At 42.4% G+C, this 230,000-nt stretch overlaps 11 protein-coding genes and 1 long non-coding RNA gene across 20 annotated transcripts in view; 9 read left to right on the top strand and 3 right to left on the bottom strand.

Moving 5' to 3' along the window:
* The window catches only part of cpne2 (copine II), a 54,988-nt gene extending 46,710 nt beyond the window's left edge, over positions 1 to 8,278 (top strand). Inside the window, exons 15-16 of the mRNA XM_079500981.1 lie at positions 6,445 to 6,681; positions 8,155 to 8,278. Of these exons, the coding sequence (XP_079357107.1) occupies positions 6,445 to 6,681; positions 8,155 to 8,262 (345 nt within the window). The 3' untranslated portion in view covers positions 8,263 to 8,278. The remainder of the gene's footprint in view (positions 1 to 6,444; positions 6,682 to 8,154) is intronic.
* Positions 8,279 to 19,397: 11,119 nt separating this feature from the next.
* On the bottom strand, positions 19,398 to 31,853 carry psme3ip1 (proteasome activator subunit 3 interacting protein 1). The gene is made up of 8 exons (XM_079501358.1): positions 31,728 to 31,853; positions 30,687 to 30,766; positions 30,259 to 30,426; positions 30,055 to 30,153; positions 26,639 to 26,762; positions 22,827 to 22,946; positions 21,629 to 21,717; positions 19,398 to 21,081 (listed from the first exon to the last, which is right to left on the bottom strand). Exons 3-8 carry the CDS (start codon positions 30,413 to 30,415, stop codon positions 20,843 to 20,845), a joined length of 828 nt encoding a protein of 275 aa, XP_079357484.1. The 5' UTR covers positions 30,416 to 30,426; positions 30,687 to 30,766; positions 31,728 to 31,853; the 3' UTR covers positions 19,398 to 20,842.
* A 6,101-nt stretch (positions 31,854 to 37,954) lies between these two features.
* Positions 37,955 to 48,593, top strand: LOC306923706 (cytochrome P450 2F3-like). The gene is made up of 11 exons (XM_079501960.1): positions 37,955 to 38,156; positions 40,150 to 40,312; positions 40,575 to 40,727; positions 42,316 to 42,476; positions 42,829 to 42,897; positions 43,043 to 43,147; positions 44,382 to 44,520; positions 44,946 to 45,031; positions 45,131 to 45,232; positions 46,748 to 46,889; positions 48,200 to 48,593. The coding sequence occupies exons 1-11, from the start codon at positions 37,995 to 37,997 to the stop codon at positions 48,385 to 48,387; spliced, it is 1,470 nt and encodes a 489-aa protein (XP_079358086.1). The 5' UTR covers positions 37,955 to 37,994; the 3' UTR covers positions 48,388 to 48,593.
* Positions 48,594 to 52,315: 3,722 nt separating this feature from the next.
* LOC306923707 lies at positions 52,316 to 53,384 on the top strand. Its single transcript, XR_013790099.1, has 3 exons — positions 52,316 to 52,446; positions 52,525 to 52,592; positions 52,773 to 53,384. It is a non-coding gene; the product is annotated as an uncharacterized lncRNA (long non-coding RNA).
* A 5,715-nt stretch (positions 53,385 to 59,099) lies between these two features.
* Positions 59,100 to 65,308, top strand: LOC306923270 (uncharacterized protein; the record flags this gene model as incomplete). Its single annotated transcript, XM_079501302.1, has 5 exons — positions 59,100 to 59,280; positions 61,661 to 61,993; positions 62,619 to 62,879; positions 64,486 to 64,575; positions 65,151 to 65,308. The coding sequence occupies 5 exons, from the start codon at positions 59,100 to 59,102 to the stop codon at positions 65,306 to 65,308; spliced, it is 1,023 nt and encodes a 340-aa protein (XP_079357428.1).
* Positions 65,309 to 74,800: 9,492 nt separating this feature from the next.
* On the top strand, positions 74,801 to 84,333 carry LOC306923705 (cytochrome P450 2D3-like). Of its 2 annotated transcripts, XM_079501958.1 has the most exons (11): positions 74,801 to 75,021; positions 76,722 to 76,884; positions 77,458 to 77,616; positions 77,850 to 78,010; positions 80,468 to 80,536; positions 81,137 to 81,241; positions 81,384 to 81,522; positions 81,666 to 81,751; positions 82,190 to 82,291; positions 83,593 to 83,734; positions 84,069 to 84,333. In XM_079501958.1, exons 1-11 carry the CDS (start codon positions 74,851 to 74,853, stop codon positions 84,257 to 84,259), a joined length of 1,488 nt encoding a protein of 495 aa, XP_079358084.1. In that variant the 5' UTR covers positions 74,801 to 74,850; the 3' UTR covers positions 84,260 to 84,333. The 2 variants fall into 2 exon arrangements, with proteins under 2 accessions (XP_079358084.1, XP_079358085.1); XM_079501959.1 differs by lacking the exon at positions 77,458 to 77,616.
* A 3,841-nt stretch (positions 84,334 to 88,174) lies between these two features.
* On the top strand, positions 88,175 to 102,779 carry pdia3 (protein disulfide isomerase family A, member 3). The gene is made up of 13 exons (XM_079500873.1): positions 88,175 to 88,560; positions 89,633 to 89,711; positions 91,531 to 91,648; positions 92,031 to 92,138; positions 92,718 to 92,838; positions 94,272 to 94,388; positions 97,419 to 97,544; positions 98,381 to 98,563; positions 99,619 to 99,727; positions 100,109 to 100,237; positions 100,432 to 100,511; positions 101,064 to 101,121; positions 102,138 to 102,779. Exons 1-13 carry the CDS (start codon positions 88,427 to 88,429, stop codon positions 102,234 to 102,236), a joined length of 1,461 nt encoding a protein of 486 aa, XP_079356999.1. The 5' UTR covers positions 88,175 to 88,426; the 3' UTR covers positions 102,237 to 102,779.
* A 445-nt stretch (positions 102,780 to 103,224) lies between these two features.
* isg20 (interferon stimulated exonuclease gene) lies at positions 103,225 to 112,347 on the top strand (the record flags this gene model as incomplete). The annotated part of the gene is made up of 6 exons (XM_079501301.1): positions 103,225 to 103,229; positions 106,229 to 106,382; positions 106,924 to 107,027; positions 108,556 to 109,237; positions 110,535 to 110,735; positions 110,832 to 112,347. 6 exons carry the CDS (start codon positions 103,225 to 103,227, stop codon positions 111,027 to 111,029), a joined length of 1,344 nt encoding a protein of 447 aa, XP_079357427.1. The 3' UTR covers positions 111,030 to 112,347.
* Positions 112,348 to 113,440: 1,093 nt separating this feature from the next.
* Positions 113,441 to 123,866, top strand: rlbp1b (retinaldehyde binding protein 1b). Its single transcript, XM_079500617.1, has 9 exons — positions 113,441 to 113,559; positions 115,888 to 115,943; positions 116,775 to 116,819; positions 118,067 to 118,195; positions 118,467 to 118,671; positions 119,993 to 120,171; positions 120,707 to 120,865; positions 121,655 to 121,765; positions 123,508 to 123,866. Exons 3-9 carry the CDS (start codon positions 116,808 to 116,810, stop codon positions 123,634 to 123,636), a joined length of 924 nt encoding a protein of 307 aa, XP_079356743.1. The 5' UTR covers positions 113,441 to 113,559; positions 115,888 to 115,943; positions 116,775 to 116,807; the 3' UTR covers positions 123,637 to 123,866.
* Positions 123,867 to 128,131: 4,265 nt separating this feature from the next.
* Positions 128,132 to 174,892, bottom strand: LOC306923417 (monoacylglycerol lipase ABHD2-like). Of its 3 annotated transcripts, none has more exons than XM_079501498.1 (11): positions 174,524 to 174,892; positions 152,809 to 152,889; positions 149,360 to 149,597; positions 145,107 to 145,282; positions 143,443 to 143,610; positions 140,924 to 141,107; positions 140,243 to 140,335; positions 139,695 to 139,796; positions 137,460 to 137,529; positions 137,150 to 137,234; positions 128,132 to 130,124 (listed from the first exon to the last, which is right to left on the bottom strand). In XM_079501498.1, exons 3-11 carry the CDS (start codon positions 149,581 to 149,583, stop codon positions 129,955 to 129,957), a joined length of 1,272 nt encoding a protein of 423 aa, XP_079357624.1. In that variant the 5' UTR covers positions 149,584 to 149,597; positions 152,809 to 152,889; positions 174,524 to 174,892; the 3' UTR covers positions 128,132 to 129,954. The 3 variants fall into 3 exon arrangements, with proteins under 3 accessions (XP_079357624.1, XP_079357623.1, XP_079357622.1); XM_079501497.1 differs by lacking the exon at positions 174,524 to 174,892 and adding an exon at positions 158,497 to 158,568; XM_079501496.1 differs by lacking the exon at positions 174,524 to 174,892 and adding an exon at positions 153,679 to 153,816.
* Positions 159,634 to 160,224, bottom strand: LOC306923268 (protein RER1-like; the record flags this gene model as incomplete). Its single annotated transcript, XM_079501300.1, has 1 exon — positions 159,634 to 160,224. The coding sequence occupies one exon, from the start codon at positions 160,222 to 160,224 to the stop codon at positions 159,634 to 159,636; it is 591 nt and encodes a 196-aa protein (XP_079357426.1).
* On the top strand, positions 167,839 to 216,769 carry mfge8b (milk fat globule EGF and factor V/VIII domain containing b). 6 transcript variants are annotated; one of them, XR_013790060.1, is made up of 12 exons: positions 167,839 to 168,039; positions 184,955 to 185,077; positions 185,415 to 185,546; positions 186,382 to 186,414; positions 199,495 to 199,608; positions 201,421 to 201,602; positions 203,782 to 203,937; positions 205,526 to 205,670; positions 208,008 to 208,213; positions 208,331 to 208,486; positions 211,394 to 211,684; positions 211,909 to 216,769. XR_013790060.1 is itself a non-coding variant. In XM_079501493.1 (11 exons), exons 1-11 carry the CDS (start codon positions 167,958 to 167,960, stop codon positions 211,535 to 211,537), a joined length of 1,452 nt encoding a protein of 483 aa, XP_079357619.1. In that variant the 5' UTR covers positions 167,839 to 167,957; the 3' UTR covers positions 211,538 to 216,769. The 6 variants fall into 6 exon arrangements, 4 of the variants coding, with proteins under 4 accessions (XP_079357619.1, XP_079357618.1, XP_079357621.1 ...); XR_013790061.1 differs by having other exon boundaries at positions 211,394 to 214,110; positions 214,212 to 216,769; XM_079501493.1 differs by having other exon boundaries at positions 208,029 to 208,213; positions 211,394 to 216,769.
* The last annotated feature ends 13,231 nt before the right edge of the window (positions 216,770 to 230,000 follow it).

Raw genomic sequence — 230,000 nt, 5'->3', positions numbered from 1 at the left:
ATATGGTAGAGGGCCATGCCAAAGGATGCAAAGCCCATGACCATTGGCCAAAGGGTGGCGCTATAGCACTCAATTGAAAATGCGAACTTTGACCACGCATAGCTCATGAACTGTTTGACCGTCTGCAATGAAACTTCGATACACATATGCGTCTCCTCATGCCGAACAAGTAACTCTTACTTTTGACCTCTGACCTTTAGATCACCCGCCATTTTGAATTATTTGAAAAACAGTTCAAATCTATCTCCTCCCAGGATCTTTGATCAAAATGCATGAAAACCTCTACACATTAACTTTGGACCAAAACATCGGAAGTACATTTCTTTTAAGTGAATAAAGGTTTTATGAGCCAATGAAAATGGCTGTTTCATGCAGTGCCAGTGTCACATGCTTGTGAAACTTTACAATATTGTAGAGGGTCATGCCAAATAGCACTGGAGTCTTACTCCAATCGGTGCTATAGCATTTTTTTTCTTCTATTTTATAAAACCTTTGAACAAGCATAACTCATGCCTCGTTTGGCCAAAAGTCATGGCACTTGTTTCCACATGTTCCTTGACTCATGGGGAACACATCTGTCACTTTGACCAGTAAGCTCCGCCCTCAGATATTGCTTTTCTGCCTGGATTTTTCAGCAATTGGCTTGAAACATTCTACACACAATCTATGGACCATTATCTGAAATCTCAGTTGAAGAGAAGTTTGTACACACTGTAGTAATGGATAATGAAATCCCAAAACCAGGAGACACATAATTGTTATTTAAAACACTGAATAGCTCTGGATAGCTCAGTAGGTAGGGCTCTTGCCTTTGTTCATGGGTTCAAATCCGGGCACTGCCAACTCAGCATATGAGTCTTCAAGAAGCCTGCCCCCCACACACACAATTAAAACCGACACAATCACAATTACAAGGTGTTCTTTTTCTTATCTCAAGTTCAGTCTTCCAGGTTTCTATGGCTTATTGTGCATATTGCTTATTGCCTTCCTGCTTGGTCCCGCCTTATCGCTGCTTGCAGCTATATTTTCTTTTCTTTTCTTCTTTTCTTTTTTTTTAACATTCTGTTTATTCGATTTTAACCCTAACCCTAACCCAGTTTTTTAACAAATGCAGAAATAAACTGAGAGATAAACAGAGTAACAAAAACTAAAAATACAAAAAACCAACAACACACACACGCAAGAAGAAAACAACACAAGTCAAGACAACCAAAGAAAAATATTAATGAAAATATATATTTTTATACGACACGTGCAGCTAAGGACCACGTAGCAGAATCCATATAACTTGTTAAATCAGCTTAATTTATATCCTGTCATATGGCAGTGTTGCTTGTCAAAAACAGCAGATTTACAAGCTCACACCGCGTCACATCAGGCTTCAGGATGCTATACTTTGCACTACTGTCTGTTGGGTTTGTGTCACTTTGGCACTTACGACGTTTTGTGACAGCGCTTCCCTGCAGCCTTTCTCACTAAGGCACCCTCTCCTCTCCTGCAGGGCATGGCACTCGTGAAAGCAATTTCTCCGCCTTGCCTGTGTGTCCTGCTTTGTGGTAAAGATATTCTCCTCTACAGTACCTTGGATTATCCCATTTTCCAAGGCCTAATCCTTTCCCCCAGGTCTTTCCCCCCAACTGCTCTGCTTTTCTGTTCCTGCACCTTTCAGTCCAATTCATCCATCCCCCTTTCTCTCCTCTTCATGCCTTCCTCTTTATCTGTCGCGCACTGGGGCAGTGTTCATTTATCTGTCGCGCACTGGGGCAGTGTTCATTTATCTGTCGTGCACTGGGGCAGTGTTCATTTATCTGTCGTGCACTGGGGCAGTGTTCATTTATCTGTCGCACACTGGGGCAGTGTTCATTTATCTGTCGCGCACTGGGGCAGTGTTCATTTATCTGTCGCGCACTGGGGCAGTGTTCATTTATCTGTCGTGCACTGGGGCAGTGTTCATTTATCTGTCGCGCACTGGGGCAGTATTCATTTATCTGTCGTGCACTGGGGCAGTGTTCATTTATCTGCCGCGCACTGGGGCAGTGTTCATTTATCTGTCGCGCACTGGGGCAGTGTTCATTTATCTGTCGTGCACTGGGGCAGTGTTCATTTATCTGTCGCGCACTGGGGCAGTATTCATTTATCTGTCGTGCACTGGGGCAGTGTTCATTTATCTGCCGCGCACTGGGGCAGTGTTCATTTATCTGTCGCACACTGGGGCAGTGTTCATTTATCTGTCGCACACTGGGGCAGTGTTCATTTATCTGCCGCGCACTGGGGCAGTGTTCATTTATCTGTCGCACACTGGGGCAGTGTTCATTTATCTGTCGCACACTGGGGCAGTGTTCATTTATCTGCCGCGCACTGGGGCAGTGTTCATTTATCTGTCGCGCACTAGGGCAGTGTTCATTCCGTCGACTACAACTATGGCGAAAAGTCTAAATGTATTTACAAATTAGTTGACAAATAAAAACTAGACTAAAATGTTAATGAGGGGCTCACTAGTAAAGACCACACCATCAAAACAAAGAATCAAGTTTGGTTGTATTTATTGAAACGTTAAACAGGTAAATGTATTGTATGATGAGGAACTGTGGAAGGAATGAAAAATGGTTAGTTGTTGGGCTGAAGGGGTTTGTTGGACTGAAGAGGAGAAGAGGGTGCCTTAGTGAGAAAGGCTGGAGGTTGGAATGGAGGTTGAGGGAGAGGCGAGCTGGGATGGGGGGCGGCAGGGAAGAGGGATGGAGAGGAGGGGGCGGGGGGGCGGAGGACCCTGGGGAATTTGGCTTTGGGGCCCGTGATCGATCGACGATCAGACGTGACTGAGTCCCCCTGGAAAACCTGCGTGAGAATGGATGCATATGAGAGAGAGAGGTTAGTCAGATGCGGGAGAGAGAAGATTAGTTACATGCATGGGTAGGAGAATGGGGTGGAGGTGGGATGCGAGAAAACTGTGCATGGATGCTGGTGGGCACAGCGGGGTACCGTCCTTGTTTAGCTTGGACGGTGGAGATAAGGGAGGAGTTGATATCAGGGAATCACTGCAGGTGAGATTAGGAGGAGTTGATATCAATCAGATTGGTGGCGATTACATGACGGGAGGAGATTGTTCTCCAGTGTGGTCTTCCCTCCTGAACCTACGTTGTACCAACTTCATTACTTTTATGTTTGGTTGCGCTCGGGTGTTGCTCTCTGAAAAAAGCAGATTTACAAGATCACAGTGAGCTTGCAGTTGTAGATCGGCTATTTTCAGCATGCAACCAACCAAGTATAAAATCTGCCATTTACGACGGCATCAAAGGCCCACCAAAATATATATTATTTTTTAAACAAAATCAACTGTAGTCGACTAAACTCACATGATATTTAGTCAACTGAACTAAAACATTTAAGATGAGTAATATATGACTAAAATTAAATTAAAATGAATTAATTAATTAGAATTAAATTGAATTTTATTCAAAGGACTGCGACTAATGAACTCAAACTAAATCAAGATTGGTCCAATTCATCCATGATCCCCCCATTCTTTCAACTCGTCCTCATGCCGGTGCTTCCTCTTTTATCTGTGGTTTGGACGTGCGCTGGTGGGCAGATGGCATGATCAGTCATATGAATGAAGTGCAACAGAATGCGAAAGAGAGGGACTAACATTTATTTCTGTTTTCTGCCCGTCTCTCGTTTTTGCACTTGTTTTTCTATCCCTTCCATCTGTAATAATGACTCAGAAGAACAGATCAGAGCATCATCGGGCACAGAGAAAGGCTCGGGACATTGAGTAGAAATCAAAGAAACAGCACGTCTTCACTGATAAACGCCTGTAACAAATCCAAACAGGGAGAAGGCAGAAATCCAAATCATCATAGTGAAGTTCGCCAAAATCAAAAGAGAAATCAGTCTAACCAAACAAATCAAATATTAAAGATGGAGTGCCACAATTTTTCATGTGTCTATGAGGTGACAGTACTTCATTAGACATCCTGGAGTCGTTTTTATGTGCAATGGTGTATTAACCTTGTATTTAGGGTTTCTTCCTGGAGGCTGAACCCTTGACAGTCAAACGGGCCAATGAAATAAACAGTAATATAGTGACACCACACTATCAGCCCCTCCCCTAACCCCTCCCCCTTTATCATACAGCTACAGCTGTGGGTGTGGCTTCAGTTCAGGTGGATCACCACCCATCACCACCCACCAGGCAAACCAGGCATACTTAATGAACTGGTGGGCGTGCCCACATAAAAACAGCATTTTAACAAATACTGTACACGTTTTTGAAAACATTATACCTCCTTATATAACAATAAGACCTGATGATCATGTTTTAGGGTGGAAAAAAATCACGGCACTCCATCTTTAAATGTGATCAAACAAACACCATGGGGAAAACAAACACTAGGAACCAGATAGATCAAAGACAGTCTGACCGAGAACAGAGATGGTAAAGGTGTACTGATTGCGAACGCAGTGATTGCGAACGCAGTGATTGCGAACGCAGTGAGCACTAACTATGAGACCTAGCAGAACATGTCTGTGTGTCTGTCTGTCTGTCTGTCTGTCTGTGTGTGTGTCACGCTGTAACACCACCCGCCCGTCACCAGAGGGCGCAGCTGTCACACACACACACACACACACACACACACACACACACACACACACACACACACACACACACACAAACTTAACTAAAAAAAAAACGTAACTTAAAAAAAAGAGAACAAAAAAAAAACCTTAAAAAAGTACGCAATTTATTCTAATTGTTGTTATTGCAATTTGCGAGCTGCGTTCGCTTCCTATTTGCACCTTACAATTCACCCAATCACACATACACATACACAGACGGGTGTTATTATTATAGTGCTTTAGTCTGTTACAGAGTAGTGTGAACTAGTGTGAACAATAAAATTCAGTTCTAAGATGTGACACTATAGATAGAGCACCGAAGTCTGATATCACTAGAGGGCGCTAAGTCCACTGGTTCGTGTACTTTTTTATTTGTATTATAATCCCCATAGGGGACACTTAGATCGCCTCATAAGAACTGTACTTGAAAAATAAACAAATCATCCCGCCCGTTTCACTCATGGATATGAAGACTGATTGCAAGAAAACGCTAAAGTTACTGCTGCCGAATTAGTTACATTTTCAACGACTATCAAATATGACTGACGTCGTAAACGATACAGAGACTCCCCGACAATATCGCCGAGCCAGTTTGTTTATTCTTGGACCACAATTCTTATGAGACGATTTTAAGATGAATTCCCATCTAAGGCAGAAAGGTCGAAACGTTGGTTTCTTTTCAATAAATATACAGCATCGTGGCTACGTGTGTGCGGCCTTTTCTTATTTTTACTTATTTACTGCCTTAGGCCAGCACCTCACCAATACTGGTGTGCGCCCTTTCCTGCTTTGTCTACCTTAAATAGGGAGAGCCTTCCACCCCGGCACCAATAGTAGCCTAGCAATGAAGTCATTAGCTCATGCCCTGCACCTGTTCAATTTACTTGTCTAATTGGAGTCATCAATGCTGACCTGCTGCCACTGCCACTAATATAGACTGGCTTCCAAAACACTGCAACTCAAAATGAAATAATAAAGAAAAGCATGCATGCACACAAAATCAACATCAAAAGGAATCAACATAAAGCCAGCTATACTACAAATTAATCAGTAGTCTGCCAGCATGAAACATCCACTCAAAACCATTTACAACCTAAGCTTTTACGTTCACACAATCGCGACAGCTGAGGTATAGCCATGCGAGGCACCGCGGTGCATACGTTGGCTAGATATACTAACACCGTCGCTTCCGACATGTGTGGCCGGTTACAACTAACCTGTGGCTCCCGACATGCATGGAAGGTTAAAACTAACCCGTGGCTCCCGACATGCGTGGCAGGTTAAAACTAACCCGACTGTGGCTCAGGAGGTAGAGCAGGTCATCCAATGATCCATGGGTCGGCGGTTCGAATCCCGGCTCCTCCTGTCTACATGTCGATGTGTCCTTGGGCAAGACACTGAACCCCAATTTGTTCCCGATGTGCTGGTTGGTACCTTGCATGGCTTCCGCCGCAATCGGTGTATGAATGTGTGTGTGAATGGGTGAATGTAATGCACAATCTATGTAAAGCGCCTTGGATAAAGGCGCTATATAAATGCACCATTTACCATTTACCATTTAACCCATGGCAGGTTAAAACATGGCTTCCTGTGAGGTTAGGTTTAGGCTTGGGTATTGGGTATAGGGTGTAGGACTAATGCCTGTCGGACCAAACACATGCACCCTGAGGCACCAGCCTGCTTGTCAAGGCCAGTTACTGTGTAGCTTCAGTGACACTTTGAGGAGAAGCAGGGGATTGATCCGGGAACCTTCCCATTCCACAGACGGACTGTTCTTTCCATCTGTCTAGCGTTCCTCCTTCTCCTCATCTCTCTTTCTCTCTGCAGCAGTACTTCACTCTCCTCATCATCACGGATGGCGTCATCAGTGACATGGACGAGACGCGTCACGCCATCGTGCAGGCCGCCAAGCTCCCCATGTCCATCATCATCATCGGTGTGGGCAACGCCGACTTCGCCGCCATGGAGTTCTTGGACGGAGACGCCAGCGTCCTGCGCTCCAACACAGGAGAGGAGGCGGTTCGTGACATTGTCCAGTTTGTCCCTTTCAGGGACTTCCGCAATGTGAGTATTCATAAAGATAGAAATGTATACTTTTCTTTCTTTATTGCTTGGACTGTCGAACACACGCATTTATTTGTATAAGCGCACACAGGCCTCTACAGGCCTAAAGGGGAAACAAACAAGTAACAACTCAACTCAACCCATGTCCTTAGACACTAATTTGGGTGAGGGAAAAACCCATAATATGGAGAAGGGGAAAAAACTAAAAAGAAAGGGAAGAAAGCTTGGGAAAGATCACAAACGAGTTCAGGGCAGACATGCATGCAATAGGTGCCCACTGAGTGAGAAATAAGTTAAGACAAATAATCACCCTCCATCCATTTCAGGTGTAAACTGTTTGGAAACATTTTGGCTCTGATTCTTGTGGCACTACCAATTAATTTTGCCCATAGTGAAGTGGAATATGATTTGTTTTTTCATAGCTACAAATGGTAGATGCAGATAGCTACTCAGCAGTTACTCATTTGGCATTTACCCCCATGGGTTGCACAAAATGGGGTCTAACACGGTCTCTTTAACAAGTGTGAACTGGCCAAGCGAAGAGGCAAATGTTACACAGCTGTCAGTAACAACAAATACAGGATGACATTTAGGACTAAAAAAATAAAAAAATAAAAAAATGTGTAAGCATAATACCCACTACATACAGTAGGAAGCTCAAGGAAAGAACAGGAAGATCTAATAAAATGACCAACACAAATAGCTGGTGTCCTGCTAGGTTAGAGAGGACATCAGCTGCACTGCAGGGGTCAATAGGTCGTACTCAGACAGGGTCAATAGGTCGCACTCGGACATACACACTCAGTCACTCTTGGGAGTGCTTGGCAGAGAGACAGCGAGATCCAAGTTCGACCGCGACCGGTAGCCATGCCACTTGGCGGCTCGCCATGGCGTTTGGCCGAATTGGCAACGCTCAAAAAATACTAAGAACTTTATAATAAATGTATTTATTATTATTATGTATTAATAAACATTTTGCCACATACATGCAAGTCTTGCCACAAACACATTTGTCTCTGTACAAACACATTCATGAGACCTTGTGTCTGTCTGTTTTTTGTTTTTTTTATATATCTAAAACGTGGTGTGCTCAGAAGTCCAAAAAAGTATAATGAAGGTGCTCTTTGGTTGGAGACTCAAAACGTACAACAAAGGAAAAAAACAATAAGGCACTCATCTGGTGAAAACGTGAAAAGCCTTTATTTTTTGAGTGGTGCAACCACTCCCTTACGGAGCTACGTGTGTGGGTGGCTGGGTGGCTGGCTGGCTGGGTGGGTGCGTCTGAGCACGAAAACAGCATGGTTGTTTTTCACCACGTGTGTGCAACCTAATAAACACATATGCATGCAGTTCATTTGTATTAACGGTTCCTTAAACTCATGTCTGTGTGTGTGTGTGTGTGTGTGCGTGCGTGCGTGCGTGCGTGCGTGCGTGCGTGCGTGCGTGCGTGTGTGTGTGTATTTTATTTCTCAGGCTCCAAAGGAGACTCTAGCCAAGTCAGTGCTAGCTGAGCTGCCTCAACAAGTCACCCAGTACTTCAAACAACGGAATATGTCGCCTTCCAACGCAGCGCCTGAGTGAGAAGCCCCGGAGGCCATAAGTGTATATTATACTACGTTATAATATATATATCAATTGCCAAAACTATGCCATGAAAGTGTGTACATCAGCTGCAATTGAACAAAAGAACAATTTGCAGACACAAACATACAGTCAATCTGATTAATCCATTTGCTAGGTTCTCATAATACAAAGGTTTTGAATAGGTCTTGAAGGACCACTTCACCACTTTTCAACTTCTCTTCCTATAATTGGTCCTAACTAATGTTCATGATAAAATATTTTTTTCTACTCAGTCTGTGTCTCATAGGAGGGCTGTGGGCAGTTCAGAAACCCGTCCACCAGTGACATTATCGATGGTGAATCCAAGCTAATAGAAACGGCAGGCTTTCTTTTCCTGAAAAGTTGCAATGCAAAGGTTGAAGCCATCGTTCTCACGATAATAAAAATCTAAATATATTTTAAAACAAATCTTGTTTAAAAAAATCTGCCTAATGATGATGTCACTGGTGGACGGGTGTCCGAACTGCCCAAAGCCCTCCTATGAGACACAGACTGAGTAGGAAAAAATGGTGATGTTTTATCATGAACATTAGTGAGGACCAATTATATGAAGAGATGTTGAAAAGTGGTGAAGTGGTCATGAGACTATCAAAATTGAAATGCTTTCTGTTTAATTAGTGTCTATAAAACAGGAAACAGGCTGTCGATAATGTAAAAATTGAGATAAAGGACCTTGCATGTGTGGCAGGTGTCTCAGAAAATACTTTATTGTTATTATGCAGGTACATTATGGTATTGAAATTATTTTAGCTTATGAAAAAGGAACCCATTGAGATCAAAGATCACAAATGTATGCATGTGTATATGTTATGTGATTGATACTGTGTGATACATAGAGCCCCCTTGGTGTAAACTTAGCTCCTAAGTTAAAAAAAAAAGAAAAGAAAATATTATTGATTGAAATACACCCACTTTGCCACCTGGAGCCTTTTCAAAGGATGGATACTGTAAGTAGGCCGTATTCCATGTTCATGTTCTCGTGGTTAACATTTTGACTTTACAAGAAATTCTCTAAGGAGAGAATACCAGCACTCACGGACATGTCATTTGGTTTAAGGCACTTTTTATTATTTTATATTGGCACAGTATGCTGCAGAGCAGACAGCACAACGTACACGTTTCGGCGTATAGCCTTCGTCAGCGTTATACTATGGCTGTCAACAACAAAAGTGTCACATTGTATAGTGTCCGTAGGGTGCGACACCTTCCTCTGTCCGTGTTGATACAAATAACATAGCCAACAAGAACCCAAAAACGCAGTCATAGTAGACAAATTCACAATATTATATATACACATCACTTTGATAATCAATAATGCATTGAATGGCAATCTCTGCGTACTTTAGACAATGTAAGAAAATAAAATAAAAAGTGTAAATGTGCAAAAAGGGCTCAACATTTTGAGCCTGGACAGAGGCACAAATACCTACACATGTCTACAACATGTCCACTGACTGCTTACAATGTACACTTTGTACAGCATAAGCATACAATCTTAACAGATGCACTGCTGCAGGACTGTTGCTCCATGCAGCACCGAAGAGGAATTGTTCATTGTACATAAATAAAATGCGCTTTATGTTACATTATGCTTAATACGTTCCATGTACCTGACAAAACCATAAAGAGAATAGTGTCTAGTGATAACGCCAACACAAATACAGGGTAGATATATAGGATAGATACACAATGAAGAATGCAGGGAGACTTCTACCATACTGTACATAGCCAACCTAGGTGGTCCATTTATTGATTTGTAAAAAAAGAAATAATAATAATAAAAAAATCGTATAGCCTAATACTGAAGCCTGAGTACCGGTATATACTTTGTTGTACAATGTATCATACGGCAAAATGACAGATCTACAAGATGCGTTGTGAGCTTTACTTGTAGATTGGCTGTTTTCTGGTGTGCGATACACTCTTGTACAACAGGGTATAAATTAAAGGACCACTTCACCACTTTTCAACCTATCTTCATATAATAGGTCCTATAATAGGTCCTCACTAATAATCATAGGACAGCTGTGGGCAGTATAGAAACCGTCTTCCAGTGACATCATCATTAGGCAGATTTTTTTTTAAACAAGATTATTTTTAAATTTAGATTTTCATTATCGTGAGAACGATGGCTTCCATTTTCGCATTGCAACTTTTCAGGACTAGAAAGCCTGCAGTTTCTATTAGCTTGTATTCCCCATCGATGATGATTAAATCAATGACCTCATACAGGAAAGGATTCCAAATAAGCCAGCTGGCTTCTTCCTTTCCTTGCATTGTATTTTTGTTTGATATGTATTGTCTATTTTTTGTACTACATGCTAAATAAATAAACCTAAACCTAAACCTAAACCTAATGTCACTGGAAGACGGTTTCTGAACTGCCCACAGCCCTCCTATGAGACACAGACCGAGTAGAAAAAAATTGCACCATTTTTTCATGATTATTAGTGAGGACCTATTATATGAAGATAGGTTGAAAAGTGGTGAAGTGGTCCTTTAAGCATGTCCTGCTGAAGATGTCAAATAACCTCTGCATGTTGCAAATATCAACTCAGTTTACAAAGCAATGCTGACAGTGACAAATGCATGTTTTTCTTTTTTTATTATGATGTATTCTAATTTTGTAAGAGATTTTGTGAAATGACTGGAAAATACGCTGAGAGTCGACACGTGGCAAAGAATGACACGTTTCAATTGAGATGGCCACATTACTTTACACTTTCCCGATGCATAATTGGGAGCTTTTGAATTTGAAATGCATATATTATCGAATGTACATTTCTAATGAAAGTCATGACAAGCCAATAGACTTGTTTCTTTCATGTGATCTTTTATGCAGTGCTCAAATGTTAGTGTACTCTGTTGTACTAATATGTGTATTGCTGTGTACCTTTGTACTGATTCTGAACATGTTGCTATTTTTTTAAGTTGTGTATTTCCCCCTTTCAGGTCAATAAACTGAAAGAAATGTCAAACTGCGTATGAAGAAACTTAAATACATATACATTACATTACATTACATCAAGTTCTTTATTAATGTCCCCGGGGGGCAATTTGGTTTACAGCAGATCGTAGAGGTTTGCAACGTAAAAACAGTACAACACAGCAACAGACATGTGACAACATAGCATAGGACAACATAGCATGGGCACATCTGTGCACAACTGATAAAAAGGATAAGAAAATAAAAGAGTAGCCAACCAAGTACAGTACAAGGTGAAGCATCATAAAGTACCATCATCATAAAGTGCCAAGAGCAAAGTGAGCAAAGTACTAGGTACTAAAACATCATCATCATTTTTTGTACCTTCTTTCGGCAGCATTAACTGCTCGGACCGAGGCAGGGACAAAGGAGTATTTGTACTTACGTTATTTGTTGTCCTAGGGACACACAAGCGAAGGCCAGATGGCAGCAGCATATACCCCAAACTGAGTGGGTGGGCACTATTTGAACGGATGGACAGGGCTTTTTTGAGCAGCTGTCTATTATAGAAGAAATCAAAGGCCAATTGGATGCCAGTAATTTTAGAAGCAGTTTTCACAATTCTCCCAAGGGAATTTCTATCTTTGATAATGAGGTTACCGTACCAACAGATACAGGAGAACGGAATGTACAGTATGTAGGCACTATAGAACAGTCTTATCAGGCTTTTGTCCACGCATTAAACCTTGCCAATTTTCTTAGGCAGTAAAGGCGTTGCTGGCCCTTTTTGCACAGCATGTCAGTGTTTGCGTCAAATTTCAATTTATTATCGATGATCGTGCCAAGATATTTATAATTGGGTATGATTTCCACTGGCTGGCCTTGGATGACATTGACATAACAAAGACAATATCAGTACCAGTATTCGGATTGAACCTGCTGTGGGCCACATTAATGAAGGTGGGGGATGGATGGTTCAGGATGTCTTCAAGGGAAAAGGTCCGCTCTACTCAGACAGTCTTATAAAGTTTCAAGCGTGTGCTGGGTGCAGATTCAAAGAGAACATATAGAAAATGAATAAAATCCACACTCTCTTACTCAGTCGAGTAAGAGTCTTTGTTTAATAATGATATAATAGTGCTCCACAGCAGCAGTCATACCAGACAGACAAACGCGTTTCGGCGCGCAGGCCTTCGTCAGTGTCAAAATTGCTTGGTTCAGGATGTCAACAAGACTGGGACAAAATAAAACAGTTTAACCCCCAATGTAAACTAGATATGGCCATATTTTGAACTCATTAAAACCGGGAATAGCAGCTGTCATTTCAGATTTTAAGTTAAGTTAAATTACTTCATACATAAATAAATCAAACATTATAATGACATAAATACAAATATCAGGCCAATACTATAATCAACAGAAATGCATTTTAATCATGGTTGTTAACAAAATAGAAATACAAAATAACACACCTGCTTGGAGACTTAACAGTAGTTAACAGGTACAGTCCCTCCCATTAGAATTAGATACACCAAATGGGGTGATGTACAAAGCAATCGGCACAAAAATACATGTACATTTAATATAGTTGTAGTCTATCTTTAACTTTGATTTCACTTAGTTTTCCACTTTGACACACACTGACCTTGTCCACTGATACAATGAAATGGTTTGGCCCAATTTGACCCCAATCAGTGGTTGCAGGTGTTTCCTGGCAAACCTATTTAAAGTCTTGAACCCCATTTAGAACATTTGATGATCCAGAGCAGAGTTGGATGCGTTTGCTTGAATAAATTAAGAACCTAAAGTATAGCTTGCCATTTGTCCATACACCACCCAGCAAGCGTGCACTCTTGTGGGCATGTAGCCTACAGCACAATCTGTTGGCGTTGGTCCGTTTTTGTGACAATGTCTGTGGTCACCTTGTCACACTCGAATACAAATGGTTCATTATAGGTCCTACCTTGTTGTCTTTTGTAAATGTGGCTCCTCTTCATTGCTTGCTTAATACCTTTGGGTCCCTAACGCCAAATCAAATGGGTTCAGATCTGAGCCCAGGAGGCACGTCTGAAGTCTGTCCTGACTCGAGCTCGTCCGGACGTAAAATTAAACAAACAACTTGGAAAATGATCCGTTGACCGTTTGCTGAAAACTGGTAGTTTAAGGACATAATTCATGAAAAGTTTGCACATATGGTTGGTTGGTGCAATGTTGTAGCCTATGTATTCTAAAGGAGTGGCACACTCGACTGATGAGAATCAAAAAAGGGAATACACATCTACACAAAACATTTATTTGTTGATAATGCATTGAAATAAGCATTTAAATGTATGAGTATCGTTTACTTTTTTCATGTGGCTTGTCATGACCGCTATCACTACCGGGCAGTGGTGGAAAAAGTACTACTTAAAAGTATCAATACTACAATGTAGAAATACTGTTACAAGTACAAGTCCGGTAATCAAATTTTACTTCAGTAAAAATATAAAGTACCAAAAAGTAAAAGTACTTATTATGCAGAATGCCCCCATTCACAAGTTGACGTGTAGTAAAATACATTTTTTGAAAAATAGCAGTTCTACAAGCACACAACACGTCGCATCGTGTTGTGAGCTTGTAGATCTGCCATTTTCAAATAGCCAAAGTTTAAAGTAGTTCATGTTTTGTAATACTAATCCAAATCTACAAAGTAAGGCCTCACTCAGACCTTTACTGCATTGCTGTATGCTTGTTGGATGAATGTTGTGTAGTGTCATGGCCGCCCCAATGCATTTCCAATGGGAGTCACATGGTTTGACACAACATTTGTGTTGTATGAGGGGGAGGGGCGTAGTCGAAACACAGCCGAAAGCCATACAACAGCTTGTAGTCCAAAATGTGGACTACAAACCATGTGACTTCCATTGGAAATGCATTGGGGCGGCCATGACACTACACAACATTCATCCAACAAGCATACAGCAATGCAGTAAAGGTCTGAGTGAGGCCTAAGTAGTAACTAAAGTTTTCAAATAATTATAGTGGAGTAAAAGTACAATATTTTCCTTTGAGATGTAGTGGAGAAGAAGTACAGTAAAAGTCTTGAGTATATATGTACTTAATTAGTCCCTTTTCACCACTGCTACTGGGGCCCTGGAGTACTCACCTCAGGTCTAGGGTTGTCACAATCATTACATAATTACTCTAATCCCAATTATTTGAGATGATCATTTCAATTATTTATAATCAGCCCAGGCGGCTCCAGGCACCTAGGCTGCTGCAAATCCAACCTGACAGCATCATGCCGCGGGTTCCAATCCTGATGCCGTCTACCTTTGCTGTGTGTCACCCCCATCTCTCTCAATCTACTCACTGTATAACTACCAATAAAGGCAGAAAAAGCAAATCTAGGAAGACACTCAATCAAATTTATAGAGGTTGCACTCGGGGTTGCTAGAAAATGTATTGCAATAACATGGAAGTCTGACTCCCCCCCCAGTGGCCCCACCTATCGCAAGATGGTTCTCAGAAATGAACAGTTGTGTTCCTCTTGAGAAGATTACTTATATTTTGAGAAATTCTAAAGGGTTTGAAACATTTTTGAAGATTGGATCAGTCTGGATCGATTGCTTCCGGAAACAATTTTCTCTGTACAGTAGATTTGTCTCTTCTTGTTTTGTTGTTTTTTCCACGTTTTTTTGTATAATATTATTATTGTTATTATGCTTTAACTGTGCTGTCTTCTATGTATGTGGGTTTGTATGTGGGGAGGGGGAGGGCTGTGGACGGGTGGTCTGTGTATTTTGTGAAAATTTGAAAATAAAAACAAAATATTAAAAAATAAAAATAAAGGCAGAAAAATATCTTTAAAAAGTTTCCATGTTGAAAAATGTGCATACATAAAAGCAGAAATAGCTGATCTACAGGCTTACAATGCAGCCATTTCCGCAATTTTTTACTTTTTCATTACGAAGCCTAAAAGGTGAACAGAAATGTAAAAAAAAAAGTAGTGGCCACGGGCGGAGCATGCAGCAAGCATAATAACATTATCCAACTAGAAAGGCCAAGTCAGGTAGTGGCCTCCTGGTGGCGCTATAATAGGCCAATGTGAAAAGGGTGCCATTTCTTCTTACGCCTTTGATGGCAATTGGATGATTTGAGGTATTTTGTTCCAAACATTTGTTTTGCAAAGATCCACCTATTGGTGGCGCTATATCAATGTGAAAAGGGTGGGATATATTCCCTAGCCTAGTAGGAAAGTGTGTGCAAGATATATAATTATACATTATACTATTATAAGTAAATATAATAGTATATTATATTATTATATTTACACCATCATTTTACATTAACCATCGCCGATGCTCAGCCTCATTGTATAGGAACTTATTATATCATATGGCTCTGCATCAATGTAACAAATGCGTTGTGAGCCGACGTGAGCCACACGTTTTGGGGATTCGCCGTTTTGCCTGTTCCACTCTGAAAGGGGGTTTCACTTTGTTGGGTTTTCAATCCCGAAAATGCCGTTCTCGAGACCGCCGCAAACCATACTTTATTTTTGCCGTTTTCTATGAACACCGCTCTCGTGTAAAGGGGTGTCAATATAAAAACGTCATTAAATTAATGTTTTTTTATCTCAGCATCATCTAGAACTTCAGCCAACTTGCCATATTTTTTATATATTTCTTAAGATCATCTGATCACCCGTGACCCATTTAGGAAAATTCGGTTACCGGTAATATAACTCCTTGCGCTGTCTTCATTTTGCTGCTGTTTCGAAAACAGATCTACAAGCTGTCGACAGCCATGGCGCAGTGTATTAATGGATGTAGTGTAGTGTACTCATTTTGTTTGGAAAGGCGTCACATTACGCAAGCATGAACCACCCGAATCGTTGTTTAATTTCAAAATCCATCACCACTCTCTCTCTCTCGGATAATTTAATATGGAGAGAGGGAGCGGTGTGCACCACCACACGATAGTTATAGTTTCTGCCACTCCCCAATCCAACCCATGATTTTAATTGTTATTTATCATGTCATAATTATGAATTGAAATATTGAATACCCAGGCCTCACCACCTCACAACAGCACAAACACAAGTCCTCCACATTCCCAAAATAAATCTAGGCTATTCGTGCCATATACTCAGCCTATGCACAACCAATTGTTTTAATTCAAAGTGGTATATATTCTGTGAAATGTTTATTGTCATCCCGTGTATCTACAAGCTCCAAGTGTTGCGTCCACAGCGTGTTGTGAGCTTGCAGATCGCTGTGTGCGCCTTCACCATGAATTCAAGCAGATGTCCTCACAAGTATAGAACATTGCCACCTGACCACGAAGTCCTCAGTGCAAAAAGTTGAGATTTAACTCGTGCCATACTCAGGCAATCCTCAACCGATTGTTAGAATTCCAAGTGTTATGTACTCCGTGAAGTGTATATTTTCATTGGGTGTATAAGTCAGTCTTTATATACCTTTATCCAACGATATGGAGAGAAGCCATGCAGCCTATATTTCATGCACTGAGCAGTGGTGCGCTCTCATTTTAATAGGGATTTTCCCAGCAGTTAATTTCACTGATGTGTACAACCTTTATTCAAATAGTTTAAAATTAATTAATTACAAAACTGAGCACGTGTGTTTTTGATCTACTGCAAATAGGGCCTGGTTCCTTATAAACGCTCGGGGTCCAAATCGATTTAGCATATTAACACTACTATTTGGAAAAATAGGGTATATATATATTTTTTTTAAGAGTGAATAGAGCCTGTACTGTTAGCTGTCCAGCAGTCCGAATATTATTAAATTAGATTTCAGATGCGAAGTGATGTCGGCAAGGTAAATGTAGGCCAATATGAAAACACTATACTGTCAAGTGTCGATTGTGGGTTAATAAATATAGGCCTATACAAGAAGGTTAAATGGGAGGATATAGAGCACCGAAGTCCTGACGTCACTGCCCTCTACTACCAGTAGAGGGCAGTGAGCGCCATGGTTCATGTATCTTTTTATAAGCATTGTACTCTCCATAGGGGGATTTTAGATCGCCTCATATAAGAACTGTTTGAAAAATAAACCGATCACCCCGGCCTTTTCACTCATATGGATATGAAGCATCGACTGAAGGTGGAAATGTACAAATACACCCAAAGAGTAACAAAATAAGCGTTAGAAACGAGCCAAACAACCCAGAGACTACATTTCCGGGTAGGCTGCTTCTGCCCGCAGCCCGTCGCACAACAGAAACTGAACGTTAATTACGTTTATTTTAATTTTATTGATATATAATGTATCGTGGTTAGTACGAGTCGAGTCACCACCAGCTGAGCTTACGTCAACGAGGAATCTCAGGAACGCAATATGTTGACAGCTGGGCGTGACGTATATGCTCAGCGACATTGCATTCATGTGTAGTTTCAAGGCTTTTGCGGTCACATTAATTCCATTTTCTCTAGAAACTGGCTGTATCAAATATGAATGGACATCATTAACGACGCACAGCCACTCCCCTGACAGAAACGCTGAGGTGGTAGGTTTATTTTTCAAACACAGTTCTTATATGAAGCGACCTAAAATCGCCGTTTGGGGATCTCAATGCAAATAAACAAATACATGAACCTGGAGATTGACGCCCTCTACTGAAAGTGATGTCAGACTTCGGAGCTCTATTGTGCAGTCAAAGAAGCTAGTTAATTCAGCTTATTTTATTGAAAAGGTATGGTATGGTACGCCTGAGGCCTACCATACCAGGCCTCAGGCCTACCATTGCGTGGCACATCTATGCACGGAATGTCTATGTTCACAGTGAAAGGGAGTGTTGTTGAGAAGAACCATACACCAACTCCCTACGCAGATGTCGTTCGGGAAACCCGGCCATTGTTAGCCAATTAGGATGAATACAGATCCGTCATGAGCACATGACTATAGAGATACAGAATCTGGAAGAGTAATATCAAAAAATGTGTGTGTGTGTAAAGTTTGGCATCGACCGGGTTAACAATGCCGGAGATTAGCTGGTAACAGACGGACGGACACACGGACGGAGTGCAAAACATACTCTCCCCATGCCTTCGACTGGTGGAGAGTGGAGACAATAAAAAACCCTTTTTAATCTTTTTGAGAACAACTCCATCAACAGATCAGACTTCCTCTTAGCAACTGGTTTCCCAGAATTAACTTGAGATGACCTTACATCAGCACACATGCTGTTAACTTTAGCTTGTGGCACTCTCGCTTTTTTCTAAAAGGAGGTGAATCATCCATCATGCCAGATCAAATGATGCCCTATTAAAACACATTAAAAACACCCATGTCAGGTTAGATCATTCATGCCATGTAATGATGCAAATATGATCATAAAAAGAAGACACCAGAACAAGCAAGCAAGCATTTTCAATTCACACACACACACACACACACACACACACACACACACACACACACGCGCACACACACACACACAGAGAGAGAGAGAGAGAGACTCCGTAAAAGGGAAAAGCTCTTTATTTACCTCCCCTCAGGCTCTGACCAAGAAAACAACAGCTCATATCACCATGGAGACAGATTTCCAATCAGCCCGTTAAAAAAGTCCAGCATTCTTTTCACAAATAATATGCAAGAACATTTTGTAAATGGAGAACAAAAGACTCAACACAAGCACACGCACTAAACAGAACCATTACATTTACCCATCCATTTAAAAAAAAAAAAATCAATTAAATAGTTCAGACCTTTCATCTGAGCAGTGGAGAGAGGCTGCCAGGACGCAGGCCTCCGCTCCCCTCCCGCTGAGACCCAAAAGGTGTGAATCATGTGACAACAGTCTAAGCCCTCTCTCCTCCATGCTCCACACAGCTGCCAATCACTGTTCCCTCAGCCAATAGCACAGCTGCAGTGGCTTGGGTGGGTTGGTTGGTTGGGTGGGGGGTTGGGGTGAGGGGGCAGATGTCGTCAGGGTTAGGCTGGGCAGGATGGGTTGGTCGGCTTAAACTGTGTGAGATGCGATTGAGGGTTGAGGAAGGAGGGGACGGGGACGGGGACGGGGGGGGACGGGGGGGGGGTAGGAGGAGGGGGTGGAGGTGTCAAGTGTGAGTGCAACAATGGCGACAAGCACAAATAAAAAACAGACATTTTGACTCAATGGGATTGATTGGAAAGCGGAGCAGTGCACATTTTACTCAAGATTTTATTCGCCGTTTGGAAGAGATTGTTGTGGAATATATATTTCTAGGCTGTAGTATATCATTTAAATATAACTAGTGACAAAGAGCAACAGCAAAACTCACAGCTTGAGACCAGAAGGAACACTCTAACATCAGATAGGAGTAGGCTGTGTGTTATGTCTCTGTTTGAGACCAGAAGGAACACTCTAACATCAGATAGGAGTAGGCTGTGTGTTATATGTCTCTGTTTGAGACCAGAAGGAACACTCTAACATCAGATAGGAGAAGGCTGTGTGTTATATGTCTCTGTTTGAGACCAGAAGGAACACTCTAACATCAGATAGGAGTAGGCTGTGTGTTATATGTCTCTGTTTGAGACCAGAAGGAACACTCTAACATCAGATAGGAGTAGGCTGTGTGTTATATGTCTCTGTTTGAGACCAGAAGGAACACTCTAACATCAGATAGGAGTAGGCTGTGTGTTATATGTCTCCGTTTGAGACCAGAAGGAACACTCTAACATCAGATAGGAGTAGGCTGTGTGTTATATGTCTCTGTTTGAGACCAGAAGGAACACTCTAACATCAGATAGGAGTAGGCTGTGTGTTATATGTCTCTGTTTGAGACCAGAAGGAACACTCCAACATCAGATAGGAGTAGGCTGTGTGTTATATGTCTCTGTTTGAGACCAGAAGGAACACTCTAACATCAGATAGGAGTAGGCTGTGTGTTATATGTCTCTGTTTGAGACCAGAAGGAACACTCTAACATCAGATAGGAGTAGGCTGTGTGTTATATGTCTCTGTTTGAGACCAGAAGGAACACTCTAACATCAGATAGGAGTAGGCTGTGTGTTATATGTCTCTGTTTGAGACCAGAAGGAACACTCTAACATCAGATAGGAGTAGGATGTGTGTTATATGTCTCTGTTTGAGACCAGAAGGAACACTCTAACATCAGATAGGAGTAGGCTGTGTGTTATATGTCTCTGTTTGAGACCAGAAGGAACACTCTAACATCAGATAGGAGTAGGCTGTGTGTTATATGTCTCTGTTTGAGACCAGAAGGAACACTCTAACATCAGATAGGAGTAGGCTGTGTGTTATATGTCTCCGTTTGCGTCACTGCTAATAAGCTACGACAGAATAAACATCTCTAGGAGTGCCTGAACATTAATTTTCTCAGCTGGCACTGCTTATACAGTATACATCTCAACGTTCTGCTGTGTGTGTGTGTGTGTGTGTGTGTGTCTGTGCGTGACTGTGTGTGTGTCTGTGTGCGCGCGCACGTACAATCATGGCTGTAGGGCCTTTCACATTGATTGAGACGGTGTATTTTCGGAACTGCCACATCGGGTTCATGCCAAGACATGTCACATTATCTGCCCATACTGTATGTGTGCATGTTGTTGGTATAGTTTATGTGTGTGCGTATAGGCCTGTATACTGTATGTGTGTGTGTGTTTATCTGTAGGCCCTGCCGTGGCGGGCGTACGGAGAGATGATTGCGTCCACGCTACCTTCGCTGTCTGAGCTGCTCTCAGAGTCGCTGCTGCCGGAGTAGACGCCGAGGCCCGGGAGCACGCCGACGCACACGGCCGCAGACGGCAGCTGGAACACGCCCCGGGAGGAGGCCAGGGACTCTGTGGGGGTACGAGGAGTCTGTTCACCCCCACCTGCCCCGGCTCCTCCTGCCTCCTGCTCTGAACAGGAAAACAACACTGTCAGATTCTTTAGTACGGTGGTTCTCCACCTTTTCCGCCTGTGAATACATTTTGAATAAAAGTCCTTCAATTGTCAATTCACTGTCATCTGGCATCCATTTGTCCAATTAGTACTTACTGCTTACACAACATGGGCAGTGGGAGTGAAAATGACAACCCCATCAGTTGGAAACACTTAAATTAATCACACCATCAAACCGTGTTTTATCGGTTGCCATGATCTGTTCCAATGTGTAGCTCTGATGACCCTCGTTGCTTTGTGAAGAGTGTGAGGAATCATTTTCGTCATACTTATAATTCATTTTTTTAAGTGCTGACAAGAGCACACAATAAGTGCGTATAATGTAAGTGAGCTATCAGTGGACTGGGCTGTGACTGTGAGCAGCAAGTCTGTTTCAATCTGCTTGTGCCGTCACTCAGCAAGTCCAGATGGCCCACCGCGGGAAAAAAACCCAACACATCTTAATGGTATATAAACTATATATTCATCTGTCTATCTGTTAGCCAAGACAGGCTACAAGCCCACCTGTGCGTCCGTCTCCATTTCCTGTTGCTGTCGCAGTTGCTGTCGTCTCCACCTTCTGTTTTTTACTGCTATCTGAAGACTGCGATGAACTGCAAGACAGGAAGAGTCAAGACAGAGGTGGATGGTAAACCAGTGTGTTGAGCGACAGGTTTCTGTTTTGTACTGTCGTCCGCAGATAAGAGGACAAGGTTAAAAAATGAACTGCTCTTTCTAAAGCCCACTCCACACCAACGATTCGCCATGCAACTACTTGCAACATGCAACCATTATCCCCAATGGCATGTTGCAAGGAGTTGCATTGGTGCGGTTGACCTTAAAACGGTTTTGTTGCAAGGAGTCGCGACTAGTTGCATTGGTCCGGTTTGGCCTTAAGGGTTTCCAATCCATGCTTATTTGAATCCCAGTCCTGCAACATAAATCAGTGGTTCTTAAACATTTTCATATCAAGGACTGCCTAAATTGATACGAATTAAGCCATGGACCATAATTTGTAAAACGTTTGTAGAAAGACAGGATTTTTGTCGTTAAGATTATCCAGTACAGAATTCTACAGTACGTGGTGATAACAGTGGAGTAAGTTTAATAATATTATGATCTGAATAGTCATTCGTATCCATTCTCTCTTTGGGCTACAGTAACTTCTAGAGATGATTAAATAATAGGGAAAGTAAAGTGTTCCTCATCTTTCTGGGGACACCCTGTAAACCCCTCACGCACCCCTGTGGGTCCCGGACACCCTGTAAACCCCTCACGCACCCTGTGGGTCCCGGACACCCTGTAAACCCCTCACTCACCCCTGTGGGTCCCGGACACCCTGTAAACCCCTCACGCACCCCTGTGGGTCCCGGACACCCTGGAAACCCCTCACGCACCCCTGTGGGTCCCGGACACCCTGGAAACCCCTCACGCACCCCTGTGGGTCCCGGACACCCTGGAAACCCCTCGCGCACCCCTGTGGGTCCCGGACACACTGGAAACCCCTCACACACCCCTGTGGGTCTCGGACACCACTTAATGAGAACCTCTGACAAAATACCATATTCTAATCCCATCTAAATGAAGATGTGAACTCTTTCCACATATAACTGCTAAAGAAAACCTCAGATTTGAACCCTTTGCACAATATGACTGGTGGACTGCGTGTGTGTGTGTGTGTGTGTGTGTGTGTGTGTGTGTGTGTGTGTGTGTGTGTGTGTACCTGCGCCTCTTAACAGCCCCAGCCAGCAGGTGTGCTTGAGACAGGTGACTGGTGGTTTTAGGCACCGCCTTCTTTTCAGGCTCTCTGCGACTCCCAGTTGCCGCTCGCTTCACTAGAGCGCTGTGACATCACAGCGTTAAGGAGAGTGAACCGGTACATGGAGTACAAATTGAAACATTTCTGGAGGAATACCCAATACAGTCTTTCTTCTTCTTCTGCTTCACGCAAGTAAAAGTATCAATAACCCATTGCAGAAATAGTCTGTTACCATACAAGTCCGGTAATCAAAGTTTACGTGAAAAAAAAATACAAAAGTATGGCAATTTGGCATCAAAATATACTTGAAGGACAACTTTTGTTTTTTTCAACCAAGGTTCATGTTTTAGGTTATTAGATAAAAAGCAAGGCTTTTGCACACACACAGGTGACAGGTGCGTAGGAGAGGGTATGGTGCCCAACAATGAAAAAGGAACAAACACCCCCGGCACACTGTCTTCAAATGCAGTGAACCAACTTTTAATGGTTCACTGCATTTGAAGACAGTGTGCTCAGCTATTTTTGACAGGTCTCCCCCCTGTCAAAAATAGCTAAAAATCGCTAAAACGAAAGAAAACAGCAAATGAAGAAAAAAACAACACCCATCTTTTACTTTCTCTACATTCGAACATGGGACATACATATTTAGCCCCGTGTTGAATGTAAAAGTATCTAAACATTATACTTAAGTACAGTATCGAGTAAATGTACATCACTGGGATTAACAGGTACGCATACGCACAGTCTTAAGAGCATGTGCAGACATACAGATACAGTAATAGAAATGACTTGATACAACTTGTACCTAGTCCATATCAGACACACAACCAGTTCAGGAATCAGACTGCCATGCCAGTATCAGCAGTAAGGACGTTGGTTTCTGAGTCTTAACCTTCAGAAGGAACACTGGGCTGATCTACGTCACTGTCCTGGATAACGGTCGGCGACACAGTTCCAATAGCTAAGAAAAACCTCACAGTCAAAGCCACAAGGGGCACAATGGAGTGTGGGGGGTTATGACGACAAAAAGTGGAAGACGGATAAAGACACGAGTTAGATAAATCAAGAATGCACAACTGAAAGACGCAAAGAATGAGTGGCGGCAGTGGTGACACGCAGGGCAGGGATGTGGTGACAATAGGACTGGTGTGCGTTTAGCATCCAATAGGAGCCAGAAATGAAGCCAGTGACCTGAGAGATGGAGAGTGAGAGGCAGAGAGAATGACACTCGGAGGCAGAGTACATAGCAGTGCATTTACGTAGGCCTAAGTTATTATGTAAAGAGGATCTGCCCAATCAGGTTTTTACAGTGCTAAGGTGTGTGTGCATGTTTCTTGCTGGTGTATGATGACGTGCATGTATATTCACAGCTGTCACCGTAGCTACCAGCCTACGATACAGTTTCCACGACAACCCAATTCTCTTTTCAACTTCTCGGTCAGCAGACAAATGGATGCAGAGACAGGGAGATGGAGACAAAAGGACAAAACAACTGTATTGTTGTACAGCATCAACAACAATGCACAATAACTGTGGAGCAGTCAGCAGTGTGCCTTTGTTAACCCATTCTGGGCGGGAACCCCTTTTGGTGTTAGCATCACGTTATGCTTTAGCTATTGAAAAATAGCAGATCTACAAGCTCATAGCGCGCCACCGAGTGGCGCGCTACGAGTTTGTAGGTCTGCTATCTTTGAAAAATCGAAGAACGACTGACATAGAAACATAGCTTTTTCAGAAAACTGTCAGGATGTAGAAGACATTTTTAGAATCTGATCTCAGGTCAAAATGGGTTAAGTTGATTGTCCTACAGTATGTATTGTGTACTGTTCTTAACCGTCTAAATTAGTATTTATTTTGCCTGCCATTAAAGTATTCTATCTATGAGTGCACAGTAAAATCGTCTGGTGTGTTTGGGTCCATTTTTACATAATTCTCAGTTAAATTAGGATTTTACCTGTGCACACACCCACTGTTTAGGTTATGTTGCATGTACTGTATTCAGCCCCACATCATGGACATCACCGTCCCTTTTCCATGCAGACTGAGAGTGACTCTTTAACTTTATTTTCCATGTCATCCATCTAAACGAGCTAGTAGCTTAATAACTATACTTAATGCTATACTGTTTATTGACCTATTCTCTTCTCGAGTATTGACAAATACAATGCAACTTGGTTGGTCATAAAAAAGTATGATAGCACCATAGAAAAGACTTTCCATGATGCAAGAGATATCTTCAATATTTGCTCCATTGATTAAAAAGATTTATATCGTTCCAAAAAAAGAATCTCCCCACTGACTCACATTGCACAGTGCAACAGGTCTCAAAGTCTTGTTTTTTAACAGTACACACAAATGAACATTAACAAAGCTTCTTGTTTCTGGCAAGAACATCTTTTTCTTAATTTGAACATATTTTATACATTAAAAAACGCTGAGACCTGTTCCCCCCATTCAATGTTAACCCATTACAACCGGGAAAGCATGTCATGTTTGCATTGGCTATTGAAAATAGCAGATAATACGAACTGGTCAATATTTCAATCCACAGAGCAACTATTTAAAAATATCTCGTCAATATTTGTTCAAACTTCAACCAGTCATGGTCAGAAATCAGAACAACATACCCAGAGCCTAACTGGATTGTGTAATCGAACACGCATGAAGAGCTAGAAGGATAAAAACATCATTCCATAGGCTCTCTCAACATTGAAGAGTGCTCAGTATCGCTGGGTATTTTTAGAAGGAGATGTACAGGTACACTACAGTATGCCTTATATCCGAGTGCAGATACAGGTACACTACAGTATGCCTTATATCCGAGTGCAGATACAGTGTGCTCCGTTTTGCCACTGCTGTGGAGTAAATATAGAAATGCTGTTGGTCAAACTGCTGCACGACACGTGACATTGTAGCTTTGAGGGTTTATGAGGTGCCTTTAACCAAGGGGGCAGGCAGACTTTCCAACGTTGAAGCTCTGGGCCCTAGTGGTAGGAGGAGGGACTACAAGCGGACCCGTGGATTCATGACCGGGAAACCCCGTGCAGCTGGGCTTTAACATTGAGCGCTCGGTTGCACTTCCGCATTTGACCACCAAAATTTGGTGGTCAAATGCGGAAGTAGACGTTCTGAGACGGTACTTCCGGCAGTCTTCCGGGTGCTTCAAAACGCCACTGAGCAACTTCCACTGACATGAATAGCTGGGGGGCGGAGCTTCGCGCCAGTTCAGTCTCTATTATATATATACTCTATGCCTTTAACCCATTTATGCCTGACCTCAAAATTTAAAAAGATTCTTCTAAATTCTCCAGTTTTCTGAAATAAATATTTTCACGATTTTTCAAAAATAGCAGACCTACAAGCTCGTAGCGCGCCACTCGGTGGCGCGCTATGAGCTTGTAGATCTGCTATTTTTCAATAGCTAAATTATAACGTTTAAAACACCAAAAGGGGTTCCCGCCCAAAATGGGTTAAAAAGGAACAGAAGGTGTGAGCACACGTGTGCGTGCCAATTAAAATAAATCCTCAAGTTGGAAAACCACCCCAGGAAGTCCACTCCACACTAACCCAGACATTGAGGTCGGCAGCCATATTTTGGCAATCGTACCGCAATACAAGTATCAATACAGTGGAAAAGGGGCGATTTGTGTATTAAGAGATTTAGAATTAGGTATAAAAAGAATTCATCAAGTAGCGTTAGGAACCAACGTTTACTGTGCCATGTGGCCCATTGGTAAAAAGAACATCTCCTGTTTCCAATATAAAAGACAAAGGATATTCTATATTCCAACAGCTCCTTCTTCTCTTCGTCTCTGCGCTGCTTCTCCACCAGGCTCTGTTGCCGGGAGACCTCGTCCAGGAAGTGGCTCTCATCCTCGTCCAATCCCTTCACCATGTTCTCTATTGCCATGGAAACAAAAACATATACGCTCGCTCACCACGCTGAAGTGAAGTGGAATAAATTAATTCTTCGGATGACAGTCCATAAAAAGCCCATCTTAAATTGTGTGACGCTTTTCTAATCTACAGTAGAAGGTTAAGTTCAATCGTTCCAACATAAGGCCTGTGATAAGGAGAATTGAAATAATTGTATGGCAAGACATTTGTGCAGAATTTGTCACACATGCACAAGTGAAACGGTCACGTCTCGTTCACTTCGATTCTAGCTTGGAGGTTCAATCAGGTTCCATCGTCACGTTCAACTTTCAAAGAATTCAAAGAATTCACCTCAGCATGCATTGGCCATTTCCCTTCAGGCACTCATGTGCAGGGCTCGACAGTGCGACTAGGTACTCGCATTTGCGAGTTAAAATATCACCGTGCGAGTTGTCAAATTCACTTTGTAGCACCCGTGCGACTACAGAATTTGACCGTTCAATCGTGATAAAGACAAGGCTCTACAGCAAGTGCACAGTCTATAGTCGCGGTTCTATACCTACATTTATATTTATATAGTACGGCGGTGTCGTTCGCCAAAAAGAGCAGATCTACAAGCTAACAACGTGTCGAGACTCAATGCAGCGTTCATTTGAAGATCTGTCCCTTCTGCTCCCACCGCCCCGCCCCTCCATGTGTTGCTGCTCAGTACTTCTCTTCCCTGTCAGCAGCGAACGCAGCAGGATAGCATGATAGCACAGAAGGAGTTGCTATGACCCCGACACGTTGAATACTAAAGTTATTTGGAAAGTTTAATGTTCAAACATCAGTATCACTCGATAACTTTTAACCAAACGTGGGTGAAACAGCATGCGGCCGTGCACGCAAAGAGTGCACGTGTGCACGGATTCTACCAAAACAACCATCGCTCAGCACCTCGCTTACAAAATCGTGTGCGCAGCGCAAATGATAATACGAATGACCGACTTGGCTGGATACATATTAGTCAGTAGCCTGCATAACGAGCGACGGAAAAAAGGCAAAGATCCCCCCACCACCTCCTTCAACCACGCCGAGGTGTATATGTACGATGGTCTGAACTGAAGCAGTCAAAGCCAAGGAGAATGTTACAATACTAATTCACCATCGAGTAGCCTGCGGTGCCCTGCACCGAATCTCACACGATAGAACATCCATCCATCCATCCATACATGAGCAACATAAAATGAATTGATTATCCATCTATCCCTCTATCTATTTGCATAAAAAACGAATAGACTATCAGCATAAAAACAAATTGATTATATAGATTATATAAAAACAAACAAATCCAGATGAATATCAATATTGTGATAATTTCTGAAAGATATTGTGATAATAATATTTTTTCATATTGCCCGCCCCCTACCTCATATCACTGTATTAAAGAAAAATCACACCTGTGTGAAGTGAGGGGTGCTCTTAACATCATACATCATCATGAATCATCTCATATTGGCCAATCAGAATGCCTGTTGCCTGTGATTGGTTAGCTGATTTGCTCGTTTACATATGACATACATTGTCCTTTCAATGTCAATGGCGTTTAATGTTTTGATGTTTAATTTACGTCATATTTAGCGGAATTTTGACCTAATTTCTCCTTTCATTGTCAAGATATTGAGACGTGTGGGGACTACAGCTGTATATAGGAGGGGCTAGCGCCCCTCAAAAACACATTATTTGATAACTTTTCATCGTGCTCCTAAAATAATTTGTGTGCTACTAGATTTTTCAACTTAGTCGCACACGTGCTACTTGGAAAAATGCTAAGCGTCGAGCCCTGCTCATGTGTGAAGTGTGAACAGACCCATATTCTTTGAAATCACACATTGTCGTTGACCGTTTTTTTTTTTTTGCATAGTTGATTTGATAGTTACTGTACTGTACTCTACACTGTACAGTACAGTTTTATTGTTAGTTTAATAGTTATACGTTTATCGTTATAGTTATGGTGCTCAGTGTGAGTGGTCCTTTGTGCTGCTCAACAGTGCCACTTTAGGTCTCCCAGTGGTATTGCAGTAGCCTGGCTAATAAGCCAGACTAATATCACACAACACTGTCGCGGTATATTAGTCTGGGCTGGCTCCACTTGGATTTCATTTCCCGGGGGGCGGGTTCAAACATTTTCTCTTTGACGCAATTGGTCAGAGCTACTGTCAGTCAAAGGTCTCAAGCATTGAACGTCACTGTACCAAAGCCCGCCCATATTGCATACCGTGTCCCGATTGGTCCGACCTGTTCTCGGTTGTAGGAAAGAGGCGTGCTACTGAGCCTCGCCAGACCGTAATCCGCTGGTAGGCAATTTTTTTTTGCCAACGGCTGATTCGGTCTGGTTTATTAACCAGGCTAATATTGCAGCTGTTCATACCCCAAACGGACAGCCATACGGACATACGAACATAGGGACACATGTGGCCACTCATTGGAGCGGTGTGTACCGCTCAACAACAACACGACCAATACAAATAATAATTTAAGAATGCCAATGGAAATAAGCCGAAAAGGCTTTCTTGCGTTTACATCCTCTGTGATTGCCGACTTCGGAAAGCAGCTCTGTGCTCTTTTGTTATCACTAAACAAAATCAATCAATCATTAATGGTGCGGCACCGCTGACCCTGTAAAACATTCAGTAAAGTTACTATGTATGAAGTTTCTGAATGAAGATGGACAAATCATAATGCCCAAATACAGGCTGTCAACTTGTGTGGAGATAGTCTATTGCATGTCTGATTTGGCTAAATGGAAATATCAATCTTTACAAATAGTTCACCTCCTCTCAAAGTACAAAAGTGCTTCACAAGAACAATGTTAATCTAAGATTACTATTATTATTTTTACATGCACAGACTTTCAACTAGGATCGAACTTTCACCTCAATGTAATGAAACAGTGCAACAGGTCTCAAAGTCTTGTTTTTTAACAGTACACACAAATGAACATGAACAAAGCTTCTTGTTTCTGGTAAGAACATCTTTTTCTTAATTTGAACATATATTATACATTTATACATTAAAAAACGCTGAGACCTGTTCCCCCATAGTTCACCTCCTCTCAAAGTACAAAAGTGCTTCACAAGAACAATGTTAATCTAAGATTATTATTACTATTATTATTATTTTTACATGCACAGACTTTCAACTAGGATCGAACTTTCACCTCAATGTAATGAAACAGCACATTTTCCTTGTGGCATGATGAGCTATAATTGTTCTGCTTTTGAGGACATAATACACACAGACAAAACCTGTAAACACAAAAGTCAGAAACACTTACTAAACTTGAACTGCTCTTCATACTCTTCCTGTTTCTTATCCTTCTGCTCTTGCAGTTTTTCAAAGAGAGTGCGACCATCATACGCCTCCTCTGGGGCCTCTAAGGAGCAGACAGACTCGTTGATCCAGGCAAAAACGTTTGAAACGCCCTTTACTCTTCAAAGAATCAAGTGTGTGTGAAGGGGGGGGGGGGGGGGGGTCTTACCTTCTGGCTCGTCTGGTTTCCTGACTTTCTCCCATTCCTCCTGTCTCTTCTTCCTCTTCTCGTCGAGCTCCGTCTCCGACACAAACTTCCGGCTTAGGTCGACACCCCCCGCGACACCCCCCGAGGGCCCTGACCCACCTCCTGTAGCTGCTGCCATCACCACAGACCCTTCCAGTGCATGTGAATAACACACACACACACACACACACACACACACACACACACACACACACACACACACACACACACACACACACACACACACACACACACACACACACACACACACACACACACACACACACACACACACACACACACACACACACACACACACACACACACACACACACGTTTCAGTAAACCAGGTTTAGAATATAATAAGTCAACTAATTTTGGATCACAAAGCCATACAACCTAGTACCTACCTCCTGCACGTGTTTAACCAAATGAGAAGACTGAAGACTCACAACCATGGGCCCATCTGTCGGAGAAACGCACACACTTTCTGCAATGTATTAAATCAGCAGATCAGAATTATTTAATTTCTCAATATATCTCTGCATTAAACATACAAGGTATGTAAACCATGGGGATAAACACAAGCTGGGCATATAGTCATGACTTTCTGGTTACAGAACTACAGCCTCAAGGTCAACTGCACACATACTAAACAAAATACCGGGTAAAGAGTGATGAATTATTGAACATGTGTGCATGTGAGATCATCAACGGTAAAGTTACAGTCTAGACTAGACTGGAGTGAAGTTCATTCTAGGGACTTTGGCTCCCTCTTGCGGCCAACTTTAGTCGTTGCAGCAACAAATGAAACGAGTCCTTGAGAATCGCGATCAAGATAAATTACGTCTTTATTTGTGTCAGACCCGTTGCACACATGACAGTACACACAGCCGGTGAAACATTTTGTAAATGTTACGTCACTAATGCTAGCTGAAGAACTAGCTTAGGCCATTCAAGCAGACATTATACACTTTTGATTGAGTATTCATTAACAGTTTGCAGAATTACAGTACATTTCAATACAAAAACTGTCAACTGTGAGTGGACTACCCAATAAAGCATTACAATTGTTTACAAGAGGGTCCACCTTGTTAAATAATAAATTCGTCATAACATTCATCATATATCCGAACGTTGGTAACTAATCCAACAATTTAATTAATGTCTATCTCTACAATAGCATAGAGTAACATGATCTTAGTACTATGTGTGACAGTTACAGTACAGCGCGCTACACCCCCACACGGCCACCATGGACAGCCAGGGTTCATGTTAGCATAGCAAGCATTCCAAGCAAAGAAACTCATCAGGAATAGTCTCCAATAATGCCGTAAATTCAAGAGCACCGTTTTAAGCCATTAACACAATATATGCAGGTAAAGATAAAAGATAAAGCTCTGTAAACTAAGTATAAGCATGCAGTGGTTATTTTAAGCTGCACAACTTACCGAGGTATTTAAAGCTAGCTCTGTTCTTATCGGCACAACAACCCAAACATGAAAACCAAAACCTGTGTCGCAGTCAATGTGGCTCGGCTCTTGCCACTAAAATATTAGTTCCGACTTGTTCTCGTCTTCTCGACGCTCCCCGACTCGGACATACATAGCATTAGGCATTAGCATATGATAGCCTACGTAAATGAAAGCATAAATGAACCTGAAAATGAGGAGGAAATGATATTAAAAATAATAATAATATATTTAATCAACTGCCAGGCGCGATATGTGCATGCAGTATTTAATGTATTTTGCATACCTCTACTTTGCGTGTGTGCCGCGCGTGCGTGTGTGTGTGTGCGTGTGTGTGTGTGCGCGTGTGTGCGCGCGCGCGTGTGTGTGTTATTGCACTAGCAATAAATGTCAGAGCCAGACTTCTGCCCTCCCCTCACCCTGGTATGATAGCCTGCTGGCGTACGAGCCGATCACGTTTCCAAGCACCACGCACTTTACCTGTGAGGAGGTAGAGAGGCAGTTTTACACAACCTCCCAAACAACAAAGCCAGTGGCATGGATGTGGTTTGATTGATTGATTGAAATATTTATTAACAGTTTGCAGAATTAAAGTACATTGATTGATTGATTGATTGATTGATTGATTGATTGATTGATTGAAATATTTATTAACAGTTTGCAGAATTACAGTACATTTCAAGCACAAACTCAATACAAAGGCTGTTAACTGTGAGTGGACGACCCAATTAAGCATTACACTTGTTTACAAGAGGATCCACCATGTTCAATTCATCAAAACATTTAGAGACGTACAAATAGACACTTCTATATAGACAAAGGTAAAAAGAGGTAAAAAGGGAAAAGAAACATATACAGTGAGGGAAAAAGGGGGGGCGGTGGGGGGGGGGGGGGGATCAGATTTTACGGGGGCCTTTTGTCCAGCACCTGTACTGCCTTTTGTCCAGCACCTGGGCTAGAGTGGAGGTGCATGCTCTATTACCTTTGGGGTAACATATGAGACTTTGAAAACCGCGCAGTCATGTCAGACTTTAACAACAATTTGTAATGTCTGTCTAGAGATAGGAGGGTCCCAAATGCCTGGAAAGGAGCACTTATCCATCGTATTCCCATTTCCCAAGAGGGGAGGGGGGGGAGTTGCACCACTCAGTTCACACGGGTGTGATTTTTATTAAATGTATGGTGGCTAGAATCCTCCCGTGGTTGGTAGATGCAGATATTTGAGGAAATAAAATTACCTCAAGTGTACATCGACATAGTGAAAGATATTTACTGTGAGTCTTCCATCCAGGTAATTTGTGGAAAACAGCTAACTCCACCTATACCTCTAAAGATAGGGATTAAGACTGGCTGCCCTTGGAGCGCAGTTAATTTTATAATCAAGCGAAATGAACAATAAAACAGTGAGCTTAGTACGCAACTACACAAGTGGTTTGCCCTGAACACACACAGCACCCGTGATATTATTCACCATCCTCAGTGGGGGAGCGGGCTGGGTGTACAGAATGTGTCATGGATTTATATCAGCATGCGCATACCACATCTATTGAGCATGCTGAATAATGATGATAGAGATGTTAGGGAGCTAGCTAGATCTTCCCTGTTCCTCGATTTGAGGAGACGCAAGGTCCCTTTAGCCAGGTAGCCACAGCCCCACTTCCTTGGGTTCAAAAGGAAACCTAGTGGGAAACTGGACACTCGCTCCCCAGGCTTCGGAGTCTCATCGGATTGGCCGGATTTGAACGACCTCTGCGTCCAAGCCGGTGTGTCCCTGGAGTGGGCGTGGCCTGACTCTGATACTGTGGAGGTCTCTGAGGACATAATAACTGACCCTCTCACCTCTGTTAGAGCAACAGTGACCTACAGCGGACACACCCACCTGTTGACACCTAAGGGTGCCCGGCGGACCCTGTTGGATATGTTCCAACACCGGCAACAACAACACTGGACTGGACTCAAACTCCAGGGGAAACTGGCTTGCCTTCCCCATGCTGACCATTCTGTTTCCCATTCATTTATAAGGAACACTGCTCTCAATGAGGACATTATCACCTTTACAGTAAAAGCCAGGCTACAGATCCTTCCCACCAAACTCAACCTTATGCCTATAAAGGGCTTTACATAGCACGCCACGACAGAATAGTTGATCTCATAACAAAGGACATATCTAAACATTTTGCACTGTCTGTGAGAATGTACAAACATTCCTGTGTCAAACCTTCCATGTTTCAACTCTGTACTGAAAATACTGACATTTTTGCACATCTCTCTGCTAACACACCAGATGTTGTTGTGGTCAATGAAGAGAACAGATCAGTTTTCATTCTTGAAATGGCCTGCACCTTTGATTCTAGCTTAGAGGAAGCCTTTATGACCAAAGTCATTAAGTACCAGCCGCTCCTCCAGACCATCATTGAACTAGGCTATAGGTGCAATCTACTTGTGTTTATCTTCGGCAGCCTAGGACACGTACACAGTTTGGTTGTAAGAGGCTTCCAACAACTTGGGATGCCAAAAAAAGCAGCCAAGCGGCTCGCGAAATTCTGTGCAATCTCTTCCACTATCGGTAGCCGCCAAATATGGCGAAGACGCTGTTACTTGTACCCCTGAAGGGTGTGTGGGTATTTGTCCGGGATTTGCTGATTGCAATTCAATTCAATTCAATTCAATTCAATTCAATTCAATTCAATTCAATTCAATTCAAAGGGCTTTATTGGCATGAGAAAACATACGTTTACATTGCCAAAGCAGAAAGCACAATACAACAATACAGCAATACAATCAAAACAAAAAATATGTACATTTGAACGTCAGAATCTTCAATAGATCAATTTCTATATTGTACCAAGATCACTGGATGCAGGTATAGTGCAGGAATATACACAATGATTAGTCTTTAGGGTGGTTGTGTTCCGTTTGATATCCTTCTCCTATCACTCACAAATCTTGCTGCTGTGTTTGCACATTGTTGTACTTCGCCCAGCAGATATGGGAGTTTTTTGTCATTGGTCATGTTTTCAAAATCTCCGTGTGTGGTTGTAATCTGTGGGAAGTATGTGTCTCTGATGTCTTGGTACAATGGACAGATGGTTAGGAAGTGTAGCTCGGTTTCCACTTAATTTTGTGTGCAGTGGGTGCATAGTCTGTCTTCTCTCGGGATACAGGTCTGCCTATGACGGCCTTTCTCGATCGCAAGACTGTGCTCACTAAGTCTGTACCTAGTTAGGATTTTTCTTTGTTTTGGGTCGGTCACGGTGCTCAGGTATTCTGCCACTGCGTATTCTCTGTTTAGGGCCAGATAGCATTCTAGTTTACTCTGCTTTTGTGTTGCTTCTTTCCAATGTGTCAGGTAGTTTTCCTTTTGCTGTTTTATAATTTGGTTTAGTCCAATGGGTTTTCTATCTCGTGGTTTGTGTTTGTGCCCGGAGTTCCAGGGCCAGCTGGCTGAGGGGGCATCTCTCTAGAGTTTCGCTGTGTGTGAGTGCCTTGTTATGGAGTGCATCTAGGTCGCTTTATTTTAGGTGGTTGTAGAACTTAAGTGCTCTCTTTTTTATTTTGATTATGAGTGGGTATCGTCCTAATTCTGCCCTGCATGCATTATTTGGTGTTTTTCGCTGGGTACGGAGAATGGATTTGCAGAATTCTGTGTGTAGGGTCTCGGTTTGGTGTTTATCCCATTTTTCAAGGTCATGGTTTGCTAATGGTCCCCAGATCTCACAACCATAGAGGGAAATTGGTTCTATCACAGAGTCCAGTATTTTAAGCCAGGTTTTTATTGGGATGTCTATTTTGATGTTTCTTTTGATAGCATAGAATGCCCTTCTTGCCTTGTCTCTCAGGTCCTTTACAGCTTGGTTGTAGTTCCCTGTGCTGCTGATGTTTAGGCCAAGGTAGGTATAGTTTTTTGTTTGTTCTAGTGGGATTGTATTTAGGAAAAATTGATGGTTTTGGCGGCTGGATCTTTTTTGAAATATCATGATTTTAGTCTTAGTTAGGTTCACTGTCAGGGCCCATGTCTGGGAGAATTTGTGTAGGAGATCAAGTTGCTACTGTAGTCCTTCCTTGGTTGGAGACAGCAGCAGCAGGTCATCTGCGAAAAGTAAGCATTTGATTTCTGTGTTTGCCAAGGGGATGCCTGGAGCTGTAGACTGTTCTAACGTTTTTGCTAATTCGTTGATATATATGTTGAAGAGTGTTGGACTCAGGCTGCATCCCTAACTCCTCGGCTTTGGGGGAAAAAGTCTGTGTGCTTTTCGCCTATTTTAACTGCGCATTTGTTGTTAGTGTACATTGATTTTATGATGTCATAGGTTTTCCCCCCAATGCCACTTTCCAACAGTTTGTACATCAGACCCTCATGCCAAATTGAATCGAATGCTTTTTTGAAGTCGACAAAGCATGAGAATAATTTGCTTTTGTTTTTGTTTATTTGGTTGTCAATTAGGGTGTTTAGAGTGTAAATGTGGTCTGTTGTGCGATATTTTGGTAGAAAGCCAATTTGTGATTTGCTCAGGACATTGCTTTCTGTGAGGAAGTTTAGAATTCTGTGGTTGAGGATATGCAGAGGATCTTACCGAGGTTGCTGTTTACACAGATCCCGCGGTAGTTATTTGGGTCATATTTGTCTCCACTTTTGTGGAGTGGCGTTATCAGCCCTTGGTTCCATGTGCTGGGGAAGATCCCAGAGCTGAGCACGATATTTAGGAGTTTTAGTATGGCCAGTTGGAATTTGAGGTCGGTGAATTTTATCATTTAATTTAGAATACCGTCTGCCCCACAGGCCTTCTTGGTTTTAAGTGTTTTTATTTTGTCTTGTAGTTCTTTTAGGTTGATTTGGGAGTTCATTAGTGGATGATTAGTGGATTCTGGTAGTCTTTTATGGCTGACTCTAGGTTTTGTAGTTTATCTTTTATTTGTTTTTGCTCTTTGTTCTTCTCGATTGGGCCAAAGAGGCTAGAAAAATGGTTCACCCATATATCTCCATTTTGGATGGGTAGTTCGTCCTGTTTTTGCTTATTGTCTCCACCAGGCCGAAGGCATGGGGAGAGAGTATGTTTTGCACTCCGTCCGTGTGTGTGTCCGTGTGTGTGTGTGTGTGTCCGTCCGTCCTTCCGTCCGTCTGTTACCAGCTAATCTCCGGCACCGTTAACCCGGTCCATGCCAAACTTTGCACACACACTCCCTGGATGCCAACGATGAACCTCTGCCCCACATTTTCCAGAACGGCCTGTTATAGTGCCACCATGAGGCAGCTTTTCAAATTTTTACCTAAAACTGCACCAATCTGCGTGAAACGTTCCATGCACACTCCCTAGAGGCCAAGGACAAACCGTTGACCTGCATTTTCCGCATCTGCCTTTTATAGTGCCACCAGGAGGCCGACTTTTGTAAAACACATTTTTGGATAAATCTTTCACACATTTTCTTACTAGGCTGAGGAATATATCCCACCCTTTTCACATTGGCCTGTTATAGCGCCACCAACTTGCAAAACACATTTTTGGAACAAAATGCCTCAAAAACATGTTTATATTAATCCTAAACATTTTGCCAAACATCTCACACAGTCCTATCCTCCTGGTGGAGACCTGTGCCCAGAAGGGCACTTTTTCTAGTTAAGTCTGTTCCAGTTTTCCCAGAAGCTGTTTGTCTGTATGGAATCCTCACTCTGTACAGCACCTTGTAAATATTTGTGTCCTTGTATTCCTTGTGTGTGTGTGTGTGTGTGTGTGTGTGTGTGTGTGTGTGTGTGTGTGTGTGTGTGTGTGTGTGTGTGTGTGTGTGTGTGTGTGTGTGTGTGTGTGTGTGTGTGTGTGTGTGTGTGTGTCTCTTTGCAGTGTTACCTGAGCCCAACATCGAGTCACTCACCTGAGCCATTCATTGGGTCAGTCAGATGAACCATGGCCCATTTAAAACAATCACGGTGTTGTTTTACTAACTACAGCAGGGACAGGGAGTGCAGTGAAGTGTGCAGAAAGAGGTCAGCTCTCCAGCCAGCAGAGAGATGGAGAATTGGAGATAGGCCAATTGACTTGTTATTAGAAAGAGAGTGTGGGCGGAGAGAGAGAGAGAGAGAGAGAGGACAGAGGAAGCCTTGCTGATCCCCTGGCCATAGTCCAGAATTGAGCAACTTCCCCTGCTCTGAGTCTAACATATAAGTCAGACAGCCAGGCTGTGCAGCAGACTAGAATCCAGTCCTGTCCTGTCGTGTCGTGTTGTGTTGTGTCGTGTTGTGTTCACCTCACCATGTTGGGTTCGTTTGTCCTGCTATGGCTCTGTGTCGGTCTCCTATTCTACCTCCTCAGACCGCAAAGGCCCAAGAACTTCCCCCCTGGACCCACTCCTCTGCCCCTCCTGGGCAACCTGCTGCAACTTGGCATAGAAAACCCCATGAAGGACTTTGAAAGGGTAAGAAAGATTATGTTTCACTGAATAAATAGTGTTAATTTAAAGGGTTTCTACATGTTTTTAGACTGCAACATGTATTTGATCTGCTATATCTGCTTTTTGAGCTTAAACACACTGCTAGTTAGTTAATGTCATGATGCCTTTGCATTGCTTATTCTTTGAACTGTCGAATGTGAATGTCGTATAAGAAGTGGAGATGATTTAGAATTTTCAAATGGATATTCTACCACATGGCTGAGCTGACCCCAATTAAGTCGCAGCAATTAATTATTGGCTGAGTACACAAAACACTATAGTAGAATTCTGCAGTCAATTCCTCTGCGATATTGCATTTGTTAGGCTGGCCATACATGGGCAACTCACGGCCAGGGGCCACATGTTAGGCTGGCCATACATGGGCAACTCACGGCCAGGGGCCACATGTTAGGCTGGCCATACATGGGCAACTCACGGCCAGGGGCCACATGTGTTAGGCTGGCCATACATGGGCAACTCACGGCCAGGGGCCACATGTTAGGCTGGCCATACATGGGCAACTCACGGCCAGGGGCCACATGTTAGGCTGGCCATACATGGGCAACTCACGGCCAGGGGCCACATGTGTTAGGCTGGCCATACATGGGCAACTCACGGCCAGGGGCCACATGTGTTAGGCTGGCCATACATGGGCAACTCACGGCCAGGGGCCACATTTTAGGCTGGCCATACATGGGCAACTCACGGCCAGGGGCCACATGTGTTAATATTTGAATACTGATATAACTTTCAGCTTTCAAATGTATTTGTAATTAAGTTCATAAAGTTAATGGAAGTAAACTAATTGCATTTGAAATTAAATTAAAAAAAATAGTATTCAGGATTCCAATTCAAATATAGCAGAAATAGCAGATCTACAAGCTCAAAACATTTCACACAGCCACACGTTTGAGCTTGTAGATTGGCTATTATTGCTATTTTTGTGTGACATAGAATGACACAGTAGGTTTCTGCCTGACATATGCAATGTGGCCCTCTGGAGGGAGTGTGGAAAATATAGTGTCCCTCTCCATCATCAAAGTTGCCCACCCCTGAGGTAGGCTATAGCTATAGGAATAAATGGAATATGGAATTTTCCAGGGCTGAACCTGAGTGTATTATCCATTGGTTATATCTTATACTGTATATAATGTAACCAAATGGTCACTTATTGTTACATTTGCACACTCATAGAGTTACAAATAGATTATTGAACACTGAGGATTTTAATGTGCATTGCCAATAATAATTTATGATGCTCTGCTCCGGTTTGAGGTTGTGGGGTAGCCCAGTGATTCTCAACCAACCAACCACTGTGGTAGCCTACGGGTAACATGGTTATTGCATGATACATTTAATTTATGTAAACCTAATTTAAAGTATCCCCACTTCAGAAGTTGATTTGGACCCTTTCCTGGTGACAAATAGTTATAACATGAATGGTCACAACCTGTGCTGTGACAAAATCTACTGTCTAGACTAGAGAGTGTTGCCTGGCCCTGGTTGCCATGTGCCATATGTTCCTGTATTTACACATACATTACACAATACTGACATGCGGCAACTGGCAGCTAAATATCAAAACTGATATGGGAGGTAGCTTTGAAAACTGTCTATCTCTGCCAATCAATCAGCAACACCTGGGACCTTGTTAGATACACTGGCAACCTTGGCCTTGAGCATGCCCTGCCTTGACATCATCAAAGGGGCTAACAACTGCAACCATATGGCTATATAGTTATAATATATTTAAAGACTGTTTATGTGCAGTGTACGGCCATTTTATGGGTGAACAGCAGCAGTAGTTTGAGTTTAATGTATCAATATTTATTTTTAATTAAATATATTAGAAACATGGACTGTTAGTTGACAATTTATTTTCTGTGTGTTGATTGGACTTTTCCCTGTCGTAAATCAGCATAGATGTATACAGGTATGTCAAGGTCAACACTCCTTGACTGTCTGTCTTGTCATACAGCTGGGCAAGGCGTATGGTAATGTCTACAGTCTGTTCATTGGCCCTAGACCAGCCGTGATCATCCACGGGCTCCAGGCCATGAAAGAGGCAATGGTCACTAAGGCTGCTGACTTCGCTGGACGGCCCCAAGACCTCATGGTCAATGATGTAACCCAAGGGAAAGGTGAGACAGTGATGTGATGTTTGTGTGTGTGTGTGTGTGTGTGTGTGTGTGTGTGTGTGTGTGTGTGTGTGTGTGTGTGTGTGTGTGTGTGTGTGTGTGTGTGTGTGTGTGTGTGTGTGTGTGTGTGTGTGTGTGTCTCTCTCAGCATGAGAGATTATTTTTGCTTGACTGAAACTAAAACCCAACAAAATGGCCTTGATATATCAGTGTTTGATTGGACGCATTTCCAATGAGTTTTTCTGTCATCGCACTAATACATTAGGGGTGATTCTGGTGGACTACAATCCCGGTTGGAGGGAGCATCGTCGCTTCGCACTGATGACCCTGAGGAACTTTGGCTTGGGGAAACAGTCCATGGAGGAGAGGATTCTGGAAGAGCTAGAATACGTCATGGAACCATTGAAGAAGCACAATGGTACGTTGGTTATCTGTGCCTACTTATTCCACTTCTCCATGAAGTGTCCAGGCTCATCTGGTGTGAGTTAACCCCATGAACCGTAGCATGGGGCTATTCTGGCCAAGACATAATATGTGAACGTTCGTCGCAAATAGGCGAACATTCAGCCAAAATAGCAGATCTACAAGACGTTGTGTTGTGACGTTGTGTTCGGATATTTATAGGCGAATAGATTTGGTGTAGAGGGAGAAAAGGAAGGGCCAAGTAAGTATAGATCCTCTCTAGGAACTCCGGCCAGTGACATACAGTACAGTTGTCAGTAGGGTTAAGTGGTTAAGGGTGTGAGAGTTGTGGCAAAGTAGCCCCTCAGGTTGTGGGATTTATTTTGCCAGTGTGGCCCTTCCCACCTGTGACCTGCTTGAGGTGACGACCCTTCCACCTAACATAATATAAGTCAACTGTTTTAGCGAACTGCTGGGAAAACTCCTTATAAAATTAAAAAGCGTTATGCACACAAAAATCTCAATAAGGTGAACTCGGCTTACAGTAGTGTACCGAAATCCTTTGTATTTGTATTTTGTATGCTATACTTTAGGCAATGCTGGTTGCCGACAGCCAGGGATGAAAGTTCAATAAGACTGATATTCAAATGTGCCCGTTGAGTTGATAACAAATGATGTATTCTCTGTAGCCTATCTGTCACTTCAATATACAAATTAATACAATAAAGCAGTCAAATGGACACAGACCACAGCTTTCCTGAAACAGTCAAAAACTGTTTGCAACACCTGCGCTTGATTAGGGACAGGGTTAATGGCCTGCAGTGATGTCATCAAATAAGAAACAACACGGCTCAAATGTCTCTTACAGTATGCTTCCAAATAACAATAAGGCACATCATCATTGTTGCCATCTTTACTAACAGTCAGTTAAAAATGCAAATTTAGCACGGTGGCACAGTTGGTAGTGCTGTCGCCTCACAGCTAGAAGGTCCTGGGTTCGATTCCCGCTCGGGACGCTGTGGGAGCTGGCGGCGTGTTTCCTCCTCCGCGTCATCAGTGCCCATACCCGAAGGCGGGGTTGGCGAAAGGGACTTTCTGTGTGGAGTTTGCATGTTCTCCCCGTGTCCCCTAGGGTAGGTACCCTCACAAAAAACATGCAGTAAACCTGGTCTCTAAACTGCCTCCCTCTGGCCAGCCGGGGCGCCTGATGGAGGGGAAAGGAACTGGTTGGAATAACGTGTTCCTTCCACGGAATCCACGCGCTACGTCCAACCAGGGAAACTCCCCCCTGGCAGGTGTAAAGGAGCAACTTGGACACTCAGGCATGAAGGAAGCATGAGTTCAAGTCCGTTGCTCTCCCCATGTCCCCCATATATGGGGACTAGGTTGGCGGAGGGTGTGTAGAGCCCAGGATCACATTAGATAATTGACACAGGGGTGAAAAATGGGTTACAGAATCGTGGGATAAAGATTATAAAAAAAAGAAAAGAAAATACAAATTTGAATTTGGTTATTAATAATGTAGCCATTCACACATTAAATGTTTCACTGTTGTGTCAGGTAACAATATTGTTCACTGTTCATTAAGTCTTTTTTCTCTTTAGGTAAAACCTTGGACCCTCACATATTGTTCCATAATGCAGCCTCCAATATCATCTGCCAGGTTCTATTTGGAACACGCTACGATTACGACAACGACTTCATCAAACTGATAGTTCGCCTCTACATTGAGAATGCAAAGATTACCAACGGACCCTGGGCCATGGTGGGTGACGTGAAGTACTGGTAAAACATCTTCTCAGTCTTTGATGTGAATTACATGGAACATGTACTGGAAATCATCCAAACTATTCTGCCCTAAAAGCCAAAGTGCAATAACTACGAACAAATAAATCACTGATAAATGGGTGTTTCAAGTGTTTCAACTGGTCAGCCAAATGAGATATCATTGGCATTTAAGTGATATTATTATTAGAGTTCGAACACTTTTACATGTCTCCGCAAGCAGTCTTTTACATACTTGAACAACAAGGGCTCTCTAAGACCATATAAGTACATTCCATTTACAATTCCATTTATAGTGGGTCAAATTGAATTAATGATTTCTCTTTCCCCAGTTGTATGACTCCTGTCACATGATCCGTTACCTTCCACTTCCATTCCAGAAAGCCTTTAAGAATGTTGAGGTATGTTTGCTGGGCCTGGGGTTCAAAATCATGGCCTCTTGTCATTTTTAATACAACCAAAATATGAAAAGGATTACTGTGGCTTAAATTAATAAATGAATGGCACCGTTTTTCCAAATTAATGCCTTTAGTGTCTCTTTCTCAGCAATGTCAGGCACAGTCAACTCGTATAGTAACAGAGCACAAACAGACTAGAATCCCTGGGAAACCACGAGACTTCATTGACTGCTACCTGGATGAACTGGATAAGGTGAGTGTGCACCAATATGTGCATGCATGGCATGCATCATGGTCTGACAGATGTTACTTTACTAGATTTTGTGATGTTTCTTTCAGTCACTGTCTCGGAGCAGTAACCATAGTGTGGTATTTTGTAGGCCCTACAAAATGGGGATGAGTGTGTTTTGGGGCAAGCGTTTCGTTTAGCCTACAATGCGAGCTGGCCTCGCCCCAGTAGTTCTTGTATTGTTGTATTCATTTTACTGAGTTGAGGTTAGGGTTACTCTGCCAGCCACTTACGTAGAGGAACCTCATCTCGACTCAGAGCTATAGTGGAGGGAGAGGTTCCGATCAGAGCTATGTTAAGGTATGACATTTTGTCCATATTGCGCATCCCCATGTGCGCATCTAACTACTAGATGTACAGGAAACCCTGATACAGTATACCTTAAGACAGCGGTTCCCAAACCTTTGTGGCCATACACGCCCTGTTACCTCCAAACCCATCTGATGCACCCCTACATGGAATATAAATTGTATAAGCTATATAAAGACATATATTTCCTATTTCCCAGTATCCACATATATGCACATGTATGAAGCTGAATATGGCATATATATGCAGCATAGGCTATGTTGGTGACAGGTTAGACAGCTCGATGGGTTGCTATGGTTACTATGGTCACGTGGTGTTGGGTGGTACGTCAGACAGGTAGTAAAGTCAGCTGTTCACTGGTGGCATTTCATGAATGGAAGGAGAGGGGGTGAACGACGGGGAAGTCCAACTTTGCTGACCGCTTTACAAACGCAAACGCTAAGACAACACCATGCTGCTATCTGTATACTATCTTGCACAACGCACTTTGTTATGATGCCAAATCAATTGTTTGAATATACCTTTAATAAATGAATAAACGCAGTACACTGGAGAAGTGAGTCCTTGGCATGCAGCGCGTCTGGCAGTAGGCCTACATTTCCCCGCTTTTAGCCTCTCGGTGGCTTAATAAGTTTGTCGCCAGCCATACAGGCTATATTCTGCATACGTACTTGCCAAATATTGGCATAATATGTTAATATATTTGAAATAAAAAATAAAACCATAGCACCACCATTAGCCTTTTCATGTTGCGCACCCCCTAGAAGGTGCTCACGCACCACCGTTTGGGAACCACGGCTTAAGATATTAATATAGCATGAATTTTGAAAATGTAAGCCCTCCTCATTCTCCATACTGAACCAAATGTACCTCACTGTGTTCTGTCCAGAGAGGGGATGATGGCTCATCATTTTCAGAGCCGCAGCTAATCTCATACGTTCTGGATCTGCACTTTGCTGGGACTGACACTACATCCAACACCCTGCTTACTGCCTTCCTTTACCTTATGACCTATCCACAAATACAGGGTAAACACTTTGTTGCACATGTTGGCACTCAATTTCTTGGATCACATACTGTTGTTGACTAAGGTATATGGCACTTTGACCTTGCACTCTGTCGGTTGTACTGGGTAAGAGGTTACTGTGTTCAACTCTGGATCTAGAATGTGTGCTGTGGGTAACTTCAAGGACATCTGAAAATCTAAAATGTTAAAAAATAACAGATGTACAGTACAAGCTTGCAGTGCATCACAAAGTGACACGCTGTGAGCTTGTATATCTTATATATTTTTTTAATAGCCAATGCAAAAATCAAAAAAAAAACTGTGAAATGACACAGTGGATTAACACAGAGGATTCTACTGTGTATTCTCTGTCTTGTCCGTCATGTTACGTTCTAACATGCTATTATAAATCGTAGCAGTTTATGAAAATACCACGTTCTCTCTTAGAACGCTGTCAGCAGGAGATAGACCGGGTGTTAGAGGGGAAGGACCATGCCAGTTATGACGACAGGCACCAGATGCCCTACGTCCAGGTTAGGTGACATCATCATTGATCAATGTTTCTGATCGACTGATACATTTTGTGGATCATATACGATGACACTGTGTGTAATGGTTCTCTGTCCATACAGGCTATGACCCATGAGGTCCAGAGGATAGCGAGCACTGTTCCTCTCAGTGTCTTCCACTGTACCACTAAAGACACAGAGCTCATGGGATACTCCATACCCAGGGTAAGAAGAGACAGGTGTTATGGGCAGCATGTCAGTGGCTCAGGAGGTAGAGCTCATGGGATACTCCATACCCAGGGTAAGAAGAGACAGGTGTCATGGGCATGTCAGTGGCTCAGGAGGTAGAGCTCATGGGATACTCCATACCCAGGGTAAGAAGAGACAGGTGTTATGGGCATGTCAGTGGCTCAGGAGGTAGAGCTCATGAGATACTCCATACCCAGGGTAAGAAGAGACAGGTGTCATGGGTATGTCAGTGGCTCAGGAGGTAGAGCTCATGGGATACTCCATACCCAGGGTAAGAAGAGACAGGTGTTGTGGACATGTCAGTGGCTCAGGAGGTAGAGCTTGGGAATCGGAAGCTTCCTGCATTCGATCCTGGGCTCCCCCTGTGTTTCTAGCCTAGTTATTAACTTTCTCTCTTAATAAAGTTGTTTTGTTTGTAAAGCAACTTTGGGTAATAAGAAAAGCGCCATATAAATGTGTTATTATTTAAAGGTATATTCAGTGATTTGACTTAATTCAAATATCACTTATTTTTTCTTCTTTTTCTGGATAATCCTCCCTACTATAGAGTGTGCTGACCATATAAGGAGTTCCTCCCTGTCCCCAGTGAGCCCCTGGGGTCAAAATACCCTAGTTTCAGTTTTGGTGGTGGGTGGCAAAACCTTCATCCAATCAGGATGAGTGGGGCCTTCCTCCAATCATGATCGAGTGGGGGCGGGCCTTGGTGCACATGCTGTTGGGCTGTTGCACTTCCCCCCACTGTAGAGCGTGCATGTGCACATTTTGTTACCGGGCGGACTGGGTGGTTTTCCAAATCACCCAAATCACTGAATGCTCCTTTAAAGGTTTGTTTTTTTTGGCTTTTCTGCCTTTATTGATAGATACAAGTGAAGATTGACAGGAAAGAGGGAGAGAGAGACAGGGGGAGACATGCAGCAAAGGTCGTCATGAACGGGACTCGAACACACGACATGCTGTCAGGCTAGAGCCTATATGTGGCATGCGCCTGGACCACTAGGCCAGCGGGCGCCCCTAAATGTGTTATTATTGTACTATTATTGTCAAAATGTCCTTGAGCGAGACACTGAACCCCTAACTGCTCCCTATGAGGAGGTTGGTACAGTCTTTTACCTTTGCCCTTTTTGCATTGTCCAATTTTTATGAACAGAATTCAAATGTTTTATGGTCATGATTTATCATGAGTATGGTTGCCTTGGTTCCAATTGTCCGGATTTTTTTGAAACGTCTATGTAGAAATATGGGATTTCTACCTCTGGAACCTGCGCTGGTGAAAAAAATGGCATCACTTGTTAGCTCTATACACACTTTATTTGACTTGAGAGCCACTTTCAAAATGACCAGCCATCCAAAAGTCTCTAGATTCATGATACAAATGTATCTGTGATCATATGGTATGAGGCATAGCAAAGGTTTTACAGTGGTAACATAAATAAACTACACAGTTAATTAATTTATTTCTAATGTTTTTGTTTTGTTTCTGTTTCCCCCCAGGGTACTATGATCATTCCCAATCTGTCCTCCGTACTGTCTGAAGAGGGACAGTGGAAATTCCCTAATGAGTTCAACCCTGAAAACTTCCTTAATGACCAGGGAGAGTTCGTTAAGCCAGAAGCCTTCATGCCCTTTTCTGCAGGTGAGTAGGTTCTGTCAAAGCGGTTTATCTGGTTTCCAATCTGGGTATGAGAGAACACTGAGTTTAAGTGATTTGTTTTTAATGAATTATTTTCTGGGTTTGCATGCATGAGGAGAATACTGTTCCCCCCACATGTATGTGTGACTCAGAGTGTGTACTGTGGAAGTAACAATAAAGAATCTTGACATTGGCCTTGACATACTGTACTTTGGCCCCGTTATCACGATAAAATACATGTTCACACACCATAGTTATCACTAGAACTACTAAGCCGTTGAGCCCAGCCCAGCCCTGCATGAGGATTTTAAGCAGGGCCCAAGTGCAGGAAGTTAAAGGGCAACTTTGTTTTTGTTTTTTTAACCAATGTTCATGTTTTAGGTTGAGAAAGTAAAAGATGAGTTGTAACCGAGAATACCTATGCTTGTAGGGGTTATCAGTAGGATGTGTTGGGAAAGGCTTTATGGCCTTATGATTAAAGGACTGTATGTCTTCTTAGGGACTGGGGAGGGAACGGAGCTGGTCACGTTTGAGTCTAAAGCCTATCTCTAGATACCTCCTTTATTATAGTCTTAATGATATACTAATTCTGCTCTACTGCTCTGCTCGTCATACTATATAGAGACATCACGCTGTCGACCGTTTCCGTGGCAACATGAGTGTTATTTTTTCATAAAGTTTTTGCAGCTTTCTTTCATTTTAGTCAAAAATAGCTAAAATCGATAACACGAAAGAAAGCAGCAAATGAAAAAAACTACTCATCTTTTACTTTCTCTAATAACAACCTAAAACATGAACCTTGGTTGTCCTTTAAGGAGTAAACCGAGTTTACTGACACACATGCACGCCCTTAAAAAGAAGATTAAAGAACACAACACAGTAGTAGACCCAATGGTCAATCAACACAATGACATGGATATGATAAGGGGGAGGTGGGGGGGACAGTGCCATCTGCTGGACAGGTGGGAGCAGTATGATGGTCATGGGCATCAGGGATGACCAGTGGGCAAGCATCGATCCACATCAACTTAAATTGATGACTGCTATATTAGAGAGCACCGCAAGGGAGAAAAAGTGATTAGGATTAAATTTGAGTGTAAATGTTAATGATCTGGGTGGACAATGAGTTTGTGTGACTTCAAACTACGACTAAACTAAACATCTTATTAAGATCTGTAATTTATACTGTAATCAGAAAATGTACTACAAATGTACTACATATCACATGCACGTTGACCAATACGCTAAAGCATGCAAAAGGTGTCTCTTTTGCTATCATTCATTCACTGACAGAATGTCCTTACATGAACCAGGTCCCCGCATGTGCCTGGGAGAGGGTCTGGCCCGTATGGAGCTCTTCTTGATCATGGTGACTCTGTTGAGGAGGTTCCAGTTCATCTGGCCAGAGGATGCAGGACAGCCAGACTACGTACCTGTGTTTGGGGTCACTCTGACCCCAAAACCCTACCGCATGGGGATCCGACAGAGAGATGTGAAGTAGGAGAAGTCTGGAGAAAGAACTATGAGGACTGTTGCATTCGTATCTGAAAGCACAAGGGGGAGAAAACATATGTCACTACTCTTGATGTCTCTGAATGTTACGGTCCATTGTAAGATTTGTACATAAGTTAAGCAAAATGTAGTCTTAGCTACATTTTTTACAAATAACGTCCTACTGAATGTACAGTAGGGGCACTTTAAGGCCATCCGCCAATCAGGGACGGATTAACCGCCGTGCGGGCCCATCTTTTGTCTTTGTATTATTGTACCTAAAGCGATGCTGTGTGTGCGTGCGTGCGTGCGTGCGTGCGTGCGTGCGTGCGTGCGTGCGTGTGTGTCAGATACAGTCATGCTTCTATATGGCAGCATTTCTAAATTCCTAAAGTCCAATTTATGTAACATAGGAGAAGTCTGAGTAGCAGACATAATGAAAAAAACCGATACCAGTAGTGCTTTTGTAACTAATTATTCATGCTTTATTTTTCTTTATTTTTTTTCCATTGCTCTGTAAAGCACTTTGAGCTGCATTTCATGCCATGAAAGGTGCTATACAAATAAAGGTTTATTATTATTATTATTATTATTATTATTATTATTATTATTATTATTATTATTATTATTTAACTCATGATTAAGGTTTGTATTCATTTATTATTAGTGTAATAACCTGATTTCTTGACTCAACTTACGTTGATGACGTTTTCATCCATGGTACCCCTGAATGACAGTTAATTTTTACAACCGTACATTTACCGGTATATGATATTATGGTACGTGGTACTTTAGTATGTTGAAAATGAGAACGATTAATCTATAGTATATTTATTATGGAGAGAATTACATTCAGCTTCAGAGGTCAAGTTGAAGTCTTCACAGATAACTGGTTTAGATGGATTACTCATGTTTCTACCATAAGACCTGATTTTGTGTAAATTCAGTTTAACCTGTTTAACCTGTATATGCACCTGTTTGAGGTACTTATGTATTATGAATGATCATCAATAGAGAAGAGAGGCAGATATCTCCCCTTGTGTGTATTGTACGTATATTGTCTTGTTTTTGTTTTCGGTTGTATGTATTGTCAATTGTCAGTCGTTTCGTTTTCATGTATGTTTGATTAAAATTCAATAAAACGTAAATTAAAAAAAAAAAAAAGATGAGAACGAATATGAACGGATAGTATGAATATATCCATTTCCATTATTAGGACATAACTTCCTACTTGACGTTTAACCATCCCCACACCAGCATCCCTATAGAGGGTATGCGCATGCATAAAGAGAGTGGCAAATCGAGTGGCAAAGTGAGTTTAATATCATTTACTTTTCTGTTTGGATGTATGGGCTTTTTTCCACTAGTAGACGTTCCCACATACCGGGTGTGATGATGTCATGCGCATACCCTCTATTGGGGGGGGGGGGCATTCACCAAAATTATCAGAGCTTATAGATCTGGTATTTTTGACAAAGATATTTGATGAAGATGGAAAAAGACCTCACCAAGTACATTGCGACTCAGGTCCATTTTTACAGTACAGTGTGTCTAAAGTGGTTAACTGATAAATTAATTCCAAATATAAATATCAATACAAACAGTCCAAGTGCCCTCTTTGGAATTTATTATTCGTAAAAGACCTTAAGTCTATTAGAAAACTTTGTACTAATCCCATCATACTATGTTCAGTCAAAGCCTGGAGGTCTGTGCGTAATATAGAAGGCCTTGCTAAACTGACATCTGCCCTTACTCCGGTGGTAGGCAATCCTGACTTTAGGCCGGGACACTCGGATGGAGGCTTTAAGGTCTGGCATGAGAAGGGCATTACCAAACTTGGAGATCTGTTTGATGGCCAGACCTTGATGTCTTTCACACAATTGCATGGGTTGTCAAAATCTGAATTCTTCAGATATCTACAAATTAGACATTTTATAACTGAGGACACTTCACTTAAGTTGTAACCAATAGTTCTGCTTCACAGGTAGAACGAGCCCTCTTTGCAATTTTCCAAAAAACTAATTTCAATTTCCTGTGACGTATTGAATTCCTACTCATCTTTATCCTCTCAGATTACTAAGCAGTCCTGGGAAAAAGACCTGGACGTCTCTATTCATGATGAGGACTGGGCAGATATGTGGGCCTATGCAAAACAGATTTCCGTTTGTAACGGAACTAAATCCATCCAGTTCAGAATATTACATCGTGTAACGGACCCCGGAGCGAAATGGAGGAAAAGCTTTTAATTTGAAAGACTATGTGGGCCAACAGGAAGCTTGCTCGTTTTGAAAGCAAAGCAGCAGCTGTGATCAAAATGTGGGAACGCAGATCGGAGTGCTGTCACTGTGACTGTGTACTGAGTGACTGTCTGTGAGGCGTGCTGTCATCAGCTGGAGGGATGGCGGAGGACACAGGAGGTAGGCGAAAAGGGAGGAAGAAGGGGCGAGTGAGGAAGGCGGCGGGGAACGAGGGGGGGTACAACCCATCCAGCCCCCTGCCGTCGAGGTCCGCTAGTCCGGTCGGCTACAATCCGACTATGTCTGACGATGACGAGCTGGGACAAATGAGAGAAAGGAGGCCCACTAGTCCGTTCTACAACCCGACCGTATCTGACGAGGCTGACCTGAGACAAACGAGAGAAGGGAGTGAGGAAGTGGCATCTTGTGAAGAAGAGTTGGAATCGGACAAGGAAATATCAGGTGCTGAAGAAAGTGTGGACAAAAGAGTGTATGGGAAAAGGCGGAGGAGCGAAGCTAGTGGGGCCAAGGATGACAAGGACAAATGTGCTGTCGGAATGACAGCGGTGGCTCAGAGAGATGGCGTCTTCAGTGACCCACGTCAAGTGGGAAAGTTTGTGGAGAGAGCAGTCGGGAAGGTGGAACTAGTGAGGATCACGAGAACCGGAATGGTCATCATCCAGTGCAAGGACGAGGAGCAGGTGGGAAAAGCTGTCAAGATTAAAAAGTTTGGAGAGTGCCCGGTAAGATGCTTTCAACTCGAAGGAAGAGAAAGGAGAAGAGGAGTAATCAGCGGAGTGCCTATAACAATGAAGGAGGAAGTATTTTGCGAGGTCAGTGGAGTGAGTGAAGCTAGAAGGCTAACACGCTTTAGAGAAGGGGAACGGGAAAAATCCAAGTCAGTACGCCTGACATTTGAGGGGACTGCGCTACCAGAAAGAATCTACGTGGATTATATATGCTACAGGGTCAGGCCTTTTGAAAGAGCACCTCTGAGGTGTTTTAAGTGCCAGGACTATGGGCATGTTGCGGCCGTATGTGGGGGAAGTAGTAGATGCGGGAGGTGTGGGAAGTACAACTGTTGCGAGGAAAAGTGCAACAGAGAGGAAGAACCCAAGTGCTTGCACTGCAGTGGAAAGCATTACACAGGGGCAGCGGCATGCCCAAGAAAAGTGAAGGAGGCGAAAGTGAGCAAAATCCGGGAGGAATCGAAGGGAGTACTGTCATATGCGGAAGCAGTGAGGAAAGTGGAGGGGAGCACGAGTGAGGCAGAAAAGGAGAATACAGAGGAGACTCAGGAGAATAATAACTAATTTCTAGCGTTCATTGCTATGGTTATCCACTGTGCCGCGAATATAAAAACAAAATCGGAGAGAATTAAAATGGTGCTGGATGCAGCCAGAAGGTTCCTCAATGTGGTGGATGTAACAGGAGAAGATCTGGACACTACGTTAAGGGAGGGATTCTCGCCCACTCCGGCGAGTGGGCCAGGGAGTGGATGACCAACGAGAGATGAGAAGGGGGGGAAATGGGAGCACAGATGGAGATGGGGTAACATGGGCGGACTAAGCCATTTTAATTCCAAAGTGTAAGAGATGGTATTCCCATCGCCTGAGGAGGGCAGCATTACACATACCAGTGTACAGCCTGCCGGAAACTAAAAGAAGAAGGAAGCTTGCTCGCTCACCTGAGCCAGACTGACACAGATAAAAGACAGCCCAACATCAGTCAGAGGAAATGTTTGTTCCTCACCATGCTTCTCTCAAACAAAGAGGATTGAAAGCTAAGCCTAACCTCTTCAACAGGATGAAATGGAACACCAAATGGATCAAGTGAGTGCAGAGAAATTAAATAACAAATTAAATGGAAATGGAACTTTCGGATTTTAATTATTGATTCATTGGTTTTAGTGACTTTCCTGGAGAATGACATGGTCGAGGCACATCATGAGTTAGCACCTAGCTGGAGAGGGAACAAGGTGAATGTACATTTTTATGGTTATTTGTTTGTGTGATATTATTGTGGGATTTTATTGTTTTAGTTGGTGGTCTGCTTATGTGGTTTGATATATATACCTTGTAAATTGTATTTGTTTATGTCTGCTTATATTGATTATGTGTGCCTTATATTGATTATACGTTTTGTGCTTTGTTTTTAGTTTTCACGTTGATTTAATAAAGAAACTTCACATCATCAGTCGGCCTTCAACCTCTTTATCCAGCCTGGTACGCTACAGTGAAAACTTGACCCAACATGGCCCCCCCACCTCCCCTGCAAGACATCTACATTTCCCCAGTCTCAGATTCTGAGGCCTGTACACCAGAAATCGGCCTACTCCACTCTGTCAGCCTGCATCACAGTGGTTAGTGGTCTGATGGATGATCCCTTCAACACACAAACACAACAAATGCACAATTGAACATTACACACACCTCCAGAAACAAAATAAAGGTTCATACAGAGGAATGTGAACTGTGGACATTTACAATTATTTTTTTGAAAAATGGTTTAAAGGGTTTTCAAGTGCCATGTGTCCATGAATATGAATTACGGTTGATAAGGTTTATGCAAGGTCCCTTTCATGACGGTTTCTTACAGTTTTAATACTGTGGTTTTGGAGGTTTAATGCAATGTGGTGATTTCATTGAAGGGTTTGTTCAGTGTTTAATACTGCACTGAGGTTTCATTGGTTCACCTTTATGATCATTTTCAGTCCTTTTCTGTGCTATATGTCCAAACTATAAAATGCCAGAAATAAGTGTTGAGGTACATGGGTCTGATCTAGACCAGGAACTGGATGAACAAATTGAAAATGTCAGCAAGGAAATTCAGGACTTGAAGGATGCCCTCCAAAGGGAAAAGGAACCTGCGGAAAGACAAAGTAAAGGATGCCATTCATGATAAAGAACAAACATTAAAAGCTCTCAAAGAAAGCTGGATGGATCTACAAGACAAACTTCAGGACGAAACCACAAGCCCTCGACGCAGCAACCGTAAACGAGTCACAACAGAGAGAATGCTTGTGTTTCAAAGGGAAACTGCAGAGAAAAAGGTCAAAACACTACTTGGTATGTACGCGCAATGGAAGGTTATAGTGCGTACATTAAGGACTAATCTAACATTCCGGACAGTGAAATAGAACCTTTAATTGACAACTTGGTAAAAAGCAAAGAGAATATCCTAAAGCTCTTCCTCGAAATTCGAGATCATGTCACACCAGATACGGATGTGAGACGGCGGGTTGACGCATGCAAATCCATTACAAAAGACCTCTTGCAAATAGCATATGATACGATGCTGAATGAAAAACAACATAATTGCCTTCATGAACTGCGTGACCGTGATTCTTCCCATTCTATATTTGGTACTCAGTCACGAGTCAGTTCCAGAAGAAGCCACCATTCTAGAACCCCATCTGTGGCAGCCAGTCGACTAGAGGCAGCAGCTGACCTTGCTGGAAAGGAGGCCGCATATGAGGCCCGAGTAGAAGAGCAGAAAAAGAGAACGAGTATAGAGATTCAGAAGGGAGAACGCGAGCAGCTACAAGTGGCAAGGGAAGTCAAGGTAGCTCGAGCTAAACTGAGTGTTTATGATCAGGCAGTACAAGAGGAGGCTGCCATTCGGGACAACAGCAATCCTAACACCAATATAGTCTGCCACCTCAAAGGAAATCCAGCACTCAGATATCACTACATCAAACACACCCCTTGACATTCTTTCCGTCACCCAGGCAATTCAAAGCAGTATGGTCTTAAAGGGTAAGACCACTTTTTAGAGGTTTGGGTTGTTTTCTTACCTTATTGGCAAACTATTCCATCCCATGAGTTATTTCGCTCCGTTGTTTAAGAAATAAAAATAGTCGCTCATTGACTTCCATTGTAACGGGGGAAACAGCTCTCAAAGTCACTCATTGGCACATGAACCAACGCAAAAGCTGATTCTGACAGTTTATCAGGAAAACTCATGCAGTTTTATTTTTAGTAAATGTCAACTTTGTCTTGTTTTGACTAATTTGTGTAGAAAGAAGATCGGGTAGTTATGCCTACGCTGACCGAATCACTGCTGTAAAAAACGATCTGATTGGACCAAAACTGTACACCACTTCCTTATTGGAAATGGTAAATGGTGCATTTATATAGCGCCTTTATCCAAGGCACTTTACATAGATTGTGCATTACATTCACCCGTTCACACACACATTCATACACAGATTGCGGCGGAAGCCATGCAAGGTACCAACCAGCACATCGGGAGCAATTTGGGGTTCAGTGTCTTGCCCAAGGACACTTCGACATGTAGCCAGGAGGAGCCGGGATTCGAACCGCCGACCCATGGATCATTGGACGACCTGCTCTACCTCTTGAGCCACAGTCGCTCAAGTGGAAACGACGGGGATGTAAACACAAGGATTTCATCTCATCCGCTTGTCACTAAAAACATACACAATGGACGTGTTTGAGGGAGACACTTTAGAAGACACTTTAGAAGAAGTGTGTAAAGTGTGTGTCTGGGACTGCTCATATGCGAGGCTGCAGCTGGGTGAATCTCAAACAGCATGGAGACTTCTGTTTACAAACGAAACCTCGCAAGACGTCACCGCGAGAGTTGGGAACGCCGTAGTACTGCTCCAGTCTATCTCCGACTAAAATAGTAACTTTATAAATCTATCTTAAAAGACGAAAATAAAACCGCATGAGTTTTCCTGATGTCATAAACTGTCAGCGCACATGTGCGCGCATTGTGATTGGCCGGAATGAGACATTACGTCACTGACATTACGTCAGTGACCAGTGACCACAGCTGATCAGGCTATATAAGACCTTGCACCACTCAGTTCACACGGGTGTGATTTTTTTATGACATGTGTAACAGGCTGGTGTCAAAGGTTTATTTTATTGTATGGTGGATTTTATTTCATGGTGTATTTTATTTTAAAGTCACCGTACCAACTTTGTGGTGTTCTAAAACATGTTACTGTAAATGGCTCTGTGGATTCATTGCTCAGTGCCTAAATGATAAAACATGTTACTGTAAATGGCTCTGTGGATTCATTGCTCAGTGCCTAAATGATAAAACATGTTACTGTAAATGGCTGTGGATTCATTGCTCAGTGCCTAAATGATGAACTGAATTTAATAAACGGATTGTTAAGTCTGTCATGGTTCTGTTGTCGTATTTATTTATTATTCAAAGTGTCGTCACATGACAGTTTGGCCACAGCTCATGATACCCATGTACCTGTCTAGATACTTCCTTAATGTTAACGAAGTCCACACCCACAACACCAGAGGGAGTGCAACGAACCATGTACAACCCAGATTCGGCACAAACAAGGGACTAAATTATTTTCGCTCCTATGCCACCAAAATGTGGAACGCCCTACCAACAGTCATTAAGACATGCGAATCCCTTGACTCCTTCAAAACCGCTCTCAAAGGGCAACTACGGATGGCTGCAATTCGAAACTGGCCCCATAAAATCTGAGCTCAGCTCATTGGTCAGGGTTTGACATTAAGATGTAAAACTATGAAATGACGAAACAAGTGAGACTTAAACATCGCGACCCAGATTTGGCTCAAACAAGAGGTTGAGTTCGTTCTCCTCCCATGCCACGGAAATCCACATTCCTTTATGACTGTTGGTAGGGCGGTACCAACAGTCGTTAAAGAAATGTGAATACCTAGACTCCTTCAAAACCGCTCTCAAAGAAACCTTACAGGTGGCTGCAGTTCAATGGCGTCTCTATAGCGTGTGAAAACGTGTACGTCACCAAGAGGGGGGCAGCGTCTGAAAAGCTAGGGACGGCCCTCTCGTGGGCTTTAAATTCTAGCTCACATCACTCAGAATAGAGTGACGGTGGTATGTTTTTGTAAATATTGAGCTCGTTCTTGGCGACAACATAGTGAACCAACACCAGGATGGATAGAAAGAACGTTGGGCCCAAATACATTACAAGGACAAGGAAAATGTTGTGAACAAACACGGCTGTGCTTAGATACTTTGTTGAACGTTATGTCTCTGCGCCCGTGCGCCATACAGCCGAGATCCAAGCCATTCTACGTCTTTTTGTAAACTCGTCAATCTGGGTTCCTTGATGCTGTCTCCATGCTGGATTGCTGAAAATCTAATTTCGTTTTCTGGCTCATTCCCTCGACGTGACTTGCTGTGGCACTTATTTACTGAGCAAGTCTGCACCATTGTGAGGTCAGTTTAAAAAAAGAACGTATACAAGCACACCGGATCGTCGCTAAATGTAAACAAACCAGACAAGCCAACAAGTATGGCGGCCGCTACCATGTGACACATATGTTGACGCCCCCTCCAGGAGATTTTGGTACACACTATAGAGTTACGCAGTCCCGCCCCCTACCAGGGCCCAGGAAATTATAAAGATGAGAAGAAAAAAACGGCAGGTTACTTTTTTTGTTGTTTTTCTTCTTTGTAATTGTTTGTTTGGTCCAAAATATTGTGTTTGTTGTCATGAGTTGTCACGACTCGAGTTGGCTTTGTCCGCGGCGTAACAGTCTTTAAATAAATACTTTTTGAAATGTCTATGGGAAAAATGCATTGGGAATCATTTCCTGGGCCTGGCGTCGTCATGAAAGAGGGCGGGACTGCGACGCTCTATTGGGGGGCATTTCCCCCCCAGATTGGATTTTGTGCCCCTCCAGTCCAGATTGGCCAGATTGAACTTAAATCTATAAGTTCTCCATGATTATTGTACATGTTCAAATTAATTTAATAGTTAATTACAAGGTAATATATGCATGCAGAAGACATTATAATGCTCAACATATTTGTATTTATTTGTTTGTTGTTGGTGCTGCTGCATAATTGTAGCCTTTTCAACGCATCACTTTGTTAATAGGCGACTATTTGTTATACATATGTACGTGTGTGCGTGCGTGCGTGTGTGCATGCGTGCGTGCGTCTTGCAACATGCAGTTCTTTGCAACCATTAGTTAATTAATTAGTCACTGTGAGAGAGTGAGGTCTAGCCAATCAACACCAACTCTGGATTCCTGGATCGCTGCCCTCCACACTGTCCTCTCCAACACCAGGTTCTAGTTGCCCTCCACACTGTCCTCTCCAACACCAGGTTCTAGCTGCCCTCCACACTGTCCTCTACAACACCAGGTTCTAGCTGCCCTCCACACTGTCCTCGCCAACATCAGGTTCTAGCTGCCCTCCACACTGTCCTCTCCAACACCAGGTTCTAGCTGCCCTCCACACTGTCCTCGCCAACATCAGGTTCTAGCTGCCCTCCACACTGTCCTCTCCAACACCAGGTTCTAGTTGCCCTCCACTGTCCTCTCCAACACCAGGTTCTAGCTGCCCTCCACACTGTCCTCCAACACCAGGTTCTAGTTGCCCTCCACACTGTCCTCTCCAACACCAGGTTCTAGTTGCCCTCCACACTGTCCTCTCCAACACCAGGTTCTAGTTGCCCTCCACACTGTCCTCTCCAACACCAGGTTCTAGTTGCCCTCCACACTGTCCTCTCCAACACCAGGTTCTAGTTTCCCTCCACACTGTCCAGTCCTCCAACACCAGGTTCTAGTTGTCCTCCACACTGTCCTCGCCAACACCAGGTTCTAGTTGCCCTCCACACTGTCCTCTCCAACACCAGGTTCTAGTTGTCCTCCACACTGTCCTCTCCAACACCAGGTTCTAGTTGCCCTCCACACTGTCCTCTCCAACACCAGGTTCTAGGTACAACATATTTTCAGATGTTTAAGACCAATGACCTATATATACATTTATACATACATAATACATGTTTGGGGGTCCTTGAAATGAAAATGTTTGAGAACGACTGACACAGAAACATAGGGTTTAACCCTGTGAGAACGACTGACATAGAAACATAGGGTTTAACCCTGTGAGAACGACTGACATAGAAACATAGGGTTTAACCCTGTGAGAACGACTGACACAGAAACATAGGGTTTAACCCTGTGAGAACGACTGACACAGAAACATAGGGTTTAACCCTGTGAGAACGACTGACACAGAAACATAGGGTTTAACCCTGTGAGAACGACTGACATAGAAACATAGGGTTTAACCCTGTGAGAACGACTGACACAGAAACATAGGGTTTAACCCTGTGAGAACGACTGACACAGAAACATAGGGTTTAACCCTGTGAGAACGACTGACACAGAAACATAGGGTTTAACCCTGTGAGAACGACTGACATAGAAACATAGGGTTTAACCCTGTGAGAACGACTGACATAGAAACATAGGGTTTTTCAGAAAACTGTCAGACATTTGTAGAATCGTCCTCGGGTCTAAATGGGTTAATGGTCATGTGACTTCCTCTGGTCATGGTCATGTGACTACCTCTGCCACCTCTTCTTTTTTCCATCAGAAAAAAAGAACAACCTCCAACACTTCCTCTTTCCTCTAAAGCACTTCCTCTTAATGTACTCTCTCTCTGACGTGCTGATTGGTTGACGTGGGTATAGCGTTTAGGCTTCATGTTGACTCTGTCAGCTGATGTTGAAGGATCGACACCTCTCTCTCTACGCTCGCTCTGCCTCCACCTCTCCTCTGACCAGAACCTCCTCTCCTCTCCATCCTCCTCACATCCGACCGGAACACGTCACATGGAGACTGCGTTCGTTGTGCTGCTGATGACGACGGCTGGACTGTCTCATGGTGAGAAGATGATTCATACACTGTTTTTAACACATTGTTCACATTCACTATAGAGGGCGTTCAACATGCATAAAGTCAGTGGCAAAGTGACTTTAACATTGTTCACATTCACTATAGAGGGCGTTCAACGTGCATAAAGTCAGTGGCAAAGTGACTTTAACATTGTTTCATGGAATCAGATAGGACTTGTATGTATGTACAGTATGTACAGTATGGGCTGTCAAGGCCAGAAAGTAGCTTTTCTTTTTGCCACTCAGTAGGCCTGCGTTCTTGCGTAACATCCTGGTATGATGTGAGAGGCAACAGTCTGCCAACCCTCGCCGAGACTACGTGCCTCACAGAAGCTTGGCACTGCGTGCCTTCTGCACTTCCGCCATCACGTCGACACACGTCGCTCCCACAGCTTTTCGTCACAACACGGGTCACAATTGCCATTGACAATGAAAGGAGAATTTTACGTCATATGTGTCCGAACACATCAACCTTTCTAAACAGTGCAACTGTTTTAATTCAGCTCGGTCATATGTGCCTACTTGCGTGTGCAACTGTCATTAGTCATACAACTACAACCTATGTCAAACCCTCACCCTAAACCTAACCTCCCACGGGGCAGCACACCTAAACCTAACCTTAACCCATGTCTAACCAATGACTAGTCTAAACTAAGTATGCACCCCTTCTAGTCTGAATTGTGTTTAACCCATTTTGGGTGGGAACCCCTTTTGGTGTTAGCATCATGTTATGCTTTAGCTATTGAAAAATAGCAGATCTACAAGCTCATAGCGCGCCACCGAGTGGCGCGCTACGAGCTTGTAGGTCTGCTATTTTTTTTAAATCGAAGAACCACTGAGTCACTGACATAGAAACATAGCTTTTTCATAAAACTGTCAGGATGTAGAAGACATTTTTTGAATCTGATCTCAGGTCTGGGTTAAAGGACAACTAGTTTTTTTGAACAAAGGTTCATGTTTTAGGTTGTTATTAGAGAAAGTAAAAGATGAGTGTTCATTCGCTGCTTTCTTTCGTTTTAGGGATTTTAGCTGTTTTTGACAGGGGGGCGGGGTCATTCGAGCATGGGGCTAAATATGTATTTCTTTTACAAAATATCATGGCGATTTCTTTTTTTATTATTTACTATAGTCCTGGGGTTTATTAGGACTATAGTAAATAATAAAAAAATAAATCGCTATAAAATGTTGTAAAAAAATACATATTTATCCCCATGTTCGAATGCCCCTGCCCCCTGTCAAAAACAGCTAAAATCCCTAAAACGAAAGAAAGCAGCAAATGAAAAATAAAATAACACTCATCTTTTAGTTTCTCTAATAACAACCTAAAACATGAACCTTGGTTGAAAAAAACTAAAGTTGTCCTTTAATCAATCATTTTTGAGCGCATCCTATAACCAGCTATAAGCTATTCATGTGTAGCCTGGCTAATAAGCCAGACTCAAACAGTGGTATTTGAGTCTGGAGATGCTGTGTATGGATCTTGTTTCCCGGGGGGCGGGTTCAAACATTTTCTCTTTGACGCAATTGGTCAGAGCTACTGTCAGTCAAAGGTCTCAAGCATTGAACGTCACTGTACCAAAGCCCGCCCATATTGCATACCGTGTCCCGATTGGCCACACCAGTTCTCTGGTGTAGGAAATGGTACAATTGAGCCTCTCCAGACCGTAATCCGCCGGCAGGCTTTTTTTTTTTTTGCCAACGGCTGATTCGGTCTGGCTTATTAGCCAGGCTAATTCATGTGAACTTCGTCCTACACAAGCATTAAATTCCTGTTGACAATGAATGGAGGGATTTTACGTCAGTCTCTGAGCTAATAGACGTGTTGGGTCACCATGACACATTCCCAGAAGAGAGCCCCTCACTTCACACAGGTGTGATTTTTAATTCGTTCACACCGGGTTAGTTCAGCATCTTTAAGGTGCTTTTTTGTGAAGTTGTGAAACAACAGCCAACTAGAACCCATTGTTCTAACAATGAAACAGCCAATATAGAATCTATTGTTCTAACAATTAAACAACAGCCAATATAGAATCTATTGTTCTAACAATGAAACAGCCAATATAGAATCTATTGTTCTAACAATTAAACAACAGCCAATATAGAATCTATTGTTCTAACAATGAAACAACAGCCAATATAGCATCTATTGTTCTAACAATGAAACAACAGCCAATATATAATCTATTGTTCTAACAATGAAACAACAGCCAATATAGAATCTATTGTTCTAACAAATAGCCACTGTGATATTTATTTATTGGTCTGTCTGTCTGTCTGTCTGCCTGCCTGCCTGCCTGCCTGCCTGCCTGCCTGCCTGCCTGCCTGTCTGTCTGTCTGTCTGTCTGTTCTGCCTGCCTGCCCGTCCTCAGGTCTCCAGAGCCACTGTGATGCCAGACAGAATGGAACTCAGTGTTTCGGAGCTGTGGGAGGAACCGTTGATCTGCGACTGCTGGACAGGAATGAGACGGGACTTGAATACACCTTCTACACACATTCTAAACAGGAAACAGAACAAGTATTTCGCTTTAAAAAGAGGTTTATGCCTGCAATTAAATACCAAAACAGATTCTACTATAATGGCAGTAGTGGAACATTTGGGATGAGTGACATCACAAGGAGTGATGAAGCTCAATATGTTCTTTACATCTATGACATCGATGGAAAGAAAATTGAAACTAAACATCTCCATCTGTCTGTTCAAGGTAACGTTTTACTTCTAAGAACTGAAAAAAACCACACCCGTGTGAAGTCTAACTCATGTTGATTAGGTGATGTAAAACAAACGGTGCCATCACAAACATTAAATTCTCTTTATAGTTATTGGCATTTTATAGTTATAGGGGACAAGATGACGTAAAATGGACATGAGTTAAACAATCGTGGTGGTCAGTGTTAAAGTTGAACCCATTCTGGACGGGAACCCCTCTTGGTGTTTTAAGCATTTTGTTATAGTTTATAGCTATTGAAAAATAGCAGATCTACATGGTCATAGCGCGGTGCCGAGCTTGTAGATCTGCTATTTTTGAGAAATAGTGAAAATGTGGCGCAAATCTTTGAATATATATTCTTTCAGAGCGAACGTTTTTAACTCAAATCTTTGCTTCTGGGGGGGGGGGGGGGGGGGGGTCCCGGGGGGGTCCCTGGAACAACATATTGTCATATGGGGGTCCGCGGCCAAATACAGATAATTCCTGGGAGTCCTTGACATGAAAAAAGTTGAGCACCACTGATATAGAAACATGGGTTTTTCAGAAAACTGTCAGGATTTAGAAGACATTTGTGTCATTTTTTGAATGGGTTAAACTAATATCTTGTCTTGTCCTCCAGCTCCGGTGTCTTGTCCCAAGCTGTCCTCTGAGTGTCTGTCCCAAGGCCAGAGGAGGCTGTCCTGCTCCGGTGACGGGGACAGTGTCCAGTACAGCTGGACTCTGGCTGGACAACCTCTGAGGGACGAGCATCTCTTCTCTGGAGGACGTCAGGACACCCAGAGCATCACTCTGACACAGGGTCTGTCTGGACTCCTGGTCTGTGGCGTCAGCAACAGTGTTAGCCGTGATTCTTCTGCTGAGGACATCAAACCATGTCCAGGTGAGACTGAACATGATGGTAAATAAAAGTGATGCTGATGAACATGACATAATAACATTATTATAACAAAAACATCGCTAGGATGCAACTGGGACATATCCTCAGTGATGTATCCTGAGGTCAACGGGGTTTCGGGTCTCTCAAACATCATACCCCTCATTCAGGCGACCCAGCCGGGGTGATCAAGTCCCGACTTACGTCCCAGTAGGTACCCTCGATCAGTCCCATTAGGGAAAGACCCAGGGCCACACAATCCGTTGCTCCGGAACTTACTCTGCCAGGACTGGGAGAACCCGAATCTGGCGCGTGGAAGGACTAGGCTCTGTGGGTTATTAACTGTAGCTGCAAGCAGCTATAAGACTGTAATTATACACAATGAGCTTTATAAATAGGGATGGAGTTCGATAACCATCATCAGGTACACACATACATATATACATAGATACAGACAAAGCTGGTTATTGGAGTGGTTTGCACCACTCAAAAATTAACGAGCTACATCCTAAACATTCCTTTTTTGACGTCCGAAAAAGTGGATCGAGCAAATCATAAAATGTAGCCTACTCATCGGGAGATCTAGATCAGTGGTGCCCAAACTTTTTCGTGTCAAGGACCCCCAAATGAACATTTATTAGGCCACGGACCCCCCATTTGAAAACAAATGCCAGTGACCCCGATAAGGGAGGATTTTTACGGCTCTAGCAGTGATTACGAAACATATTAATTTCATGGACCCCCCAGTTTCACACGCATTATGCTACGGACCCCCGATTTAATGGCATTTCTATCTCTGGTACCCCAATTTATATTGTAAAACCACTGTTAATTTAACTCAGAGTGTACAAATGGAACCAAATGGACCCGTTAGGGTCCATTTGGTTCCATTTGTACACTCTCTTTACAGAGTTTACAGACCCTTTACAGATTTACAGACCCATAAGGGTCCATTTGGTTACAAATTATCATTTAGCTGGGTCCCCCCTGGAACTCCCTCAGGTACCCCTGGGGGTCCCCGGACCCCACTTTGGGGACCACTGATCTAAAGGTCAGAGGTCTTTTGAGGAATGAGTGTGTATGACGTCATATAACCGTACCAAACCTAAACAACATTCACTAACTCCAGAGGGCCACAGTGCATATTACTGTCGTAGCAAAAATAGCCGATCTACAAGCTTCAAAACGCGCCGCGTTTTGAACTTGTAGATCAGCTATTTTTGCTATATTTGAATTGAAAACCTGGCTATTTTTTAATTGAAATCATTAAAAGTAACCTTTTTATTGAATGCATTTAGTTAATATGTTAACTTTATGAACTGTTATGAAGCAATCAAAACGAGTTTGGAATTGTAACAGCTGAAATCAATACTATATCAGTATTCTGATATTAACCTGCGTGCCGCATTAAGTGAAGAGGGGAGGGGCTTTCAGTCTGAATAATGAAACTGCTGCCGTGGGGAGGGGCTTTCAGTCTGAATAATGAAACTGCTGCCGTGGGGAGGGGCTTTCAGTCTGAATAATGAAACCAAATGAACAGTCAGGCTGAGTGTTAGTCAGGCTACATCCTAACCCCACATGTACTTTTACCCACCATGTCTGTCTCGGTTAGGCTTCAAACTCATCAGCTGCACCCTATCCAACGGGACACACATCCCTCCACAGTGGGTGCCTGATCATGACCCCCGATGCACCAGTGTGGGTAAGTACGTCCTCCCGGTGGGGGCTCCTCACTGGCAGGTGAGTCAGTATAGGATACAACAGTACGTCCTCCCGGTGGGGGCTCCTCGCTGACAGGTGAGTCCGTATAGGATACAACAGTACGTCCTCCCGGTGGGGGCTCCTCACTGGCAGGTGAGTCAGTATAGGATACAACAGTACATCCTCCCGGTGGGGGCTCCTCGCTGACAGGTGAGTCAGTATAGGATACAACAGTACGTCCTCCCGGTGGGGGCTCCTCACTGGCAGGTGAGTCAGTATAGGATACAACAGTACGTCCTCCCGGTGGGGGCTCCTCACTTGCAGGTGAGTCAGTATAGGATACAACAGTACGTCCTCCCGGTGGGGGCTCCTCACTTGCAGGTGAGTCAGTATAGGATACAACAGTACGTCCTCCCGGTGGGGGCAGTTTAGAGTTCTCAATGGGCCGGTCCTAACTGATCAGGCCCGAGGCCCGACTAATTAGCATAGATTGTTTTTGCTGTGCCGTGCCGTGTACTGTACTGTACTGTACTGTACTGTACTGTGTTAATTGTGTCGTGTGGTGTCGTCATTCAGGTCCGTTCGTCTACTTCCAAGTGGCTGAGCTGTGCGTGCTGCTCGCCACGTGCGTTGGATTCTACGCTTACTTCAAGATGGCGACCCGCCGCCCCTCTGCCCCACAGCAACAACAAGACCCGCTTTACGGCAACATGGTTGTCATGGAAACCCAGTAACTCCACGTCTATATCCACCTGTTTCCAGTGTCCCCAGCATGAGCCTAGAGCTGAATTACCACTCCCCAAATCTTGGCGGCTCGCTCACTCTCTGTCATTCCAGCACGGCGGTGTTACGGTGAAGTTGGTGACCTGCTGAAATATACGAAGGTTTTTAACTCAAATCATATTGTCAGATGGGGGTCGGCGGCCAAATACAGATAATTTTGGGCGTCCTTGACATGACATATTGAGAACCACTAACATAGAAACATGAGGTATTTCAGAAAACTGTCATGATTTAGACATTTTTTAAAGTTCGATGTCAGGTCTAAAAATGTCAGACATAACCCATTAGGCCTGATGTCAAAATAAAAATAAAATCTTCCAAATCCTGACAGTTTTCTGAAATACCTCATGTTTCTATGTTAGTGGTGTTCAATATTTCATGTCAAGGAACCCCAACAATTATATGTAATTTGGCCGCCGACCCCCATCTGAAAATATGTTACTCCAGGAACCCCCCAGAAGCAAAGATTTGAGTTAAAAACGTTCGCTCTGAAAGAATATATATTCAAAGATTTGCGCCACATTTTCACGATTTTTCAAAAATAGCAGACCTACAAGCTCATAGCGCGGCACTCGGTGTCGCGCTATGAGCTTCTAGATCAGCTATTTTTCAACAGCTAAAGCAGGGCGACTGTGGCTCAAGAGGTAGAGCAGGTCGTCCAATGATCCATGGGTCGGCGGTTCGAATCCCGGCTCCTCCTGTCTACATGTCGAAGTGTCCTTGGGCAAGACACTGAACCCCTATATTGCTCCCGATGTGCTGGTTGGTACCTTGCATGGCTTCCGCCGCAATCGGTGTATGAATGTGTGGGTGAATGTAATGCACAAACTATGTAAAGCGCCTTGGATAAAGGCGCTATATAAATGCACCATTTACCATTTAACATATTGCTTTAAAACACCAAAAGGGGTTCCCGCCCAGAAGGGGTTAAGAACGTCTTGTTTAATATCAAGAAGTAAAATACAATGTAGGAGAATTAGACGATAACTAAAACGGACAGAACAGAAGGAGTAACCATGACGGTGAGACAGAGAGCTCCTAGAAAGCAGAAGTTAAGACGCACCAAAAGGTATTTCTTGACGCGCTCGCCTCGCCTCCAGCCTGGTTCCTTGACAGCAGCAGTGCTGCAGCAGTGCAGCACTCGTATCGTTTGCATTAAATAATAATAATAAACCCAAACAAATGCACCCGTGTGTCTACTGTTTGTGTATTGTCCTAATTCCTGCGGTTGTGTTTCTAAAGTTCCTATATTCTTTAATTCATTCAGTGACGGTGGTAGCGATAGCTGACGACGACGGTAAGAACTGTCGCATCTCTTGCGGTCCAAACACACCGGCCCACACATGAGTGTCCATTTTAGTAATGAGTAGATAGGTGACGTGCCCAGCCCACCACCAATGATTCAACTGCCCTCTAGTGGCCTTCAAAACACCCATATTGGCTCCTACAAGAGGTTATTCAACTTATTAACGTTTGCTGCTAGGAAGAATATTATTTTGTTTTGGATCAAGGATGTTGCTCCATCAAAGAAATCATGGACTGTATTCCTTGTGAATACATTACATGCATGTTGCATTCTAAATTGGACATTTTCTACAAAATGTGGGACCCATTGGACCAATATTGGACCAACATTGTCTGCTACAGTATGCCAGCATTCTTCCCTAGTGGGTGCTCTGCTTTGGGGTGGGGGCTTGTTCGCCCTTTGGGTATGGGTCAATCATCAAAATTCAAAAGCCACTTATTGTCATTATGGTTCATTGTTCTTGCCATGTATTTGTATATTCAATCTTTTTATTTATAATAGTGTTGTGCCTGAGCTGTTTTTCTTTCTTTCTTTTCTTTTCTTGTTTGTTATTATGTTCTTGTTGTCTGATGTCTGTGTTTGTTGTCCTTACATTTGTTAAAACCAATAAATATACTTTATAAAAAAATATATCGATTACTTTACAAAAGGTTGCAGTCATTCAGAAATAGTGTTTGTTCATGATCTGGTCACTGAGCTCTCATGACTCGAGTGCATTCTGCCGAACTTTCGGGTTTAGTTTGGCTTTGTTTGGCTCCCATGAAAGCGTCCATGAAAGTGTCATGGCGCAGCCCAGTCACGTGACCATTTCCTTTCCTTCTCAAAGCTTCCTTGGCCAATTCCAACTTCCTTCACAGATGTTACTGATGATACTAATTGAGGCTCTGTTCCATTCTGGTCAAACAGTCATGGTGCAGTGCTCTGTAGGCTAGGTTCAGCTAATCAGTTCTGAGGTGTAAAGCTGCACAATGTTACAAATAGAAAAAAATGCATTCAACAATGAAATCATCATAGGCATAGCTGGTAGACTAGATGCCTCCTTCAGCTATGTTTGTATCTCAAGTCAGGGCAAGCTGCTTCTGCGTTAGTGCCTAGTTGGTGCCAAGGAAAGTAACGAAAGGAAGGGATGTGAATCATGGGGATGCGCCATGAGTCCATAGGCCATGACGCTCATGTCCGGCGTACTTCCACTCTCAGTGCTATACATGTTGCTCCAATGAATTGCAGTGGCAAATAAATAGGCATAGGTTTTTATATGGAAATCATGACATGGGCCTTTCTCAACTGTGCAATAAACTATAATTAACTAGAAAAAGTGCCCCTCGGGGCACAGGTCTCCACCAGGGCAGGTCAGGTTGTGGCCTCCTGGTGGTGCTATAATAGGCCAATGTGAAAAGGGTCCAATTTCTTCTTACGACTTGGATGGCAATTGGATGATTTGAGGCATTTTGTTCCAAAAATGTGTTTTGCAAAAATCCACCTGTTGGTGGCGCTATAACAGGCCAATGTGAAAAGGTTGGATATATTCCTCAGCCTAGTAGGAACTGATGGATTTATAATTAAGATAAAACCAATTAGTTGCATAAAAAATGCAGAAGGGACAATTAATGATTCCAAGGATATAAAAGGACTGTATAATACTGAATTACTGAGCTACGCAGAGCTATAACTATAAAAATACTTCTAAGAAAGTATTTAAAAGTACTGATGAATACTCAGCACCACAACAGGTTAACCATTAGCTTTAACAGGATTACTTTAAGCAGGAAATACTCTTTTAGAAAAATACCTTTAAGTGCCCAATTAAAAAGATGAGTCCACCAGAAGAATGATTGTCGAGTCAGAACATTGTGGTTTTAGTTAATTCATTTTCCAGATCTGAGAGACAGAATGATACTCACATACAGCCAAATAACTCTCCCCTGTACCACAAGCAGGCACAGGGTAGTCTCTATCGAACAATTCATTTCACCGGCCTTAATACTGTAGAATACGTCAGTTGTTGATACACATTTCATTGGCTGAATACACAGTTAATTTCCACTATGCCACGCTGGCACTGGGTGTCGAGCGCTCATTGGACCAGCACATGGCTGATGAGACTGATATCGGGACAGCTTCCTTAGTTCCGTCATGGAGAGCCATAGACCGGGAAAGCGCTGAGGCTGGCGTTGCTATGGCAACCTGAAGATAACATTTCTTTCCCCGCTAGCGGTGAACTCTTACCAGAGAGAAATGCTCTCTCTCTCACCAGGCCCCAAGGCCACACTGATATCGAAGCAGCTGCATGTAACCTAAAATCAAAACAGCACACTACAGTATGGTGACTTTTGTGGCCACAGGCAGACAGTATGGAGACTGACTAAGATATTAAAATCTGAAGGTGGCGTCAGGAAATCCATAATATAATAATATAAGGATATAAGGATAATATAGGTCTGAGATGATTAGGCACGTGGATGGTGACATGACATAAATAGGATAAGGAGAACACAGTCTGGGCCAAAAGGAAACATTGACACAAGTCCACAAAAATACCAAAATAGCAGATCTACCATAACTCAAAATGATCTATCAACTCCATCACGTTTTGTGGATGAAGTGTCAAATGTGATCAATAATCAATAATCAATCTTCAGGGAATTAAATTTAAATAATATAAGGGTCAATTGGGAGATGAGAAATAAAATTCACTCTATATTAAGGATCAGGAGGGGAATAGAACCAGAATGGAAACAGTGGAACCAGGAACAATGAAAAATAAAAAATAGTTTTGACTTAAGACTAGGCAAACAATCACTCCTTATTTAGATGGTACTGTGGGAGAGAGACAGAATGACTTTTCTCTCTCTCGTCTTCGGGGTTCCCAAGGAACTCAGCAATGTTGCAGCGTTCCTACGCCGTCGAAAGTGTCATTTGACAACAAAGTTCTTTTTAGCAGCGCAGATACTGCGATAGTTCTTCTTCGCTCGTAGTCGGAGCCGAATCTTCGCCCCGTCCCCAGGATGGGTGACATAACAGGTGACCCATAGGTGACAATATCAGCCTATACTTTCTCATTGACAGATACTTGATCTCTGTGATTCAAACGGGAGAAAACGGCCGGAGATGCACCTAACAGTTCTTATACCAAGCAGAGCTTGGAAAGGGGGACAGGGTAATCGATGGTGTTATGTTTGTTGCGCTCCTGCGCCGATCGTAGCAGCTTCCGGGTGAGTCCATTAGTACCATGAAGCCAAATATAGAATCAAGTCTATCCAGGGGAGGATATATGCCTAATCAAGTCAAACTCAAGGTGATGAAAACAAAATAATAAAATGAAATGGAAGGGGAAGATGTCCCTATTCTAAATATCTCAATGTAAGGTCAAGGGGTGGTTCGGGGATAATAAAGGTTAAATGTTTACAATGGAGGGATATTCCAAATTCAGAGGTAAAATATGAATCAAATCTAAAATAATAAAAATATGATGAGGTGGGATAATAAATCCTAATGGAAGGAAATTTAGATTGTCCAAAGATGGGATAATTCAGTTTACATAATCTATATAATGTGGCAGATCTGGGATCTGGAAAATGAATAGTCAAAATACCATATTAAATAATTGAGGGGAGAAGGAATGATCAAATGAATCCTAATACTAGGTAGGGAGGGGTAACAGCGTTTTAGCAAAATACAGTGTCTTAGTAAAGAAAAACATGGAAGAAAAACAGAAAACAATTATGTGTATGGTGAAACATGAGTGGAATTCTAATTTGTTCCCGATGGGAAATCTATGGGCAGATGGCATAAGGCCTACTGTTCTGTTCTAGGGGGTCGGGCCTAATACTGTCTCTGAGTGGTTCGGGGTCTAGGGGCAAACCCTAATAAACTTAAGGGAAAAGGGATCTCGAGGTCGACAACACCATTCCTTCACTCTATTCTCCATCACTTTTTGTTGACCTCTAGATTACTCTGTCCTGGGTTTGTTCCCACCCACGAAACCACCAGAGATCCGTATCTGTGAGATAAAAACAGAAAGACAAAAAACAACTGGTGAATGAAATGAAACAACAATTATAAACAATTCATCAACAGGGTAAACATCCACAGGGTATGGTTTAAAAAAAATGAAAATGAAAATGAAAATGACTGTTCTACCAACCGCGCATGTACACAGCCAATGGTGAAAGGAGGGCGTGTAGGTAGACAGGGAGACAGAGAAAGACAGAGACCCAGCATTCTACGTATGTATGTGCACCTTAATGATAAGGGAGGGAGAATACAATAAAACGATATCTCGAGTAGAAAACAAAGTATATAGACGAAGATTTGCCCAAAATGGGGCGCAGAATCGTCTATATGTTCCGCATAGGATGGGACGCCTTCTGAACGCCTAAGAAAAATCTGTGAATACAGAGAACTTGTACCACTCTGGGATTTAACTTAAATCAAGACCCCCTTCCCATGTAGTCCGCGGCCTAGCACGACCCCCCCTGGGTCGCACAAGTCCCCTGCGCGTTATCTGACGTAGCTAATCGCCACACGCAGGTTAGCCAAGGTCAAGATAGACCGAAATTGACCATGATTTGTACATATCAGGTCTCAGAGAGATAGAGTAAAAAGTTCAAACCAAAAAAATCCAAAAAAAAATCTAAAATAACAGGAATAAAATGTCTTGGGAAAGAATGGTTGACACCACTCAAAAAAATAAATAAAATGAAATAATAACAAAATAATAAATGAATTTAAATCAATAAGGGGATTGGTTGAAATCAATAATAAATTCTCATGATAATGGGCATTTAAATGATCAAGGGGTCCTATCTAAAAATAAAAAACCATGGCACGGCCACTAGGCAATTATAAAGTGTATGAAATGATGATAAATGGCGGAACACGGAGCCTGACAGATAAATAAATCAATAATCAATAGTCGTCACGCATCCCTAATATTATCCTGTCATACTCTTCCAAAATAAGTGTTTCACCCACACACATACGCATTAACACGCACAAACACACATGCACGCACACACGCACGAACGCATGCACACACACACATAGACAAGAGCAACATATCCGCCCACAAGACAAACGCACTCACTCAGTCACTCTAAATACAAAAAAATTATGTACAATATATATAGGTGACATTGAACAAATGGTACGTTACACACACACCCATATACAACTATTATCAGCAAAATAACTGTTCTACGGGACTACACACACATCCATATAAACACAAGACGGTGATATACACACCTACGCACGAACACGCACGCAGACAGACAGAGAGGAGAGAAGGAGAGAGACAGATGGAGCCATGCGTTCTAACACGCACACACACGCACGCACTCAGTCCCAGAGAGGGAGTGAGAGACATGGAGAGTACTCCTACCTAAATTCCTTAGATAAGGAGCCTACACACTCTAAAATCATTAGTGTCATAAAAACCGAACACTACTATAAGGTACAATGTAAAAGGGGTGATAAAAAAAATGTGTAATCAAATGGTGAAAGGAATCACAGACCTTTTTTTTTACGGTATAAAAAGAACCTACTCTACTCTCGCACCCCCGTCGAGGTTTGAGAGAAAGAAGACTATAAAAGTAACATCTATGGATTCCTACAGCGATATCAACATAACAGGAACGCATAAATACTAAACAGATAAGAAATCGAAGCAGATAGATAAAATGAAATTAGGACGCAGCGCCCGCGGAGCGTTGCCGCCTGAAAATAAAAGTGGAGGAAAATAATGTGACTGAGACCTGTTCAGGGATTAAGTCCCAGACATGAATGTACGGCAATAAATTATAATAACAGTATAATCTAAGAAAGATTACAGAAAGACAAATTACTTAACTTGAGAAAGGCAAGCTGGGAGAATCACGTAGGCAGACCGGACCCAGACAGAGGGCATCGAAGCAGGAGAGGAAGGTGGGGGGGGTTCTGTGGAGGACCGTCCAAGGCAAGCTGTATAACTCATGCTTCGTTCGTTCGTCCACAGATCCGCGGCTTGTATGTTCCCAAAAATGGGGAGGATCGGTTCCAGAACTGAACATGCATCGACAAAACCACTGCTCCAAAAATATGACTATGGACTTTGTTCTTCCGGCAGAAAAAAATAAAAATGGGGGGATGGTTCCTTTTGTCGGAGGTGCTAATTAAATAAATTAGACTTATACTCAGAAAAAGCCGGTTCGAAGAGGACCAATTTGATGGATTTATAATTAAGATAAAACCAATTAGTTGCATAAAAAATGCAGAAGGGACAATTAATGATTCCAAGGATATAAAAGGACTGTATAATACTGAATTACTGAGCTACGCAGAGCTATAACTATAAAAATACTTCTAAGAAAGTATTTAAAAGTACTGATGAATACTCAGCACCACAACAGGTTAACCATTAGCTTTAACAGGATTATTTTAAGCAGGAAATACTCTTTTAGAAAAATACCTTTAAGTGCCCAATTAAAAAGATGAGTCCACCAGAAGAATGATTGTCGAGTCAGAACATTGTGGTTTTAGTTAATTCATTTTCCAGATCTGAGAGACAGAATGATACTCACATACAGCCAAATAACTCTCCCCTGTACCACAAGCAGGCACAGGGTAGTCTCTATCGAACAATTCATTTCACCGGCCTTAATACTGTAGAATACGTCAGTTGTTGATACACATTTCATTGGCTGAATACACAGTTAATTTCCACTATGCCACGCTGGCACTGGGTGTCGAGCGCTCATTGGACCAGCACATGGCTGATGAGACTGATATCGGGACAGCTTCCTTAGTTCCGTCATGGAGAGCCATAGACCGGGAAAGCGCTGAGGCTGGCGTTGCTATGGCAACCTGAAGATAACATTTCTTTCCCCGCTAGCGGTGAACTCTTACCAGAGAGAAATGCTCTCTCTCTCACCAGGCCCCAAGGCCACACTGATATCGAAGCAGCTGCATGTAACCTAAAATCAAAACAGCACACTACAGTATGGTGACTTTTGTGGCCACAGGCAGACAGTATGGAGACTGACTAAGATATTAAAATCTGAAGGTGGCGTCAGGAAATCCATAATATAATAATATAAGGATATAAGGATAATATAGGTCTGAGATGATTAGGCACGTGGATGGTGACATGACATAAATAGGATAAGGAGAACACAGTCTGGGCCAAAAGGAAACATTGACACAAGTCCACAAAAATACCAAAATAGCAGATCTACCATAACTCAAAATGATCTATCAGGAACGTCTGTGAAAGATTTCACGTAAATTGCACACTGCGTTCATGATTTGAGGCTTTTTGTTCAAATCGGGCCAATCCTGCAAATTTTTAAAGTCACTGTTAGCCAATCAGGATGGAATATGCAATATCGGACAGATCTGTCTTGATCACATGACTATAGAGATACTGTGTAACGATTTGTGGGATTTTTGGACAAAATATGGAGGAGTAATATCAAAAAAAGTGTTTTTCAAAAGTCGGCCTCCTGGTGGCGCTATAACAGGCCGTTCTGGAAAATGTGGGGCAGAGGTTCATCGTTGGCATCCAGGGAGTGTGTGTGCAAAGTTTGGCATAGATCGGGCCAACGGTGCCGGAGATTAGCTGGTAACAGACGGACGGAAGGACGGACACACACACACACACACACGGACACACACACACACACACACACGGATGGAGTGCAAAACATACTCTCTCCCCATGCCTTCGGCCTGGTGGAGACAATAAAGTGAAAATATGCTTTGCAAACATGATGCGATATAAGGGTTACATTATGTGCAAACATGGGTAACAATACTCTCTCTGTTACATGGACACATAACCAGAAGATAGAGACAAGGACAACAACAGAAAGTAGTTGACTGTCATGGCGTCAATAGTGTGTACGCAGATGATTCAACACATGTACGGTAAATTAACTGTGTTCCAATTTTATTATAGCCTATGTGACAATGAAATGAAATGCACCCACAATAAATGTTGAATGGGTCAATCAAGGAAAGCAGATGAACCAAATCATGGGTAAATGAGTGACAGTCTACCAGCACAGGCCAAAGACCAATCACGGTCGGTGCCACATGAATCGACATAACCTTGTCAATCAATGTCAGCTGTTTGTTTGCTAAACTAGATGAGAGACACTTCTGTGAAGAAACCTCATAATAGTAGATGGGCACCAGTACCATTCAATTATGTTTGGATCGTTTATTCTCGTATGGTTGGCCTTTTGCCTTGTTTTCTTTTTTGTATGGATACGCAAATTACGCAGGGACAAGAACTTCCCACCAGGCCCCAGACCCTTCCCCATCTTTGGAAACCTGCTGCAAATCACTCTGGAGAATCCTCTTGAAGATCTGGGGAAGGTACGACTACTCATTTATACAAAACACTACAGATGACACATATGGGCTGATAGTGTTGGATCATACGTTGTGTGTGTGTGTGTGTGTGTGTGTGTGTGTGTGTGTGTGTGTGTGTGTGTGTGTGTGTGTGTGTGTGTGTGTGTGTGTGTGTGTGTGCGCGCATTAGGGTATCAACTAGTCGACTAGTACCAGCAAGGTCGACTAGTGGATTTACTAGTCGACTAGTCGACTAGTCGACTAGTTGCTTAATGCCCTAGCGCGCATGCACGTAAGTGTAAATCTTGAATGAAGACTTTTGGACATACTGAATCATGTCAACCAATTGTGATTCTATTTTATTGATTGATATTTCTTGAAGTTGTTACCTTTTGACATTCATGTTTAAACATGCTGAAAAGATGTATTCCCACCTCAAGACAAGCTAAACGTTATTATTGTTGCATTATTGCCCAAGTATTTATTGCTCTCTGTCTACCGAGCAATCTATGTGTGGGTCATGACCGAAAGAATAAGGTCGTAAATACAAGCGGCCGAAATGAGTTTTCTTCGACGGGTCACGGGTGGCTGGCGTCCCCCTTAGATAGGGTGAGAAGTTCAGTCACGCGAGAGAGACTCGGAGTAGAGACGGCGTAGTGTCGCTGCTTCTTCCCCTGGAAAGGAGCCAGCTTAGGTAGTGGTTTGGGCATCTGGTTAGGATGCCTCTCGGGCGTCTCCCTAGGGAGGTCCTCGAGGCACGTCCCACTGGGAGGAGACCCCGGGGCAGACCAAGGCGCAGCTGGAGGAAACGCATCGATTCACTGGCCTTGGAACGTCTTGGGATCCCCCAGGAGGAAGTCACTAAGGTTGCTCTGGAGATCGATGGAAGTCTGGAGCACTCTGGTGGAGCTGTTGCCCCCGCTGTACAGTATCTGATGTTGTTCATGGCTATCAGTAGCAGGGTTACACAAACACAAACTAACATAAAAACAAGGCTTTACAAAATATAACTGACCAAAATAACTTTTCACCATCGATTTCAAGTACAGCCAAACTTGGCTAACATGGATGCCACTATGAAATTGGGATTTATTTCTTTAAGATATTTTTGGGCCTTTTAGCCATTATTTATTCCATTCACAGTGGAAGTTGACAGGAAACAGGGAGAGAGAGAGAGATAGGGACTGACCTCGTTCTTTATACTCTATGGGACTGACACGCAGCAAAGGTCGTTGTGTGCCTATATATGTGCCTGGACCGCTAGGCCAGCAGGTGCCCCTGGGAATGGGATTTTAAATTACTTTTTGGCTCTATGGTTGATCTCTCTAGGTACAGTACAGCAAATTATCTGTTTTTTCCAGGTTTTGGCATTGAAATTTATTGCATAATTTGAACATTATATTACTGTGGGCCACTTGCAAAATGAACAAAACATTAATGATAATGAAATGAAAGGATTACTATATTTACCCAGGGTATCTGGGCTAAACTCAAGAACTTGTTTCCAGCCAGGCCCTGCTCATAGAACACATTTCATCGTAGTGGTTCAATGCCTTGTTCAAGGGCACTTCAGCGGTGGTAATTTTAACGTGTCGGACAGCTGATTCGAACTGGCGACCTTACGGTATCAAGACCGCTCCGCTATCCGTTCGGCCACCGCTGCCACTATAGTGACTAGTTATTCCACTTTCACTTTATAACTGCGAGTGTCACTGTTCTCCCAGTTGGCCGAGTGCTATGGTGATGTCTTCAGTCTGTTCATTGGATCCACACCTGTAGTCGTCATAAATGGCCTTGAGGCAATAAAAGAGGCCTTGGTCACAAAGGCTGCTGACTTTTCTGGACGACCCAAAGAACTCATGATTAATCATTTAATCCAACAGAAAGGTAAAATGCAAATGTTGTCATACTGTAATTTTAGTATACTTTATAATGACATGTGCTTCTGAACTGAAACGGCTCATTCTAGGTAAATGGTTGAAAGGGTTGAAACCATCCAAAGGGCCAAAGTACAAAGTAACTGATCTTCTGCAGTCGTTACCATTAAACAGCTTTTTGATATTCCATACCTGGGATACCTGTTTGTCTGTAATTGTTGGCTTCCAAAATTAGTGGGAGGGTCCTAGAAAACAACCCAACATACAATGAATCTGTTGTATGTCTGCATTGTCATAAACAGTCAGTTACTGGGCTGCCGTTTGTTACTGAACAGAACGTTCGATGATTATGTTATCTGAGTGGAGTCTCAAATTGATACGAATGAGATACAGAACACTATTTCCCATCGCAGGTACTCGGGAGTCGGGTCTGACAGCTTCAACTAATAACATACCCAGCCCTGGATCATATAGGCCAACTGGCCTGTCCCTTTTCTAGTTGATGATTTTGCACAAACGACGAATGGTTCTCTCTAAACAAAATCATTGAATTAACTTCTGACTTGTGCCTTTCTTAAATTAGTTCCAGGGGTGATTCTAGCAGACTACAATCATGGCTGGAGGGAGCACCGTCGCTTTGCTCTAATGACACTAAGGAACTTTGGTTTAGGGAAACAGTCCATGGAGGACAGGATTTTGGGAGAGATAAAACATATGGTGGAGCTATTGGACAGCAGCATTGGTAAGATGGAGAATAGCCATTAGAAAGTAAGACCATCAATATAAGCCCTGACAGGGCTAAAAAAAAAAGAAAAGAAAAAAAGAAATTTCAAATATTCTGTTCTGCTCAAGATATTTTCCTCGATTGTTGAAAATCTCTACATGGATAAAAATAAATAATATAAAATAAAATACAAATAGAATAAACTCCAGTGAAGCCGCTTGGTCTAATAATCAGGATTATTTGTTTTACAGGTAAAACTATGAATCCTCACGTATTGTTCCATAATGCTGCCAACAACATCATCTGCCAAGTCCTGTTTGGAACACGGCACAACTATGACGACGAGTTCATCAAGTTGTTTGTTGGCATTTTCAAAGAAGTCTCTAAGTGTCTAAATGGACCTTGGGCTATGGTTGGTAAATATAACTTTACATATATCCATCATATTCAACCATTGGAACACTAATGGCAGAGGCAGCCATGCAAGGCTCGGTGCAGCAGGTTGGGGTTCAGAGTAGCTATAGTACCCTGCAGTACCATTACCCAGGTGTTTGTTTTTGGCATTCAGTGCCTTGCTAAAGGACACTTTGACATAATGCCAGGAGTAAACATGTGATGTGACAATAAAACATTTTCTGATTTTTTTCTGATTCTAATGAACAGACCTTGCCAAAGTGCTAAACCAAATGATCTGTAAATAAACCATCCGCAGTAGATCGGCTACCATGTAAAATCTGCCAGTACGACGTCATCAAAGCCCACCAAAATGCATGTTTGTCAACAACTGTGGATTTAGTCGACTAAAATAGTATGATATTTAGTCGACTAAAACTAGACTAACACTAAAACATTTCAGGTGACTAAAATATGACAAACTAAATACATTTATTCAAAATACTATGACTAAGACAAAATCTAAATGTATTGTCAAAATCTGGTGTATTGTATATCTCTGCTGTTGGGAAGAAACCACCTAACTCGAAAATGTTCATGTTTCAGGAAATGAAAAATATTCAGGAAATTAATAGAACCGTATATTTTGAAAACAAAGCAATACTGCCTCATCAAAGTTGGTGTTGTGACTTGCGTTTAGCAGACAGTTTAAGGGTCCAATGGAGTTAAGAGGTTTTGTCCAAAGTGTTTTTTTTACTACTTTCTATTGGTTCAATATTTTGGAAACAACACATCACACAGGCGTAAAGGATGTTCAATAGCACTGATTTTTGCAAAAAAAAAATCAAAAACCTCATGGAGTTAGGAGGTTTACTCCCGACAGCAACGATATGTGAAGTAACTATAATAGCCAATCTAGCTCACAACACGTACCAACACAACGTGAACTTGTAGATCTGCTATTGTTTTCCTGAATGTTCAACATGTGTCACAGTATGTGTGGGCGTCGGCTTTCCTCCCAGCTTCCAGCCTTGGCACACCTGTCTGTGGTCACCTCATCGCACTCAATTGACACACCTGCCGGCCATCAACTCATCAGCCCTGACAGTATTTAAGCCCTGGTCTTCACTTCACTCATCGCCAGATCATTGCACAACCTTTCATGAACCCAGCTCCTTCGCTGCCTGGAGGTTGCACCACTGTGCTTCATACTGCTGCCCGTTAATGAAGAATTCCTTGTCGTGCTCTTGTTGCCATGACTCAACTTGAGCCTTCTTCTCTAGCTTGGACAGACCTTTCTGTATATCCAACCTGTGCTTCTGTTCTTTAAGGCTTCGTACACACATATCAGACGAACATGCTCTGTGCTGTCCGTGTTTTATGGCCGCCTCAATGCTTTTCCAATGGAAGTCAAGTGGTTTGACAAAACAGTTGTGGGGGGGGCGGCGGCAAGGCAATCAAACAAGTGTTTGGTCAAACCACGTGACTTCCATTGGAAAAGCATTGGGGCGGCCATGAAACACAGGCAGAGCACAGCACAGTTGTTCTTTATGTGTGTACGAAGCCTAAGAAGGTTCCCTCCTCGATTGTTCAATCTGGAGGGATCATTGGCCTTATCAAGCTCCACAAACAGTTCGAAGTTTTCTTGGCACCGTGTGACTCCCTCAAACAACCCTCTGTGGTCCTCATTGAGAATCACCACCTCCTGTCCGTGCAGGCTGAGAAGCTCCTCTGTGAAGTCGTCATCGTAATAGGCATTGAAGGCTTGTTGCTGCTCCTCGCTATAGTAACACTTGTCGTAACAGGACAAGTGTTGACAGGTGTCAATTTTTTTCTCTATAATTTTTATCCCACGATTTTGTAACCCATGTTTCACCCCTTTGTCAATTATCTAATGTGATCCTGGGCTCTACACACCCTCCGCCAACCTAGTCCCCATATATGGGGGACATGGGGAGAGCAACGGACTTGAACTCATGCTTCCTTCATTCCTGAGTGTCCAAGTTGCTCCTTTACACCTGACGGGGGAGTTTCCCTGGTTGGACGTAGCGCGTGGAAGGAACACGTTATTCCAACCAGTTCCTTTCCCCTCCATCAGGCGCCCCGGCTGGCCAGGGGGAGGCAGTTTAGAGACTGCATGTTTTTTGTGAGGGTACCTACCCTAGGGGACATGGAGAGAACATGCAAACTCCACACAGAAAGGCCCTTTCGCCAACCCCGCCTCGGGTATGGGCACTGATGACGCGGAGGAGGAAACACGCCGCCAGCACCCACAGCGTCCCGAGCGGGAATCGAACCCAGGACCTTCTAGCTGTGAGGCGACAGCACTACCAACTGTGCCACCGTGCCCCCGGGTGACAGGTGTGTCAATTGAGTGCGATGAGGTGACCACAGACAGGTGTGCCAAGGCTGGAATACGTCCATCTTGTATCATCGAGCTGCTGCATGCAAACATGAAGTTCCTCTGTGCCTACAGCTTTATGATTCTGTTCCCATTGTGCGTCGCCTGCCACTACCTTTCCAGAAATCCTTCAAGATGATTAGGGTATGTATGAGCCTGTAAAATGTGTCTATTTTTATTTATACGTTTTATTTGAAATATTAATGAACACCACACATATAATGCATATAATGCTGTGTATTTTCACCGGATTTAGCAAGAATGCTAATTTCCACCCGTAATAATAATAAATCTTAATATAACGCACTTTACATTTGAAACAAATCTGTGCTACAAAGCAAAATTTAAAAGGACAAGATAAGAATAAAAACATTAAAGCATTCTGTGGTACAGCATCTCAAAACTAAAAAGTCCAAATGGGCAAATGCCGTAGTCCCCATACAGACAAGAAGCAGCATTACAAAAAGGAGCACATATAAACATTTCTAAAAGGGATACAAGGGATACAACAAACCCAAGAAAAAAAGATTAAAAAAAAAAAGATCTAGTTTTGACATCAAATGTCTGTCTATGCCTTCACCAAAACGCAATATTTGATGAGAAAAGTTCATTATTGTCACAACAGAAACATTGAAAACATTCTTAAAATATGAATTCTAATAGAATTGTGAGGAAACCAACATACAATAATATATGTGCAGTATAGGCTAATAGATGGATAATATTTGATTATATCCTGTTCAGGCTGGGCACCTTAAACTCAGGGAGCTAGTGGTTGAGCACAAGAAGACCAGGGTCCCTGGAAAACCACGAGACTTTCTGGACTGTTACCTGGATGAACTGGAAAAGGTGTGTGTGTGTGTGTGTGTGTGTGTGTGTGTGTGTGTGTGTGTGTATTTAAACTAGTCGATGGGGTAAGATGAAAATGAGAAATGTATTGATTTAATGTTGACCCCTCCTTTTTTCCTCCTCCTCTCAATCGTCTGCTAAGAGTGGAACTAATGACTCGACATTTTCTGAAGAGCAGCTTATTGGCTATGTTATGGATCTCCAGTTTGCTGGGACTGACACCACCTCCAACACCCTGCTCTATGGCTTCCTCTACCTTGTGAACTACCCACAGATACAGGGTATCTATTGTGGAATCATTTAACCAATTCTCCTATGAGATACGTATGCTGTTAACCACTTTAACCTGGTTGTCCCTATTTAGCACAATTCTCACATTTTCAAAAATGGGCATTTTGTTTCTTGGACTCTTTCTCTCTCTCAGAACGCTGTCTGCAGGAGATAGAGCGTGTGCTTGAGGGGAAGGAGCAGGCCACTTTTGAAGACAGGCACCAGATGCCCTATGTGCAGGTGCAGTTATTTCATTCCAATACAAATACTAATGATGATAAGGATTTCTTGAGCCTTCTACTCCAGTACCACCCAGAGGCAGAGCATTCTTACATCACTGTAAACTGTAAAGTATGGAAATAGCTACTCCAAGGATCTGCGAGCTTCCGTCCCTGCAGGGCGCATAGCATAGGAATATAGGTGCTTGGGTAGGACTGAGGAAACTTATAATTATACAGTAAATGTTTTACAATGGAAACACTGCTGTAAATGTCTACAGACTACATAAGAGATTAGGGAAGATAAGTGCCTCGTGGTGGTGCTATAACAGTCATGGGTACTTGGGCAATATAGGCAATCCGGCCTTGGGGGGGATTTGCGCTCTGAGGAGCACACTTATGCTACTTTAGTAATTTATAGAAGATCGGGTAAGTGATTGGTCTCTGTCCATGTATGCAGGCTGTGGCCCATGAGATCTTCCGGATAGCTAACACGGCTCCTCTCAGTGTCTTCCACTGCACCACTAAAGACACACAGCTCAAGGGATACTCCATACCCAGGGTAAGAGACAACAAACGTGGGATTCATATCAAAGAATGAGAACTGATGGAGAGGGAAATTAAAGTGTCATGGGAATCTCCTTTGTGACACCTATGATGCAGTGCTTTTTAATCTGTTAGTCTGTCCATCTGTCACTCAGTCCTGAATGACAGACGGAGCCACAACCATCCAGTGGTTGAGAAACACCAGACTAATACATCTTAATTGTGTCATCTTTTCATAGAAGATTCTTCTTCTGGTTTTATAGTATTTCATGCATTTATAATACGTATACCTTGATGAAACCTTTACAGTTGGGAGTTTTCCAGAACCTTTTTTAGTTGATTGTAACATACAGTACAGGTAGGCTATAAACAAAAGCAACATGAACTATCAACACCACACATCAACATGAGTAATTTTTCATGGACACATGGAGACCATGGTCATGATGCCAAATGATTAAAATCTTTATTTTGTTTTCTCATTGTGACACAAAATAATTGTCACAGAATACGTCTGCAGCGATGACATTTTGTTATAAAAAGAAAACATCCAATGCTCCCTAAGGCGTAGAGAGCACATGGTGGGTTTAGTGTTCTTCTCTAAGAGCCTCAGCTACAATACCTGTCCTGTACAATACTCTCGTTATAAATACTTAAAATGAGTGTCATTTTGGAGATACCTGTGCCAGGTCCACTCTAAAAACATGATCACAGCATCTGATCTGTGGTCTTTTGATTTGTTTGAGATTCTTCTGCTTTGGAATGTGTGAGATTATTGGAAGGGCACAGAATAATTACTTCCGCCAACCAAGTTTGTCTTGGTAGGTTTTATGTTTGCCCCATACCAATTGTTTGTTTGGTAAATAAATTATAATAGATTCTCATGAAACTTGGTGAATGATTGGTAGGATACTCTTGAGTGGAAGATGTGAACGGATTGTCTTTTGGGTTAAACATGTCAAAGATCAAATTAGTGAGCGAATGAGGAGATATTCATGAAACTTGGAATGATGGTATGCTGCTCCGCAAGACGTGGAAATCTTGACGCTCAAAGTCACAATCGATCACACACATCTTAGTTGGATATGGTAAATCTGGACAAGCACTCATTCTAGCATGTAACTTTTCTTAAAAGAAAGACAGTTCTGAATATTTAGATTTTTCACATTTTGTGTTTGGTGTGCAGGGAGCAATTAAAACTATTTAAAGTGATATTTCACTTTCAAATAAACATTAAATGAAAAATGTGTAAGCAAGGGACAAAAACTTTGATTGTGTATTATCAAATCTGGACATATTTATTTTTTTCCCCCACAGGGAACTGTGATCATACCGAACCTGAGTTCAGTGCTGTTTGAGAGAGGACAATGGAAATTCCCTCATGAATTCAACCCTGAGAACTTCCTGGATGAACAGGGACAGTTTGTTAAGCCAGAGGCCTTCCTGCCCTTCTCTGCAGGTACGTGGCTCCGACGTTTGTGAAAAACGATGCATTACCATAACATAAATACGATTAAGTAATATACAGTGTGTATATATATATGAATTATATTTTATTATTATGGAGCCATGTGACAAGACTGACATCAAATTGATGACATTGTGGGGAGTTATTCAGCCGAGCTGTGTAGTTTGCTGTGATTGGTCTACTTTCCTTGGGGAACATACAGTAGTAGGTCTACATACGGTAGATTTGGTTAAGATTTGGGGGGGGATCTAAAAACACGGTTCTATAGACTGACCTCCTCTGCACCCCGCAGTAAAATTGTCATATATCATGTTGCTCTTCACAGGTCCCCGCATGTGCCTGGGAGAGGGTCTGGCCCGTATGGAGTTCTTCTTGATCCTGGTGACTCTGTTGAGGAGGTTCCAGTTCATCTGGCCAGAGGATGCAGGACAGCCAGACTACACCCCTGTGTTTGGAAGCGTCATCAGCCCCAAACCCTACCATATGCATATCAGACTTAGACAAGACACTCAGTAGGGCTGATCACTGTCTACAATAACGATAATCTATCAAAATGATGATGATTAATTAATAAAGGGGAATTATTATTCTATGCTCTAATTTTCTACATTCTCCCCCTACCATATAGTAGCTATACCAACAGACGCAGGGCCGGTGAGCAGAGCTCAGTGGATTAGCTGTCTCAATGTATCTCTTGACACGATCTCATAGCATTGGTGAAATAGCTAGGGAAGCTATAGGGTTCACGTGGTTAACTTTATCACACACACACACACACACACACACACACACACACACACACACACACACACACACACACTATTGTATAATATTAAACAACTCAATAGTCTAAATAGTGAATTGCTATGAGTGCACATTAATGCTGAAATTAATGCTGCTAAATTAATACTTGGCAATACTTTATTGATATTGTAAAATAATAGTAGATATTTCTCATGATGGTAATATTAATATTAAATAATGCATTGCTTATGTAATGTGTTACCTGGAACACTACGTGTGGTGCAACTGGGTTAATGTGAAGCATATTTGTGCAAAAAAACGAAAGAGAAAAAAGTGTTGACCTTTCCTGTGTAAACAGTGTTGACATCTGTCAACAAAAGGATCACATCCTGGAAGGTTCCGCTTCAGTCTCCTGAAAGACAGACAGATAATGTATGAAGTAATCATATTTTTCAATACTAATTTGCATTAGACCTTATTTTACGCTAAGTATGCAACTTTTAAAGGGAAACTTTAGTGTATTGTTTCACTGACAGAAGTTAGAACTAAAGCAGGGGCACACACCTGTAAGAATGTTTTGTCAGGTTTCAATCTACTTGGGCCAGGTGAGGGCACAAGAGAGTCCAATGACAGATATGCCCTAATACTATTACACTATCAATGGACACAACAGGACAAACTATCATCTATTTGTTACATTATGTTTTCAGTGGGATGTACCAGAAAAATAAAGCAGACTGTATTACACATCACTGTCGTGTCTATGTAATTTTAACCTTTTATAGGCCTACTTGGGTTTACTTGTTTACAACATGAAATATAAATTAAATAAATATGATTTATTAAGTATCTGCATTACTTAATTTACAAGAGGTCTACACAATTAGAGAATATAGAAGAATTGTTATATTGATCAACATTTGCCTATTATGGGGGCACGGTGGCACAGTCGGCAGTGCTGTCGCCTCACAGCTAGAAGGTCCTGGGTTCGATTCCCGCTGTGGGTGCTGGCGGCGTGCTCTCTCCTCCGCGTCATCAGTGCCCATACCCGAGGCAGGGTTGGTGAATTTTCTGTGTGGAGTTTGCATGTTCTCCCCGTGTCCCCCAGGGTAGGTAGGTACCCTCACAAAAAACATGCGGTAATCCTGGTCTCTAAACTGCCTCCCCCTGGCCAGCCGGGGCGCCTGATGGAGGGGAAAGGAACTGGTTGGAATAACGTGTCCCTTCCACGCGCTACGTCCAACCAGGGAAACTCCCCCCTGTCAGGTGTAAAGGAGCAATTTGGACACTCGTGCATGAAGGAAGCATGAGTTCAAGTCCGTTGCTCTCCCCAGGTTGGCGGAGGGTGTGTAGAGCCCAGGATCACATTAGATAATTGACACGGGTGAAAAATAGGTTACAAAATCGTGGGATAAATAAAATAAAAAAAACATTTGCCTATTATCTCTCCTGCACCTATGGTACCACATCAATGTGCAGAATGAGTGGTGAGAACTAGTATCGAGGTGGATAAAAAGACATGGGGTTCATAACAAGATTAAATAAAATACACAGACGCCTAACTCAAGCCCAACAGGTACATCCATGCTACAAATCTGACTTCCCCTTCAACTTGAAGACATGTGTTCTCCAATGACACTGCCATCGCCGGTTGCAACTTTGCATGAGGGAGCACGAAGTGCATCATACATGGGGAGATAAAGAGAGAAGAGTCTAAGGCTTAATTCCCCTGAGCAGGCTGGACGGACGTACGTAGGGCTCTGAACATGTACAAATGGAAAATATAAGGTGCTTATGCCCTGCTTCCCCCATTTACACTGGCAGCCAAATCCAGCCTGAATCAGATCTGTGCCACATCCAGATTGAAATCCGATTTATTTAAATAAGTAAACTCAAACAAGTCACATTTTGATTTTTTACAAATGTGACTTGAGCCACATTCAGAGGTGGTTTCAAATCTGATTTCAGGAGATCCGTCTCAGTCGGAACGCATTAACCTGATCTAAATTGGATTCCATGTGATGGTTCTAATGGTTGTGTGTATTCTTATTTATTTTGTATTGTATAATGCAAGCTTTGTCAAGGGTGTATTCTTTTGTATACTATTGTTCATTCTTGTTGGTGTTCCTTTTGTATGTGATGTTTTTACCCTGCTACTTTCCACACACCGGTGATGCCTCTGGCGACTGACTTTCAGTGTGCACTGTGCACTGTAGCTGTTTGCCAGTACTGTGATTGTCAGAGTATGTGTACTATGTGGGTATCACTGTGATTATGTTTGTCAAACTGTGATGATATTTATCAGAGTATGTGTGATTATATTGTGAGTATACTCACGATGTGTTGAGCTTGTAGATCTGCTCTAAAAATGTTTTAAATTAAACATGACATTTTAAATGACATGCCCATAAACAAACTCCAGGCTCCAGACTTCCCAAAGAAAACTGGTCAGGCTACTACTTGGCCTCACTCCCCCAACCCACCTCACCCCTGCACATTTTGATAGGCTGGAATAGCTTAGGGTTGACGAGTCCGACAGAGTACAGCACCTTGCAATGGGTCTGGTGACTGGTCTTCAAGATTCGATACACCACCAAGATACCATGTACCTGTCCAAATACTTCCTTAATGTCAACGAAGTCCACACTCACAACACCAGAGGGAGTTCAACAAACCATGTGCAACCCAGAATCGGCTCAAACAAGGGATTAAATTAATTTGGCTCCTATGCCACTGAAATGTGGAATGCCATACCTTTCGTAGGTTGCATTTACTATGAAAACCTGAATCTTCTTGTGTTAGTCACTCCTCCATTATCCATATATGGTCACGCCTCGTGACATCACACCTCCATATATGGTCACGCCTCGTGACATCATACCTCCATATATGGTCACGCCTCGTGACATCACGCCTCCATATATGGTCACGCCTTGTGACATATGTCGTCATGCCACCATATATGGCCATCTCCATATATGACCCATCTAACTTATCTAACCCTGGATAACCATACATGGAGAAGACTGGATCATCACCTAGATCTGCATAGGCCCATGGAGCCGGCCAGCAACTCTACATCTGACCTCAAACCCTTAGATCTCCATATATGGAGCTGACCTGTTCTGACATTCCATATGTATACGATCCTTCCCCACACGTCCTTCCTGTTCTGACATTCCATATGTTGATCTGACCTCATCAAACCCTGTACACTCAAGACACACTCCATATATTTGGAGCGTGTCACGCTCCATAGATTTGGTCAACCTTGGTTGTTTTAAAGGTACTTTACGTCTTTAAATGTTCAGTTTTGATGAATTGAAAACGGTGGACCCTGTTGTAAACCAGTCTCCGTTCTATATATTGTTAAATACATTTTCAATCAAATCAATCAATCAATCAATCAATCAATCAATCAATCAATCAATCAATCAATCAATCAATCAATCAATCAATCAATCAAAAGCAGGAACGCCAGGTCGCTAGTGTCGCTACTCTCTTACTAGATTACTCTTACTAGATTACTCTGCTATCTAGCTAAGAGGTTACGCCCATTTGTATTCCCCCCCGCACGGCGATTGGCCCCGAAGCCAGGAAGCCGTGTGTTGCCCGCCTCTCATTGGCCGACGCAGGAAGGATGACGCGTTTCAAACTCCAATGGTGAGATGCCACAGTGTGGTGAGTGAACATCCTCAGCCCCGCCTGGCCGCCCGCCTCTCCATCGAGCAGCATCAGCCTTTCTCCCTTTCTTTTAGCCACTAGTGGTGCGTTGCTGCTTCTGGCCTTTACGACAAGTCAACGTTGGCCTTTCTTTATCTCCCGGGTCTTCATTAAAGGGCTGCAGCACAGCGAGCCGACACAGTTTGCATTTAGCTGTGTATTTTGTTTTTAGAGAACCGTTTAGTTGTACAGCACCTTGGAGCTAGCTGAGTGAACATGTTGAAGTGGCTGCTCTTCGCTCTCCTCGCCGGGTTCACGCTGGCCAGCGACGTGCTCGATCTCACGGATGATGATTTTGACAGCAAGATCGGAGATCACGATCTCGTCCTGGTGGAGTTCTTCGCTCCCTGGTAGGTTCAGCTAATGTTTATGTGGAGTTAAGAGTCCATAACGTATTAACCACTACTCTAAACGCTAGGAAGTTGACGTGTACTTTGCTTTGACGTAATATTACATGGCTTTAACTAACGCGGTGGGTGGATGCGCTATATTAAGTGGCTGCACCGCAGAAGTGCACTCATCTTTTAATCGTTGTAGCCTATACAACAATTAAAACTAACGTAACTAGTGTATCCACTGGAGGTGTGCACTGGTTTTAACTGCAGGCATTTGTATTAATAAGAGGCCTTCGGTTCGGCTTCTTTATCATCAGTTTGTCAGGGTGTACTGGACTAGAGGCTAGTGATTTAGCATGTTTTAACTGTCAGTGGAGGAGAAGGGTGGGTTGCTTGTTTAAAAATAGGAAACAAAAGTCGAGTGGCAGTTTGACAACGTAGAGCTCATTAGTTTCAGAAATAGAAAGTGTTTAATTTAACTAGGTTTCAAATAATGTGTAACTCAATCAGGTCAGCTGTGTGAATTCTCAATTTCTCGCTTAAAACGAACGAACGGGCCCGGGGGTGGTTACTAAGGAAGTCGGGGGGCGTGGTCTTACACTGTTGTAACGTCCTGATTGGCCAGGGGAATTTTGGTGGCCGCCTCCGGTTGGTTGGTTTCGCTGTGTAACAGTTGCACGTCTCCGCCACAGTGCAGCCGACCCCGAACTTGATTGAACAGGAGGATTCATTCTCTGAAAAGAAAACTGAGATTGATTTGAGGCCAGGGCTTTAAAGTAAACGTTTGCTCTTGCTCTTCATGATACACGTTCACTGCATGAATGAATGAGTTGAGAACTGCATTTATCCTTGTACGTTTATTATCTTGCTCTCCTTAAAACGTGGTCCAACTTGAGTCCATTGTCCTTATCCATTTGATACTTAGTGCAGAGATCAGATTCCACATTGCTAAGTCATTGCCTCCACCCCCCATTCCCACACTCGATGCCTGACTGGATTTCCAACAAAAACAAAACCCAGACACAGTGCTTTTGTTTGCATAGTATACTGACATTTCCTTCTCTAATATTTCTGCTTCTGTCATCAGGTGTGGCCATTGTAAGCGACTAGCACCAGAGTATGAGACAGCCGCCACCCGGCTGAAAGGCATCGTCTCATTGGCCAAGGTATTGCATCACTCTCTTGCATAGTATTGTATATTTGTATGCCATTATATGTTTTGATGAATTGAGTATGAACTAAGGGAGGACGGTGGACCTCAATGGAAACAATCCAATAGGCTTTCTTGGGTTTAAATCCTCTTAGCAGACCTTGTATTGAACTGTAGTTTCCTGTGCTCTTTTTTTTTTTGCAAACTATTAAAGTATAAATCAAGCACATTCATAGTTTTTTTTTTTTTTAAACACCGGACTTCAAATCCTCAAACATTGGTTCTCAAACTTTTTCATGTCAAAGACACCCAGCTTGACACATGCCTGCAGACCTCTATTTAAGATGAAACGCTGGCGACCCATTTGTAGCAGTGATTCTCAACCATTGTAATATCAATGGCCCCCATTTGATATTTTGATCTCTCGGACCGCACAATCTACACTGCAGTATCATCAGTGTTTAACTCTGAGACCATCCCTATGAGAACACCCCTTCCTTAGTAGACTTGCGTTGCCAGACTGTTGCCTTTTTCAAATGGAAGCTCTGATCTTGAGCAAGTGATAAAGTGGAAGTGAAGTCTCCTCCCCACTTCCGTTTCGTCTTTACAGTCACGCAAATGTATCCGACCTAGACGAAGTAATCTAAGCATACAGTGTATATAGCTTGTTGCTTAGCAGAAATAAAAATCAGACCAGTCTGAACTGAGTGGTGCTGTAATATACAACCCCTCGTGTGTGTGTGTGTGTGTGTGTGTGTGTGTGTGTGTGTGTGTGTGTGTGTGTGTGTGTGTGTGTGTGTGTGTGTGTGTGTGTGTGTGTGTGTGTGTGTGTGTGTGTGTGTGTGTGTGTGTGTGTGTGTGTGTGTGTGTGTGTGTGTGTGTGTGTGTGTGTGTGTGTGTGTGTGTGTGTGTGTGTGTGTGTGTGTGTGTGTGTGAGACCTTTTGATACCCTAAACATACATGGTAGGGGACACACATTGCTGTGCATTGGAGTGGCTGCACCACTCAATTTTATTTTAAAATATTTCCGTGAACCATCTGCGTGTCCACCCAGTCTTGGCTACTTACTTGGGTAAATCATTACCGCTTCAAGAATTTGTTTTGAATCAGACATTCATTAAACTGTTACACAGTACATACTAGTACTACCGAACAAGTTCGAGCAGCGGGAATACATATGAGAGTTAAGAGTTGCCAAGTACCTGTGTTGTAAAGTAGGACGGACTAGCCATGAATCCTATCAACGTGCTTTTAAGACATTGAACTTCTCCCAGCTCACTCAGCTGTTGGGTAGCACACGATGATGATGAAGTTCAGTTATATTACCGTCCATACTCAGATTTTATCATCATCCATAGTCATTCGTTTACATTGAAGAGAATTACAATGATGAGCAGCCACTTCATAGCAGCTTGCATGTTCAGTGACATTATTGGCATCAGCTTAACCCATTTTGGGCGGGAACCCCTTTTGGTGTTAGCATTATGTTATGCTTTAGCTATTGAAAAATAGCAGATCTACAAGCTCATAGCGCGCCACCGAGTGGCGCGCTACGAGCTTGTAGGTCTGCTATTTTTGAAAAAATCGAAGAACGACTGACATAGAAACATAGCTTTTTCAGAAAACTGTCAGGATGTAGAAGACATTTTTAGAATCTGATCTCAGGTTAGCATTATGTTATTCTTTAGCTATTGAAAAATAGCAGATCTACAAGCTCATAGCGCGCCACCGGGTGGCGCGCTATGAGCTTGTAGATCTGCTATTTTTAGAATCTGATCTCAGGTCAAAATGGGTTTAATTATGTAAAATGAACAGGAGTGTTCTTGTCCTTACAGGTTGACTGTACATCCAGCAACACTGTCTGCAGCAAATATGGAGTTAGCGGATACCCGACTCTGAAGATCTTTCGGGACGGGGAGGACTCTGGTGCCTATGATGGCCCCAGAACTGCAGGTATGTCGTCGTCCAATTATATTCAGATCAAAGCCTCACATCTGGATGTACCATACTACTACTAGGAGCGGCGGTGGCTCAGGGGTAGAGTGGCTGGATGGTAACTGCAAGGTTGCCAGTTCGAACCCGGGCTCCCCCAGAGTTGGTGTCGAAGTGTCCTTGAGCAAGACACTGAACCCCTAATTGCTCCTGATGTGCTGGTTGGTGCCTTGCATGGTTTCCGCCGCCATCGGTGTGTGAATGGGTGAATGTAATGCACAATCTCTGTAAAGCACCTTGGATAAAGGCGCTATATAAATTTACCATTTACCTCTAAATGTCCATTTTATGTCTAGGAATAATCAGGACATTGTTATCTGTTTCACTCGGTATCCTCTCTCAGATGGTATTGTCAGCCACCTCAAGAAGCAGGCCGGCCCAGCTTCAGTGGAAGTCAAGACTGAAGCAGATTTTGAGAAGTACATCGCACACCATGATGCCAGTGTTATTGGTATGTCTAATTTATTGTTGAAAGAATGGAGGCTGAGCAGTGTGTGTGTGTGTGTGTGGACATGTGAACCATTATAGTTTAAACATTCTGCCTCGGATGAAACATGACTCAACGTCACTGGGGAATTTGTCTGCCAAATAAAGTTTATTTAAAGAACATGGATAGCCATACACTTTTCTAACAAATATTGGTAGGTCAGACTATTCTACTCTAATAGAGAATGAATGTGAACAACTATCACCTGTAGGTTCATTTCTAAACCTCTAGTTGTATAATCATTTGGTCTACACACCACCATCCAGTTGACTACAATCCGTACGGGATTATGTTGTGTTAAGAAATCTTTCTCTTTTGTGACATGATTTAAAGATTATATAAAACGGAAACTCTCTTGCTACTGTGCGCCTCAGTACCTTTTATAAATTATGTCGATCTAAGAGGATAGCGCACCAGAGAAGTCGGAGCGTGGTGGTCTGCTTACAAGAAAAGTCATTCATCGTATTAAGATATCTCACAAGGCAGTGGTAAAACAAAGGTATAAATTGTGGTAGACACTCATTAGCGTTTGTTTTTCCCCAGGGCTCTTTGCTGACAGTGGAAGTGCATCCCAGGTTGAGTTCCTGAAGGCAGCCAGTGCTTTGAGAGAGTCTAACCGTTTCGCCCACAGCAACCTGGAGTCTCTCATCCAGAAACATTCAGAGTAAGCTATGGTTCATTATGCTCAGTTTCATATTCTGCTTGTAAATTTCATCACCCAACAGAACTAATTAGGAGAAAGTCTGAAACTACTGCTGTTCAGTAGCAACATGTATGTGGTGTTGTTTTGGATCGTTTGTCCATAATAATTATTCTGATTTGTTTTGTGAACACGGCGTGATTTCCAGTTATAATTAAGCTACTGTCGGCACTAATTAACACTATTAACCAATTCCTCAATCCTAGTAAAGACTTAAGAATGGGTTTTCTTCAGTAAACTAGGCCAAGGTATTTTCAACTCACTTTCACAAATACCAAGAGATTAAACCTGAGAAATTGATGTGATTGCTTGAAAGAGTCGGTCACTTATACCTCAGGGATGGGATGTGTTTGATGTACTGTATGCAGTCCAACCATGACTTATATCCCTGGCATTCCTTTTGTGACTGGTGAAAATGCTCCAATTGTAATACATAGAATAGAATATTGCAGGTAGAGAACTGTAGGAAAGAAGTACATTTTATTATTCATCAAAATATTCTAAAGTAATCATCTTCCACTATAAGCTCAGGGAAATACTGTGCAGTCTTTCCACTGTGGTGGTTGTTGTGTGAACACATCAATTTGGTTTACTTGTCACACAGGTTAGTTAATTTAACTTACGGTTACATTATGTGTCTGAATCTGGTGGTGGTTTACAGAGCAGGACTGCGACTGAATACCAGAACGCTCACCTCAAAACACAGTCGCCTCTGGCGTAAATCTGGTAGAACGGTGTCTACCTGGTATTCCTAAACATAACCTTCGTAAACTATGCCTAAACCTAACCTTATTCCGACCTCCAGAAACCTACCTCAGAGGTAACTAGATTAAGCCAGACTAAATCTAAATATAAGATTGAGAAACTTTTAGTACTTCTAGTAAGACTAAACCTTATTGCCCAGACTCTTCTTCAACAAAGATGGTGAAAGCAAACATTCTTTGTTCGGTACTCATACAATAGTATGTTACAAAACACTGAAGTCCTTAAACCAGAAACTTAACCTCAGTAAAACGCTGCCTAACCCTATTCCTAAACATAACTATGCCTAACCCTAAACTTATTTCTAACCTCATACTTGGTAAAACAAATATGGGATGCACGTGCAGATCCGACACCAAAGGTCCGACATGCGGAAACAACGGTCGGACATGTGGTCGAACATGTGCTGCTCCCGTGCTTGAGGTTATGGTTGGGTTAGGGTTTGAGGTAGGTTGTCATTCTAAAGACAGTCGGACCAATAGTATGTAGGAACTAAAGCCTGTACCCACAAATACAAGAACTGCCCGACAGAGTGGTCTCTGAGGTTGAGGTCAAGTGTGTTTCAGGCGAGCATTCCGGTTACCCTGAGAATACCCTGTAGTTGATTATAACGTATGTATTTACTGTTGTTTCAGGGGAGTCATCCTGTTCCGCCCACCACGTCTCAGCAACAAGTTTGAGGACAGCACTGTGGCGTTCACCGAGGAGAAGTTCACCAGCAGCAAGGTCAAGAAGTTCATTCAGGACAACATGTGAGTTGGTGGCTTCAGACCCTGCTCGGCTAGGCAGCATAGTTACTCCTGCTTCTCAAGAAACAACTCTACCACCACTAGAGCAGTGGTTCCCAAACCTTTTCATGTCAAGGACCCTCAAATTGACACTAATTAGCCCCGAGGACCACCATTTGAAAAGATATGCCAGGGACCCCCATAAGAGATTTTTATGGCTCTAGCAGTGATTCTCAACCTGTTTAATTTCAAGGACCCACAGTTTGACATGCATATGGGTCTACAGACCCCCATTTAATGCACCCTGGGCAAGACCTACGCTGAAAAGACTATCAGCGGAAGTGGCGGAAGTGTTGCGTGTAAGATAACTACGTCACGCGGTGCGGCTGTGTTTACTAGTCCCCACCGAAACAAGGAAATGACGTTGATTCTTTACAAATCAGTTCACATTCTCCGCGAATGAAACAAGTGTTGTGATTGGTCGGGAAAATATCGTATCCGGGGGAAATACATCTGATGGATGTTCCGGAGGATACGTCCGCCGATAGCTTCTTTGCCTTACGTTGTGACCAGGCTCTTCTTTTCGCAGATAAGTGAGCCTGGGACCGAGGCTACATTTAATGGCATTTCTATCTCTGAGACGCCAATTTATATAGTAAAATCAATGTTAATTTAACTCTGAGTGTCTGTTTGTACACTCTCAGAGTTACAGACCCATAAGGGTCCATTTGGTTCCAAACTATCATTTAGCTGTGGACCTCCTGGAACTCCCTCAAGGACCCATGGGGGTCCCCGGACCCCAGTTTTGGAACCACTGCACTAGAGAACACATGCCCACTAACATCTCCAGGATCGGATCAATATATTGGTTGCATGATGTAAATGAACATGCAACCACAGCAAAACAAACACACATCTTGTTTTTACTGCTGAATGTTGTGGTCTTTGATGTGGATTTTTGGCTTTTTGCCTTTTATTGATAGTTACTAGTGAAGATAGACAGGAAAGAGGGAGAGAGAGAAGGGGAGAGACACGCTGCAAGGGTTGTCATGAACGGGACTCGAACACGCGACGCGCCGTCAGACCAGAGCCTATATGTGGCATGCACCTGGACCACTAGGCCAGTGGGTGCTAGTGTAGAACATTTCTAGGTCATCTTTGCAATATTACACCCAGGTGTCATGTGCAGTTTGTGCACCATGACACAATGTAGACTTGCCAAGACACTTTGTGCTCTTTGTTGTGGACAATATTGTTTAATTATAATACAAAAAATAATTACATTTGTTAACAAATGGATAATTCGCCATTGCTCTAAACTTGTTTTAGGTCGCATTCACACCAGCATGCTTTACTGCGATACAAACAAATCCTGCTGCGCATTGTCGGAAAGTGCGCTTCGTTTGGCAGGTGTGAAGGCTCAATCGAATCCTAATGCGCACCAAAGAACCGCATTCTACTCTATCACTGCAATGCAATCGCATTAAACATAGGGAGTGAATGTACCATTGTGGGATGAAATAGTTGGTATTTGGCTCACGAAGGAAGGAGAAGGCATTATTTCGCAGCGACTCGTAAAGATGTCCCGTGGACACACGTGGTCTAATGAAGAGGTAGAAGCCCTTATTGCAATATGGCCAGACGATCATAGGGTTATGCTGAAGCTAGGTTACACACATGAACAATGCATTGTACAGGATGGAGGTGATTAGGTTCCATCGCACGTTTGCACAATGTTGCAGGTTGCATAAAGTGTTTGCGCTCGTAGTACAGACCTGGACCGGGAATCCTTTTTTTTTTTAAATGTTTATTTATTTGGGCAGTTCAGGTTATACAACCCACATGAGTCATTCAATCATAGTTTCACTGTTTTTAAAGACAGACAAAAAAATCACCTACATTCAATAAACAAAAAGACAAAACAAAAACGGGGAATCCTGACGGGCGGTTCCGCTTATCTGGAGTGTGTTTGTGTAGACAGTAGGCTACTCCTATTAACCTACCAGGTTGATTTAATGTATGTAGGCTTTAGTAGGCTAGCTGCTACTTTATAAACAAGTTGGTAAAGTTGTAGACGTGTGTGTGTGTGTGTGTGTGTGTGTGTGTGTGTCAAAAATGATGCAACTTCTCCGCCTGTTCGCATCGATGGTGGCGGCCGGGTGCCGCCATGGGTGCTCGTATTGGCTATGCCTTAAGGGCCTTGCAGACGGGGAGCGATAAAACAAGCCTATAGTTCATTTTCAATGAGACCTGCGTTTTTGCGCGGAGCAGTCGCGGTGTGACAACGCAAGCGTATTTAAGTGAGTGCGGTCCTGTGAATTTCGTGCACACGCCCGCGACTCACCAGAGACCAGACCTGGATTCTGTTTAGCTTTTTGAGTAGTGCAACCACTCCAAGGAACAGCTTTGTCCCTATGGGACTGTCACTATGTTTAGAGTACCAATGTGACTGTTTAGAGTACCAATAGGGGGTGCTGTTGCACCACTCGCTTCAGACTTGTCTGACTTCTTTTTTTTTTTACGCTTGTGTTGTTGCGCCCCTCACAGGTCTCCTCACAGGAGGAGACCTGTGTTAATCCAGGCAACAACGTGTCCTAGCTCTCTGTTTGCAAGGCCCTGTACTCATAAAAAAATCCTGGCTCCGTGCCTGAATGGGAACCATCCAAAAGCGCAGCTCACACGCTTTTACAGTGCGTGCATGCAACCTCTCGCCAAACCTGGCCTCAGTGGAATGCCTAGTCAATGCATCTCAATGAAAATGCAAGCAGACAAACTTGTTTTCTGCCCAGAGTGGAAAAAACGTCTTTGCTTACGCGAATGGAGTGTCCGTCCACGGCCAGTGAGAACTTGGTGCATTCATTAACATGTAGAGGAAGACAATCAGTGTCCGTGTGATTATGCTTGCACGCCTTGTGGGTTCCTAGTAGGACATGGGGAATGTCAGCCATGAGGTGAACAACACTCCATCTAATCCATGAAGTGTCTACTGTTATCACATGAATAGGCTTACCTTTTGAAGATCTGTTGGTTTATGCTTTTCTCACTCTTCCTCAGCCACGGCATTTGCCCCCACATGACGGATGACAACAAAGACCAGATGAAAGGGAAGGACCTGCTCGTGGCCTACTTTGATGTAGATTACGAGAAGAACCCCAAGGGTTCCAACTACTGGAGGAACAGGTAGGACAGGGGTTCTCAACCCGTGGGTCGCGACCCCTCGGGGGGTCGCCAAATTATTTTAGGGGGTCCCCAAATTATTTTCACGATTTTTCAAAAATAGCAGACCTACAAGCTCGTAGCGCGCCACTCGGTGGCGCGCTATGAGCTTGTAGATCTGCCATTTTTCAATAGCTAAATTATAACAATGCTTAAAACACCAAAAGGGGTTCCCACCCAAAATGGTTTAAGGTTATTGTAGCAGTCAATTTATATTGGGGGTCGGGAGGGGGAGGGGCGGGGGTCCCGAGACATTGCCAAAGCCTTTATGTTATCGTGACCTTGGCGAGAGACAAGAAATAGCAGTAGAGAGAGATGGGGAAGGACTTTGGGTCGGATTTGAACCTGGGCCGCCTGCTTGTATTAAACAACGTTAAACTGTAGGGTAAACTTGAATTATCCAATCTGCGAAGCCTTCGTTTCATAAAATCACACCCGTGTGAAGTAAGTGGCGCAACTCCGTGTGGGCGTTCCCGGGGGTTTCCCGAAACTTCCAGACGCACAGGAACACGCCCAGGGTGCCGCCCCGGTTCCGGCGAGCCACCCCGCGTCCGAAACGGTCGAGAAATTACAGTTACCGTCCCTCTAGTAGTGTACTGTACTGTCACCCCCGAAATCGTGTGTGTGTGTGTGTGTGTGTGTGTGTGTGTGTGTGTGTGTGTGTGTGTGTGTGTGTGTGTGTGTGTGTGTGTGTGTGTGTGTGTGTGTGTGTGTGTCTAAATGCCCACTAAAAAAAAAAAAGATTGTTCAGTCTGTAAACTTGTACAAAATCTAATGAACTTTAACTTTTCTCCCCACAGGGTGATGAAGATTGCCAAAGGTTTCCTGGACCAGGGGAAGACGATGGCCTTTGCCGTGGCCAGTAAGACCCTCTTCAGCCACGACGTGTCAGAAATGGGCCTGGATGCGAGCGCAGGAGAGTTGCCTGTGGTCGGCATCCGTACAGTCAAGGGAGACAAATACGTCATGGCGGAGGAGTTCACGTGAGTGATCTTTACGACTTTACGCCTGGCTAGTACAGTCTGTTCTACTGAAATCTCACTTCAGTTTCAATTCACTGTATACATTTTTACAGTTACTTTCAGGAGGTTGGGCATGCCTTTATATGTATAATCGTGCCATGAGAAACATTTGCTTTATAGTTATTAGTTATGTGGTCTTATGTTTCTTTTCTCTGATTTTTTTTTTTATGCTTTCAAGTTAACAGATACAATTTTAACAATTTTTGGAAATTCTGAATGAAACATTTACAATTCTTTTGACAAACTGGGTTGAATTTGTACACAAGATATTAACCTGTTAAAGGGATCGTGACATAAAAATAAGTTTTTGTAGTCTTATTTTTTTAGGTTTTCTGAGCTCAATTGCACCCAAAAAACCTGAACGTTTAAACATTCTGTAGATTTTCTGTGGTCTGGTGTTTTCTGGCTCAAACAAGTGCTCTGATTTGCCTGTGGACTGTGAGGCAAGAGTCCACAAATCCCGTATTTGACATAAAGATTGACAGCAGATGGCACTGTTGAAGTGACTTTGCCTGTTTTCATTGCAGCTCAAAAGGCTTCAGAACACAGAGAAAAACACATAAATCCTACACTGAATGTTTAAAGTTCAGGTTGTGTTGGTGTAATGAGGTCATAAAACTAAAAAATTAATGTCATGAAACCTTTAACCCATTTTGACCTGAGATCAGATTCTAAAAATGTCTTCTACATCCTGACAGTTTTATGAAAAATCTATGTTTCTATGTCAGTCGTTCTTCAATTTTTCAAAAATGGCAGACCTACAAGCTCGTAGCGCGCCACCGAGTGGCGCGCTACGAGCTTGTAGATCTGCTATTTTTCAATAGCTAAAGCATAACATAATGCTAACACCAAAAGGGGTTCCCGCCCAAAATGGGTTAAGTATATTCTGATGTAAATGAAAACCAAGGTTTATAATTGAAATATTTCATGAACAAAAATCACAAGGAATTACTTTTAAACATAGATGCTCGATGTTCTCCACAGTGTGTGGTTAATGTTGCCATTTGTTTTCTCAGTCGTGACGGAAAGGCCCTGGAGCGATTCCTTCAGGACTATTTTGATGGTAAACTGAAACGTTATCTGAAGTCGGAGCCAATCCCAGAGAACAACGATGGACCAGTCAAGGTGAGGATGAGGAACGGTGTCCAGCAGATTACCATTTAACTAATTGTACTTGTCTTGAAGCACATGCTTGTTCTCTTGGCACTCTCATTCCATTTGACTTTACTTTTATTCCTACTACTGTTTTGTGTTGTTGCTGCACTGTAAGCCACTCTAGATAAGCATGTGTGCTAAATGCAGTATTGTTATAATAAGGATGGATTTTATTTTTTACCTCTGTATACAGATTTTTACATCTGTATACAAAACTCCCCCTGTTTTCCTTTTCTAAAGTCATTCTTGATTTCAGAGTTTAATGCATCTAATTTCCTTGTAACAAGAAGCTGAAAGTTTCCAATAAACTCAAATCAAGTTCCGTTGCTTTGTTGGTTCTCCTGTGTCCAGACTCTGGTGGCTGAGAACTTCGATGCCATTGTAAATGATGACAGCAAAGATGTCTTGATTGAGTTCTACGCCCCCTGGTGTGGCCACTGCAAGAGCCTGGAGCCCAAATACAAAGAATTGGGAGAGAAGGTAACATCATGAGCCACAAAAGAAACAAGCCCTTGGCGCTTATTGTGTTATCATTTATCATAACCTTGACTGTACTAGTCTGATATACTTTATTAACATGATTATTAACAATCAATGGACACTCACCAACGTTTGCGTTAAGAGAGATTGAGTGTATACTATATATTGTAAGTTGTAAGCTCTTTACTCCTCAGCTGTCCAACGATCCCCACATTGTCATTGCCAAGATGGACGCAACAGCCAACGATGTGCCTGCCCCGTATGAAGTCAGAGGGTCAGTTATCAACTATTCATCATAGCCGTTTCTCTAGGATTCTGTTTTCACATGGATGTAAATATTCACTACATGATAGACCTGCCATTTGTTAAATCGTTGAAGAAAAAGGTTGGGACATCAAAATATATATACTTTTTTTTCTAAAGTGTTGGGACATCAAAATATATATACTTTTTTCTAAATGTTTGAAATCTGTTATGACCATGAATATACTAGGAAGTGTAAAACATTTCCAATTTCAGCTGGTTCTAAAATAACAAAGATGAAAAACATACAGGAGATGGAAATGCTTTTCTGTTTGCCAACAGCCACATCTAACACATACTGATTAGCTTATTTGATTATAAAGAGCTTCTGTATTGCTATTTCCCTCTGAGGACTTTCTTTTGCCAGATATAGTTAGGATTGTGTTCATTTTGGTTTTGAAAGCACTATCTGTTAATTCTGATTTGCGGCTCAACTAATAACACAGCCTCTATAGATGATAGTGGACGGCGCTGTCCTGTTTTCATCATTATGAACCTCACAAAATGTCATATTTCTTTACAGATTCCCCACAATCTATTTCTCTCCTGCTGGACAGAAGCTGAGTCCGAGGAAATACGAGGTGAGTCTCAAACTGGGGGTTCATAAAATGGAGCCATTGAGTAGGAAAAAAGCGCATACATGTCTAAGAATCCTAGCCATGTGCTTGTCTCATAAAGAAAATTAATGTAGTGGCCATTTAACTCTCCTGTAGCCACGCCCAAGATAGAGATTAATTTACCTTTGCACAGGTAGCCATGCCCGAGATCCTGAGATTTGATAAATAGGGTGCAGTACATAGTTCAGCGCTAGCGTCCATGTAAGAAACAGCCAAAATCCCTGCCTGCACGCATGCCATCTATAATGACATTATGGCTCATAATGATAAAATACCATGATCGGAGCCTAATAAAACGTTAATTCGAGCTCCCGCTGAACAAAACAATAATCGGGCGGCTAGTAGCCCTCTGTGGCTCTCACCAGACTACGGGGTATGAGTAGTTTGAGGGTAGACCATAACAACAAGACCTCTTCTTCTCTGCTCATGTTGCAAATTCAGCTGGAACTTGCCACCTACCGCACCTACATCCCCCTGCCGCTTAAAGTGCTAAGCAGCTTTTTGAACTTCCTCTGCTCTCAGCCAGGCCTGCCGGAGACTTCGGAGTTGATCACATAAGCCTAATTGAACAGTTAAAATGTCACCTGTGTTCCACAAGGTGGCGATGGGAACACAGTTTGACACATGGCTGAATGTGTCCTTTATATGTTTTGCAACATGGATAGAGAGATACATACTGTATGGATAGATATGATATACACGCACGTGATGAATATGGAGCTTGATCGAAAATATCGTTTTTTTTTTTAATTCAGTAACACAGTTCCCCATCTCTATACAGAACATATTGTTTTTATTCAGTAACATGGGTACCCATCTCTATACAGCTCTTTAGTAAACGGATTACATTTTCAGCTCAGTTTTGGGACACAAATTGAAAGTGATGAAACAAATAAAAGAGCAGGGTATAAAAAAGCTGCAGTATAGCCGTTAACTAAACCATCCTTATTCCTTATCCCGTCCATTCCATTCCATTTCAGGGAGGTCGCGAGGTCAGCGATTTCCTCGCCTTCCTGAAGAAGGAGGCCGCCAACCCTGTGATCGCTGAGGACGAGCCGGAGATAAAGGCGGAGCTATAAAACGACACTTCCCCAACTGAAACCTTGACGTTCCCTCTTGTGGAAATCTGGGGAACCGAAAGCGAGACAGAAGGAACTAAATTATATTCCAGTTTCGTAGTGAACTATCGAATGCTCTGAAAAGTGGGGTCACAACACCTGGGCACTTGACCCCCCTCCCCTTTTCCCTCCTGTTGGGTCCTCGCTGCTCTGGGATTATTACTGTGGACGGTTGAGGGGTGGTGGCCAGGCCTGCCTGATTACAAAAACAAAACAAGTAAAACAAATGTTAGAGAAGAAGGACCGTTTTTTGAGGAAAAGCTTAGATTATTTCCGCTGGTCTGTCTACTGCTACACCTCAGACTGAAGCACTTTGGTTTGAGACCAATTTCCAATCATCTATGGCTCTTTTTGTTTTGTCTGTTGATATTCTGGACGAGGGATGGTGGTGGTTGTGGTGAATTGCTTTTTTTTCTTTCTTTTTTTGTACCACGGTTGTTTTGTTTTGTTTTTTTTTTACATTTGGAAGGATCGTGAAAATTAAAGGCCCACAACTAAAATCAATTGTATGATTTGGTTGAAGTGATTTTGACAGCTTCATTTAGAACTGTTTATGGTGATCTGGGTAACTTTATATACTGAACAATGTACATGTTCAGTGGAAAATCTGCCATGTCATACGCATATCAGCATTGACTTATTAGTCAAGCAATGCCCTCAAGCGACACAATTTACAAAATGTACATTTGATTTTTTATAAGAATTGAAGGGTTTTAAAGGGATAGTTCACCCTGAGAATGACTGTCTATACAATACTCATCCTAAGGAGACTTTAATTCATGGATACTTTTATGTTTTGTTTATCCTAAGCCAATAATTTGATGACTAGCTCGCTATACTTCCTAGTGAGACACAAAGACTTTGTGTCTTGAAACCACTGCTGGACATCAAAGGATTTGTTTAGGAATGCGATTTAAAAACTAAAGAATATCCATGAATTTAAGTCTCCATGGGGTGAGTAATCGATGGAAAAAGGTAATTTGGATGGTGAACTATCACTTTAATGCACAAAGCCAAATGTGGAAACAGTACTGACTTATCTTAAAGGACAAGGTTTAGGTTTTTTTTTTCAACCAAGGTTCATGTTTTAGGTTATTAGAGAGTAAAAGATGAGTTAATTTTCTTTTTTCGTTTGCTGCTTTCTTTCGTTTTAGGGATTTTTGCTGTTTTTGACAGCGCATGGGGCTAAATATGTATTTTATTTTTTTTACAATTTTATAGCGATTTCTTTTTTTATTATTTACTATAGTCCTACTAGACCGCAAGAAATTACATATCACAGAATCTGGCCTGGGCCATGGCTCAGTGGTCCAGGCAGTGTCCAGTCTGGCAGTGTGCCGCGGGTTCGACTCCCGATCCCGACGGCCTTTACTGCATGTCTTCCCCATCTCGCTCCATTTCCTGTCAGCCTACTGTCTAAAACGAAAGAAAGCAGCAAATGAAAAAAAAAACACTCCCCTTTTACTTTCTCTAATAATAACCTAAAACATGAACTTTGGTTGAAAAAAACTAAAGTTGTCCTTTAACCCATTTAGGCCTGAGGCCGATTCTAAAAAAAACAACAAAAAAAAACAAATCTTCTAAATCCTAAGGTTTCAGAAAAACCTGTTTCTATGTCAGTGGTGCTCAACCTTTTCCAGCATTATCTGTATTTGGCTGTGGACCCCCATCTGAAAATATTATGATCCAGCCACCCCCCAGAAACAAAGATTTGAGTTGAAAATGTTTACAATAAAAAAAATATATAGACAATTAGAAAAATACAAGCTTGTAGATCTGCTATTTTTCAATAGCTAAAGTATGACATGATGCTTAAAACACCAAGGGGTTCCCATTCAGACTGGGTTAAAGGGAAACTTCACCCTTTTTGCAAAAAATATGTGTTAATGATGTTTAGAAGATTTAGTACACTTTCCTCTTTGTGTGTAATAGTGGTTTTAGATTTTTGATGTCATGGACACAGGGCTCACTTACTTCCTGGACTACATGTTGTCTCAGTAAGACAGACCTCCCCCTATCCACACAAGGAGGAGAGGTCCACCCATAGATATTATAAAAAATAGATGCCTCACTGGCCGTTGCAGTTCATTGGAACGATGTGTATCCCAATGAAGGCGGAAGTGCAGTGCTGAAGGCTTTTGTTTTTAAACAAATCTTTATAACAGTCATGACAATACAAAAGACAAACAAACACAAAAAACAAAGTTATTAATACAACAATACAACATCAGAGCCAGGGGGGATTAGATTACTAACAGAAAACCTTAAAGAGTGAACACAAAGCAACAGTTCTCTGCAGCTTTCTTATTTAGAAGTGCTGAAGGCACGCTGCTGTGACATCACTCATGCGCCGACTCCATGTCTCGCTGTCACTGAAGTGACTACTGGCCAATCACAGCGCGTCTTTTCCGGGACTTATGTTACGCATGCGGAAGCTGCTCATTGAAGGCAAATGCTTTGCAAGGAATCTTGGGAAAATTGTGCCTTCAATTGTGACACGCGCCTCAGAGCCGGAAAGGGCGTCTACGTTTATATGTCTATGGGTCCACCAAAGCATTATAGGAATTGTAGTGAGTCCAGTGTCGATGACATCAGAGACACTCGGCTCACTGCTAAAATCTAAAATATCTAAAACCACATATTACACACATAAACGTCATTAACATATATTCTTTTGCAAAAAGGGTGAAGTGTCCCTTTAAGGACCATAGATGAACAATGTATATATTTATTTATTTTTACTCGACACAGCTACTCGAATGCTCGACTGTTTCTTTCTAGAATTGTCCTCTAATTACGAGTGTGGTTCTGTGTCAGAATCGTCTGCTCCTCATTTATAGCTTCAGCCATCTATGAATGCACCACGTCTCTGTGTGTATGTCTAATCTACGTAACTTGAGAACTGTTCTTCTCACTGACTTCAAATGTGTGTTTCACACCACCACAGAGTGCAGTGCCCCGTGTCGGTTCGCCGGTTGTCCAGAACCAGCACAAAAGCCTCTGCCACTGATGCACACAAATGAGAAACAAAGTCCTTAAAGATTATCCATTTAAAAAATATATATATTTAGCTACATTTAGACAGATGAGATTATAATGTTAAGCTAAATAATTGGTATTATAATTTTAGCCGTAATTGTGTAAGCCTGCCGTGTTGTGTAGTTTATTTTCGTTGGTGGAAAAGGCCCTTAAATTAAATAAAAGTGCCGGGTTCAAGGCCAAAAACATGCATAAGAGCATCACATAAGCGAAGGAAGGTATTCTGGGGAAGAGTGTACAGATACTCTATGTGGTACAGATTTGGTTTAAAAAAATCACACGTGTGAAATGAGGGGCGCTCTTATCATCAAACATCTCATTCCGGCCAATCACGATTTGCGTCCTCACCTTCGTCTTCAATGTTTGTGTTTACACAAACACTCAAAACTGGCCATTCATTGTCAATGGCATTCAATGTTTGTTTACACAAACTCTCAAAGCTGGACATACAGTAGGAGGGGCTTGCACCCTAAAATAATGTCTGGAGTCTAAAAATAGGCTACATAGGTGGGTTGGTCCTGTACAGAAATGATAGCTTTTGAAATTCACTATTGTGAGTCAGAATGTCAAAACGTATGTATTAAACAAACTTTCTCTGGGATGATCGTCTGTTAGAAATGCTCTCACCTCACCTTGATGATTTGCTAGAGTAAAGTTACCTCACCTGCCAAGTTTGCCACCAGCACTACAACCTCAACATTACCAACACTTCATGGATCTCATATGGAGCGGACCAACACAGACATCATCGCCTGGATCTCCATATATGGAACTGATGACATCACTCTGACAGCAGGATAACCTGAATCGTATAAAGGAGCATAGCGCCCCTAGTCGAACAGATGCCAACCAACGCATGCAGGTTTCTCCAACCATCTCAAATACCCATAATCTACTCTCCGGACATCGGACAGGTGGACGGACACAAGGAACACGACTCAGGACACAGGATACTTGACTATGATACTTACTATCAAGACCTATGACCTTCAGAAGAGGATCAGGATCATAAAATACCTCAACACATACGAACCAAGGTATCTGGCCTTACACAACCCCTATGCCTTCGTACCAATTGGTACCAAGACTCCACTCCTCCATTTGTGTCACATATTGTAGTGCATTTTTCTCTGTTAAGATCCTGTTTTGAAAATGAATGATATATATCTATACTTTTCACATGTTTCAAAAGCTTTAACATCACTTGTTGTTCCATCCCTTTCCTATTCTCTTATTGACTGAAGGCGGTTAACCTTGACCAGGGTACACCAAATATCTTCAGAGCGTGTAGATCTGCTATTTTCGTCGAATGTTAGGCCTAATGGGGATCCTATAATTCATGTGGTTTAAAAAGATCAATATTAAAGTGAACACAAAGCGAGAGGCAGAACACAATCAACGGAGAGGACAAGGTAGACGCAGTATGAATGAATGAATGCATTTTATTTGTATAGCACCTTTCCAAACGTATAGTTACAAAGTGCTTTACAGACAGGTTATAAAACAGTAATCATAAAAACATAAAAACAACATGCAGTAGCACCTGCATGTCGCCCGGTGGCACTGTGGCAGGCCACGACCGGATATGACGTTTGATGTTCGCTGCTAGGGGTTTGTCGAAGAAGAGAATCGGCCAATCACATTTCAGAACGGGGAACATGTTCAGCCCCACCACGTCCGTTCAGCAGCAGCTGTCACACGTGTTAGCGAAAGGTAAAATAAAACTTAATATTGTATGTGTTATTATTACGTTTATAGTGTTAGAATATTATTGGTCAACGGGTCAACTTTTGTTTGAATGTCAGTTGACTTGTAAGAGGCTGTTATAACCACTGATTTGTATTGTTATGGCTGTCTGCGGTGCTTTGATGTGGCAGTGTCTCAGATTGTTTATGAGCTAACTAGCAGGGTTCATAGCCACCCCAGCTTGTGGATATTTTTGGCAAAATTCTATTTTTGCCATGGACATGCAGTACAAATATTACAAGTCGAACAGAGCTAGCCATAGGCTAAATGCTTGAAGGTGTTCCAAATTTACCATTATAGGTCTGTAACTCTGAGAGTGACCAAATATGGAACCAATGTAGCCTAAGCTATAGACTGAACTCTTTGATTGATTGATTGAAAATTGTATTAACAGTTTGCAGAATTACAGTACATTTCAAGCACAAACTCAATACAAAGGCTGTTAACTGTGAGTGGACGACCCAATTAAGCATTACACTTGTTTACAACAGGGTCCACCATGTTCAATTCATCAAAACATTTAGAGACGTACAAATAGTCACTTCTATATAGACAAAGAACAGAACAGGAATTCATCATAATGGAGGTAAAAAGGGAAAAGAAATATATACAGTGAGGGGAAAAGGTGGGGGGGATTCAGATTTTACGGGGGCCAGTTTCGAATTGCAGCCATCCGTAGGTGCCCTTTGAGAGCGGTTTTGAAGGAGTCAAGGGATTCGCATGTCTTAATGACTGTTGGTAGGGCGTTCCACATTTTGGTGGCATAGGAGCGAAAAGAATTTAGTCCCTTGTTTGTGCCGAATCTGGGTTGTACATGGTTAGTTGCACTCCCTCTGGTGTTGTGGGTGTGGACTTCGTTAATATTAAGGAAGTATCTAGACAGGTACATGGGTATCTTGGTGGAGTATCGAATCTTGTGGACCTATTTATCGATTCTGACATTTTGAATCGATAAATACATCTAGTCTAAATCTTAGGCTAGAACCAATGGGTCCATTTGATTCCATTTAAAATAAAAAGTTTGAGAACCACTAGTACTATTGACTCTTAATGTGCCATAGTGTCATACATAGCCTAAGATTTAGACTCTCGTAGATGTATTTATCGATTCTGACGTCATCACTCTACGAGAGATCTCTCTGACGTCAGAATCGATAAATACATCTACGAGAGTCTAAATCTTAGGCTATGTCATACATATTGTGAAGGAAACTCCAGTATTGGTTGAGTCTTGCCACGGACAGTGTATGGACATACTGTATTGATGGCGATTGGCGACCCCTGCTAACTAGGCGATTGATTGATTTAATACTTTAACAATTTTCAGAAAAGTACAGTTAAATACAAGGTCTGCTAAGAGGATTTAAACCCAATAATGCCTATTGGCTTGTTTCCATTGGGACACAACTCATCAAAACATTGAATTACATATACAGTGCTATGCAAAAACATAATTCACATTAAACACAGGTGTTATGTTGTGCTCTTCACACAGGTATGTTCGAAACACGGACTGGCAGATGGCACACTCTGTAAACGGGACTAAGTCGTGCCACAGCAGCACATCATCGTGGGGGCTCCTCAACAACTACAGGGCTTTATGTCATAAAGCCATGATGCTGCGGGTTACGGAGACCACCAAAACAAGGCGAAAACGAGACCACCAGAAGAACAACCAAATGACCAGCCTGAAAAGGAAAAGTAAAGACACAGTGCAGCACAAACAATCACTGAACACAAACGAAACGGTCAAAAAAGTAAAGCTATGTTCAACGAGTCACACAGAAGGCACTCTAAACTCTGAAGACACGACGAGGATGGCAGCTGTTGCTGACCAGCAGCACATGCTGTGCACATCGTCATCTGTCACTACTGGGGACACGTGGGAGGTGGACAGTGGGTTCGTGTCCGAGGCCAGCCCCCCTGCCAGCGGGCGCACCTCGCCCTGCGTCTGCCCCGTGGCGGTGGTGGCCATGGACTGCGAGATGGTGGGCACGGGCCCAGGGGCGCACGGCAACGAGCTGGCCCGCTGCAGCATAGTGGATTACCATGGAAACGTCCTCTACGACCAGTACGTCCGTCCCTGTCAGCGCGTCGTGGACTACAGGACGCGGTGGAGTGGCATACAGAGGCATCACCTCCAGAACGCTGTGCCTTTCACTGAGGCCAGGGATGAGGTGAGAGCGAGACCTTGGCTGAAATCCTAACCCATTAAGTCCAATTCTTTATGTGCCTTCTAAATCAGTAGTTCTCTGTTCATACCCTCTAAAGATTTTTCTAAAATGTACATCATATTTGCTATTTTTGAATAGCCCAAGTATAACATCTAAACAGACAGATACTTTCCTGGTGCCTTTGTATTGAAAAGAAAAGGTTTTTAGTGTATTGATTTATGCCTGATGGTCTGAGTGACAAACGTCGTATCAATAGTTATGTAAGTGAAGACTGTGCGGGACACCCCCTTTCTTCATTGCTCCGACGCACCTTTCGGAGCAATTAACTGGGGACTGCCCTTAAGTCTGAGTCAGACCTCCAGTTATGGCCCTGGCCCCCTACACACTGTAGGAGTTTTAAAGTTGTCGGCAAGTCATCAGATCGTTATGTATTTCACACTGCAGGAGTCTTTTTTTTAAATCGTCTGTCATTATATCGGCTTTCACACTAAACGATTGGTCGCCGACTAGGCATCACACACTGCAAGAGTTCACCAAGATGCGATCCAGACCCGATACATAGGCTACATCATTTGTTTTTTATTCCAATTCATTTTGACATCTCACGCAGGTGCAGGATACCGTGATACAAGCGCGATGCTGGACGCATCTCTCTCTCTCTCTCTCTCTCTCTCTCTCTCTCTCTGCGTGCACGCCACACACAGGAATAGCCAGGCTACACAGGGCGAAATGTTTGTTATAGCCTATAGCCTGTGTGCGCTATAGCGAGACAGGACGTTAAATCTTGATTTTTATTAAATAACTCTCTCTCCGTATGTGTGTGTGTGTGCACGAGGTCCAAAAGTTTGCTCTGCACTGTTGATTCCGATGCGATTTATTAACATTATTCAAGTGAAATGCTTTTAATGGTTTTAACAGCAACATTAGTTGCTAGAATCGTCCGATACCGATGTTTGACGATTATTATCCCATCACTAATTGCTTGCATATATCAATCAATATACATTTAATTTGACCTTTTTATTGTAGAGAGGCTTACAGAGCATTGCAAAGATAGCTGAGTTTGAATAGACATTCACAAAGTTCAATTATAGGCTAAACTGTCAATACAGTATGTCAATCTAGGAACACCTGCACATCACTGTGCAATTAAATTCTGCTCCCCGTAGAGTCACCTAAAATGCACCAGAAATGGTCCCATAACTGTTGCCATACCTTTTAAAGTTTTGATCAGTAAGGTCAAGAGATGGTAATATTTCATACCATAGTGTTTTAATGTCCTTATCTCCATTTGCTGTAGATCCTGGGGATACTGGAGGGCAAAGTGGTGGTGGGTCACTCCATCGACAATGACTTCAGGGCTCTGGGCATGAGCCCTCCTTTACGCATGGTCAGAGACACCAGCACCAACTGCATACTCAGGCGACTGTCTGGCCTCCCGCGCAAGTTTCGCATCTCCCTCAAGACCCTGGCCAGTACGCTGCTGCATAGGAGCATCCAGGTGAGAAAAACATTAGGTTTAGATTAGAATGGTAACGCCTAAACATCATTACATTTTATTTAGCTTTATTCTATGGGTTAACTTTGTCTCTCCTAGGTTGGTAAAAGAGGCCACTGTTCAGTGGAAGATGCCTTGGCTGCTCTGGATCTTTACAAGCTGGTAGAGGAGGAGTGGGAGGCGGGCATATGGAATAAGAAAGGAAGAGGAGACACAGCGCTTCGGCCTAGCCCCACCTCTGACCACTACATGGAGGACCAGTATTGGCCAGAGCACCTGTCGGATGACAACCAATAATAGTATGTTTCCTCCATCTGGCTGTCGAATTGATTTGAAACAAATGTGAAATATAGGTGACAGTGTTCCATTTCCATTATTTGGATTAAAGCCACACACAAGAAAGTGTCCATAATATAGCTACCAGAAATTATTGTCAAAATGACTATTGAATTATTGCAATGGAATCCTTCCTTATTTATTAAACATAATACGTTTAATAAATAAGGAAGGATTCCAACTGAAAGTTTGAAACCCATATTATGGGTTTCAAACTTTCAGTTGTTTGTCAACAGAAGTTGTCCAGCAAATGAGGGGGGGGGAATAATACAAATTTGTATTTAGTAATCTAATGTGATACTGTAATTAATTAACTGAAACCCAGCTAGCTGATGAGAAGTACGTGCTGGTTTGGCTAAGTCTAAGAAGAGCTTCTAACAAAAGGGATGGACACTAAAGGTGGTTGCACACCGGATGCGTTTTTCGGAAAACCGATGGAGAAACGCCGCTTAAAAATCCGAATTCGCGCCCTGTGTGTGGAGACCTTAAGGGATGGTCCAGTATACAAACGATTGCAAAAACTGCAACTTGGCAGATACGTTTGAATATGAATGATCGTAATATGTGTGTATTGAATATCCATAACATGTGCCATATAACCAAATGTCCCTAATAATAGATTAGATCCAGACGGCAATTCAATGAAACAAAATGCATATTTTTCACAGGTACACTTTTGAATAACGGCAATGTGTTCATATGAAGTGCGTAAGTGAAAAACATGCTAATTTATTAAGACTTAAACATGTTGTACATGTGTTTAAAGTTACTAACAGCATATTCTTTGCTGAGTTGTGTTTTATTACAGGTTATGTCTGAGAATGGGATTTTAGCCCTTGTGTTAAATTAATCCAGTGGGGCAGTACATCTAGTTCTAATGTGATTGTTTTAATGAACAATGACATTTAATTGTGAAATAATTGAACCATCTGGTTTCACTAAATGAATGCACATGATAACATGCATTAATTTACTGACACTTGATTAACTTACTAAAAGTTAAATGTTTAATTGTAAATATACTATTGTCATTTGTTTCTTTATCACAGTCACCTGATGGTAATGGATCACACTGTTGCAGGTCATCTCTAATACCTCGGCTGCCCACAGTTCAAGTGTTCTTTGACATTAGGTTTTGGGTCAGGGCGAGTTTGCTAAAGGTCTGAGCATGTTTTGGACATTGTGTTTCCTAATTGGTTGGGATTTCATTACCTTGTATGGTATGCTGCTGAACTGCTCTCTTAAAATTCCTAATGTTTAAATAAAATTCTAAACTTATGCCGGTCTGTTTTGTCTTTGTCTTGTCAGTGAGGAAATATTACAATTATTTTAGTTATTTAGATATTTGCTTGTTTTGATTTGGGACAGGAGTCAGAGAGAGAGGCCATGATTCCTGATTGGAAACCCTGGTTATTCCTGGCATGTCAGAAGTGTCCTTGAGCATTACACTGAACCCCTAACTGCCACTGATGAGCAGGTTTGTTTGTGCCTTGTGTGGCTGCTTCAGACATTAGAGTGAAGTTAAACTGGAAAATGTAAGGCATACGTATATTGTAAAGCAAGGTCAGAAAACCATTTACCAAGATTTGAAACTTTTCAGTTGCTTTAAAAAAAATGTGCATGGATCTCCAACCCCTTCCTCACAATATGTGAAAATTAATATGTTGGCAATTAATTTAGTGAGCCGTGTCTAATCATGTGCCACAGAGAGCCACGTTTGAGTTCCCACCAAAATTCAGACCAGGGTGCAGTATGTAGTCACTTGGAGAGTTTTTTAAAATGTCAACATTGTAGCTTGTAGATCTGCTTTGAAACGAGCTTTCACCTATTGTGGTGGAATGCTACTGTAACACCCGGGATTCGAACTCGGGTCTCCCGCGTGAAAGTCCAACATCTTAACCACTAGACCAAAGGGATATCCCCCTGGACTGGGGGAGATATTAGACTCTTGAGGCCATCAGGCAGAGGCTCTGAGCCGCTACACTACTTTCAATGAATCTCTTATACGTTACTCTTGACCAGTGTCTCCCACAGGTCTGTACTTGGCTCGCTCCTTTCTTTCCCTCTACACCACTACACTAAATGCTCACAACCCATCGCAAACGGCAGACATTTCTCATAATGCTTGCCTATTGTGACATGCCCACAAAAGGGACACCAGGGGTTCATGTGGTTAAAGTTATCATGTGACTCAACAACATGGCAGCCAGTCTATTGAACCCCACACATACCACTGCTGGCTTGAATCTAGCTGGAGCCTTCTCTATGCTTTCATATTCAATGTCATTAAACTACATACATGAAGTCTTGTGTCACAATTCTGCGTATGTCATAATAGGTAAACATTCGGCAAAGAGTTTTGCTGTACAGGAAAAAAAGGATCATGATCAGGTTGATTCTGGAGGGATGGCATCACATAGCTTCAGGAGAAGTTGGATCAGCAGCCTGCCACAAACGGAGATGGACTGTTGACGTTGGAAACCTAAAGAGGGTACAGAACCCAGTGACACCCTGCTTTACTGTTCACAGATAAAATGGCACAATCATTGTTTTGTTGAATATTATCAATTTTGTGTGTGTGTGTGTATATAGGGTTAAAGTCATTCAACTGATTTATATGCTACAAGTGCATATGAGAGTGAGCATATGCACATACACCTCCATGTACAGTAGCATTAACATGCCCTTGCGGCATACACGTGTCACACACACAATCACTTCCTAAACCTTTACTGTGTCCCTTATATAGCTTAGCACAGAGCCTGGCATTGTGTTTCCAATCCAGATACTGCCCTATGAGAGGATCAGGTCTGCTTTAGCAGCTTACTGCTCTGCTGCATTTAGAGTTGCATCAGGACAAAAATGTGCATCAATGATGTGTGTGTGTGTGTGTGTGTGTGTGTGTGTGTGTGTGTGTGTGTGTGTGTGTGTGTGTGTGTGTGTGTGTGTGTGTGTGTGTGTGTGTGCATTCGTGCATGCCTGTGTGTGCAAATGAGAAGTTTACTCAATACTATGTAATGGGTGTATGCTTCATACATCTGTTATTCTCAAAACTAAAGAACATGGATTAACCATGGAGTGATTAGCCGATCTAAACAAGCTTGTTTGTAGATCGGCTGTTTTTGTCAAATGCCTTGAGCAAGGCATTGAACCACTACCATGAAATGTTCTATGAGCAGGGCCTGGCTGTAAACAAGTATCTGATGCTTAGTCCAGTTACCCTGGGTAAATATAGTAACTTTGCTTTGCTTAGGTTCAAGTGGTTAATGGGCTGTTGAAAGTTTGGCCTCTAGCAAGCAGAGGTTAGTCTCTGATTACTAATGCCAAAACAAAGAACAGTTCATGAGAGGTTTAAGCCAGGTCACAAACGGGTTACTCCTTTTCTTCTGCTGACAAATAACATCCACTTTGGATCAGAACAGTTCAATTTAGTCACAGTTGGTGGGGAAAGCAAGTCTAATGAAGAGTGACAGAACAAAGTGGCCAGGTGACACATGACTTCTGTGTCTTATTTTGTAGGTGCAAGCAACCACTATCACAATCGCTTCAATAAAGTGATTTTGAACTTTGGTAGAACTTTGGGATGTATGGGCATGATATAAGTATTATTGTCCATCATCTTTATCTGTTGTCTCACCTAAGTAAAATAGATGTAGTACCCGGCCGGGTTTCTTTAGAAAACTTGTTGCTCGTTTATTAATCTGCTAAAATCAGTGGTTCTCAAAGTGGGAACCCCTGGGTGTCCTTGTGGTTCTCCAGGAAAATGAGTTCATAGAGTAGATCGGCTAGCCAATCTACAAGAGATTATAGATCGGCACCCGGGTAAGCAGTTTGGGTTAGCGCCCCAGCCTGTGTCCGCCGTGAGGAGAATGAAGTGTCTGGTGCTGGGAATCTGGTGCAACGCACAGGTCCTGGGTACACCTGGTGAGAGCAGGAGAGGACCTGGTGAGGCGTAGGAGTTGCCCAGCCAGGAGTCAACCCACAGTGCCTAGTCCCTCCATCGGATGGCCTGCCCAGTACCGGCAGAGTAGTTCTGGAGCAGCGGATTGTGTGTCCCTGGTTTTTCCCTAATGGGACTGATCGAGGGTAGCTACTAGAACATAAGTCGGGACTTGATCATTGGTATGATATTGGACCCGAAACCCCGATGACCTTGGGATACATCACTGAGGATACGTCCCAGTTGCATCCTTGCGATGTTTTTTAGTTCCTAGATCTGTTATTAAAAGAACTGTATTGGTGTCTCTGGCACGAAATATTTTCAGATGGGGATCCATTGCCACACATAAATAAATAAAATAAATACACATTTATTTGGGGGTCACTGACAAAGAGATTGCCTGGAATCACTACTTCTCGTTCCTTCATTACAAGCATAGAAGCAAGCTAAGAACACATCCCCGCCAGGCGGTTCACATTGCAGGCACAAGAGACCAACATTATTTAAAAATTCCATTCAAGAACACCCCCTCCCCTCCTCCTGCACACATGCATACTGTACACACACACACACACACACACACACACACGCATCATCATCACAAACTCCACACTTCCACACACTATCCCCTGATATCCATACCTTGCCTAAAAGTGTTTTTGCAACATTACATCATCTAATCAGTGTAGTGCCGTGGTTACCCCCTCTCCCCTCCAACACCAACATATATCCACTATTCAGCAAGAATCAAACCCTGCCTCCTTCCACAGCCCCCAGTCTCTTGCTCCACCTCTTTCTCCACTGATTATGAAGAAAATTGTAAATCTAATGTGCTGTAATCTCATGTGACGTCACTAATCCCAGTGCTACAAATAACAGGTTCCCTTGGTCCCCCAGTCCACACCAACCCCTTGTGACACCAGCAACAGATACAGGTAAGCAGCTCCGTCTTCCTCACCATCCTGTCTGGGTACCAGTCAAACAGTGCCTCCACACGCTGGATGATCCACAGCGCTTCATCGATGCTATAGCGGACGCTGGACGGTTCTACGGCAGCCCTTTAGGTTTCGGGAGGGGATTTTAGTGGAGGTTGATCATGGATTGTTGTTTAACTGGAGGGGCCAGTGAGAACATACTTGGGTGTAATTGAGATCGAAACTGTTTGTGTTTCTACAAGTTTCTATGTGGATACGACGATGGCCGCAGAGCCAGCACCAATACTGAAAAGTGAAAATGTTTGTTACTGTAAGGCAGTATGGACAAAACGTCTACCACATGACAGATGTACAGTATGTAGATACTATTGCAGTGATTTTTGTCTCCAGGAGGAGTTTCTTCAGGCCTATGATTGGCGGGAAGGCACTAGGCACTCTGGGGTCTCAGATGTATAGGTTAGGAGCAGGAATTTCATTTTAGTTTAGTGATGCATAAAACTGAGCGGATTAGTTCCATAATGCAATAACACAGAGTGAGTTGTTTGTGTTTCATGGACTCATTGACACCAATTAACATAATTGAGTCTGCCTACCTACTGAATCTGTGTGTACCTATAGAACTGTCGTAATGCTAAGGGAACAATCAAGCCAAAGAACCAACTACTTTTGATTATAAAAGTGATATAATGTGAATTTAACACTGCCAGTGCCGATTATAGGAGCTAAGAATGTTGCTGAGATTAAAACATCCTGCCATGGCTCGTAGGGTTAATCAGTTGTAGGTGAATTGTTTCCTTCTATCCCTCTCAGTCTCCCATTTGTATTTTTCAGAGTTAAAGCAGCAGTTGTAAAGGACCAGCAGACATGGCTGTCGTTGTAAGTACATTACACCTTTTCTTTACATTACATTTAGGATGTTCTGTTGCAAGTTCAATGAAATAAGATTCAGTTCCTGGATCACCAACATACTGTAGTAAGCAACCAATAGTAAGAAGTACCCACAGTATTGCACAATTTCCTGTGATCTTAGAAGATAGATGGTGAACTAAATCTGAACTCAGAAAGTGGCTTCATAGGGCTTAGAACTGTTTTGCCATACTCATAGTTAAATAACAGCAACACAACACAAGTAGATGTGAGAATTTAATTTCCTGTCCCACCATTCTGCTGTTAGTAGAGAATTTGATAGAATTATAGGTGTATCAAAGTTATTGATGTGATATCTGAGGCCTAGGTCTGACCCTTGACATTTAAAAAACAATTGGATTTTGGATGAACATTTTTTGCTAACCAGAACTGGAAACAAAACGGCTATATTCCATCTTCTAGAAACCTGGGACTAGTGATGAACAGGAGTGCAATGCATTGTCATTTACAAATCAATCAAGTTATTTCTTGGCATTTATGCTTTTATTTAGATACTCCCCCCCATCTCTCTTCCCGTTTCCTGTCTACTTACTGTGATCTGAACAAAGGAAAAAAAAGCCCCAAAAATGTTCCATTTCCGGGAAGTTCATTCTAACAACCAACTACTACTAAACATTTGGCCAACAGCCTGTAGTAATGATTGTGTAACTTCCTAACACGAGTCCAGTGGCTCAACATTTCTCAACACCAAAGCTCCTTGTTCCCACTGACGATACGGTCAACAGCAGCTGTGTCTGCTAGCGGCTAATCCCTGATCCCAACCGTAGGTTTTAACAAGAAAAGGGGAAAAAATCTATTTACGGTTCACATGGACTCATGTGAGTCAGATTAACATCTTAACAACACTGAGGTCTATTGATTTAGAAACAGCACACTTTAGTGGAAAGGCATTCTTCTCTGACTCACGTGTTTCAACCTCACTTTCAGCTGATGGCTCACTGGCAACGTCCAATTCTTTAGTGAGAGTTACAATGAGTTGGTAACTGTTACACCAAAATCAGTTTGTATGGTACAGTAAATATCCAGGAAAGTGTCTTGGTGGCAGTGACAGGCATCTTGACAACTAATTCAGTCACGGTACTAACATTATCTCAAATAGCCATACCGCAACTTATAATAACGCAAACATGTTAATAACAAATCATAGTGCCTCCTATATATAATAACTACTCTTAATAACCTCTGTGTCCTGTCAGAGTGGAACATTCCGTATGGTGTCTGAGGAGGAGCAGGCTCTCAGGGCCAAACTGGAGCGTCTGACAGTGAAAGATCACGGCCCGGTGTTTGGACCCTCCCCCAAAGTTCCAGACCACACCATGCAGAAGGTGACATGCAGGTGTTCACTCACAGTTCACAAACAGTGGGTCGGTAGTCGGGACTCATGTTGGTCCATGTTGGTCCATGTTGGTCCATGTTGGTCCATGTTGTTGGACCAATGTCTCATTTCTCTTTTGGGTCTTGTGGCTAAAAAACATGTCATGACACAGAATCTTGACAAAATAAATCTAAATAATATTTGTGTATGTATAGCCTTGGCAGTGGCCCCGGACATCCTGATTCCAAGCTAACCGCCCAGTGTGGTTTGACTCCAAACAGGCCAAGGATGAGTTGTTGGAGACAGACGAGAAGCGCGTGTCTGCGGTGAAGGAGCTGAGGGCCATCATCAAGGAGAAGGCTGACGGAGGAGACGACCTGGCCAAGGGCGTCCAGGACACCTTTGGAGAGAAGCCTGACGGCGTGCTGGTCCGCTTCATACGCGCCAGGAAGTACGACGTGGCGCGCGCCTTCGAGCTCATGAAGGGTGAGTCACTCTATGCCAGGGCAGTGGTTCTCAAGGTGGAGTCCAGAGCAAGTTGGATCCTCCTCAAGGTTCCTTGAGGCGTTCAAAATGGACCCCCCCCCCCCAAGTCCGTACTTTGACAGCGTACAAATGGAACCAAATGGACGTGTTTAACCACTGGTAGAGGCAAAGAATTGGTGCACTGTAGCCTTGAGCAGTGAGGAGGCGTCTATCCACGGTCGGAGCTGAGGAACGCTTGGCATGGATTTTTTCTTTTTTTACCTCTACCACTGGTTAAAGGGACACTAAAAAATATATGTTAATGACGTTTAGGAGCTTTAGAACACTTTCCTGGGGGTCTTTATGTGTGTAATATGTGGTTTTAGATATTTTAGATTGTAGCAGTGAGCCCAGTGTCTCTGATGTCAGGGACACTGGGCTCACTTACTTCCTGGACTACATGTTGTCTCAGTAAGACAGACCTCCCCTATCCACAAGGAGGAGCAGTGCACCAAAGTATTATGGGAATTGTAGTCCAGGAAGGAAGTGAGCCCAGTGTCCATGACATCAGAGACACTGGGCTCACTGCTACAATCTAAAATATCTTAAACCACATATTACACACATAAAGACCCCCAGGAAAGTGTTCTAAAGCTTCTAAACATCATTAACATATATTTTTTTGCAAAAAGGGTGAAGTGTCCCTTTAATGGATATTCGGTAATAAAACGACTACTTTGGAAATCTCCTTGACAAAAGTTTGAGAACCACTGGTATAGTATAGGCAATTTACAATTTAGGCATTTAGCACATACAGAACGCTGAGATGGTGGGGTTTTATTTGTCATGTTACCTGTATAGACAAAAGGTATCGACCAAATCTGAGACAGAGCCAAACCATAACAGTTCATATTAAATTATGATAATAAAAAATAATCTTTATTTACAGTATCTATCACCTTTGTAAACAGTGTTTACAAAGTTCTATAGAAAAAGATGGAGAGAATATAATAAAAAACTAAAATAGTTTGAAACAATCTCATTGTTGGAAGATGACCTGCTCATTGTTTTATTTTATTTGATCTTGTTACAAACCCCCATGTCCTTTCATTCACCTCGATACTGCTCACCACTCATTCTGCACAATCAATCAACCTCTCACCGCTTTTACACTTTTACAGCACACTTATCTATTCTACAGTACATTATACCCTCAAATCACCAACCCTAACATACAATATACTGTGTGTGTGTGTGTGTGTGTGTGTGTGTGTGTGTGTGTGTGTGTGTGTGTGTGTGTGTGTGTGTGTGCCCGTGCGTCCGTGCGTGCGTGTGTTTTCAGGGTACGTGCGTTTCAGGAGGGACTACCCGGAGCTGTTTGAGAACCTGACTCCAGAGGCCGTCCGCAGCACCATAGAGGCAGGTTACCCTGGCATCCTGTCCAGCAGAGACAAGTACGGACGCATCGTTCTACTCTTCAACATCGAGAACTGGGATTACGAGGAGATCACCTTCGATGAGGTCAGACTCCAATCCTGAGGGACTACATATCCCACAGTGCATCTATACCGTATACACGTAGATGTGTAGACTAGTAGAGGCTGTTCCAGATATGCATTGGTGGAAAGTAACTTAGTACATTTGTTCTAGTACTGTACTTAAGTAAAATTTTGAGGTATTTTTATTTAAGTATTTCCAATTTTCTATACTTTTACTTCTACTCCCCTACAAGGCAAATATTACTACATTTATTTGAAAACTTTAGTTACTAGTTACTTTGTAGATTTGGATTATTTTTACAAAACATATAAATTAACCACTTAAGTTCAGCCCTATATTTCAGCCATTTGAAAATATCCGATCTACAAGCTCACAATGCATTGCATCAACCTACCGTATCTATTCCAGATAGGCTGACCTTTTGTTACTACCATGTGTGTGTGTGTGTGTGTGTGTGTGTGTGTGTGTGTGTGTGTGTGTGTGTGTGCGTGCGTGCGTGCGTGCGTGCGTGCGTGCGTGCGTGCGTGCGTGCGCGTGTGTGTGTGTTTTTCCATAGATCCTGCGTGCGTACTGTGTGATCTTGGAGAAGCTCCTGGAGAACGAGGAGACGCAGATCAACGGTTTCTGCATCATTGAAAACTTCAAAGGGTTCACCATGCAACAGGCCGCGGGGATCAAACCCACGGAGCTCAAGAAGATGGTGGACATGTTACAGGTAGATCAACACCTGACGCAGCCAGAACATATCATTGGGTGCATATCTTTAGTCCGCCACTACTAGGGCGGCTGTGGCTCAGGAGGTAGAGCAGGTCGTCCAATGATCCATGGGTCGGCGGTTCGAATCCCGGCTCCTCCTGTCTACATGTCGAAGTGTATAAATGCACCATTTACCATTTACCATTTACTTTGTTCTGACGTCCTACCTCAAACCCTAACCACACGCGGAAGCCATGGGTGAGTCTTAACTGGCCACACATGTGTCTTAATTGGCCACGCATATCGGAGCCACGCCTGAGTCTTGACCGGCCGCGTATGTCGGGCTGTTGGTACGTCGGACTAATGTCTGCCCCCTCATATCATTACCCCCACGACCAACCTGGTCCCTCGCCCTAGAATCTGACTATAAAGGCCTTTTCACAATTCCAATTAGCGTGATTTGGGTTTTGCACAATACCGTACATTTTTGATAATCAACTGGGAATTCCTGGTTGTTCTTATGAGATGAGTTACCAATTCTGGCAGTTTAGCCATTCATAGTACTTGAGTTGTTCTTGCATACTCTAAATGAACTTGGGCAGTGGAAGATGATTGGCCGGCATTAGAGAGAGAGACTGAGAGAGAGTGTCTTATACTTTTTTGGGTCAGTGCCCCCTATCCAATAAGCAGGTCCCTTAAAAAAGTTTAAGATCATGAACAAACTATATCTGACACTGCAACAATTAGGATGAATAATTTACAGCACGATGCTTAATCAGTATTTGGATTTGTTTTCTCCATGCACCAGGATTCCTTCCCTGCTCGTTTCAAGGCTGTTCACTTCATCCACCAGCCCTGGTATTTCACCACCACCTACAACGTGGTCAAACCTCTCATGAAGGGCAAACTACTGGAGAGAGTAAGTATAGGAAGTTAGGAACCAAAGACCAAAGTATTCTCCTTTATAGAACCCAAACCAACCGCAATGACAGAAATCTGTCTCAGATTATTTTAGCACTTTGCAGTGGTGTAAAGTAACTAAATACATTTACTCAAGTACCGTACTTTAGTACAATTTTGAGGTATTTCCAATTTTTTGTACTTTTACTTCTACTCCACTACATCTCAGAGTTAAATGTTGTACTTTTACTCCACTACAATTATTTGAAAACATTACTAGTTTCTAGTTACTTGTAGATTTTGATTATTATTACAAAACATACACTAACCACTTCAGCCCTATACATTTGAGCCAGTTAGCCGATCTAATTCTAAAGCTCACAATCTTGTAAGATTTTTATACATGTCATACATTTGAAAACCTACGAAATTGGACATTCTGCATAATGAGTACTTTCTTACTTTTGGTAAGTACATTTTGATGCCAATACTTTCATACTGTATTTTGGATTCTGGACTTTTATTTCTAACAGGTTCAGGTTCAGGTTTATTTGTCATATGTATAGATACAGAGTATAAATACAATTAAATTTATTTTGCTCAGAGCACTCTCACGGCCACGCTACACCAGGCTTTTCGCGCACAAAACACGCGCGTTTACCCCCGCGCGTGCGTTTAATTTAGGTCCAGTCCTATTTTAAAAAACGCACGCGCGGGCCGCGCGTTTAGGGTAAACGCGCGACAAAAGCCTGGTGTAGCTTGACCGTCAGTCTTACATACACAGGACATAAACAAACATCTATAGTGCAAAGAAGAAAAAGAATAAGTGCAAGTGAAGTGACAATACAGTGCAATACAGTTCAAGGTCAGCTGTTCAGCAGCCTGACTGCCTGGAACGTTTATTGATCCTTTTACTTTCCAAAAAAAAAAAAAGAAGAAAAAACTTTTCTCACCACTGTCACTCTGAGGGCCAGAAAGGATTCACCCCTTCCCTGATCTATTTACAATGTGTCTATTTCCTCTAGGTCTTTGTCCATGGAGATGAGATGGACCCTTCCCTGATCTATTTACAATTAGTCCAGTAATAATGTAATTTGACCTCTAACTAATTGCAAAAAAAACAAACTCAACTGATTTTGCATCTTCAATATATCCTGAATAACAGAAAGAAAGTTGCCTGGAATTGTCTGAGGGGAAAGTGTTGAAAATGGCCTGTACAGTATGGCCACCATTGACATCCTATTATAAGGCAATATTTTCTAAATTTCCTTATGCTTTAAGTAGCATGTGACATATCAAACTAGGTTGTTGTCATGATGCTGAAGCCATTCCAAGCATTAGTTTTGCATAAAAACACTCATTGGGCTAAATTTGGCCATAGCAACTTGCCAAAATGTAATGAGGTCAGCACATTTGGGCAAGTTGCTATGGCCAATTTAACCCAATGAGTGTTTTTATGCAAAACTAATGCTTGGAATGGATTCAGCATCATGAAAACCCCCTAGTTTGATATGTCACATGCTACTTAAAGCATAAGGACATTTAGAAAATATTACCTTATAATAGGATGTCAATGGTGGCCACACTGTACAGGCTATTTTCAACACTTTCCCCTCAGACAATTACAGGCAACTTTTTTTCTGTTATTCAGGATATATTGAAGATGCAAAATCAGCTGAGTTCGTTTTTTTTGCAATTAGTTAGAGGTTGATCCTGTATTTTCCATAGATTTCCTGTACTAAATGTGTCTATTTCCTCCAGGTCTTTGTCCATGGAGATGAGATGGAAAACTACTACAAAGAGTTCGACCCTGAAATCCTCCCATCCGAGTTCGATGGGAAATCGACCAAGTATGACGGCAAGGCCATCGCAGCCAAGCTGTTTGACTAAACGTCCTTCGAACACCTTCACTATCAACCAGGCTGGGACTCCAGACTCTATCACAACCTCCCTCACTATAGACCACTGGTCGGGTTCGGTGGCCACCAGGGGGTCCAAATGGACCCTTACGAGTGTACAAATGGGAAGGGTCCAATTGGTTCCATTTTGTAGAATTTTGAGAATTGTACAATGTAGATTAGGGGTCCCCACTCCGGACCGTCCCAAAGATAATAAATTAATTGTTCCATTTTGTACACTCTCAAAGAGTTAAAGACCCGGAAGTGGGCCATTTGGACCCCTGGCGGGCTCAGGACCAGACGTTGAGAGTGTTTAAGACTGCAGTGAGTCTTAAATAGAAGGCACGAATCCAGAGCTTGTGCAAATCTGGGGTCTGGACAAAGCACAACTAAACAGGCCAGAGGGAGTTTGTCCTGCCTCTGAGGATTGATTGATTATGTATCCATACATCCACTGAAGCCCTACAGTATATACAGTACTTTGTCATAAAATTAATAGCAAAAGTAGCAGATCTACATACATGTCGCATCACAATGCTTGATCTTCTATTTTTGTTTATCTTTCAACATACGTTTTGTTTTTAATGTGTACGAATTTGAATTCTGTTTTAAAAAAATGCATTTAGAATATGGATGCTATGGTTCAAGTGGTCAATCACACATTTAAAATAGTTAAAATCCACACATCCACTCTTTCCTTGAGTTAAAATTGACTCCGATTTGAGCTAGCTTTGATTTGCAGCACCAGGCTTCGTACACACATAAAGAACAACTGTGCTGTGCTCTGCCTGTGTTTCATGGCCGCCCCAATGCTTTTCCAATGGAAGTCACGTGGTTTGGCCAAACACTTGTGTTTGATTGCCCCCCCTCCCCCCATCACACACAACTGTTTGGTCAAACCACGTGACTTCCATTGGAAAAGCATTGAGGCGGCCATAAAACACGGACATTACAGAGCATATCGTCTGATATGTGTGTACGAAGCCGCAGAGTGTACTGCCATGTGCTGTTGAGCTGTGCTTTGTCAGGACTACACAAGCCCCAACTCGACCACACAGCTGATATTCCAACAAGTGCCTGTCTCGTTTGTCTTCTGTTTTTGACTGTCCCTGGACATGAATATATTATGAAGTTTCACCCATATCCTACTGTACCTGTTGCACCATGAAGAATGTCACAATCATGTGTACAATAAACTGTATATAATCGTATTGCCTGAAAGTCTGTTTGTCTACCATGATATTGACAGACATTACACTGACCATGATGACACCGACCATGATACTGATGATACTAGTGTAACCCAAAGATAATAATTCAACTTGCTTAAAGATGGAGTGCCACAATTTTTGTATTTTTCCAGTTTTTCACGTGTCTATGAGGTGACAGACAGTACTTCATTAGACACCCTGGAGTCGTTTTTATGTGCAATGGTGTATTCCCTTTGTATTTAGGGTTTCTTCCTGGAGGCTGAACCCTTGACAGTCAAACGTGCCAATGAATAAAACAGTAATATAGTGACATCACATTATCAGCCCCTCCCCTAACCCCTCCCCTTTTATCATACAACTACAGCTGTGGGTGCGGCTTAAGTTCAGGTGGTTCACCATAAGTTCACCATTCACCACCCACCAGACAAACCAGGCATACTTAATGAACTGGTGGGGATGACCACATAAAAACGACATTTTAACAAATACTGTACACTTTTTTGAAAAACTTCTTCCTCCTTTTATAACAATAAGACCTGATGATCATGTTTTAGGGTGGAAAAAAATCATGGCACTCCATCTTAAAAAAAAGAAAAATCAATAAAACACCCTAACAACTAGTTGGGCATTATCTTACATTAGAACTATATATTCATTGAAAGACATTGATCACGAAAGCTAATTAATTTGGGGGAAAAAACGCTTTACACAAATATATTTAACTGAAACTGTATGAGTTTACAAAGCTAAAACTAACTAAAATAAAATAATGTTTTGTTCACTTTTAATACTTTTTCTGGCAATGTCACCCCTGACAAAAACCCAATTCAGATAGCATCGTCTTATCAGTATTAAAGTCCCAGAAAATGTAAATTAGTTAATTTTCCTTCAAGGTTGAGTATTAGACCATCTAGGGATGCCCGATATTATCGGCCAATATATTTGTCATGCTGACAGACTGCTGATTCATTTGTATTATATCTGGTTTTATGTTGATATTGTGTGTGTGTGCATGCATGCTTTTCTTGATTATTTCATTTTGAGTTGCAGTCAGTGACAGCAGGTCAGCATTGATGAATCCAATTAGAGTAAGTAAATTGAACAGGTGCAGGGTATGAGCTAACGATTTCATTGCATGCTGGTATATTGGTGTTGGGCTGGAAGCTCTCTCTATTTAAGGGCCACTGTTGGACAGTTACACAGTTTTGCCCTAGTAGACACTGTCGATGATGCACAGACAGACCTTCAGCAAGGACAGCAATTATTCTTCTGTCAAATGTTTACCTAACAATTAGTTGACTTTTGCTCATATATCTGTGTTGGTTGATGGTATCGGAAACTAGGAGTTGGGCAATATCGGTATATCGGATATCAGCAAAAATAAAGTCAATATCTGACATCCCCAAGTATTATACTTCATAGTACGGTTCTACAGCCCCCTAGACTCCTAAATCGACGTGTGCCATACTGTAAATAGACTGAACAAATACTGGTCTGTCCAAAAAGCAGACTATAAGCTACATCAGCATGCATTTATGCAGCATCCACTTTTCCAGTCGTGGGTTGTTCATTAGGGATGTGTACATATTGTGACTCAAAAGAGCTTGTTGTGTGGGAGATTTGCATTGAATTAATCCTAACAGACACATTTACATAATTAAATCACATGGGTTCTTTTTAAACATCCAATGGAAGGAGGCCTGCTAATCCTCAGCATCCCAAGTGTAATCAAACATGGAGCAATATACAGCCCTGCAGCTAGACAGTATTTACCTTGGTTCATAATGAACAGCTCAGCATTCAGAAGCGGACATTTTAATACAAGTATGATTTACATTAGGTTTTATTTTATTATCAAAGGCAACACATTTTAAATCCCTCTGAGACTCAACATAAGGCCTCACCCAGCCTTGATAGGTTCATGGACAGAACTTTGAAAAGTAGAACATTAATACACTGGACCTCGATGAACACAGTAATAAAAGTAGAACATTAATACACTGGACTCGATGAACACAGTCATTTGGTCCAAAGATCAATACCTGGATGATCCTAAATAAGACACCACAGGTTTATGGATCAATATAAGACTCAGGTCAAAGGCACTCTTCATTAACCCATTTTGACCTGAGATCAGATTCTAAAAAGGTCTTCTATATCCTGACAGTTTTCTGAAAAAGCTATGTTTCTATGTCAGTCGTTCTTCGATTTTTCAAAAATAGCAGACCTACAAGCTCGTAGCACGCCACTTGGTGGCGCGCTATGAGCTTGTAGATCTGCTATTTTTCAATAGCTAAAGCATAAAGGGTTCCCGCTCAAAATGGGTTAAATTAAAATGCCTTTATTGTAGGGCTAATATAGAACTGTTTTTATTCTTTCCGATGAACAAGCCCTACATTGAAGGCCTTGGACCTGATTATAATATTGGTTACCATCGTCTCCCCTGGTTTTGCCAAAAAGCACCTTCAGTCACATTTTCTCTTTATGCAGTTCGATATCCTAGCACTCTTCACTCATTTTTCGACACTTCTAAGCTAATGGACCAGGTTAAGTGTGAAATCCTGAAGAGCGGCATCAATGCAGCATGACGGTGTGACGAAAACAAAGGAGACATAGGCTACTCAATGGTTACTCAGCATAAACTCTTTCCTCGACATAAGCCCTTAGTAAATAAACAACAGATAAGACAATATAATTAAATTAACAGTAATCTGGCCCAAAAATCACCCAGTTTGCTCAACACGCCCCCTAAAAGGAATGCTCCAAATCAACAGCAGAGGGTGCCGTCGTTTTAAAATACCATCCATCCCATCAGACTTAATTTTATCCTTCAACTTCTTGTTTATGCCCCAAAATGACTGCATATACAGGTTGTGTAGCACTATAAATATTAGACGTTAATTATTGCAACATCTAATCATGTATACCTTACATTACTTAAGACCATTTATTTATTTTATTTTTTTAACAATCTGGACAAAATAGCCCATTTACATCGAGGTACGCAGATGTCCGTAGTGCCCAACTATCCTGCCTGTTACATTCAAAACAATGTTTCCCAACCAGTGGTTTGGAATCCAAAATCGGTTCTCACAAAATCACACAAAGTGTGTTATGCAATAAGGCTGGGTCCTGAGCTCATGTTCAATGTTCAATTCAGCCAGGTCCCTTGTGCAAAAATAAACGAGAATTAACCAGTTAAACGTTCTATTAAGCAATAATACATGAGAGGGTGTGCGTTACTGTCATTAATGGCACGCCTGCGTTGCTGCAAGCAGCGCAGAAGTACCATTAATGACAGTAACACACACCCTCTCGTGTAATATTGCGATTATACAGTTACCCTTAAAACTAAGAGTGTCGCTTAAAAAAAAGAATCATAATTGTTCGAATGACAGATGACGACCACAAATGTCCCAAGAAACTAGCTAGCCTAGCCACCAAGTCTGCTGCGCTGTGGGAGAACAACACACGGCTAAATTCTGTTTTAATTAGGTGTTCCACCAATCAGATTGCTTCCTCGAAACGACCTGTTGTATAATACTTAGTAAACACATTTGTACTTGGGTCTGCTTTTTTGTGCATCTACACCACATCTTTTTGTGCATCTACAAGCTCACAATGGGTTGCATTGGGATGGTTGTTGTGAGGTTGCATATCATCTATTTCAGGTGAATGTTCCCCCCAGAATAGGGATGCTAGGTTTCAAGTGGTTAAGAAAAGCAGGACTCCTGTGTGTAAACCACAATGAATGTGCAGCTTGGTCATGTAGCGAATGGCTATACATAATATAATATTTAGGTCCGTAAGACTACTTTTGTAAACATGAATCAACGCATGTTCATTGAAGAGTAAGATTGTCATTGTGTAATTTCCTAAAATACTTTATTTTCATTAACATGGTTTCGTTTGCTTTGATTTTTCTTTTTAGACGGCTGTCATATGCCGTCTTTTGATCGTCTCTGAACTGAACTTTGTGCAACACTTTTTAAGCGCTTTGTTATCATCATGATTAGTAGCATCAGCAGCCTTAGCAGGCAGCAATAGGGCATGGCAGTGGCAGCCATTTTATGGTTCCACTCAAAAAGGGATATTGATTTTTCCCAGAGATTTCCAAAAATATTTATTTTAAGCCTAGAATGAAGTCATCCAGCTCCATGGTGATTCATGACCATAAAACCTTTGATTCTGTGAGAAAATGATAATTATATGATATGGTTTTATGGTCACCTGGATCCTGGATAGCTTGATTCTATGCTTACAATAATTGATAAATATTTTTTGAAATCTCCAAGGGTAAATGAATGGCCTTTTTTATAATGGAACCATAAAATGGCTTCCACTGCTATGCCCCATATAAAGTAGTAGTAGCATCAGTATCACTAGCAGCAGTAGAAGTAAAGGCAAAACATACCGTTTTGAAAGAGACATCGTTTGGTTCAAAGAGGCCAGTAGCACCTCTGCTTAAAGGTGTCGCAGAACAAACTTAAGCACCAACATGTACAAAATGTGTTCCAAAAACAGTGTTCGAAAGGCAGTAAGAAAGGTGTCTCTGTAGGCCAGCAACAGCAATGTATAGAGAAAAGGAAGAGGTAGAATCAAAGAGATTGTTTATATGTGTGTGCATTATTTGTGTATGGTCATTTGTGTGTTATGGCATAAATGCTGCCTTACAAGTAAAGTAATGTCATTTTCGGAATGTTCCCGGCTGTTGTAGCGCTTCTATTATTTTCCTCTACCAACCGAGTTATTATATTAATATACAGTATAGGCATGATTATCAAAAATCCCAATATTTTGTGCAAGCACCAATAGTCATCCCTACAATATCGTCACAATATTGATATTGCGGTATTTGGTCAAAAAAGATTTGATTGGGTCCATAATATATATACATTGTGAACAGGTCCCATCACCACCCCACACACATACTGTACTGTATAACAGCTGTACGTGTGCATACACCAGCATCCAGCATACATTAAACTTATACTGTGCTTTGGAAGCACGTGTGTGTGTGCGTGTGTGTGTGTGTGTGTGTGTGTGTGTGTGAGTGCACATCTCACAAGCAGGCGTTATGCTTGGTGTGTGTGGTGTGTTCATGTGTGTTGTTTCTTCTGGTTCTCCTCCCACTGACACATGACGTTGGCGTAGCCCACGATGAACTTGTCTATCCAGGTGAGAGGTTGAGGCACAAGCCCCGCCCCCTCAAAGTAGCCCAGGTGACCTCCGTGCTGCGTCAGAGCAAACACCACGTTGTGCTTCTTCTCTGTTAGGAACAACAACAGATATTTAACATTTTAAAAACATTTTAACCCACACATTGACTGCCAAACACGTAATATTGCGTCACATTAAACCTAATCGCTCAAGAACAGATTCTGAAACTGCAGGGGGCGCCATTCTTTCCTAGATTGCGTTCATGGCCCATAACTAAAGAACCGATGATTGGTTAAAAATTGTACTTTCCGGGTAAAAAAAAACACGCTCGTCCGCCGCTTTAGACAGGCTTTATTTACATCCTGGACACATCAGAACGGGTCCCATGGGTCGACAAAATAAGGTAAAAACACTGAAATAAACTGGCAGAAGAATGAATTAATACCGGGCAAGCATGTCATGTTAGTTAGTTAGTATTGACACAATTGTATAAAACATTGGGTCCAAACAATAATGAAAAACCCATGAATAAAAACTTTAAAAAGGTACAATACATTAAAATATACAATACACAACACAAAATCCCTTTACTCATACAACAGGAGCTTTCTATTGCTCCAAAAGTGACAGGCAGGCATGTAGCATACGCAAAGTTTCTCTGTTAGTGCCCACAAAGACCCCTTTTCCACCGGTTGGTTCCTATGGGAACCGGTTCAGTTCTTAGTCCATGAGCCAGAGCTCCGAATTTGGAACGTTAATTATGAATTGAGTGGGCAAAACAATACCTAATATTAGATTGTTATCACCATGGAACGTCCCCAGTTAATTACTTACACGAAGACAATGATTTATTGTATTACAAATAGTACATGTTTAAATATGCAAATGAGACATTATATAGGAGAATATGCACACAAAACAAGCTACTACTGTGGAAGGGAATCATATATTAATTAGGGCCGGGACTTTAACGCGTTAATTGAGATTAATTAACTACAGAAAAATTAACGCGTTAAAAAAATTAACGCATTTAATCGCACCTTTTTTTCCACCGCGGAACGTTTCTCACTGGGTGCGTTTCTAGTAGTGTAGGCTCGGGGATCGTTTGGTTTGGCCTGAAGGCTGTGTGTGATGATGACGCAGTGTTGTGGAGCGTCAGACAGGATGTTGTTAACTGTGTGAGGAGCAGCAATAGGCCTATCTCACAGCCCGTTTTTCACGCCCACTTCCGGTAAATAGTGGTGACTTTAACATGAGCATTTACACGTTTTTTTCTCTGGAGAATCTAAGTACATTTTCTAATGTAAAAATGTGACAGACCAATATTATTATGAAGCAAACAAGATGGTAAATCAGGTCGAACAGATAGAACAAACCTTACCTTGAGAAAACAAAAGTTGTAGACTTCTTAAATTACCTCTGTTAACATGGAGCGTCTATGGAGTGACGTCACGCTATCACCACTAACCCCGAAAGGGGGCGTATTTAGGGGGGCGGGGAAATTCTGTGAGATAGGCAAACGGAGCGACCGGTGGCGTTCCAGTGATATAACTCCTTGTCATCTGTCCTTATAAAGAGAGTCTAAAGCCTGCATATTCTTCTAGCTGTGGCCGGCGCTACAGTAGTACTGAATAGGCTGCGGCACGCGAGCAGCAGCACTCTACCTACACTACAGGCTACAGCTCCGTCAGAAAGCCCAAAGTCCAAACCCAAATGAATCAAATGAAGAAGCCGCTTATATCGCTTTTGCTCCATGGATGGGACATTTAGATGTAAAAGCTATCGGATGGACGCGTGGATAGCGGCATGGCTGTGTGCAATGTCAGAGGGAAATGATCCATTTATGACCAACGTTAGCTTCTATGCTAGGCTTGCTAGCTGCTTCAGTTTAACATGTCTCACAGACCACCGGAGAGGCGCGGTGATTTCACCACAGCACGAAGCTGTCAAGCTGTCCTCGATGCGAAACATACTGAAGTAGCAAGCGTGGGTCAGCCCCAACCTCATGTGAAATGTTTCCCCCATAATAAAGTTGTTTTATTTGTTCTCATGCCCCGCCATGTAAAGCACATTTGAGTATTCATATACACACTGAAGACACTATATAGGCACTTGCTGCTCTTGTTTATCTGTTGGGATAAAAAAGTTGTATTGCTTAAAGGGGAATACCACTCATTTTCAACATTTTTCTATGTTGTGTGCACTGGAAATAATAAAGTCACCCCATTATGTGTTGCCTATAGAACTGGAGGTCTGAAAAAAACAGTAACATTATGAAGTACATCAGTGACATCACAAAAATGTACTTCATAATGTTACTGTTTTTTTTCAGACCTCCAGTTCTAGGCAACACAGAATGGGGGGGGACTTTCTTATTATATCCACACAACAACTCTAAGGTATATTAATGACAGTAAAATGTTGAAAATGAGTGGAATCCCGTAGTCACTATTCACTGGGATACCAAAAAACATTAAAAAAAAAAGGTTTCTCACTGTTCTCGGGTTGAATATTGATATGCGATTAAAATGCGATTAATCGAGATGAATTAACTACAAAGCCTCTGATTAATTAGATTAATTTTTTTAATCGAGTCCCAGCTCTAATATTAATTTACTTATACTGTATCCTATAAACAATTTAATATAGGTATAGTTTTGCCCACTCAATTCATAATTAATATTCCAATTTTGGAGCTCTGGCTCATGGACTAAGAACCAAAAAGAACTGAACCGGTTCCCATTGGGAACCAACCGGTGAAAAAGGGGTCAAAGAGTGAGCTCAAATCAATAAACTCATGTCCATATTTCACTCTGATGTCTTGTGTGAGGGGACACACCAGTGTGTGCTGTTCGTTTTGTATACCAGTCTCACATTGACGAACATCTGCTATTTTTGAACATTTTTGAAATGTTGAAAAAGTGTGAGAACTACTGATTTAGAAGGAATTTGTAGAATCGGCCTCAGGGTTAAAATACTGAACCTCTGACCAGGACCTTGAGTTTCGCCATGGAAATACAAGGCCAACCACTTTCTCTTTCTGTCACCCAACACTCCTCCACCTCTTGGCGCACACGCACACACTAAATATTTTACAGTAGTAGCTGTAATATAACTTGACATTTGGCTGGTATCACTAAAGGCCTGTGCACACAACAGAGTAAAGGGCTTGTCAGATGGGGAGCGTTTGACGCTGACGTCACCTGGATCAATGATAGGTCTGCTCATGAGGGGCGAAAAAAGAGCTCAACGCAATCCAGGTCTAGTCAGTTGCAGGCGTGGGCACGAAACGAGCGCATGACAATGTTTTTATTTAAAAACCTGCGCTATCCACATTTTTTCGCCTATATGCCTCTCACTTTCAACCACAGCCGTTATAAAGCATGAAGTAAAACAGCAGATTAAAGTAGCCGTGATTACAGATCTCCTCTCCTGTAGTACTAGTAGGTGTGTAATAATTTGTTCTTGCCGTGAGTTATTGATTTACTAGTCAAGACTGTTCCAGAGCACACAAGCACATTTCAATGTCTAGCTCTGAAGGGTGTCATGACTCCTGTCATTATGTCCTGTTCTACCTGGAACTAATGGGTGAAACTACCTTCCATCTGAACACAAAAGTCAAACCCAAGATTTAACACAGATTACTCCTTTAAATCATGACCATATTTTTGTCACTGTTGAGTGATTTACTGTAGTCTGTCTTATAAGAAGTATTTTGGCATTGGACTGCTGGTGAATCCATGCTTCTGTAATTAAAAGCAGTACAACCTAACTTGAACAATGAGGGAATAGGTGTGTTACACTTGACTTAGTGTATAATAATAATAATAATAATAATAATAATAATAATAAAACTTTATTTATATAGCACTTTTTTAAACCAAGTTACAAAGTGCTTGAACAATCAAAACAATATAAAACATCAAAATGCAACAATAATGTAATAACAAAATAATAATAGTGATAGAAAATACAAATAAGCAATAATACCGGAAATGACTTAAGGAGGTAAAAAGGCCAACCTGTATAGATGTGTTTTTAAGAGAGATTTAAAACTCGTTAAGGAACTGGTTAGCCTCAGTTCTTCTGGTAGGCTGTTCCAGAGCCTAGGGGCCCTAACAACAAAAGCTCGATCACCTTTGGTCACCAATTTAGCCTTGTGACTCTCCTTTAGTAGACCCAGATCAGATGATCTACGGGTACGTGAAGGTACATAGTATTCAACCATTGTACATAAATAGGTGGGAGCAAGACCATTAAGAACTTTAAAAGTTAATAATAAAATCTTAAAATCGATCCTCAACGAGACTGGCAACCAGTGGAGTTCAGTCAACACAGGTGTTATGTGGTCAAATCTCCTGGTACCAGTAATAAGCCTAGCCGCAGCATTCTGGACCAATCGCAGGCGATGTATCAAGTACAAGTACAAGTATACTTGTTAGTCTCCTCCTAAAGGTCTTTTCAGACGGGGAGCGACTGACCTGCGTTTATTTTGGACGCGCAGAGAAGTTGAGGGGCGAGTTCCAGGTAGAAGAGGAAATAATGGCATGTGTAAAATTATTACACACCTACTTCAGGAGAGATCTGTAATCACGGCTACTTTAATCTGCTGTTTTACTTGCTTTATAAAGGCTGTGGTTGAAAGTGAGAGGCATAGAGGAGAAACATGTGGATAGCACAGGTTTTTAAAGAAAAACATGTATTATTATGGATATAAAATACGCAGTGAAGAAAATTCAGTGAAGCATTTGTGTGCCGGTGTGTGTTCACGTGTTAGCGCTTAGTTTATGTTGTGATTTAGCTGCATAAGCATATTGATAACCATGACATGATACAATTTACAATTACAATTTAGGCATTTAGCAGACGCTCTTAATCCAGAGCGACTTACATTAGGCAGGAACAAAAGTATGGGAATACATCACATATATAAAATGCATTTATCAAGAAACATGCGTAAGCTAAGAACGTAACTAGAACATATCTATATAATGACACTATACATATTAACTATACATATATACTATACTATGCTATACATATGTAGGCTACTATGATGTGCTATGACTATATACAATGCAATTATTGTGCTGTCTACATGACATGCTATAAGTCTGTGTAGTGTGTCTGATGATTGTCTACCACTGTATCAAAGTGACTGACTGTATGTACGATATGATATGAGATGCAAGCGTGTTCCTGCTCATTCTGTTCTTATCATGGTTTCCATAATGTAAATGGTGCATTTATATAGCACCTTTATCCAAGGCGCTTTACATAGATTGTGCATTACATTCACCCATTCACACACACATTCATACACCGATTGCGGCGGAAGCCATGCAAGGTACCAACCAGCACATCGGGAGCAATTTGGGGTTCAGTGTCTTGCCCAAGGACACTTCGACATGTAGACAGGAGGAGCCGGGATTCGAACCGCCGACCCATGGATCATTGGACGACCTGCTCTACCTCTTGAGCCACAGTCGCCCCAATCTACTAGGGACGTCATAGATCTACTGTCCTACTGTATATATTACTGTGTGTGTGTAATAAACTTCAGAATGCATGGTAACATATCACTGTTGTGTTAGCATGTGTTTTCCGCGCCTGCGACTCGCAATGGATCTTCACTCACCACCCAAAGGAATTATATGAGACTTCTAGATGCCTTAGAGATGGTCGCCCTTAAATATCATTAGTTTATATAGTTTTAACTGGTAGTAATTAATCCATCCATCAATTATGTACCTTATTTGTAGTTCCATTAACCTGAGCACCCAGTTAGAAGGCAGTATGAGGAAGTACCTGCATAAATTCCAGTTGTTGCGTGTTCTTTACAGGCACACTACACCGTGTTAACACCCCGGACGCCTGGGGTTATTTAATCCATTAAATCATAGCGCCCAGTGAGTTATAGCAGATCAAGAGTTTTAAGATTTTTGAACTCATCGGCTAAAATGGGGGGGAACATTTCCGATGACATCTCACCGGAAAATAACATTGAGTGTTGCGCAACAGGCGCTCCCAGGCTGTGGAGCGATGCGACCGGTTTTGATATCAATAATCTCCGTCCTCTTGAGCGCTGGGCGCTACTAATTGATAGGGCGGAGAACTCCGTCCTGTGCGCTCAGGGTGTTAACTCTGAGAGTGGACAAATGGAACCAAATAATGGATCCATTTGGACCCAGAGTTAAATTAAAGCTCAGCATTTAACTGTATACTGGTTTAGAAACGCAGGTGCAAACAGAGATACAGACTTTATGTACACACAATGTACACATTTTAATGGTGGAATACCCAGAGAATATATACGAGTGACTCACCATTCATAGATGTCAGGAGTCTTTTGGAATATAACTAATTAAGAGTTTTCCTCCATCTACTTATCAGTTGCAATATAATGAATCATAACAGTTGAGCTATGCCATGGCTCTGTACTATAAATGCCCAGATTAATTTTAATATATGATCAAATAATTTCAATTAAAACATTTGCATCGTATGAATACTGCTTTATACTAGTGTATTTTTTTTGGAAGAAATGGAAGAAATCAACTCAATAAATCGGTACAATATTACACAACTTTGGACAAATCAATGGCTACTGTCAGCAATATTGAAGAAACGCTGTGAAGGAAAGAGAAACAGTATATTCCTGTTTCCAACGTTAAGATTTCAGAACTACATAATCTACTGAGACCGATCTACACACACTAACAAACAAACACAAAGACAGCCAGTGCTGAGGGATCGTGTGGCCTTGAATTATTCAATAAGACTGTCTGGTGATGGAGGTGAGAACAGTAAGACTTCATCAGCTCTTAAGCCCTATACTTGGTCATACGAATAATCAGGGAAATAGCCAATCTACAAGCTCATAGCGCGTTGTTGTGACGTGTTGCCGTATTGTTGTCCATTCTGTGTAGCTAAATGGGTGCCACACACGTCCCATTAAACTATTGCGGTACTCATGCACATGCCTGCCCATACTACAGTTAAATACACACACACACACACACACACACACACACACACACACACACACACACACACACACACACACACACACACACACACACACACACACACACACACACACACACACACACACACACACACACACACACATACCAGCGAGTGTGCGTGGGAAGGTCAGTAGACTCTGATGGATCAGGGGGTCATCTGATGCGTTCACCAGCAGAAGAGGAACACTGATCTGAGACCAGGAACATGATAACCTCCGTTACGGTTTAAAATGTTTTGTTATAGTACAGAATTATTGTTTTAGTACTAATGCTACTGGAAGCAGTAGTAGTAAAAGTTGCAGAAGTAATAATATTGGCATTCATTAACACAATTTGAAGTTTAGCATAAAGATTGATTGATGGTAATAATAATAATAAATATTCACAGTATGTGAGTGCATACCAGGCAGACTTACATTTTGAATGTAGTGAAGACAGCTATCCTGGTCATAATAATCCTTTAAGGAACTGTAGCCATGGAATCTCCTGCAACAGAATTGAAGTGGTATTATTAAGCACTTAAACCCTACATACTTCATTGACAGTTGTCCACCAGGCAGTGTTCCATTGGGTGATTCTATCTTTGGCACCACCGTATTGTAATAATGTCACGTCTCTTCACACCTACACTACAGGATTTAGCAGGTCACACAATGGAGGGTAATATGAATCTAGGCTAATTCACGCTGGTGTGACACTCGGCAGTCAGCAGCCTTTGTAAACTTTGTAAAGCATGTTTTAAAGCAATGCAAGCTCACATGTGAGCTTGTAGATATGCCATTTGTTCGCCTATTTTCACTGAATGTTTTTATGACATAACAGGGAGGGGGGGGGGGGGGGGGTTGCCTATATTGACAGGTCAGTAGACTGACAGGAAATGGGGAGAGAAAAACAAACAAAACAATATGTATATGTATGCACAGTGCACGTAAAATCGTCTGTCCTTTTTCCTGTCCAATCTCTCGGAGGCCCGACCATGTCACGACCAAACCATACTGTACTGCAATTCATTAAGATGGTTGTTGTTTTTTTCTTTTCGTTGTTGTGTCTTGTTTTGGTTTTCTTTTTCTACTTTACTGTTTATTTCTCTGTACTATTTTATACTTTCAAATACCGGCCAGTACGATGTTGAACTAGGTCACTTGCAATACACTTTTGTGAATGTGTACTTCACACAATCTCTGTCAGTGTCTGTGTTTGTCTATGTGTGTGTGTGTGTAGGTGCTGCCACACTATCGAAAGAGCTGCGCACGTTCTCGGCTGCGCGCAGCTTAAAGCTTGAGTTTTTAGACAGCTGGTGGATGGAAAAGAAGCTCCACCTCCGCGGAATACTTGAGCGACGGCCAGATTCCCGGAAACGCTCTCCTCCGCCCAAAAAGTCTGCGGAGGTGGAGCTTCTTTTCCATCCACCAGCTGTCTAAAAACTCAGAATTTAAGCTGCGCGCAGCTTAAGAAGTGCGCAGCTTAAGACCGTTTTGCGCTAAGGTGTGGAGACGGTGTGTGTCTTTGTGAGTGGGCGTGTGTTTTGGGCGTAGGCTTGGCTCCAGCTCCCAGCTTGGCACACCTGATTCCAGTTCCCTAATCTCCCTCACCTGCCTGGCATCAGCTAATCATCCTCCAGTCTATAAATGTTCCCCGCGCCGATGCCAGATCGTTTCACAACCTCAGTGCGTGGTAACGCTTCTAGTCAACCCTTCTAGTATATTTCCTTGTGAATCCTTAGTGTTAGTATTTTTGGAACCTTGATTTTTGATCCTTGCTCTTCTCCTTTTTTCTCAGTGATATTCTGACCAGCTTCTTTGCCATGCCTGCCTGCCACCAGCCTCAGCCTGCTCGACCACACCGAATATAGCAGATCTACAAGCTCCTTTTTTTTCAATAAACACCCTTGGGCTTTGTTGTGTTCTGCTTTTGGGTCTGCCAGTTTTTACAAATCGTGACAACTGGCAATATGACATTGCCTACAGATGGACAGATCCTGGAAGGGGTGGGGGGAGGGCAAGGGGGGGAACTATAAGGGAAAAAAAGGCACAAATGTAAAAAAAAGAAAATGTTGACTATAGAGCGTCGCAGTCCCGCCTCCTACCCTGGACCAGGAAATGAAATCCAATGCATTATTCTCATAGACATTTCTTAAAGTATTTATTTAAAGACGGTTACGCCGCGGACAAAGCCAACTCGAGTCGTGACAACTCATGACAACACAAACAATATTTTGGACCAAACAAATAATTACAAAGAAGAAAAACAACAAAAAAAGTGTTGTAACCTGCCGTTTTTTTCTTCTTTGTAATTATTTGTTTGGTCCAAAATATTGTTTGTGTTGTCATGAGTTGTCACGACTCGAGTTGGCTTTGTCCGCGGCATAACCGTCTTTAAATAAATACTTTTTGAAATGTCTATGAGAATAATGCATTGGATTTCATTTCCTGGTCCAGGGTAGGAGGCGGGACTGCGACGCTCTATACTGCTGAATGTCATGAAGTGCTAGTCAATAAACAGAAATTTAAAAAAATAAAGGTGGGTTGTGCAAAGGTCGTCAGGATCTGGATTCGAACCCGCGATGCGCTGTCAGGTGCCCCCAGACGGCTACGGTGGGCCAGGGTTAATGTGGTTAACATGAATCAGGCTCAAGTACACAGTAACAGTACCTCATAATGTTGTCGTCAATCTGCATCAGAGAGGTGGCTGTGCAGAGTTTGCTGAGGTCTAGCTCCTCCGTCATGCCAGAGCTCATACCAAACAAACTGCCTCTGTTCAACACACACACACACACACACACACACACACACACACACACACACACACACACACACACACACACACACACACACACACACACACACACACACACACACACACACACACACACACACACACACACAGGGTGTTGATCAGTGTTGATTTCGTCGACTACCTTTTTCACAGACAAACTAAATAAAAACTAAGCAATGAAGACGAAAACTAAGACTAAATATATTGAATGTGTATTGTTGCTGTGTGTATTGTGTAGCATATTGTTTCATGGTGTGTATTGTCATGTGTATTGTTGTGCATATTGCTGTGTACGGTGTCTGTTTTGCAACAACAAAATACAAGACACACCATACTCAACAATAGTGTATAACTGTATACTGTGTTGTATATTGTATATTGTGTGTGTGTGTGTGTGTGTGGTGTGTCATTGTAGGTGGGTTACTTGTGGGACAGAATGATCTGTTTCATGTTTTCTGCCATCATGAAGTTGTAGATTCTTCGACATTGGTCCCATTGGACAAGTGTTTCCTGACCCCTGTGAACACACACACGCACGCACGCACGCACGCACGCACGCACGCACGCACGCACGCACGCACGCACGCACGCACGCACGCACGCACGCACGCACGCACGCACGCACGCACGCACGCACGCACGCACGCACGCACGCACGCACGCACGCACGCACGCACGCACACACACACACACACACACACACACACACACACACACACACACACACACACACACACACACACACACACACACACACACACACACACACACACACACACACACACACACACACACACACACACACACACACACACACACACACACACACACACACACACACATTACTTACATGTATGACATAGCATCAATTTTAAAAGAAAAGAAAAGAAAGAAAAGAAAGAGAGAGAAAAAGAAAAAACTGCAAAAACAGCAACAAGAAAGGACAAAAACTAAACAGCAAACTAAACACTCCAGAAAGGCCAAAACCTTATTATTAGTTCTGTTCTTCAAAGCATACTACTACTAACACACCACTGCTGTTGTAGTAGTAGTAGTACAGTACGTCCACACAGCGCCGACCTGGTGGTGTATACCGAGTACTGACCTGACGAGGCAGTATCCCTGGCACACACTGACGCAGCAGAGAACTCTGTCCTGGTTGGAGCGCTTCTCTCCAAGGAACTTGCAGGCGATGTTTCCTCCCAGACTGAAGCCTACAACTACCAGCTTGCTCTGGGGCAGGCAGCGTTTAACGTAGGCCACCATGGCTGCAAACTCCCACGTACAACCTGGGAGAAGACAATTGGTATTTTTTTAGAGGACTTTCTTGTGAGTGTCTTACAAGATCATAGTAAATGGCATGAACCCTAGTCAAACAACCAGGTAAATGATAAACTAAACAAAAGTCAAAAGAAGACAATTCAGTGCTATAAAGTAACTAGGATAAAATAAAACAGTATGTCTATCTAAATAGCATGAAGAGCATATAGCCTAGTAGCCAAAAAGTGAACCCGGACATGTTGAGTACACCAAGGTTTTATGTTAGAAATGTTTAGTATGGGTCCCCAGCATGTAGAAACTGCCGGATGCTAACTTGCATATGTTGGGCAATTTTCATAATTGGCATAATATGTGACCATACCATTAACAACCTATAGAAGGATAAATATTCAAAATGTCATCATGCTTTATCTAGCATGTGACGTGTCAAACTAGGGGGTTTTCATGATGCTGAATCCATTCCAGGCATTAGTTTAGCAAAAAAAACACTCATTGGGCTAAAAACGGCCAATGCCGTCATCACAAATTGATGATGTCAGCACATAAAGCATGATGAAATTTTGAATATTTTGCCTTCTATAGGTTGTTAATGGTATGGTCACATATTATGCCAATTATGAAAATTGCCCAACATATGCAAGTTAGCATCCGGCAGTTTCTACATGCTGGGGACCCATACTAAACATTTCTAACATAAAACCTTGGTGTACTCAACATGTCCGGGTTCACAATGGGGCTCTATGGGCTGGCTACTAGACTGAGGGGCCATCCAGATGAGGACGATTTCGGGGTTTCTCGGGCAAGTAATTAGCCGATCTGCCCTTTTTGTCACACGGAGACGGCGTTTTGGGGGACTTTAACAATTTTGAAACTACCTTCCAGAGTGGGAAAGTTTGGAGACGCGACTTTCACGTCTCCGTGTGTACAGCGAATGCCGCCTAATTTGCTGAAACGGTGATGTCATAGTCCCCTCGCCCCCTCCAAACTAACCAGTGTTAATGGTTTATTTCACCATAACCACTTACATATAAGTATCACAGCTATTTTATATTTGCACATAATGTCTATAAATCTCTTATCCAAAAATAGCCGATCTGCAGCCCGCACGCATGCAAACCGTTGCTGGGATTGAGCAGGCATGCACGAGAGAGGAGTTGTGCGTGAGGAGCTGATCACAGATAGAGGGAAAGTGTTATATTTGGCCTATTATTTATGCTATATATTATTGACCGCGTCTGTGTCAGACGCAGTCACAGAGAGAGAGAGAGAGAGAGAGAGATGCTGCGTGTTAAAAAATAGAAGGGGCGCGCTCTCTCTCGCTCGCTCTCTCTCTCTCTCTCTCTCACACTCTCTCTCTCTCTCTCTCTCTCTCTCACACTTACTTTGTGCTTGCTGCTGTTTTCAGCAGAATTAATCCAAGGTTTGTCATATATTATGGTTTAGTAGGCAATGGCATACACTTTAGCTGGTCAGTCAGTGTGTGCAGACTCAGAGAGAGAAGCAGCACTGCTCTGCTCATTAAATTGATATGACGCATATGCGCATCTGATCAAGATAATTAGTTATTTGGCAACACCTGTGTGAAATACCAACGCTTTCATATAGCCTTTAGAATAAGCTTTTTCTTTTTTTTGTGGCCATCTGCAGGCCTGCCATGTGTACTGCATCTTTATCTTGAAAACGAAGCAGTTTACCGGTCTCGAGTGGACGTCGTACATAATTAACATAACCGCAATGTAGACGCAGTAAAGTTTTATATCGTTCACAAAACTTAGGCGGGGAACAGCCCGCGACGTCCTCGTGTACCCGGCACATAATACAGTATGAGCAAGTAACCTACGTCTATCAAAATAGGCAACAGGTGATACACATATTGACGAATGCTAGTAGGAGTGAGGCAGAGTCTGAAGGGTGTGGTGGATAAGATAACAGAAAGTGAGTGAGAGGGTCATTCCAGGGGGAGACGAGGATGCTTGCCAGGATGTCGTTAGCGGATCTAAGTGTGCTTGTTTATTGGTAGAAGCCGCGTATCGCACATAATGAGGCTTTAAAGAAGGAGGGAAATCGTTAATAATTCAACAAAACATGACAATTTCAACTTGCTTAAAAAGGTAATTCCACTAATTAAAACAATGTCAATGGTAATAAATTAAACAAGGTTTAAACAAAGTAAGCTCCCATGAGCGGAGATGCTTAGTTTTTACATGAAAACTTGCTTTTAGAATAAAGAAATATATATACTAACTAGAACATTTGACTGCAACATTTGAACGTATAATTCAATATCAACACTTAGTCATACACAGAAGATACTTCTTTTCTGTGTTGTCCCCTCCTGCTTACCATAAGTGAACATGCGCGGTGAGGTGAGCTCGACGTTGGGTAGCGCCCCCAGGTGGTTGAGGACGGCACATCTGTAGCCCTGCCTCTGGGAGTGGTCAACAAAGGTCCGGATGTAGGACTTCTCGCTGTGGTTACCGATCCCTGGGCAAATCACCATGGTGACATCATCTGTGTGGTGGTGACGCAGATGCATGCACACAAACAAACAGAGATCAGGGGTCACTGTCAGGGAGTGTTTATGACCATATCAGTATAAAAGAGAGACACTCCCGTTGACTCGCATTGTAACAATGGAATGCGGAAGTGCTCATTCTATCTCAATGGAATAGTTCCAGCCATAGGAGCAATGTTTGGAACTATCGCCCATAGGCACCCGCTTTGCGGCGAGATCAAAGCGTGTCACCACTCTCTTACTACATTACTCTGGACCATATATAACATATTTACTGTATGTGTAGTACATTTTATTTTGGTCCATTTAAAAGAGCAGATATAGGCCTACATACATACAGTGTAGGCTGAAGCCGAGGCTTATTTTGCCTACCCTATTTGAAATGTAACTAAAATGTAGTAACACATTTTCAAACATTGGTTTTACGAAACTGAAAACATTGGACAAATTGAAAGGATCTAACCAAGACACTGTCCAAGAATAGCGAGCAGACAGACAACCATGAACTGTTCTGGCTCTGAGAACCACATGATGTTATTCTGCTCATGAGTCATGATCCAATTTACAAACCCATGACACATCTGTCTGTCTGTCTGTCTGTCTGTCTGTCTGTCTGTCTGTCTGTCTGTCTGTCTGTCTGTCTGTCTGTCTGTCTGTCTGTCTGTCTGTCTGTCTGTGTCTGTCCGTCTTTGAGGTTCAGTGGTTCTCTCACCTCTAGGCCTGTCACAATTCGCCTAATGGCAATTATTTGAGATAATCACAATTGTTTTGCATAGTAGTCATAAGCGTTTTCACATTTTCCAAAAATAGCAGAAATTTAAGCTTGTAAATCAGTAATTTCCCCCATTAAAAACTAACTTAACTATGGAATCGTGCATTTCCCGTCAGTGTGTTGGTCGGGCACGTGACATCACGCAACATCATCAGGGATGGAGCGTGTGACATCATCAGGGATGGAGATCCCTGATATCATCAATATTAAGCCCATATATGGAGATCCCTGATGTCATCAATATTGGCCAGCAACTCAACATCTGACCTCAAACCCTTAGATATCCATATATGGAGCTGACCTGTTCTGACATGCCATATGTTGATCCTTCCCCATCCATCCTTCCTCTTCGATGTCTCCCTTTTGACTGCCGCCGAAAATTAAGATCTTACCCCCCCATGCCAAAGCACCAGTGCTCGCCCAGAAGTCTGCTGTCACCCAGGCAGATATGTTGATCTGACTTCCCATTCCAAAGCGCCATCGCTCACCCCTTTAGGGCGAGGTCGCTTCTCGCCCTCAGGCGTCTTACTGGTATATTTAAGTTATTTGTCATATCTGACCTGTGCAATTTGTGATTACGAAACTTAAACGAAAAAAAGAAAAATGCATTCATATGTTCCAACATTCAATGCCGAAAAACACAACTAAATTGTTAATGATAATTAACCGTCAACTTAAATCAACTTAAACATTGTAATGGTGAGTGACAGCCCTACTCACCTCCGGTGCTGTGGTCTCCCAGTGGTTCAAATAGGTCAAAGGTGCCCGTGGCTCCATCCTGCATGGGGAGAAACTTGCGGACGCCGCATGGCGTGGGGGTTCTGACACGGCCCATCTTGGCATACAGCAGGGTCTGGAGGTGGCCGCTTTTACCCCATAGTAACGGAGGAATGTACCTAACAGACACATGGACAGAGGCAGTGCTCCCGTTAAAACGTTGGTGCTTTCAATACATGATACAGAGTAACTAGACGGCAGGGGGGCATCAAACCTAGCATCTATTTAAATAACACAACTAAATATTAACATTAGTACTGTAGTTGTATTAGTGAACATACATGAATCTAACAAAATAACAGACAATGATGCATCCATCTAAATATGCAACAAGCGTAGACACAAAGAACTAAGAAGGGCTAAAGGATTATTTGGAGTCTGGAATGGTAAGAAATGTGATAGGTGTCAGAACATTTCAAATGAAATGTGGATTTTCTCCCATTTATTGATAGTACATATTCTACTGTGTATATTTAACTTCTTTGACTTGTTTAGAGCCTTGTTTTACATTTCCTTTCTACTTTCAATGTTAATGTGTCTTATTTGCATGCATTGTCTTCTTTTTGTTAATGGTACAAGATACCAGGGCTCTTTCAGACCGGGAACTTTGGAGGGTGGGGAGGGGTTACACTTTTTGTATGCTATATTGTCTCACATCTGACCTGTGTGAGATTTGGAAAATACCAATAAAGAAACTTTGAACAAACAGACAGAAGATAATTTACGTTCGGCACCTTGAAGGTGGAAAACTGGTTAATAACTTGTTGGACATGGACAGCAACAGCAACCAGGTTAGTATGCATAGTATGTGACAATGCCACATACTATGCATGCTGACCTGGTTGCTGTTGCTGTCCATGTCCAACAAGTTATTAACCGGCCTGGGCCATGGCTCAGTGGTCCAGGCACCTTGGCTGGTAACCCAGTCTGGCAGTGTGCCGCGGGTTCGACTCCCGATCCCGACGGCCTTTACTGCATGTCTTCCCCCCATCTCCCTCCCTATTTCCTGTCAGCCTACTGTCTGTCCCTCCATAAAAAAATATAAAATAAAGGCAAAAGCCACACCAAAAAACAAACAAACAAAAAAACAAGTTATTAACCAGTTTTCCACCTTCAAGGTGCCGAACGTAAATTATCTTTTGTCTGTTTGTTCAAAGTTGTTTGTTCTGTTTGTTCAAAGTATGTGACACTGCCACATAAATCTGGGAAGAAGCTAGAAGGTCCTGGGTTCGATTCCAATGTCCATATTCCCTCCTCCGCGTCATCAGTGCCCATACCCGAGGTGGGGTTGGCGAAAGGGCCTTTCTGTGTGGAGTTTGCATGTTCTCCCCGTGTCCCCTAGGGTAGGTACCCTCACAAAAACATGCAGTAATCCTGGTCTCTAAAACTACCTCCCCCTGGCCAGCCGGGGCGCCTGATGGAGGGGAAAGGAACAGGTCGGAATAACGTGTTCCTTCCACGTGCTACGTCCGGCCAGGGAAATTCCCCCCTGTCAGGTGAAAAGAAGCAGCTTGGACTCCTCATGCAAAGAAGGAGGCATGAGGTCAGTCCGCTGCCCCCCCAGGTTGGCAGAGGAAGTGTAGCGCCCAGGATTACATTAGATAACTGGCACTGGGTGAAAAAAACTGGGTTAAAAAATCGTGGGATAAAAATTATAAGACAAAAAAGAATCTGGGAAGAAATATCCTGTCTGTCCTGGTATGAGTATTGAAAGAAAATGAAACATAACATGCTGGGTGATAAGGGAATATATTGGTTAAAATATAGTTGAATATTTAACCCTGAAATGTAGTGTACGGGAAAATAATGTTTTGTTTTGTGTAGTTTGAATATGGTCATTTATTTTCTGTTGATAAGGTTTGCTCATAGGGGCAGCTGTGGGGAAAAAGCATGTTAACAATAGTTCCAGGAAGTGAGGTAACAGGAACAGCTATAAAAGTACAGGAAGTGAAGTGGCCAGGGGTTCCATTTTAGGTATCAAATAGAGATGATTTGTGAAAGAGACTCTTTTAAGGCCAATACTAAACCATAATAAGAAATTGATAAACCACAGAGTAGTGGGGGTGGAACACTTTTGAGATCTGAAGAAGAAAAAGTTGGTCAAGTTTAGCTCTTAATCAATTCAGAGCTTTTGGACAAAGGGGAACCTGCTGTGGCCTCCTGACTTGAAGGTTGAGTGAGGAATATACCTTTTTCCCATTTTGAGCAATGCATTGCCTTTTTATTTTATTACTTTTGGGATAACCTTTTTGATACTTGACTCATTGTAGACATTGAAAGGAACTTTACATTGCGGGACTAAAATAAGTGTGTGTGTGTGTGTGTGCGCGCGTGTGTGTGTGTGTGTGTGTGTTGTAATTGAATTGTAATTCATTTCAATTGTTTTTGTTCCATATTTAATATTTTCCCAGGGTAGTAGCTGAGTGAGCTCATTTTCCGCAACGCCCTGCAAATGTGTCAAAGAAGCTTTGTTTTCAGCCTAAAGTCTAGACCGAACCTAGGAAAGTCCCTTGGAAGTCAGACTAATGACAAACAGTTGCGCACACAGCTCTTTCGGCTATTCTGTACTGTAGGTAGCGCGCACTGTGTGTACATGATGATCACCATAAAGCACCATGTGATCAACCAGGGAGTGGTATGGCTGGCGACCTGGACTTCTGCCCCCTTCCTTCCCCAGTTCAGCAACATCCCTTCACATATATCCCCTCCCACAAAATGACGCCAGGAGAAGTTAAAGACATAGGCAACACCATTTTCTAGCACGACAACTGCTCAGTGGAAGATTAAGGCGTAAATGATGGCGAACCATTTCTGCACCCTACACAGATGTCACACACATAATTGCCTAAGTCATATTGAAAAATCACTATCTGCCTAAGTCATCTATAGTTGACTTGCAATCATAAGTCATGTTTATCTGCCTTTATTTATTTCTGCCTAACTCTACTCTCCTTAACACTGCTGATTCATCCTGCCTTACTGTATGTCCTCAGCATGCTTGTCAAAAATAATTTCTGCCTATAATCAAAAAGTTTACTTAAAACTTCCAGTGCGCCGGAATTATTCAAAAATAAAGTCGCTAGAGTGCCCAGCACACGAGGCAGATTTTACTCTGAAAAGCCCCTCCTTCAATTACCCCCCAAACCGGGAGGTATAATGTTCCATTACTACCTTGCGCTGTTATGTCACATCTGATCTCTCTTTAGAAGCGTTAATATTCCAAACGAGATGCTTGGTTAAGTCAGAAATGAGGACAGAACATCGCCGTTCTGATCAAAACCATGGACAGCGACGTAGATTTAGAGAGAATAGACAGTTTTGTCGGGTCGTAAACAAGGAAGTGAATGGCTGCGCGCATGCCAGAAACATGACGCTGAACGCTGCACAAGGCCTAGCAACGGCCCTGTCAAAAAAAAATGTTTTAGCGATCCAGTTTTATATCATTAAAAAAGACCCCAACCTCCTCACACACCCTGGGCCCTCTATGGGTGTAATTATAAAGACGTGTAGACTGACGTCTTTGGCACTTAACTGTCTTACTGCATGGGACATTTTCAGAATAAAGGCGTTAGAGTGCCAAGCAAATGGGCAGACCTTACTCTGAAAAGCCCCCACCTTCCATTTCCCCCAAAAACGGGAGGTGAATTCTTCCATTACTACTTTGCGCTACCTCGTCTGATGTCTCTTTAGAATATTCCAAATGAGATGCTTGATTAGGTCCGAAATGAGGACAGAACATTGCCGTTATGATCAAAACAATGGAGAGCGACGTAGATTTAGAGAGAAGAGACGGTTTAGTCGGGCCGTAAACAAGGAAGTGAACAGCAGTGCGCATGCGCCAAACATGTCCAGGGTCGCTGAAGAAGGTATGGCTAAGCAAAAAAATAAAAAAGGATTACAGCGATCCCGTTTTATATCATTAAAAAAGCTTTAATGGCGGAGAATTCCATCAGAAGCAGCAGCTCACGGTTGGATTTTAATATGACAGAATATTCCACCATAAGCAATTAATGCTGCTGTTAAAATGACTTAAGCAGTGATTTTGGTATGTAAATAAGAATTCTGATAGGCTGAGGGCATAGCCAATAATAAGGCAGAGTTAGGCAGCAATGTCAATTTGACCAAAAATTACGTAGGTAATTATGCTATGAGTATGAGGCCATGGATATAGTAAAACCCAACACTTCATAACTCACTCTTTTGTGAACATGGGACAGGACTTGAGTAGGAAGTGGTTCAGTGGTGTGTCCTGACAGATGATTTCGGGCGGCCCTGGCGTGCTCTTCAGGTTCAGACAGCGCACAATGATGTAGAGGACCGTGGCCACCGCCGCTAGCTTCATACCATCAAACATGGCTGGCATCTCCGCATAGATGGTGTCGGTGTAGTCCTGCCCCAGGGTTCTCGTGGCAGAAGACATGGCTGGCAACAACACTGTTTAAAGAGAAATATTTAACATACTTTACACAAACGTATGAGATGTGACACCGGGCAGGCCTATTCACCCAGTGTACAATTATCTGACTAAAGAAACACAATGTTCCGGCGCTCGGGTGGCACAGTGGTAAAGTCCCTGCCCACCACCACGGAGGCGCATCTGGCTTTGTCGGTGGAAGGAGTAGTCCTCCTGGTGGGGGCTCCTGACTGGCAGCCAGGTGGAAGGAGTAGTCCTCCTGGTGGGGGCTCCTGACTGGAGTCAGTAGGATACAACAGCAGTGACACAGAAATGTGTGTGGGGAGGAGTTAATTGGCATACATTAACAACTAAATTGGGGAGAAAGGGGGGTAAATATAATTGGCTACTCTAAATTTAGGTGGAAAAAAGGAACACAATGTAAACAAGCCCTTTGACTGTACTACCTGTACTGTTATCAAACTTGTAAATTATTCAATCAATCAATAAATAGTATTCAATCAATTCAAGTAACTATAATGGATTCCAATGGTACTTACTTAATTAACTTTGGGTATGATAACCCTGGTTATGTAAGCATTAGCGAGCAATTCGCTTAGTGTAATATGGCATCCTTGACATATTCGACAGAACTTTCCTTATAAACTCACATACTCTCCAAGAGTCTGGTCTTTTGCGCCATGACGTAGTGCGTAGCTCCTCCCCTCCAGGGTACTAGTGCGCGCACTCATAGTCACTGACCATTTACTTATACTGTATCCTATAAACAATTTAATATAGGTATAGTTTTGCCCACTCAATTCATAATTAATATTCCAATTTTGGAGCTCTGGCTCATGGACTAAGAACCAAAAAGAACTGAACCGGTTCCCATTGGGAAACTCACATACTCTCCAAGAGTCTGGGCTTTTGCGTCATGACGTAGTGCGTAGCTCCTCCCCTCCGGGGTACTAGTGTGCGCACTCAGTCACTGACCGCCATTAAGTGACATTTTTCTTCTGCTTAGAGCAAGCGAGAAGGGCCACCCAGCGAATTGCTCGCTAATGCTTGTTTACATAACCAGGGTTATCATATAACCCAAAGTTATGTTAAATTACATTAGCTTCGCAATTCGCTTAGTGTAAGTATCCATACACTCCCGTAGAAACACTTAGGCCCAAACTGGAGTCCCTTCGGAATCGTTAATGATTCCTCACTATGGCCCAGGTTGGACCAATCAGGGGATAAGCCACTCACGGAGCTGTCCATGGGACCCCAACAGGGGAACCACGGAACCTCCTCACCGGAAAAGACAACGTCTCCCTGGAGAAAGCAGCTCCCTGACCAGCTCCCCTCAAGGTGGAGCTCCCAGCCAGCCCGGCATAGTGGCATTTGGTTTATGGCAAGTATGTGAAAGTTTGGGTGCTCGAGTACCCAACAACCGAATGGAGAAACCTCCGCCTTCGCGGGGATCGTGCCATGACAATTGACATGTCCTACCAAACCCCACGGGGCCGGTAGATCATAGTCTCGCCTGCGATCCATTTGAACAGATCGCAATATTCAGGCCCCAGGTGACCCCAATAACAGGGGCCTCCCTTAACCTTGACCAGAGGGTTGCCCAGTACATCCCTACCAGGGATTTTTCCTTTGACCGACATCTTAAACCTCGCCTTCCCGGGTCCAAACCCCGGCTCGTACCGTGAAAAGCGAGGCCCACCCTAGTCTCGGGGTAGCTTTCATCAGACAACCGGTCCTATCCTGCATCGCAGGAGCCCTGGTGTGGAAAAGCTCTGGGCAGGTGGCGATAACCACCATACCTCGATTCTAACGTCCTGTCAGTGTATGCAGGGGAGAATAACTTTCTACCCCGAAGCATACCTGTCCAATAATGACAGTGACACTAAGGTCACTCCATAAAGCCTCAATATGACACACCCTAGGTGCTGTCTATCCTGTGAAGTGTGAACAACCAGGCTCGTCACCAGGTGACGCGTTGCCCTGTAGGGCGAGTAGGTACCTAAACCCGAGACACTCTGACAAGAGTCAAAAGCTTGAGACGAGCCCAAGACTCGTCCTGCTCCTGGTCCTTCTCAGGTTAGTACTCCGTTCAACAGGCCTGAGGCCAATCAGACTCATTCAAGACACCCCAACATTGAAGTAGTCCTGCCCTTTTGGGTGTTTTCTGTTGTGTCGTCAGCGGGACAACCGCGTCAGATATCCCGGGGCAGGAGTAAACCTGTCCGTGATACAACAAGCCAGAAGGCTAGTAGGCCCTAAGCCATCTAGTCAGCTCAGTATTAAAACAGTGAAAGTAAATACAATTACTTACTCGATAGAGAAGTAGTGTCACTGAGATCTTGTAGTACTCGCCTCGCGGTACAAGTAGTCGAAAACTCTTGTCCTCTTTTAGACTGTTTGAGCAACCACAACCTCTATGCAGAAGAAAAACCGAATGCCGGTCAGAGGTGGAGGAGTCTTGGGTAACAGAAAGAGAAAGTGGTTGGCCTTGTATTTCCATGGCGAAACTCAAGGTCCTGGAGAGCCTCAGTATTTTAACCCTGATGTTAAAATTCTACAAATTCCTTCTAAATCAGTAGTTCTCACACTTTTTCAACATTTCAAAAATGTTCAAAAATAGCAGATGTTTGTCAATGTGAGACTGCTATACAAAACGAACAGCACACACTGGTGTGTCCCCTCACAGTACAAGACATCAGAGTGAAATATGGACATGAGTTTATTGATTTGACCTCACTCTTTTGACCCCTTTTTCACCGGTTGGGTCCATGAGCCAGAGCTCCAAAATTGGAATATTAATTATGAATTGAGTGGGCAAAACTATACCTATATTAAATATTTGTTTATAGGATACAGTATAAGTAAATGGTCAGTGACTAGGAGTGCGCGCACTAGTACCCTGGAGGGGAGGAGCTACGCACTACGTCATGGCGCAAAAGCCCAGACTCTTGGAGAGTATGTGAGTTTATAAGGAAAGTTCTGTCGAATATGTCAAGGATGCCATATTACACTAAGCGAATTGCGAAGCTAATGTAGTTTAACATAACACCTGTTGAGTGCACACAGTAAAACAATCTACAACAATTTACTCTGAATGTGTCCTGTACCACATGTATTATTAACACATACATTTAGCCTATTATGAAAATGACAGAAACCCCAAAAAAAGAAAGAAAAAAAAAGAAATGTATTTGACTTTGATGCAAAGTGATGTCATGAGCATCCACCCACCTTATATGTCTTGTGGAAACTTCAAGAAGTGCTACAAGTCTCTGCTAGAACAATGATCCGAAGTGTGTAGATGCTCACTCACTGCCGGGTAGAAAAGAAAAGCATATTTTTGATATAGCCTAAACAAAGTCTTAAAAAGGAGTAGCTCTGGTCCGCTATGGAACAGAGCTAAGGAGGAAGAAAAAACCTAGAAATAGCATGTCAAAAGTAAACATGCCATTACGATTATTACTAGGTTACAACAACGCCTAATCACCTACACGTTAACGTGGGCGGGGTGCGATTTAGTGCATTTTAGTTTTACTTCACCTTTATTTAAAATAAATTGCATTGAATTGAGAGAGAGAGAGAGAGAGAGGATAGTTGTTTAATGTTTAGAGTTTACACTAGATGAAGTAGAGTAGGGATGGTTTAGGGGCGACCATACCAGCTGATACCCTTACACCCCGCCCGGATGCAACTTAAATCACCCCTAACTTTCTGCAGAATAGAATAGGCCTATAATACAATATAAATAGAATGCAGCACATATTCAAAGAAATTGAGTAGGCTATACATAAGTCTAAGTCCAAGCCAATGGTTCTCACTTTAAATGTCAAAGTCTCCCCTGTCTATCTGACAGCATACATAAATGGAACCAAATGGACCCATTAGCCCATTTGGTTCCATTTGTCAGAGTTACAAAGGAACCCAGAGGGTCAGAATCCACTTTGAGGAACTATATGAGTGGTCTAAAAGCGACGTATTACTGTACCAGTCCAGTTTGTTCGTCACGTAGGGCAGGCTACGTACATTTGTCATCCCCGTGTGTTCAAACTTAAAAGTTAAAAGACAACACAACTGACAATGATCGCGTTACAAACAACATACCATGATGATGTGAAGAAGTTGAACTACACAGGCTGGTCCGTCCAACTGCTAGCGGTTCTCTTCGGAGCTGTTTGACCCAGGCAGGTTCTGTTCACTGTTTACACTGTTTACTCCAAGGAAACTCTGCTTCCTTCCTAAAAGCTTCTTTTTTTTCTTCTCTTTTTTTGCACGGAGCCTTTTCCTCATTGGCCGCAGCTCGCCCCTTTTACGTCATATTTAAAATATTAACGACGGGGCGAGAGCCGATCTACAAGCTCGGCGCTTCTGCGACGAGTTGCGAGCTTGTAGGTCGGCTTTTATCCCTCGACTCGACCCGACACCGGCGGAGAATTGCCTCCCCGACGGCGAGGGGTAAAAGGATAGGTCAGGTGGGGACTGGGAAGGGGACTTATAGCCTCGGTGGTGCCCTCCCAGCCTCATCTGCGAAGGGAGAAAGGTGGGAAGTAGGCCTACTAGGGACGTCACATCTGGGCACATCGATGTAAAATGATTGTCTGGCTATTTTGCAGTGGTGTAAAGACAAGTAACTATACATTTAGGCTATACTTAAGTACTGTATAATTTTGAGTTATTTGTACTTTACTTGAGTAGGCCTATTTCCAATTTCCAGTAGCTTCTATACTCCACTACATCTCGGAGCCAAATATTGTACTTTTACTCCACTACATTTATTTGAAAACTTTAGTTACTACTAGTTACTTTGTAGATTTTGATTATTATTACAAAACAACATACATTAACCACTTCAGCCTTATACAAAATAAAATATTTGGAAAATGTTTTTAAAGGTGCAGTAGGTTAACATTTAGCCTATTTTGGTATATAGGCCTAAATATTTGTGTTTCCTTGCAGAAAGACACTGACTGTATTTTGGTTTTGCTCCACTGTTTATGTATTTGACATTTCCTGAGGGGAGGGGGAGCTCAGACAGCTCCATTTGAACTACAAAGTGGTTGTGTAATGTGCACAATGTGTGTAATGTGCACTGAGTTGATTGCTTGGGCCATAAAACTCCTTTTTCTGATCAATGAAAGCATCAAAGACAGCTACTTGCTTGATGCCTGTCAGAGAGGGGAGGGGGAATGTGTTTTGTTAACTTTTGTAGACACACACACAGACTTTAATAACCTTTAAGTAAAGTATTACATGATTGGAAGGAACATGCTTCAACATTGCCAATTAAATAATTAAGGTCTAATTTCTAGCTATCCTGCCTATCCAGTCATTTTGGGGGCATAAACAAGAAGTTGAACGATACATTTTTAAGTCCGTTGATGATCAGTGCTGCAGTGCATGTTCACAATCATCATGTTCACAATCATGTAGCCTACCTTTTTGTATTATTTTTTCCTTAATTGTTTGGCCCACTATAAAAGCCAACTAGCATGGGTTGTATAGGACTTCTTCAGTCTGGTGGTGACAATGTGACAGGTTGTTGTTTGTGTGTGTGTGTGTGTGTGTGTGTGTGTGCCCTGCTTGAGACCTTTTGTTTGTCACACCTTAGGCCCTGCTCCCTAGATAGTGACCCTGCCTCGTGCTGAGCCTCCCACATGGGTTAACCGTTATACAATAGTCAGACAGAGGTAAATGTTACCTTAGTATTAGTATTAGTATTAGTATTCATTCGTTTTTTTTATATAATGGATATGTTTGTACAGTGCATGCATTCATTCTTACTCGTTTCTTTTGTAGACATTGACTGCCACTGCTGTTTTGTTACATTTTGAGTTTTGTTGATTTACATTGTAAATAAGGAACTAACTGCTAGGAACAATAAACTTAATAAACTATTATAATCTTGGGGGAAATCCTTGTTGCTCTCCCATTTTTAATGTCACATGTATTTAGAACCTGTTAAGTTGATCTTTAAATGGTCTAGTGAATTAACATAGCCTACTATAAATCAAACCCTGGGCCACGGCCCGGACACATCTGATGACCTTTTACTTTTAGACCTGTCAACACGGTATCCGGAGAACTCGCCAGTTTACCAACTTGCCGCGATTTAGTGCATTTTAGTTTTACTTCTCCGGTATCCGTCAACACAAGTTGCAGATTGTACCAGTGGATCAAATTACATCTTTGTATTGTATTTGAGCAGTTTCCAGCAGCATGCAGCAGTAGCCAGTATTGAACTTGAATTGAAAACTAAGGCCATCCAACTTGATCCCTATATCTGACCACTAGGGGGAGACATTTTATAATTCTTTCCAGGTCTTTTATGCAATTATAATAAATAGACTGTTTATCTCTTAATTAATTGTGTGTGTGTGTGTGTGTGTGTGTGTGTGTGTGTGTGTGTGTGTGTGTGTGTGTGTGTGTGTGTGTGCGTGCGTGCGTGCGTGCGTGCGTGCGTGCGTGCGTGCGTGCGTGCGTGCGTGCGTGCGTGCGTGCGTGTGCGTGAGGCCTTGAGTGGTGTGTGTGCAAGTGGAAATTTTGTCCTGATTTGCTCTAGGCAGCTAGGCTGAATAGACAGACCGCCAAAAACCTATGTAACCTATGGGCGTTTGTTAGAGTGATATAGTCAGCAGTTTATTAGAGGTATTATAGTGGGAGTTCTCTCTGTTTTTACTCACCACCGCTCAATGTTATTTCAGCTCCGGTGGTCACCTCACCGCTTTTATAATGTAAGTGCTTTACATAGATTTCATTCACCCATTCACACACACACACACATTCATACACCGATGGCGGAGGAAACCATGCAAGGCACCAACCTGCACATCAGGAGCAATTAGGGGTTCAGCGTCTTGCTCAAGGACACTTTTAAGGCCTGATTTAGACTGCAGTCACATAAAGACACACTGGAGGAGCCCAGGTCGGATAACCAAGATGGGGTCTTGATATGTATTTCACAGGTTCTGTGAAATGTTCCAGATAAGGTCCTCAGGATCTAATGTGTCTAATGTGTTATGTACTCAGGAGGTGCTATTAACCCTGTGTTCTCGCCTCTCGGAGCCCAGAACTAAATATTTTTTGAAATTATTATGATTATTGATGATGGAGAGGGCCACTATATTTCCACACTCACTCCAGAGGGCAGAAACCTCTTATCTCCGTATTTTTTTCCTAATGCCCTAATTTGTCACACAAAAGTAGCAAGTAGCAAAGTAGCAAAAATAGCAGATCTACAAACTCAAAATGTGTCACATTGTGACTCGTTCTGAGCTTGTAGATCTGCTATTTTTTAATTGGAATCCTGAATAATTTTATAATGGAAACAGATGAGGAAGGTAGTGTTTTCTGATGAAGATCGGATTGATCAAAACGTTGACGCAATACCATCACCAGTGTATAGACTATTCTCTTTTATAAACAGAATAAATATCACAGAAATTCACAGGCTCAGGAAGGTTCTGGGGGTACCCGTTATTGTCTTCCAAATGCAGGAAAAAAATCACCCCTGTGTGAACTGAGTGGTGCAACTCCGTGTGGGGGCCCCTGGAACTTCCAGACCCACAGGAACACGCCCAGGGTGCCAGCCCGGTTCTTGCGAGCCGCCCCGTGTCCGAAACGGTCGAGAAATGACAGAGTTACTGTGTGGGGAATTAGCACTTAGCAGCCTGGTTCCGGCATGCCGCCCCGTGTCCGAAACGGTCGAGGAAGAGTAAAGGTGGTTGCACACCGGCCGCGTTTTTCGGAAAACCGATGGAGAAACGCTGCAAAAAATCCGAATTCGCATCCGATTCGCGCCCGGTGTGTGGAGACCTTTACTGTGTGGGGAATTAGCATTTAGCAGACCTCTCTCTCTCTCTCTCTCTCTGGCAACAGTGCAACACTATCTCTCTCTCTCTGTTTCTAGCACAACAGCGCCCCTACTGGTACTTTAAACATAGTCACATAGGACATTGCTGTTCCTTGGAGTGGTTGCACCACTCAAAAACTGAGTGGAGGTACTTTCTTGATCTACTGGCAGCTTACACAATAACTTTAGGGCTGATTGGGGTTCAGGCAGAAAGTGTTGTGGCTTGCCTCCTGCAGAGCTACACCTGTGACTATAATCTCTAAACTAAATGTTTTCATCTAGTACAAAGCATAGTTAGATAAGGGGCGGGCACACTCAGGGCCGGAGGCCGGAGCAGCACCACATCACAGACAAAAGTATTATTTCACCTTTAAAAAAGGTCAGATACAGCACGTCTTCCTTATTCCCATCAGGGGTCACCTGTCACCACACAGCAGATCATCCGTTTCCATCTGGAGATCTCTGTGATTCACCGCGTCCATTAAATCTCCTCCTCTTTGGCCTTTCGCTTCTACTCTTGCCTGACTGGCAGTTCCATCTTCAGCCTCACCCCTCCTCTGCAAATGTCCAACTCCAAACTATCTCAATCTCTTACTAAATAACTTTCTTTAACTTTCCCTTTTAAACTTTTTTTCAGGGGCGCTAAGCCCCTCCAATATCAAGCTTTTGGTGTGTCTACAAACTTTGTCCTACACAAAAAAATAATTTCCACTGACAATGAATGGAGAATTGTACGTCATAGTGTCTGAGCAAATAGACAGTGTCTATTTTATGTCATGATGATGTACGATGATAAGAGCGCCCCTCACTTCACATGATGTGACCTTTTACTTGGTATGTAGTTTTATATAGTTTTATTTCTGCTCTAATTCAATCTACTAGGCCTATTATGAAATAAAAATCTGTCAGATTTTGTTTCATTTTAGGGCCTGATAAGTGGAAGTGCAAGTGCCATTCCAATGCAAAACACAGAAGGAAAAGGGGCAACAACTGGCACTTATTTGTTTACACACATTGGGACTGGGCGCACAGGTGACTGTTTCATGTAATCAATTCCCAACATATCTCCAAACCTGTTGTTTTGGGGAGCGCTGGTTTCAGTCCATTCAACCTCCTCTCGTGTGTTGGCTTGTGAGATGCACCCTAGGAGACATTTATACAACAGTATTGCGCACAGAGAACAGCTGATATACAAGATCACATTAGCCTGATTATCAGACTGTTGAGTGGGCGGGGTCTTTGGGCTGGATCCAGGCTAAGATCACATCGCATCGCGGACGTGACTGTTGTGACCGTAGAGGTCTGCTTGCGCGACACCATCGCGGGACGAAACATAAACTATACTTGATGGGCTGCAGGTGCGCGTGCAGCCATGCACAAACAGGCTCTGCTGCCGTGATCTGCTTTCTTTGAATTGCTATTATAATATTATTGTTCACACACAACACAACAGAAACCAATGTATTATATATTTCAAGAGTGAGAGAATACAATAAAAATCCTAATCATTCTTCCTCCACACTGGGAGAAAAACAGCATCTGAAAGTTTGATGGGGCATTTTTTACACATGAGTGCAGTTAGAACTTTTCCATTGCATCTTATGAGAGGTGGTGTTCTTTTGCTACCGGCATGCGCGCGCATGCTGGTGCTTATCAGTGTGACGCAATCTGTTAAGACCCAAAAAATGACACCCGTGTGAAGTGAGGGGCGCTCCTATCATCATACATCATCATATATCATCTCATTCTGGCCAATCACAATTTGTGTTCTCACTTTTCTGCCCTCACTTTTATCTTCAGTATCCCAACTTTTCTCAGCTAATCAAATCATCACTGTTTACACAAACCTGGAAAGCTGGGCATAGGAGGGACTAGTGCCCCTCAAACATAATACAGGCTAATGTGATCCTTTTATGATGGATTGTTTTTAACCACCTTTAACCACCCATTTAGACTGGCTGCCGCACGTTACTTGCCCCTTAGGACCGGCTTCCGCGGCAGCGTTACTTTATCTCTGAAGCCGGGAATGCATGCACGTCTCCTTGTAGTTTTGTAGTCTTTTTCAGTGCTTTTCCGGATTCCGAATTTCCGGATTCAAGTTTCTTAGAAAGATCTCAGGTTTTAAGGTGTCTTTGCGATGGCGTTGTGGGCGGGCTTATATAGATTGGCTATTTTCAGCAAAAGTATTCCCAGAATATGGATGCTGGGGTCTAAGAGATTAAACTGCCAAAATGTTTCCCTGTGCCTTTATAAGTCCTCTTCCCGTGTGTGTACGGTAGGTATCTGTACTTGACCATATGCTTAATCTGCATCTTCATGGTGAGGCAGAACAGTAGGATGAAGTATAGAACAAGTACAGGCCAGAATGCTGGCACGTTGAAGGCATCAAAGAATGTGCAAAATATGGCGACCATGATGCCCTTTGTTGTAGAATGCCAAAATTTGAATTCGGGCAGCTTTCTAATGAATGGGCGGAACTCCTCATTCTGCCTGGTAGGGAGGGAGGGGCCCTTATCATCATCATCATCTTCCTCAAGCAGTGCAGGATCCACTTTCGGTGATATAAAGGCGATGAACATGTTGAGTGTGTGGATTGCCAAAGCATATGTAACCAGAAACCAGCCCGGTAACACGCTGATTCTGATCACGTAGATGAGACCAAGCGTTAGAGTTGCAGCCCATCGCTGTCCATAGAATGGTGTTGACCTGTCTAGCCATGACTGATAAATCTGCCCAAGCTGTGCGAAGAAGGTAGATGGATTCCCATGGATGGATTCACCAGCACTGTCCCCTCCTGTCATTCTCTATATCTCTGGTCTGCTGCGGCTCCTGTGACAATTGGATCTTCTTATTCTAGTTTTATCCTAGCTACTGGCTGCTGTGAAAAATGCCTGTTTCGGTATCTCAGCTCAGGCGTGGAAAACTGACAGGCTCAATCAGTACTTGGTTGATACTGCATCAATACCGCTGTGCAGTCCAGTTTTAAACTGGTTTAAAACTGATTTGCTCAGACACATATGACGTAAATTCTCAATTGAATTTAATGTTTGTGTAGGATGTAATAGCCGATTTGCTCATACACATCTAACTATAAATGCACCAAATCGCTGTGTGTGCGTCTGTAAGACTGTAATCCATGTAAATCGAGAACCGTTCCCCCACCGACTTCAAATTCCACACCCCCACAGAGAGTGCAGTGCCCGGTGTCGAGTTGGTTGGACACACTGTTGTCCAGAACCGCCACAAAAGGCCTCTGCCCGGGCCACAGCTGACATCACAAGGCCTCTGCCCGGGCCAGACTCCGACTTCTGACATCATTCTGACATCTGCATAGACTCCCTATAGCTGAATATACTGTAGGAGGGGCGCTAGCCCCATCTCCTTTATATTTGTCTCCACCAGGCCGAAGGCATGGTGAGAGAGTATGTTTTGCACTCCGTCCGTGTGTGTGTCCGTCCGTGTGTCCTTCCGTCCGTCCGTTACCAGCTAATCTCCGGCACCGTTAACCCGGTCGATGCCAAACTTTGCACACACACTCCCTAGATGCCAACGATGAACCTCTGCCCCGCATTTTCCAGAACGGCCTGTTATAGCGCCACCATGAGGCAGCTTTTCACATTTGTTACCTAAAACTGCACCGATCTGCGTGAAACGTTGCATGCACACTCCCTAGAGGCCAAGGACAAACCTTTGACCTGCATTTTCCGCATCTGCCTTTTATAGCGCCACCAGGAGGCCGACTTTTGTAAAACACATTTTTGGATATTACTCCTCCAGATTCTGTCCAAAAATCTCACAAATCGTTACACAGTATCTCTATGGTCATGTGCTCAAGTCGGATCTGTCCGATATTTCATATTCCACCCTAATTGGCTATAATTGCCTTTCACAGTTTGCAAGATTGCCCCGTTTTTAACAAAAGCCTCAAATCATGAACACAGCATGCAATTTACGTGAAATCTTTCACACATTTTCTTACTAGGCTGAGGAATATATCCCACCCTTTTCACATTGGCCTGTTATAGCGCCACCAACAGGTTTATTTTTGCAAAACAGGTTGATTGGAACAAAATGCCTCAAATCATCCAATTGCCATACAAGGCAAACATGTTTATATTACTACTAAACATTTTGCCAAACATCTCACACAGTCCTATCCTCCTGGTGGAGACCTGTGCCCAGAAGGGCACTTTTTCTAGTTCCTTTATATTATTATACTCCTTTATATTTGCCAGCTATAGGGGCGCTAGCCCCTCAAAAAGGGGGTTGGGGGGTAAATGTAATTTTCCCATCTATTTTGTGTGTTAAATTTGTATTCTATGTTGATGAATTGAATACATGCAATGGGTCCAAAATGGAAACATTTCAGGACTTTCATCTCCAGGACTTTGTTGTGGTATCCTTTTAGCTTTAATCTCATGTACCACAACTGTTTACAGATTTCTGACTAATAAAGTATTCAATCAGTCAAAAACCAAGCACAGCTTGTATATTGGGTATAATTGGCAATAAAATCAAATAATTGGCAAAACAAAATAGATTTTAATTCATCTTTTTTTTATGGGGCGCTAGCCCATTCTACAGGGGGGCGGCGGTGGCTCAGGGGTAGAGTGGCTGGATGGCAACCGCAAGGTTGCCAGTTCGAACCCGGGCTCCCCCAGAGTTAGTGTCGAAGTGTCCTTGAGCAAGACACTGAACCCCTAATTGCTCCTGATGTGCTGGTTGGTACCTTGCATGGTTTCCGCTGCCATCGGTGTATGAATGTGTGTGTGAATGGGTGAATTGATGCACAATCTATGTAAAGCGCCTTGGATAAAGGCGCTATATAAATGCACCATTTACCATTTACCATTTATTTACAGCTTTTGTCCCCACACGTCTCAAGATTTGCCATTGATAATGAAAGGGGAATTCAGGTCAAATGTCCGCTAAATCTGGTCCACTCACGTCTCAATATTTGCCATTGACAATGAACGGAGAAATGATGTCAGAATTCCGCTAAATATGACGTAAATTAAACATCAAAACATTGAACGCCATTGACATTGAAAGGAAAATGTACGTCATACGTAAATGAGAAAATCAGCTAACCAATCACAGGCAACATGCATTCTGATTGGCCAGTATAGATGATGCATAATGATGTATGATGATAAGAGCTGATAATTCCGCTAAATATGACGTAAATTAAACATCAAAACATTAAACGCCATTGACATTGAAGGGAAAACTTACGTCATATGTAAAGAGCAAATTGGCTAACCAATCACATGTTGGTGGGAGCGCTTGGCCAATAAGGGACCACCTTTATACCTTATGTAGCAATCAATGTCTAATGTCCGCTAACATAAATTGATGTACGATGACAAGAGCGCCCCTCATTTCACACAGGTGTGATTTTTTTGTAGTGGTTCCTACTACAGTATGTGTACTACAGTAGTTCCATACAGTATGGAAAATGTGCTGTTCTGGGTTGCCCAGGTTGTGCATGCAGTCCATGTAGGTTTAAATGCATGCAGTCCGCCAGCCAGACCAGAGGTATTTCCCACCAAGGAATATTTTCCGACCGAAAGACCCGTCTCTGAATCCACACGATGCCCCTACTGGTCTGAGGGAAAGTCTTTTCCCTTGAATAAACAAAACAAGGATGGCACAGCCAGTGTCAATGTGGCATTAATGGCACAAAAAACTGAAAAGAAGAGCCAGCCTATAGTTTCATCAGGGTTTGAGGCCTGCTGACAAATCTATAGTGTGTCCCTTCCTTCTGAACCACCTTCTCTATAGCAGTGGTTCCCAAACCTTTTCATTGTCAAGGACCCCCAAAATAATACCCCCCTATAACAGAAGATCTTCACGGCTCTAGCAGTGATTTTCTTTTTATAATTCAAATTGTTGTTTTTTGATTTTCAACCATTTTCATTTCAAGGGCCAGTTCTATCTCTGGGACCCCAATGTATATTGTAAAATCAAAGTTAATTTAACTGTGTAAAAATGGAACCAAATGAACCCATTCGGGTCCATTTGCTTCCATTTGTACACTCTCTGAGTTACAGATCCATAAGGGTCCACTTGGTTCCTATTTGTCTGGGGACGCCCTGGACCCCTGGGGGTCCCCGGACCCTACTTTGGGAACCACTGCTCTATAGAGAATGAACTCAATTTCAGCTCACATTTAGGCCTACTTTAGCCCTCAATTAGACTACTGTTTCTGTCTCAAAGGGCTTTACAGGCCCAAATACAAGTCTTGATCAGTAAGATCTTATACCACACCACAGCACACCAGTGCTGGCTAGACTTCATGGCTGCATGCCTATTGTTTGCTGAATCGACTTTAATTTTATTACCCTTTCCTGAAAGCATTACACGGGCTGGCCCGGATTTACATTTTGGAATGAATGCATCCAGTTCAAAATGTGCCAATCTACAACCTAAGCTCACAATAATGCTGAAGCGTGGCATGTTGACTGATTGGGTGGCTTGTAGATTTTCGGCTTTAGGTTTAGGGTTAAATGGGGCATTCATGAAATTGCCTTCCTAAAATGTTCAATGTCCTCACAACGTCGTTAATAGTGTTTCTGTATGCTTCTTATTTTCTTTCTTATATTCTTTCTTTCTTATTTATTCTTTATTTCTCTTTAAATGCCTCTTTATGTTATATGTAAAACACTGCCACTGCCAACAATGCCTTTGTTTATGGAACAAACAAGCCATGCACATGCCTCTATTTCTCCACTGTAATGTCCCAATTGAGTAAAAATTCACTAAACATGAAAAATATCCCACAAACTGTGATTAGATGTGAAATGAAGAGAATGGAGCTGCAGCTGATCCCATGTCAGTTATGATCGGCATAACTAAAACCCTGCTGTCATCTCCATTAATGAGACGCCACTGCAAACTCAGATCAGAGAGATGGTCATGTGAACAGCATGTCATATTGGGCCAATCAGGAGATGGCTGGCGGTGGGTGTTCCTGTTTGACAGTGGTGGGAAGTAACTAAGTAGATTTACTATAGATTTATATAGAAGTACTGCACTCGAGTAACATTTTGAGCCGATACTTTTACTTTACTGGAGTATTTATAATTTCCAATATAGCCTACTTTTACTTCTACTCCATTATATCTTGGATCCAAATATTGTGCTTTTACTCCTCTACATTAGAAAACTTTAGTAGTTACTTTGTAGATTTTCATTATTATTACAAAACATACATTAACCACTTTGGCCATTTGAAAAGAGCCAATCTACAAGCTCACAATGCGTCGCGATGTGACACATTGTGAGCTTGTAGATCTGCTATTTTCAAAATATTTGTATAGCCTACATTTGAAAACTTGAAACAGGACATTCTGCATATTGAGTACTTTTACTTTTGGTACTTTAAGTACATTTTGATGCCAATCATTTTGTACTTTTACTCAAATACATTTTGAATTCCAGACTTTTACTTACCTATAAAGTATTTCTATATTGCAGTATTGATACTTTTACTTACCCTATAAGTAAAGATTCTGAGCACTTTTTCCACCACTGCTGGTTATCTATGGGTCCAACAGAGCTGCACCTCGTGACTATATACAGTAACCTCTGTTAAAATCTCACCAAAGAACATTATAGCTAATGGTCACAATAGTGATGGCAGATATTTTAATGAGATATAGTACTGTTTGATGCTATAATCCTCCATGCAGAGCAGAGAACAGTTCTGTCATCTCAATGGAAGTCTGATTTAATAAGGACAACGGGCACATTGGACAGCCCACTTGGTGTTTTGTCTTTGATTAAACCAGTGCTCCTCAAACTGTGGCTTGGGATCATGGGAACCGCAAAGTGCCTCATGAAAAACGTTCCAACGAGGAAAAAAGCAACAGAGGAATGTATCACTTTTGTGTCAGATGCTGACTTCTATACATAGGCATGGCGAAATGTTCAAAGCAGGAGTCAGGACAAGTGAAATCGGAAGTGATCAAACAAAAAAAATTAATAGACAAAACTGGAACTGAAATGCTAGAAATTGTAATGGTCTTTGTGGAGCTATCGTTCCAGATTGGATTGGCATCCCAACATGAAAATTAGTTTATGTTTACTGAAGAGCTATAGAGCACCGAAGTCTGACGTCACATTCAGTAGAGGGCGCCAATACACAGGTTCATGGTTTTTTTTAGTTGCGTTGAGATCCCCATAGGGCGATTTTAGGTTGCTTCATATAAGAACTGTGTTTGAAAAATAAACCGACCACCCCGGCCTTTCTGTCAGGGGAGTGGCTGTGCGTCGTTAATGATGTCCATTCATATTTGATACAGCCAGTTTCTGGAGAAAATGGAATTAATGTGGCCGCAAAATCCTTGAAACTACATTGGCCCTTGGCTCTCAGGGGCAGATAAACTGGACTGCGTGGTACTGGGTTTGAGGCCCTGAAAACGGCTCCTGGGGACCTTCATTGGCTTGTGTTACATTTAGTTTTAAGATGATAAAATGGTAGCCTTGAGTGCGCTAAAAAAATACTATCCCAGGGGCCCTCAGGGGGTTAATCCGTCCCTGCATGGGGGACTCTATAGCAATGATTAGGCTACTATTGGAATATAGTGCTTCTAACCTTCTTATGTTTTTAACCAAAACATAATCACTTGTCTTAGACACCATTTAAACAAACACAGGATTTTACTGTTCAGTAGGAGTCCGGAAAAATCTTGAGATTCTGATAATTCATTCCTTTTCTCCTTGACCTGCTGTTGGCCATCCAGCTAAACGCATGGGAGGAGCCTTGGATTCCAGTCCACTTCACAATAGCGTCTGTATTTGAAGTGTGGAGGTCATCTGGAGTAGGATGACTTGCTCTTGAGTCTTGCCATGTTTAAAAATAAAGGTTATCAAAGTGTGCGTGCGTGCGTGCGTGCGTGCGTGCGTGCGTGCGTGCGTGCGTGCGATGGCTATGATACAAACATAACCAATTTTGTAGTTGTTCTCTACTCTGATCTCAGGAACTCGATGTTTGCTGTTTTTTGTGTAGGAAACAAAAGAAAGAGGGATATTTACTTAAAACATAAGTAAAATTAATAAAAATTAATATAAAAATGACCCCCAAGGCTGGAATGAGAGCAATTTACTCTGGTTTTCCTATACATGATGTGTGGCTACAGATTCAGAAGTGATACGGATTTGTTTCTCCTGGGTTATGCAGGCAGGCAGACAAGGCCATTATGAAAATGGGAGATGGAAACCTCACACACTCTGACCTCTGACCTCTCACAGTTTGTGGCAGCAAAGTGTGATGCCACATTTTGTCCACTACAAGATTACAGGGGAAGGAAATGGAATCATGCGCTGACAGCCAAATCAAGTTACACACCAGGGTACATGCATGCATGTTGCAGATGTACAATGTAGGCTACCACTTTCATATATCTCAAAAAAATACACCAGCTGGTTTGAAATTGTCCCCTCTGTGATGTCATCAGGTGATCGATGCCTATTCGAATGAAATAAATAAAACACTGACCAAATGTTGATAGTAGCTACATTATAGTGACTTTTACTTAAAACTGAATTGCAACCAAAGATGAAATTAACTAAAAGTGGCTTTGACGGTCAGTGCTGGAGATGGAATTGCATTGAAATCAGAGACCAAACAGCTCAGATAGGCCTATAAGGATTGAAATGCCCCTTAAAATAGAGTTCTTTGGCTTACACCCACTCTTTTCCTGACAGCAACCATGTCAATGACCTGCTTTTGGATCTTTGCTGACGCCCACCCACGTATGAACCTTTGAGTGCTCTGCACAATATGCTGCTTCACAACTCCTTTGACCTGCAGATTTCATGCAAGCTACTGTCATGGAGATTTCTCCCACATCTAGGAAAAGAGGCACGCACATCTGCCAGGCTCTCCATCAATTCAAAACATGGTATAAATCAGGCAACAAAGTATTGGGGTGGTTCAGTTTTAAGTGTTGCCAACAACAAAATAGCAACTTAATCTATAAATTGATTAAAAAATAGGAATTTTAAAAAATTCCAAAAAGGTAGCACATCCAAAAATTAAACAAACAGCGGACAAAGTACTCACATTTCCATTTCTTTATTGGCACACACCAAAAAGGAACGCTTACGCGTTTCGGCTATGCAGCCTTCATCAGAGCATAAATTATTGTAATATTAAATTGATTATTGTTGTTTTGTGTGAACAAATGACAGTAACGTCCATCTACTGTTAAACATATTCGATTTTTCCCTGATTTTTCCCTGGTTGTGCACGCGCGCACACGCACACACGCACGCACACACACGCACACACACGCTAAAAAAAGTAAAGGGGGAGGGGTTATCATTATGATAAGTGGGCCGCGATTGGACGACAGCTGAGGTCCACGTGCTACGGTTGAACGCCCTCTGTGTTTCAAGGCAACAACAAGCTGTAAGCCTGTATCCCAGCAGACTGAGCAGAGAGAGCACTCAGCACCGGAGTATCATTCAGCCGCTACAGTACACAGTTACCTACAGTAAAACAGTTTTAGACGGTCTGACGAGCGCGATGATGAAGATACGAGGTCGCTTTTTGTGTTCCCTGCCACTTTTCGCGTGTTTGGTTTTCGGTGCCGTTACCAACGTGCTCGGTAAGTTAACAGGCTACTGCTGCTGTGTTACATTTTGTTTACAGTTGTGCAAGTGTGCAATAAAATATGGTCCTGAAACACGTGTGTGCAGTCGGGATAGACGAAAGTAAAAGTCAGACTTAAAAATACATAGTCTTGATCCATCCTCCAAGGCTTACGTTACGTTTAATATTTGTATGGAAAATGTGTTGCTCGTTTGCTGGAAATGAACTTATTTTTCATTGGGTTGGTAGACTACATAGTAGCCTATGTGGTGGAAATCGAAATCCCAAACTTGGCAGCACTAGCAGGCAGCAGCAGCGACCGCTATAAATTAATCACCGCACAAAAGTAACGGAACGCGACGGGCATGGCTCTGCCTCTGAGGGAGTTAAGGGCTGGATGAATGAGAGATTCTGTTTTCCACACTGTGACATTTTGCTATAATATCTATTATCATTTTGTTATAGGCAGAAAGGAAACACGACAGCTCTTTGTGTTGTGTGGCAGTGGCATGAATGTAGATGTGGAAATGTTTGAGATGTGAAAAGAGTTTATAGCCAGGGGGGAGTGCATGTGTCCTGAGTGCTGGCTGCTGGTGAAGCTATTATGTTTGTTCACGCCATTGGCATTGCATGCTTTGTTTGCGTGCGTGACTGCATGTGTCTTCAATGTATGTAGGCTAGAAAGGATGGACACATTAAATGCCCTCGTCTGTTAGACTGTTTGTCTTTTTGACCGACAGACAGACGCATCACTGACACTCATCATCAGTCACAGACTCAGTCACACCAGACATCATCAGTGATGATCTTAAAATAATTATCCTGTGTGATGATTCATTACGCAGGATAATTATTTTAATATCTAAAAAAATGTTTGTTTTGGTATAAATTATTTCATTATAAGTTTACAAGAAATCAGCCACTGGAGCACATCAGTGTTCAGACTTAGTTTTTCCATCTTCATTTTAGGAATGATTGCAGCCCAAAATAGCTGTGATTTTTGATGTTCTCAGTGTGATTTTCACACTGAACACTGTGCGAGTGACATTTGCAGATTGGATCCCTGGGTGGGTTAACCAGTAGTAATGAATGAATGAATATTTGTGTAGGCTAGTCATACTCATAGGCATAATTGCATTAATGCTCACGCACCATGCCCTTGTTTCTACCTTGTTATAACGTTATAAGTTGCCTGCTGTATGAGCGTACATGGCATGGTAGCTCCTTTCGGAACCCTACGTTAAAGTTTCTGACATTTTGATGACTTTATGTAGGGTTCCTTCTCACCGGATTCAAGCGACATGGGATGCAATCTGATTTCCCCTGACTTACCCCAGTGCTGCGGTGTGGGTGTCACGCTGACATATTCCAAAAGAAGCATATGGACGCTATAGGATACAACGAACCCTCTCACCCCCCCCCGAACGGCACAGAAGCCGTTAAGTATTTTTAATGTTTGTACGACCGTTTTGGCAGCTCTGAAATTCTCTCTTGTTGACATCCCATTGTACCGCCTCCAGCATCTCGGTTGGCTAGCAGCGCCTCCCTACGCGCCTCGTAGGCGCAGCTAGCCAACCGTAGGCGCAGCTAGCCAACCGAGATGTCAACAAGGAGGGACCGAAGAGAGAATTTCAGAGCTGCCAAAGCGGTCGTACAAACATTAAAAATACTTAACGGCTTCTGAGCCGTTCGCGGGGGGGGTCAGATGGTTCGTTGTCTCCTATAGCGTTCATATGCTTCGTTTGGAATATGTCAGCGTGACACCCACACCGCAGCACAGGGCTAAGTCAGGGGAAATCAGATTGCATCCCATGTCGCTTGAATCCGGTGAGACCGGACCCTACGTGGTAGGTCCAAAGGAGCTCAACCCGGGGGGTCCGGAGACGGGCTAATGGCATGGTAGCCTTGATCCAAGACAGTCATATGATGACAGTCTTGATCCAAGCCTTCCAAGGCTAGGTAGGCTACATATTTTCTAGGGACAGTGTAAACTGTAAAGGACTTGGGTCAAGTAAGAACACAATTGAGAAAGTCTTCCGATTTCTGTTGAGAAAAATTAAGTTAAATTCCTCTTCTGTTTGTAATTATTGTTATTTGGAAACATGCAACATTGCATCATAATCATGCCCATTCATTTAGACGTGCCCACGTCACACTCGGAGGTAAACATGGAGCAGTTCAGATTCATACAATTGATCCATTTATTCATGATCTGCTCATTATTCTATTTTAGATAAGATATTTTTGGTCTTTTCTGCCTTTATTGATAGGACATAGTGGAGATAGACAGGAAACAGGGAGAGAGAGACCGGCAGCAAAGGTCATCGGGATTCGGGACTCGAACCCGCGACACGGGTGACCCCACTGTGTTTACTGTTAGGGCTTTGTGCATGGGTGCTCATACAATACACCGTGGGACATCTTTATGATTGAATACATATTTAATATAAAATGTCAATGTTATTTTCCTGTGTTAGTTAAGAGCTCAGTGCCTGTCCAGAGAGAGTAGGTGTGGCCGCTGTAGTGAGTGAAGTTGAGTCACTTATCTAGATGTGACACAGAACTCCCTACCACTAATAACCAACCAGAACTTAAGTTTCAGCAAGGATAAAAACCTATGCCTTAACTAACCTTAACTCTAAGCCTAACCTCATAAAAAACAATGCCTAAACGTAACCTTAAACGTAACCCCTAAACCTAACGACAAACCTAAAATGGAAAGTTTTTGTGGTCAGAAACATTGTCATTGAACGTTTCTGGAGAAATGTACAGTGACAACGTTTTCTCTGGCGATTGGGTTAGGAAGAAAGGATGGAGAATAGACAGAAGCTGCACAGTCAAATCTGTATTGTTGACTCTGAGAGAGAGACTACACATTTGTACAGGAGTTATGCATATGGGTAAATGAACACTGATTAGTTTACTGCGTGCGCGCACGCGTGTGTGTGTTCAGTCATGTGCATATTTAGCATGTGGTGAGGCTCTAAGGACAGTGATGTAATAATCTTGAAATAAATAACTGGCTGGATGGAATATGCTGTGCAACATCATGGTCCCTGAAGGAACCTTTACCCTAGCGCCACTCTTAGGCCAAAAGCCACACTTGCTCTTGGACCTGCACAGCCTCTAGGAGCGTGTTTCTATTTTGACTGTCTCATTATATATTTATGTTTCTTTATGTATATATATGGATCTGCGATGGATATGAGAGAGACGTACTCGGCAAATGAGGAAGAAAGAAACTAGATACTCAGAGAAAGTGAGAGAGACATGCATGCTCAGAAAGAGAGAGAGAGATAAGAGGCTGGCACAGCAGGTGTTCTGGCCTGGCTGAGGTCAGCTGAAGCTGTGTCATTGATTCAAAATGTGCAGGAGAGGAGCTGAGACAGCAGTGTTTTCTATTGCACAAGTAAACATGAATAAAGCAGCAGGTTAGAACTCACTTGTCCCTCTGCGTTGTAGCTGTGAGAGTGGAGTGGAGGCACACTGCTTAACATGTCCACTGTGAGAGAGTGAGCTCAACCAGCTTGGGCTAAATATAGACCCACAGTAGAGTGGGCCAATGGCTTGGTGGGTGTGTATAAGCAAGGGCACGTGTGTGTTTGATTTCTGCCAGTTCTGTACCGTACGGGTCAATTGTTGGTAGTGGTACACACACAGGGATACATTTACACTCGGCATCTTGCAGTGTAGGTTTGTGCACTATGGATCATTTGGGTGTGTAACTAGAGAGAGCATGCATACAGTGCAAATTGTGCAAAAGTACTAGAATGTACGTCTTTTTGTGAAGATTCATACACGTGACATGATGGGTGCGTGTTGGCTGGGACTAGGGAACAAGTGAGCAAGCTTTGCGTTTGCGTTGTGTTTTTTTTGTGTGTGTGTGTGTGCGCGTGTGCGGTCGTGCGTGCGTGCGTGCCATGTGCGCGCGCGTGCATGTGTGTGCATGACGTGCATTTGTGGCATTGTCTACTGTATTCCTTTGCGTGAGTTGGTTTCACACTACAGCCTGTTCTGACAAGTGTTTAGTCTGTTAAAGACAAAACAGCAGCTGTGTGTGTGTGTGTGTGTGTGTGTGGGGGGGGGGGGGGGGGGGTGCGTGAGTATACTGTGACCCATTGGCAAAAGCTATTGCTTCCGTTTGCCCTGAGAGTCTAGCCATCTGTCAGTATGGTGTCTGGAGTGTCCACAGAGCCCCGTCTCATTATATAGGACATTATATCTTCATCATTGTTCCCTCACACACTCCCCCTCTGGATATCCTCACTGACTTAGTTTATGTCGCTGAATTTTCAAAAGCTCTTCTTATCAATGTTTCATCGCAATATGGAATATCTTCTCATTTGGACTCATCCGTTGGCCCATTTTACAATCTGCTTTAATGAATAATTTACAGCCTGTTCTCTAATCTTATACAGACATTCAGACCACCAAGTGAATGTGGTACAAAGGACCTCACATCACATAGAGCTCAATGAACAGTCCAAAACAGTCCTATTACATTATGAATACATGAGTTCCATTCAAAGAGCCTCTTGATTCAGTTCAAACCCTTTCATCCCTATCCGAGTTGATCAGATTTGGATTTGGAGTGTTAAATATATTGTTTGATTAATCAAACTCGTATTTCTTTTTTGGCATATTGATTGGTGAGATAATTATGTGATCTCGGATTGGATATAAAAGTGATCCCAGTCATGTTTAGTTATCAGGTATAGTTATAGTAGGTAGGTATAGTATAGTTACCTGACCATAAGTGTGCAAATGTTGGGTATATGTCACCGGTATATGTTGGGTATATGTCACCGTATACTATCCAATTAGATGAGGGCAAAGCGCACAAATACCTAGGAAATAACTTCCCTACCTACTCAGCCCAAAAATGACAGCCAATCGGATACCAAAGTATTATTTTGCATGGCCTAATGTAATCCTGGACGCTACACCTCATGCTTCCTTCCAAGCTGCATCTTTTCACCTGACAAGGGGGAGTTTCCTCGGCCGGACGTAGCGTGTGAAAGGAACACATTATTCCAACCAGTTCCTTTCCCCTCCATCAGCACCCAGGCTGGCCAGGGGGAGACCAGACCAGTTTAGAGACCAGGATTACTGCATGTTTTTGTGAGGATACCTACCCTAGGGGACACGGGGAGAACATGCAAACTCCACACAGAAAAGCCCTTTCGCCGACCCCACCTCGGGTATAGGCGCTGATGACGGAGGAGAGAACACACCCACAGCGTCCCTGCCGGGAATCGAACCCAGAACCTTCTAGCTGTGAGGCGACAGCACTACCGACTGTACCACCGTGCTCCCTAATAAACATTTTTCTAATATAGATTTTGCCCAAACATCACGAAACTTGTCTTTTGAGATTTTTCATACTCCATCCTGATTGGCTAAGATTGGCTTCCAAAGTTCGCAGTAGTGGTAGAGTGTAGAGTAGAGTGAGTATTTTTTAGCGGCAACTGTGTGTGTCTGTGTGTGTGTGTTGGGTGGGGGGGGTATTTCTAGAGTGGCAGATGGCTCTATGAGTGGAGGAGAGAGTTCAGATTACACAAAGTGCACCTGCAGGCTGCAGCATAGGTTCTCTCTCTCCAGTGATGTAAATAGGTTTTCAATGTAATGGGTCCCGCGACCCAGGGGTGGTCTTTTAGATGGATCCCAGGGACATTTTACGAGTCCTACTTCAATGACGTTAGAGTACAGTACTGAGTACAGTATTGCATCCCAGGACTCCCGGAGGGTGACATGATTGCGTCCTTTCTCAATGCAGGCTATTTGCATCACTGTCTCTCTATGGCTGGTTTTAACACTCTTCAAACATGGCAGAATGCAAGTTTTACAAAAAATATGATGCATGCATGTAACAGAAGACTCACACACACACACACACACACACACACACACACACACACACACACACACACACACACACACACACACACACACACACACACACGTGGTGTGGCTCGTTAGACAAATGATCAGATTCGTCTGATAAAGCGGGCTACATGCTTCAACACAGCATTTGTCTCCGTGGCAGAGCGCAAGGCCTCAAGATCATATCTCTCTCTCTCTCACACTCACACTTTCACACACACACACACACACACACACACACACACACACACACACACACACACACACACACACACACACACACACACACACACACACACACACACACACACACACACACACACACTTCAGTTTTGTTTGCTGTGAAATGAAATCACTGGAGGTTAAGTTTCATATCTAAAGAACACACACACTGGCATTATGGCACATATGTGCTCACAAATGCATACTGATTTAACTACACACATAGACACACATAGACACAAACATCTATTATACAATTGAAAAGGTGTGCCCAAAACGCTGTTCCCAACCCAGGAACAAAAGCCACCAGCTACTACGTCACTCCAAGAGTGTCTGACACACTGCAACACACACTGCAATAACCCACTAAACACACTAACACGTCACAGACTTACCCTCCGCGTCGATCCACGGCTATCTCCTCATGTCGCGCAGCACGCCCACACTGAACACCATCCGCGTAAAAATTGTCATCGCACTGCCACTACAGCCGGCTCCCGTCCAGACTCACAAACAACATCAATATCAATAATAAACACAAACACGCCACAAGCACCGACACCCCCGCCTAATTTGTTGCCACGTCTATGACAACAAGCACAGAAACAATGCCATTCAACACGCTACTTACACACACTACCACTCGCTTACAATACGCGGACCTGGCAACACTACATCCCCTCTCCCATTTGCTCAAAGCCAACCACGTGACCCACGAGAGCTTTTATGTTTCTGCAACACCGGAAGTTACACGCTACACACACACACATTAGAAGAACAACACGAACACAACACTACACACACACACACACACACGGGCCACTGTTGCCAGGTCTATCAAAACAGGCCCAGAAACAAGCAAACAGAACCAGAAACAAAGCCTTTCACCACGCTACTTACACACACTACAACTCGCTTACAATTCACGACCCTGGCAACATTGTTCCCCGTCTTCCACAACACACACAGTCCCACACAGACACACACACACTGATTCGGACTTGGATGGACAGCGGCGCGATTACATAAATACACCGTTTAATTCATGCAAACACGACAATTGCACCACCAGTTTCATTAATGTAAACACGACAATTGCGCGACCCGTTTAATTCATGGAAACATGACAACTGCGACGCACCGAGGCGCATGGATTCTGTGTGTGTGTGCGTGCGGGGTGACTCTGAATTGGAGTGTTTATGTCAGTCAGCGATGCGAGCCGTTGTTATTCAGCCAGGAAAACAATCTAAACATTATATACTAACGTCAGCATCGGGCAGATTAACACACACAAGCGTTATTAGTTGAGTTTTCTTATTGAAGTGCCTCTGAATTGTAACGGTGTGTTTATGTCAGTCAGCGATGCGATCCGTACCAGCACCATATGCACGGACTGGAGAGAGGCGAAGTGTTTCTCTCCCTTCGGCTCATGTAGCCCTCATTGTAACTACAAATATTGTTCCCGAACAAACAATGTGGGGTCACTGCAATCCGCAATCCAAAATAATGTAGCCCTACTATAATGCAGTCAAGGTCCCCCAAAAAATATACTACAGTATGTTCTGCTCCATTCTCTACAGCTTTTGGTTTCCAAAAACAGTAATTTATTGTAAGCAAACAAAAACAGTAAACAGCAGTTTCATGTCTGCTTATTTTCATTTACATTAATTTCCTTTGATGTGAAAATACAACAAATAATAATAATACCCATCCGTTACTACATGTCAAGGGCACAATACTGGAGTGGAGTCTGTCAAATCCCGCTATTTCCTTCTTCCCATTGCGCTGCCCACGGAACTAGGATTCGCCGCCCGAAGGGCGGCGAAATTCTAGTATTATACAAATTGCATACAGTATATTACAGATCAGTACACCCTGCAGCCTTACTCTGACATAACCACATATTCACATGTTCATGCTGCACATGTACGTGCGTATAGTTCTTCATACATCACTGGCCTGAAAGCTAACTTGTCCTTTTGTAAGGACATTTCAAACGGCAACCTTTAATGAGCTCATTCCAGGGGTATTATTCCGTGTCATCTCTAATATTACCGAGTCCTTTCAGACTAAAGAGCTTTAACCTCTGGGTGCTCCCTCTGAACGCAGGCTCCTTCCCGCGGCCAATTAATTAACGTGAGACCGCCAAGTCGTCAAAGAGACATCAGGCCTCCTATTCTGCTCATTTCCCCCTCCCCCCACCATCACCATCATGTCCTCTCACTCTCCACTTATCCTCAAATGGCTTGCACTACCCCCCACCCCCTCCGCACGCACGCACGCACGCACGCGCACACACACACACACACACAGGCGCAGTACCCTCTAGCAACCCCACCTCAACTGAACTTATATCCCCCCAACCACCTAGGGAGCGACCGCCACACTATTTTTCTGCACACTCACGCAAACAGCGGCTCCCAAGTGCTCCATGTTCTCTCTTTCACTTTCTCGCTCACACGCACACATGACACAACATCCTTTGTTGTCATTACACCAGGCTACACTGCACGACTAATATACTACTGTCACATTGTCATGTCAGCCTGGTGTGTGTGTTTGTGCGTGTGCGTGTGCGTGTGCGTGTGCGTGTGCGTGTGCGTGTGCGTGTGTGTGTGTGTGTGTGTGTGTGTGTGTGTGTGTGTGTGTGTGCACATGCACCTGTTCTTTTCCACCAATTCTTCGAAACGATGAGCAGGCACTTGGCCGTAGGTTGACCCATAGAGCGGCTCTGATCCTCTCAGACGAAAGGTTAATATGGAGTGAATCCTCAGCCCTGTAAGCTTCTAGTCTTGCCACTTAAACATGCACTGTCATATTTGTCAGAATCTGGGGTCATTTTGTGCTCAATGTCTTGAAACCTTTCACTAACATACATGACCTCAGATCAGCTGAACAGAGATCATTATTCACATTCTGTCACGTCATTTCAGACCCACATACTGTACTAACGTAAAGCTGCAGGCCTCTGCAGAGTCCCAAGCGTGATTAGAGGAGTGAGTCATGGTGTGGTATTATTGTGGGTCTGCATGCCATGGCTGTGTGTTCTTTGTATTTGGACCTCATTCTTGGAACAGAGGAATCATGGGAAAGGCATGGAGCATGACTCACATGGACAGGGAAAAGTACAACAATCTGTGGCGATAGCTGGAGCAGACAGACATAACTCTGCATAACTCCCTGTCCCCATGGAGATTAAATGAGGCTTGCCACTTATTTATATATTTATTTTGGGAGGTACTAGTGCAAGTGAATGTTTCTAGCTCAGCTAGCAGCCTTCTAAGGAGCCTGGTAGTCACATTAAATCTGGTCTAGTGCCGTGCACTATCAGGCCAAAATTCTCACTTCTTTTTACGTAAGATATCTCAAAATCTAATTTGCCGTGAAACTTGCTGAGTGCATTCATGTGATTTTGGTGACCCTATGGCCTTAATTTCCTCTTGGGCCTCTTTCTGTGACTATAGAATATTTGTCAACCCCCAAATAGTAACACTTTTACTTGTCCCTGTTAAAAAGGCTTAGAGTTAGACAAGGGTAACAAGACTCAGTCACACATATGTATACGGGACCTTCGGGGTAGAGTGTGCGGTTGTGGCGTTTTTACGCAACACTTTCAGCATGTCTGAAATGTTTTATCGTTATGCATATTGCGTTATATTGTCTGTTTTGTTTCAAGTTTCCTTGGGGACTAAGGAAGGAAAGTAGCTTTTGCTAAATCCGGCATTTACACTTGCTCCTCATGATGTGTATGCTATGTATTACACCTGTCTTGTGTTCATTAAAGGACCACTTCACCACTTTTCAACTTCTCTTCCTATAATTGGTCCTAACTAATGTTCATGATAAAATACCACCATTATTTCCTACTCAGTCTGTGTCTCATAGGAAGGCTGTGGGCAGTTCAGAAACCCGTCCACCAGTGACATCATCGATGGTGAATCCAAGCTAATAGAAACGGCAGGCTTTTTTCCCCTGAAAAGTTGCAATGCAAAAGTTGAAGCCATCGTTCTCACAATAATAAAAATCTAAATATATTTTAAACCAAATCTTGTTTAAAAAAAAATCTGCCTAATGATGATGTCACTGGTGGACGGGTGTCCGAACTGCCCAAAGCCCTCCTATGAGACACAGACTGAGTAGGAAAAAATGGTGGTGTTTTATCATGAACATTAGTGAGGACCAATTATATGAAGAGATGTTGAAAAGTGGTGAAGTGGTCCTTTAATGTTCACTGTCTCAACCAAAAAAGTAAAGTAAATAAGCATGGACACAGTTTAACAGTTGAACTTTGCCCGGGCGTCAACCAATAGCAAAGAAGCACCGTGGTTGACCCTGTACTGGCAGGCATTTCACTTTCAGTTTTCATTCAGTGAGCCAAACACAGTTAGGCAAACAAACACATCAGAATACTCTCACTCACTCTCACTACAACGCACAATGCAACACTGCAAATTGGGGCGCATACTTAGTTTAGACTAGTCATTGGCTAGACCAATTTGGTCCAGTTTTGGTTCTAGCTTCTAGAGGCCGCTAGTGAGGCTTTTAATCTCTTCAATCTCTTCGAGTCTCGGTTACCATTTTAATGCTTTATGTAAAATACTTTAAACACTGAATTACCTTTGTGTGTGACCATGAGGAAATTGCTCTCCACTAGGCCTCCAGAATTATGTTGTAATGGTTAAGGAACCTCACATTAATCTCCTGTCTGTCTCTCCTACACTTTGTACTTCTCAGCTTTCCTACTGTCTTTTCCCCCATATGCTGCCTGTCTCCCTCTTAGTTTTCCTACTGTCTGTCTCTCCTACGCTGGCTTTCTCTCAGCTTTCCAACGACATGTCTATCGAATGCTGTCTCCCTCTCAGCTTTCCTACTGTCGACCTGTCCTATGCTGTCTCCTAACTACTGTCGGTCTCAGTAAAGATGATATTTAAGAGGAATGGACTGTCCACTTGCATTTCCTTTTGAATTGAAACTCTCTCAGCAGTTGACTCAACACCAAGCTAATGTTGTGTACTGTATAGTTAACAAACAGTACTGCTGGATTAATCCCACCTAGTATTTCTTTTCACTAACCTTTGAAGAAGCACCCGGTCATTATTGTCGTTCCTTTTCACGAAAATCCACTTTAAAATGGTGTGCTTGTTTCTAATGGAGTTTAAAAAATGATCCGCCGTGTGACAACAACAAGCAGCCAGAAAGAGGGAAGCACGGGCCTCAGAGCCGGAAAGGGCATCTACGTTTATATGTCTATGACGGGCGGTGCCTGGACTCCCATAGAGTTTGCATTGCGCCTCAGTTTCCCAGAAGTCTTTGCAAGCCAGTGAGCCGAATATGTTCCGGTGACATCATCCAAACGCGTCACCAACACAGAGTTACTTGGTTGGTACATGTTGTAGTGCCAACACATCATCTTTCTGCTTTTTTGCAATGCTGCCCTGGCTTGGCTGGGCACTCCAACGAACACACTTGGTAACGTTCGTGGGTGAGAAGCTAGAAGGAGAGATTGTTTTACTGTATTTTGTTATTTCACTACTAGTGACTTCTACATTAGTCAGTCAGAGCGTCTGTTCAGCAGTAAGATAATTTATTCCTCAGCACGTGTTGGCCTGTCCTGGTGAGACTCCTCCCTGTCAGGTATAATGAAATGAAGCCTCTAGTATAGTAGCCTCGGAAACCCAGACGTTTTTATTTCCAGGGAGAAAAAAAAGTCTGGGTCCGAGTCCACTTCAATTCGGCATAGAGTATCGCAAACATCTCTCACTCTCTGCTGATTTCTGATCGTCTGCACCTTTGTTAAATTGACACACACGCACACATGTTCACACACACACTCCTCTCTCTCTCTCTCTGTCGCTCTAATTAATTAGTCTCATGTCGCGCAGCTGCGCATAGTTTCTGCCGGCGGATCCTGCCGGGAGCTGCCTATGCCATAGAAAGCATAGGTGAGTTCCAGGCTACTAGTATAGTGACTCCAGGTGTATCAGTGATTCATGATGGAACATGATCACTTGGCTGCTTTCCAAGGCTGTCAATGACATACAGGTACCAGAAAGTGAAAAGCCACCATTGCTTGTCTTGTTGAGAAACATGTTATGCCTTTATCAAACAACAATGGAACTGTGTTATTTTTTCATTCCAATTGATCACCTCAGTAGTCAGATCTGATCACCAGATCTGGTGAAACTGAGGTGGTCATGGTTGCCCAATGCCCATCCCTGATGTAGCTGTAGTGACGACTAAACGAGATAAATAGATAATGAAAATGTCAAGTTCTATGTTCACTATAATGTGACACTCTTTAGATATGAAACTAATTTCACAACAAACAAATTATAGGCACAGGTGTCTGGCACAGGTGTCTTAAGTTTCATATCTTTAGATATGAAACTTAACCTCCTCCAGTGATTTTCATTTCACAGCAAACAAAACTGAAATGTGTGTGTGTGTGTGTGTGTGTGTGTGTGTGTGTGTGTGTGTGTGTGTGTGTGTGTGTGTGTGTGTGTGTGTGTGTGTGTGTGTGTGTGTGTGTGTGTGTGTGTGTGTGTGTGTGTGTGTGTGTGTGTGTGTGTGTGTGTGTGTGTGTGTGTGTGTGTGTGTGTGTGTGTGTGTGTGTGTGTGTGTGTGTGTGTGTGATTTGTGGTAACAAGTTTTTCTACTTCTGTATTTTGCTTTCATTAGAGGGAGAGAAAGAGATAATTCTAGATAATGGGGAACAACATAACCAGCCCTGTTTTTTCCCTATTAAACAAACCTTGTAATTTAAGAGTTTTATTTTACATCTACAAATATGTTCTCTGTGAAACCTGCAAGTGAACAGTGAAAATCCCCTTCATTGTCAGGCATGCCAAACCACAGCCCTAAAGTTGGATAAACATTTGTTTGGGTCATTTGTAGAGCCACCATTCCCATAATAGGAAGGACTTTGAGAGCTCTGTTCTTCACTTAATTCACAGAACAAATTAATTGTGCAAAATGTTTTTGGTTGTGGCCACAATTGGCCCGTGTTTGGGGGAGGGAAGCTGAGCGGGGAGGTTGATATTTGTCACTGCACGCACGTACGCCTACAGGCTTGGGCGGCACCTGTCAGCAGAGAATGTTGGGCAAGAGCAGTAGGACGGAGGTGCTACTTCCTCCCGGTGGGGGCACCTCACTGGCAGGTGAGCCAGTAAGGTACGACAGCATGTGACAACGCACAGAAAGTGTGTGGGGAGGAATTAACTGGCATAACGTCTAAATTGGGGAGAAAAACCGAGTTAAAAAAATCAGACCCGTCTGTACTGTACTGTACTGTACTGTACTGTACTGTACTGTACTGTACTGTACTGTACTGTACTGTACTGTCTGTGTGTTAGGCTGTGCAACAGGGACACTTGGTGGTGAACAAACGCTATAACACTATTTTTGTGCTTAGACAGACAGACCCAGGGACAGACAGACCCAGGGACCCAGGCAGGCGCGGAAAGTTCTTATAACGGCAGTGGGTGCCCCCCGCCCCGCCCCCAGTGCGGGAGCGCACTCACCTAGTTTGCATTGCACAGTGCGCTTTTTCCAAACGCGACCCATTGTGTCAGTGGGTGCTTCAGCCCTCAAGCACCCCCGGACTCGACGCCGCTGGACCCAGGGACAGACAGACCCAGGGACCCAGGGACAGACCCAGGGACACACATAGCTGTCTATAGGAGTGGTTGCACCACTCAATAATTCATCTATTCTGCTCCCAGCAGTAGTGCTTGTTCCTTAATTGGGACTAAACAGTATTTGGTAACACTTGCAGATAAGGTTCATGAAATTAACTAATGATTAACTAATACATTAGTTAATCATTAGTTAATCATTATTTCAGAACGTTATCTGCAAGTGTTACCCAGTATCTTCCTAAAGGGAATGTCCCACCTTCTACAACGTACATGTGTTGTAAACTTTTATTTCCCCAGCTCTATTCAAATCCACTCCGATAGGGAAACACTAGTGTTCCTTGGCACATACAGGGCCAATTTCCTGCCGGGAAGCTGCCATAAGTCCTCTGACTGTAGGAAGAGCAGGAGGTTGGGTTCCTTGCTTCCTTCCCACAGATAAACAGGGCAATAACTTGGATAATGATGTGTCTGTGGTGGGCTATCTCCTAACAGTCTCTCCTGAGATGAAAGACTAGCTGTAGGCCTTGACTCTGGATAATACAGGACAGCACGGCGACTTAACACACAAACAGGATGTAACAGGCAGAATAGACAAAGTATAGGATTATATGTACAGGTTCTCCATAGTGAAAACATATGTGCCCATTTAAAGGATTCTTATGTTTAAATGAACATAAGATTTTTTTCCGTTCATGCCAGGGTTGAATTCTTTGTTAAGAAATTAATGGGAAGACTGGCTACCACTGGCTACCTGCCCTACATACTCACACATAATGCAGCCGCCGTTACACATAAGAATTCTGTAACGGCAGCCACCGTTATTTTGTTTATTATTATGGTTATGATTCAGTTTGGTAAATGGTATGATAAATATACCATTTTAGAACGGTCCGTAACAATTCTCAATCTCCACCATTGTTGTTTATGGCCTCGCTCATTGTGCTAAAGAGGGTCACATATTCAGTGTAGTAAGAACTTCAAACGATCCCCCTGTTTCTTCTATTTCTATTTTGTTTCCACTCTTTGAGCATCTGCTTGTCTTATTTGTGATTTAGACTTCCCACAATGCCACGTTGTTCACTTTGCTTATGTGAAAAAAAAACAAGAGATCGATGGATAGAGTGAGAGAGTACGAGATATGGACACTTAAGAATAACATGGACATGCACAGAGAGATTTACTCTTCATTTATATAATGCCTGGTAGAGAAGCTGAGTCTTGTGTGTATACTTGAAGATAGTGGTGTTTGCGTTCATGCTTGGTGGGAGTTGTTTTTTGTTTTATTGGGGAGTAAAAAGACGCAGGATGTTTTAGGTCTGTCGCTGAGGTGCCAACCATGATCTATGTGGGAAACACAGAGCAGGACCACAGAATTACACCCTCAGCAGTACTGAAATACTTACCCGTTCCTACAGCAGCCGTCTAAGAATCCTGGTCCCTATCGACTCCTACGGCTTAGCTTTATATTCAGTGTAGGAGGAAGTCTGCCATTCAAGGATATATAAAATCTGGGTCAGATGTCTTTTTTTAACCTGTATGACTGACAGTGCGGTGGGTGAACCAACAATTTAAAACTCGGCGACCGAAACCTCGACTTCCTTGACAATTATTCAAAATAAGGGTTAACTTTTTTTGGAGCAGTGCTTTCTCTGCCTGCTGCTCCCGCAGTGTTAAAAACACAAGGGTGTGACTTTAGATTACTGCTCTTATCTCAATCTTTTGGAAAAACAACTGCGGTGTGGCCCAGTGGTTTGGATAGTACTGTCCTGTAATTGGGGAGGTTGCGGTTTTGACCACCATGAACCCAAGTGTTAAAGGAAGGCTCTGTCTTTGAGCAAGGCAAGCACTAAATCCCAGTACCTTGATTCCTAGGTGACCTCGACCCCTGACCAACTTTTGTGGATGTGGGGAAAGTGAGAAGGTGAATGCATGTCTCTCTCGGAAAACGGTTGTTAACAATAGAATCCCTACCAGGGACAGGCAGGATAACCGTCCTCGGGACAGAATAGAACTCTTAATTTATCGCTTCTGTATCTCGGACACTAACCCCATCCTTTTTGAATGTCAAGAAAACACTAAATCCCTGTAAATTCTTCATGTGTCAATAGATTTATCTTGCTCTTAGTAGGAAATCACTCATAATTGTTTCTGGTTCCCATCCCAACTCTTAACACCACTCTTTTTTTAACCGCATTAGTTCCATTGAAAGGACAAACTGATCTTTTGTAGGGGTCAGCAGCAGAGAATCAAACCCACTCATTGCTTCTCTGTGTTTTCCCCTGATCACTGACACTAATGGCGCCCAGAGAGCTGCTGAGTCCAGACAGCAGCAGCGGTGGTGGTGGTTCCTGTGTGGAAGCATCCAGCATCTGTTTTGTGTTTGGCTGGTGTGATCTGATGGCTTGCTCAGCTGTTCCATGGCACGGTCTGTCTGACTCGCAGCAGTTTTCCTCTCCGTATTCAATAACACAGCAAAGTAAATGCCGCTGCTGCAGAGGATGTGGAGCGGAGGGGGAAACAAAGCTATTAGTTTAGCTTTAGCTGAACTTTCCTAACACACAAGATATTTAGATATTTCACACACCGTTAGTTTTGGTTTGTTAAGTCTACAAAAAGGACACAATAACACTCTAGACTTGTGCATATAGGACCAGCACTTAGCTTTGATGATTAAATAATTCACATAATAATAATAATATAACATAAATAAATAATGAGAAAATCAGCTTTATAGAAATAACAATCTGTCATAGTGTCATCTTGAAGCTATATTTCCCCTTATTACATATACACTTATCTGTATGAATAATCCAACATCATTGAACAGACTTCCAGTCTGTTCAGTCATTGAATGTCAGGTGAATTCCTGAGCTGTAGTAAATGTTGGAGCTGTGATAGATGGACCTGGACAGGGAGGGATCATTTGCTTCCTGGCTCTGGGGAGCATGGAGCTGAAACCCGAGTTGAGATTTAACCACTTGAACCCCACTCAGCATGTTGATGTTTTTCAGACCTGTATGAAAGTGAAATAAGTACTACGAGCACAAAAAGTGAAAATGACTACTTTTCCTGATCTTTCCAGTGACTATGTTCTCGAGTTTCAATTTCTTGGAATTTGATTTAGAGGAAGAAAGGAATTATTATTAAAATGCAAACATTATTATAAACCATGTCTGTCTCTTTCCGTAGCTGACTACTGTGAGGTGAACGTGTGCAGCAATGGAGGGACATGTGTGACTGGAGCTGGAGCTCCGTTCATCTGCATCTGCCCCGATGGCTTCACCGGAGACAAATGCAATGAAACCGAAAGCGGTAGGAATTTCCCATTGACATTGAAGTTTGTCTTTAGTACAGTTGAAGCTACAAACTCAAACGAAAGCTTTTCTCAGACAGATTTTTCAGATTCATTTTCATTTTGTAATTTTTATCCCACGATTTTGTAACCCTTTTTTTTTATTTTTTTACCCGGTGCCAATTGCCTAAGCTGTAACCCTGGGCGCTAACCCAACGTGCCAACGTGGGGAGAGCTCGTATGTCAACATGCTCTCACATCCCAATAAACAGAAATGTCTGCTAAACTTCCTGTCCAACTTGGCTCTCCTTTCTTGCTCTCCTCTTTCTCTCACCTCTCTCCTCTCCCTCCTCCCAGGGCCCTGCACTCCCAACCCCTGTAAGAACGATGCCATCTGTGAACTGACCGGCCAGTCTCGCAGAGGCGACGTCTTCAGCGAGTACGTCTGCAAATGCCAGCAGGGCTTCGAGGGAGTCCACTGTCAGACCAGTAAGTCTCTCTGCTGGTTATGAACCTCAAGTGTGAAATTAATAGGAGTTTAGGTGAGGGGTGTCAAAAACTCTCCTACAGTTGGAGGCCATCGATATTGTCCTTTTCTTTTTGCTGAGGTTTGCGTGATCTGCGCAAAAGGACAGTTAACCCATTTTGGGTGGGAACCCCTTTTGGTGTTTTAAACATTATGTTATAATTTAGCTATTGAAAAATAGCAGATCTACAAGCTCATAGCGCGCCACCGAGTGGCGCGCTACGAGCTTGTAGGTCTGCTATTTTTGAAGGATTTCAAGAAGGATTTAGAAGGATTTTTAAAAGTTTTGAGGTCAGGCCTAAATGGGTCAAATGATAAGGGACAATATCGGTGGCACCCAACTGTAGGTCTGTAGACTCCTCTAGTTCAGTGGTTGCCAAACGCTCGAGACCCAAAAGTGATGTCTCCCCGGGACCCATATAGTGAAAATAGCTGATCTACAAGCTCACAACACGTTGCGATGCGACATGTTGTGAGCTTGTAGATCTGCTATTTTCACTACTTGTAGATCTGCTATTTTCACTACTTCCCTCTAATTAATAGATTCAACAATATATTGTGAATGTGAATTTGGGAGATTTTTGGTGAATATCTTTTTAAATAATAATATTTAAAAATGGGTACTTCCACCCAAAAGATGGGCCCCCGATCCACTGTTTGGGAAACAGTTCTCTGGCTCTTTATACACCTCTAGGTCTAGAAGAGACTCATGTACATTTTGTACACGCCACGGTCTGTATTTCTGTAGGCGTGTGTTGAACGTGGTGTGTTTTGTGTTTGTTTTGTGATACTCTTTAGGTATCCAAGGGGCTGACTTGAGTGTGAAGAAAGGTAAAAGAAAACTGAAATGACTGTTGAGAGAGATCTCCTTGTCCTTGACTTTCTGGTCCCTGTCTCTCCACAGATCTATAGGCTGCTCTTTGTTCTCATACTCTAACTGCATGTCGGGGCAGAGCACTGTGCGCACGCGCGCTCGCATGCACGCACGCGCACACACACACACACACACACACACACACACACACACACACACACACACACACACACACACACACACACACACACACACACACACACACAATTTACAATTTAGGCATTTAGCAGACGCTCTTAAGCAAGAAGAAAAAGCATGGCAATACATCACATACATAAGAAGTAGTTATCATTAATCATACGTAAGCTAAGAACCTAACAGTGGAATATCTATATAATGTAACTATGCATGTACAGTATACTTTATAGTGCTATGTCTACATAAAAATGGCGGGGCTAGGGCAAGTGCTACGGGCCATGATGGAGTCTGAAGAGGTGGGTTTTCAGACTATACGGCGGAAGGTTGGGAGTGAGGCTGCAGTTCTGGTTGTAATGGGAAGTGCATTCCATAGTTTTGGAGCCAGAAGGGAGAAGAGTTTGGGACGTGTGGAGCGTTGTCCTGGCACACACACACACACACACACGCACGCACACACACACACACACACACACACACACACACACACACACATATACACATACATACATACATACATACACACATACAGCTAACCCTAACCAAACCCTAACTTGAACCTCAAGCCTAAAGTTGTAACAGTAAAGTAGCACTTGACACATTCACTGCCATTGACGAGTCGACTATAGTCGTCCATTCAAATCCAACAGTTCATTGCCATTGACGAGTATAGTGGTCGATTATGGGTTTTTATTGTTTAAGTTAGATTGTGCTCGTATGCAATGTATGAATGGCTAGTTTTTTAATTAATACCTAGCAGGGAGTGTCTTTCTCTTTAATTATTTTCTGCCTCGTTCCTTGTCATGTGACATGGGAACCACAACAGCAACACACACATATACGCACATACACGCAAGCATGCACGCACACACATGCACACGCACGCACACACACTGTGGGAGTCAGCAGTATACTCCCCAAGGCTAGAGGCAGGCTCAACAGGGAGTTATTGTGGAACTTATCAGTTCAGCCACAGGCCCAGACTGAGATAAGGTCAAAGTCTTGAATGCCAGCCTTGAGACTTTGAACAGAAGGCCACTCTGCACATCTATTTCATGAGAGAGGTGCGTAGGAGAGGCATGAATGGATCAAAAGTAGCAAACAAAACCATCCTGCAACGTGTAATGATACATTTATTGCAATGTTTAGGTTTTAGACATTTCATATCTCTTTACAGAGAGATGCATAACTTTACTGGGCGGCTGTGGCTCAGGAGGTAGAGCAGGTCGTCCAATGATCCCTGGGTCGGCGGTTCGAATCCCGGCTCCTCCTGTCCACATGTCGAAGTGTCCTTGGGCAAGACACTGAACCCTACATTGCCTCCAATGAGTCGGTTGGTGTGAGCTTGCCACCATTGGTGTGTGAATGTGGGAAGTGAGGACGCTGGCGTCGACTGTTCGCCGCTTCACCTCCCAATGTATGAATGAATGAACCATTGTAAAGCGCTTTGAGCACTTGGAAAAGCGTTAAAAATGCAATTCATTCATTATGTATCTGTACATCTGTCAGGAGATCATTGTCACAGGGAATTTATTTTCTATATGTAACAGGAGACTTGCACGTCAAAACCCAGTTATTTTTAGTGTCATCATCCAACGTTTCTTAATCACTTCACCCAATCTGACATTCACTCTTGCTGGATGTAATGGGATAATTATGGAGAGCATCGTTGACAGATGTTTGAGGTAAGAGATGAGCGGATGCCTCCCATCTCCGGCAGAGAGATATAGTCCTCGCATACCAGAGACGTGTTACCCGGCACATTCCTTCTCCCAAGCCGCACTCCTACTACACCAGTTAGTTATGGTGCAACAATTTATCATGTCATTGTAATTTATCGTGCCCCCAGTCTGTACTTAAATACGCCTCCGGCATTCCCGTATGACTTGTAAGTTCACGGCCAAGTTTCTCCTCGAGGAGAGCCTCAAATCACAGTTTATGATAATGTGTGTTTAAGCCACTGTGCACTCAACTGCCACAATATGGACATATGAAACGTTTCTGCCACTCATCTCTCGGTCATCAAGTTTCTATCCAAATGCTGCACATATTTCGAGCACATTTCCAAAAATGTGGCTAAAAAAAGACAACATTTTCTTTCTTTCTTCAGTATTTACAATGTTCAACAGCCTACTTTTACTACATCTCAGAGGCAAATATTGGACTTTTACTGTACTGCATTCATGTAACCAGCTCAGCCGTATATACATTTCGACCGTTTAAAATGGCAGATCTACAACCTCACAATTCGTCGCGATGCGAACAATTGTGAGCTTGTACATCTGCTATTTTCAAAATATTTTTGTATACATTTTGAACTTTTGACAATACGTACTTTTACTTTTGGCACTTCAAGTCTATTTTGATGCTGATACTTTTGTACTTTTTCGCAAGCTTATTTTCAACACAGGACTTATACAGTACTTGCATTGCATGCAGTATTGATACTTTTACTTAAGTTAAAGATGTGACAAATGTTTCCATCAGGTACAGTATATACATCACTGTAATATAAATGTAGCCTCAGAGATGATTATGAGGTTTACAATCATTCCCATCATCCTCACTGCATCTCCTAATTATAGGTGGTTTGTATAAAATGGTAATTGGTAAATGGTGCATTTATATAGCGCCTTTATCCAAGGCGCTTTACATAGATTGGGCATTACATTCACCCATTCATACACCGATTGCGGCGGAAGCCATGCAAGGTAAGATACTGCTAAGGTCAAGGTTAAGATACTGCCACTGTTGTGGCACCACACAACTGTCACTGTGGCTGTGAGAGTCAGCTTTATTCCTAAGATCACCTCCAGGCTAGAGCTTTTACACTAATTAGTTGAAGGCAGAGGTAGCACGAGTACATGAGGAGCTGTCAGTACTACAGCTTCATTTACCTTTACTGATGGCTGGCCTGTCGGCTCTAATGCTCCCTAATTATAGTGTCCGTGTGCGTGCGTGCGTGCGTGCGTGCGTGCGTGCGTGCGTGCGTGTGTGTGTGTGTGTGTGTGTGTGTGCGTGTGTGAGAATGTGAGAATGCTGCTTGCATACTGTGTAGTGTAATGTCCTAATTCTATACTCACTTATCATTCATCACTTAATTAATTGATTATGCAGTACATGTGCATCAAACTGTATCCTAATTGTTCTTAATCAGGTTAAGCAAAACTTGATGAAGATGTCTGTTTCCCAACCCAAATCCTTTTAGTTTAGTTGGACATGAATCATTAACTAATGCTTCTTTCATGTTTCTTTAAGTGCACGTGTCTGAATACATTAGCCATGTGATGTAATGACTTCACTGATCCTGACTTTGGAGTAACATCGTTATGTAATGTAAAATTGGGTTACTGCCACAATCATACTGATGCTGTGCATGTAAGAGATTCAAACACATCATTGGATTGTTCCCGGTATGATTGTGTGTCTTAGTGTAAACATGCTCTGTATATTACAGACACAACCGCACGCACGCACGCACGCACGCACATACGTTCAGTTTATCCCTCCAACCAGTAGAAATTGGGCTCTGGACGGCCATTATTAACGTCAGTCCCTGTGCTGTTGCCGGGTGGAAAAGCACACAGAGCTGTAGCGGTGAATAAAGTGTCACAGTCAGGACTGTCCTGTCAGAGAGAGAGAGAGAGAGAGACTGAAAATGAAAAGACAGGGTGAAAGTCACAGAGGGAGGGAGGGGTCACTGCTACCTGGATGGAATGAGGGAGGGAGAGAAGGAAGAGGGATAGAGATGGAGAAAGCATGCAGTCTTTATTTGGCTCAGTGTATGGAGACCTCAGTGGATGGGGAGAGAGGGAGAGAGAGAGGAGTGAGTCTATGATCTGTGGTTGGCTGCAGTCTAGTACATTATTACAACAAGGCAAAGTGAGGAGAAAAGACATGTAATCTGATTACTATTGTGAACTGTGTGTAGGACCACAGATCATGAGCATTAGGACACTTTGGCAACTATTGATTTGACACCCATGCCCATAAAGATCAGTGACTAAGTAGAGAATGTGTAATAAACTACACATGTTGTCAGTCAGAGCAGATGGCTGAGTGAGTGAATTTGGTTTTCGTCCAGCCAGATTCTCAACGCAGATTAAGGCAGCAGTCATTATTACTTTCTGGTATATTTGAGGACATCAGCGTGTGTGTGTGTGTGTGTGTGGCACACACACACACACACACACACACACACACGCACTGCGTGTGTGCGTGCGTGTGCGTGCGTGTGTGTGTGTGTGTGTGTGTGTGTGTGTGTGTGTGTGTGTGTGTGTGTGTGCGCGTGTGTGCGCTGTTGTACTTGATTTCAGTCCCTCCCAGGATGTTGTGGTGGTGTGGGCTGACTGGGATCCTTGCCCCCTAGGGTGGAGTGTGTGCATGTTCTATTTGAAACTGTGTGTGTGTGTGTGTGTGTGTGTGTGTGTGTGTGTGTGTGTGTGTGTGTGTGTGTGTGTGTGTGTGTGTGTGTGTGTGTGTGTGTGTGTGTGTGTGTGTGTGTGTGTGTGTGTGTGTGTGTGTGTGTGTGTGTGTGTGGTGTGTGTGAACCTGTATTATGTGGTACTGTACTCCAGGCATAATGCCGTTTACTAACCTGTTGACAGTGTGTATTTACAGAGCTACGTACTTAAGCCTCCTTACCTAAAATCACAACATTAGCTGGAGAAACGAGCATGATGACTTGAGCACAGAGACCTGCACACGTCAACCCCCAACTGTTATACGCAGACAGTCGGTGTCATTTAGTTGTGGTCATCTGGAATGTTTTTACATTTGGTCTTAGTTTTAGTTGACTAGATACCAGAAGATTTTAGTCGATTAAATCTACATTTGATTGTGTCTACTATAATGTATTTTGGCGGGCCTTGATGACATCGTAATGGCGGATTTTACACTTGGTTGCATGCTGAAAACAGATGTTGTGAGCTACTGAGCTTGTAGATCTGCTATTTACAGAGCACAACACCCAAGCGTAAACACACTAATTGTCTTTTAGTTCTACTGGATCTCTTCTCCAGACACACAAATATATTATTTAGTCTTAGTTTTATAGCCTAGTTTTTGTCAGTGAAAAAAGGTAGTCAACAAACATTCTTTTCTGCATAGTTTCAGTCTGGTCCTAAATAATAGAGCTACAGTACCTCTCGTGTCATGGGTTAGAACAGAGCCTCCTTACTCATACTCATGTGTGGTTGCTGGTAATTTATAGACTTGTTGTCAACCAACGACTGCAGTTACACACTGTCCCTTAAAAACCAAACATGTTCTTGTTTTTGACAAGACAGAAATATTTTAAATATTATCTGTAATGGAAGAACGCTGGCGTGTCATCCAGGATAATTCCCACTCAGACACAAATAACACGATGTTTGGTTCGTCTATGCAGTGTAAAAACCCCAGGGAAAAATAAAAACAAGCAGGAATTTCACACTTTTCATCTAGCTATGTACTTCTACACACCAAGACATCTGTTTTGTGACTGTTGTGAAGCTATGTTGTTGGCGGCGTCTATTTATACGTTTGTCCTATCAACTCAAATTACATTTACAACGCTAACATGAATAATGTGAGTGGTCGAACTATGTGGCAGTTAGCTGCCCTCTGCAAGTACTGTATTTATGTAATAGATGACATTCATCTTTCAGGTTTATGTTTCTAAAATAACCTTTTCAGAACATTCTGTGACTCACCTCTGGGCAGTGGTGTAAAGTAAATATCTACAGTTTTGAGGTATTTCTTACTTTACTGGAGTATTTCCAATGTTCAATACAATACTTATTTTGGTATTTAAGTAGATTTTTATGCCAATGCTTTTACTTAAGTAAATCTTGCTTTTTTTATTTTATTTAACCTTTATTTAAACCAGTAACTGCGTCTCTTTTACAAGTGGGAACTGGCCAAGAGGCAGAAATAAAATTACACTTCAATACCACATCGTCAATGTTACATTTTGGACCAGCAAATACAACATCCAGAATACATCTTACAGTACCTATGAATAAATACAAAAAGTCCCCAGTCCTACTAATTAGTAGGACTGGGGAATGCTTACAGGGCATTCTTCTTGTAACAAAGTACTACCGTACTTCTACATTGTGGTATTGATACTTTTACTTAAGTAAAGTAATCTGGTCTGAACTAGTGACGGTACTTTCCCAGTGGACTGCAGCCAGTCTCCAGACCAGTACACATCCACATAGAAAATTACACTTCTCATTCATGTAGCACATGTTATAAAACGGGCCTTGTGGCCAGTGGTGGGAAAAGTACTGTTTTACTTAACTTAAAGTATCAATACCGCAGTGTAGGAATACTCAGTTACAAGTAAAAAATCCAGAATTCAAAGTATTGGCATCAAAATGTACATACAGTACCAAAAGTACTAATTATACAGAAGGTCCCATTTAAAATTTTCAGATCTATAACAATCTTTAGAAAGAAGCAGATCTACAAGCTCACAATGCGCTGCAATGTGACACACTTCGACTATTTTCAAATTGCCAAAATGTATATATGGCTGAAGTGGTTAATGTATATGTCTTGTAATAATAATAGTAAAAGTACAATAATTGCTTCTGAAACGCAGTTGAGTAGATATAAAAGTATTGGAAATTGGAAATACTCAAGTAAAGTATAAAATAATACCTCAAAATTGTACAGCACAATGCCACAATGCACATGCATTGTGGCCTTAATGTGGCAGCCATGCTGGCATGGGGCGCCCGCCCCCTCAGTAGCCTGTGCCACGCCAAGAACCTTAAACCTGAATGGACTTGAGGGTCAGGAATATATAATTACTTTTTTTGATGTTGCCATTGATTAAAGAAAGAAACCAACCAATGACGCACACAGTCTTAACACCACAATGCGTTTGTTTAACTCTGATCCTTTTTAAAGAAATGCACACACACACACACACACCATTTTTAAACCGGTGAGAGTGCCACTTTAGGCCCAGCCAACACAACGGAAGGAGAAATATGTAATTTCTCTATTTTGACCCAGGTTAAAAAAGGGAAACGAAAATCCGACCATGAGAACAACGAAGACGAAGTACAGTCAACGGTACAGTCAACGAACCAGAACAGTGTGTGTGTGGCTAGGACTGGCTGGGTGCAGGAAGAGGAAGAGAGCGGCTCAGATCTAAAGTCACATCACAACATAAGGTTCCAAGAGGCGGAGACGTGATCCTCAGTTTAGATGCATGGACTCTATTCTCCAATCTGAGACTTAGAAAGGGCACCGGTTATTAACTCTCCATTTTAACAAGTAACTCTCCATTTTAAGACACGGGCAGCAACAACTTCCCAGCCCTACACACAGATTGCAATACACAGAAATCCTCCATTGGGTCGCTACAATTTACAGTATACCAACGATTGTTCACAGACACATGATTGTTACGACATGAATATACAGGACACATATGGGTACAGTACAGTGAAGCTGAATATATTATACATACTGTATTAGCCTAGTAGCCAAAAAGTGAACCCGGACATGTTGAGTACACCAACGTTTTATGTTATAAATGTTGAGTATGGGTCCCCAGCATGTATAAACTGCCGGATGCTAACATGCATATGTTGAGCAATTTTCATTATTGGCATAATATGTGACCATACCATTAACAACCGATAGAAGGCAAAATGTTAAAAATTTCATCATGCTTTATCTAGCATGTGATGTGTCAAACTAGGGGGTTTTCATGATGCTGAATCCATTCCAAGCATTAGTTTTGCAAAAAAACACTCATTGGGCTTAAATCGGCCATGCCCACTTGCCCAAATGTGCTGACATCATCAATTTGTGATGACGACATTGGCCGATTTTAGCATCCGGCAGTTTCTACATGCTGGGGACCCATACTCAACATTTCTAACATAAAACCTTGGTGTACTCAACATGTCCGGGTTCACAATGGGGCTCTATGGGCTGGCTACTAGACTATATGTACAGGGTGGCTGGCAGTGGCTCAGGAGGTAGAGCAGGCGCTTGGGAACCCAGGCTCCCTTGTATTGAGCAAGACAATGATCCCCTAATTGCTCCCGATGAGCAGGTTGGTGCGTTGCATGGTTTCCTCTGCCATCGGTGTGTGAATAGGTGAATGTAATGCTCAATCATTGTAAAGCGCCTTTGGATAAAGGTGCTTTATAAATGCACCATTCTACTGTATATTCAGACTGTTCACTGTTCACACCCAGCTGCTCTATTTGATGTGATTTTATACCGCTCTGTTACCTGCTCTGTTTTTCAGTTCTGTTTTTCATTTCTTTAAGCATGTCATTTTAACCGTGCACATTGCACACAAAACTCTGACGAGAAGCAGTTATGCCATTCGTAGTGCCAACTATCCATTCATTGCTAATTTGTAATCATGTAAAAAAAAATGTTTTTTTTATCCTTTATTTACCCAGGGAAGTAGCTGAGCACAGGTGCTCATTTTCAGCAACGCCCTGCACATAGAAACAGACACAGACACACACACGCACACACACACATTAAAACCTGGGACCAGTACAACCACAGTCTTATACTGTTGGCCACTAAGCAGCTCCAGGGGGAGCAGTTGGGGGTTCAGTGCCTTGCTCAAGGGCACTTAAGCGGTGTTGGGTGAGTGATGACAATCACTTCCCCACCCAGATTTTTCCAACCTTTCGGCAACAAGGGCGCTCCTCTAACCCTTAGGCCACCACTGCCCAACGTACAGTATGTACGTTGGACTTTGGATATTTTATTTGGCTGTGCTTTCCTGTTATTTGAATGTGCTCTATGTGTTCATTTCTTCTTTCTCTTTTTTTCCCCTATTGTAACTCTTCCAGTAACTGCTATTTGAGAGCTAGCACAATCATTTTTCACACAGTCTTTTAACACCTGTAATCTTGTGATGCATGTGTGACCATGAAATTAATTCCGATGAGAGTTCCCAGATGACAGAATCAGAGCTCCCAGAGGCTCCATGTGTAAGAAGTTCCATGTTGAACCAATCGACCTTGGATCTGTATCGATCAGGATCAGATTGCAAACAGGCGAGAGTTGTAGAGTTGTATTGGCTTTTCACATCGTATTGGCTTTTCACATCATGCTGTGACGTGCGTGCGTGCGTGCGTGCGTGCGTGCGTGCGTGCGTGCGTCATTGAGTGTCATTGTATTTATTTACCACATACTGTATCTGTAGCAACAGACAAAACAAGCAGATTACTTTAGCCTGATGCATAATGGTCTAATTGGTTTGGAATGTTTTTTAAATGCAGACCTACCAACATATCAGAAATAAATTAAATAATATCAGAGATTTCTAAACCATTTCTCCTAGAGCTAAAACAACACAAACTGCAGTATATGGCACTAACATAACTTAAACCTCCACTATGTCATCTTTTTAGTGAATAAAGTTGTATTTTAACCAATCTGTATTGTAATGATTGTAGAGTGTATTTGTATTCTGCAGGGCGGGTCCTTGGTGTCCAAGACAAATTTCTCCTTCGGGAGACAAAATAAAGAAACCTTGAACCTTGAGTATAGTACGTTAATATAATATAACGAACACAACTGAGGTGGTTGTAATTGTTCTCCCTGCGGTTCTATTGAGCATTTTAGATCCTGTGTGGGCAAGACCCCACAACTGGTTCACAAGTGGTACTGTCTGATGGACAAAAGTTTCAGTTTCTCCCCCGAGTAGCTCTGTTAGCTCAGTGGTGACACTTTCAGTGTTTGTGGGACGTAGGCTCGAATCTTACATGTTAGACAAGTTAAGGATTGCAGTTTTAACACATAATGCTGCATAGATTTAAACATTCACTGTTTAGATTAGATCCAGAGCAGGACAGCTGACCAGGTTGTGCGTCTGTCTGTCCTGGTGGTCAATCCTCTCCCTGACGAGAGACAGACAGGCAATCAAACAAGCAGCTGACTCTATGTTATTGCTGTTTTGTGTTTTCACACTTCTGTGGGCAGTATTATGCGTGTCTTAAGTACCAGGTCTTATTACTTAACTTAAGACCTGGAGGCGTGGTCAATGCTGTTTGGCCACTCAGAATATCCAAGTGGCATTGATCACGCCTCCAGGTCTTAAGTTAAGTAATAAGACCTGGTACTTAAGACACGCATAATACTGCCCACTGTGTGTGCAAGTAGTAAATCTGATGGTAAGTTGTCATCAATATGTCACGGACGTGGCAAAGATTTGTCGTTGCCTGTGGAAAATGTTTTGTTCTTGTTATGTTGATCATATGACTCAATTACTGAATGTCAGGTTTCCTTCAGAATATGTATGACACTGATTTACTACGACACTGTGGCACATTAGGAGTCTATAGGACACACTTTATAGACTTTTCAAGGACCCCCGTTTGGTTCCATTTATACACTCAGAGTTACAGTCCCTTGACCACTGTACTGTACAGAACAGTATATTGTGTTTCTGGTAATAATTATTGTCAGCTTTTTTTTGTAGGTCCATGGCAAACATTTATTTTTTTGTTTGTATGACATAGAATTAGTATGACATAGAATTTTTGTGTGACATAGAATGACGAAGTAGGGCATTCATTTTCAAAATAAATAAATAAAATGCAGAGATAAGAGGTTTTCTGCCCGACAGTATATGCAATGTGCCCCCCCTGGAGTGAGTGTGGAAATATAGTGGCCCTCTCCATCATCAAAGTTGAAATATAGTGGCCCTCTCCATCATCAAAGTTGAAATATAGTGGCCCTCTCCATCATCAAAGTTGAAATATAGTGGCCCTCTCCATCATCAAAGTTGAAATATAGAGGCCCTCTCCATCATCAAAGTTGAAATATAGAGGCCCTCTCCATCATCAAAGTTGAAATATAGAGGCCCTCTCCATCATCAAAGTTGAAATATAGAGGCCCTCTCCATCATCAAAGTTGAAATATAGAGGCCCTCTCCATCATCAAAGTTGAAATATAGTGGCCCTCTCCATCATGAAAGTTGAAATATAGTGGCCCTCTCCATCATGAAAGTTGAAATATAGTGGCCCTCTCCATCATCAAAGTTGAAATATAGTGGCCCTCTCCATCATGAAAGTTGAAATATAGTGGCCCTCTCCATCATGAAAGTTGAAATATAGTGGCCCTCTCCATCATGAAAGTTGAAATATAGTGGCCCTCTCCATCATGAAAGTTGAAATATAGTGGCCCTCTCCATCATGAAAGTTGCCATCATGCCCGAACCGCAAGACCAGCGGTCCGGGCCACTGAGAATACTTTAGTATAATATTTGAGAATTCACTGTCATAAAGTGAGGTAGCATCTGCCTACAGCATGTACAGTCGACAGAGATTCATAATAATCACGCCGTTTTCACTCCATTTGAAAATGTATTTTTAGAGAAGTTTCTATTTAAGGAGCTGTGTGTGTGTGTGTGTGTGTGTGTGTGTGTGTGTGTGTGTGTGTGTGTGTGTGTGTGTGTGTGTGTGTGTGTGTGTGTGTGTGTGTGTGTGTGTGTGTGTGTGTGTGTGTGTGTGTGTGTGTGTGTGTGTGTGTGTGTGTGTGTGTGTGTGTTTCCCATGATGCCTCATCCACTTGCACCTTGAGCAAAATACTCTTTTTATTTTAGCTTTAAATTAAATGACATTTTATTAAATTAATTTTCAGCCACACATCCACACTAGTGGTGTAAAGTACATTTACTCAAGTACTGTACTTTTTCTTCTTTTTTTACTTGCTGGAGAATTTTCTGTACTTTAACTTCTACTTCACTACATCCCAACGAGACAAATATTATACTTTTACTCCACTACAATTATTTGAAAACTTTAGTTACTATTTTCTTTGTAGACTACAACAGTGTGTGCTACAACACATACATCAACCACAATCTACATTTCAGACATTTGAAAATAGCTGTTCTACAAGCTCACAAATCACAATGTGTCGATGCGACACATTGTGAGCTTGTAGATCTGCTATTTTCAAAAGATTTTCATACATTTTTAATTTTTTACATTTGCAAACTTGTGAAATGGGACCTTAGTCTACTATCTACATTTGGTACATTTTTATACCAGTACTTACTCAAGTAAATGTTGTATTCCATATTCCGTATTTCTAGTACATTGCAGTATTAATACTTAAGAGTACTTTTCCCACCACTGCTGAACAACTGTATAGTGAACAGAAGACATGGTAAACAGCATTAGCAGCAGATAATGGTAAACAGTAGACATGTTGAAATGAAATGCAGTCTGGTGACGCTGGCAGCCCTTTTGTAGGCGATGGACGGATGAGAAACAGTTTGGTCTCATTCCATTCTTCTTATGTATGTCCTTCCCAATCCCTGCTCTGTTGCCGTGCCAACACTCTTCTGCCCCAAACCACAGACTTTTGTTGGACGAACAGATATAGTTGACGAGGCCGCCATCTAGAGGCCATGTAAAGAACCGCAGGTTTCTTTACGCTCATCAATAAAGCATTGAGAAAATAGAATTGATTGATTGATGGAATACTTTTGGGTCCCATTCGGGTCAATATCATTACAAAATATAAAACTATATGTACATACACAGAGTAGAAAAAAGGGGGGAGAAGTGAATATTTACCTACCACTTTGGACTCCTGAAAGGTGGATTTTCAGGCCTGTTTTAAAAGAAGCCAGTATACTGATCCGCATGTTTTGAGGGATGGGTGTTGAAAGAAAGGAAGCTGATAATCTTTTATCTTTCCCCACTCTGCCTTTCACTCAGGGGAATCAAACCATTGATCTTCTCTGGACACAACTTTCTCCCTTCTTACTTCCCTAACAGGCCGTTTCTACAGTTCTCTGCTGCATGTATAAACTAACTAACTGTATAGTGTCACGGAAACTTGACATCACTTGACAACTTGACATCATCACATGAAACACACAGTGATGCTGACGTTGCTCTGTCCTCCAGATGTGAACGAATGCGAGGCTCGGCCATGTCAGAACGGAGGACGCTGCACTGACCTGGACGGAGACTTTAACTGCCGCTGCCCCTCCCCCTACGTGGGCAAACACTGCCAACTGCGTGAGTAGAAACCTTTTACTGTAGTTCTCTGACACATACACGATTTACAATGTAGGCATTTAGCAAGGTGCAAGATCAGAGTATATGGCATGTACCCTAGTCCAGTGGTTGTCAAAGTATGGGGTCCGAGGGTCCTTGAGGGGGTTCCAGGGGGTCCCCAGTAGGCCTACATTTAGTTCGCCCATTAAGGCGCCTCATTAGACCTGAGGCCGATTCTACAAAAATGTAAGCCTGTGGCGCGCTCACGTCTAACGCCACCCGTCTGTGTTGTTGTTGTTTCTCCATGAATATCGACATGAGTCCGAGTGACACACACACACACACACTAACCGTACATTTTTAACGAAGACAGTAAAGACACTCAAGGCAGACAGCGATGTGTCTTTGGCCACTGACCGTGTTTTCATGGTTCACAATCACGTCACGGAAAAGGGAAACTGCAAAAGCTGGCCCTGCTGTGATTGGCCAGTAGTCGCAGACCCAGAAAGCTGGGTTGAAAACGGAGAAGGTAACGTCAGTAACGTATCACGGCCACAAAGCACAGGTGTAAAGTAAACGGCACTTCCGCATACTCTGCATCTGTCACGGTCTATGACTTGGCCAACTGAACTGTGCACGAAGTGTGGTTCTCAAACGTTTTCATGTGGGACCCCCAACATTATATATATTTGGCTATGGACCCTCATCTCAAAATATTTTGTTCCAGGGACCCCCAGAAGCAAAACTTTGAGTTAAAAACGCAGCATCAAAGTCTGTTTTACCACTTTAATCCAATATACATGGGCTATTTGAAAATAGCCAATAGTAGTCTAGTCTGTCTGTCTGTCTGTCTGTCTGTCTGTCTCGCTCTCTCTCATTACACACACACACACACACACACACACACACACACACACACACACACACACACACACACACACACACACACACACACACACTAGCTCATTATGAGTTGGCATGGTGTTCCTGAGCAGCAGCAGCAGGCTGCATTAAGTTAAAGTAATGTAAGGTACTGTAATGGCACTGGGAGGACATCCAAGCTTTCTCTTTGTTACACTCGTCAATAGATGTGGTTTAAGTGCTCAGATGAGGAATCAATATATACTCTGCCCACTAAGGATACACATTATTAATGACACAATTTAGGAAACCAAAAATAAAGGGACATTCACTTGCGACTCACAGAAATGGATCCGCGACCCACAGCTTGGTCCTGACCCACTGTTTGGGAAACAGTCCTGTAGGTTATATTTCGTCGCTGTCAGGTGGAAACCACCTAACTCTTATTTTTTTCATAAATCAGTGCTGTTGAACACCCTTTATGTATGTGTGTTGGTTAAAAAATATTGAACCAATAGCAAGTATTAAAAAGCACTTTGGACAAAACCTCTCAACTCCATTGGACCCTCAAACTGTCTCGTAAGGCAGCTAACTCCACCACCTCTCTCCTTCTCATGCAAGTAATTGACAATATCTAATGTCACAACACCAACTTTGATGAGGCAGTATTGCATTGTTTAAAAAATATATTGTCATTTCCTTAAAAATGTATATTTTTAATTTCCTGAAAAATTAACATTTTGGAGTTATGAGTTTCCTCCGGGCAGAGATATGTAAAAACCCAACCACTTGGTCACACTTCCAAAATGGAACCACAACCACAGAAAATATGAAAATTCGCCATTGTCTCCCCACCGGAACTCCAACAGTCAGACTGATTTAAGGCCTCGCATTTCACTTCAGCTACGATGTTTGATCTCAAATCTAAACTCTTCCCTCCCTCTGTCTCCCTACATCTCCATCTCCTCTCAGGTTGCATTTCTCTGATGGGTATGGAGGGTGGAGGTATTTCTGAGTCTCAGATCAGTACGTCGTCCGTCCATTATCGCATGCTGGGCCTCCAGCGCTGGGGCCCGGAGCTGGCCAGGCTGAACAACAAGGGCCTGGTGAATGCCTGGACGGCTGCCTCGCACGACAGGAACCCCTGGATCCAGGTCAGAAAGAAAGAATGCTGGGGGTGGAATTGGGTGATGGAGAGCTAGAAAGCGGATATGAAATAGAGAATGCATTCACTGTGTTTTACGTTCATTCAGACAGGAAAATGTAGAGCAGGGTTTCTCAAAGAGGAAGCTGTGATGCAAGACCAGGGGTACCGCAGGATAATATTTGGAATTTAATATCACTTCAGTTTAACCACACAGACCCTATACTTATTGGTTGCATTGTACTTGGTGTGGTCTTAAATATCAAAAATATGGTCAAAAATATCAGCACTACAAGCTCACAATGTGTTGCGTTGCGACACGTTGGTGGGGAATAATTCGCCAAGATCATCTATTCTTGGCAAATGTTCCCCCTAGAATAGGGATACAAGTATACAGTAACAAGTTATTTTCAATCTGTCATAATGGAAATCTCCAGTTTTCTTCCTGACATGCTGTATTTTAGGGGGAAATATTTACATACTAGAAAAAGTGCCCTTCCGGGCACAGGTCTCCACCAGGAGGAGTGTGTGTGATGTTTGGCAAAATGTTTAGGAGGATGTTTTTTTGTATTTGTTTTTGCAACAATTCTCTTCATTTTGTTGAGGAAATGCAGAGCCAGATCACTCATAGCATCTCTGAGGATAGAATTCTGGATGAGCAGGACATGTGCAGCATTTTGTACAAAACTGGCCACTCCTGAAAACTTAGCCAATCAGTGTACAATCTGAGAAATCCAACAGACTCGTCTTGATCACATGACTACAGAGATCATGTATACCGATTGCCATTTCTTGCCTTTGATGGCAATTGGATGATTTGAGGCATTTTGTTCCAAAAATGTGTTTTGCAAAAATCAACCTGTTGGTGGCGCTATAACAGGCCAATGTGAAAAGGGTGGGATATATTCCTCAGCCTAGTAAGAAAATGTGTGAAAGATTTCACGTAAATTGCATGCTGCGTTCATGATTTGAGGCTTTTGTTCAAAATGGGGCAATCTTGCAAACTGTGAAAGCCAATTATAGCCAATCAGGATGGAATATGAAATATCGGACAGATCCAACTTGAGCACATGACCATAGAGATACTGTGTAACGATTTGTGAGATTTTTGGACAGAATCTGGAGGAGTCATATCAAAAAATTTGGCATCGACCGTCTTAACGGTGCTGGAGATTAGCTGGTAACGGACGGACGGAAGGAAGGACGGACGGACGGACGGACGGACGGACACACGGACGGAGTGCAAAACATACTCTCTCCCCATGCCTTCGGCCTGGTGGAGACAATAATCTGTAATATATGCCATAGATGTAAGGTTCTATAAAGTAACAATGTAATTCAGGGGTGGCGTGGATCAAAACGCCCTGAAACCACTGGTGTAGAGAGGCAGGAAGTTGAGCGAGGGCAGACTAAAGACATGCAAAACAAACAGCAGGAAGTGACTATGTGGTCGATTGATCAACGTCCTGTGAAATAGAACCGTGACTGACTGATGTCCCTGTATGTATGTCTGTGGTCTCAGGTCAACATAATACTGTGACTGACTGACTGACTGATGTCCCTGTATGTCTGTGGTCTCAGGTCAACATACTGTAGTACCGTGACTGACTGACTGACTGACTGGTGTCCCTGTATGTCTGTGGTCTCAGGTCAACATAGTACCGTGACTGACTGACTGGTGTCCCTGTATGTCTGTGGTCTCAGGTCAACATAGTACCGTGACTACTGACTGACTGGTGTCCCTGTATGTCTGTGGTCTCAGGTCAACATAGTACCGTGACTGACTGACTGACTGACTGGTGTCCCTGTATGTCTGTGGTCTCAGGTCAACATAATACCGTGACTGACTGACTGACTGACTGGTGTCCCTGTATGTCTGTGGTCTCAGGTCAACATAGTACCGTGACTGACTGACTGACTGACTGACGGGTGTCCCTGTATGTCTGTGGTCTCAGGTCAACATAGTACCGTGACTGACTGACTGACTGACTGGTGTCCCTGTATGTACCTCAGGTCAACATAGTACCGTGACTGACTGACTGGTGTCCCTGTATGTCTGTGGTCTCAGGGCAACATAGTACCCTGACTGACAGACTGACTGACTGACTGACTGGTGTCCCTGTATGTACCTCAGGTCAACATAGTACCGTGACTGACTGACTGGTGTCCCTGTATGGCTGTGCTCTCAGGTCAACGTGCAGAGGAAGATGCGTTTCACAGGCATCGTGACGCAGGGCGCCAGCTGCATGGGCTCCGCCGAATTCATCAAAGCCTTCAAAGTGGCCTCCAGCCTGGACGGAAAAACGTACACCATGTACCGAACAGATGACCAGAGGAAGGACCATGTGAGTCTACTATACTACACCACAACAATACACAACGGAACACAACTCTACAAGATTGGACCATACATTACTGTAATTGCTGTCGGGCCTGGTGGTAGAAAAACAAATACCATAACCGGGTTGTAACAAAACACAGTCCAGCTAGCATCTCTAGCATAACACTGACCACATCACAGTCCAGCTAGCATCTCTAGCATAACACTGACCACATCACAGAACAACACAATACAACAGCTAGAACATCCAGGGTTGGATTTGCTGGGAAATATGCCTCTGCTTTTGATGGTCATTCTATTTTCTTTTAATGAATGTGTTATGTTTTGTCTCTGCTTCTGCTCAGATTGAATGAAATACACACATTTTCTTTTGGGAAATGTGTGTATTTATTAACATCATTTTTACAACATAATTCAGTAGTGTATTGCACTTTTAAATCCTTAGAGTCGGCCGTACCACCCATGACCAAAAAAAAGTACATCAGGGTGTTCCCTAACTCCTAAAAAATTAAGAGTTTACATAAACTTTCCTTAATAATTAGATCTGGTTTCAGTATTGATTTATGATATATTTCTCTATTATTAAGGTTATTTTCTGTATTGGGGGTGGGGAAGTGGGGGAAGGTTGGGGTCGCGAGACATGGACAAAGCATTTCCGGGGGTCCCCACCAGCCAAAAACGTTGAGAACACCTGTATTATGTTATAAAATTGGACAGTCCACACTCCACACCCAGGCACAGAGCCACGTATGATTGTCGTTTCGTGGCAATGGCATTGTCACAGTCACTCCGGGATATGGGATATGAACAGCAGATGGGGCCATCGCTGAAACTGTACAGTGACAGGCCACATTAAGGCAAGGAACAGAGACCGTTTACCATTTCCATAGCAGATAGTTTATTGTTTCCATAGCAGGTCAACCTGTTCAATTGTAAATATTGTAATCTCTTATATAAAAATATGAAATAGCTATACGCTCTCCCTTCCTTTCTCCCGTTTGTTCGCTCGCTCTATATTTCTCTCTCCCTCTCCCTGACAGGCAGGTGCGTACAGTTAAAAAAACGATGTGTGTGTTTGTTTGGGGATCCAATGGTAATTCCGATGGAGCATTAGTCCGACATGTGGGAACAACGGTCAGACTAGCGCTCGAACATGCACTGCTCCCGTGCTTTGTTAGGTTAGGGTTTGAGGTAGGTTGTCGGTCTAATGACTGTCAGACCAATAATAGTGTCGGAACTAAAGCCTGTACTCTATGTTTGTGTGTGTGTGTGTGTGTGTGTGTGTGTGTGTGTGTGTGTGAGAGAGAGAGAGCGACAGAGAGAGAGGAGAGAGTGAGAGATGGAGAGAGAGAGGTAGAATGACATGTGTATCCTATATTAAAATTACCTTGTGAGTTGAAGTTGGGTCAACGGACGTAAACGTAACATGCACTGATGTCAGACACAACAGAAACCGTTGTCTAACAACACAGATTCGGGGGTTATGAATGAGGTCGTGCACATGAACATTGAAACAGTGTTTTACATTAATGGTCGAACAGACTTATGGGTTTTATGATGGATTTTAAATTTAAAGTATGCTCTTTCTCTAGGTGTTTTTAGCAAATGTCAACAACGATGGAACCAAGACCAACCTGTTTGACCCTCCCATCATCGCCCAGTATATCCGTGTCATCCCAGTGATTTGCCGCAAAGCTTGCACTCTGCGAATGGAGCTGGTTGGCTGTGAGCTCAATGGTAAATACACACACACACACACACACACACACACACACACACACACACACACACTCTGTTTCTTCTTTGTCTTTCAAGTTTCACTGGGAGGACGAAACATGTTCAAGAGGAACATGCTATATGTGCCTCCAAAGTTTCCACACCTCTGCTGAGCAGCAGTATTAATTTTCGTCTACTAAAACAATGACAAAGAATGTTTGTCGACTAGCTTTTTTCACTGAAGAAAACAACTTCACAGTGTGGAAAATTGTCGCTTCACCATTCACCATTTTAATCCTCCTTCACCAGCCTTTGCTTCTGAATTTTAACGCTCTTATGGCGATAGTTGAGTCTTTTTTCACTTTCTCCCCGCCGTTCAGTGCCCTCCCCAAAGGTGGTGCCCTGTGCTACATCACCTGAAATCTTTCCATTAAGCCGGGACTTCCCTCCTGTGCCTGCTTCCGATCCGTAAACAGGGCCAATTGTGTTTGTTGGAGCGCCCGGGCCAACCCGGAGGCACCGCAGAGGAATCTGACTCCACTTTCCATGTTAGTGGTGCTGGGCAGTAACTTTACCCTGCCTGCACCACCCAGACACCCCTATAAAGTAGTTTTGTACACTATAAGCAGTAAGCACTGATCATAACTCATAAAGAATGTTGGAACACATACAACAATATCAGATTATATCTCACACAATCCAAACGCACGCGCACACACACACACACACACACACACACACACACACACACACACACACACACACACACACACACACACACACACACACACACACACACACACGAACACACGCCGAACGGTTTGCGTCTTGATACCGGAAGGTTGCCAGTTCGAATCCCCGGACCGGCACGTTAAAATTACCACCGCTGAAGTGCCCTTGAGCAAGGCATTGAACCCCAAACATGAAATGTTCTATGAGCAGGGCGTGGCTGTAAACAAGCATCTCGAGCTTAGTCCACTTACCCTGGGTAAACAAAGAACTTTGCTTTGCTTTACACACACATACACACACGCACGCACGCACGCACGCACACTTACACAATCCTCTGTTAGACAAAAGTACCGTCAGGTCATTTATAAACACCATATGGATGCATTGGAAACATTGGCACAGACACGCAGGGTGCAAAGGAATAGGAGTTTTCTTGGAAACCGCAAAATCCACATTTGTCATACCATCCTCTGAGTGTTGTCACGCATGCTGAGTTGAGCCAAGATAATATTTGGTTTCTTTTATGTCTTCTCTTCTGCAACAAACGTCGATTGATCTCTCTGTTGGCTTTCATCTGACGCCAGTGTGTATCTGCTGCCAGCGCTCTGTCTTCATTACAAACTCCCATGTTCCTCTCTTTTCTGTTAATGTTTGTCAGAAAGCGTGGAGTATTTTGTCTCTTTGGCTTTGGGCGTGCATCCATGTGTCTATCTCTGGTGTGGACATCACACTTTTATTTTGACATATTTGTTGTATGTTTGTCTCTCGTTGACGTGGACATGCCTGCGAATGTTTAAGTCAACTTCTTGTGTTGTAATGTGTGAGTCAGCTTTTGGCGCTTTGAACCTTAAAGACAGTAACTCTCTTAGTTTTTTTTTTTCATGAGAATGTTTGCTGACAAAAGGCTGGATGTGCCAGTATTGACAAAGATCTACAAGCTCACAACACATCACAACAATGCAGTGCGTTGAGATTGCAGATCGGCTATCTGCCACAACAGAGTTTATATCAGGCAGTGGTTCCCAACCAGTGGTCCGTGGACCACCAGTGGTCCTTGAGGGGGTTCCAGATGGTCCCCAGCTAAATGATGGAGAGTTCGTATCCAAATGGACCTTTTAGATCTTTAACTCTTGAGACCATGAATGAAATGGACCCTTACGGGTCTATTGGGGTTCATTTTACTCTCTCAAGAGTTCAATTATTGGTAAACATCTGTACTTAATTTTCAAGAAGTCTTCACAATTATTTTAATCGTTTGCTTGTTATCTCTCCTATTGTACTCAACACAGCATGGAATTGTGGACTAAATCTAAAAATTGTCTGAGGCTAAATCACCTCAAATGATGGTCCGTGGCCAACTTGTCTTTGGAAAGGCTATAACTACGCATATCGATCATATAACTACAAATTTACGGTCTCAGAACCTATTTTCAGAACTCGTGATGTGCTGACTCTCCGAACAATAGTTCTGCCTGCTTAGAGTTCATCTGAGGTTATTCAGGTAGTTTATAGTTTAAACACCTTGGTCTTCCATTTCCTCACATAACATCCCTTTATTTGTTCACATCACTAGCTTCAGCTGCTTGCATGTCCCCATGTCTCTCGTCCTCTCTGGTCTCACCTCAGCAGTGTATTCGAACACGGCAGGTTGTTCCGAGCCCCTCGGTGTGAAGTCTCGCCTGGTAACGGACCACCAGCTCTCGGCCTCCAGCACGTTCCGTACGTGGGGCATCGATGCGTTCACGTGGCACGCCCACTACGCCCGCCTGGACAAACAGGGAAAGACCAACGCCTGGACCGCTGCCACCAATGACCGCTCTGAGTGGCTGCAGGTAGGGAAGACACTGTATACTAAACATGACGAAATGATCTTCTGTTATTGTGAGAAGTATAACGGCTCTAAAATGTTTATCTTGCTCTGTGTTTGTTAATACTATGTATGTGTGCAGGTGGACCTGGGACGTCCTAAGAGAATCTCAGGCATCATCACCCAGGGAGCCAAGGACTTTGGCAATATTCAGTTTGTCAGCGCCTTCAAGGTGGCCCATAGTGACGACGGACAGTCCTGGACTATATTCAAAGACTCCACCACCAGGACAGACAAGGTCCGTTCAGACAGCTTGATTAGAACATCAGTAGTATGGACAGACCTTGTCTGTCCACCACCAGGACAGACAAGGTCCGTTCAGACAGCTTGATTAGAACAGGGGTTCTCAACCCGTGGGTCGCGACCCCTCGGGGGGTCGCCAAATTATTTTAGGGGGTCCCCAAATTATAAAAAAAAAAAAAAGATTCATTTTTTTCACGATTTTTCAAAAATAGCAGACCTACAAGCTCGTAGCGCGCCACTCGGTGGCGCGCTATGAGCTTGTAGATCTGCTATTTTTCAATAGCTAAATTATAACAATGCTTAAAACACCAAAAGGGGTTCCCGCCCAAAATGGTTTAAGGTTATTGTAGCAGTCAATTTATATTGGGGGTCGAGAGGGGGCGGGGCGGGGGTCCCGAGACGTTGCCAAAGCATTTTCGGGGGTCCCCGGCCAAAAACGTTGAGAACCCCTGGATTAGAACATCAGTAGTATCTTCTATAAATGACGGCAGTTTCTTTACATATGGCTTAATGGTTGCGGTTATGGTGCCATTTCCCGAAATAATAGGGCGGCCAGGAGGGTTGTCAAAAGGCTGTTTGTGGATTTTACAGTAAGTAGAAAGAAGCAAGCATAGGGGAGTCAAGTAAAAATGTAGATGCATCATCCGAAATCCATCGCGACTCCTAACGTTAACAATGATGCTGTGGAATTCTTTTGTCATATTGGCCAGCGGGTTGTTCAAAAGTTGTATGTAATGGTTCGAATTAAGTTGCTGTTTTGTTTCTGTGATATATTGCTCCCTAGACAGCACTACAACAGCACCCCCTTTTTCCACTGGGCGGATAACAATATCATCATCTTTAGACAAATCATCAAGTGCAATATGTTCTCTATGGGTCAGGTTCGCTTTGTTCACCACATCAGAGGCATCATTAAACAATTTCTCAATATGATGATCTTTTTAGTAAAAGCAATCAAAGAGGGATCAGAAACCATAGGTACAAAACGAGACTTGGGTCTAAACACCATGGAAGGGTCAGGAAGGGTCAGTCGAGAGTGTAGTATCCGAATTTGAGTCCAACACCGGAGATGGACTAGGGAAGTTGTGCGTATGCCCAGAATGGTGGTGATACCAGGTTTTTAAATGTAAATTCCGATTAAAGGGGAATTTCTCCCTAACCCTTTTTTTTTACAAAAGTAAGTTGATAATTATATATGTATATTGACCAAAAAAATATATAAAAAAATAGTATTACCAGGAAGAGTGCAGTGTCAACAATGCATGGAGTGTTGCTGTCACATCATCTAGAACAGATGTGAACAAAAAACAATTGCGCAATTGAATAGGAGTTCTAGCGTTAGACCCCTCCAGGAGCAGCTGAAGGAGCAGCTCCAGGACCAGCGCCCTATATCTTTTTTTTTTCTTTTTTTATATTTTGTTTTGGTCAATATACATAATTATCAACTTACTTTTGTAAAAAAAAGGGTTAGGGAGAAATTCCCCTTTAAGATCTGAACAAATCAATTCTGGTATTGAAGAGATTAGTATTGTAGGTGGGGGCAAACGACATACCTTTTTAGACAGTACATTTAGACAGTACACTCAACTGGTCCCTACTGAGATTAACTTTAGACATGTTTACTACTGCTGAGGTTTAGTACTGTTTCTTCGGCTGGTCCCTCAGGCTTGTCTGTCGTGTTGTCTGTCGTGGAGTTGTGCGTTGCCGCTGCTGCTTAATCATTTAATAACACAAAGTTTCTGCCCATCACTGCGGAGTATAGGGGTTTAAATCATCCGCTATGTGCATCTTGGCAAGACCTTCCAATGGGCTGGCCGTGTTCGAGGCAGGGAAGCTAGACCGCAGTAACGACTGGTTGGACAGGGAGCCTGTTCAGTGGGAAGCAAACTGGGATTTATTGATTGATTGATTGATTTGATTTGGTGACATAAAAACGAGCACAGAGCACTTTATGTTGTTCCAATAAAGGATAGCTTGTTCCTCTGCATGCATTACGCCCTCCCGGTGAAAGAAGCATACTGGCGATGTCACGTGAATGGAATGTTACCCGTTCTCGCCTCTACCTTCTCTAACGAACCAACTATTAGTGCTCAGCAGTGAGAAGGGACAGTAGAATAAAGAAAAGATCTGAGGCAGAAGGAAAAGCTATTAGTTTACTTTTCAGGTGACGTATTCATTTCTTCATCTGGAAGCAATCCGATTGACATTTGGCTCGATCAGTCTTCGGTAAATATGTAACAATTCATCCAACTATGAATTTAAATGCCAGATGTGCAGTCGGTGCACCTGTGTCCAGTGAAAGTAACCAAAACAGAGGGATTGAATTTAGGATTTGTATCCTCAACTTATGTCAGAAGGAAAACCACTCATAAACTTGTTTTTATGAAGAATAACATCTAAATCAGGCCGAATTCAGTGAATATTCAGACATATTACTAACCTACAGTACAGAGTTGAAACCTCACATCACAACTGGCTCTCATTAACAACTACTCTACACATTACACATTATTATAGGTCACTGTATTGTTTTTAATTATTATTATTTCAAAACATAAAAAAATTACATTATTATGTATTTTATTATTATATATATATTATATATTTATTTCATAAAGAAATAAAATAAATTCCATAAATTACAAAACTAATGTTTAAGAAGTAGTGAAAGTAGCAGACCTGCTAGCTCACACCTGTGAACTTGTAGATGTGCTATTTTCACTAGTTTGGGTCCCGAGACATTGCCAAAGCATTTCCGGGGGTCCCCGGCCAAAAACGTTGAGAACCCCTCTAGTCTACACTCCCAAGTCTCAACTAGCATTAATTAACGTTAAAACTTAGATTTTGTTTTGTAACGTTTTTGAGTTTTGACACTTTGTTCTGATTGGCTCTCAACCCCCAGATCTTCATGGGTAACTCCGACAACAATGTGCACAAGATCAACGTGTTCGAGACACCCTTCTACGGCCGCTACGTGCGCGTGCTGCCCTGGGCGTGGCACGACCGCATCACCCTGCGAGTGGAGCTGCTGGGCTGCGACGAGTAACCCCTCCCCCCCATACCCCCCCCCCCCCACCCCCCACCCCACCTCTACCTCCTCACAGCCAGTGGTGGGAAAGGTCAAAGGTACTCGACCTGTTTTACTGGAGTTAAAAGTATCAAGTATCAACAATGTAGAAATACTCTTTTACAAGTGTAGGGCCTCACTCATTGCATTTCCAATGGGAGTCACATGGTTTGTGTTGTATGAGGGGGAGGGGCGCAGTCGAAACACAGCCGAAAGCCATACAACAGCTTGTAGTCCAAAATGTGGACTACAAACCATGTGACTTCCATTGGAAATGCATTGGGGCGGCCATGACACTACACAACATTCATCCAACAAGCATACAGCAATGCAGTAAAGGTCTGAGTGAGGCCAAAGTTCAGAATTCTAATTTAACTGGAGTAAAAGTACATGGTATTCGTATCGAAATGTACTTAAAGTACCAAAAGTAGAACGTGCTCGACACTGCTCGCCATGCGTCCCATTTCACAAGTTTTCGAATGTATACAAATATTTTGGAAAATGTCAGATCTACAAGCTCACAATGCGTCACATCGGGACGCATTGTGAGCTTGTAGATCGGCTATTTTCTAATGGCCAAAATGTATATAGGACTGAAGTGGTTAATGTATGTTTTGTAATAATAATCGAAATCTATCTATAGTAACTAAAGTTTTCAAATAATTGTAGTGGAGTAAAAGTACAATATTTGCCTCTGAGATTTTGTGGAGTGTAGAAGTAAAAGTATTAGAATTGGGAAATACTCCAGTAAAGTAAAAGTACCTCAAAACTGTACTTAAGTACAGTACTTAAGTAAATGTACTTAGTTACTTTCCACCACTGCCTTTACCCCACACCTCTCCTTCCTCACCTTCTATTCCTTCTCCTCTTCTGACTGAGCCACACCTGCACTGCCTTGCTCTTGGCCCTAGGGGGCAGCAAACACCACCACCAGCAGCACTCCAACAACCCTGGATGGATGGGGGGTACTAGGGGAGGGTCAGATTCCTCTAATCTCTGGCTCCATGGCCCATGGTTGAGTTGATCTCACACAGTTGATCTCACACACCTTTTTTTAATTTCTTTGTTTTCCAAACAGATGTCTGACCGAATAAATCATAATATTAGATCATTGTTAGTCCAATTTGGCTTTGATGGATCTGCAATCGCTTTGAGGGGAGCAAAGACTCATGCAGTCGTCGTTTGTCATGACGGATCTTTCATAAATGTCAGTGGGGGGGAAAACAAAGTTGTATTTTATTTATATTGATCTTCTGTCTATCTGATAGACTAATAATACTATATCTCCAGATCTCTGATCACTTGAAAGGCGACCCCTGGCCTGGCTCATATTTCAATCATATACATCAGCCAGTCGTCGCGCAAGAGTGGGTCACGACTCGTACAACACTCCCTCAGGGTCACGGACTTGGAGCTTGGTTTGTTTAGTGGAACGGGCGTGGTATTGTTGGATTAGGACTCGATGGAGAAGGTCAACCAAAACCAGTTGAGAAGTGCTAAAGGTCAGGGGTCAGGGGATAGAGGTGATGTGGGTAACAGAGTACTGCTGTGTCAGCTGGTGCTTGTATGGACTCTGACCCTGAACCACTTCTACCTGGGCAAACCCAAACCTCAAAGACTGAGAGGGGAGCTCCTCTACCAAGCTAACGCACGCTTATACATTTTATGTCCACTTTCAGAGACAATGGGAATTCCTTGCTTTTAGGGTTGGTGTGGTCTGTTTCCGTTCATGGAAAACATGAGTGGGCGCTGCCAGCACTATACATTACATTGTATACAAGGTTTTCCACATTTCACGAAGATCTTTTACTGTATGTTTATTGTGTATTAGAAATAAGATAAATGGAAAATAATCACATGACAAATTCAGTTCAGGCCTGAGTATGACCCGGCCTTTTGGAATGCTAACTAATCACTCCGAAACTTTGTCTCCATATCGCCACAATTCAGATAAATAGCTATGATGTAACAAAAGAATATTGCTTTGACAGCAGGCATGTGAGGTTTAGTGTTTCTAGCATCTTCCTGCAGTGATTTGGCAAGTAATAAGCTTTGCATTTGTTATTTTACATATTATTTACACAATTAGTTTGAGCTGTTTGAGAGAAGGAAACATCCATAGTATGACCATTTGACTCATTAGAATATAGTTTTCTATAAAAATCTGCTAGTCTGCAAGTAATATATTTAAGAATACTAACTATTCTTGTATTGTGTACATAATTGAATAAAACTAAATGCTAAATTAATTTATCAAAGTAAACACGTTTGTACAATAATTGTACAAACACATAGTTTACTGGTCATCGATAAAATACCCATTCCATACATTAGACTATTAAAATATTGCGGTTGTCAAAAATCCATTTCACGATTAACGATTGCTGATTAGATTAATTCCATTATATTTCATTATACAATGGGTCATTATGTCAACAACAAGCATGCCATGAGAGATTCTGTCATAAACGTGATTTTGTGTAAAAGAAAAATAGAGAAATAATCATTTTAAATAATAGGTTTAGCTATTCCCTCAGATAATGAGTTTAAAGGTCTCCACACACCGGGCGCGAATCGGATGCGAATTCGGATTTTTAGCAGCGTTTCTCCATCGGTTTTCCGAAAAACGCGGCCGGTGTGCAACCACCTTAAGTGTGTCTCCTTAAGCACCATCACTGTGTTATAGGGATCTGATGCAAGGTTGGACAATAAAAAAAACAAGGATTATGGGAAATTGTTTTGATCATTAACAAAAAAGAAGAAAAAAAACGGCTGCCATTTCACAAACACAAATCTTTACTAATAAGTTTCAGGGGGAAAAGTAGCTATAAGTAGAAATTATTTTTGAGAAAAATGATTAAGGTTGTGTTTCTATACCTTGTAAACGGAGAAGATAAAAGTATGAATATTGATGGATGCCTGGCCTCAGGTCAGACCGTACTGGCACTGGACACGCTACTGAAACACACACGCGCCGCACACTGAGGTGTGCCTTCCCCTTTCTCTTTGTGGCACTTTTCAATTATGGATTTTTCTTTAATATACAGTATATATTTTTTGTGTTTTGTGTTTTTGACATTTTAAATATTGTGAAACCAAAAGGGTATTTTACACAGGAGAACAATAGTAAATCTAGTTGTTTTGTTCATTCATAGATCGATTCATAGATCGATTCATAGTGGAATGGCAAAGATGATCTAATGGAGCTTAGCGTTGTTAGCAGCATTTGTATATACTGTACTCTTTTACTGTACAATGATTTGTTCACATGACTTAATAATGTTAATGAAGAGGGGTTTTCTTTTTCAAAATGAGAGGATTTGAGGAGTTCTAACAAAAATGGTAACGGTTATCGTAAAGGAGTAGTTCACTCAAAATAATAATAATTGTATTTTAGATGACAAAAATATGGAGACTGTTTGTTTCTCCTACCGGAGACTCCGCCAGTCATCAAATGATTGGCTAAGGTCCTTAGGAATATGACCAAAAACCTAAAACAATTCATTTTTGGGGTGAACTACTCCCCAGATTCTAAAAATGTCTTCTACATCCTGACAGTTTTCTGAAAAAGCTATGTTTCTATGTCAGTCGTTCTTCGATTTTTCAAAAATAGCAGACCTACGAGCTCGTAGCGCGCCACTCGGTGGTGCGCTATGAGCTTGTAGATCTGCTATTTTTCAATAGCTAAAGCATAACATAATGCTAACACCAAAAGGGGTTCCCGCCCAAAAGGGGTTAAGTCTGTGGTAGTCAACAAGGAGACATTATTTACTGACTGGCATGTCTCATGTAAAGAAATTAAGAACGTTTTTAATGATGAATGGTTCACTTAATCGTAATGATGTTCTCCTCACCTTGGATATGATGTATTTTATTTTGGAAAATAACTCTTCACATGTTTTGCCACAGTCTCCAATGTTCTACACAAGGGTCTAATGTTCTGCATTACAGTTGAACAAGGCTTTGAAAATCAAATTATATATTTTTTTTTACTGCTGTACTGAAGGGACAGCAAGTCACAAATCTGACATATAATGTTATTCTCTCTCCCCTTAACTCATGTTGTCATCCTTATATCGACTTCCATTAATTCAAAGTTATGGGCTTATGTGCAATATGATACTGTATTTGTTTTTGTTTTGTTTTTATAAGAAAAGAATATTAATTCAATAGTATTACAATGTGAATTGTTGCAGAAAGCTGGAGCTTGCATGTGGACATGGTAGTGCCATGGAGAGATGGTAGTAGTGGTTGAATAGTGTCAAACACTGTACATACTTAAAGGAGCACTTCACCACTTTTCAACATCTCTTCATATAATTGTTCCTCACTAATGTTCATGATAAAATACCACCATTTTCTCCTACTCAGTCTGTGTCTCATAGGAAGGCTGTGGGCAGTTCAGAAACCCGTCCACCAGTGACATCATCGATGGTGAATCCAAGCTAATAGAAATGGCAGACTTTCTTTTCCTGAAAAGTTGCAATGCAAAAGTTGAAGCCATCGTTCTCACGATAATAAAAATCTAAATATATTTTAAAACAAATCTTGTTTTAAAAAAAATCTGCCTAATGATGATGTCACTGGTGGACATGTGTCCGAACTGCCAAAAGCCCTCCTATGAGACACGGACTGAGTAGGAAAAAATGGTGGTGTTTTATCATGAACATTAGTGAGGACCAATTATATGAAGAGATGTTGAAAAGTGGTGAAGTGGTCCTTTAACATTGCCACGGGAAGTTCCCCCAAAAAACATTTGCTGTGTTTATTTTGCGTCTGCATGCATTGTATCCGCCACCACCTCTCAGAAGCAGAGTATATCATTTGTGTTGCTTTAACGGGTATACATTTCTGTTTTCCATCGTGAAATGTGATCCCTACTCAACTGACCCTCGTCCTTACACACTGAAAGCAGTTAGTGCTGTTTGGTTTTGTAGGACTATAGGATTGTTGACTTAGGTGTTGTTTTGTTCACCAAGGTTCACGTTTCCTGAGATTCAGTCTCCTTGTTCAGGTATTCTATGATTAAAGATGTGTTTTTATTGGATAATAATATCATAGTTTGACCTTTGATCATATGATGGCTTTGATTTGATGTTTTTTATTTTATTTTTTTCCCTTTTTTTTCTTAACATTGTGTTTTAAGATGACTTCTTTATGTTTGGCCTTTGTATCTGAAAAATAATAAATACAAATAAAAATTTAAATATACACAGCCCGTTATTATGATTGATCCACACCGATCCTTCTACTCTGTGTCGGAGAGAGAGCAATGGCCATGGTCCTTTCATTAGGAGGATAAAAGAGAGGGATGAAGGATCCATCCAGTAAATAATTGAAATGCAGGCGTTCTGAGTTAAAGATGGTATAAATCCGAAGGTTTAATTCATTGTGGCCATTTTCAATATAAAAGGGGATCAAAAATGCAGGGGATTGTGGTATAATTCCTCCTGTTTAGCATTTCTACCCCCAGGGCCTTAATATGTGCTGGTAGAGGCTAGTCCAGTCCTCTTCTGTGGTAGACAACCTTCTGGAAATATTCCTTTCTCTGTGGGGATGCAAGTGAAGGTGAACCTCACAGATAATGCTATGGAGATGAATTCATAGGAGCAGGGAGGGTGAATGGAGATTGAATCCTTGTGATGTTTAGCAATTCACTGACTTATTATGCAAGGCAACCCCAACACCATCTGGTTGAAAATACCAGTGTGTGGTTAATTTTAAGACGACAGAACTTAAGTCCTTGACCAGAGAGCAATAAGGGGCTTGCCTTGGACTCACTCCAGAGTGAGATTTGCTGTATTCATGTACATGTACTACATGTAGGCACCAAACAAAACCGCATCTTCATCCTATTTTATTTCTCCAAAACAAAACAATTTGTGGATGCAAATTCAGGATGTGACACTATGTGGGGATTGAAATAATTATGACTTCCTGACTGCGGTGAAGCTTCGTTTTTCTGCAGTTCCGAAAGTAATAAGAGAAATAGAGCTGCCAAGGGTTGATTCAGGGGTTCAAGCCAACGCGGACTGTAATAAGATGAAACTTGAAAGCTGTGAGAGTGAGTCTAGAGACCATAGAGGCTAGAGTAGACCTTCCATTTATTTCCAATGTGCCAGCAGGTCATGCCCTTTTCCAATCATCACCTCCAACTGTTAGAGAAATGTGGGTTACCCTTACCCCAGAGAGAGAGAACTCGAAACTACCCTAACCCATTTTATTTAAAACATCTCTTTTTGGGATGTTGGCTCAGGAGGTAGAGCAGGTCGTCCAATGATCCATGGGTCGGCGGTTCGAATCCCGGCTCCTCCTGTCTACATGTCGAAGTGTCCTTGGGCAAGACACTGAACCCCAAATTGCTCCCGATGTGCTGGTTGGTACCTTGCATGGCTTCCGCTGCAATCGGTGTATGAATGTGTGTGTGAATGGGTGAATGTAATGCACAATCTATGCCTTGGATAAAGGCGCTATATAAATGCACCATTTACCATTTGGTGATTTTTGTGCCCGACACATGTTTGCAACTGATGGTACCCCCTATTGGGCAATTTCAAATTAAATGTACACAGTTCAACAGTGTTGAAGAGTTCTGTAATGATCAGGCACAACAAAATCTGTAATTCAATTTGTGTTACGCACTACGCAGCAGTCATTTTTTGCATTTGTAGTGCCCTCAATTGTCCGGTTTGAATTTCAGGGTTCAAGTCCTTACATCCTGCACGTTTTATGAAGATTAAACTGTTATCTATTTATGTGCAGAGTCACGCCCTTTTGAGATTGGTCAGTATATTCAAAACTAAATAAGATATCAACAGATATCAAACAATTAAATGGCAGAAAATCTACACGAGAAACTTTATTAGTTCTTGAGGCATATTTGTAGAGTGATAATGTGTATCTGTAGCAAGACTTGTGTAAATGGGACTACCATAACTGACTTTTGTAATACAAAATAATACTAATATCACATAAATAAGGCTAGGCCTTTCCCCAGCTGACCCCAGTTCGAATTCAAGCCAGGGCACTTTACAGCTGCGACTGTCTTGTCTAAATGAAACGGAAATGCCAACAAGACATAAAAAAAGAGAAGAAAATAAAATTGGCCCTTAATTATATTGCTCCCATCAGGCCGATTGGGTTCACATGTTGCAAGTTGCAAGTGATGCACATAACATCCAATCATTGGTCAAAATGTCATGTCCCTATCATTTACCATCTCACGGAAATTTACAAAACCGCTGCAGGACAAAAAAAATAATAAACCAGCACAAAAACAAAGGGGTTTCAGCCCTTTGGGCTTGAATCTCATAATGGCCACTGTGGTTTACTGGGCGTCTTCCACACACAATCCACCACCCACAGAAAATACAGGCTCTGTCCAAATAGTGGGTGGGTTAGTCATGCTCAACGTGTATTTAAACAGCAAATACCAGACTATTAAAATATTGTAGGTAATAAGACACATACTTGGCTCAAAACACTGATATTGGTTAAAAATATGGAGCTTCAATTTTGGAGGGTTTCTTCTTTTTTTTTGTAAGTTTAGCTGAAATGTTACATAGTCATTTATCTTATATTATCTAATCTCCCTGAGAACTGTTAAATCTTCAACGGTATTATTTCAAAAGGACAGCACAGTCAGCTCACATCTCAGTTTCTTCACCAAACCAGCCGTTTCTCCTCTAATGAAGTGTAGTGTAAGATCAACCAAATGTCTTCCTTTCACATCTCCATAAAGTATCACCTAAATTACTGGCCTTAATGGTGACTTGAAAAGATACACATTACAGTATTACACTACTACATTTAACATTATTAGCATTTTACAATTTAGGCATTTAGCCAACGTGCGCTCTTATTAAAAAAAACCACATGAACTCTTACATCCCTATTTATATTCTGGGCAATAGACGAACATTTGGTGAAAATAGCAGGTCTACAAGCTCTTGTACTGGATTGGCTGTGTATACAAGAGTGTATACAGGAGAGAAAAAAGGAGGAGAGCAAGCAGGGACTCCAGTCATGAGGTATATAAAGTGGTTAAGCTGACTCTTTTCCAGTTTGAAATACAACTAAGTAACTTTGGAATGACTAGTGATATACTGTAGGCCTACAGTACGGTACTTGCTCTGCAACATAGCCTTCTGTAAAAATGTCATGATAATATAGGGACACCTAATGATACATATTTACACACAGGATATATTGTTTCACCAGTCATCCATCTATAAGTTACTAAGGCAGTGTGCAATTTGAAGTGTCCCTGGCCTGAGCAAGGCACTAAAGTTGCTCCTTCCCAAGTGCTCATTATGACTGAGCAGCCATCAGCTGGGTGGAGCTGATGGTAAACTGAAACTAGTGATTTAGTCATCCAAGATGTAGGACTCAAACGTTAACCTTGCATCACCAGACTTTCCACCTCTAAGGAAAGCCTGGTATTCCAAACTGGTCCGTGGGATCCGGTCTCCACTAAAAGATCTTTGTAAATCAGTTACCAGGAAACATCTTCCAGTGGCGGCCAATCATTAGGCCTAAGCAAACAAGTATGTCAAGCAACTTTGCACAGAACTTAGTTCAAACTGAAGCAACATCAATGTCAACGTCACCATCATATTAAATTAATGTATAATCTCTCGAACGACATGCTTTTGTTGATTGGTTATATAATATAGGCTGATATAACTTGTTGAATTATAGTAACCATGCAGGTGTAGCTGTAATTGAACAACTATAGTAGGCCTACAATTACTTTGTGTGGTGTAGTACCCAATATGTAAGAATCTCAACTTGGTAAAGTTTATTATACTGTGTGCTGTGTCATTTGTCTATTTATGTATGTCTTATTGTATTTTAATGCATCTTCATCTTTACTGGTCCCTCACAGCCGCAAATAATACATTTCCCCCTGGTGACCAATAAAGTCTGTCAAGATGTTTGGCCTTGTCGTTAGAGTGTCCGCCCTGAAACTGGGAGGTTGGGGTTCGATCCCCGGCCGGGTCATACAGATAGATAGATAGTATCTAGATAGATAGATAGATATATCTATCTAGATTATATCTAGATTATATCTATCTATCTAGATTATATCTAGATTATATCTATCTATCTAGATTCTATCTATATATCTATCTATCTATCTATCTATCTAGATTATATCTATCTATCTATCTATCTATCTATCTATCTATCTATCTATCTATCTATATATCTAGATTCTATCTATCTATCTATCTAGATTCTATCTATCTATCTATCTATCTATCTATCTATCTATCTATCTATCTATCTACCGTACCAAAGACTGTAAAAATGGGACCCAATGCCTCCCTGTTTGACACTCAGCATCAAAGGGTTGGATTGGGGGGTCAAATCTACTACTAATCAAATGATTCCCGAGCGCGGCACGGCTGCAGCTCACTGCTCACCGCTCCTTGGCTGCGGCTCACCGCTCCAATAGATGGGTCAAATGCGGAGAACAAATTTCACTGCGGTAACGTGTGTGACAAATCGTACGACTTTGACTTTGACTTTGGACAAATATAATAAATCTGTTGAAAACAGGGTTCCAGGGACAGAGTGTGGAAAGCAGAAACGTGTTGTGCCCACGAGGCAGGAAGCGAGAAACACCACGGTTGTCTCTACAGGAAGGATTCTCTCCTGGAAAACAGCAGCTATTTTAGAGCAAATATTTTCCGACAACGACAATAACCTCCTAGAATAATGTCACCTCCAATAGAGAGAGACAGGAAAACATGTGTTATTTCTCCCCCGGGCGAATGTGGGGGAAACGTTTTTACATTTGACATTTGGCCAGAGGATCTCATGCATTGTCATGCGATTTTGAGTCATTTGCAGTGGTGGACGTATCAGTAACGAAGCACATTTACTTGGGTACTGTTAATTTCTTTCAAACTTACATTTTTATTGACATTTTCCAAGCAGAAGTTTCAGTAAACCAAAGGACTATTACTGTCTTAAGTATATTTTTGGAGTATCTGTACTTTCCTGAGCATTTGTAGTTTGGGATATTATGACTGAACCTAAGTACTTAACTCAAATACAACATTGATGAGCAACTTGTAATTGAGTAGTATTTCACCAGGAGTGTCTATACTTGGGCTCAATTACTGCCAGGGTGTTGAGTACTCTGTCCACCCCTGGTCCTTTGTTTCATTATCAACTTCCCTGTTTGCTCCATTTTATGTTTCGTTTTTTGAGAATAAAAAGAACGAAATAGCAGAGCTTCTTTGTCATTATGACTCATTTAGTGTCCGAACCCTTCATTTCCCTCTGACATCTGCCTTTTTATTGGAAGCAAACTCTCTAATCAGGAATACACGCACGCACGCATGCATGCACGCACGCACGCACGCACACACACACACACACACACACACACACACACACACACACACACACACACACACACACACACACACACACACACACACACACATACAGGTTTGAATTAATTTACATCAACATTTTAGGATGACAAGCTGAAGATAGCTGAAAAATAGCAGACATGCAACACAGATTGTGGTGTATACTTATGGAGGCATTTGGTCCTCACAAGCAGTGTTGGGCAATATTACTCAAGAGAGTAATATGTTACTTATTACATATTACTCATTACTCATTAAAAGTAATAGGCCTATTATATTACTAATTACTTGGAATCAAGAGTAATATATTTCATATTATATTACATATTACTTTTGCCCCCACCCGCAAAAAAAGGGATCCTACAACAACACAATCGGTTTAGTCAGCTTCTTTTAGAACTGAATAATAAGAAGAGTCACCAATCAGCAATCTCTCTTGACCTTTTAAATGAAATGTTTTCAAACGGTATAGCCAACAAATCCTGTGTCTATGTGCTATTCTCCTTTCATGTGTTGTTCCTGGTGGCGTCTGGTCCAGTCTAGGTCCTGAGTTCTGCAGGCAGTAGAAATGACAGCCCTCCACCCCAGCGTTCAGTTCACAGGCCAGACTGGTATTTGGGCCCCCAGGCCAAAGGCTTTCATCTGAGGGGAGGGGGGAGCTCTTCAAACAAACTGGGAGATAATGGCTGAGAGAGACACAGAGGAGGCGGTAAGTGGTTGGGGGGGAAAGGGCTGGTGGAGGGTTTGCACTTTGCAGGGTCAAAGAGATGATAGAAGCATAAATGTCATCTTTTTTAATTGTCCTTAATTTCTCTCCTATTTATTGATCATTAATCTCTCCGGTAAAACAAAACATTGTTAACTATTTAAACGTCTTCTTAACCACACGTTCGCTACTGTTAGCATCCCTATTCTGGGGGGCGAACGTTCAACGGAAATACCAGCTCTAAGCTCACAACACGTTGCAACGCTATGTGCTGTGGGCTTGTAGATCCGTGAAGAGATTTGGTGTAGGCTCTATGGAATGAGTAGCTGGTGCCGAGGGTAACAACCCTGGGGCAGGGCGTTTCAGTGTTCTGCAGGCCAAATACCCTTTAGCTGAGAGAGAGACAAAGCGAGGACCCCCACTACATGTATAACATTTTGTTGCAACTTGCATACTATTCATGTCAGTTTTTGTTTTTGTTTTTGAAAGCATTCCATGCAACTTCACAAGAGATTTTCAAAGCTACCTCACCTTTAGCCCATCAATGTCTGTTAACCAATGTTACTTTCATCAACTAAAACTGACTGAAAAATGTTCATCGACTGCCATCGACTACGACTATACTAAATATAGCCTACTGAAAATGTCGTGGAGAAGAGATCCTGTAGAATTAAAAGACAAAGCTTGGTTGTGTGCAGGTGTCGACAAGCTTGTAGATCTGCTATTTTCGACACAGCTGATTTCAACGCCATCACAACTCCATCGACCCACCAAAATGCATACATCTACAGTAAATCAACTATAGATTTAGTCAACTAAAATCTTATGGTATTTAATCAACTAAAACATTTCAGATGACAAAAATATGACTAAAACTAAATAAAATGTTGCTAAATCAACACTACTGTTAAAGGACCACTTCACCACTTTTCAACCTATCTTCATATAATAGGTCCTCACTAATAATCATGAAAAAATCATGCAATTCTTTTCTACTCGGTCTGTGTCTCATAGGAGGGCTGTGGGCAGTTCAGAAACCGTCTTCCAGTGACATCACCGATGGGGAATACAAGCTAATAAAAACTGCAGGCTTTCTTGTCCTGAAAAGTTGCAATGCGAAAATGGAAGCCATCGTTCTCACGATAATGAAAATCTAAATATTTTTGTTAAAAAATATTGTTTAAAAAAAATAATAATAATAAAATAATAATAAAAATAACCGTGCCATTTTTTCATGATTATTAGTGAGGACCTATTATATGAAGATAGGTTGAAAAGTGGTGAAGTGGTCCTTTAAGAATTGAGAGATTTGAGACAATAGCTTGGAAGTACTGATGGAAAAATGATATGATAAATATCTTTTAAATATTACTCTTTTTTTAAATGTTATATCCCACAATTTTGCAACCCATTTTTTCACCCAGTGTCAATTATCTAATGTAATCCTGGGCGCTACACCTCCTCTGCCAACCTGGGGGGGCAGCGGACTGACCTCATGCTTCCTTCTATGCATGAGGAGTCTGCTTCTTTCTCTTTTCACCTGACAGGGGGGAGTTTCCCTGGCCGGATGTAGCACATGGAAGGAACATGTTATTCCGACCAGTTCCTTTCCCCTCCATCAGGACAGCACTACCGACTGTGCCACCGTGCCCCCCAAAAATATTACTCAATACTGTAGAAATGACCAAAGGAATCCTAGAACGTCAAAACCTTAGTCAAATATTAACTTTAAGATGCACAATGGATTAAAACCTTTGCGATGAATAGTAAATGAGTGAAATACCCTTTAAAATCCAGTCACCAAGGCAGCCAACTTTAGAAAACCCTTTGAACACAATCCAGGCAATGGATAAAAACCTTGGTAAACGACCCTTAAAAAGTAATTTGGAAGACGCAAGGATCCAGACCACACCGAATATAAAGTTTAGGGGAATTCATTTAAAAGATTCTCAATGGTAAATGGTGCATTTATATAGCGCCTCTTTACATAGATTGTGCATTACATTAACCCATTCACACACACATTCATACACCAATGGCGGCGGAAACCATGCAAGGCACCAACCAGCACATCAGGAGCAATTCCGGGGTTCAGTGTCTTGCTCAAGGACACTTCAACACTAACTCTGGGGGAGCCCGGGTTCGAACTGGCAACTCTTGCGGTTACCATCCGGCCACTCTACCCCTGAGCCACAGGCTTTACAATAGGATTAATAGTCCATGGTACAAAAATCCGATCCTGAATAAAGTCTCTATGCCGTGGATACACATTATAGAAAAGATGACGGAATGTTGTTGATGATAGTTCATTGGAGGAGGATCGTCCATGTCCGGTGTTGTCAGATGTCGATGGCCTGGCGTGGCGATGGTTGCAAGCCCTGATTGGCCGAGCGAAGTGATGATGGTGGTGGGTAGTGACGTCGAAGTCACAAGATCCAACAGTGCTGCTGTGGTAGAAACCCATGTAAAGTGACCCCTCTCTCCTGCAAAACACTTTTCCAGACACTGTTCCTACCAGCTTGTTGAACATACCAAGGTTTGATAAGGAGCCTACAGTAGGCAGACTGAATCACAACTAGGCATGTCCCGATACCGATACTTGTATCGGAATGCCCTCCGATATGCCCTTATTTGGTCATATCGGAATCGGCAAGTACGCCCCGCACCAATCCGATACTACATTTTATTTAATCACGTAATGCGCGCAGCACGGTGAGACGGGCCGCCCGTATTGAAAACGCGCATCTCCAGCCATAGGTGTGAACGGCTTTGCCAACGTGCGAATGGGGGACAATTTAAAACAAAGGCGGCTTGCTGTAGTTTGCGACTAACATAAATTTGCATGCACAAGGGCTGCCAAGTAGACTATCTTTTGTTGTTTTTCTTTCTCCCCCTCTCTTCGAAGTTAGACCTCATTTAAAAAAGACAATGTTGTGATTCACAACATTGTCTTTTTTAAATTAATAAATAAATAAAAATATTCCTATCATACAAACATTTGGCGGCCCTGTGTAGTAACTCTGATGTCCCATGATGCATAGGGTCAACTAGGGCTTAAGTGGTGTCAAACTCCCCTTGTTCTTCCCACAGATTTTAGCTAAGGGTTCCAATTAGGTGCATTGGGAGCACCTGGCCAGTGAGTGCTCCCAGGGTGTTATAAAAAAGTGGGTGCCTCCTAGCTCTGGTCCTTACTCTTCTCTTCCTGCGCTCGCATGAAATGCAGACCAGCCTCTCGTCTGAAGCGAAAATATAAATGAACGTTTTCGCTACTCACCAATACAAAGGCGGCTTGTGTTATTAGAAAGCCTACTCCTTAGTGGACGCACTCTGAGCCCCCCACCACATGTATAAAATGCACTTTTTGGCCAGAAAAGGATATTTTTTCACCAGAAGAAAAAATCTTGTCTATGGGGTTTTCTCATGGCAATATCAGTAGAGGGAGCAGTGTGGAGTAACTAAGGTCACATTCTCACCTAATACTTCGGTAGACTCGATGCGAATGGGCGGAGAAGTTGGGATTCTTGCTATTATTTAATTTGCTGCGGTTTGCCTTCACACTGTCATCCGCAGCAATTGGAAATGCAGCAGGGGGGACCTTTATCAATGTGTTCCATTCATAAACTAGCCTACACAGTGAAATCTATGGTGATAAAATTATACTCATAACGTGCATGTGTCGTGCCGTCTGGGACTGGACCCCCCCTCCCCCCAAGCCCCCCCCCCCCCCCCCCCCCCCTCTCTCTCTCTCTCTCTCTCACTATACGCACATAGCCACGCACTGTTCTTTTGGGCATGGAGGCACAGCGCTGAGTGCACTGATATAACAGACAGCAGCGCAAAATGTTTACGAGATGAAAGTCCCTTTTGATTGATTGATTGAAAACTTTATTGAAAATTAATTCAAAAGGATACAGACACAAGAAAGCCGTTAGGCTTGTTTCCGTTGTGGTCCTTTTGGGGAAAGGGGACATGGGGAGTAACAAAACAAAACAGACAAAAACAAAATACCATTTGTATTTTGCCCTGACCCTGTTCCTTTTGGGGAAGGGGGGCAGGAGACAAGAAACAAAAACACAGAAAAAGTACAAACACCCAACCAATAACCAATAAAAACTAGATTGTTTTTGTTTTTTTACTCCCCAGTCCCCACACCGTGCCAGCACTCCATGTTTACGGCACGCACAGACAGACAGACAGAATATTCTGTAGACTATACACTGCAGTGTTTTTATGTGTTTCCTTAAGCAATTGATTAATGTACTCGTCCTCATTTCGATCAGGGCTTCAGTCTCCTCATTCGACCACGTCTATCCACGGTAACGGGACATCTTTGCGCTGCGTAAAATATGCCTTCTCCGTCTCCAACTGTGTTCAGCTCCTCACCCGCCACATTGTTTGCTTCATTTCCTTTATTTGCTGCGGATTGCATTCCCACCTGCACCGAATCGAAGTGCGACCTGCACCGAACCGAAGTGCGATTGGAAGCGAAGCGAAACCCCCGTTTTTGGTCGAAGTAGAATGCGGTTCTTTGATGCGCATTAGGATTCGAATGATGCTTCATACCTGCCAAACGAAGCGCAGTTTCTGACAATGTGCAGCAGGATTCGTTTTAATCGCAGTAAAGCTTTCTGGTGTGAATGTCACCTAAAAGTATTTTTCTTCCGGTGAAAAAAATAATCCCTTTCTGGCCAAAATACAAATTGTATACGTGTGGTGTGGTGCTCAGAGTGAGTCCACTAAGGAAAGTAGGCTTTCTAATAACACAAGCCGCCTTTGTATTGGTGAGTAGCAAAAACGTTCTTTAGGAAGAGAAGAGTAACATATCTCTAATGAAGGCATTAGAGCTATATGGACCAGAGCTAGGTGCCGGCCATTTTTATCCTTTCTCTCCCCCAGATGAAATAACTTTCTTTTTGTTCCTCTCTTCAGTTTGTTCTGGTTGAGTTTTTACATTGGGCGCGTTCGGAAATAGCGCACTGTGCAATGCAAACTAATAAGCGAGTGCGCTCCGGTGTGGTATTTCCGAACGCGCCCATTAACAGTGGTTCCCAAGTCCGGGTGAAAATAGCAGATCTACAAGCTCAGAACATGGCGCAGCTCGTGAGCTAGTAGATTGGCTATTTCTTAAACAATTGTTTTCTAATTTATGCAATTTCTTGGATTTCATTTTATTTGTTCATGAAATTACTTTACTTTTTTTTATTCATGAAAAAAAGTTTGCTTTTTTTTGGTAAGTTTTTTGAAAATGTTTTGAAATAATTAAAAACTAAATGTAGCAAACAAAACATTAAAGGCACCCATACAAATGTGTCTACGACCCAGTGTTTGGGAACGGTGCTCCACACTACATTGGTCACACATCCATCCATTGCTGACAACACTGGTTTTACTTACACTGGTCTTTTATTTAGTTGTTTTAGTAAATTAAGTTGTTATTTTAGCACTATTTTACGTGTGCTCAATAATAGGCCTATCTCACAGCCCGCTTTCCACGCCCACTTCCGGTAAATAGTGGTGTCATTTAACATTAGCATTTACACGTTTTTTTCTCTGGAGAATCTAAGTACATTTTCTAATGTAAAAATGTGACAGACCAATATTATTATGAAGCAAACAAGATGGTAAATCAGCTCGAGCAGATAGAACAAACCTTACCTTGAGAAAACAAAAGTTGTAGACTTCTTAAATTACCTCTGTTAACATGTAGCGTCTATGAAGTGACGTCACGCTATCACCACTAACCCCGAAAGGGGGCGTATTAAGGGGGCGGGGAAATTCTGTGAGATATAGGCTTATTGTCAATTTTGTCTTGGCCCTACAAGCCAGCCAGGTTGTAATTAAAGGGACATTTTACCTGTTTTGAGCCAGTTTCTTTTGACCATTGTACAAATCAAATGTTGTACCTTTATATCAAGTCTCAGTTTACTAGCCAAAAGAAGGTTTCATGCTAGTTCTTTGTCTCTAGATTTAGTGTCCCATTATGTACAGTATATGCTTGAACAGCTGGTCAAGCTGAAATTAGATTTTCTCTCTTGGGGATTGAATATTATGTAATATGTGGTAATATGTTTGATAGGAAGTTAATAATTAGTATTTGATTTGTGTGAACATTATTTTGAAGACAAAAGGTTTCTGATTTACAACCCAGGGAGACGAAATACAACCACCCCAATTGTATACATTATATTGTATTATTACATGGCTTGGTTGAATGCTTGATTCTGATTGGTCAATCGCTTAATTCAGCGGTGAGTTATCTCATGATAATGACCGCTCCGCTGTATAATGACCGCTGCCTAATCAAACCCTCTGAGCACCACCAGCTGCGCGGCTGCGCCCGCTTGATTTACTGCCGTTTCCAACATAACAGCCATGTAAACACACACACTACTGACACACAATGTAATTTACAGCTAAACATTGCTCTTAAAAATGTTTTTGAAAACATTTGAGCGAGAAATAGACGAAGCAGCTGGACCCGAAAATGGTTCGCCTCGGTGGTTAAACTCCCTGTCGGTGAATTATCTCCCGACAATGACCACCTAGCCAGATATTATCCCTTACTTAACTTTACTCGGGGGGTGGTGCAAAACATTCCATGTTGATCTGACGCCCCATGCCAAAGCGCCAGCGCTCGCCCAGCAGTCTGCGGTCAACAAGGCGGATGCGTGCACTTAAAGGGATAGTTCAGATTTTTTGAACTTAAGTTGTATGAAATACTTGCCATTAATATAGTGGTTGCAACTGTATTAATTGACTGCCCGAGTCCCATGGTGGGAGTTCTGCTCTGGTTTGATATTTCACCAAAACCAGAGCAGAACTCCCACCACAGGACTCGAGGCAATCAATTAATACAGTTGCAACCACATATGAATGGTAAGTATTTCATACAACTTAAGTTAAAAAAATCTGAACTATCCCTTTAACCTTGAGGTCGCTTTGCGTCTTACTGGTGTATGTTTTGTGTTGTTAAGAATCTAAATATGCAATGTAAAAAAACTAAAGCAGACAAATAATTGTAGTGGGGTAAAAAATGAAACATTTGGCTCTGAGATGTAGAGGGGTAGGTAGAGGTATCCAAAAATAAGTGCCTCTAAATTGTAAATACTTGAGTAAATGTACTTTGTTTACATCCCACCACTGGGACATAAAAAAGGGAAGCAGCAAAAATACCTACAAAAAAAATGTCTTTGTGGAACATTCCTGGATGAACATTAACATCCGTTATCAGCTGATCTGAGGTAAGCTCCTGACAACCTGGCTGTTTTCCCAGGGCCCAAGGCAGATTTTTCCTTTCCTCCTTCACCCATCACCCCCCCATCCCATTGTTGGGTAGTGGGTTATAGGG

The sequence above is a fragment of the Electrona antarctica genome (assembly GCF_951216825.1).
Source record: "Electrona antarctica genome assembly, chromosome: 5".
NCBI classification, from domain to species: Eukaryota; Metazoa; Chordata; class Actinopteri; order Myctophiformes; family Myctophidae; genus Electrona; species Electrona antarctica.
Note: the sequence above shows the minus strand (reverse complement) of the source record. Positions and strands in the feature narration are given on the sequence as shown.

What these genes read in the sequence shown, in the direction of transcription:
- psme3ip1 (XM_079501358.1), bottom strand. Translation starts at nt 30,415, where the DNA reads ATGGCAGCAGCTACAGGAGGTGGGTCAGGGCCCTCGGGGGGTGTCGCG. An exon ending in GAAACCAGACGAGCCAGAAG is followed by an intron (nt 30,154 to 30,258) that starts GTAAGACCCCCC and finishes TCTGCTCCTTAG; the next exon opens with AGGCCCCAGAGGAGGCGTAT. An exon ending in GAGCTGTTGGAATATAGAAT is followed by an intron (nt 22,947 to 26,638) that starts ATCCTTTGTCTT and finishes GTGATGTCACAG; the next exon opens with CGCTCTAGTGAAGCGAGCGG.
- LOC306923706 (XM_079501960.1), top strand. Translation starts at nt 37,995, where the DNA reads ATGTTGGGTTCGTTTGTCCTGCTATGGCTCTGTGTCGGTCTCCTATTC. An exon ending in ACCTGGATGAACTGGATAAG is followed by an intron (nt 43,148 to 44,381) that starts GTGAGTGTGCAC and finishes TGTTCTGTCCAG; the next exon opens with AGAGGGGATGATGGCTCATC. An exon ending in TGGGATACTCCATACCCAGG is followed by an intron (nt 45,233 to 46,747) that starts GTAAGAAGAGAC and finishes GTTTCCCCCCAG; the next exon opens with GGTACTATGATCATTCCCAA.
- LOC306923705 (XM_079501958.1), top strand. Translation starts at nt 74,851, where the DNA reads ATGTTTGGATCGTTTATTCTCGTATGGTTGGCCTTTTGCCTTGTTTTC. An exon ending in TAAATGGACCTTGGGCTATG is followed by an intron (nt 78,011 to 80,467) that starts GTTGGTAAATAT and finishes CTGTGCCTACAG; the next exon opens with CTTTATGATTCTGTTCCCAT. An exon ending in ACCAGATGCCCTATGTGCAG is followed by an intron (nt 81,752 to 82,189) that starts GTGCAGTTATTT and finishes CCATGTATGCAG; the next exon opens with GCTGTGGCCCATGAGATCTT.
- pdia3 (XM_079500873.1), top strand. Translation starts at nt 88,427, where the DNA reads ATGTTGAAGTGGCTGCTCTTCGCTCTCCTCGCCGGGTTCACGCTGGCC. An exon ending in GTGGAGTTCTTCGCTCCCTG is followed by an intron (nt 88,561 to 89,632) that starts GTAGGTTCAGCT and finishes TTCTGTCATCAG; the next exon opens with GTGTGGCCATTGTAAGCGAC. An exon ending in TCCAACTACTGGAGGAACAG is followed by an intron (nt 97,545 to 98,380) that starts GTAGGACAGGGG and finishes TTCTCCCCACAG; the next exon opens with GGTGATGAAGATTGCCAAAG.
- rlbp1b (XM_079500617.1), top strand. An exon ending in AGATGGTGGACATGTTACAG is followed by an intron (nt 120,866 to 121,654) that starts GTAGATCAACAC and finishes TCCATGCACCAG; the next exon opens with GATTCCTTCCCTGCTCGTTT. An exon ending in AGGGCAAACTACTGGAGAGA is followed by an intron (nt 121,766 to 123,507) that starts GTAAGTATAGGA and finishes TATTTCCTCCAG; the next exon opens with GTCTTTGTCCATGGAGATGA.
- LOC306923417 (XM_079501498.1), bottom strand. Translation starts at nt 149,583, where the DNA reads ATGTCTTCTGCCACGAGAACCCTGGGGCAGGACTACACCGACACCATC. An exon ending in ACCGCGCATGTTCACTTATG is followed by an intron (nt 141,108 to 143,442) that starts GTAAGCAGGAGG and finishes GTCTTCTCCCAG; the next exon opens with GTTGTACGTGGGAGTTTGCA. An exon ending in CAGATCATTCTGTCCCACAA is followed by an intron (nt 139,797 to 140,242) that starts GTAACCCACCTA and finishes TGTGTTGAACAG; the next exon opens with AGGCAGTTTGTTTGGTATGA.
- mfge8b (XM_079501492.1), top strand. Translation starts at nt 167,958, where the DNA reads ATGATGAAGATACGAGGTCGCTTTTTGTGTTCCCTGCCACTTTTCGCG. An exon ending in TGACTTGAGTGTGAAGAAAG is followed by an intron (nt 186,415 to 199,494) that starts GTAAAAGAAAAC and finishes TCTGTCCTCCAG; the next exon opens with ATGTGAACGAATGCGAGGCT. An exon ending in ATGACCAGAGGAAGGACCAT is followed by an intron (nt 203,938 to 205,525) that starts GTGAGTCTACTA and finishes CTCTTTCTCTAG; the next exon opens with GTGTTTTTAGCAAATGTCAA.